At 39.1% G+C, this 258,091-nt stretch overlaps 3 protein-coding genes across 5 annotated transcripts; 2 read left to right on the top strand and 1 right to left on the bottom strand.

The window, feature by feature from the left end:
• Positions 1-21,889: 21,889 nt before the first annotated feature.
• On the top strand, positions 21,890-72,620 carry FYB1 (FYN binding protein 1). The gene is given in 20 exon segments (XM_082336760.1): positions 21,890-21,912; positions 28,364-29,513; positions 45,929-46,109; positions 47,862-47,911; positions 49,014-49,033; positions 49,819-49,865; positions 51,312-51,429; positions 53,102-53,258; positions 55,457-55,601; positions 58,481-58,509; positions 59,687-59,756; positions 60,312-60,452; positions 61,109-61,140; positions 62,214-62,283; positions 63,693-63,798; positions 64,104-64,266; positions 68,906-68,939; positions 70,080-70,111; positions 70,231-70,249; positions 70,251-72,620. Coding segments are annotated over 19 exon segments (2,601 nt in total). The 5' UTR covers positions 21,890-21,912; positions 28,364-28,390; the 3' UTR covers positions 70,315-72,620.
• Positions 72,621-82,472: 9,852 nt separating this feature from the next.
• Positions 82,473-172,040, top strand: RICTOR (RPTOR independent companion of MTOR complex 2). 3 transcript variants are annotated; one of them, XM_082335699.1, is made up of 38 exons: positions 82,498-82,777; positions 82,938-82,985; positions 98,867-98,964; positions 109,294-109,358; positions 115,043-115,174; positions 116,190-116,253; positions 120,599-120,725; positions 121,701-121,870; positions 122,120-122,187; positions 123,152-123,219; positions 124,555-124,637; positions 125,305-125,392; positions 126,404-126,494; positions 126,628-126,694; positions 126,803-126,883; positions 128,713-128,813; positions 131,765-131,927; positions 132,985-133,086; positions 135,544-135,590; positions 137,929-138,064; positions 138,643-138,842; positions 139,952-140,078; positions 146,836-147,000; positions 147,507-147,583; positions 147,701-147,779; positions 148,652-148,761; positions 151,916-152,003; positions 152,783-152,875; positions 153,889-153,995; positions 154,691-154,920; positions 155,641-156,670; positions 160,334-160,511; positions 161,766-161,850; positions 163,225-163,458; positions 164,923-165,075; positions 165,877-166,000; positions 166,918-167,056; positions 167,228-172,040. In XM_082335699.1, exons 1-38 carry the CDS (start codon positions 82,729-82,731, stop codon positions 167,300-167,302), a joined length of 5,142 nt encoding a protein of 1,713 aa, XP_082191825.1. In that variant the 5' UTR covers positions 82,498-82,728; the 3' UTR covers positions 167,303-172,040. The 3 variants fall into 3 exon arrangements, with proteins under 3 accessions (XP_082191824.1, XP_082191825.1, XP_082191826.1); XM_082335698.1 differs by lacking the exon at positions 115,043-115,174 and having other exon boundaries at positions 82,473-82,777; XM_082335700.1 differs by lacking the exons at positions 82,498-82,777; positions 82,938-82,985; positions 98,867-98,964; positions 115,043-115,174; positions 116,190-116,253.
• Positions 172,041-172,391: 351 nt separating this feature from the next.
• Positions 172,392-205,580, bottom strand: LOC309602960 (oncostatin-M-specific receptor subunit beta-like). The gene is made up of 19 exons (XM_082337143.1): positions 205,500-205,580; positions 202,775-202,906; positions 198,293-198,389; positions 194,654-194,817; positions 191,825-191,984; positions 190,371-190,652; positions 189,622-189,751; positions 188,168-188,325; positions 185,838-185,974; positions 184,394-184,553; positions 183,803-183,879; positions 183,159-183,375; positions 182,350-182,532; positions 181,057-181,158; positions 180,430-180,606; positions 178,516-178,680; positions 176,913-176,991; positions 176,563-176,635; positions 172,392-175,547 (listed from the first exon to the last, which is right to left on the bottom strand). The coding sequence occupies exons 3-19, from the start codon at positions 198,363-198,365 to the stop codon at positions 175,098-175,100; spliced, it is 2,787 nt and encodes a 928-aa protein (XP_082193269.1). The 5' UTR covers positions 198,366-198,389; positions 202,775-202,906; positions 205,500-205,580; the 3' UTR covers positions 172,392-175,097.
• Positions 205,581-258,091: the final 52,511 nt, after the last annotated feature.

Genomic DNA, 258,091 nt, shown 5'->3' with positions numbered 1-258,091 from the left:
GATACAGAGCTGGAAAATCAAGAGTAATATGAGGAAGACAAGTATAAGAAGTAGGGGAAATTAAATAAAGCTAGCAAGTGGCAGATTCAAAACAGACTGACGACTGGTCCTTCACACAGTGGGCATACCAAAAGTAAATATGCATTTTAAAAACCTCAAAGCCTCAACACAAGCTAATGGAAGGTTCTCAAACACGTAGACAATCATGCTTGCTCAAGAAGTCTCTGAAGCATAAATTCTGGCAGGATGGGAAAGCATTCTGTGGAAGTATTTCTATGTGTTTCCCTACTCCTGGACATTGCCTAGGTCAGTGCTATTACCTTCTTGTTCAAAACAGGGTATCAAGTTAGCCTTTGCTTGATCCAGTGAATTTGGTCTTATTTTAAAAAATCTCATCAGCAGCTTAATTTTATTCCTGCACTATACCATTGACATGTTTCTATTTAACCATGACAGCAAATATCATGGTGATTATTCATGATATATACATATTCAGATATGTTTCCTCCAGTATGGCAGCTCTTTTAAAAAAATTAACCAAACTTTGGCTCCTGATATATCAGACATGCTGCATACTCACTCTTCCAGCAGAATTCAGATACTTAAGTCTTCTGAAAATCACAGTATGTGTTTTGATTCATTCTTCATTAGGATTATTTTACATTAGTCATATTTGAGGCATAGTGAGATCATGTTCTTGGTGAGCCATGAGAGTACTGTTTCACTTAAATTTTGACCAATATATACATTGTAGCTACTATCTTCTATCACTTCTTTATTATTTTTTCTTCTTTTTTAGAAAACAATAATGGATTCCAAACCAATTCTACAAATCACAGTTTCTGCTGGCCAGCCAGCTGCCCAAGAGCAATGGAATGCCTTGATTTAAAAGCACCTGCAGCGTAAATGATCGCTAATAAAAACAAAGTAATACACTAATAAACATCTTAACAGAGATAAGCTGATGCAGTGGGTATGGTCCATCTTTTATTTGTCTGTGGCTGTCATTAGGGCATGAATTATCTGTCTTTGTTAGTCAATGGCATAATGGTGTTCCCTTGTCAGTGTTTTTTTTCATAATTCTTTGTGGTATGTTTTCAAACTGATTTTCAAGAATTCAAATCCAGCATGAGTATCAGAATAATGTATACAACATCAGCTGATTGATGGTATATTATTAGTAAAGAACCTGGGAGAGTCATTATCTTCAGCAAAATGCCCTTGTGGATTTATTTCCAACCCCACATCTTACATCTAATTCATGCCCTGAATCACCAATATGTTTATGAAGACGTGCAGCTTTACTAGAGTTATCACTCTTGCACCTCCAAACATTTGCTGAATAGCCTGACATTGTATTTTGTCTATGTCAATGTGTTAAAGATTTTTATATGAAATTAGAAGCACATTACAAAGGGACATAAGAGTTGTTATATCACCATCCGTATTTTTAGCAAAGCTTCCAAAGGAAACAAGGCTGACTCAATTGTCCTGTCATTGAACCTACCTGTCAGTCTTCCTCAGTGACTTTTGAAGCTAGTGCACGATTACCAGCAAATTTGTTTGGGTGGGAAGGAGGGATAGTTCTCAAAGAAGTTTCATTAAAAACTTCGAGAAGACAAAAAGGAATTAATGTTCCTGTTGACGAAAAGGTATTAATGTTAATTTAGCTATTCTACTAAACATCAGGAGATTATATGGAAGTAAGATGCAAGTAAACAGATTTCTTTTAAAAAGTTAAGAACAAAGGTATATGAGGGCTGAGTGGTTTGGAAACACAGGAATGTCAAAAGCCATCAGATCAATGACATCAGTCCCTTGCATACTTGCAGTCCAGGTCTGGAAAAGTCCCCTGGAACCTTATGTACCTGCCTCCTGCCCACCACAAGTGACCCTGAAGACTTTTAGTACCAAAGACCAAGCATCACAAAAGAAAGCAGGAGAGAGAACTGTTTCCTAGGCCCCTATGGTAGGAGAGCATTCAAAAAGTGAAAGTGTGCTGATGACCAAAGAAAGTGAATCAAACCCTGTGCTACAAAGGCAGACCAAGAAAGGCCTTTCACTGGTTCCTGCCACCATGAACAGTTCCCTTCACACCACAGAAGTGGAAATAGGTTTCCATTAATTAATAGGCTTCCACTAATTAATGTTCCCAAGGGTAAGCACAAGATTTTCTCAATGGACAGAGCACACATGGACCTATCATCCCTGCAGTCTTCCCGGGACATTTCAGAAAGCCTCCAGCCTAACACTTATGTACTTTGCTGCACTGTGTACCTGGAATAAAGCTGCTCTTGGTGGAAGATCTGATGTTACTGCCTCACTGTGGGAACAGCAGGAATCTTCATCAAGGGCAAAGCTATCAGATATCAGGAAATCCCTAGCAGACAGAGCAATTCCTGAAGAGCTGCACATGCAAAGATTCTTGTTTGTTTTTTTTTTTTTTTTTTAAAAATTATCTATCATATAGGTAATAGCAAATACTACCACAGATACCTATAGTGGCAATTAGCAAACATATTACCTATTTTCTAAAAACCAGAAAATTACTAGGGCAACTACAGGCCTATTTACTTCAGCACAACATTCTGCAACTCTAAGAACAGACTTCAAAAAACAATTTGAAAGAGAAAATATTAGGTATATGTCGCTACATTAAAAAAAAAAAAAAAAAAAAAAAAAAAAAAAAAAGAGGATAGGCCTAGGGAAACCTACCATAGTCTGAGATTTAACTCTCAGTGTGACCAGACATGCTGACCCAGCATCTTTCCAGTACAGTTAGTATTCTCCATCTGACAAACAGATTTTTTTCTTAACATCAGAATCCTCCCCATCCTGTCATTAAGCCTCTTTCATAAATTGCATGTGTAGCACATGGATGTCTTACTGATCTCCCTCCTCCTGTATCCACTTTGGAAGACCATTATTGAATATCAATTAGTATATATTAACATAAAATTTTGTCTAATTCCCACTTTAAATGTACTCACAATCTATTTATAACCATTTCATTTCAATCCTTTATTTTTTAGTATCGATAATTATTCTTCCTTGATACTTACAGACCTTGTCATAGCCTCTTTCATCTCCACTTTCTTAAGTTAGACAAGTCAAGCTCTTTTAGTGTCCTTTCAGAAGCCAGGAAGTCCTTCTACTCATACTAGAAGACTTCACCTACCTCTGTCAGTTTAAATTCATGGTCACTCAACATAGTTGACTAGAACTGCACGCAATACTCTAAATGAGCTCTCATCAGTGTTCTGCACAAATTCTTTTCCTGCATCTCCTAAAAATCATATGCCTGCTGTTCATTCAAATCATATATGCTTTTCGCATGTGCATGTCACGTTAGTGACTCATACTTACTGTCTCCCTGGCTCAAAGCAAAAAGTTGTGTTCTTAGCCCTAAGCATATGACTTTATTATTAAACTTTGGTTGACTTCTATCACTCCAATACACAAAATTCTTCTCATTCTTCCCGTGTAATGACCTGATTCTCCCCAGTATTAGAAGACCATTCAGTTTAGTACATCTTCAGATAACATCAATATAGGCCCAGGTCTTGAACTAGACTCCTGACCCAAGTAATGAGCAGGATCAGTCCCATGACCTATGCCTGCAGAACACTGCTAGTAATCACAGTTAAACTCAGGAATTGCCTTTCCACTTCTAAACTGATGTTGCTTTAGCCAGCTCCTTACCTATCTTGCAGTTTTTCTCACAGGTCACATCCTCTCCCCATTTTCATCACTTACTTAAGATTCAACAAAGGGCGTTACATGAAATACTCTGCTTAAATGTGGATAGATCAAGTTAATTGTATTACCTTTGCCTAAAATGCCAGTTAAACTTTGTAAAACAGATATTAAGTTATTCAGATGTAATCCATCTTTAATGAAACCTACCTTAAATGTAGCGACATATACCTAATACTTTCTCTTTCAAATTGTTTTTTGAAGTCTGTTCTTAGAGTTGCAGAATGTTGTGCTGAAGTAAATAGGCCTGTAGTTGCCCTAGTAATTTTCTGGTTTTTAGAAAATAGGTAATATGTTTGCTAATTGTCACTATAGGTATCTGTGGTGGTATTTGCTATTACCTATATGATAGATAATACTGACATATTGCATTGATAGTTTAATTGAAAACCAGTGGTTTGGGACTTACAGCAATGCAGCAAACCTTTCAGTGCTCTAGTCCTGAGATTATGGGGAAATCCTGATTTCATTGCAGAATGCAGTTTAAATCTTGCTTGTGACACAGATATGGTATTGTCTGTTACTTTACTATCATTTTTGTTTGTCCCCCACTGCTTCATACAGAGAAGCTTGCTTATTGAAAACACAACTGATTTTTTATTTAGTAGTTGGACATCACCCAAAATATATCAGTGCCCACCCTCCCCTGCATTTAGTATGTACTTCACTCCTCTTCTTCCTTCCTTCATCTCTTTTCATTAAGCCCTCTGTTTTAGCTTTCTTTGCTAGATCCAGCTCAGTGAGGTTTATGGTCATATGCCCTTTCTTCCTTCAATTTTTCTGGTTTTTTCTGCATAGGAGGTCTACAGCAGTGCAGAATTTTAATATCCTGTTGGGCCAGGACAACCTTATTTTTCTGATAGTATCAGCTATGAAGAGCTGAACAGTCAAAGGTTAATTGACAGAAACATAGTTCAGCTTATTAGAAGAAGAAAATTTCTTCAGACTTTAAATATCCATGAAAATCTGAGCCAGAAGGAGATGAGCATGGAGCTGGTTAGTGAAGCCTGAATACACAAAAATTCAGGAACCCCAAGTATGAAAGACAAAAACAAAATATATTTGCCTTTTTCATTCAGTCAAAGATTAGTGAAAACATAACTATATAATTTTCTCATCAGTATAGACCTGTTTTTCGTTATAATCTTGGAGGTCATAAAATGAATGAATGCTCGTTCACTGTCATTCGTCCTTCACAGTGGTGCAGTGTATCCCAAACAAATGCTGTTAAAAATTCTCTTAGGTCTCTGATAATATGCAAAACAAGGATTTTGCTGATATCTTTTCCTGTGAAGGCTGGATAGACCACATACACTTTCAAAAAAGGAAGTGCACACTGAAGGACAAAGAACATTTTTGACTCTCTCTAGTACAGTACATACCCTTTAGCAGGCTTGTGGAGACAGACAACCCGAAACTATGGTAAGTACAGAGCTCTATTCATTTACTTTTTATTACATGGATGCACAAGATTTAGTACTAAAACTGCAGTGGATGTGACTGTAAAACTTTAAACGTATTTCTAATAGTTTTCAATTCAGTTCCTTGCAGCTGACTTCCTGCTTTTGAGGGCATGAAGAAACTTTTTAGTTTTTTTAGCTCCTTCATCATGTGAACTGGTTTTCATGTGCCTTACTGATTCTGGCATTCAAAATTAAGGAAGAGAAAACAGCTTCTTTCAAGGCTAAGCCAACAAATTAGTTTGTGTATCTAGAGGAGTTCTGCAGCCAAGTGTCAATGTGACACCAAGCAAGAAACGGGAATGGGTCAAGCCTTTTAATTAGATTTCCAGAAAGCAATTGCACTATCATCTTATTTTGATTAAGAAGTACTTTGTAACTAAAAAAAAAAAACAAAAAAGGGGGGGGGGGGGGAACACTCAAGATTTATGCATTTATCTGTAAATCTTCAGTAGAGTTGGGGGGGGGGAGGGTCGTTACTAGTCCGTAGAATTTGTTTCCTTAAAAATATGGTTTCTTTAGAATTCCAAACTCTATATATGCATCTGTTTTTATAAGTATTTTATTAATAAACTAAACCAATAATTTCAAGAGAAGTGATTTTACAGATAAATGTTGAAAAGTGTGAAATCTGAATAGCTTTTCAGGCCATCTTTGCTCTGGGAAATAGTTTAGAACTCCTGGAGTAGCTTGTATACTTTTATCATGGCACATATGCCCAAGTAAAGCAATCTGTCCCTGAAGGCAGTATTACTAAAGAGGTATTCTTTATTTGAAGCTGTCAGTCTTGTTTCAAGAGAAAAAAGGTATCAATCAATCATCTCATGAAACTTAGAGAGGAACCCAAGCTATGGAATTCAGTATCTTCATGGAGAAAAAGGTGTAACTTTCCCTTTTGCAAGTAGCACTTGAAAAATGGCAATGATGATGTGAAATAGGATTGAATGCAGAATACAGTTCACATCTAACAATGCTTCACAAAGTTCCGAGGGTTTTGGTTGAGTTTGTCTCTGTTTTACGCAATGATTGAATTCTTCCTGAATCTGAAGCAATGGCCTCAAAGTGTTTACATACATAAGTAATAATTTTTATAGTTAAAATAGAAAATAGGTATTTCTTATTCTATTTATTTATGTTGTAATGAATCCCACTGTACAGAATCAAGTACTAAAGGGCAAAATACTATGTTTGTTTATGCCAGTAATTCAATTCAAGTCACTTGACTTACTCTGGATTTACATACGGATAAATGGGATCTGAATAGTGCCAACAGTTCTACCAAACTAGCACCTCGCTGTGCCGTTGCCTGATGAATTCTGGTTGCTGCAGATATTCTTTAACTTGAGCTAGTCATTCAGGACCTCAAATATACATGGAGTCTTTGTATTTGCAAAACCCTACATTAAAATTTGCAAGGCAAACACACAGTTACTCTTCTGGCATGATTCAAATGCCTAGCTGCTTTCACGAGAGGGTTTGTTTAGAAAAAGTATGTAAATATACGAATAGGTTGAACACAAGACTTCTGCTCTTGCCAAATGCAGTTTGAAAATAAGCAACAATTAACAGTTTCACTTTTTTGTTTAAATATTTTCAAAGCTCCAGGTTGTCTTCTCTGAATCCAAATATGAATGACAATTCAAAGTAATGAAAACCATGAATTCATGCGCTTACTATATTTCCTTGACAATGTTATATAGCACTATGGGGAAAAGAGTGCTTTCATCTTTGCATCACAGGCATCCCAGAAGCCTCACCAAGGAAGCAAATCACATTCCTTGGTCTTTGCTTTGATGCTGCATGGGTGGAAATTAATATTATAGCAATATGAGAAGACAGGAAAAAAATTTAGGAGGAGAGCAAAACAAGTAACTGAAGAAGGTGGAGTGAGGAGTAATGTAGGAAAGTTTGTTTTCTGGCAGTTTTAGAGTAGACAGAGGGCAGAGCCATTGGAAAGACAAATTTATTCCTACAAAAAAAGCCAATGAACCTTTTGAACATGAGAGTGGGCATAATCTGTCTGGGGCTGGCTCTGTTTTTAGCGTATACAGGAAGAAATGGAAGGAGCAGAGCTAGGTCTGCAGAATCCTGAGATCCAAATGAGAACCAAAACATAGGATTCACTATTTCATTTCCAATCATCATAACAGAGCCAAGTTTAAACCAAAACTTTTAGATATAACGTCAGGTGAAAAAATACTAGAACTACAATAACAGCTGCTGGCAGGTGTAGCTTCATGAGACTGAAGCTGATGAACACAAAGGAAAAAGGTTGCATTTTCCTTTGACTTCAAGCCAAGACAAGCTGTGTTGATTTCTGACCTAGAGAAATAGCCCTTAACATGCCTGTCTTCTTGCAGTGGTAGTGGTAATTCTCAGCTATACTATAAGAAGCAAAAGAACTTTTGAGACATGAGAATTCAGAGAAAGCTTCTGATGCAGATATGGCCAACCAAGGAATTTGGTTGATCTATTTGGATCTACCATTTGTTTTTTTTTAAAGAAAAAAAAAAAAAAAAAAAAAAAAAAAAAAAAAAAAGGAAAGAACTTAAAGAAAACCCAGAAAAGCAGAGAGGACCGTGGGATCTATTCAGTCATAACATCCAGATGGAGCTAGAACAGCAGTCAAAAAGTGAGGTGTGGCACATTTTCCAGGTATCTCAGTTTGGACAGCATTCACGTTGCCTCATCAGTGTTACTAACTTTGCATTTAAATTGTGGCAGACTCTGTCATTCACCTTATATGACTATAGACAAAAAGTCTCCACAGAGGCAATTCCTAGAGAACAGCTATTGTACCATAACTTGCCCTGAAATAACTCATTCAGGGCTCAGTGCTGTAGTTCTGTAGCATTCATCTTGGAAAGGGTTTTGTCTTCTTCCAGGACAGTCAAAATACATTAATCCTTTGAGACCAAATTTTTGTCACACAAAAAATATGGCCATTTAGTGAATCGGTCTGCTTTAATGGATGGTCAGAAAAAGTTTCTTCCTATCCACAAGTGGTTACATTGTACATTATATAGCAATTCTGGGAGCTGACACTGAAACCCATACTTCTAACTGCTAGGAAGGGACTCACACCCCACTCCATCTGTTCTTTAAAGAAGGAAGTGTCCCCTTGAGTTACTCTTTTGAAAGAAAGGGCCTAAGTATGCAAAGCCAAAAGTGGAATAAGGCACTTATCCTTAGACAGGATTCAGGCATATAAAGTGACAGAAAGGAGTGAGAAATATATTAAGGGTTAGCTCAGAGCTAAGGATGTTTGTTTCTTGATATGCTGGCTAGATTGTCTACTGTGATATTTTTGTGTACAATTTAACTATTAGCATTTTGAATGTTTCCCTTGTCAACCAAGTCTGTTAATCTAATCCTGAAAGATGCCTCCTTCAGCACCTACGCCCATCATTTATGCACCTAGGTCCACCATTTAGGAAAGATTTTCAAAGTTGATATTCATCTGCCACCTAACTGCATGCCTTAAGGGAATATCCACACTGCACAATGCAAAGCTATTCAGAGGTACCCAAGGAGTTATACCGGATCAAAATCTCCATAAACTGGAGATATGACATTGACCAGGACTTGGGCCAACATCTTCATGAAACACGAGCAATGGAGAAATTCCTCTAAAGAGGAGAGGTTTCTACATCTCGCACAGTGTGGAAGAGCATATCAGCCTTCAGTCAGTTGAACTTGCTTTTTCTTATAAACTTTCCTAGTGCTAACTCACCTGCCAAAGTTAGGTGGCCCAGCTGAGATGCTGGTTTTTAAGAATCTCTCTTTGCCTTTCCCCTTGTATTGTTGCAAAGGCCTAGACTGAAAAAAAATCCATTCCAAGACAGACAGTGAAGGGTTTGGATACCTCCATGAGGAGCAGCATAAAGCCTTGTGTGTTTAAGAATGCAGTGTCTAGTGCAGCCCATGTTCTGCAATAACCCTAATTAGATTTTAAAATTGTAGCATTCCATCAGTATGCCATTCCGCATTTAAGAGGGCTTCTGTCTCATTCTCTCAGGTTCACAAATGAGGTAGTCTTCTCCGTCTCATCAGATTTAGCAGGCCCATTTGGAAAGGACTGCCACAGCACCTTCACACCACTGGTTCAATGGTTCAGTGACCAAAGCAGACATGTTGGAAAGAGGTACCTCTGGTCATGTCATAAAAAAAACCTAAGCAGCGCTTGGAGCAGTTCATTGAAACTAGGTCTACCCACTTCTAAGTGAGTGCTGTAATTGCTAGGCTAGGGAGATGTTTTACCCTTCTCTGAACTGAAGAATCCCCACATCTTTCACACAAACCAAATCACCATCAAAACAGAGATGGAAAGTTCTGCCGTCAACCACTAATCACCTTTGGTCTGGTGTTTAGGGAACTCTCAGGAAAGCTGTGGGTTTCACACACCTCGGGCTGTGTTTTCTGAAAACTACATACAAGTAAATGAAAATAAAGAGCAGCTGACTATTTTTTAAAAAGAAAGGACTCCATTTCTCCAAGCACAAGGATGCCTCTAATTCTCCTCCAGCATGGGCAAAAACAGATATAAGGCCATCACAATACATTTTAAGGTAATTAGTTTCACCAGACAAAAAAAAAAAAAAGTTCTTGTCTTTCAGTGCAATATTTTACAGCCAACTTTTGCGTGTCAACGGAGTCCTACAGATTCTGCACAGGAACACATGATAGTTGATTATATGACAGGCTGAAGGTCCAACCACACTCAGGAGGACCAGGCTCACAAGGAACCCTGTGTGAAGGGACCTGTACCTTCCTGCAAAGACCACTGAGGTCACTGGACTTCAGATAGCCACAGAAGACCAGCAGGTCTGGGTATCCTGAATAACTGGGAACACAGCAGATTTTGAAATTGATTTGTACAAAACACAACTCGCAGGGCTAAGAACAATAAAATGTTCAGGGTACTATTGTCTTTGTGAGCCAGGCACAATTTTCTGTCTGTCAAGCCCAAGTGGAGAATGAGAAGTAGAGAAACACTGAGAGGGAAAATTTTTTCCTGATCTTTAGGCTACTTTCAAAAATGTTACAAATGAACACCTGTGCCAATGAAATCCAAAAATGCTTTTCTGCTCACTGTATAAGACACCAGTGAAAATATTGTAATGGTAAAGCTAGTCAAGCAGTGGAACAGTAGTGGATTGTCTGTAGTACTCAGTGACAGCTATGCTCTGTGCATACGTAATGTCCAGTGATGCTTCTAGATGGCACAGAGGGCTAGACTGCACTCACAACATCCCAGACTCTGGCATGCTAGTTATCCTGCAGTGTCTTCCTGCCGATTTAAGAGCCACATGATATTATTGTAACATGTTAATGAGAGCCCCATGACATTATTAAAGAAAACTATTGGCAAGCCAGGACTTGCTACATACAGCCATGTCTGTGCTCAGCCCATTCACACTGAAATCAGGCAACATCTTGGCCTATTTAAAAGGAGTGGAATGAACTCCAACCTTCCCACCCCTTTACATTGCAACTTGGACAAAAGACAGACTTGCAGAGACCCCTAAAATTCATAACAGTACCTTTACTGAACCTTCACACAACCTTCATCCCTTAGGGTTTTTCCTATTCCGGGGAGGGGGGGGGGGGGGGGGAAGGCTATGATAGGAAAATGTGTTAGGTATGTAAATTAGACAAAGATAAATCACATTCATAAACAAATGTAAATGTGAAGCTGATACAGAACATACCATGTTTATTTATTTCACTCTAAGATACAAAATTACCCCAGTATTTCTCTTTGCCACCTGAACTATGAAAAATGTTGGATTTTTACGTGTCAGCTTCTCCTACTCTAACAAAGAGTAAGTTACACAAGTCAATGCAGGGCTCTCAGCTCCCTTTCTCCAGTGCTGCCAATCTATCTGTTTTTTTAAAAGCACCAAAGATGTTTGCAGGAATTGGGAAGAAGAAAAAAAAAAAAAAAAAAAAACACCAAAAAAAACCCCAAAAAACCCACCACTTTGCTTTCAAGAAAAAGCTTCCACACCTTGATTCAATCCATAAATATTGGCAAGACTTTTTTTAACCATTTTGGGAGGTTTACATTTTCACAGAATGAAATGGAGATCAGAGGATCTTGTGCAACTTGGATTTACGGCTATGGCTGGGTGTTTCTTTTACTTCTGCTGACACAGCTATAACAGCTTTTGTTCCCATTAGTCACTTGTGTAACAAAGTTTTGGGGAAGTGTCACCACCTCTACAATACCATGACCCTTCTCTAAACCTCTGAGGGCATCTGCATTTTGATTCTGAAGATAAGTCATAGGGAGATTGATTTTCTTGTTCTCTTTGAAGCAGAAAAATATTTGGAAATCATGTCCCCAGGCTCTCACTTCTCCTGTACAAAGCCTCTCAAAACAAAAATTTAGCCACAACCATTGATCTCCTCCACGTCTTAGTAATTTTTTTAACTACTTTCCAAATCCTTTTGACAATCTTTTTTATCTCTTAAAGTGTTTACAGGCCTTGCAGCTTATCCCTCAATGGTACTGTCTCTACAACTGGTCCCACCTTATCCTTTTTTGGATCTCATTCTTTAATTCATTCATTATTCCACCACTAGGTTTCCATTGATCTGAATGTTTTCCTTACATGACATGAGTTTTCCATCAAATCTCTTTTTCTCAGCCTCTAAGAGCAGTTGCTCGGGCTCAAATTTATGCACTAGCCCACAAGAATGAAGAGTCAATATACGGACCTCCCTCAGCCAACCACTGGTGCCTTTCTGCTTCCTGCTGCTCTCCTCCCCACCACAGTCAGTAGCTGTCCTACCCTCCACAATAAAAGTATCCCATGCAATTGATGATGTACCCAATGGCCCATCCTTTAATGGATGCCCACCAGACTAGTCTTACCTTTTACTCTAGCCAGTGCTCAGGAACAAATTTGGCAGCGTGATCCTGCACAACAACAAACTCAAAAATTTGATTTTCCCCATACACTTTAGCCCTTGGAGCAGAAAGGCTGGTACCTGCTGCCCCATTATCTGTCATGGCCTGTAGTCTCTGTGAGGAGACAGCAAAACTGAAAGAAACTCTACTGAATCTCCCCTTCTCATTCACACACACCCTGTAAACAGCAGATTCAAGTGCCTGCAAATAATAGACTTGGTAAGCAACTAAATTTGCATCATTAAAATTAAGAAAGCAGCCATAACTTCTCTGCCTCTGAGGCAAGGCAGCAGGTAGGCACCAAGCAGAGACTTTATTGCTGTCTTCAAATAAATACCTAATGGGAGGGTGTCATCTCATAGATGAGAGGCAATGGAAACAAGAGGCATTGGAAACAAGATGCAAAAAGGAAAATCCCAATTAGTTTCTTTTTTTTTTTTTTTTTTTTGAACAGTGAGGGAAATCAAATACTGGGACACTGGGACAGCCTAGAGGGGCTGCAGATTCTCCATCCTTGCATGCAGTCAAAACCCAGCTGAAGAGTGCTCTGAACAATCTGGGGATGTTGGCCTTGCTCTGAGCAGACAGTTGGACAAGATGACTTCCAGAGGTCCCTCCCTACCTAAATTATGCTGTGAGGCTATGATTTGTAACAGGAGTGGCTCCTCCATTAGAGGTCACTATTGTGCAAGTACCCGGGAATGACACCACAGGAAACAACCCCACACAATAATTGCACAGAGAAGTGCTGCATGAATTAGGGTTACCTTCTGCTCAATAGCTGAAAGGTGAGATCCATCTGGCTGCAGGGCAGGTGTATGATGGAAGAGGGGACACGTGGCCCAATTACCTCTCATTTCCCAGACAGCACATTCCAAGTATGGGATAAACAGGGGAAAAGTGAGGTTAGCAGAAGAGAGGCGAGTCTCGGAAAAAGAGAGGAGAGTAAGGCAGGAAGGAAGTATTCTTGTTGAAAGAAAAAAACTCCAAGTGTACCAGCAAGGCTTCAGAATACAGGGTTTGTGTACACTCTCAGCCTAAGTTGACTTTACCAAAAGGACTCTCGGCAGATGGAAAACTGATCCTGGTTTTCTGCTGTGATTGTCAGAGGCACAGATGAATGCATTCTTACTTAACCTAACTTTTCGTTTCTTTTGTTCATGGGTTTATATCACAGGTTAACCAGTCACTTTAAAGCCAGCAGGTTTTGTGACCAACCTTCTATCACGCACTAAGGATAAGGGATCAGAATTCATTGATAGTCAAAATGAACTTTTTTAAAACCCCAAAGGATCAGGCCATGGAAAGGATGTTAGGCATTACGCAAATCCTAGGCAGAAGGGCTTAGGAAAATTTTTGTTGAAACATTCTTTTTAAAGATGTTTTGATTAAACTGGGGTTTCATTTTTAAACTTTATTGTCTTTGATTAAACTCCCATGGGAACATTTCTGAAGTTATTTCGTGTTTTGAAATGTTTATGCTGTGAGAGCATGCTCTTTGGTGTTGTTATTTAGGCCACATCATTGTCTTTGTTACTGATGCTAGGAATTGTACTAAACTAAGAAACCATATAAAGGGCTGCATTTATTTTTAATCAAACTTTAATGTTCTGGATAGAACATTTTTCCAGATGCCTGATTTCATGTCTGACAATCCTTGAAAATGTGTTACTCACATGAGAAAATTCACACTAAAGAATATGAGATTGCTTACATGAAAGCAATTCTGGTGTTTGACCAGTTCTGCAACGGGTCAGATGGTCCAGAAAGAAAAGTGTAAAAAAGAACGAGAGGCTCACATGGGAGACCTTGCAGTATGGCACTGGCTGGAAGATGGGAACGAGAAGGATTCTGCCTATGTGTAGCACAGAAGTTACGCTATGTTTGTATTTCGCTTGTTCCTCTCTAACCAACCAAGCTGTCCTGCAGCTGTGTTCAAAGGGTGTATTCCTACTTTACTTCTCCACGGCAACAGTGGTTTAGGGACTCGTCATTCAAGCACTCCTCTCATGCAGTTACTCTAATCCTCTGTTTCTTTGTATTGCTCATACAAATGCTGTGTCCTGTAACCTCAACCAGTGAAATGATCTGGATTGAAAAGCACATCTCCTCCCATGCCCCAGTCCCTTTCCTTTTCTCTCATTTTCTTTCCTTTCCTTGAATATTTTTAATCTGTATTTTTTCAGTGACTTGTGATATAGAACAGTCTTCACCTTCCATAGCAAACCTGAGGGGAGGTGGGTGAGGCACCTTCACAAACTGCAGTGAAAAATAGCAGAGGTTATTACACAGGCTTCTAGCCTTTGGGGGAATCAGTTTAAAGGCATAATTGCTACGTGTCCCATGCCCCGTATCAACACTGAGAACGTATTACTTCCTCAGAAGGAACAACCAGTTGACATGACTGAACACCATGACAGCATAGGCTCATTTTTTCTATTGTGAATTTTCCACCGATGTGGTTAAACTGTTGACTTACAGGAGGAGTTGCAGAAACGGTGCATAGGATGTGTGGCAAATGGATGAATGATGATTTATAAATAAGCAGAATGGGTCTGCAGCAAGAAAGAATGCATGCCAGGCCTACACAGGGGATTCCTAAACTCTGTTTTCAGTGCCAGTAGCTGGACACAAAATGTGTTCTTGTCTTCCTTCCCCCACTCTTCTATCATACATCTTCCCTTCCACAACCCAGACCCTTAATCTACATCCTCATCCTCCTACCTGATACTACACACAAACTGGGACCCCAATCTGTTCCCTACCTCCTTACAACGCAGCTCTGGCTCTACAAAAAAGCATCATAGAATCATAGAATGCTTTGGGATGGAAGGCACCTTTAAAGGCCATCTAGTCCAACCCCCCTTCAATTGGCAGGGACATCTACAACTAGATCAGGTTGCTCAGAGCCCCATCCAGCCTGTCCTTGAACATTTCCAAGGATGGGGCAACTACCACCTCTCTGGGCAACCCGTTCCAGTGTTTCACTACCCTCATTGTAAAAAACTTCTTCCTTAAGAACCCTAACTGCATCCTGTCAGAGAGTCCTGTTTCACTCTGCTTTGGCCTTGATCCTGCACTTTCAGCCAGCACGCAGAGTCTCTGCACTGACTGAACTCATGGAACAGACGGGGGAACAGAGAGCTGGGGGAACAGAGAGCTGGTGGTCCAGCTGCAGAGTCCAGCAAGTTATAGCTCATCAACTGATGGGTAGTAACTGCCTGTGTGAAGGCTCTCCTCAGCCATGTGATAAGCACACTAATTACTTGCACTTTGCACTGGAGGCACTTTATCCTGCAGTTCAGGTGGGGAGGAGGTAGTGTTTCAACAGAATCAACTGCAAGCAAAACTGAGAGTCACTGCTATCACAGACTCATAGAATAGCCTAGGTTGGAAGGGACCTTGAAAGATCATCTGGTCCAACCCTTAGGGCTACATCTCATTTTGAAATAGTTCACAAACTGCTAATAGTACACATCACTTTTCATCAGCTGCTCTGTATGGGTTTGCACTACTTATGAACTCTGAGAGCAGACGATCTATAGAGTGGTCAGGAAATGCTACTGAAGGACAAAATCCGTGAAAGTGCTTAGCACTTTTCCCTTTCTGGCCTTTGCAAATCAGCTGGATCTACTAGAATCAGCAATGTTGTTCAAGAAATTTCTCAACACAAAAGACAAGAAACTGAAAAAAACTTCATAAGAGATAGATAAAAGTATCTGATGCTGGATTAACTATACTTGAAATTGTGAAGCCTTACTAAAATTAGTTCCTGTTGTGCGCATTTCTCATCTGTTGAGAAGTTTGCCATTAAAAGATGAAGGATGTGATAGAGATTTTTGTAAATACTCCCCAGTGCAAAGTACTACATCAGTTACAAAAATGAGACATTACAGAATGATATCAGAGATCAGTGTTACATGGTGTCTCACCCAGGTGAACATGGCGTTTGGTGAGCTCTACAGTGTAGCTCCTTGTTGGACACTTCTTGTGTTATTCCTGGCACAAAAGCAGAAGAAAAGGAGTTCCACCTTGGAAAGAAGAGAGTTTTCCTTTCTTATCCAGCTTTTCAGTGAGTCAACAGGACTTGCGTAAGAAAGTAACCATCTATTTTCTGAAATGTTAATAATACACAGACAAAAATACACTCTAGCTGTGTGACTGCCTGGGAAAACTGACTTGACAAAATAAGCCAGGAAGGTTTCACTGCAACATAGATACAATTTCTAGTATATAAATCAGGTTAAACTGCAAAGCACTTATTTTTTATTTTTAACTTGGCTTTTCCCTCTTCATGTTTTAGAATATAAAAATACTTGTAATACAGCCTACACGGTAACTAAAAAGTTAACATCTGAGACCATGAGAAGATACTCTAAAATTATTAGCTGCAGTTATACTAAATAATACTAATTATCACAGAAGCACCATGAAAGATTCACAGCAACTGAGAATTTAACTTGAGCCTCCATTTTCTCTGTTTCGAGTGTTTTCAAATTTGGCTCCACTTGTGACAGATACTTTCTTGAGAGCACATAACGTACAGAAAGATCTCAATTGCATTTCATTAAAACACACTTTTGTCTTGACTTTATCAGGGATTGCTCGACTTATCAAAATTGACCATGAAAATCTGTTTTGGAACTTTTTTTTTTTTTAAGCAAAAAACTTTTTAAAACAAAAGCAGCCTGACCACCTCTGGTATGATTTGGGCAATAGCTACCAAATGTAGGTCTAATCTTCCACTTTTTAAAAGGAAAAGACTGAAGAGCTGTTGGTAAGACATCATATGATATCAACAAAGTCTAAATTGCTCTCACCTGAAACCTTTTCTTCAGAGGTTTAAGGAGGATATTTTGAAGGGTAAAGGCCCGTTGCTACCCACTCCCCAGAGAAAGCTCATGGTAACTGAGCTAGGCGATACCTAAAGAGGCACAGGCATCAGCTGCAAGTCCTCTGTGCCCCCATAAGCTAGTGCAGAATGGCAAACAGTGAGAGCAGGACCTTGCCTGGAGCTGGGATGCTTTTTAGGAAACATGGGTTTCTGGTTTGCTTCTCTGTGCTAAAAGCCGATGAGACTTGAAGAGCTGGCAGGCCTTTAACATACGAGAGGGCAAGAAAGGAGGGTGTCCGGTTTGAGTGCGAAAGCATGGGGTGTCCAGAGAGATCACTCTCTCCCTCCCACAGGGTTTGCACCACTCCTGGTGAGGTAGTTGCACGTTCTTGCACATTTGTTTGCCTCCCAGGCAGAGGCAGGGAAGGATGTGTTGAGGAGAAAGGGAAGTCAGGGGTGTTTTACTGAAGCTGTCTGTTCCTCTTGCTTTTCCACTTCCTCTTCCCTATGGTATCAGTAGCTGGGGGGGATGCCAAGAGGGAAGCTGGGCCAGCGGATAATCCCCTGACCAACCATTTACACAAGGGTGTACAGAGAGGAAACTGAAGCGACTTCTTCCTTGAGAAAGTTGTTTCCTCCTTGTCTTCCCACCCAACCTTCCCTTCCCCCAGTGCAGGCTCCCTCTCTTCTCCTCTCCCTGGGTGCCAGGATGCTGCTGACAGCAGCTGCTAAGATGGCTGCCCCCACGCTCTCGAGCTTGTGCTGGTTTCAGACAGACCTAGGTCTCTCCATGGCAGGCTGAGCCACAGCAGGGAGTCACAGAGGAAGGCAGGGCTGCATGAGCTGATGGCAAGGGAAGGCAGAGCACAGACATGGCCACTGCTGAGGGGCAGAGGGAAGAGGGGCTGAGGGACCACAATGTCATGAGGGCAGGCAAAAGGCTGCCCACCCTCCCCAGCTGCCAGAGCTCCTTTCCTCACACAAACTGCTCAGCTCCCGTTAGCCGTGCCATGCTCCTCCATCCTCCCTCTCACCCCAGTCTTTACTAATTTCCCCTCATACACAGCTTCTAGCAACTTCCCAGCCAGGCAGGCAGCTTGCTTGCCTGCCTGCTTGCTTGCTTGCTTGCTTGCTTGCTTGCCTGCCTTACCAAGATGGCCACCAGGTCCTCTCCACATCCCCCTTGCCTCAGGCCAGGAGTTGATTGCCGCAAACTCAGCCATCACAGCTACATGCACATCACCTGCAATTTAGCTCATTAAATCATCTAATCAAGCTACCACTGGTGATCAGATGTGGTCCTCAATGAGGCACAAGCTGTGGGATGTGAGGGGTGTCAGTGCTGTGGCAAGCTCTGTGAGTCCTCCCCGCCTGTGCTTCATAGGGCTGTGTCTGTATGCATTAGGACTCTTGACCATGATGGTCAACTCTGTGTTTTCAGGAAGGTTTTCTGGTGCCTGTGGAGGGTTTAGTGAAGGCTTGGTGTTCCCATTTGGTCTGGACTGTTTTTTGCAGCTGCACTGCTTTCAATTCCCCCTGAACTCCTCCTGCTGAACCCAGGCCAACAGAACACAGGAGCACTGAAATCAGCAAAAACCACACAGCTTGCAGGGCAAAAAAGCCTAATTCAAAAGCTGCTTAATCTAAGCCCCCTGTGTGAGTGAGCTTTGCTACAAAAGGGGCAGGGAACAGCCTGTGATATGGCAGGGGGCAGTGAGAGACAGCCCAGCTGCAGAGCATAGAGCGGTGAGTGCAGGGCAGTGGAGATGAGCACTTTGGTGGAACATGACAGTCAATATCTGAATGCAAGCTTTGTATTCAAAGAAGAATGGCTTAAGATTTGAGCCAACAGAGCTTTTCTAAGGTAAAGTCACAAAAAAAGAAAGACTTTTGGCTTTTTGCATTAAGATTGTTTTGTACAGCAGGTGCTTTGCATCAGCTTTAGATGTCCACGGGAAGGACTGTGCTCTGGAAGGAGTGATTTATTACAGTGCGTACACCCAAGCAGAAAGCCAGGAGCTTAACATGCACCTGACTGCGACGATGTGGAGTACACTGGGCTTTCCTTCATGACAGAAATACATCCTTCACAAATCATAGTTGGGGTAAGGAGACTGTCAGCGTCATTTGACTTCTTTCTTGAATTTGCCAATTCTACCTTTCTCTAGTATAGAAAAATATAAATAGTGGAAACAGATTTCTGCACTCCTTGTTCACACAAATATAGTAATAATAGTCAATTATTATAAAATTATAGGAATTGAATTATGACAATTTAGAATAGCCATAGCATTGACTTGAGGAGCTTTCAGGGAATCCTGCATGTCAGCTATCCACAAACAGTATCTGGAAAGCCCAGTTGTTCCCATAAGCATGACAGTGCATGTAGACGTGAAAGAATGCTGCTAATTTGCTCATGACCACATCAAACTTCTGTCAGAAATAGTAAAACCACCTTCAAATGGCAACCCAATGGAAATGCAACAGTGCATTTTTCAGGAAGTTTAGCCCTGTCTGCAGACACAAAGATAACATAGACTGATGCTACAAGGAACGTTTGTTCTCATAGCGTGCTGTAGAAATTGCAGGCAGAAGCTCCTGCCAAATGTTCAGGATTATCAATTTTTTACTGAAAATCAGGTACTTTCCAAAGTGATGCTGTAACAGGATCACTGCCGTGGCAGGGTGGCACTTTTACCCAGAACTCCTGACTCTGGGGAGTGGCACAGCATTGCTAAGCACGACTGCTAACTCTTTGCCTTGCCCTCTGACAAGGTTCACATACTTGAAATGTTATCCCCCAAGAGCAGCAGGAAACCAGGTAGACTGTAACTCTCGCAGTACAAGTATATACAAAGAGATTATCAATGGAGAAATATGTCATTTCTGCTGCTGCTGCTCCTAGTCTGCCTCTAGGAGGCAAAAGCCCCATGAGAGTGAGGAGGAGGCAGGAAGAGAAGTTTCAGAGAAAAAACTGTGCTAACATTGACTTTCTCATGCTGAGCACTTCACATATCTGCATGTGTTGTATATTACAGATATACAGAGCAACACTATTCTGACTGAGGAAGGAGATACTCAGACTTGCTTTAATGATATTAATGCACCTGTCCAAAGGTGCTCTCCTATGTACTTTTTTTCCCCTATATATACATGGTTTAAAGATTGCCTGTCCCAGCCAATCATTTCTGTCTTTTTCTTCTCCCTCCCTCAGTCACCACTAATTCTGTTATGCTGTCTCACCTGTTTTGGGATCATGTAATAGGCTAAGGTCAGTGAAATGAAGCAAGTTAAAAACAACATGGAAAGAAAAAAAAGATATTTTTATTTTGTATCATGTCACTTCAGTTTATACCACCTCCAACAATGGTACTGACACAACTGCAGAGGTAACAAGATCCTGACTATGATATTCTTTGTGACCACTGAACTGGAAAGCCAGAGGTGTTCAGATGGGAGTGCTCGACCTTTCAAACCATTTCAGAGCACAGGACAACATCAGTAGATTAAAGATAGATACCTTAAGAAGATGGACTAGCACTTATAGCAGAGAAATTCAGTGAGGCTTTTTTCCTCCCCTTTTTTCTTTCCTCTGTTTTTGACAAATTTAATTCCTAAGCAGCCACTTTTCCCAAAGGCACACGGAAACAGAAAGTTGAATAAACACTCTGATAAAAAATATTTAAGGCTGCAGTCATAAAAGTTGCACATGGGAACAGTAACACACTATTTCTATGCTGGGATTTAGATGCTGGATTTGGTCTACACAGAGTCTGGAATGGCATGCTTGCACATGAGAAGGCATTATCATTATTCATATTCTTGTCTTCCTTGAATATAACCTCATGATTTTGTTGCTGCTGCTGTTGTTTTTGTGAAAAATAAAAAAGGCAAAATATCTATAAGGTGCTTTCAGGCTTGCAGGTCCTGTTCATTAAAATATTAATTCCTTCAGATTCTTTCTTCACATAAAAATAGCTAATTCCCCCAAATCACTCACAAACATCCTTCACAGAAATAAGTGGAAAAAGCAGAGAGGATCTGGGAAGCTGTTGCACCTGCAAGTGCAAAATAAAGCATATGGTAGACATCACAGATGGGCAACTTTCACAGCAATTTCACAGCATAAACAGTTATTTTTATTGTGTTTGTTGCAATTTATATTCTCAGCAGCATTCTGTCAGTTAGGGATATATTTATTTCTGTGTATTGGATGAAAGAGAAGACGACATGAACTGTCTAGCATTCAGAGTTGCAAAGATGAGCTCGTTCTTTGATCATTGCACAATTTGTCTAGCACTGATACTGCGTGCAAACCCTTGCAGCAGTGTTTACCCATGAAAAATGACTATATTGCTACAGTTACCACCTTAAAATAGTTGTGAAGACCACCAGATAGAATAATAACAGTCACAAAGTCTAATCTGCCTTAATATTAATAATAAATGCTTCATCATCAGTGATAATTGTTTATTTTCACAAATAAATATTTTATAAATAAAATACAGTGTTTAGCAGAATATCATAAAGAACGACATTCCTCACACTAAGAAAAAAACATTGTGTTATGTAAAAAAAAAATAGTTATCACTGGAAAATACAGAGCATGTGCCAGTGTTTTTAACTCAGATAAGCTCCATCCAGCACTCCAATAAGCTTCTGAACTAGCTAAGATAGAAGTTATTGTAAAATTAAGATGGAAATACCAAGCACTTGCAATGCTTTATTTTGACACCCAAAAATATTTCGAAAAATACAAGGAAGTTGTGCAGAAGAAGAAGTGACAGACAATGAGGAAGAGACAAAGAACCTTTTATGAAGCTCAAAGACAGACAATTTTTATTCTGCAATCTTATCGCCGTGCAGAGCTCCAGCAACTTCACTGAGCTGTATTTACTAGAGGGTTCCACCTTCATGGTTCAGGTTCACTTTCAGCACAAACACAGGTTTGGAATGTCTTGTGAGGCTTATTTTCTCAATACCAGTTTTCCTATCCTATATCATCCTTCAAAGTCCTTGATTTGTGTGATGAACTCACAGGCAGAAGGGGAGAAGAAATGTATGACCATAGTTTTTAAAAAAAATTATATATATCTGCATAGCAAAAGCTTTAAAAAAATGGCCAGCAGAATCTCTTGAGATCCTACTGGCAAAGGTGGGAGCAAGCAAACATATTAGCTGCCACCTGATGAGTGGGAATGTATGCAGTGATTCTCAATGGTAGCAGGGGATTAGACTTGGTTACCCATGAGGTCGGTCCACTCTTTACGCTTGTAATTACCACACACATTTCATTAGCCGTTATTCTGTAAAGACTCAAGCTTGTATGCACCAATATATCTTCACAGGACCCTGCAACATGGGGTAAATGCAATAGTTTAAATATCACATGGTGAATACTGCTGATGGCAGCAGCCAAACAGTCTGAACACATTTTAGTTCCCTTTTCCCCCACCACTTCTTGCCTAATATCCTGAGGAGAGCAGTTTTCTCTACTGATTGTGATAATGAAACCCACACACAGCATTCTTATGCAAACCCTCGCTGAGAAGCAGAACTCCTCTTAGCAAACAGACCAGGCTGTTAAGGTGATACACCCATGGATTGTCTCACTGAGGGAGCCAGTTTTTCTGCCTGTAGCAAAATATTGGAGAGCTTTGGTGAATCCAGGTAAATTGTTGTGCATGTTTGTCTTAGAAATAAGTGTGCAAAGTTCCAGGAGAAATAGAATCAGTACAAGATATTACATATGACCTCATATAACTGGAAATTTTAATTGTAGATTTTACTTACAATTAGTTGTGAAGCTGAGAAGATGCCAAGGTGACAAAATGGACCTTTCTTTCTCAAAGTTTTGTGTTTCGTTCCCTGAAATTTTACTAAAACCAATCCTAATTTAAGTGACCTTTGCATTTTGAATAATAACAGAAATGGTATCACTTAAAGGCAATTATTTTCCAGTAATTCCCTTTGCACTATTTGTGGCTGGTTGGTTTGTGGGTGGGGTATTTTATACCATGGTAATACATGGGTGGGGTATTTTATACTACAGTAATATACCATACTCTGGATTGAGATATCAGTCTTTTCTTTGTAGTGGGTCATGGAAATTTTTTTTTTTTTTTTTTCCCAGTGGTGAGTCAGATTGGTACTCAGTGTCTTAAAACTGCACAAAATTTCCTTTAAAATCATATGGGATCTTGAAATTCGAGAAATAAGGGTAGGAACTTTTCAGTGGCAGGAACTCAAGTTTTTCTTCCTTGAGACTTGGAAATGTTACATTAGCTTTAGTGGAATAACCAGAGTCAAATCAAAGACGTTCATAAGGCAGTCATTGTATACACTATACATAAATAGGGTTCTGAGTGAGGAGGGATCTGTTTACTTCATTTCTGGGTAGACTTGCTAGAAAATATACATTATTCTGAAAGCTGTTGATTAGCATATGAGAAAAAATAATTTTAAAAGCCCAAATTATTAAGTATCATGAAACACTGTGCTTATTATATAAAGCCATATTGGGGGGGGGGGGGGGGGGAGATAATCCTTTTTCGGAAAGGGATATTAGTTACTCTGTTTTTATTGGGTATAAGTTCTTGCTGGAAAATTGAAGCTGCCAGGCTTCTGTTGTTTAAGACTGAGTTGCCAGTGGTTGATAGTTTTTCTGATTTTGACATAGACAGGTACCAAAAAGAAGCAAGAAAATAAAAGTGAAACTTTGTGTTGAACTTATCAGGACCTAGGATGAAGAGATGACCATGCATGGATAGATGCTTTGGTCTCATGCATAGGCTGTGACAGCAATAGTTTGGGACCAAGCTGGGATGTCATCTGACTGTTCTGGTCAAGCCCTATGCCTTCACTAGTCCTGGTCTCAAACTGACCTGGAGTGGATGAACTATATTGTCTTCTCATGTGCCTGCAATACAATGTAGTCAGTCTTATGATTAGGTAAAAGATGAGAAAAAGTGACAAGAGGGGGACAACAAAGGTGTAGAGGCATGCACAACAGGAAAGGGATAGAATATAGTGTGATCAGGCTGGAACACTGTCTTATCTAATTTTGACAACTGCACATCCTCATGAATGTGCTGGTTTTGTCTTGCTGGTGTTGGAGGGATGTTTGAAACGATGCTCTCAGGATAATATAAAGGCTGTCAGCCTCTCACCGGGGAATCCCTTAGATTTCTGTCTATCCTCTCCATCCTAGAGGTCTGTCTTTCAAAAAAACTCCAGACAGCAGAATAGCCTGTCTCTTCATTATTTAGTATCTGATGAGGGCATGTTTCTCTTGTATACCAACCATTGTATTCGCAAGTCTTTTTGTTCGGGCGGATGCCGTCTTTCATAGGTACAGAGTATTGCAACATCTTAACTCCACTTCCCAAATGCTGCACTCACTATTAGAGGGAGTCTTCTTTAACTAGTAATTATAACTAGACTCAAGGGGAAGAAAAGCAACTTGGAAATGATTTATCTCTTCTGGAAGCAACAAGGTTGCATAATGATAATTCTGAAGTCTCCCTGTCTGGAAAAGGAAACAGTCAAACAATAACTTATCACAAATTCAGAATGGCACAAGCATCTCGTACAAACAGCTAAACTCCCTCAAATCCATTAACTTCAGTAGAAGTTAAATCATACCTTTATAAAGTTGCCAAATAGCTTTCAGATCTGTATTTTCCTATAACTTTCATTTTCCTTGCCTTTTCTGTCCAGTTCCTTATTCCTTATATCCTGTCCATGGGTTAGAGCTCAATTCCCTTAGTGGTTATCAGTTTCTCTGGTTATTTCACTGTCACAGAATTCATAAGCATACACACTTTTCTTCTTAAAAGGATAGCTTTGTAATCTTTATTTCATTACTTTCTAGCAAGCTCACCAAGATCTGATTCTGTTAGAAGATTATAAGTTTTTAAAAGGTCTGTTTAGACCTTATCACCTGGGAATAGAAAGGAAAAATTTACAGGCGACAAGTGAAAAAGATTTTTTTTCCTTTGTAAATCAGATCTGCATGCATTTTGAAGAATTGCACAATTCCTTGTACAGTCAACAGTTACATATATTTCATTTGTTTAATTAAGGATCATATACACACACATCTGCTATTCCTTTCATTGATCCAGCATTGCTGTTTGCAGAAAGAGTAACCACAAGGCGAAGTTGAAGTGAAATGATCTTTTGATTTTACCAAGACTGGAAAGAAAATAATGAGACCATATTTATGCAAAAACAATTTTTGTGATCGGGCTTCTGTACAGAAATATGCAGTTATATTGTAAATAATGGAGAATTGCACTTGTTTACACTGAGGTGTAATTAAGGTCTAGTTGTGGAAGAATTCTGTACAAGTATATCGTGGTATCTGTGTAAGTCTCTGTTGAAGGCAGTGGGCGGCTGGGAAAGCACTGCATATACAAATCTCCTTGATGAATCTATGGCATGGGAACTAAAACGTGGGTATTGTTCTAGATTTGAGCAAACACATTTGAATAATCCAACCATCTCACATCAAAGCCAAGGTTACTGTGCACCTTAAGTGCTGCTTCCCGTTCAGATCAGAAGCTGAAAAGCCAAAATATTCTGCATGAGTTTCCCAATAGAGCGCAAAGAGAAATTTTGGAAAATAACCCAAGTACTTCTTGCATGAGACTCATCTGTCCCACAGGCACTTTTCACTTTAGAGGGGAAGGGTAGGGGGAACTCAATCTCATTTCAGAATCTTTTCAAGTTCCCATTTCATGATTTACAACCTGTTGGGTGTGCTAATGGAAGAGGTAACTGCTATCGCTTCTGGGAAGGGAAATACAGAAACTGTGGGGATTATTCTATGAGCAAGGCCACAAATAAAAGATTCTCTCTTTTTCCCAGTTCCCATCTGTCTACCTGGCCAGTCAGGTTGTGCATTAGAATCCACAATATGGCTTCTAGTATAACGTAGCTTATGAAAGCAGGAACTGGTGACATACATTAAGAGAAGCAGAAAGATTTCACAGAGTTTCTTACTCTCTTCTGATTCTTAGTGTTACCTCTACCACTTACTACTCACTGTAAGTAAATGAGAGAGGCTACATTGCTGATTGTAAACCCTTCCACGTGCCCAGGAGCTTTTTACTCTTGAAGAGCTTGTAAGCCTGCGTGACTAGGGCAAGGTTTGTTCACAGTACTGGGAAGAAATTTATTAAAGGATATCCATTGACAGTCCTAACATGGCAGCAGTGAATGGTTCAGTGCATCTGAAAGCATGTGTGAATGTAATTGGTCTTGCTATTGCAAAGATGTAAAAAACTTCTCAGAAACCATATATCATAACAAGAAAAGTTTCTTCAAAGCCACATTTCCAGCTTCCAAGAGGTCCACATGTTGAATGTCTCTTGTCCAGAACGTTCACATTCCTGTAGTTTGACACAGTAAGTTTTCTTAAATTTCAAATGGAAGAGGTTGCAGAAGAATCAAATTATTGCTATAACTTTCAAAAGAAATGAGCTGCTGAGTTGGCCAAGCAGCTGATCACATTGTAAATTATAAGTTCTGAAGACTTCAGACACTGAGGTAACTATAGTATCTCTGATGGTTCAGATTTTGTTACAGAAGTTAAAGTAAAAGCATGCATTAGTGCAAAGTCAAAAGAGATCAGAGACAAAAGGCTTTGTTATTCTCTCTGGCATTGCAATTAGCTTAACTTTCTGTTTAAGTGGGTAAAATCAGTGCTTTGTGAGGTATTGTGGGAGAAATCTTGAATGATTAGTGATACATATATGTATCTCTGCAGTGTAATTTTGTGTGTGTGTGAGTGCATATGCGTCAACCAGCAGCAGATGGCTTATACCTGATAATCTCCATAGTAAATGTTTACTTCCTCCCTTCCCTATATGTGCAAAAGAGATAACAATATGGTGTTCTGGGGATAAGTTTCATATATTTCTATCTTGTTTTGGCTGCATTTATTGTAAGTAACTTTGCAGTACAGTACAAACAGTTTGGAAAGACTGAATTTCTTGGTGATACTGAAAGACTGGGAAAGTGAACTTTAAGTTGCAGAAGTCAAAGGTAAAACTATTCCAACACAACAGGCAATTCATGTAATGTGATACAATCAAACAGAAGGCAAAAGGAGCAAACCCCCAGTTTAGAAGCTCTTCTTAAGGAAGTAAAAAAACTTACTGAACACCCACTGAACTGTACTGAGTGAAGACACAGTTCATTCTTCAACCTTTCTAAAATTTTGTTCAGAACCCTATTTATTGTGCTTTGTAGTGATACTCCTTTGTTTCCAAACAAATGATTCAGAGCCCTTCCTAGTTATAAAAGCCCTGCTTTATACCATTAGTCTTACATTTTAACTTCCACACACAAAACAGATCCCACTTAAACACCTTGCGAGTCAGACACACCAGCGTATCTGCCGTAGCTGCACCCCTGCTGCCACTGCTGGCTGAGAAGGGACTCCCTGCTGCAGAGGGCTCCTGGAACCCAGAGGTGGCCCAAGCCCAGTGCAGTGGGACCAGCTCACTCCTCTTTGCCCCCATCCTTCACTGTGCTGTGTTTTAATTTTACTGAATTCAAATGTATTGAGCTTTTGCTTTCAGTTCATATTAAAGACTGGTCCTGAAAGATATTGAATAGGGCTGACCAATTAAAACATTTTCAAATGAAATTGGGTTTTATCCACTTGGAATTGTTCAACTTTTTTCTCCCCGAAGAATTTAACTGTATCATCTTTGACAGTATCTGGGTGTATCGATTGTCATTTCTTCCTGTTTTACTCCACATATTTTCATTTTCCATCCACACATGCTCAGTTTTTTTCAGATACAAAATGGAGAAGAGAAACAAGGACAAAGTGAGGATGGGGGGAGCAGCAGGGAAAAAAATTGCTGAGAAAGGAAAGAAAAACTCACACACATACACCAAACCAGAAGAATTTCTGTTTTCACAAAGGAACCTGCAGTTCTCCAAAGAGCTGGCAGGAATAATGTTAGTATGGTACATAATCCAGGTTCTAGTACAGTCTATGTTTCTCACTGCAGGACACTCATATTTTTAGGGATACATTAATTTCAAAGTAGTATGTATTTTCTTACATTTATTAGGTGTTCAGTCCCCAATTCCAGAAATAAACAGAAATTATAGTATGCCCAAAAGGAGCTGAATGACCACTCTCTAAAGGCAGTGCCTGCACTGAAAATTTTAAAAGACTGTATAACCACACCAAGAATATAAAAAAATTCTCAGCTTCTCTAACCCTACAGGAAGATGTGCTACAATATCTCCACAGCCAATCAGCAGCACTACAAGCCTCAGACCAGGAAACTCTTTAAAGTACAGTATGTGTGAACATTGCAACAGGGACTTTCTCATTGCTGCTCTTTCTTTTTCTCTTCTTTATGCTTATAGGATGGCAAGGCAGATGTGAAGTCACTCATGGCGAAATTTAACACGGGTAACAGCCCCACAGAGGATGTTTCTGGTAACAGTCGACCCTTCAAAGTCCCAGGGCAACCTATCCATACAGGATTACAGACAAGGAAAGCGGCACTTGAGAAATTTGCAAGTCAAGGAAATGCAACTTCTCCTTCAGGACCCAGTACCTTTCTCAAACCTGTTCATCCTAAGCCTCCTCTGGGGGTCAAGCCTTCAACTGATGATAAAACAGAGAAGGATCCAAAGCCCCCGTATTTGAAACCAGTGGCACAAAGGTTTGGGGTTCAGCTTCAGGCAACAAACAGAGAAAACGATGGAAAAGCTGGATGCACCAAACCCTCCACGAAAACCAGTGACTTGGCAAAGGAAGAGCCAAAGTCTCTGTATCCAAAACCTGCAGAGAACAAGTTCCTAAACTCTGCTCCTCATGAGAAAGAAAAAAATCCTCTGGGAACAAAACCAAATTCAAATTTTGCACCATCGGAGAGTGAGGCAAAACCAGCATTTTCAAAAGTAACTGGAGTTAAGGAAAAGTTCATGTCTGCAACACAAGAAAATGAGCCCAAGCCTCCTTTCTCTAAACCACCTCTGGCACAGAAACCTTCTCTAAACCATGAAATCTCCCACAACAAAGACACTTCTAATAAAAATGTTTTTCTGCAAAAAGGACTATCAGGCCCTAAAGCAAACGTACACTCATTTAAAGCAGCAAAGGAAACGGATGAAAATAGTAACTGTGCTGCAGAAGCTGCAGGCAGTCATTTTTCTAACGTGGCTCTGAAGCCTACTGGCCACTGGTCCACCTTATCTCAAGGCACCCCCAAAAACGTGGAGGAAAAGACTGAAGAAAAGGGAATGAGTGCTGCCAAGAACATCTTTCTCAACAAAATCATCCAGGAAGAATCAGGTTCTTCTTATCCTAAGTTCCATAAGACGAACACGGCGCTTGCTGCAGGAAGGCCATCAGGTGGATCACAAGAGAAAGAGGATGGGGACGGGAGCTCAGGAATCCCCAAGCGGAAGGCTTTGCCCCCGCTGTTCAAGCTGGGCCAACCCCCACAGAAGCCCAGCAGACCCCCCAGCGTGGACCTGGAAAGGTTCCGGAAGAGCAGTCCAAAAGACAGTGAGTCCTCTCTGTTCTTGCTTTCTTGGGTATTGGCTTTTTTATGCATTTAGTACTGGATTCACTTCAGGTGGAATCCCCTCTTCTGTTCAGAAATAACATGAGACTTGTGCATCAGACAACCCCTTAAAGCTTTAACCTATTCCTGTGTCTCTTCCATACAGGACAGAAATTAAAATTATATTCTCCCTCCCTCAGCAATAAAGCGTAGGATGAATGCTTTCTGTATTGGGTTTACTTGTTTTTCAAAACTATTTAGATGTAGCTATAACTTGTGTCAGCGAGTTCAAGTATTTTTCTCAACAGACATTTAAGCCCTGACTTCCTATAAATGAACTATTGATGTTGTGTGTCTTGTTCTCGACAGTAACTTCCTGGGCACAGCTTGAGGGCCACCAAAATGATATACTACAACCTGTTGTAACCACACTTTTTTTTTCTTTTTTTTGCCTTTCACAATGACTAATCACAGCGTGACCCTGTAAGTTGCTGTATTTTAAAGTTTGTTTAGAAAGTTGAACACTATGCAAAATTACAGAATCAATTGTTCCCACATGGAGCTGCGTCGGTTTTATACCTGGATCTGAATCCAGAATCCAAAAGCATCTCCTGGACTTGATGTTTTCTGTTAGGTTTGCATGACTGCAGTAGTGTGGCAGTTAGTAGCACCTGAGGCTCTGCCTCACTATTTTTGTGAAGAACCAAGCTTCTGAACTTTCTGACGGTCATAATCCAGGCATGAATATTAAGTCTTGTCACTAGTTTTCTGTAAAATCTAAGATGGTCTTGTGTGTGATGAGAGCTTCTGTAAATACATTTGAAATATCTGGGAGGACACAAATCCCTGTGAAAAAACAAAATTGCTGTGACTCCATTTCTGCAAAGAGTTCTGCTTCAACAGGTTCCTTTCACTGCATAAGACAAGTTGCAACAATGATATAACCTGCTTCCGAGGCATTCAAAGTGTGCCCTTGAAAATCTCATGTAAAAAGGTAGTTTCCCGAAGTCAGACCCACATATCCACTGCCATCTCCTTGAAGGAGAGAGAGTTTTGCGGAGGTTCTGAATATCCTTAATTCTCCCTTAAATCACCTGTATTTCAAACTTCTGGGTTAAGGTTTTCTTCCAAAGCTTTTAGGCACTCTTGGGCAATTCTAAAAAGTTGAAATCAGCCACTCCAGTTGGAATGTGTAATGCCAACTGACACATTTCTATTACAAGTTTTATAGTAGCTGAAGGAGGCTTTCTCTTTTTTCTTATGGCACCAGGTGCTAGGAACTATGATTGCATAAGAAATTCTGATCACATTTTAAAATCAAAGTTTTAAGTTGTGTGGGTCCAGAGGAAAGCTGTTCTTGACCTCGGTGCATGAGAGAAACAAGGATAGAACCAAAAATTTATTATTGTATTAAATTTTTATATTTGGAAGGTTTTTTTATTTATTTCTTTTTTTTTTCTTAATGCACTGCTGTCTGCATTGACCTCAGGAAGCAAAGAATATATTCAATCCTCACATATATTTTTTTAGCTCAAGTAGTTTTAACTAGTTATATCCTGCAACTAATTGTGTCAGGTGATACACACAGCTAAATAATTTCTGATAATGAGGGTCATTTCACCTACATTGGTCTGCCTTAACCACTTCTCTTAAGATTTAATTAAACAGATCAAACTTAGACTCTTAAATTTTCAGTGTAGTCAGTGGGAAAGGGAGATGCCCAATGGTGTGATTCAGAGCGGTAAAGTTAGATTCCTAATGTAGCTGAAAACAGATGCTCTGAATAACTCCACACTGTGCATGTGCAGTATATCAGGTACATTCATGTAATTTAATTGATACAAAATTTGTCCTTGTGCCTCCCCTATTTAGAATATAGCATGTCTTGTGCTTCAGCAGTTTTGAATGCACATAAGACTGGTCTTCGTGAGACAGAATACATTCAAAGGGGTTATGACCGGATGAAAAAGCTCAGAGCTGATTTTCTCTAAAGACAAAAAAAACACACAAAAAACACAGTGTGCACGCAACTATATGTTCTGTTATTATTAATTCCACTCAAAAAATAGGAGCATATCAGTAACATAAAATGTCCTTTCTTGTCAGCTGCTACATTCTGATTTTCCTGTGCCACCCTACAGTTGTAGAAATCTTGCAAATCCATGATCAGGGCTAGATCCTCAAACGGTGTAAATTTGTGTATCTCTTTAAAAGAAATATGCCAATATACAGCAGCTGCCCTTTCTCCATAGAGCACTGTTCAGCATAACTGGCTTTACTCAAGTGCCCAGAGCAGCCTCAAAATGGAAAGGCAGCATTTTCAGCAAATGACGCCAGCAAATGTTTTGATTAAACAAAAACAATGAGAACTTTGATAGCTAGAACTTTGAGAAGTCCTGACAAAGGCTGGAAACACACAAAACTGCAGTCAATTTTTTAAAATTACATTTTTTAGTTTATTTTTAAATAATTAATGGAGGAATGATTTTGTTTGTTTGTTGTTTATTCAATTATTCAATTTATTTTTTTTCTGGTTCCCATGCAGTTATAGACACAAAGCATTTTTTCATCCTCTTTTTAAAACTGAGGGTTAGAAATATCTATCCCATGCATTTGAAATGAATACCATGAACAGGGCTGCAAGGATAACACCAGAACTTTTGCTAGAAGGAGAATCTCCAGTTGTCACTAACCAGCAGTAGTGTAGCCACCAGCCTGGATGAATGGCACTGGCAACATGAGCTGGACAGAGCTGCCCTGTGTGGTGGCACAGGTTGTTCTCCAAACATTTTGCAAAATACACACCCAACTAAGTAGAACTGAAGGGTCAGACATAGTCTTCTCTACTTCACAGTCTTTGGGTCAGGGCAAGACTGAAAAATGTAGAAACCATATCAATATGAAGCTGTTCATAGTGTCCCCGAACTTCAGCCTTTCCCTGTAGAGCTGGCATGTAGACCCTGATGTTCTGTTTGTCTTTAATTAATGCAGTTCATTTCTTTGTGGCCAGAACTCTCCACAGAACAGTTCTGGTGGAGAGACCAGGTGTTCTAGAGTGAATCCTGAACAAACGCATTTTCAGCTTAACAAAGTTATTCATTGTTGCTAGGTTTCTTGGAACATTGAACTCAAATGACAAAATCTACCTGCTTTGGAAAGGCAGTTAAACTGAATCGTTTTCTGGTTTTTTTTTTTTTTTAACTGTCATTTCAAGAATCAAAGTCATGTCAGGAAGATGCCACCCCCACAGCACAAACTCTTCCTGCTCATTACTTTGTCCTGATAAACAGCAACTTGCCATAGTTGTTTAATTTGCTGCTGTGATTCAGGTGCTGAGTAAAAAGAAGAACAAGCAAATGGAAATGGTTTTCCCATCCAACAAAGCTTTCCAAGGTCTAACCTTTGGGGGTTTTGATGTATACTAGGGCAAAAGTTAGGCTTTGTGTTGTCCTTTGAGAAGAGAAACCTCCACACATGGCGGCTGTTATACTCGTGTTAGGGGCACGTGCCTGGGGTGCAAAAAACCTTGTGTTGCCTGATTTAAACCAGGAGTTTGAACTCGGCTTTCTCAGAAGTATCAATTCGCCCCTTTTTCTTTGGTTGTTATCCTTTCCCCGGAAAGCTGCTTTACTGTTGTTTCATAATCAAGTATTCACCGGGCATGAAATAACTTTAAACATTAGAGGCTGAAGGACTTACCTTAGATGCAGCAGTCTTAATCATGTATGGGAGAAGGATTTAAACTGTCCACCATGCCTGCATGAATACTAAGGGATGCTAGTTTGGTGTTGGCCTTGCTTTGGATTAGAAATTCTCACCTGGTCCTGAAAAACTATTCTTAATAAAGCCTCTGTAGATACAAGTGTCTTGCTGAGGGAAGTTTGACTATTGATGCATTACTATTTCCCAGTGAAGGCAGGCTTTAAGAAATTCCTGTCTGGGCCTGTGAATACATGGCACTCTGGTAAATTCCTGTGTTATGTCCCAATACAGCAATTTTCCCCGAGAGTAGGTCATATTTACATCAGCTCAGAATCAATGAGATGCATGTCTTTCTAGATTCAGAAAATAACACTAATGATACTGTTTTATAATAAACATTCAAAGTGAAAAGAGGGCTTTGTTAGAAAAAAGCAGAGAAGCAAAGTCATTTTGCTGACAGCTTTCCATGTGAGGCCACAACCGTACCGTTGCTTTCAGAGGAGAACTGCACCTGGGCTGACCTCAGTGGGATCGTGCGGGTACAGATGGCCACCCACATAAAGTCAGTTGAAGGCTCATAGCCCCTAGTGCTCTAAACACCTCTGAACACCTTGTGAATGATCAACACCGGGGCTTCAGATAGGGAGAATATTTTGAGCTGTACTGGGAGAAATGAAAGGAAACTGTACTGAATCTAGGGGAAAAGAAGACATGTAGGAAAATTCTCGTGATTTATAATTTGTGTTATGGTTGTGTCTCCAGTCCTTCTGTTCTGCAACGGATTGTGTACCCACACAGTGACACGGTTATTTGAGTTGGGTAAGACAACCAGAGAGAAAGGAGGAATGAAAATTTGAGGTGCATTGTCGAAGTTATCACAACACTCTGCTGGAAAAGTAATTAACAATCAAGCACCACTCCTGAGAACAGTAAATGTCTTAACTGTCTTTGCAAAGCCCCTTAGAACCAGTCAGTTGTTGCTCTTTCTTGATGGCAAGATGAAACAGCAGCTTCCAAAGTTGTAAAGAATAGGGGATTTTTTTATCACAGTATTTCACTGCTGTTTACTGCAGAATCTGGACTTAAAAGGTCAATGAAGTCTTTCTTTTTTCACCTCAACGCTAGATTGGATAAACTTATACAACAGCTCAGTATTAAGGTGTAAGGAGATAAAAAGAATTGTAACTTGAGCCAAATCATCTGTTTCTAAGACAGATGAAACTAAAAGTAAGTGATGATATCAAACACCACTGTTCAGGGTAGGGTGGGGGTAGCTGTGCGTAACGATGTGATGCCCCTGTTTGCACAGGTGAACTACAGCGTGCCATAAAACCCTGTACAGCTCAAGAAAGTGTCAAAATGATAATTTCAGAATAATAAGATAATTATGGTCAATATAATGCCTGGACTTTGCTATGCATAGCTAAAATTTGAACTTTCAGGAATACCAAAAATGTACTGAAGTGAGAATATTTGTGGGAATCTGAAGACCTTCAAGGCTTTTTACCTAGTCTTTTATGAGATCTCACAATATTGATGTCCATTATAATTGGTCCCCCATACATTTACCTGGAAACTATGGAAGTGAAGTTGAAATTATGATCACACAGATCTGCCAAGAACTTAACTTTGCTGGATCTGCTTGAAAGCAACTACAAAATCTGGATGAGTAGTTGTATGTAGTCTTTAGTGGAAATGAATGTAAAAACTCTTCAGCTTTCCTCTAAGGACATTCCTCTCTCTCCTTCTCTGAAAGTGAGAGAACCCAAACAACTCTTCTTTCAGCAGCATTACACGGAAATATTTTACACCTCTCAGAAACAGGAGAATCAATTTTTGAAGTTCCTAGAACTGAAGAACGATGCTCAGCTGAAATCTAGGCAAAGTTGTGCATTTATCATGAAAATCAGACCACAGTGTATGAAATCCCACACAATGTACATAGTTTAGTACAAGTGCAATGACATCACCTGTGTGGGTCTGACTCCAAAAGAGTTGTCTTGCTCATGGGATTGGTATAAGGTCAGTTTCAAAAAAGAGGTTTGAATTCCTTTCTAATTTCAATATTATTTCTTTGGCCATCTTTCAATAGTTCAACCTGTAAGTTCCAAAAGATCGGTTGAATTAGATTTCCCTCAGTCTTTTTGCTCACATCTTCATTTTCCAGCTATAATTACATGCACCATAATTATAGAGTATGCATGTAAGACTAAAATTTTCAAGGAGCAAAGAGCAGACACATGCTTTCAGTCTGCTTCAGTCAGAGAGAAACTTTTTCAGACTTTTTAAGAGTCTTCACAGTAAAGAATATTAACGCTATGGAGGAAACCCTGCCACATTGAAGTTTTCGAAGCATTATCTTTAATTGGTCAAGGATTCACCATGTAATTCTGCTAAATGATGTGAACAAGACTACAAATTAAACTGCTAGTATGGCTCACAGCACTGAAAAAGATAAATCATTGCAATTTAAAAATGAATGCAACCATCCTGATAGAAATATGAATGAGCCAAGTTATTTATCTGCCTAAGGAAATAGATACATCTAATCCAAGTTATAGATAAAATAAGTCTGGAGGGAAACATTTAGTATTTCCCTGTAGAAGATTGCTCTCGGTACAACTTGCTGTTGTTGTGCATTAGGAAGCAAAAGTACACAAAAAACCCATTACAAATTAGTATTTAAACTCATTGCCCTTATTATTTCCTTAGCTATAACAGTCTGCAATATCTTTCAAATAACTTAACGTATATTTTTCGTTAAAAGGGAGTAAAATGTATCCATCAATAAACCACCAAAGGACAGTTCTCAGTTGTCAATTGTCATAGCTTCTGCAATTGGCACATTCATAGATCTTCCCCTAAATATCTCCATTTTTGTTTGTCAGGCCTTATGTGGCACACTTGTTCCCTTCCAGATGATCTGATTCTAGTAAAATTAACAGTAAGATAGGTGTTGTTTATATATATATAAAAATATATGTGTTTATATATATATTTATATGTTTATATATGTTTAAACATATATAAATATATATGTTTATATATATATAAATATAAATATAAATATAAATATATATATATATATAGCATGGAGGCATAAAAATATGTTTTTCTCATGTATACACTTGTTATAGCCTACATATGAATTCTAGAGTTATTCCTGCAGTTGACTATGCTAAATCCCATTGAGTCAGCTATAATCATTCCTGAGCAGAGACTTCAGAAGCTAAGATGAAGAATTCAGGACTCTGAAGACAAACCATGCCAACACACCTGTTAATTCTGTTGAGTAAGCCTATACGATCACTTACTAGCAATTCCAAATACACATTTACATGCAGTTTGAATTGTTTTGGGGCCACTTCTGTTTTGAATCAAAGTATATGCCTAACATATTCTCTCAATAGGTCTGAACTTTTGCAAAGGACTGAATGAAACACATGATGTGTTATGCAGTATTAGAAACCAGCGTCCACGCTCCAGCAGGGTCAGTGCTGGATGGGTTTCAGACAATGTCTTTGTGATTACACGACATACGAAAGAAGTCTTTGTGAAGGAGTGTTAAGAACACTAGTTAGTTACAAAGGAAAATTTATAAGGAGGGAAAAAAAAAACAGCTATGACTTATCATGGAAGGTGACAGAAAGGAAACTGCTAGAGAGAAAAACAGTAAAACTGATGGAACTGGGTAATTCTCTCTTCTTAATTATGTTTCCTTGTTTTAGTTTTTGAAATCTTGTTATTTCCTACACCTATTTTGATTCACATGAAGAAACACTTTGATTAACCTTCATCATTTCTTTGCATTACATGGGTCACAGTACACAAGTAGCTCTGCTGTACCAAGGCTGCAAGTATTCTGAAACCTGTCCATATCCCAGAAAATAATGTGAATACAAATTATAATAATAATTTTAATTTAGAGCTTGATAAGAATGATATGAACTGGCTGAAAATTTCCCGTTCTCTAAGTTGTTACATATTTTGCTGAAAATGTACTTTGCAACTAATTGTAGCAACGAAGTGTATCCAGCATATCACATTACTTCATACACAGCTGTATGGTAAAGCTGGGAAAAAAAAAACTTTTTTCCCAGATAGGCAAAAATATTGTGGTGATGAAGTTCTGGACATGTTGCTGGTACTATTATTGCAGAATGCATCTTGAACCCTGTAAGTCGTGTGTTTAGCTAGCTGCAAAACAATGCTTTGTAGTCTGTTTACTCATAATTACAAGAATGTTTGGCATATACTTCTCATATATTTGAGGTTTGATACATACTGAAATTTCTCTTTGAGCTGGGAAGTCTTAATTTCTCTGTACTGTTTAAATAATATTTCCTTAGTGGCTCACAGATGTAAAACCTATGCAGCATGCACAATGTTTTAATTTGAGACGATATATTAATATTGGAGCCAGTATTTCCATCTTTTTATTTCGTAGACCTATTTTCGTTCACAGGAAGAAACACTTTTAATGAATCTTCATCATTTGGTTGCATTACATGGGTAACAACACACAAATTAATAAGTTGACTAATCAAGTTAGTCATCCAAATCGTTCATTATAGGAAACAGCTAGACATTCCTGAAAGCTTTGGTCTTAATTATTAAATTCTAAAGTAAATATTCAATACTAATAAAGACAAACGAAATATTAAGCATTTCATAGTAAAGATGTTAGGAAGCTTTTGAAACAGTATACTAACAATTAATTTTATCCTAAAAGTTTCATTTCATTAATGAACTTTGCTGAAGTCATCGGTTTCCACTCAAAATAGTACCCTCCTAAAATGTGTGCATTCGGAACAATGATGTTCCTTGTTTGCAAATCCTGAAGAGAAAATCTGCAAAACCCCACTATATGAATGCAAGACTTTGTTGCATGGGAATTTTTATGCAACTGATGTTTTACATATCAGTGTTTATACTCCTATGATTACTTTTTAACTAGAATTGCATGCTATGTATGATGTAATTATTTTCCAGATTGAACAATAGGTTTATGAAATTATCAACTCCTTCATCAATTTGTTGGTTTGGGAAATAAATAGTCACATTTTAAGTAAATTTCTTCCAGTACATATTCTTTTGCTTGCCTTTGCATCACTGTACATATTTTCTTTTGGCTTCTCTTTCAAATATAAATAACTTTTTCCAAAGATTTATTTTAAACTATTGCTATCTTACATGTCCTCCATCTCTGAATACTTCTAATTGCTGTTCTTTTTTCTTGCATATGAAATGATACCATGCAATATAAAATTAACTGGCTCAGGTTTATAAATAATTCTTATTAAAAAAAGAAGTAATCATTAAGGCTTTTTATCAGACAATGAAAAGTTTCACCTATAGTTCAACTGGGAATTAATTTTTTGTTCACCTTTAGATAAGGATAGGCTTCTTGCATGATTACTCATCTGTAGCTTGAAATCACTTTCCTTACGCGAGTCAGCACTGCCCAGACGAAGCGTTCTGAATTTCTAACCTCATATTTAGTCACTGTAAGGCTCAGTCCTGCAAGCTTTTACATACCAAAGTACTTTGGATGAAACCTGTGGGTTTTCTTTTGGGAGTAAAATTACATGCATGCTTAATATTTTTCAGCTGTCAACCTTAAATGTAGATTTAGATGCTCACTTTCGGGTGTTGTTTATCTTTCATCTGTTTGTCTCTACATTTTCATATTGAATGGGAAAAACCCTCTACTAGGTATGTGGTCTGGGACTTAATATGTCATCTCTATGTCGTTTTGAGAATATAAGGCATTGAATAGGCGTTGTGTTATGTGAAATACCCTTGAAGTAGTCTGTGCATCTGCTCTGGAAACAAGATTTCTCAATGGAGATCGATGAGAAGTTCTGCTTTCAAAAGGACAAGTTCTGCATCTGCTCTGGTCATGTTTTTCATTATATATGATCAACAACCAGCAAAGTAGTCTTAAAATGGATGGAGACCTCTAGTAGGTTTCCATTTTCCCCTTTTCCCTTCCTCCAAAATGCGCCCTTTTTTTGGAGGCGATTTCCTTTATACAAAGCTGAAAAAGCAGCTTTACCATCTAACTGGAAGTAGAATCAGGAGCGACAAGGGAAATAAAAGAAAAGAAAATGAAGAAAAGGTCGTACCCGGGCATTTCTTAAAGTGGGTCTGGACTCAAGGAGAGCAATAATCAAAAATCTCCTGTGGCCTCTGTTTTCAAGGTGTGAGCAGTGTCTACAATAATCTTTGTGTCTTTGTTGTTACAGTATGTCTGACAACAGTATAATCAAAAGCACTGAGCTTCAGTAATATTGTAAGTTTACCTGCTTACTTTGAGCAGCTCCAAAGCAGCAAAGCTGTGAAACCTGAAGCCATGTCTTGTATCTAAATGAATATGCAGGTTAGGGAAGCGGAGCAGAGAACAGCTCTCTGCACATTATGAATAAAGTAGGAAGTGGGTGATCAGCTGCTGCAGATGTTGTTGCGGGTTCTTAGCAAACCCTCTGCAAAACCCGAAGAGCTTCCCAGATCTTGCATGTAGTGCATGTAGAAATGGTGAAGTGTTTTGCAGTAAAACTGAAAACAGATGTTGCATTTGCAGAGTAGCTCAAAAGCTCATTTTGTTTTATAAAAAGATGCTTCTTTCAAAATGCAAAACTTTTGACCGTGTAACTACTTGAAAGATCCTGAAGTCCTTTTCTATAAAAACTAAAGGAATTCATTAAGAAATTTAAAATTCCAGGCATTTTTTCCTGCAGAATGTTTGGAGTCTCCTTGCAGTGGCTCATCAGTCAGGTTTTCTTTACATTAACAAAAGCAGCAGGGGTCAACACCTCATCAGTAGCTCACTGCATCAGGGGTCAAAGCAAATAAGGTCTTGCCAATGGCCATACACTAGGCCAAAGAAAGACGGGGATGGTCTTCTCTTTAGGATATGAAGTGAAGAAACAGTTTTTCCCCTGTATATGCAAGAGACTGCCTTGTTATTGAAGGGGTTTTCTTACATATGTCTATTGCTATGTATTTATGGTAAAGTACGTGCGACCAGAATGAAATTGAAATGGAAGGTAGTGTGATATGCATTGCTGTTCAGTTCCAGTTTTGTTTAGCATGCAATCTTTGACTAGAAATTTCTAGGTCAAGGCAATGGATCACTTAGATGCTACAGCCTGATACCTTAAACATAATTAAGAGTTAAGTCATTGCAGTTAAGTCTGGACTGTGCAGAGACTGGAGGCCAGGCAAATGCATTTGCAAGAGAGTGTGTTGCTGATAAGAGGCAATACAGCTGTTCTCAGCTAACTGGAATTTTTTAAGCCCTATTGACTTTGAGAGCAGGAATACATTATTGCTGCAGTCCAGCCAAGGTGTGGGAAACATATGAACAGCTGAAGCCAGACTACCCTCTGCCAGGATGCAATAGTTTCCTACTTCAAGGAGGATTATCAAAATTATTATTTGTCATTGTTGCCTGTTAAAATCTTTGTGCCAAGTAATCACGTTCTATTGCAATACAGGTTGAATTGATCATCAGGGTTTGTATCTTCAGCCAATGGATGTTGAACTGCAGGTGTGTGTGCTAAAAGTGTTTTGTTTTTTTTTTTTCTTTGACTGTTTCTGTTTTGCTCAGGTTGATAGTTAGATACGGTTCTTCATCTATGTGCCAGTCTCTCATCCAAGCAGTGAGATACCCTGGTATTTAGGGAGGAGAAAAATAGAAACATATCATTTCAGCTTTGTCAGTACTGGAGCCCATATCACTCCTGCACACAAGTCCAATTTATTTTACAATTTTGAAAAGGACTGAGGAGAACTGACCCTGGCCAAAGTACTGGTTCCTGTAAGATTCCCACCAAGTACTGCTTGTTGCATGTGTTACTCCACTAAGGACTCCAGGCACTGCTGGGATTTCCCTTCAGTTTGCCACATGTATCTGGTATTAGCATCTCAGGAAAGAATAATATAGCATCTCAAGATGGCACTGAAGATTTTAGCAAGGTGAGAATGGATGCCTTTTTCTCATCCTGCCCTGAAACTTGCTTTTGACTACATAGAGTACACGAGTTCCAAAAAGCTGGACTTATTTGGGTTTTTTTACTAGTTTCTCTTGGATTTCACACAGGAGAGGCATGGAAATTATAGAGTACTGTTATACACACGTTGACGTCTCCTGAGGTTGCTGAACACAGAATATCTGGACATGAAGGGAAGATGGAATCTTTCTCTGTATGTTATGTTAGCTACCAAAGAGGTATCAGTATTTCCCTTTCACAAGCCAGGAATGGCAAGGGTCAAAGTCACAAGTTTTGTGTCAAGACAACTTCAGTGTCCTGAACTTCCTGATAAATAAACATTCCCCAAGAATATAGTTGACCTTTTGGTTGCTGCATGTATGGAAGTTGTTTGAGCAGGCCCCCCCAAGAACACAAGAGAAGCCTTTGCAGTGTTCTGTGCACAGTTCTGCTCTAAGTGCTGAGGCTCTGGGCATGATTAAAGAAGCATAATACCACAAGCAGCAGTGTAATGGGATATTTGGTACTTTCTATGGACAGTTTCTATGGCAAGTTTCTCTTGCCTCTATACAGCTGCACAGGTTTTGAGGAACTTGTTGCTTTTCATCTGTTCTTTCATTTCTTTGTCAAGAGCTTCAGTTTCTGCATCTGTTTCTTCAGCTTGGCACAGCCTGTGAAAAAGCTGAGAGTCCCAAGAAGAGAGAAGAGGCTACTTGGAAACTGTGTTAGCGGTCAAGACTACCACACAGTGATGTCCTTAACACTGTTTCCTGTGATCAGACTGCTTTGAGTGCATGTGAAGCCAGGATGTAGTTTCAGTTTGATTTCTTGTTCTGAGTACCTGGAGCTGACTTCAGTTCCACTACCAGCACAGAGCCTTTCCATGTCCTCAAAGTATCAAGTGTCTCAGAGACACAGAAAGATGGAACTGGAGTCAAAATGAAACGCTCCATTAAAATAGGAAACAAAACACTACTGAAACATTATGATAGCTTTGGCTCTGCAGGCCTGAATATAACAGCTTTTTCATACTGAATGTCACCTTCCTATCTAACTCATCCCATTATTTTCAGAATTAGAATTGAAGCAGTTTACACCCACATCAGTCTCAGCCAGTGTAAGTGTAGGTAATTACAGCTCTAAAGGCAGGGAAGAGTCAGTTCTAATCGTTAAAAAATAAAAAACAGTGTTTCCATTAATATGATGGCCATTTAGTTATTGTTAGATTCCAGCAATGTACATAAATTAAAAGGGACAGGTTGTTCAGCCCTTATACTTAAAAATAAACACTTAATCTAAAATACATGTGGTGTTCTTTCCTGGCTCAGTTTCCTATTGCCTGGATTTGGCTCTCAAGAGACATCAGATGAAAGAAGTATTATGCACGGAGACTCGGGCAGAATTTTTACCTTAATCCTACAAACCAATAACAACGAAGTAACGCTGTATGATGACATAATACACATACGCATGTTCTGCATATACACAACACTGTATTAGGGCAACATAAATACAACCATGGAAAAACTGATATAGGATTCCCTGTTAAAACACAAAAATTTGAAAGTATAATTAATACAAATATACAAGGTTTTTATGAAAAAAACCTTTCTGGTTTCTTTATTTAGTTAGAATCTGCTTAAAAGAATTCAACTGCAGATATATGCTTCGATTGTCAGTGCTTGCATCTTTATCAGGGATTTTAGAACAATAAGAGATTATAGCTGATAAAATCTGTGGATGAATAAAGACTGTGAAGAGTTAAATGCGAACACATAGTCCTCAGAGACTCATATACAACAAGAGCACAATCATGTAATCTTGGCTCATTTAAACAAAGTTTGTCATTACTCAAATGCATAGAATCAAGAAATGTAAACCATACCTGCGAAATGAGGTAGTGTAATGCCTTGGGAAAAAAATCTAGACATCATAAACAACTCTACAGCTGAGTAAGGACAATGATGTGACAGAAAGTCTAACACATAATGGTTGTCAGCGTGTAACCCTAAATTCTTGGAGTTTTACCCTTAGGGAATCTTCATATAGTTACAAAGTCTTTTTTTCTAATGGGCCTTAGTTTGATATTCAGGTGTCTGCACTTCCAAAACAGGAGGAGGGATGACAATCAGAGAAAATACTGAAAGCCCCTGGATGCAATCAGTAGAGATATGGCCAGATGAAGAATGACTTGTAATTTTCATCACTGCATGTGGCAGACAAGTGCGTACTGTGTAGAATTCCAGTGCCAGACTTTTTACAATGCTGGAAAAGTTGGAGAGATTACAGAAATAGCTACAAATTAACTGCTAGATGGAAAGAAAAAAAATGCCTTGAGATCAGATTAAAAAGCTTGGGTCTTTAAAGTTATCAAAATCTGAGATATTGGTTAAGATCAGTGATATCAATACCTTATGGGTAGAAAACAGTGGTTATAAAAAGCCTTTTGATCTAGTAAGCAAAGGTAGAAATAAATGTAACAGAACCTGAAGCCTGATGACCTTAGAAAACAATAACATGCAGATCTTAACAGTGAGCGAACTTAACCAAACAAACTTTTTAATGGTACATTCTTTATCTCGTCTTCAAACGAGTGGGACACCTTTCTGGAAGACAAGTTTTAGCCAAAATGATATTTTAGTAGATCTTTAGATGTTGGGCTCAATATAGGGGCAAGTATTTTAAATATGATGTCTTGTAAACTATAGGAAAACAAACAGAGGATGTCATCATTGAATTGGAAGGGACATAAAAAAGTTGTTTGGTCCATCCCTATGTGTAGGGTAAGAACAACTGTACTACAGCTTACTCGTGCCATAAGTTTATCCTACTTCTTCAACATGGACCTCAAACCATAGCAATTCCACCTTCACTATTAGAAAGTGCCTCCTAACAAATGTTGCTGGCCTTTAAACACATTAATTCTTGCCTTCTCCACCATGGAAATGAAGGAAAAGAAAGGAAAAAATTATCCCTTTCTTCTTTGCCAGAGACTTAGGTATTCATTTTGTTCTCCCTCAGTCTTATCATATTTCCCTAAACAACCACCGTTTGTTCAATATCTCCAGGAGTTCATGTTTTCTAGACCTCTAATCATTCTCACTCTTCTCCTTTGGTCTCTCCCCAGCTGGCACACACTAACCCTGCTGTAGCCGCCTCACTACTAAGTGAAAGAACTATTTATTGACTTTTGGGCTACACTTTCAAATAAAATGATAAAAAGATATGTGAATAAAAAGATATGTGATACCATGCAACTTTAATCTTGGCATATCTTAAATTGTAAGGTTCTGCTTTTGCAAGATGAATGTTCCTTGACAAAAGCACCAAAGAATTCACCTGTGTAATCAGCAGCGCTGGGACTTTTAGTAGTTTGCTGTTTAAGTGATGGAGGAACTTAACAGGTTTCAAATGCTGTTGACACATATGTTGACAAGTTGCTCCAAGCAGCCATGAAGCCCAATTTATCCAGAAATTTTTGAGTTCTTTGTTAGTAAGCAGACAAACTGTAAAGGCATGGTAATTTTGCTTTGATTTCCGTGTGACACGTGAGGGGTCCTTCTAACAGTTATCAATTTCCCTTCTCCGGTCTATCCAAAAGACCAAATTTCAGACTCCCAAGCAGCTAAAGAAAGCTCTTTCAGTCTTGATATTAAGCATTACTAAATATTTGTTGTTGTTCTGTGTTTAAGCCACTTTTTTCCAATGTGGTGAAAGTTTCTTTTTCTTGACAAGATTTTAATCTCCAGTATACAGGTGTGAACCTGAAGAAAATCTCCAGACGACAAGGGAGTTCTTTTTGATTGTAATTGGTTTTAACTGAGCTGTGAACTTGCTTTTTCCTTCTGCTCTCCTCTTTCCTAGATTTTGTTGGACTTCCCTCCACACAGCTAGGGACAATTCTTTCTGAGTACCTTTTAATCCACTCATGATACTTGAAACAAAATTCTAGGTTTAACATCATGGCATCCAAACAGTGATTTCATTTGTTTGTGTTGAACAACTTCTCTCAACGTCAGCTCTCAAAGCAATGGTTACTATGGTTTGGTTATGGCTTGTACATGGAGCATGCGTTCAGTGCAGCACACATGCACACGAGCCCACTCACGTAATTATGGCTTCTGTGCCTGGTGCACTGCATCATCTTGTTTTTAAGGCTGCACCTGTTTGTTGAGGGTGTAGCTTCTGTGCAGCTTCTCAAACTGCCACTTTTCTAGTATGGGCTTGCTAGAATATTAAGTCCAGCCTTTTAAAACTTACTTTACAAACATATTTGAAGAGGTACAGAGATCTGTACACCTCAATCAATGCCAAAATATCTTTTCATGTCTCATCCCTTCCCTTGAAACTCTGTGTCTGAGCAAGGAAAACTTCAGCAAGACTGCATCAGTGCTCATGTGAAACTCTGCAGCTGGTCTTTTCAAGCAAATTGTAGAATTAAATGATAATTTAGTTTTAAAGCACAAGAGCTTATATACTGGATGAACTGTCTTGGCAAAGACATTTTCAAGGCCTTCTATAGTCAATATGTTCTTCTAGGCAGAGTCTCTCTACGCTGGTAAGATAAGGCACCAAGTATATCTAAGAAGCAGGTTCAACAAAATATATTTGCTCTGGGGTGTGTGCAGTACTGATATTTTATCCTAATATTTCATGTAAACAGCAAGGCTCCTTCCTCAGCTGTTTGCTTGATGAATTCCATCTGTTCTGCTTTTTTTCAGGCCTTAAAAATGAGGGTTTGAAACAGACAGGACCTTCCTCAGCAGCACTCTCCCCACCCGTACCTCCACCACACTCTGCTGCGCAGTTGCCACCTCCTCCACCAGGCTCTCACCCATCCCTGCAGGCCCCAGCAGCTCCCAGCCTGCCTCCCAGGAACACCAAACCCAGCTCTGAAACAATGTAAGTGAATATAAACCCCAAGGCCTTTATTTTCTCACCTTTTTCTGCCTATTACTTAGCTCACGCAGCAGCAGATTAAGGCTGCAGGTGTCCCAGGGTTCTGGGGGAGTGGGGTCCCACACCCCTTTCTTTGTCCTACCTTGTCCCTGGCCTGTTTGGAATCAGTTTTTATTAGCTAGACCCCTCCGTCTATTCAGTTGTTTCCCTAAGCTGTGTATCTATAACAACACTTTTTTTCTGCCCTGTTGGTAAGGGGAGGGAACAGACACCCTACTGGGATTTTTAATCCAGAAGGGTTCAAAGACTTCATACACTGGTAGGAAATCAGTTGCGTCAATAACGGAAGCTCTCTCCTGCATTTTTCTGGGGGAAGAGGGCCAGGAGGGTCAGGTCTATCAGTCGATACCCCAGGAAGCAGCTTTGCCAGCCGGAGGTACACAGCTCAGCGCTGGTTGTGAAACTGCACCAGGAGCTGCGTCGTGACCTGTTGCGATAACACTGAGAAGCCCCTGTCACATACGGGGCTCCTTTCTTTATCCTTCTTCGAAAAGCTGCCTACAAAAGGGGAACCTCCCAGCGACAAAGCGTTAAAAGCACTTCGGCCTAGTGTCAAAACTGACCGGAAACAAGCTGAGCCTGAAGAGTGAGCTGCTCTCTGGCCAGCAGTTACTGCAAATAGCAGCAAACGGCAGGCAGGGGGACTATATTTGGCATTAGAGAGGTGTGTGTCAGCACGCAAACCGTATTTTGGTACGGATGGTGTGACAACATCAGCCTAGCGCTGCCGCCGCCGCGCTCGGGGCTGCGGGAAGCAGCCGCCTCCCCCCGCCGCCGCCATCACCGCCCCACCTGGCGGCCGCCCCGCAGGGCCCCTCCTGGGCTCCGTCCCCGCCAAATGCCTGGCAGCCAAGCGTGGCCTCTTTGCCTTCAGGGACCTGCGAAGTTCACCTCCACACTGTCCTGCTCCCCCGTTCCTGCGTGCCCTCTGGACTCTCCCCTCTCCTGAAAATATGTGCCTGGGTGCTGACATGTTTTCTTTCCCCCGTCTCGGTGCTTTCTCCATCGAGCCAAATTTAAAAGATCACTTTCTGCTTTCAAGTCCTTTCTTTGATTACACCTCTTTGGTGACGACTGTCAGCCATAGTTTTCTTTCAACTGTTATAAGGTATTACAAAGTTAAAAGTCCCTGATGTTATTCTTAGTTACATTCTCAATTTCTTGCTTCTGTTTGGCAGCACGTTCAAATCTAACAACATCAGAGACCTTTTACCTGGCCTAACCTTATAACACTGTTTGTCTTGTCCCTGGTTTAGACTTTAAGCTCCACAAGTGAAGGAGCAAGTCTTAGAGCTGTATTTAACATTGTGCAAAAGTCTGGCGTTCTCCTTGTGCATTGTGTAAGAAGCCTGCACCTGCGAAGATGGTTAAAAAGCCCAATGGATTCTTTCCATTCAGGCAGCCCATCTGCCTATTATATTTTCCATACCACACTCATCTCTGTGGTATCTGAGCACCTTTGGCTCATTTTCTCCCTTTATACTCAGGATCAAGGTGTCCCCACGTGAAAAAACAAGTCACAGTCAGAAAGAAGAGTTTAGGGAATCTTGTGGGTACTTAAGTAGCATACAGGGCTCAAAAGACTGTCCAGCCATTGTATAAAATAGCTGAAAAAAGCACCAGAAAAATGGTGAGTGAAAATGCAATCATAAAACCATCTTCAGAGGTTTCATGTCCACTTTTTTGTATTTACAGAAGTCCAGACAATGAAGAAAATTATGATGATGTTGAATTTGTTTCACAGGGTAAGATGCATATATTTTAATTAATGGCATCTATAGGAAGCTGTAAGCATGTTGTATTTATAAGATAAGCAAAAGCATATTGTATTCATGAGTGATTTGTGTAACTAATTATGCTGGTTCTGCAGTTTTATGGGTGAAGACGGTTGTCTCGTAACACTAACTGTTCTATAATTAATACGACAGACTCAGGAACTGCTTTAAGTATCTCCCCTCTCCCCCCCTTTTTGGTTAGAAATATGCTGGGACTGTACATTACCAGATTTTCAAATCTGAACCAAAATGAATGCTGCTTTTTCAGAGTTGAAGTTGTGTGCTCTGGTGAAGCAGGCATTGTTTTATACTCAATTAAAAAAAAATTGTTGACTGTGCTTTTAATGTCGCTTTGTGGTCTGCCTTCAATAAGAGGCAGTGAGTCGCTATGTTGTACCAGGAGCAGCCAGAGAAGCATATTGTGACACAAAGAATTTCAATCTGCCTTCTGATCTCTCCTCGAGAGGACTTGGTCTGTGCCAGGCACAGTATACATCGTTCAGTGTGCTAGCCATCCCTGCCACACAGCAATGTGGGCTATGGAGCTGAAACTGAGCCCAAGCTCTTTTCTTACCTAACTACCTGCAGAGTAAGGAGGAAGCAGCAAATTCACGGAGTTTCTTCTCCTGCAGCCCACGATAGAGGCTGGCTTAGCAGAAGGGCCTCTGGCCTCCTTATTCAGCTGTGGGGCTGGTGCAAACAAGTTCTTTGAGGTCTTTTTGGATTTATTAGGTTTTTAACAATGACTTTCTTGTATGAATAGGCATTTTTGTAAATAAATAGCATAGGCAAGTTCATCAATGTCACAAAAGAATCTTTAAAAGAAAAAATCCACTTTTAAAACTACATGGTGAAATATGCTATTTTGTAGATATTTCTAGTTTACAGTGTACTACAAAAGCAACTTGGAAAAACTCTGATTTTTGCATTCATACCCTCATCAAAAGCCAGGAGCCTGCACATATTTCTAGTTAATATCACTGGTATTATTAGCAGTTTGTAAATAGTTAACGCTAGAATGAATTGCTTTCTGTACATCAAAAAAATAAATATTCTATTTTTTGTCATATAGGTCATGGAAATACAGAGGGGGTAAGTGTTATTCTCCATGATAAACTTATCCTTTTTAGCACAAACTTACAAATTTAGTAAAATCTCTTCAACACATTAGAAAATTAATTGCAGAATGAAACCAGTATATTGACAGTAAATTGTAGAAGCACTTACTTATTGTGAAGGACAGAAATAAAACTGGGTAAGCAGAGCAAACTGGAACTAATTATCAAAGATGGCTAGACACCAAAAATTGATTTAAAAAAAGGCAAACCCACCCCTTCTATTTCCACTGACATTTCATCTCACTGAAATTTTCCAGAAACAAGGGCCCTGTTCTATTCTGGTAATAAACCACTTGTTTCAGTTAAGCACAGGTTTGTATCATGTCTTCAAGTACCTGGCTGTATTAGGATTAAAACAGTCTCTGGGACCCTAATCTGAGTCCCATTTAGATCCCTAGTGTTCCAGTTTAACTACTGCTAACCCTGGCACCTTCATCATGGCAGTGCAATCATCAACACAGATAAAGGCTTTCCAGGACTAACATTGCAATTAAAACATCCACTTTGGATTAAGCAATGTGCTGGTGTGATTGTAACAATCCAGGACTTTATAGTTGTGGTATCATAAAAACAAAGTAAAAAAAAAAATAGTGGGTTTGAAAAATGTAGTAACTCGGTTTGGGAAGATTAAATTACTTTGTGTTTACATTTTGCTGTAAATGGTTTTATATAGTTTGTATGAAGCTCACATAGCAGGTCCATTTTCTTCATGTCTTTCCAAATGTATCTTGGCCATTGAAAACTGAATTTTTCTTATAGGGCCAAGAAAGTGATGGAGAGATGTATGAAGACATAAATGACATCAGGTAGTAATTTTAAACTCTATAACCTATTGTATCTTTATTACTAAAAGCTTGCTAACAAAGATACTTCACCTGGCACAAAAGTGTGATTCCACTGCAGTCCCTGCCAGGCATTATTGTGTTCATTCATTTCACCTAGAGAAAGTCAGGTTGTTCACAGGTCCTTTCCTACTGAGATCTGCTATGCCCTGGGCTGGAAAAACTCCTGCAATAAAACCATGTGGTTACTGTGATCTAGGTAACAGAAGTCTGATTTCTGGTCTAACGAACATGTCTGAATCACTGCTTGGGATTACAGTCTAGGAGGAAAAATAAGCTCAGCCCCTAGGTACTAAGGTCCCAGATAGATCTCTTGTTGTGGTTTTTTTTCTTGCTTTCTAGGGAAATGTAGTTAGAACTCCCATGAGAGGCCTGGATTTACAGTTCTCACGGACTGAGTCCCCTAGCCTAGCTACCGAGCCAGAACATGAGCTCTAGTCATTCTTCTGCCATTTAGCCCTTTACTTTGAGGAGTCTCTCGCCCTGCTAATGTCTAAATGTATGGGATTCACTGCATGACAACAGCCAAAGAAAAGCTCTGATTCCCTTGGAATAAGTAACAGTCTAAAGTTCCTACACAAATATACCTTGTTTCAGATGTAGAATGACTTTCAGCAAAAATTTACTGTTGAATTACCTTTGAAAATTATAAAACTATATAACCAAAACAAGTGATCATCATTCAGTCTTTTTTTTAATATAATATGAGCATATATAATATGAGTTTAGCAAAAGTACCAAAAAAGGAAGAGGAGGGAGCCTCACTCAATTAGTTCCATAGGGTTTGTAAAGCATAGCTCTTCCAGCCAAACCATTGGCAGCAAACGGCAGAGTGGTAGCTATAGTCCCAGGGCCCAGATGTCAGTACAATCCAGTACATGAGGCACAGCAGGCAATGTACCCCGGCGTGATAGGCACATTTATGATGCAGTGCAGAAGACTGACTGTCATTTATGTAGACTGCTGGAATAGGTTGCAATTTAAAAACACAGTCCAGTGGTAGCCCAGGCTTCAGTTCAGGCTGCATGAACCACTGGTGGCCTGGGTAAATATTTAACAGCTGCAGCCAGTGCCACAGCACCTAGACTGCTACCAGTTTCTAAGCTTGCTTGCCAAAATTAGCTCAGAGATGTTTGGACATGCACATGCAGAGCCAGTCTCTTACCTCCAGATAACCCTTTCTGGTGTACTGTCCTCTTGAGGACAGACATTTTAAATTATATATGTAATATGACAGAAAGGGCTGCTTACTCTATCTGTTGCAGCCACACTAGGGTTTAGAATCTGTAGCTTTGATTTCACTGGGAGAAGTCTTTTTCCATCACACGTAGTTCTTTGTTAACCTTGGGTAAGAAAGCTCCAGTGAAATTTGCTTCACTGCTACATTCAGTCCTGGCAATGCACTTTCAGATCATCAAGGGGAAAAGAGAAGAAGCGGGACAAGGAAGAAAAGAAAAGAATGGACCAAGAGAAGAAAGAACAAAAGGAAAAAGAAAAGAAAGAGCAGGAAATAAGGAAGAAGTTCAAAGTAAGCTTTTTGTTTTGGAATCTGGCCAAAGACATGTAAGAAGCATTATTTAGCATTGTTGAGTTCAAATACAGTTTTCAGCTGGCTACAAAGCTAGGTATTATGGCAGGTAGTTCAAGCACCTGGATAAATTCTGAATAAAGGTTTAAGCTACCCTTTTATGTTTAGCATATGCTTGACTTCAGGCTCTGTACTGAGGGCAAAGACATTTTTTCAATGCTTATATAGTTATTGTTAAATTCCCTTCTCACGTTCTTTCTATGTAAAAAAGCCTTAAAAACATTTCCTTTCACTTTTTTGTTTAAAAAACATTTACATCACTAGAATATCATCAAAAGTCCTTAATAAAAGTGGGAATTGGATCCCATATACTTAGTGGTTTTTGTTTCATTGGAGTCAGATACAACAGTATCCAGCCCCTAAGAGATTTCAACATTATATTGCAACACATTGCCCTTGCCTTGGTCTAAACAGACCTAAAGGGACTTCCAGCCTAAATGGGGAGGACAGGAATAGGGCACGTGTAGAGAAGATACCGTCACTGTCAAGGCCTAGGGGCGAAATGATGAGACAGCTCTTTCTGTTTTATATCATTTTTATATAGCTGGTGGTCAGCATGCTACCGCAGTTTACAAATCTGTCAGTCATTTTCCGTTAACTGATGCCTGTTCACAATGCTCCACTGTGCTTCTTTCAGTGTCATTGTACACAGTGGGCAGCTTTGTTTTTCTTCCTGTTATGCTCTATACACAGTAAAGCCATGGTGATTCTCTCACATCATGGCCTTGGTCTGCTATGGAGGAACTGACATGAGTTGATGAGCAAATATTAAAGGAAAATACTAATAGTTAATAATAGTGGGTTTATAGCTGTCATTTGTCAGGCCTCAAGTTTATTTTTCAGACCACTCCTCTGAAGTGTAGGCATTAGTGCACTGGATGCTTTCAGACTGCTCTCTTGCGGCCATTAAAGTATGTTATTATTCTTAAATGCAAACTAATATATTTTAGTGCATATTTTCTTTCCCATTTCTTCGCCACCTATACAGGATAGATATTCCTGAGCTAGTATAGAATTGTCAACAGCCACATGCCTCTGCAAGATCACATATATCTTAAAGCCACAGATAGTAAAATCCAAAGTGGTTTCTCCATAACATATACTAAAGATCTCACAAAGAGAATCCTGAATTCCAGTAAACAGTGCGATCATCTCTTGTGAGTACCTGTAGGATCACTTATAAAGTAGAATTGTAAACACAGAACATTATGTGGTAGACTTATTTATGTTAATTAATATTTACTCATATGAGTAGTTCTGCTGGAACTAAATGGAGCTGCCTACTGGAATTAAATACGTCTGTTTTGTGAAACTGTGAAAGGCTCCATAGGTTAGCCTGTTGGTTTTAGTCTTTGTATTTCTGTGATTTTGTGATCACTTCTTCAGCTGCCCTACTGCTATGCCATTGCCCTCTCTTTTCATTCCTGATTATTAATTTAAACTGGGTATTTGGGGACAGGAGCGATGCCTTTCTATTTATTTGCCTAGACTATTTTAGATGTCAATGAAACAAATAATCATCATTATAGTTATTTTCTCTTTTGTCTGAATGTTTGGGAAAGAGCTAAATTTTTCCACATCTGTGATTTCTTTTGTTGCTTCTTCTCTGCAGTTAACCGGACCCATCCAAGTCCTTCATCAGGCACGAGCTTGTGTTGACCACAAGGGAGGGAAGAATGAGCTGACTTTCAAACAGGGGGATGAGATTGAAATCATTCGCCTCACAGACAACCCAGAAGGAAAGTGGCTGGGCAGGATAAAAGGATGTTGTGAGTTCTGTTTCTTCACTGTGCTCCTGAATGTTTTCACTGTATGACAGCAAACATGAGCATTACACCAAGGATTATCCTTACCAAGGCTGAGTCCCTGGTAAATAATTACCCCAACTCACCCTCCTGTCCTTAGCTGGCATGCGAGGCTTAGTTCATAGTAGGAAGTTACTGTACAACATAATGTAACATCTACAGGCACTAGAATAAGTTAGGAACAATATGTTGTGCTCTTCACATACCCGTTGAGTAGTAATTCCATGTCAGCCTTCAAATAGCATCAGGACTTTGCTCCGTGCAAGTAATAAGGATTGCATTTTTTCATGTCATTGTATTAAAAATAACATGGGTGTTCCTAAAATAGAAGCAGAGCATATAAGGTCCTGTTTTAGGTGTTTGTCTTGTCCCTATTCCTGTGGAAAGTTTCTAACTGATTTCTAGATTTTATTTTATCTGAAATCCAACATGTTTCTCTAATTGTATGAGTATCATCAGTGGATCTATCAGTGTGCTAAGGGGTTGATGATCTGGCTCCTGGGTTGTAGCAAAGACATTAAAAGACTGATCCATAAAGTCAATGAAAATTATTAAAAGCACTTGCTTGACTTTTAAGGAGACTAAAGTGACAATAAGCTAAGTAAGACAGTTCACACATTTAGAACTGGACAATACCAGCTGAGCACTTTGTAGTACTGGATGTAAAAAGACATTAAGGAACTGGAGCGTGTCTCATATGAAGAGAGGCTGAGGTCTGTTCACCCTGGTGAAGGGAAGGCTCAGAGGGGGATCTTATAATTGTTCATAAATATCTGATGGGAAGGTGTAAAGAAGATGGAGCCAGGCTGTTTCCAGTGGTGCCCAGTGACAGTGCAAGAGGCAACAGGCACAGACTGAAACACATGAAATTCTGTCTGAACATCAGGAAACATGTTTTTACTGTGAGGGTGACAAAGCAAGGGAACAGGTTGCCCAGAGAGGTGGTGGAGTCTCCATCCATGGAGATCTTCAAAGCCTGACAGGACATGGTCCTGGGCAACCTGCTCTAGCAGATCCTGCTTGGGCAGGGGGATTGGCCAAGATGATCTCAAAAGGTAAGTTCTAATATCAGCTTTCCTGTGATACTTTGAAGTTTTGTAAATAAGTCTTTTGCATGGATCATTTTGTACATAGGAAAACAAATCTTAGTGAGGGCTGGCAGAAAGGTATTTTCTTAAGCATGTGTGGTGAATTAATTAATTTACCTTCAATTAATTTACTTTTCATAAACCAATTCTTGCCTCAGTAAAACTGCAAGCTGTACAAGGCTTCTCACTGACGAGTGTTAACAGCACAGCCCAATTTGTTTCCCCAATGCTTCAGCCTTCAATGTTCACACGCCAGTAATGGTCTGTGAAGAAGACCAAATAACAGAGGAAAATCAGTTCTAATCATTTAAATAAAAGAAGCAAATCAATGTGTTACAGATTTGAGGGGAAGCACACTAAAAACTGGGCTCATTCAAAAGCAGTGGCATGGGGGATTTTTCATTTTCAAGAATGCATGAGCATTTTTCACCTTCCAGAAAATCCATTCAGGCTCTCTTCTGCACAGGCAGTACATCTGTCTAAAATTGCCCTCAGCAGAGACAGAGTTCCCAATCTCAGGCCAACTGCTCTGCTGCAAGTTTCTCCTGAGCCATTGCATCCAGGGGTATAACCACATCTTTTTAGCAAAGATCCAGGGACAAGAGGATAGCAATGCAGCTGCAGCGTGTTTACCAACCTGAAGCAAAATCAATGCAAACAAAGTGTCTCTCCCTCCTAATGACCTGTCAGAATCTTTATGTCATGGACTGCCCTAAAATATGCCATGAGACTGCAGTGGCTCCAAGGTTAGCTGAGAAAGGGAGCTTGCCCCATGATTCCTGGAGTGTGCACAGCAAATTCTTCTGCTGTAGCTGAGAAGTAAATAAAGGTGAAGTTAACTTGACACCAGCTGAGGAGAGTTTGGGGGGAAATCTGAGACAGATCAGAGATTTGTATTTGTGTAGACAGATGGAGACTCAAGTTGAGGCTGCCTGGAATGAGGCATTTCTTTGAAAGTTTTCAAAGATCATACAAAACAATTCAATCATTGATTCTGAACCTTCTGTTAAACTCATCCCTTTACCATGAGCTTTAAAAATATCTCTGTCTAATTACATGGTTTCATTCATTTAGATGGATACATTAAAACAACCATGGTGGAGATTGATTATGATTCTTTAAGAAGAAAGCAACAACCATCCGCCAGAGCTGCTGTGAAACATTCGGAGAGCGACCAAGAAGTGTATGATGATGTGGGAGAGCAGGACAGTATTAGCAGGTATGTATAAGGAATGCATGAAAAGGAACCAATGATTCACCCCAGTCAGCCTAGTCAGGGGAAGTTTTACAACAACAAAGCAGACTCTTGTAACGAAAGAAGAGCCATTTATATCAGAAACATAAAACTAAGCTATTCAAACTGAGGCAGTCAGGGGAACAAGAATGGATACTGGAACCCAGCATCCATAAGCATTCATACTCAGAAGGAATCCATACTATTGGAAGAGGACCTACAGTACTGCAGTCCAAAAGACAACAAAATGCAAAACATGCAGGATTACAAATCACCTGCAGGAAATGCAGTTCTCTTCCCTCCCTCTCTTTTCTTGTTCTGTCTTTTGAAGTCACATACTGCATTTTCTAACATGCAAGAACAAAAGACTCCAAAAGCAATGAAAACAGTCACTGCACGGGGAACTCCTGATCGCCCTCATTGCTCTCAAACTATGAGCCTTACTACATCTTTCCTTTTGAAGAGAAGGGACTTCTGGAAGCATGACTAGGATGGCCCTTCAGAAGAGAGTGTGGCTAATGTGTTTAGTCCTTAAAATAAGGCCTATAAAATCTCATGAGATGGGTATGAGCTATACTTTTTTGACTTCATCAGAAGCTCCTCTATGGCACAGACTCGCATGTATTTGCAATGCAGTGCTACATAGCAGACTCTGTACTTCAATGTGCCATGTTTTTCACGTCAAGTAGATCTGCAGCTAGAGAAGTGTCATCTCCAGCAGTGAGACTTGCTGTCAGGGAAATAGTCTAGTGATCTTGTGACAAAAGTCAAGGCTATCACATGACCCAGCATGACGGTGGTACCTCTGTTACCCAACCTCACATAAAAGTCAATTCTGTCATGTGATGGAACAAACCTGTGCTCATTCCCCATTACATGTCCTGATGTGCAGAAACACATACACCAGGATTCAGATAAGAGATCTGCATATGGGTATAGAGGATTTCAATGTGTAGGACAACCATCTTGAAACGCTCAGCCATTACACCTGCTTTTACTGCTTCCCACCACTTTAACTTAGAGGCCTGGCTGGAATAAAGGGAACACAGCTCGCTGGCTCCTGCATGCAGCTGATCCTCAGCTGCTAGAACATCCCCATGAGTTCCAGAAACAGCATTTGGAAAGATCTGCCTTCAGGCTGGCATTCTTTAAGCAACCAATATAGTTTTGCATCTGATATTTTTGCAGGTTGCTCAATATCAGTTTTCCTCCCTGAACATTCATCTCATATCATCATAACCTAGCCAGAAGAGTTGCTTTAGTTGTTCTAAGTTTTAGGTAATCTGAGCATTCAGTACTTCGTTGCAGAAGTATCTTTAGCCAATCCTTTTCACTATGGCAAGCATTACAATTCACCACCTCAATGCAAGGAATTTAGAAAATTTATTGAATTCAAAAGCAAACAAGAATACTTACACTGTTGCATGTTAAAATAACAGTGTAGCGAACTTGGAAGGATGAATGAATGGCTCAGATTCATTAAATCCTTTAAACTGTATTTTGGCATTTTCATCTTCTCTAGTGATTAATAGCATTCTGTTCAGTTCATGAGCATGAATTGTTGGAAGGTCTAACATACATCAACATGTTTTGAAACCACTGTAAGAATGCCATGCTAAAAAAAGCCTCTTGACCAAATGGTATTATCTCATTATTGGTAGTATTGTTAATATTCCAAAATTAATCAGTGACTAGGGCTATTATATTTCAGGATTTCTTGGCACAAGAGTTTAACAAATATCTTGTTTTGATGTATAAGTGTAAGTAAGGCTCTGACCTGGAAATAATCTCAACTACTGTGAACCTATCAGGTTTTTTTTCAATTGCTGTTACAACACTGGGCTAATATGGTATCCTTGAAATGTTAGAAAAGTGCAGTTAGAGGTTTAAAGCATCACCCAATGAAAGCTAGTGGAGCAATAAATTCATTTGTTTACCATTTCATCTCAAGAAAATCCCCTCATTAGGGTTGAATCTAAAGGGTGTGGATGCACTCTCTAGTGTTCACTCAGATTATATTTTTATTCCAGTCAAGTTTGACTACATGACCTCCTGAGATCCCTTCCAACATGAATTATCCTGTGATCCTAAGTCATATTTTGTACTTTAATTCGAAGATATCAACAGGAATATAAAATACATTCTAAATATAGTAAATTGTTACAGCTGTAGACCTCCATTTGCATTTCCTTGAAAATGACACTTTATTGGAAATTGCTAACAGTTGTTAACAATTACTAACAATTAGGACCAAATGTTCTGCTTGTATGAAAATGTGCACCTTCGTTGGCTTGAAATACCTGCATTAATTTATGCAAATAGAGAATTTGCTTCACAGCTTTACTTATAAAATATTGTCCTTTTTTTTTACATTAACTAAAGATGGTATTGATAACTCTCTTATAACCATTTGAATTATTGTGAATGATATTTTAAATTACTCTTTTCTAATTTGTAATTAATTATTTCCAAGGAAAAAAAAAACCAGAGTATTTTTTCCTGCTTTCCCTGAATCTACTAGAAGTTAATCTCTCCTCATCTAGTTTACTTACGAATTAGATGACACATTTTCTTTAGCATTAGTGAGAATGCAACTACTATTTGACTGTAAGAAATCAGTGTGAGTGTGGTGAAAGCAGCGAGAAAAAAGAACTGGCAAAATTTAGTTGTTGCCCATATAGAACACACAAGCATGTGCTGGAGCTTCCAGTGCAGAATTTGTAGTGCCCGGCTGGCAATGCAGATGAGTGCCAAAGCCAAAAGGTTTAGAACTAATAACTACAAGAGTGATGGGTGATCATGGTGTTTTCTTTTTCTAAAGGATGACTGTTTTTCTCTAAAACGTCTCTTGTTTGCTTTTCCAGTCAGAGTGGTGGCCAAAGTGGAGCTGGAAGTAAGTTCTACGTATACTTTTTGGGGAGGGTCGCTTGTGTGTACTGCTTACCTTCAAATCCAGACCTCTGCTGCTTCCAAATAATGCAGTAATTATCCATAAGCATGCTAAATGTTAGCTAACAGGCCACAAACAAGGAGGTATAGTGGCCAAATTAACTTTCTTTCCACTTACGGGAACTTGGGCGAGAAAGAAGTTTTGTCTTCAGATACTGTGAATCAGAAGCATGCCAGAAGATGACAAAACTTTAATTTTTTTTGTGTGAAGGTAAATCGTCCCACAAAACAGCACAGATATAATTGTCAAAATATTAACTTGACCAGGAGGTTTCATGCAGGAGAAATCCAGTTCTGAAATAGCCAGTAATACTACCAATTAAAACTGCATTTTGCTGAGAGTTAAGGGGAACTTCAGTTTTGGTGATACTCTGGAGTCCTAACCAGTACGACTGCAGCAGTTTCACACTGTCAAGAACACACATTCAAACCCCGTTTCCCCTTTGGTAGCACATATATTTATGCAGCATTCCCTGTTGATCACAAGAGCACAGCTCATCTTCTCAGCTTAGAGTTTAGGTACTAGTCATGGCAGAAGCATCCCCTGGCAGTGCTTAAAGAAGCTGCTGCCAGCTAAGTACAGATTTCAGTGATTACTTTGACCAGTGGCTAGAACTGGACATGGAAACTGAGCTAACACTGCACTGAAGGAGGTGGGGCTCAAAGGTCAGAACTGAGACCAAAATGGGGAGCTTACATTGCACTTCCCTCTGGATTCTGTGGGTGAACACAAGATGTCACTTGCTGAGAGGGTTGGTCTCACATCTTCAATCATCCCTTGAGTCACACACAAAAATTTAAAAGCCACCAGTCATCATAACAACTGGGCCAAAATCTGCCCTTGAGAATGTCATCGAATACAGTGTAAAGGCATTTGTTTTCAGTATTCATGCTCTTGTGATTGGCAGTGCCACGTTTAAATGCTGTGCATGGCATTCCCAACTGGGATAAGTCTAAATCACTGTTTTAATAAATAGGCTGTGCTGGTTTACAGAAAGATTCCATTTGCAAGCATATTGCACAAACTGCACACATCTGACATACTTAAGAGGCCAGTAATGAATACTCTATTCAGCAGCATTAAATATAAATGCATTAATTCACCATTTAATCTGTTAAAGAGATATTCCCACCTCCTCCTTCTGATCAAGAAATTTATGATGGGATTGATGATGAAGATGCTGTAACTAGGTAAGTTTTTGAATCATTTAAATAATTTGCTTCTTTAACAGAGTGTTTTCATTTCAGTTTTTAGTATTTTTTAATTAGACATAATAATTAGCAAGTATTAGGATGATCGGCAAGTGCGTATACATCAGGATGGATTCGTGAAGCTAAAAAAAGGGTTCTTTGGTCTTTTGGAGAAGTTTTATTCTGTAATTAATTTTGGTATGTCAGCAAAAGGAGCAGCAATCATGAAAATCCCCAAATCCCCAACTAGACAGAAAGGCTCTGAAATGAAAATAACAAACTAAAATGCTAGCTTGCTGAGTAGCAACACGAAAACAGTAAGCCACTAGATTAACATCTATATCTACAAATATATCTCAATATCTACAAATGACCAAACATACATATTTCTAGTTTACCATTTTAGTGTTTAGCATTTAGGTAAGTGTCCTCACCTTGTCCTATATGCATTGATGGAATTAATGAGAATTATGTGCATCAATGGAGAATTTAAACTGGACCTTTTAAAAAGAATGTTACATTTTACATTATGATAATTGCATGCATACTCCAAAGGTCTGTATCACAGGATGAAGATAAGAATGGTATCTGGTCCTGGGGAATCTTGAAGAGGCTAAAGGTCAAAGATGACAAAAAGAAAAGTGTACGAGAAAAAACAACCAAACTCAATGGGGCAGAAGATAATGGAGATATGTTGTAAGAGTCTGCCAGGAAATCACAGTGCACATTAACTAATTCTAATGATCACATGCTACTAACATGTTCTCACAGCAGCCTGATGAATCATGAATGAAATTGCAGCTCAGGATGATACTTTTCTGCAAAAATACTCACCTCCTTTCTTTTCACTTGCATAATATAATTACTCTCTTTACAAGCTGTATTTGTTGCCTAAATCTGATAATTAAAATATACCAAAATTTTTTTTTGGTGAAGAACATCAAAATAATCCATCATCTTTGTAAGTTTGCTGTATCCTCAGTTAAAATGTACTTTGCTTATCAGTACAACATAGCTGAGATAAACTGGTAAATCTAGTCCCATTAATCCAAATTTTAGAAATAATATGTGAAACAGAAAAATGAAAAGATTGTCTTCTACTCATCTTGCCTAGAGGTTAGATCAGCAACTCGTGTTTTTACCACCATCTTCTCTCATTCAGTTCCAAACCAGTTTACTTTGATTCAGTGGTAAAAATACATTTAGTCCATGAGTATTGCTGGTGTCAGTGGAGCTTCAAAATGTCTGGATATTACTTGGAACCCTTTTGTTGCAAGTTTTTTAAATGATTTAAATGATGCAAAAGCCTATTGATGTGATGTAAATACTTAATGAGCATCTTTTTTTTCCAGCATGTCTCCTTCAACAAAGCAGTTTGGAAAAGGTAATTAATAGCCTATTGTTCAATCTCCATATTGATTCCTGATCCTTTTTTATGTATACATTACTCTGTATCATGCTAGTTACAAAAATACATCGCAGGAAGGAAACAGGATTTCCCATTGCTTACCCAGTTCCAGCTAACAAATTTCAAATATTGTGACTGATTTGGCTACAGACAAGGAGATACAAATACATTGCAAGCTCTCTAGAACACAATTTAATGTATTTTTTAAGAAGTCATAATTTTTCTATGTGAGATTTCCATCAGTTCATTTTATTTGACATTAAGTATGAACAGATACACTTGGAAAGGAACAAAATGCAATACTTCAAAAGTAAAGAGAGATGCTTGTTGTTATTTTTATCACTTGCAGTGTCCTTGTAAGATAACACATACTCATAAATATCAGTTCAGCCATGGAATAAAAAGCAAGTTCTTACAATTTTTGAGGCTATTGCCTGAACTGAGTTCTAAACCTTTTATCTCCTACTGTGATTTTTCTAGCCATTGATTTGATGAGTTGAACAATTGCTTCCTCTCTACAAATATTCTGAATGTGATTCAAAGTATATTCTTGGGGTAAGAATTCTTTTCACTGCTTTGGCATTGCAAGATGGAGTAAAAACTAACATACATGTGATTCATATCCACTTCTAAGCAATGTTGCATTGACCAGAGTGCTATGGAAGTGCCTGAGTGTACGTTAACATCAAACCCCAAAAATATACTTTGATGCAACACAGTGGGAAATGGACTAATTAAAGTGAAGATTAAAGGCTATTGCATTAGCCAACATGTGCTAAAACTTGCTTCAGCTTAAGAAGATTAAAATATCAGTGAATACCTATTATTATTAATAAAGAGTCTTACTCTGAAAGGGTTGGCTGGTGTTTGTTTTGCACCGTACATTGTGCAAAACACAGAACCCACAGTTACTATAGACAATAAATGGCTACAGTACTTGCCGCAATTTTTTGTCAACTTAGCTATGCTACCATAGATTGTAACACAATGTATTCACTACTCAAGGACTGCGTAATAATTTTCCATTCTTTTAAACACTATTGTTTCAGATTGTGGAGACAATGATGTTTATGATGACGTAGATTCTTCAGACTTCCCTCCTCCACCGCCGGAAATCAAGCAAGTGAAAATGGGAATTACTCCCCTGATTAGAAATCTGTAGTACACTGTGAAACATTTTCAAAGTATTTACTAAAGTCAGATTGCTACTAATGTATGCTTTATTTGGTGTTGTCAGGTTTTGTAATTCTCCTTACCCTACTGTTGACGATGGCAGTTGAATGCTCCCTGCTTCCATTTCAGATGGAAATAATAATTAGACTATAGAATAAATAAGCATGCTTTGAATTTCAACAAATTCAGCCCCTGATGGACAAGAGGTAGAAATGAATGCGTTGCCTAAAGATTCTTCATTGTAGATTCTCTGCATGCAGTCCTCTTCCTATCAAAATTTGGGGACTGTTAAGATAAGTACTTGATCCCAGCTGCTCTAGTATTTTAAGAAAAAGGGAGATAGTGCCCTGTGTTATAAGTGTGAAACACCTCCGGAAGTGTAAAGTTCAACTTGGCAAACTTTCATCCCTGGACCAGGAAGTTATGGCCATCTCTGGACTACAGATGTGTTACGAGCACAGATGCATCTGTGAAGATGACTGCAACACGTCACATTCTGTTGTCACTAACTCCACTCAAGTGGACCTACAGGGTGCACTACAATAATCTAGTCTGGAGGCATTAAAACAGAGAGAGCTCTTTGAACTGTATATCCAAGGGAGAAGATGTGGCTCTCCTAACCAAATCTAGGTTAATTCACACACACACATAAATTCATCATCAGTGGAACTGTCATCCACAACTCCTACAGAGATCAGGAAGGATCAAAAAGTAGAGTTGGATTTTAAATTCCCAGGTACAGCATCAGGAAGGGCAGGTAAGGCAGGAAGACCTTCCATGCTCACTGGCACAAGTCAACAATATCAAGGATGTGGAAGAAAACCCAGAACTTGAAATGGGTCATGTAATGCACACTCCCTGGTGTAGTTAAGTCTCCTATGGGAACACAAGACTAACACAGGTGCTGTACGAAAGGCTGAGATGTTCCAGCTGCCTCCACAGTGGGACATGTGTTACTCACCCTATTGCCCAAAGATACATAGACTTCACAAAAATTGCTCCTTGCCTAGAGATCTCAAAGTGATGGGTATCATGTACCTAAACTATTTTCGGTAGATGTAAAGTTCTCATTGCTGTAGCAGCTAGATACTTTGAATAATTTTCCATATTCACTTATGTGATAGAAATACTAACATCAGAACTCATTAAAAGAGAAAAGCAGGAAAGACAACCCCAGCTTTTTATTTCTTTTGAAATCAAATCTGTATTGTATTATCCATATTACTTTTGTAGAACAACAAAAATATACTAAAGACACATGGAGGCAAATGCATTTTCACTAAAATTATCAGAAAGGTTGTCAATACCTCAGATGTGTTGCTAATTTTCTTTTCATCTTTAACCTCTTGTTTTAGTTCATCAAAATCAGCAAGCCTTGGAAAACGTAAATCAGATGAAAAAGATGCACAAAAGCTTAAAAAGATGGAAAAAGAAGAGAAAGAGTTCAGAAAAAAGTTCAAAGTAAGTTTTTTTCACATAAAATATAAAGATTAAAATATCTTTATGGTGTCCAAATTTGTATCCCCTAATTTGTAAATAATCCATTATTTTGCCTTTGAAAGGTAAAGTACTACTACTTGTAAAAATAGTGATCTGAGCATTTGTAAGTCCTAATGGCAAGCATGGGTACATTCTACATAGCATAAACAATTTGCCTAATTTTCAAAAATTTAGTAATAAATGGGAATATATTGTTCTAAAAAATGCATGATCATAAGGTTTACGTTGATGGTTTTAACCAGCATCTCTTTATTTTATTTTTGCAGTTTGAAGGTGAAATTAAAGTTCTTTACTCTACCACCACAGTCCAGGATTTGCCCCAGAGAAGATGGGGACCTAAAGAACTACAAGTTAAACCAGGGGAATCTCTTGAAATTATAGAAAGTACAGATGACACCAAGGTCCTGTGCAGGAATGAAGAAGGAAAATGTAAGTTTTATTAAAAAGCTGTAGTACAAATCAAGTTGCCAGAGAATGACTGAGTAAGGATGTGTAAAAAACCCTCTTTAAAGGGTTTAAAAATATTAAAGCAGAGCCTAACACTTGCTTTTTTCCTTGCCTGGTGGTTGACAAGAGGTAGATTGTTGTTATTTTATTATTGTGTTTTAAGAACAGCTCGCCATAAAGAAAATTAAAGCTACAATAGACAAGAGATACCAAATGTGAGAAAAAGGACAACTTAGTTATGTAAATCTTCTTTGCATCAACTCAGATTAGCAGATGTTTTTGTTGCTTCTGTCTCCCTCTATTTGCCAAAAAGAGCATAGCTATGATACCCCACAGAATCTAGTAAAAGTAAAATCCATGCTGCACCTCAGGGAATCACTTGCCCGTTGATTGCAGCCAAGGGAAAATCAATAACAATATTCTTACTTTGGATTGCCAGAGATGGAGTTCAATCTTTTCAACAGGCTGGGGGGGAAACTGTTTAGGAGTCTTCCCCCCAGCCCCCAGCTGATCCAAAGCACATATCCTCATTGGATGCCTGCTTGTTTTGGGAGCTGTGCAAGGCCTTTCAGTGTTTCTTTGAAACCCTTGGCCAGCGTGTGTATTGGCAGAAGTTTTTGCATTTTTGGAGAAGTCTGGACCATCTACCATTGGTTTCAATTTCTTAATGTGTTTCTGTTACAATACTTTTCAAGTCTCCTAATGAAAATTCACTTTGTGTAGGAACAGACTACATTCAAAGTAGCAGCACCCTTCTGTTCACCTTTACTTTTTACCTCTGACCTATCTAGAAGACAGTCCAATGCCATAAACCTCTGAAGTGGATTCAGTCACTTCTAATTTTTTCCTCTCTGTACTCAACTGTTACAGTCTGGAGTATAGCCTTCTTCCTGGCAGGCCTACAGGGTGAGGAAGAATTTCTTGCTTAACACATATGTTTTTCAAAATACGGATTGCAATAGCGTAGCCACTTCCCAAAGAGCAGCTTTCAATGCTGTGTTTTTTGAATCAAGCTAAAGACAAAGTAGAAAGCAGTTCACGTTGGCTGTGTTCCTCACATAGTCTTCAAAGCCTTTCAAATAGTGACAGGAACTACTGCTTTGCTATGCATAAAAGAGCAAAACAAATAAAAATATCCTCCCTGAAAACCTCTGAGTAGTTCTCTGTCAATTTTCACATTAATTAGTGAAGTTTGAATCCTACTTCAGTTAAGTGCATGACAGTTTCAGTTATATGCTCTAGTTGCTCTAGTTCCTTGTATCTTGTATCATTTTACCTTTTGAAGGCCAGATAGACTGAAAAACAACAATTAAAGATGTTTTTGTTACTTTGTTGCACATGAATTCTTCCATTTGATCGTCAACCTATGAAGCACTTCCATAGCTTCATGCCTCTACGGGCAGTTAAACAAAATTACAAATTATATTATAATGTCTTCCCACCTTTTTAAGCAACAGCTGATGACCTTAGGAACGTCTTCTGCTATGACTTATTTTGTTATGAAATTATTTGAAATTTCAAAAGTGAAACAAAGAACTGATTCTCATTTGCCTTCTCAAATTCCTTCTTACTGTTGCCTTGGTCTGACCAACAAAAGGTACGTACCTCCTGAAACACACAGAGACCTTCAATTCACTCTCATAGATTTTGATCAAACATTAGGATATAAATGGACTTCAGTGCCTGAAAATGTAAGTTGTGTCCTCTCCAAGCCTCCTTTACACCATCAGAGAGCAGCTGGCCTGATGTGTCATAGCTTTCGGTGGTGCTAAATGATCAAGATCGAGTGTGCGGACCTGCTGCCTTGTTCTCTATTATGGAAGCCACATAAGTATGAATAAATTAGTTAGAAACTGAAACTTTGGATGTGTAATTTTGGATTAGTAAGTTTGAAAGAGTGTTAGATCAGCAGGGGCTATATCTCCCACATATTTAGGGGCTAGGGACCATCAGAAGAACCTAGATTATGCTTTGCAGTGGCAGAAGGACTGGCACATGCACATCTGGCTTGCCAGCACACTGTGTTTGTACGCTGTGACTGTAAGTGAAGAAATTTTGCTTTCATGCATTTCACGTGAGAAAATTAAAAGAAACAGAAAAGATTAGATTAGCCAAATGATTTTAAGTGATCCCCGGTGAGACTTCAGGAGTCCTGGAAATTATTTGACTCTGCTTAAAGAGAATTTTAAAAAGATGCATCTTTAAAAAAAAAATCAATTTTCATGCCTTTATCCCAGATAATAAAATCTGGGGGAAGAAAACCAGGCTAAGAATATCCTGAATAGACAGGGCTTTCCCTATGTGTATCAACTTGCAATCAGCCTGAGAGAATACAGAGGTAACTGAAAATCTGCAGCACTGGGTTCTTTGACTATTGAAGATTATCTGCAGTTTAACATTTTTAGGAGGCAAAAGTTATAATAGAATTTATGTATCAAATCTTCATGACCCTAAAGATATAAATACAGGCAAATGAAGCAAATTTTATCTTACCTAGCTGCAAAACTATTAAATGCGTAGAACTATTTTTTCATTCATGTTACTGTTAAGTCTTAAACAGAAGCTAAAGCAGATTAGTGCCAAATAAAATATTATCACATGAAATTAATGCCTTTTTAGGCAACCTTCAGCTATAGCACAAGACAGAAGTTTTCTTTAAAAATGCAGTGTTTTTAATGTATTATGGCCTTCACAGAGCAAATCGCTAATCTACTTTATATATAGTGATTGATACAGCATATACTAGAAAAAACATTTATTTACATTTGAGTTTTATATCAATATATGATATCTACATATTTTAAGATGGAAATACGCCAAGTTAAAATGAATTATGCAAATGTTTCTTTATGAAGAAAAGCTTTATAGAAGAATGAGTTACTTAATTACTATTTGCAGGACTATTTTGGATATTAGTCTTGTCAGATAACCTTTTCAATATTCCATATAGGAATCATAGGACATTTTTATATATTGAAACATTGGCCAGTTGAAGACTGTGATAATTCAGCAGCTTTTGGGAACAGCACTAGTTCATTGTGTCTGATGCCAATTTACAAGGGAAGGTTTCCCCTACTAGTAAAATTACAGATCTTGAAAAGGGCAATTTCAGTTAGAATAAAATTAGGGCTTGGACGTGAAAAAGGCTTAACACAAAATACGAGATTTTTTAGCTGGACATTACTGTGCATTTAAAAAAAGAGAAGATACTTTCATGTCTTGTGTATCAGAAAAGCAAAATTCATGTGAAGGAGGAAATAATTCCTTAAGGTAAAAGAGTAAGATCTGGGGATTCAGCTAGACTGACCCGAAGGATCTCCACCAGAAATACTAGCAGAAAACTGATACTTTCTGTATTATATAATGGTTCCTAAGCACACGGAGCAGTAGCAACTCCAAGAATTCAAGGAACTTTACAAATCAAGCTAATAAATTTATTGTTATTATCATCATTATAATTATCATTATCATTATTTATTATTATTTATTATCAATTTACCTATGGATTATGTATGAATTACTAGAAACCTGTCATGTCAGTGTGACCATTTAAGCCTCCTGATCAATAAAAGAAGGAAACTTATACATTAATTTCAAATATAACACAAGATCACATTTCTCCTTTAGAACTGTCCTACTTTTGTACCAACATACTAATGTTTACCTACAAATATGTAATTACTGTTATGGCTTTCTCTTTGTTTGTATATGTTGTACCAATTGACAAGTATTTCAGTAGATATCTTTTACCAAAGACAGCAAGTAATTTTTTCAAGAGATTAAATATATTGAAGAAGAATATGTGTAGTTTTATCTGATTTTGTTAGTAATGCAACAGAGTAATACAATAATTCACTAGTGAATAGCTTTTCTAAGGTATTTCCATTATCTATATAAACAGTTCTTATCAATGTGATACAGTTAAAAATTTTTAATCAATTACAGTTAATGATAATTAATTGGTGTATACATCTTGAAAGATTTTTTTTTGCTGTAGGAAACTATACATATTTCTGTTACTTGTTATTATAATAATATTTATATAATATTTATATAATAATTTATATAATATTTATATAATAATATATATTATTATGTGGTTATTACTATACCACATTTTTGTGCTATAGTTTGTGAACTGTACCATATTTTGTGTTAATACCTATTGTTTCACACCCCTCTCATGCAACAAGGAAACTAAAATATAAGATGAAAACCTAATCTTGTATAACCAGTATTACTATTTTCTCCTTTCACCACTAGTTCTGTACACAATGGAAACCATTACAATGAAACAAGAGAAATGACATTTTATTAATATGTAAAATACCTGGCACAGTAGATGTCTAAGTGCTCTTGGAGCTACTGCAGTATTCTAATTGCCTAATCTAAGGCACCATGTTATACTAAACAAGCAGATAAGAATAATTAAAACTAAAATTGGACATCATAGCAAAATTTTCCTCGAGTAGATATCCATTGTACATTGTTGTCCATGTATTATGTCTTTCCATCTGAAATATCTAAAAGAGAAAAAATGTATTTCACTAGTGCTAGCAACATAAGAAATAACATGAATATTTAAATTTAACTTAAATACATATCTATTTCAATTTTACAGATGGCTATGTTCTGAGAAGCAATTTAGTTGAGAAGTAAGTACAAAGTGATCTTTTTGAAAAATCTGTTATAACACTCACTTTTGTTCTAAACTCTTTGTAAATAAAAGTGAAATGTAATTATTTTAGTATGTCATTCTAGTCCTGCAAATTGAGTTATTTTTACAGAGTTTAGATTTCTCAAGAATTAGTCACATACATCCACGCTGGAAATTTTCCAGGGCCCCATTCCTCATTGTTTAACCATAAACTCTGGTTTAAACCATGAAAAATTACATAAATTAAGCATTATTGGTACTAGAATCTATTACTGAACTGCACATTAATGTGATTAAGTGTATTTATGCCATTTTCAAATGTTTAACTAAAATGGACCAATTTCTATTTGGGTTTATTTTTATTTCAGTCTTATCGGGATTGAGCAGATTTGGCTCAGTGTTGCTCCAAATAATTGCGTGGAGTTCAGCATTCAGGTTCTAATCCAAAATTCTCATCAGACAAAGCCTTTCCATTCCCTTCTGTGGGCTTTACGTTAGACCCTTAAATATGAAATCAGATGTCACTTTTAGAATTGAGGTCTGCAAACAATAATACATATGTATAACATATATATAAATACCCTTATTGGCTTCTATGGGCCTGTTCATGAATCTAAAAGTGACATATTTTGAGAATTCCTATTCATGGAGCATATATGATTTATAGACATTACCTAAATTCATTGTCTAAAAAGCTGCTCCTCCAAAACCATTATGGCATTGCCAAGTAGAGAAACAAATAAGAATTTCAAGTGCATACCGAATTTTTTTACTCATCTTTTCTGGTTTTCATTTAAAAAAAAATCAGTAAGTATTTCATTTTTTATAGAAATATCTCTATGAGTTTGTTAGAATAGCTACTTAAAAAATTAATTAAAAAAAACTTTTAATAAAGCAAGCCTTTCACGTTAGAAAGAAATGTATCCAGCTTTACCCGCCACTGAAAATCCTTTGACCTGATCATCTTGCTCAACACTGTTCTGTAACCACAAAGGCTGCACTTTTCTAATTAGCAAATGAATTACTTGATAGCACGTCTGTACCATACTGCTACACTATTTTGTATCTGCATGCAAATAGTAATATATATCTGATGTCTTAATTTTTAATACATTATTTTTCTTTTTTTAACTTACAGTGATGGAGAGATTTATGATGATATTGGTGATGGTATGTTGAACATTTCAAACAATACAATAACTATATTCAATTACACCAACTCACTTTATCCTTGAGTCAAAGTAAGTACTACGCAATACTAATATTTTTGCATTCTATTTCCACTTCAGATTGCATCTATGATAATGACTGATGCAGAATTCTCTGCAAATAAGAGCTTCACTGAAGATCAAAAACTATTTCGGACTTCCTAATTGAGAAAGCAAGAGCAGTCACTAAAGCTGTTATGAGTTAATCATCGGTTACACTCTTCTAAATGTACAATTAACTTTTTTTAGGATTTCAGGCTTTTGTCATCCCTTGCTTTTATGACATTCGTATTGCCATTTATCTGAGCAATTAAAATTCAGGGAATATGAGCTAAAGTTAGGGTTACAATTTTCCACTTCCTTTCCACATTTGTGACAGTCCATGTAAAAACAGTTCTTCAATTAGCTATACCCAAAGAGGCCAGTTCAGGTCTATGAAGGATACGAAGGACAACAAACCCTGGGAACAGGTATTACTCTGGCTCTGGTCTATTAAACACCAGAGACTGCCACTCTGGGGAGGACAGTATCCTGAAAAGAAATGCTTCCTTTGGTGATAACATCCTGTTGTGAAAACAGGAAATCAAAAGTGGGCATCAGAGAAGACAATACATTGCTGACCTGCCATTCCAACTGCAATAGCGTGAGCTACACTGACATGTACAGCCATGTACCATTATTGAAGTTTCTTTTTCTGCATTGTACTAATGATAGCATGCCATCTTCTAAAATGTATTTGACCATGTTGCAATTACTTTTTGACGGATATTAATAGTAAAATAATAACAAAGTTGTGTGGGTTACATACAGCACTCTGAGATATAAACCATAGAAGAGTCTACTTTATAGTATAGTGTTGTTCAAAATATATTTAGAACATTTAGGTTAAGGTTTAATTTCTGTTTAGTTTGAAGATATGTTGTTGTTGTCACTATAGTAATTTAGGCATTAAAATGAACCTATAAACTTAGATAAACTGGTTGGAAATAACTTCTAGATTAAATCCGCATGTATTTTTATCACACCATTTTGATAATATCTTTTTCTTCTAAGTACTATATTTTACACTAGACTTGGCTAATTGAGAGTATAGAAGTTAAACTCCACGCTTATGCACTGTAGAAACAACATTTATTACTAAAGATCATTGGTGATGCTGTTATCTGAATGAGCAAGTAGCAAATCAAAGTAAAATGAATGGATGAATCATAATAATAAATATCACTTTGCACTTATATATCAGAACTCACCGGAAATGCAAAGATGGTTACAGTGAACTCCCAATAAAGAGGGTGAGCACGTGCAGAAAATGGAACATGTATTTGTAATGTGTGATGCTTTTGCTGTAGTGCAAGATAATCAAAAACTTGTAACAACCAGCGTGGCTGGATCAGTGCAACCAGCTCCTCTTGACAATCAAGTCCTATAATCCTCAAGGGAAGTAAGGTGCACTGTGCAAACCAGTGCAATGTAGCTAGCTAGCAAGTTTAGCTTATAAACAAATTTTGGCTCTCTTGAAGTCAGTGAGTTTTGGTCTGACCTTCAGTGGAGCTGAGATTTCATCTTACACACATGCCTTTTACTGATGGTTCAAAATACAGTAAATCTCTAAGGAGGTATAATGCTATGGGGATATCAAACATAAAATTAACTGTAGAGATAATAGCCTATAAGCTATTTTATACTGTATTTAAAATCACTGATAATACACTGAAAAGCTATATGCAAACTTGAGTTTCCTGTTCTATATTGTCTATTCAACCAGCATCCAGGCATACAAATACCAATTGTATGTGTAAACATCAGCACCAGCACACAAATTTAAAACATGACCTTGTATATTAAGTACAATGAATGTGTCTAGCTATTTGGCTATGTTGCTGCATGTGGTTACCTATTTTTCAGAGGCATTCAAGAGGGTATTTGCAGCAAATTAGTGATATTCCAAAGAACTGAGAGGGAATGGAGACATTTAGAAATATACAACCACTTGACAGTTAACAATAGTTTCATGCTTTACACAGCTAATAATCTCAAAAAGAGTTTGCGTTAAATTCTAACATATACGCCCAGTCTTATTTTAGTTTTAACTGATAGTAGAACTTCATGTGTTGCAGTAAGGCCAACAAAGGAACTTTCCTTTTGAATAGTTTATCCTGTGTTAAAGGATTTCAGTAGAACACAAACCTCTTTTTCCCCGTGAAAAAGAAGTTAATTTTATTCTTTGTGGGACTTTTCGGTCATATATTTTGAATAGCTTTTCCACATTCTTAGCCTTGATGTGCTGTAGGTACTGTGTTTCCTTACTGATTATACTGACTCAATTGGTCTTATGATACATGTAATCATCAAAAGAAATAATCATAAGATACTTTAAGCTAAAAATCTGTGCATTGTTTGCACAGATCAAATATAATGTGATTGTTAGAGGGTGTTGAAATGTATTTATAAGGTACGACACACTGAAAAATTACCGGTATTATATATTCTTTTCATTATTTTACCAATATGTTGTTCACTGGATGCATTTTTTTTCTTTCTTCTGAATAAAAGTGTGCTTTGTGAAAAAAAAATGCGCGTGCATCATCTTCTGCTGAAGCAGAACAACAGTAGCTGAAAAATAACTTCTGAAAATTATCACTGAGCAGCTGACAGAGTGTAAATCAACTTTATTATTGCTGCAAAGGCAGCACAACTACAATGTGGCATTTGTTTGTCGGTAATTACTATCCAGAAAGTGAAATGTAAGCAGAAAATCTTCTAGACAGGAAAATCTATACTTAGGGAGTTTAATAAAGACTGTATTTTAAGGGTTTCTCACCTGTAATTTATTCTATTATCTTTTAAAAGTCATAGAGAAGGAAAAGGAAAGCTGTTCTCTCTCTTGATATTTTCCCCTGTCCAAACTCAGTCTATAATTCTGGACTATTTGGCTGTGCCTGCTAAAACATTCAGCAGTGAAAACATCAAAATATTGACATAAAAATTAGAGTTCAGCACCAACACCCCAGTTCAGGTAAACAGAGCTGGTTTCCATCTGTGTTGTACCTCTACGCTGTCCCAGTAAACAGGCTAAGCAAAACAAAAACTGGGAGGACAAAAAACACTTGTCTAGTTCAGGAGCTTTAGAGCATTTCTCTGCTGTTACCGCACGCTCTGGACTGCAGGAACGCAGCTGATCTCCTGTGCATTCCTGTGTAAGAGGTTTATATTCTCAATCCACGTAATTGCAGATCCCTTGGCTACGCCTCCCATGGTGGTAACAAAACCCTCCTCTATGTGCGATCTTGTTGTATAATCCACCTCGACTGTGAAGACCAGGGCTTTAGTAAGGGCAAGGAAGTTCTGTGGAGGAACCTGGATTCGCTGTGTGACTTAGATTAGCCCTTACCACTGCGTTGCTTCATGACGGATACAGGTGTAAGCGTGTGCGCGTGTATGCATGTGTGTGCCTCTGTGTGTGTGTATATTTGATGTCAAATAAGACAACTTCTGAGGAAACTGATGGACCTGTAAAAGGATACCCTTATGACTTCTGCATAGTCATAGTCCCAGACTGTCCCACATGGAAAGGCTTTTGCATGTAGCTTCACTAGAGTGAAGCACTCAAATGGTAGGAGGTACAAGAACCGAGTCTGTATTTGCACAGCCTCAGTTGTGCCTCCTTGTGTGGATGCGTCTTTAACTGTGCGTGCAGTCTATAATTACATGATGGCTCAGTATTTTTTTCCACAGGATCCCCGCCTCATTTAGTGCATGGGCTGGATGAGACTTAACAGAAAATGCAGTTGTTCAGCCCTGCTCATTCAGTTTCTGGCCACTCCTTTATTTAGTGCAAATCTTCCCAAGCCTGTGCTGCACCCAGAATTATTAGCTTCTCATGGCATTCATCACAATGATATCTCAGATTTCCATGAATAATAATATATTTATCTTGTGAGAGAGGAAAATATTTTATCCCCATTTTTAATGTTTGAAAGGAAGGCACGAACAGAGCACAATTTGTGGCACATATCCATCAATCCTGGATATAAAAGCAAACTGCTAAAGCTAAATTAATTATATTTTTAGTACTTTCCTAGATTAGGACTCTCACTATTTTCTCCTCCTCTTCTTTGCTTCAGTAGAAGTGGTTAAACACAAGAAGGAGAGAGAAAGCCCCTTGTGTTTAAAAAGTATTAACATCCAAAATGTACATTCTAAATATACCATGTTTACAGTAATAAAAAGGGGGCAGGTAGGGGATACTGATTAAAATTTAATTTAAATAATAGTTTAGATTGTATTCTGAAACTTAATAAAAACTGGGGACAAATTCTAGAATTGAATGGTCTACATTATTATCTCCACTTACATCATTTGCTGTCTCCCAACTCCCACGTCGACAGTAAGTTTGTTGGCATGGTTTTGAGTCAGGTCTACGGCTTTTGCAAGAATTAAACCCTTATGTGTACATGGTCTGGGGATATGCCAGGCTGAGACACCCAAACCAGTTTTGAAAGGATTAACTTATTTATCAGAAGCCATTCACCCAGGATAGGAGCATAGCCCTCCAAGCCCTCCGCCTTGACCACTTAGCCTGGCTAAGAAACAAGGTAGTAGTGCAGCTGAAGGGTCATCCTAAGCAGTTTCCAGCATCCAAGCCATCTGGAAGATATCTCTCTGCCACTCAGGTTAGCCACGGTACTGCAGAATGCCACCGCAACATGTCCTAACCTTGTGCAGAGCAGCAGCGCGGTAGCCCCAGGTCCTCTTCTTTGCCTGGGTGGAGTAAAATTACAATGATCTTACAAAGCCTTTCTTCTCTGTGTTTCATTCTAGCTAGCTGGCTCCTGAACATACGTAGAATTTGTTAAATTATCTGTATTTGCCTCCTTCTAAAGCACTTTGAGAGAGAAGATTAAGCTGTTATTAAATGTATAGAGTTTCTTGCTCCAGGCTTTTTAAATTGTGGGCCTTGTTGAAAAGAACATGGGAAACTCTGTTTATTTTCTTTCTTAACACACAGACACAAAAAATACTGCTTAAACTTAAAATGTTCACTGTTAGGCAGAAAGGAAGTATGCAAAATGTCAACATGAACATGAATGAAATGTGAATTAGCTGGATACCAAGGGTTTTAAGAAACATTATACGATTTGCATTACTTCAGTAATATCGCCAAATCCTACAGCTCAAGCATCATGAGACAGAAAAGAAAATTCAGCACTGGCTTTTTTTCCTGCCTTTTAATTCTTTTTTTGGCCTGATTCCTGATTTTCAAGTTCTTAGCAGGAAAAACTGCCTGCTCCTTCATTTGTGTGTGGGTGCACTTCAGGTGGAAAATGTACACAAAACACAGACACAGACTCCGGGGCTCCCGTCCCCTTTTCTTGCTGACAGAAGGGGCACTCTGCCAAGCTCCCTTCCCTTCTCCTGCATCTCAGCTTCCTCCATGTTCTCCTGTCCTGGACGATGCCACCACACACCTTCCAGCTCACACAGGTAAACCCAGTTTCTTCTTCTGTATTGATCCAAAGACATCCATATTTTTTTGTTGTCGTTGCCTCCTTTCAATGCCTGAGATATTCTCTGTACTCTTCTACTTGCTTTCTCAATTACTTCCTGTTCCCTATAATTATTCCTCTTTTCCTTGATCCTCTGACCATGGCATTCTGTCCTTTGCTTTTCTGCTTCCTTGTTCCTTTCTCTTTTCATCCTTTTAAACTGTTCCCCTACTTCTGCATTCCTGCCCCTGGCACTTCCATTTTTATCCCATTTTTAAAAGCTGCTCTGTTCAAATGCTCATTTTTTGTGCAAGATTCCTAACTCTGTGGGTGACACCAGCAGAGGTTTTATGACTCACCAACCACTGAGAAGACTTACAATTCTTGTATTTTGTGTTCTACGCTGTTTATCCCATAGCATTTAAAATCAGGCCAAACATACCTTCCTTCTGCCCTCAGCATTTGGGGGAGTTTTTTTCAGTACTTAAGTTGGGATGATATATATACGTAAATCTTACTATTGCGAGCTGAAATTAAATAAATAATAATAAAAAGATATCTTTTCTTTCCCGCCTCTTTTTCTGCTCCTTTCCGTACTGCCAGGAATGTTCATAGCAAGCTGCTTGCTACCGGCCGTGTAAGAGACTGAAGCCTGTTCTAATGATACCCACTGACCGCTGAGCATCTCAGATATCCAAATATTTCAGTATGGATACCATGATGTATAACAGCATTGCTATTAAAATGTTAGCCAGCCTTTGTCAGCTCAGGCCCAAAGAAAATGCTAATGGGCTTCTTCAGTTTTAAAAAAAAGACCATGAAGTCTTACAAAAAATAGTTTCTGCTGCCATACAGATTTTGAATCAGGTGATGATAAATTACCCTTACACACAGCTTCAGCCCTATTACTGGAGTTTATTTGGACTGAAACACTTAACAGCTGTGGGTTTTTAAAGTTTTTTTCCTCAGGTCTAATTAATATGCCAACTATACCCAAACTCAAAACCTGTTGCTTTTCACAGCTTCAATAGGATTATGCAGTGCAGAATGCTGTGAAAAATCTTACATGAACGGGTGCCTGAATGTGAAGTTGCACTAATTAACAATCTAGTTAGCAACCTGCCCAGTTAATCAGGAAGACTTGTTGCATCACTTGACATTCTGCTATTTTGCAGCTGGTTGTTGTTGCTTTAGTATGCTACTTCTTGCTACTCCTGCATAATTTTCTGCTATGCGTTTTATGTACATTTTTTAATTTCTTCCATTACTGGATACTGAAGAAATACTAACATTTTACCCAGTTGCAATCAATTTAGATTTTTATTAATAGTTTTTATTTCTAGCTGGATTTAAGAGTACTATATTCATGAATTAACTTAGAGTATGCTGTTTTCCGAAATCAGAGCAATTCCAGAAAAAAATATTTACTGACCTGAAAGTTTTGTTAGGAATTGTTTTTTTCTTTAGCCAAATCATGTTGCTTTTGCAAACTGTATTACTGGTACTTAAAATATTATCTATAGAACACCTTTTCCATGGCAATATATGTAGAAATACACCTATTGAATTGTATTTGAATAGGCTAGCATAGGAATATATGAGGAATATACCACATCAGCCAGGAGAGCAAAAAGCAAATTCAGTGGAAGCAACCTCCCTGGGGAGCAAACTGCAAATTGCCCCTTGCTTTTTCTCCAAGCTGTTTGGTGAACACGAGACTGAAAGGGACGAATCAAAAAACTAACACATGGTTCAGAAGTTCAACAAAAAATATTCAGCATCCACCTAAACCTAGTGGTTACACACCAGGGTCTTCTTTGCTTGACTCATTCTCTGCACTGTCCCAGCCTGAGCAGTTTGGCAACCCACCCCTTGCCTATAACCAAATGCAACCTAGGCACTATAGCTGCATCCATACTAGTCACTTAAAACAACGCCAGGTAATGAACATCCCCGGGCACCAGACCTCGACGGTCTTTGCTGTCACACTGACCAAACTGGACAGTTTTGGCTTAGGACCAGCACAAGGCTGTCCCAAGATGGCCCAGCATGTACTTGGAGGAGCTCCAGGTCACCAGTGCCCTCCCCAGGTGTCCCCAGGAGGCAGCTGAATTCCCAGGGGAGCAGATGTACATAAAATGCAATATCCATGCTTTCACATTGTACTTGTGTTTCAAGACCTTCCCAATATCCCAAATTCTGCTAGGTTTTCAACCAGGCTCTGGCCACATTCACACTTTCTCAGATCCTCTGGCAGGGTCCAGGGCAAAGAGATGCTGTTCCCACGAGGCAGCTGATCATATCCACAGGAGGAAGGACCTTTCCTATTCCTGCTCATTGTTGTATTACAGAGACACAGAACACAAATCGCAAGATCGGCTCATTAAAGGACTTTGGTTTAAGTAGATTAAGCTGCAGCTAGTAGGGTCACCTTTTTCCCCTCGTTTCCTTTCCTGCATCCTCTGAAGACTCAGCCTGTTTAATCTTGCAGCACAACCCTCTCCCTAGCAGATCCTAGCGCCTTCCGTTGCACACGAGGCACACAAGCCCTGAGCTGCAGCTGCATCCTCCCCCAGATTGCTCTGCATCACTGGATGGAGATGCGGCGTCCAGGCTCTTACTGCTTTACAGCCACTGTGCTGCACTTGGAGGTCTGAGAATATCAACGTGTGGCTGCCCACGGGCCAGGCATTGTGCAGGTCTGCTCTAGTACCTGGGTGCTTCTTCAGAGTGACCGCTGGCAGTACAGAGCTGCCAGTAACTCCACCTGATATTATGCATTTGTCCAGCTGCTAAAAATGTGCTCATGAGCTGGATTTGATCATCTCAAACTGTAGAATTTCTAGACCAAATGCCCACCAGCACCTGTTCTTAACCCGACTCCGAGCTGCTGCTGAGCCAGACATTTTTATTCAGATTTTTTTACATAAGAAAAACAGGGTCAGGTGATTCTTGCAATATCAAATGGACAAACCAAAATCTGGTCATCTTTGGCGCAGACCTGTGCGTCTATCTTATTTGGCCACTGATGAGCTTCTGAGATACTTCACTCAATCAGTGATGGTTTCTTTGTACCTTCCTTTTTTATACCTCTGTTGCCAATATTTCTTGGCTGCAGAAAATAAAGCTCATGTCTTACCCTTTCCTAAGCAGTTTGATGGGCTTCATGAGAAGAAAAAGCTTAAACAAATAGAGTGATTACAAAAATTCTTGCTAACAATATAGACATAGCAAAAGAAGCAATGATTTTTTTAACCTTTTCATTTCATTCACTAGATTTTCTCCTCTTCCTGTTTGTCTGACTGTCATTCAGGATTTATCATCTATTTAAAGCCAATTTTATGATAGTGCGAATTAAGGGAGAGTGTTACAAATACATTTGGATAAGATAAAATGCTCAACAACTACAAATCACTGTAGCTCAGCTGAATTCAATAGGTTAACTTCTCATCTGCATAGCTTGATTCAAGTTTATGTTTTTTCTCCTTCTATATGAAGGGTGGGCTGCAGGTGGTGTAAATTGCACATCCTTACTCATTTCCACAGAGTTTAAACAATTTAAGCCCGTTAACGGTCTGCCCCTAGCTTGTCCCTCATACCCATATTCCTTCATTTGACCCCAAACAAGTGGAAAGTTCTTCTCTTTGATCTTCATCCTAGATTTTAAATCTTGAAGATTTATAATTCACATGGGAGTATCCTCTACAGCGTATCGCAAAACCCTATTCGGCGTACAAAAAGGCTCTTGCTGGCAAAATCCCACATGTGAGGGGGCAAAAGGGACAATCTTCTGATTGGAAAAGGATGGAACAAAGCAGTTTCTTCATTAATCCTTTGCACGTACACGAGAAAATGTAGCTCTAGCTTTAGAAGCCCCTGTCCACCAGTGAACATGTAGAAATATTTTAACACAGTTTCAAGATTCAGCAGCCTCTGCAAACCTCCAGATGACACTGGAGGTGTGTTGTTATGTTCTCCTATGTCGTGCTTTGCAGGTGGGAAAGGAAGTACGCCAGCAGCTCGCAGGAAGCTCTGCCTTCACGCTGTGTCCCCGGCTTTAGGAGATTTACTTATCTTTAGAGAGAAGTTATATTCACATAAAATTCTAAACTAAGAAGTAAAATCGAACTGGTCTGATTCCCAATGTGGCCATTAAAACACCTTTTCTTTGATTTATAGTGATTTTATTTGTAGTGATTTAGACACTGAAAGACAAAAATAATAAATCGAAGAGGCTGCCTTATGCTGAATCAACTGTAATTTGTGACACAGACAAGCCATCAGGCCAGCGAAGAAGTTCATTTTCTCTTTGGTATTAATTTCCCCCCTCCAAATGGAAAAAAATAGCTTTTTCTTTTTTTTCCTCTACACGTTTCTCCCCTCCTGCATACCCAGGAGCAACAGTGGCTGATGAAAATGTGTAGAAAATTTGATAGGTAAGGAACCTTTATTATTTTTTAATTACATGTTTGTGATTCTCTCCCCACATTAATGGGAGAACAGAACATGGGAAAAGCTCCAAAAATAGATCCCAAAATGTCCTCTACTCTCACAGGGTGAGGACTCCTCATACCAGTGACAACCATGACATTTTAAGGGCCAGACTCACTTTGCAGCATGCTTTTTTTTTTTTTTTTGGTGGGGGGGAGGGACCTCCTATGTATCTAAGTGGTAGTTAAGGCTAATGTATATTTGCTATTTTCCATTTCACCATAACAAAAATTTAAAAATCTAATGATGTTCTTCCTGCCCCCCCCCCCCCCCCCCCCAGTTGTGGCAAATATTAATTATACCTCAAACTACCTTCAGTGTAGCGTTGTAGGTTATCACTTATAACTGACATTATGGCATTATTTTGTGTGTCATTATCAGAGCCAACCTCAATTTTGTCTGCATAATTCAAATATTGGGGGGGGAGGGGGGGGGGAGAAAGAGAGGACTGGAGCTCAGCAAGTTAAGTGAAATATTTTGACTATTAAAGGGTGTCTGCAGGAACAAAGCTGCAAAAGAATACTCTGGAGTTTAAACATTACTCCTTTCTTACTCTCCCTTGTTGGAAGGTGTTCTGGTTCTTTTAAAATATATTGTGTCTCTGTGACTTTGTATCTACAGGGGAAGAAATAAGTGCTGTATGGCACTAGCATTTAGCATGAGGGTCCAAAGCATTTAACATGCAGATTACAAGTTCAAAGCCAATCCAGAAGTTTAATAGTGGGCCAATGCTTAGTGGTGCTTCAAAGCTTATATGAAATTAATTAGTCCCAGCAGAATTTGTAGTAAACAGGATACAATATTACCACCACAAGCAGCAGTTAATTTGGCATTTTCAGGAAGTCAAGGGTTCCCTGGACATGAAATTTTAAAGGGCAGCCCTGAGGCATATTGACGAAACTCTGTAAGGAAGCTTGATACGCTTTGGTCCTGTGCTATGAATGGATGAGATTTTATTGTTTAGACCTTTGAATTTTGAGAACCTAGGGCTCTTCAAGAACATTACCTTCATATATAATACGCAAAAATCAAAATAGGAAAGTTTTTGAAAATGGTATTTTAAATTAACTATACTTGACATAATTCTATTAAAACAATATTCTTACATGCATGTCATGAACCGATATGCCAGAAAGTTTTTCTACTCTGGCTTTACAAATAATTATTTTTAATCTCCTAAATCACTATTGTTTTAGAAGCGCACCAATCAGTGTAAAAACTAATTTTTTGAGATGAAACTTCATGTTCACGAATACTTAATAAAACCAGATTTTTAAGAGTAATGTAGGGTCTGAATTGAAAGACCTCAAGAGAAAGGAGGGAAAACTCAGGGTGGAAAATTATTCACTACAAAACAGGAAAACAATCACCTGAGCTCATGAAGCTGTTTTTATACAGCTGGTGACTTCTACACTTCAATTTGATTATTATTTGCTGGTTTTGTTCCCGAGATTTTGCGAAGTCTGGGTGCAAGAACTTGCCTTGGCTACAGCTATCCGAAGCGTTAGGACACAACGTAAGGTGTTATCTGCTTATTTAAACTTTTGCCTAAAAAGGACAAGAGCAAGTACATATAAGTACACTGTTTCTTGTAGTGAGACTTCAAGGTTTGGGGTTTTTTTATATATATACACACACACTTATTTTATTAGGTAAGTTTAACACACATCAAGGTACGAAAGAGATCAACACTTGAGACTGCAGAGAGACCCACTGTGAGTAAATCAAGACAGCAACGAATAGATATTTTCTTCCTGTTTTTAATTACTTCACATATTAAAAAGCAGAGTGCAGAAAACATCCGGTGTACAAAGCCCGTGGTCATGCCGTATCCACGTGAATTACCATCTCATCACAAGGCAAGTGCAGCTTAAAAGAGGAAAACTAAGCGGGAAAACCTCATAAAAAACAAAACCAAAAGGAAAAGAGTAATTTCACTCGAGAGGCCAAACCCTTCAGATGTGGCGACAGAGCAGTTATGTCGCCAGTTCCCAGCAGCGTAAGCGCTTGAGGAAAAGGCGGCATTTCGCCAGGTTTTCTGGACGCCCCCTCACATGCCCCTTCGCTCCCGCCACCCTCCTTTCCCCTCAGCTTTGGCCTCTCGGGGCTGAGCTGCCGGAGGCGGCCCGGCGGCGAAGCCCGGCTGCGGACGCGGCCCTTGGGACCCCGCGGCCCCGAGGAGACCGGTGATTCTCTCTGTCACGCTTCCAGCGCCTCGGGGCGGCGCGGTGGGCGCCCGGGTGTCGAAGACCCCGCCGCCCCGAGGCGCTGGAAGCGTGACCCAGGCGTGTGCCCAGCCAGACGGAGCCCTCCTCCACCGGCCCGGGGAGGCTGAGGAGCGGCAGCCCTCACCCGCCCTCCAGTACTCCAACCCCCGCCTCGGTGCCAGCAGGCGCCGCTCCGACCCGGCAGGGACAGCGCGGCCAAACAAGAGCAGCTCAGTCTCCTCCCGCCTCGCCGCGCCTCAGCCGCCCCCGCGGCGACGGGGCGGGGGGAAGGGGAAGGGGAAAGGAGGGAGGTGCCGGCCGCGGCGGCGGCTCCGCGGGCTTCTCCTCGCGAGAGCGGGCGAGGTTTCCGGTGTTGTGACTGCGGGGCTGTAAAGATGGCGGTGAGTCTCCGCGCCCGCTCGTTGAGGCACCTCCGCATCCGAGGTAAGGGGCCCCGGGCAGGCCGCCGCGACAGCTCTCCCCCCGCCGGCTCTCGCTCCACGCCGCTGCCCAGCCGCCCCCTCCGCTCCCTTCCTCCCTTTCTCCTCCTCCGGCTCCTTCCTCCCCGCCAGCCTGACGCTCTTCTCTTCCCCTGTCCCCGCAGGTCGGAACGACAGCGGCGAGGAGAACGTCCCCCTCGATCTCAGCCGAGGTACGGGCCGGGGGTCGCCGCCTGCCCCTCCCTGCGCGCCCGCACGGAGGCGGCGGGGGGGGGGGGGTGCGGCGGGCGGCGGCGAGCGGCCTTGTGCTCCGGGGCGGCCGCGGGGGCTCGGGGGGCGGTGAGGGGGAGGCGAAGAGGGAGCGGGGTGCCGGTGCCCGCCGCCGGTGGGCTGCCTGGCGTCTTGTAGTGAGCAGAGCTGCCCGTAGGTGGAAGCCTCTCCTCAGACCCCGCCGACTGCGGGGCACCGCGGGGCCGTGCAGGGGCCACCGGGCTGGCCTGTCCCGGCCACAGGCGAGGGGAGCCCCTGCGTGTGGGCAGAGGTTCCCGGGCCGCTACTGGGGTTGTTTTCGGAGGAGGTCGTTGCTTGTAGACGGGGCTGTTTACGGCGTCGGTGGCGCAGTGGGGCTGCCCGCGCCGCGCCCCTCGGCCTCGCCGCCGGGGCTCCCTCCGGGCCTCGCTCCGCTCGGCGGGGTCGGGCCGTGCGCCGCTGGGGAGCACCTCGGCGGTGCTGCCTCCATCCCTTGTCGTGTGTCCCTGCCTGTCCTCGGCAGGCTGGCCGCGGTGCTCGCCGTGAGCCTCTGGCTGTACAACCAGAAGGCAGTCGTCTCCCGTTTACTTGTTAAATTGCTCCAAACATCCTCCACTGCTCTCAGATGTGCGCGGGGGGATAAGAGGAAGGAAGCAACAATGACATCTGCTACACACGAACTAATTTTGTCTCAGACAAATAGGAACTCGTTCCCTACCCAAATGTGTAGTTCATCTTGCCTTGCTGAAGGCTAAGGTAAGGGTCAGACTTTCCCAAAGAACCGAATAAAATGCAGAAAACAAACTGGCCCACTAGAAGCAATGATCTTCCCTGGGGCAGAAGATCTTGGTCTGGGGGAGGGAATAAAGTTAGTGCTTGTAGTGTAAGTCTTCTGCTTCAGGAGATGCAGGACTGGTGCTGTCCTGAATAGGTCCATTTTATGAGGATGTAGGCAGGGAAATGACAGAATCAATGCAGGCCAGTGCTGTTATTAAGTATTTCAGAACTAAGAGGGTGCTAGCCTTGTTTGTGCTGCTTTGGGTCCTACTTCTTCCTGGCTTTTTGTGCAGGAAGGCTCGAGGCGTGCTTTGCTGCTTGTAGAGCTGATCTACCTTTCTCTGCATGCTTTTTCTTTGCTCTTTTCTCTGCTGCTATAGTTTGAGGGTTGCCCGTGTTTTCCTAGGAAACACCATGTTGTTCTCTTACATATTTTTACCATGGCTGGTATAGTAGTGTTTTAGTCTTTGGTGCTTCTTGGTCCTCTGCCTTTTTAAAAATGATATATTATAATGTTTATGAAAGGCATTTTATATGATGGTGCATTGTGTGTGTTTGTGGATGTGTGTGAACTCTCTATGTACAAGATTAGCTTGGTTAAAGATGATAAGGTAAAGTCTCTGGTTTGCTGGTTTTTTTGTTGTTGTGGGTTGTTTTTGTGTTGTGTGTTTTTTTTTTTTTAAACTTCCGGGCCACTCAGCCCTGGCTGTAGGCCATCTTTTAAGAGGATTCTCATAAATCTTCTTTTGGGACAATAATTTTCTTAAGAAAATCAGTTTGCTGAAAGAATGATCAATTCTGGAAAAATTGTCCCCAGCACAAATATTGTTGGGCATAATGTTGGTATAGTAAGAAAAAACTCTGCAGATACAGGTTAGACTCATTGCTTTTGTCTACTTAAGGTCATATGTCATGTCTTCTGTTGATTACAAAATTGCAATTAATAATCGGGATTCAGAGTACTCAGGTTTTGGCCTTATGTTATATTACCTGCTTAGAATAGAACAGAAAAGGAAAAGGAGGACAGACTCGCCACCAGTGCAACTCCCATTGCAGTCATCTGGAAGGAATTAGCAATGGGATGAGGGAGGTTGGTTTAATTAGACTACTGAAATCAAGCTCGTAACTTCCTAAGGCCAGAAAGGACAACTGGCGTTATCAGCCAGGTTAGTGCATTTGGTATGAATTCTTGCATTGAGTCCGGTTGTGGTTGTGTATGTAACCACGATACAAATATTAAATGCTTTTGGCATAATTCATCTTTGTTTCTGACTGTTTTACAGGTATTCCAAGCTGAATTATGGAAGCTTATAAATCTCCCAAGGCTGTGGGCACTGTAAAAGGCTTGTGTAATCCATGCTTTGTTTGCTGCTAAGTTCTTTGCTCTCCTCTGTAACTGAATCACCTTATCCTGTTGGGTGACCAACACCTCTTCCTTTGTTGAACTTTCAGCTGTTGCCTTTGGATTGTGAAGGCCTAAGTAGTTTAGAACGTGCTGAGTTGAGAGCCGCATCTCACAGTGCCTTATCTGTAGTCAGGCTCCTTTAAACGTCCTTCCTTCAAGGGATACCCATTTTCTTGGATTCCTGTAGCTCTGAGCCTCCAATGGCTATTAGGAACTTCTCAGAGCTTGTTCGCTTACTGAAGCTTTGGAGAGATACAGGGGTGCCAACTGCTGATGGTCGAGTGCTGTTCATGTCTGTATGTCTTCATTTCCTCCTTTTTGAGGGTAACAGTCTTCACTTGCTGATACCGTACTCTTTAATTAGCTGAAAGGTACCTATCTTCAACATTGATACTTTCATTTATTATTAATAAACATGCATTACAAGATACTACTTTGATTTAGCAGCTTTTCTTGTATAGCCAATTCTCTGTATTTTGTAAATGTTGAGTCTTCTAGCTACAACACGAGACATATAAATAAAGTAGCTGAGAAAAATGGCTTTTTTTTTTTTCCTACCTGAGAGTGAGTTTCACAAAATTGGATAGTGTTATCTGAAAAAATACCCTGTTCCTTTTTGGCCTTCATTCTCCATCATTTCCTTCTATCATGTAGGTAAAAATAAAAGATACAGAAGTTCAGTTTAACTTCACAAGATCTGAACTGTATTGCTTTTCTTACTGTGCTTGCATCACTTTAAACCATGTTGTACTTGATTCCATGTGCCCACATGGCAAATTGTAATGCACTGCATGCAGAGCAAACATCTCAGGATGCTATTTGCAGTTTACAGCCCACAAAAATGTCGGGCATTTTTAAGGGTTATTTGCGGGATAGTCAAAGAAGGCTGGATGAATTTTGTTTCCAAATTCAGCTTGAGATTTGATGACCATGCCGTTTCCAGCTTCCTTCATCAGTAAGGAAGAAGCAGGGAGGGACGCCGCGCACCTGTCTGATACTGAGAGCTCAAGTAGGGGGGGAGGGAAAAAAAAAAAAGCCTTTTGAAGTGCTTGCAGGAAGGCAGTAGGGAACCATTGCAGAGAGAGTAGCCAATGTATACTTTCTTGGTGGCTCAAAGGCAGTTCTTCCACACTAATGGCAAGACTGTTACGGAAAGCCTTTAAGTTCTTCTCTGCATACTCTTGCAGTATATGGTCTGGCTTGAAATTATGAAGTGGGGCTCCACCGCACTGTAGAAACAGTATTTTAAAAATACCCAAATAAACAAGATGTGTGGGCACCTTGCACCCTTGCTTTCCAGTATGCCATCATTGTGATGGGTAACTACAGCAGGATGCTTGCATTAGAGCAGGTCACAGAGCAATAGCTGTTTTTTTGCTCCCTTGTTTGTGAATCTGTAACAGAAGCCATAATAGGAGCAAGAAGGTAATTAGTAACATTTTTTTTCAGTTCTTCTGAGATAAAAAGGAGCAACTTGAAAAACGGCTAGAGAGAGGTCTTACTTGTCTTGCTCTCTGAGAAACTTTCTACTGTTATTCTTGTATATTGGGGATTTTTTATCTAGGGAGACCAAAGGGGAAGTGATCAGTGATGATGGCCTGCTAACTTTTTGGGCAGCATGTAACCTTTTGGTAAGTTTTAAAAGTAAGAGAGAGGTGCTGAATATATGCACTCCAAAGTTAAGGCATACACTTAGCTTTCCTGTCTGCACTTGTGCTTTAGTTGAGTGTAGTTTTGGAATTGTATAGTGCACTGGCCTGGTTAGATTAGTAACACTCGTGTAGCTTAGGAAGCAAAGCCAAAGGTATTACTGCTTTTACAATCTTAAGATGTCTCAGAGCTACTAAAATGGTGTGTGCTTACAATATTTTCACTTTTCATTTCTTGAAAACAGGAGCAACATTTTTAAAACCTTATGACTTGCTTGCCTAGTGTTAACATCTGTAGGAGCTGGGCACTACCATGTCTTTCAAGATCTGTGTTCATATCTGTCTTTAAAGTTTTTGTGTACAGCATCTGTTTTTGCGGGGGAGGTGGGGGTGGGGGTGGAGGTTGGGGGGGGGTGTCTTTATGTTTTTGCTGCTGGGATTCAGATTGGTCAACAAATGTCAGCACTTTTCTTCTGAAGGGCAGAGAATAAAATGACTGTTCTAATATCTTCTGGTTTCTATTTATATTTGACAAAAGAGATTGTTCTCTGATTTGGATTGGTATAAATAGCTTCTTAGGTGTTTAAGCAATGCTGTGTTTCCACAACATCATAATATTCTGCCTTTTCCCCCCCTGTCATTTGAATCTTAGAAACTGTTGAAGTGCTAAAATCTCTAGTTTCTGCCGCCTTCTTCATATGAATGTTTTAGTCTTTGCATAAATGTTTTTCAGGTTTTTTTTCCTTTCCTCCCCTCCCTTCCACCCCACCCCCCTTTGAGATTAATGCAATGCTTAGTTTCAGGATTTTTTTTTTTTTTTGTCGGAGCCTATCCAATGTAGATGCTGTGTAAAGAAACACACCCCTCATCATAATTACAGTAAATAAGGAAGCTATGTCAACGATAGCCCTCCCAGAAAGAAACACATCGCTTATTTGCCCAACCTCATGATCTTCATGCATACTTTACCAATTACCTAGCAATCTCAGAAGTTTTCCCCTAATAACATAGAAGAGACGTTCAACGTCAGGTAGAGTTTTTCTTATTAAAGTGGGAAAAAGTGAAATAGTTGTAGTGAAAAACTGTTTTCCAATTGTTTATATCCATACAAACCCAAAGAGTGCAGAAAAGAACCATGTTCAAGAGGGTTACAGGATGGCTTTAGAATTGATGTTGAAATGATGGCTGACTAGTTTGGGGGAATGTACTGAAAAATCAGATAAGCTTTTTATCTTTCATGCTAATTGAGACTCCTGCCTGAGACTTTTTTTTTAAATAATAAATGACACGAGTCATCTACCTTAAAACCAGCTAGCTTCTTACAACGAAGACATAAGCATGTGACTTGAGGGTTTAATAACTACACAAAAGATTAGATAAAATAAGAGGTTTGCTCTTCATTGGAAGTGTTTTTAACTGCATGCAAGTAGGCAGATGCTTATACCATAGTGCAGGTGAATTTGCACACTGAGCAGCACTCCTGTGATGAGTTCTGACGCAGAAGGGAAGGTGCCATAACACTGCTACACAAGTGTTGGCTGATATTTCACAAATTGTTTTAACTGGAGCACTTGTAACTTTCCCTCTCATAATAAAATGTATTTTGCTTTATTCTAGTAAAAAAATCTGTAGTGTTGGTATATTAGTGTATACTTTGGAAATGATTTTTTTTTCATTTGCCAACCATCTGTTGTGGTGGTGGGAAATTTGGGTAGAATGCATCAGGAAAAAAGTAGGAGTTAGCAAAACTTCAGAGCTTCTTAATTCTTTAGTAAAGAGTGTATTCACCAGATGCATGCATCTGGTGAAGAGGAGGAACGCTGGTAAAGATGTGTAAGTGAGAAAGAAAATAGAGTAGAAAAACCAACACAAAACCCAATTAAAAAAAAACAGCCCCAAAGAACAAAAAAACCCTATTTACAGTTATATTTTCTTAGTTTTGTGACTGAATTTTACGCTTAGCACATACCTGAAAGCTCTGTAGGACTCACGTTCTTCTGCTTCTGTTATATTCATCAGAGTGTAGCAAGCTGCATCTTAATGGTGGCCTGAATAGGTTTTGGGTAACTAAATATTAGGGCAAGGTCTCTTCTCCCAAATTCTACCTGAACAGTAATATCCTTAGAATCAACATAGTTCATTAATAAATTAGCCTGAGTGATAGAGCCTTTATAAAAGTTTTCCTAAAAGGGGAGATTTTGTTTCTAAATTTACTGGTTTTGTTCTTCATTATCTAGACTTCTCTAAGCTCATTTTAGTCCAAGTGCTACTTATTGCTACAGTTTTGGCTATATCTGACCATTTATTCAGGTAGTATCTCCTGGAATATTTCAGAAAGCTACTTTATTTATTTATTTATTTATTTTGTAGAAATTAAATATGCTTAATTGTCTGAGATGTGAAATGAAAAGCACAAACATTTTTAATTCCCTTTCAGTTGGAGAAATGGGTAACATTACTAAACAAGATTAAACATTATTAAACAAAGTTAATAAAATTTCATGCTGTTTATCAGTGATACTTTGAGTATCCTTGTGAGTTTAAGACCAAAAGGATGGCAACATGGTAGAGATGAGCTAGGACAGTTACTCACCCATATTTGAAATGGCTACTGTCAGTTAGCACTTGTTCAATTAAAATGAGAGGTACATCTCTATACCCTATTTGCATAAATTTTATTCATTTTGAAATGAACTATAGCTGTTGATTTAAGACTGCAGAATGTTTAGTAGGAAATACCTGCGCATAGAGGTAGGGTATTTAAAGCAAAACAATATGGCCTTGATTTATGGGAAAAATATAATAATTATAGAAGAGTAAGAACGAATAATTTCATTAATCTCTTCGTGTAAAGATGTATGGTGAACAACACAGGGATTTTGTTTTTTTTCCAGCTGCATGAAAGATGGGTTTCCTGCTTGAAGTGTACACAGGCTATAAATAAAAATATATTTTTTTAAAAAAGGTTACTTCATAAAAATACAAGACTATGAAAAACAGCTGTTGCCTGAAAATCACTGTTTTTAAAAAAACTGATTAAATCTGTAAGTAATCTTTTTCCTTTATTACCTTCTGAGCATCAGTGAAGTCAGAATTCAGCTTTAGCAAACTCATATCTAGAGAATTTAGAATGTGTTCATCTCCTTCTTTATGCAAACCATATGTGATTCTCATGGGTAGACTTACTGGGTTTTTTTTATGAAATACAAAAAAAGAAATGGAAAAAATTTTGCTGTTTCCATGAATGTGTTTCCAGCTCAGTTTTTTAGGTTAGCCTGTTACTTGACTGGGATAGATTTTTCTAAGTTGAAATTGACCAACGAATTAGGTGTCTTCTGTGCTTAAAGAATTGTACTTAGATCTTGTTGTGAAATTTATAAATATGACGTTTCCTGTCGTTTCTCTGAAAATGACCTTTTCAGGAGAAAAAGTCTTGAACAGTCACAGCTACAGATGGGTGAGACCTGTCCTGTCCCTGGTATGAGGGACTGGAGTTACCAAGCATCATCAGTCTGTGCACTATTTTGAAATCTTCTCGTTATAGCATTTTAAGGGGGGGTAGTTACCACATCGCACATTTGCCACAGTTTAAAGGTTTCCTGCTGCAGTTAGAACTGTTTGTGAATTACTTGTAGTTTCTAGTTGTTCTAGTTCTTTATTAATGTTTGAATTTGAGGATGTTATTAATTCACTCTTCCCATGCCTTGCGAAATTGCCCTTCATGTCTTCCTTGGCAAAGTGGGTGATCCTACATCTGCTAATGTTGCTAGGCTTTTTCTTCTTACATGACACTCTAATAAACAAGGCGTTTCTGGCAACAGTGGCTACCTCCTGACAGCTGGGGGTTTATCAGTAAGGTCCATTTGACTGGACAACATTTACGGTTTTGGGTACTTGAACAAATTAAAATGGTGCACAGAAGAATCAGAATGTTAATTGGGAAAATATTCTTAGATAAGATCATATTTCTCCATTTCACAAATTTTCTTCTAATGTCAGTGATATTAACTTGCTTGTCAGTTCAATAATATTCAGAGAAATACATGATCAGAATTCTTTTGAGTAGTTTTGAAAGGAGCTTTGCCTGATACGCTCACTGAACAGTAGTTGCATGATGTAAAGCATATCTTTTGTTAAAGCAACTAAAAATTGTGACTGTCCTGAATTTTCTGTTTCTGGAATTGGTGGCAGAAAAGAAGAAAATGGGTTGGAGGAGCTGAAGAGAATTTTCTAAACCATTAAAATAAACTCGTATTCACCATTCAAATTCATAGCTGATGTTCTGGAAAGTATTAATTTGATTTGTATAGGAACATAACTAATGTTTTGTATCTGGGAAATGCTTATCTTCCAGCCTTTTGTTGGTGTTCTAGCACAAGAACAGCTGTACTGGGTCACTCCAACCTTGTGTCCTGACTTTGACAGTAGCTGATGATTGATGCAGAGGAGAGAGTAGAACAACAGGGCAAACAAACGCATAGTTGCACTGCTATGGAGTGTTCCCCAGCCTCCAGCATTTTGTACCTCTGTGTTCTTTTTGTGTTCTTTTTTCTTTTAAACATCTCAACTTTTGAAAGTTTCAGAACAAGTTCTAGAGTTTAACCGTGTATTCTGGAATAATTTATATTTCTGTTTTACTATGAAGTGGTAATGAGAGAAATTTTGCTAGGGGACTATAATCTCAGCTTGGTTTTAGTCATCATGGTATGCAGTATGTACATTGTGTATCTAATACTGTAGAAAGATGGCATTGTGTTTTTCGGGGGGGGGGGGGGGGGGGGGGGGGGAAGGGGCCAGGGAATAGGTGTGTAATATACAAAGACTGTATATACCAAGAATGATTGGTAAGATTCTTGGCATTAACATCATGTCTTCCTGGGAGTTGAGGACCTAGCTGTAAATTTAAATGAGGACTAACTCAAACATTTGTTCTCTATGAATAGACAAGTTATTTAAAGAACAACAGTTTTTTTAAACCTGTTTTGGTACCTTATGTAGTCCTAACTTTAATGTTATTTTCATAGTTGGTCTTTGAGGAAACTCAAGCAGGACAGTAGTTTGTGTACTGTTATAAAGCATTTAAAGAATAGTTTGTTTATCAAAACCTATATGTAATTAATTTTCAAATCAGCATTGTAGCTGTCCTTTGGAATGGTCCTTTGGTTTTCTCTTTCTGTGTTCAAAGTTTAAAGGTGTTTTAAGTTTGTCTCTAGCAATCCAAAATAATTTATGTGGCCAATCTTCATCTTTGTTCTGTGCTTCTGTTTAGTAGTAATAATACTGTAGCTTTAGATGCTAGAAAAGCTGTTAACGTTTCAACCGTAAAAACCTGTTTTTCAAAGTTTTAGGAGGAAAGCAATACTGTCTAAAGATTTGGCATACAGGGTCACACACTGGGAATAATTAACATAATTCCAGGGGTGAGGATGAAACGGTGGCTTTTCTACACGTATAATCTCAGTGTCTTCGTTAGAAATACTATTATAAGACAATAATTTGGAAAGTGGTCCATTTTTGAACTATCACTGCTTCAAGCTGACTGCAACACCAGAATGTGTATTTCCTGCCACCTTTATCCATACTTAGGAATATTAAAAAAGATGTGCTTAAAATATTGTAAATGAAAGGATATCTGCAAAAGAGAAATCTATACAGTCACTGTAGGCATTTGAATGTTACTTTCCTGTTTGCTTACAGAAGGACGTATGTGCAAGTCTAGATGTACAGAGCTAAATATGAAGGATGAGACTCCTAAGTGTAATCCTGATACAAGACTTTCTTCTTATCTAAGTTTCTAGCATTTCCTGGATCCTACCTTGGATATGCTGTCTTTTGCACTGCTTTCTAGTTAATAGACGTTTTTGTAAACGTGAAGGTTAATTTCTACCTGATTGATGGAGGAAGAACAGTTCTTTTACTTTCTTTGCTGACTGCCATGAAAGAGAGGAGGTGTGCTTTTTTCTGTATTACTGAGCCACTTTCATTTATTCATAGCTTTCTTAAGCAGCAAGAGTGAAAATAATTTGAGCTCTTGGGTTTTATTTTCTTTCTGTTTTCATGAACATGAGTTACTGGAACTTCTCTGTTGTATTCAAAATAAAGTGCTTTATATATGGTTCACCTATGGAAACGATAGGAATCAAACTAAATAAATCTCTAGGTATGTTCTGCAGAAATCACTGGGTTTGGTTACCTGTACTTTTCAAGGGGATGCTCTCAATTATTAAGATTTGTTATATATTGTGGGTTTTTTTAATCTAAAGTTTGTAAGAATTATTTAGCAAAACTTAAACATCGCAGTATACCAGTGCAAAGTATTTTGCACCTTACTGATTCAAGTATGATAATAGAATTTTAACAGCAATCATAGAGGATGTCTATCTGGCTTAGTATTCGGTACATTTTCCAGCATGATAGTAACTACCTAAACTTGATACTACAAACAAACAATTATTTTTATGTTTTTACCTTATGTATTGAGACATACCTTCAGTCTAAACATGTATTACCATGTTTTTGAAAATCATATGTTGAATGTAAACTGTTCATGCGCTAATGCTTTTGAATCTGGCAAAGTGGAGTTGATGTGTCAATATAAATAATTCAGGAGTGATCTCTGTGTCATGCAGTTTGCTTTTTTAATATAGCTTTCTCTTCTTCCATTGTTCTCAGAACCTGGTTGTTTTTCTTCTGTGCAGTTTCCACATTTTGAATTAGATATGAATTAAGAATACTTAATGTTATGAGAGATTACATAATTGTCCTGATTTTTTTCCAGCAAGTTAATAATGGGAGGATATGCCTTCTCATTCGTGTTTCATTTCATTATTAAAGGTGTTGATAAAATTGTTTTAGCAGTCTGATTACCTGTCATCTAGGCTTACATAGACACCTTTAAGTAACTGATTTCTAATGTTTCATTGCTTTTAATAACTGATAACTCATTACTATGTCAGTGGAAATGGAGAACAGTGCATTAATGTTTCTAGTTGGTGTGTGTTTCACTCAACTTCCTTCGCTTTGGCAGCATGTAGTTTAACAAGCCACTAAGAACAGCTTTGCAATATACAGTTGCATAGCGGTTAGGCTTTAAAAATCTCTAATAAATGTAGAGGTGGGTAGTAAGTTCACCAGGATCATCCATATATATTGAGATTCTTTCCTTCAGTAAGAGGAAGGTATCTCTTGTCTTCTTAGTCAATGATGAAATGCTTAACTGGAGTGAAGTACAACTTCCTTCTTTAAGAGAAGTCTTTAGGTTTATTTAGTCTCTTCTTTCACTTTTTGGCACTATGATTCTAGTAGGTGTGGTAGCAGCTGCTAGTGCAGTTTCTCACTGGAGAGTTTACTTACTGTACGTACGTTGGTTACTGTGTACAGCTGCTGTCCTAGCATCTACCGAGTGATGCATATAGAATATGCACTCCTCACGGTAACTCATTATGCCTGATTTCAGAGTTACTGAATTATTTGTGTGCTAAAGCCTACCATTTTTTTGTTTGCTTTTTATTCACATCTGTGTAACAGAATAGCAAACTGGCATGCTGCTAGTGTACTGAATGTGGTCAAACAATGCTGCTAAATCTGTCAGGGGAAAGGAGTCGTCACTAGTGCTAATATAGCTATTGCTGGTCCTGTTTCATCCCTGCATTAGGTGGAGCGCTAGCTGTTTTGTGTAGCTGGAGCTCTGCGGTGTTCTTTCTCTCTGGAGAATGGGATCTGTCAGAATGCATCATGATTCTCACTGGGGAAAAACAATGTCACAGTCCTGAAGGGGTGAAAAAATGAGTCAAGCCCAAAAAGGTCATGAGAGTTTAAAAACAAACAACACCACAACTTTGAAGATTTTTAATATACAGGCATCTGTGAATTACTTTAAGACATACAGAGACATGGAATTCTTGAGGCTAGGGTTTTAAAAACACCAATTTCACTCTGTGCTAAAGATTATCATTATATGTACTAGGTGTTATTCAGTGCAAAGAGTTGTGGGTGAGAAACTGTGTTTGGTGTAGCAGAAGTACACAGAACAAAGACACCTACTACTTCAAAGCGCTTGCTGTCCAAAAAAAGAAGACATATACACAGAAGATGAGACGGTAATGATCAGCAAGCTAAGCTGTTATTGCAGAACACAAGTGTGCTGGCTTGAAATTATTGTATGTATCAACAAGTTTTTAGATGAGATTTGAGGACAAGTGGCTTTGTGTACATTAATCGGGACAATTTGCCAAGTGTAAAAGTGCAGATGAAAAAAAACCCATAGTCTGACTTTTTTCTAATGAATCTCTTGTGGCAAGGGTATGTCCTGCTTCTGCCACTCTACCTGTGAATGGCTCAGTGACGCAGCCACTTCTGCGTAAATTTTTGTAAGACTTTAGTATTCAGTTTGACTCCGTAATCCAGCAGAAAGCTAACATAGCCAAAAGAATGGAAAGTATTCTGCTGAGTTAGTTAGCAGAATTATTTTAATGTGAAGTTGATGGGTACTGGAATAGAGTAAAGGATAGGGTGTATCATATAGTGGGACAGGGTAGAGGGAATGAAAGTAAGGGAAGGGGTTGTGCACCTTTAGGCAGAAGAAAGCTGTAAGATCAGCTCAGTCATTTTGCACAACTCCACCCTCAAGCACCACGGGAAAGAATGCGAAGAGATTTGGTTGTTGCTATGGGCCAGTTCAAGATGAGTCAGCATCTCTGTAATAAATGAGGTAAGTCAGGAAAGAATAGACTTTTGAGGGGTCTTAAAATTATAACAAGAGCTTCTCTTCTTTTTCTTTTTTCAGATAGAAAAGAAAGAACTTCTGAAGAGCTAAAGAGTAAGGGTTAATCAGAGCTAAGAAATCTCTGTAGCAGTGGTCTGAACAGGGCTTCTTGAAAAAAAAAGCCAACCAAACAAAAAACAAACAAAAACCAAACGGAAGTTCTTGTCAACACCAACATGACCTGTTAAGCTTGACAGTGAAATGTTAAGGCCATGATATTTCTTCTTTTAGGAGATCGGTTTTGGATTTTGTGCTGTGTTTTTTTTCCATTTCTGCGTTGATCCATTTTCTTCATTGCTGTTGTGTGAGATTTTGTGAGAGGAAGATAGGCAGTACTGGATCTGATCTTTGATTACAGGAAAGCCACATGGCATAGTTCATAGAATCCAGAATGTATTTAGCCTATTTTCAGGCCCATTTTAGTGTAAGGGACAGACTAGCAAAAGACTATATCTCCATTTGTGAAGTAACGTTATTTTGTTAAAATTCTTTTACATCTGCCACATGTGAAGTTCTGCTAGGCCTGCCTGCCTTCCCTGTTGGCTCTATTTGTAATAAAAATGAGTGATGCTTGAGTAACTAAGTAAATTTTCTACTACTTTTTAATATATGATGTATTTCCAGAAGAGGAAAAACAGGATAGCCAGTCTTTCCTTGAAGTTAATACGTTACAAATCTTTTGTTAGCTTTTTTGGAAAAGATTTTTTGCAAGAAGGTTCTTCTGAAGTTTAAAACAAGACTTTTAATTGACAAGGCTTGACCAAAAAGGCTTCTATAATCTTAGTTCTTTCTGAGGTAGTGTGCTATTAGAGGGTATTTATCTTTACTATCTTGTTTTTTTCTACAGCAGTAGTGATGTTGATATAATTGAAGTGCGAGCCAGCTAACTTGCTGTATTCATATTATCAATTCTATAGCGGAAATGTCTGTCATGTTCTCAGTTTTCTCACAGTGTTGTAGATCTTATACTGGAGTCCCCACTTTGCTTGAAATTACTTATCTGCTAGTGAAGCTTCTGGGAAATACCTGGCTGCTCTGCTAAGCACTACAAAGATGGTTTTCCTCAAACTTTTCTGTCTTTCCACAAATGAGAGTTTTTCTCAGCAGAAAGAGGACAATATGAGGAAAAGTTGCTGTAACTGCAGTTTTTCATATACATGTAGAGTAAAATGGTTTTAGTGCACATTTTAATTAGGCAGCCTCGTTATAAAGGCTTGCCATTGCTACAGAATTGTTAACATGGGAAGCAGTAGCATCATCATGTCCTGGTTTCTTCACATCCGAATTGGCTGCCTTTCTCCACAGCACGTCTTGCTCGCTTCTGAGTTAGCAGCCACTCTATCAGGTAGCTGAGCAGAAATGTTTGTTGCCAGTGATGCACAAGAGGTTGCCTGGGCTAGTCTTGCGGTCTTTCCTGTCCATATAATGAGCTTAGTTTCAGTAGAGGTTTATCTCGGGTATGTAGCCATCTGCACTTTCAAAATTAAAACTTAGAAGCATATTTCCAGTAATTTTTGAAAGTTATTGTTGCTGCTTGTTCTCCAGGGAATTGAAGTAGATCATTCTGTAGAGCTCTAAGGCTGCTCACCTGAGATCTTTCTTGTGGTGTAATGGAGTATGTTACAGGTCCAGAAGTGGTGCGAGACAGGGAAATTGCCACCCATTACACAAGGCAGGCCAAAGTGTAGGAATCAGCCAAACTGTATTTTCAAGGAAAACAAATTATGAGTAAGCTATTTTCCACTCCTGTTATGCTCCCTTGAAATTAGGGGCTCTGATCTAAACTATTTCTAGTGCGTTCTGGATATATCCTGATGAGATTGCTAGTTATGTCTGCTTTTTCAAATTTGTTGCTCTTCTAAGTTTTTAAACTACGGAAGTTGATAAAAAAAACTCATCTTGGTTTGTAGAGAGGTGGTAAAGAATGTGCTTTCTTTAAATCTCTGACACTTGATTTCCTTTGTATAACGAAAATATCCAAATATCTTTTCAGGGTGAACAGGGGAGTGAAAGACTGTGTGTGCCACAAATTCAGCTGTAGCTGTTCATACTGCAGTACGAAGCAAGTTTCTTTTACTGAAGTGTAGCATGGGGCACCACACACAAAACCCTGTCTTTGCTGCTTTCCATGTCTGGTGTTTGGACTCTTCAGGCTTTTTCTAAAGACTTCATTTTATGTAATGCAATTTTTTCTGTTTTGGTAATGTAATACTTTCTAACAGTTCACATCTCCAGCATAGCCTTGGTATTTCATTTATTTCAAACTACAATGCTGTTGATAGGGGTGGTGTAGTGCCTATGACATAGTGTCTGCTCCAAGACTGCATGAGATCCCTGCAGTCAACCCTTTGAAACCTGTCCTGCCACAATACCGCCATGTGAAGAGCTTACTGCAGTTTCCATTGCAGTAGCTCTGTGTACAGCTCTCTATGCTGAGCCCCACTCTGTGCTGCTTGTCCCACTCTGCCTCAACTCCAAACCTCGTTCCCGAAAGTGGGGCAATATTGTCTCTTCTCACAATGTTTGGTAGTCCTTTTCCATTTCCCATCAGAATGTAAGGTCATCAGTTGGTGTCCGAATCCTGGTTTGCGGGGTTTTGTTTGGGTTTTTTTTCTGTTGTTGTTGTTGGGATGGTGGACCCTTAGGAAGAAAGGAGAAGACCTTTCTAGTCCCCGTTTACCTTGTAGTTCATTTCCCATGTCACTGGAAGGTCCTAGCCCTCTAGTAAGTTTAGGGTGATTGTGGACAGAGATTAATATGGAGAGCAGAAGAGAGTCCCATCTTCACAAAATCCTACCAACGCTTTGTCTGGAGGGAAAAAAGAAGTCATGTGGTATGACAGTAACGCGCTGTCTTTTTACTTCTGTCTTTAAGTTTACTTCTTGCCTTTAAATTACAAGGGTTATTAGGGATAAAGCTGTTTAGTTGCGAGATGTTAGGACTGGAGTTTCAGATGCTAAATGGATTTCTTTGTCAATTGTAAATCTAAGCTATTGACTAAAATCTGCTTTAAAATAGGATTCTCTCTCCGCCATGGGCTTTAGCATTTATTCTAGAGAACTCAGGTATGCTTGGTTTTGGTTCTAAGCATAAATCAAATCAATGCTTCTTGAGGCAAAAATGATCTGCATCCTTAATTAAGACCAGGAGAGTACGTCTTATATTTAGGAAACTGCATATTGAATGCATGTTTAGATTTTTGGGGTTTTTTTTCAACTGTACCTGCTAATAACCTGTTTTCATTTGCAGAACCCTGTGATAATATGAGAGAGATTCTTCAAAATGTGGCCAAACTACAAGGCGTTTCAAATATGAGGAAACTAGGTCACTTGAATAATTTTACTAAGGTAAGAGCTCAAGTGGTGTCATAGAACAAGTAATCATACAGGCAAAATATTCTGTATGTACTCTATCAGACATTGGCTAGTTGGGAGGTTCATGAAACAGCATAGTAACATGGAACAGTACTTCAAATCTCTACATACTGTGGGAGGGGAAAGGACAAAATAAGGATAAGCAAATTTGTGAATGCAGGGTTATGCTAAAGTTTGTCTACATGTCCTGCTGGCTGAATTTTTGTAGTATTTTAGTGCTTAGAAGCCTGAAATATCTCGCAATTAATGGGTTAAGTTCCACAAACAGAACTAAAGATGGGTTCCTGCTCCACAGAATTGAATCAGAAATGTGAAATGCTAGACTCTCTGGATGTAAACTGACAAAGTATGGTGAGGGGAAGGACTGTATCGATGAGCATGATATGCAGTGGTTTGGACACTAATAGAATAGCAACCGTCAACTTTCACTGCAGTTTTCATAGTGAAAAAGATTTAAAGGGGCTATTTCTAGAAATGGTCTGTATTGCTGATTTTTGAGGTGCTTTTTCCAAATACGTGCTTCCAAATCACAGGAATGTGGCAGGTACTTGCCTGAAAGTATGACAGATATGTTGGAAGCTGTCATTGTGAGCTGACAGGAGGCAAGAATTAAAAACATACTGCAGGATGAGAGTGTAGGCTGAAGACAGAGGCCATGAAAGGCCTTCAGAAGGAGAGCAAGTACCATTTTTTGGGTAGATGAGGAATCTGTGGAGAGGAGCAGAGAGGACTGATGGGAGGTGGGCAGGGAGTTAGGAAAAGGGTGTTTGTGGTGTTTTGTGACAGTTTTGAGACAATCCATAGTCATTTGTTGTGTTTCCACAAATGGATGGGATCCATAGTTTCAAATATTGACTTTTCACTAGGAACCCTGCATCTGCAAACCTAATCCAGCTCTAATTTTAAGGCAACTAGAGAATTTGGAAGCACTCACATTTAAAAGTTTCCACAAATGGACGGAGCTGGTAAATTGTACAGCTTTTTGATAGAGCACCACAGATAAGACAACATGGCTGAAGATGAAACCCAAGTTTCTGTGACAGAGGATGGATCCTGCAATCAGCAGTAGCCAAGAAACAAGGTAGTAGTGGAGAATTTTGTGGGTAAACTAAGGTTTAAATTATTGTTGTTGTAGATGAGATGATGACAAATCGTTGAGTAAGATAACCAGGAGGCTACTTGACAGCTTTGAGACAATCTCAAGTGAAAGAACGAATGCTCAAGGGCAGGTTTGGGGGACCAATTGATATGAGAAGGACAAACGTGCATGATAATCTTCAAAGTAGGCATGCTTCTTCTCTGTTAAAAGCACTCCCTGCAAGATTGGACAACATTTCAATGGTAGAGTATGGGATTCAGCAGGAGGGTGAGTACCAAGAACGAAATCACAATAGCAAATAAGCTTATCTTCTAGTGCATTAATAACAAATCTATGTAAATGCTCCTTTTTCTGAGTTGGTTCAGAGCACGTGTAGGCGCATAGCATTCACTGAGGAACTGAACTTATGCTGAAATCTTTTCTTTGGGTGGTTGCCTTACCGTGTCTGTCAGACATCCACCATTGACAAAATGCTGCTGCTTTTACTGATATTCCAAACTGTTGCAAGAAGGTCCTTTATTCTGCTAGAAAAGGCCAATGTGTAGCTGTGTTTCTTTTTTGTGCTAACTTGGAAACTTTTAAATGTGAGTGCTTCCAAATTCTCTAGTTGCCTTAAAATTAGAGCTGGATTAGGTTTGCAGATGCAGGGTTCCTAGTGAAAAGTCAATATTTGAAACTATGGATCTTAAAACAGTGTTGATTTTAGTATTGAAAATCAGATGCTAAGCGCCTATAAATGTGACAGATTCATAAATATGCATACTGTAATTAAAGGATGAACCAAAAATTCTTTTAAAAGATAGTTTTGGAAAATTGAATAATACCATAATTGAATATTTGAAGAATTTGTTCTTTATACCTATTTGGTGGTAAAATTGGAAAATACAAAAACACAAGAAAGGTTTTCATAAATTAGACTTAAGACTGGTGAGAAATGATGAATTTGGGAAAAGCTACTTGCTAAAATTAAATATGACTTTCGAAGACTGAGACTGTAGTTCATAACCTGGTTTTGATCCTCAATCAGAGTGACCTTGTATAAAGGAATCATTGTACTCTATTTAATATTTAGCACTGTTCTTATATTCATCTCCCTGGAATATCTGCTTTATAAATGTATAACTTGTACGCTTGATTTTGAAAACTCTTCCTATTTCTGTTTGAACTGTAAATGCAGTTATGAAAACAGAATAAAAGTTGCAAATTGTATTGTGTATTGTCTGCCTTGCGGTTGGAACAGTTCTGTGTTTTTCCATTCCAGTGGTTACAAGTGAAAGCCTGGAGCTTGGGGGAGATGATTTTATTTCCTTTTTGCACTCTGGTCTTCTACCATGAATTGATACAATCTCAGTTCCCTCTTTGTGAGTTAGGAGCGTGGGGAAGATAGGTGTGCTAAGAGCTGAGGATGTTTGTATCCTGTCTTGGAGTTACATTGAAGATGAACATGATTTGTCTGTAAATTCTTTCATTTATAGTCCATTTTTGAAAGGCTACTAGTTATCTAGGATATTTGTCCTATGGACAGGGAAGGGACCTTTGAGGGGTTTTTATAGCATATTTCTGATAAAATAATACAGAAAATCTGTAAAATTTAACTCTCGTGCTGGCAATATTATTATACTTAAAAAAAAAAAATGTCAGCACCAGTGTAAGCAGTTGCTCCCCACTGCCCCAGATTTTTCTTTGAAAGACTGGACAAATCTTGCATTTGGAAGAAATACTGTTCTACTTTTTTGGTCAGGGGAAGCAAAGTGTTTGTATTCATGTGAAAACAAGTAATGTAAATTAATATGGACTTTCCTGACAGAGATCATGGTAGACTTTAAGTTTTGTATTAATTTCAAGATATCTGAGTTATGTTAGATTCAGGTTTCTTTCCTTGAAACAGGACTAGATTTTTAAGGTGAGGTTCATTCCCGCCATCCCTCTTTATTTAAGGAGAAGGAAAGTAATCAGCCTTTAAAAATTACTGAACTAGTCCTGAACTAGACTTCAGGATTTTATGCAGAATTTAAATACTTTAAATAAAATTTATTAAAATAATGGTGGTCAGCAGTCAACAGGATTTGTTACTTTATCTGCAAGAATAGTATCGTATGGCAGATATTTTGTATGAAGCTTGCATGCCTAGAAGATGTAACTCCCTTTTCATTTCTTTCCCTTCAAGAGCAATGTTAACTAGTGATGTTCAAGTCCCCACAGCACCCATACTTACTATGCAGAGTATGTGATATTTTACAAAAACTTGCATTTCATTTATCAAGTTTTAGCTAGTACTGCTTCCTAGGAAAGTCCTTAATGTTCATGCTCTTGGCTCTTTGGCTGCAGAACATAGGTTGTTCTCACCCAACAGGTGCTGTAGGTTTTCTGCTCCAGGAAATTAGCATTCCCAGTCTGGTGATACTCAGGCTATGAAAAGGTATGTTTTAGTGCTGAACTGCAGCGATGGCAGACTTAGAAATTTTTCTCCTCATCTGCTGCTCATCACCTAATAAGCGAAGCTGCAGTTCTGTGGGCAAAAACGTTTATGAGGTACTGCCTAATCTGTATTAGACAAAAATAATCTTGTTCCTTTCAAACCACCTGTATCCGTATTTAATCTAACCTGAATTTGACCTGAAAACTGTTTGAGGATTTGACCTCTAATAGATGGTCAGTGACACTTTCAGTCATTGCAGCAGTTCACAAGCTCGGTATGTGCCTTTGGCTTTGGTAAGCCGAGTAGGATTACCCATCTTTGATTTATATGGCCAGCTACATAAAGCAAGCACCTTCAAGTTTCCCAACTTCTGCTGATTAATACCAAAACATCATGGTTACTTCTTTGGGGTTTTCCCCACCCCCATGAGAAGTAGTAGGTGACACATTTCTGAAAACCAGAAGGAGCTGTACAATTGCATTTACTTAGTAGAAAATATCTTTTGGATTTGAAGTATTCATTCAGAATTCTTTGGTATAGAAGGATTAAGGATTATTATAGAAGGATTAGGATAGGGATTTGTATTTTTCATTCAAAAAGAAAGGTGCTTCTTTAAGGACAAAATGAAACTTAATTCATTTTAACTTAACCTTAGCAATTGAATAGCATCAGTGACATGGAAAATTGTATTTTCAATCTGCTCAAAACTAATTCTATTATTATTGAATGAAGCTCTACTATTCTGCCCTGTGTATCTGTTAGCTTTTGACCATACTGCTAAATTTCACTAGGATATGGATTGAGTTTGGGGCTATAGAGGCTTCCATGGGTTCAGACTCTGTCTGATTCGTAGTCTGTCATTTTAGAGTCTCAGCTGTTCTTCGTAAAACCCTAGTATATCAAAATCTGAATGCAGTATTGACTGAATGTAACATTCATCCAAGTAGCTAAACCACTATGGGCAAAACTTGAATCTCATGATGAAGTATATAGCAGATAGGAACAGAACATCTGCTTAGGGGCATTCAGCTGTGGAACAAACCTGGAGAGCTAATGGGTCTAAATCCAGAGTCTCCTGTTTCAGTAGGGGCTTCTCTTAAGACTAGGAGCTACTAAGCAGTGTCCTCATAAATATTACCAGTGATGGTTCAAACGGTATTTCCAAAATTACAGTGTAATAATTACATTTTGCATGCATAGAATAATATCATACTTTTAGCTAGTAACTTCTGTGACTATGCAGTCAAATATAAATTTGAATGGTCGCAGTGTGCACTCAACTTGTGTATGCTATTGACCTCCTGTGGTTTTGTTGTTTTGAGCTACTGTTTCCAAGTCATGTTGATGTGTTACTCATATTGCTATGACTCATCCAAGTACCATGAAAAACTCATAGCTGACAGTAAACATGAAAAAAACCTTCACTGTAAGTTAGTCACTGTCTGGCCTAGCATAAGTACCATTTTGTCCTAATATTAAATCATACCCTCAAAGAGTCTGTGCTATTCCCATTCATTGACTATTATATCCCAAATTTTGAATTTTACAGTTGACTTACTGGCAGTTTTAACAAACAAAGTATACTAAATATAAAATATTTATATATTTTATACAGATAAATATGTAAAATGTGTATATAAAAATATATACAATTTATATATGAGAGAGAGAGATACATGAAAAATACAAAGTGTATTTGCATAATTCCAGGCATTTACATGCTATGATAATCCATTGCCATTTTAGTGATGTATAGCAATGTGTAGCCAAAAGCAGATTTTAGTATTCTGGTACTGCTTGCCTACAGACTTACACTATAGTGACATGCATATTAATTGTTAAATGTTACAGTCAAACATATGACAGTTACTTGGCTTTCTGAGGAGTTCAGCCATCTACAAAAATCACTGCATCTGAGCCAGAACCATTGACCTGCTTAATGTTGTTTGAAGGTGAAATGAGAAGAAAGTGGCAAAGTTTTCCCTTTAATATATTTAAGACCAGACATTCATAACTGAGCAAATACCCAAAGCAGTGAGACCAGCTGAACAGTATCTTCTTTATAGCAGCTTCCATGACTTTTTTTTTCCTGTTTTAAACATATATCAATCCAACCTTACTTTTGCCAGGGTTATTTTTTTTCCTAGACTAAATAAACCCAATGGCTCAGCCTTCATGGGTGTATTTTCTAGCTGCCTTGTACATTTTTCTCCTGTACTTCTTCCAGTTTGTCTGCTTTTAAAATGTGGTGCCCAAAATTTTGTTCAGCCTGTGAAGTGGGGAAAAAAGGTCTCTTAATCTCAAACATAACACAGTCCTATTAGTATTTTCAAAGGTAATTTTTTTTCCCCTGGACATGACATACGTTAACTCATTTAGTTTATAGTTTGCTGTAACTTACAGATTGTAGAATTGTTTAGGTTGGAAAAGACCTTTAAGATCATCAAGTCCAACCGTTAACCTGGCACTGCCAAGTCCACCACTAAACCATGTCCCTAAGCACCACATCCACATGTCTTTTAAATACCTCCAGGGATGGGGACTCAACCACTTCCCTGGGCAGCCTGGTCCAGTGCCTGACTACCCTTTCAATGAAGACATTTTTCCTAATATCCAACCTAAACCTCCCCTGGCACAACTTGGGGCCATTTCTTCTTGCCCTGTTGCTTGTTACTTGGGAGAAGAGACGACTCCCCACCTCACTACAGCCTCCTGTCAGGCAGTTGTAGAGAGCGATAAGGCCTCCCCCCAGCCTCCTCTTCTCCAGGCTAAACAACCCCAGCTCCCTCAGCCGCTCCTCATAAGACTTGTGCTCCAGACCCTTCACCAGCTTCGTTGCCCTTCTCTGGGCACGCTCCAGCACCTCCATGTCCTTCTTGTAGGGAGGGGCCCAAAACTGAACACAGTACTCGAGGTACGGCCTCACCAGTGCTGAGTATAGGGGCACTCTCACCTCCCTGGTCCTGCTGGCCACGCTATTCCTGATACAAGCCAGGATGCTGTTGGCCTTCTTGGCCACCTGAGCACACTGCTGGCTCATGTTCAGGCGGCTGTCAACCAACACCCCCAGGTCCCTTTCCGCCAGGCAGCTATCCAGCCACTCCTCCCCCAGCCTGTAGCGTTGCCTGGGGTTGTTGTGACCCAAGTGCAGGACCCGGCACTGAGCCTTGTTGAACCTCACACAGTTGGCCCCGGCCCATCGATCCAGCCCATCCAGGTCCCTCTGTAGAGCTGTCCTACCCTCCAGCAGATCAACACTTCCACCCGACTTGGTGTCACCTGCAAACTTACTGAGGGTGCACTCGATCCCCTCATCCAGATTGTCAATGAAGATGCTGAACAGGACCAGCCCCAGTACTGAGCCCTGAGCACTTGTGACTGGCCACCAACTGGGTTTAACTCCATTCACCACAACTCTTTGGGCCCAGCCGTCCAGCCAGTTTTTTGCCCAGCAAAGAGTACGCCGATCTAAGCCACAAGGAGCCAGTTTTGGAAATCATGTCAAAGGCCTTACTAAAGTCCAAGTAGACAACATCCACAGCCTTTCCCTCATCCACCAAGCAGGTCACCTTGTCATAGAAGGAGATCAGGTTAGTCAGGCAGGAGCTGCCTTTCATAAACCCGTGGCTTGTCCCATATGTGCTGAGTGATGACTCTCAGGATGATCTGCTCCATAACCTTCCCTGGCACCGAGGTCAGACGGACGGACATCCAGTGAAGGATGGAGATTCTCCTTAGCCCTCCTTTTGTTGCTAATGTATTGGTAGAAACATTTTTTATTGTCTTCTACGGCTGTAGCCAGATTAAGTTCCAGCTGGGCTTTGGCCCTTCTAATTTTCTCCCTGCATAACTTCACGAGATCCTTGTAGTCCTCCTGAGTTGCCTGCCCCTTCTCCCAAAGGTTGTAAACTCTCCTTTTTTTTCCTGAGTTCCAGCCAAAGCTCTCTGTTCAGCCAGGCCGATCTTCCCTGCTGGCTCATTTTTCGGTACATGGTACATGCTTTCCTTTTGAAATTTGTTTTTGTATTTAACACTCTGAATGTTTTCTGGACATCCTATATTTCTCTGCTGGACTCCTTTCACGTTTTATGTGTATATTAATGTGTGGTACCCTGAGGGATATGACACGCTGTTCTTTTTATTTAATTGAATTTTTTTATTGAGTTTAGGCACTCCTTTCATATCACTGAAACATTTTGAATTCTGATCTTGCTGTCCATCTTCTAAATTCTTTTCTATCTGGAAATACTGTAAGCACACAACCATCTGTAAATTGCAAAGAAAACCAATACATAAGTAATGGTGGCCCACTGGAATGAGAGTAAACTAATAGCTAAAGTAGCTAATCTTGTACTTACTTTCTTTAGCCTTTTTTTTTTTTGTTCATTCTCTGTGAAAAATGTTGAATGTAAGCACAGACACCATCAAACGCTTTGATAATAATTATCATCACATTCAGAAATTTGTATCCATGCAGTGGTTAAACTTGATGAAAGTAATAACTATTGTCAGGTTACATGATTATGTTTGAGTTTCAAGATAAGGTCAAGTTTCTTTCTGCATCAGTGAGGGTGTGCGCAGTGGGTGCACAAATGTAGAGGAAAATAGTTGGTATTGAGGAGCTAATAACCACACCATATGTGTTTGGTAAGAGTGGTTACTGACAACTAGACTAGAGCTGGTCCAGTGAACTGAATGCTCTTTAGCAATTGCAGCAAGTTAGGTGGGTTCCTGAAACATGTCATCTGCTTTAGTTTCATCTCGGGACTGCTCAAGATGCAATGAGATGATCATCCAATGTTTTTTCCTACATCAGAATTTGAATTCTGTATTTTTTTTTTTTTTTTTTTAAAGTAGGAAAAAAAACTGTTGAGGATAATCTGGTTATGTTAAATTAGGATTTCTTACTTGTGTCTGGGGTGGAATGATGAGGAGAGGTTTAGATGTATAAATGATGAGGCTAAACAACTATTGATGTATTTGTCCGAAACTGAACAATGAAATGTTTTTACTCACTATCTTCTCACACTGTTTTGCTTACACTCTGCCAGCCAATTTTTTACAGTTCATAAGATGTCAATAGAAGTGCTAGAGCAGCAGTGGTGGCCTTAGGCAGTCCAGCAACATGGCATAAAAATAGATTGATGCTAGGAAGTGACATACTGTCATAACCAGTTAATGCACCATTTGTCTAGTTTTATCACTTAAATTTGAAAGGTGGGGGAAAAGAGATTATATAATAACTTTCCTTATGTTGTATAATAATCTTTGGTTATAGCCACTATTAAGAAAAATGCAAAATCCAAAATATTTCAATTAACTTAGATTATTTGAGCCCAAATGTGGAGCTGATCCAGACCAATTTAATAATCTATCTCACTGACAACTTTGGATTTCAGCATTATCACTATGCATTTTTCTCACAATACGAAAAATAATTTCTTAAAATGTAATGTGATCCTTGGAAGAATTTGTACTTGTTGAGCATAAACCTAAGTATTGTTTGAATTTAAACCATCGTGCTAATAAAATGGGTATACTTAAAAGCAGAGTTTCTGTGCAATATACTGGTTTTTCAGGTGGAGGTGAACAGTGGAATGTGGGCATGGAACATGTTAAATATTTCAGCTTGCAGTAGCCTTAATTTAACTGTTCATTTAGTTTATTATAAATTTCTTATTGTAAGCAGTAAATACATATAAAGAACGTGGCACAGGGTTTTATGTGTTTTAATACTGTCAGAGCAGCGGTATTCACTAGTTAGCACAAACACTTCCTGAATTCCTCACTGAGGAGAAACTGTTAATACCGTGCTGGCTCAGAACTGAACACATGCCTGTTTCGAAAAGAGAGGACAAAGTGCAAAGCTATTGCAATCAGTATTAGTCACTTGAGTTTTTGGAAGTGCTTGGAAAAGTGCTTTGGGATTTGGGCGTGATAATAAAGTATTTTATAATTTAAGATAGCGTTAGTAAGTGAGATTACTAGGAATTTCTTTGCTGCCCTTGCAAAGGAGAACAGCGTCAGCTATTCTTACAGAAGAGACTGTTTTCCTTTCCTCAAGAGGCTAAAATATTGGCCCATGCTAGATTGCTCCTTTTGGATGTAAAAACTGCACTTGTAAATCTAAAGTCTTGTGTTCAAAATGGATATGGCTGAAAGGTTCAGAATTTGTGACAGTTTATTGGTGTCTTTTTGAGTGCATAAATTCAAACTTTGCACTGATTTTGCACAGATGTACAGGTTCTATGGAATCAGAGGCAGGCCAGGCCAAATGTCAGTTATGGGATGCTTACCATTGGCAACGCCTTCTGATTTTTTTTCTACGCCTGTGCTGCTGTGGCAAAACATGACAGTGGACCATCAGTGTCAATCTTTGCTTCAAAACTCTCACTGGAGCCCTCTTTTTGAACGCAGATGTGCTTTGACTTCAGTCTTTTCCATCTCTGCTCAGGTTACCAGTTGCCCAACTAGTGGCTTTTCCGAAAAGGTCTTAAAAGCAGTAATGAGGAGCAATCTGGAGTTGAAAAATTGACCAGTAGGCAGCTTACACAATTTCGCAAGCTTTTCACGAGTATGAGAGGCCACAGATTTGGGTATGTCTGGTGTATATAGGAACAGAATACTAACAGCAGAAATTCTCAGGGAAGTTTGAAGTTGGTGTGCTTCCCCTTGCCATGAATGAAATTCCTCAGGTTTCTTTGAAAGCAGTGCCAGAAATCTGCTGGTTTACATTGTCATTTTTAAAGAGTCATAAATAATAGATGTTTTCTTTTATTTTCAGCTTCTTTGCAATACTGGCCATGCTGAAGAAAAGCTAGGTTTTACGTATGACAGCATCATAATATGGTAAGTAGTAAGGAGCACTAGAGCAATACTAGGGTACTTTAATTGTTCTAGGTGCAATTAAATAAACTTTATTTGTACTTTTGAGCGAGTATTTTGTATTTCTAATGTGTTTGAAATTTCATAATGCAAACATATACCTTACAAATATTTTAATGAGTAAAGTCAGAAATACATTGTTTGCTTTCAGGCAAAGACGGGGAAAAAACCTCCAAGTTAAAAGTGTGGATTTCTTTATTATATTCCTCATAGATGTAAAAATACCTCTTTTAGTAAAAGTATGCACCTACAGAATTTAGAGCATACCCTTGATTTAGAATCAGTATTTAAAGATAAACATTTTAGGTTAATTTGGTGTGTGTATATGTCTTTGTAGCATTGCTTTCCGTGCTACTAAAACACCCTGTGTTATGTACTTTCAAGTGGAATTTTCCTGTATTTTGTTGCTGTTTCTGACAGTCAAAAGTAACTACATGCTTATTGCCAGAACTTCTGTGTTTTTACACAGACATTGGTAAATTTGTCCTGAGGCTCAGCATCAGTGGCAGAAACAACTAGGACCTAGTATTTAACATGATTTGGTGTTCTTTCAATTTAGTTATCTGACTTAGGAAAGCAAGATTAGGAAAGCTAGTCACTCTTTAAGTAAAATGTTGGGAAAACTTGTGTAATTTCTTGAGGAAATATTCTAAGTTATTTTCTTAAATAGAACTAATTTTCCTTGCTGGAATTAAAAAATTAAAAAATGTTAGTATATTTTTGTGAAAGCTTTAATAGATGATCCTCTTCTGATCTTATTTATGTAATCTATTATAGTACTTTATGGTGGGACTAAACATCACTTCAGAGTATAACTTCAAAATTCAGAGTTGTTTACTGAATATTTTTAAATACAAGTCTTAAGGTTATGCAAATACAGGTGTTTGTTTTTATAGGAAGAAGTTTGCAGAAAGATCTGCTAATCCAAACACAATTACAGATATTGATAAGGAAGAGATAAAAATGTTCTCAGCAGACACATGAAGAAAAATAGCCCCCTACTTAGAAAAATGCCAAAGATGGCTTCTCAAAAAAAAAAAAAAAAAAGACACATATCAGGAAAATTATCTTGGTTAGTGTCGTTGCTTTGGTCCATCCAGTGGTTCCTCAGTGTATGTACATGAGAAGCAAATTTTCTATGCATATATATAGAGGTTATTCTGCTATAGTGATAATTTTCAAACTCAAGGATACCACTCAAATACTCTCATTTTAACAACCATAGTCATGTTGATTGGTTCTTCAGAAATACTTACAGGATGGATTGTTTTCAAAACATACAGACTTTTTAGGCAAATTTAAAAATTTTGCTCTACAGAGTTATAGCCACTTTGCAGTAGTATTCTGTTTGCAGATTATTTTGCCATATAGCCATTGCAAGTAACCTGCAAATACTGAACTTTTTAATTAATTTTAGAAATGACCTTTAGGTAGGCTAAGTACATACATTCCTTTGAAGATAACATGCAAGTTCTGTAATTTGCTCTGCTGATGTTCCCAACCTTATGTTAGATTTCCATAGAGAAACCTTTTTGTTCTATAGAACACACTTGTTTTTCTTTGAAAACATGAAAGGTTGTTTGGATGCAAGAAATACTTTGTGAGTTTTCTGCATTTGTGAAGTATGAATGGCTAACCTTAAAGCATTAAACTCTAAGGGTATCAATGATTTCAAGAATAATTGTAGATTTCCTATAAAGTTCTAGGTTTTGGGGTCAGTAACCTTGATAGAAGATTTACCCAAACCAAAGACAGTTGTAATCTGCAGTAATTGCAGTTATTCTTATGTTAGGGATCTGTTTTTCAGAAGTCATTCTCTTTTTAGAATTTTGTTAGTCCAGGTGCCTGATTGTAGTTTCTTCCTGCCAGCAGATGGAGATAATAGTGACACATTTTGTTGTCATTCCCAGTGTAGATGGGTCTTCCCGGTTCCCAGAGCATCATACCATTGACAGATGAGAGGAAGCCTTGAGCCATGAAGAAAATGGAGTGGTGGTAGGCCTCAGAAACTTTTGAGGTCTTTTAGTAATGTGCCAAGAGGCTTTGGCCGTAAAAGCAAACTTCAGAATATTCATAATTATGTGGCTGGATCAAACAGAGATTTGTCAAAACCATGGTTATCGTTCTGTAGTGAAGGGATGAGATGCTTTAGAAAAAGGTGCGAGAATGATCCTGTAATAGGTAGTGAATATCCTTTCTTATTCCATCCTTTGTTAGTTCTTCCCAACTTTTTATCAGTCTTAATGTTTATTATCAGCCTTAATGCTGTCTTAGGAAGTTATTTTCATTTCTGCAGTGACACTTGAAATACTGGGGCAGGTAGTATTGCGCTTACTTTCTCTCTTAACACAATCATGATGTCTTTTTGGCACTTTCAGCCACAGATGCACCTGGAATGTGCACATGAAAATCATTTTCTTGATCTGATGGCTATTTTAGAATCGTGTAGTATGGGTTTATAACACAGTTTTTTTTCTTGATGTATGTTAAGTCTCATCTAACAATCTTGAATTTTCTTCACCATCTTGTTAACTATGCATACAGATAATTTCTAAGTTTCCTTGAAGTTTTTCATAACCCCATCCTATTCTCATTTATATAAACTACGTTGCCTTCTGCATTTCTGCCCCCCCCCCCCTCAAGAATTGTATACTAAATACTGCCTACAAAAGGAGATTGTGAACCTAGATAAAAATCAGGACAAAAAATTGTCAGGATAAAATCTTCCATTCACCTCTGCTGTTTGAATTCATCTTTTCAGATTTTTATTTGTGAAAATACTGTTCCTCACTCTATAATCTCTTTATATCCCTTAATACAATCTTCAGCAACACCTTATGCCTTTTTATACACTATTGTAATAATTCCTTTCCAGTCTTTCAAAAGATTAGTAGAATATAGTTTGTGTAAACTCTACTGGGTGCTTCACAGGGCTAACTGGTTTTATTTTGATGTGATTTTATTTTAAGATCATAAACAGTCCTCTGGATGCCCTTTGGAATCCTTTTTATATAGACCTTTTTATCACCTTTTGTCCATCTTGGCAGCTACTGTTTATAATACAGTGCTAGCAAATATATGCAGATAGCTCCTGTTAATGTTCTTTCCAAACACTTAGATGGAAAGCAGCACCTTGGTGGGCTGCTGACTATACTAACTGATAGATTTCCTCCAGTTCTTCCATCATTTTCACTTCTTAGTCTAACTCATACTCCGTATAATAAAAAAGGCTTTAGGGTAGGAATCTTCATGCAGATATCTAAAGCAATGACTTAGTGTGAAGAAAATGCGTGTTTTTGTCATATCTCTGTCAGTCTCTTACTTGCTTCATTCCTTCTCCTTTTCCTTTTGGCTTGTGCAGTGGGTCCGATTTTAATTTTTCAAGTTTTCTCTTTGTGATACAGCTGAGAAGTCAGAACACGTAGACACACAGAGACAGATGCACATAGGTTTTCCTACATGTGGTTTTTTTTCTACCTGCTGTAGCATGTCTTCGTTGTCTTTATAAGGTCAGGTTTCTCTCAGGTTTTTGCAGTTCAGTCATTGACTGGTGAGTGTTTTGTTTAGTTTCTAGTTTTTTATGGAGAGATTTTTGTTCAGCCCTCTGTATGTCATTGCTTTCATTGGACCTTCGTGGATTTTTATGGCCTTTATTTTAGGCCTATATCTTTCTGGCTAGCTATGTATTTTCATTGCATTCTCACTATTTAAAGATAGTGACACATCCCTTTTTGGTACCTTCTGCTTTTGGATGTTGAATCTCATGATAGTGTTGTCTTTTTGTAGTGGTTTCACTGTTGCTAATTCTTAAATTAGCTTCTGTCTACAAATTAAAAATATCCTCCTCTTGTGAGTTGTAGAACAAGCTTTCAAAGCATTGATTGCTTTTGAGAAACTATTTGTCTAACGATTGTTTTTGTCTGCCATTCAAGAAACATTTTCCTCTGAAATATAAAAGTCATGTACTTTACTTGATGAGGCGAAAAAAATCCAGATTCAGTATTTGGCTGTCCTAATAAGAAATGTCATGGATAGCAACAACACCGTTTGCGTGCATAATGGGTAACTTCTGCCCTAAAAGGAAACTCTGCTGAAGTGTCGTAAACTGGCATATTCAAACCAATTGTAAACTGTGAGGTAAAAGTCCAAACAGAAAAATACAGTTGAGTAGAACTGAGTCTTTTGTGCTTATCCCTCAGACTTCCATCTCTGCAAAGCTGCAAAACTAGAAACAAAGCATGATTCGTGATCTAAAGAATACCTATTATCTACGCAGCACAATTGAACAGTTACTTACCCGCTTTTCTTGAGTGACTTGGGGGATAAATCTCTCCTCTAGTACAGCTGTTTTTAGAGGAAGAATTTTTCTTAACCTCACAGTATTGAGAATCTGTTCCTTATTTGCTTCTAGCTCAGCTTAAAGTAAATAAATAAAGGCACTTAGTGGCACTATTTTTATGTAAAGAATCATATTTGATATTACAGCAAAGATGGTCTTCCTGAAGCAATTCCCTGCTTGGTGCTGAAAGTAATAATCAGTTCATTTTTATTTGGATATAGTATTGCAGCCTTTCTGCTTCGTCTAGATATTACCTGGAAGTAGGTTCCTGTTATAGTGACTTTTACACGGGCCAGTTTAATCTCCAGAAAGATTCAGAAGATTTTTGGCCTTGGCATAGCCAATTACCATGCATGACGATCCTGGAATAAAAAAAGAAAAAAATAAGCCATTTGTATATGTAGAAATTCAGTCTCACTGGCTGAAGTATTTACATTCTTAGATGTCCACTGAAAGAATCCTCTAAAAATTTGTCACTGGGAGGTTGGGGGTTTCCCCCCTCACCATGTAGTGAAGGAAAAGGGGCAAATCTTTTGAGGGCCTTCAAAAGGACAATGTGTCACTTAATACCTTCAAACTCCATCTCTGGAGGCCTTCAGTATCTCATTTCTTTTTACCTAGATAGCGAATTTAGGAAGTTACATTATGATGACAGTTATGCTTAGGAGAGCTCACCTGGGTGCAAGCAAAATGCTTTCAAAATCTGTCTCAAGACAAATACAGTTTGGTTATATGTTCATATGATGGAATCTGTAGAAATCTGTGCTATGTGGGGCTGCTTAAGTTATGACACTGTCATATTTCATGTAAACGGAACATGGTGCCATAACATCTTTAGTAAGTGGTGCATATAATTACTTAAGGTGCAAATTTCTCTCTATTAGATGTCAAGACATGGTTTTGAGGACTCATACTTATGGCTTGGCAGTCTAGCAGAGGAGGAAATGCTCTCTACCTGTTAATTTTCTTGGACTAATATTGTACTGAGCTGTTTTGTCAAATAACAAGGCGTGTACAGGTCTTGGTCATGTATCTTTTCGTGGATGTACAAGCTGTTCTTTGGGGGAAAAAAAAAACTGGTTTGTGGCTTTTTCAGATTAATATATTGTCTACATCTGCTTGCAGGGTGAAGGTCTGCCTTCTAGGCTGTACAGGTGAATATCTCAAAGCCAGACAATTAATGCAGAACATTTCTTTTTAAAAAAGTCAGACTTTTTATTTTAAATGAGTAGGTACTAGCTGCATGTCAGATGGTGAAGTCTACCTGCTGCTAAATAAATGTTTGTCCCCCTTGTTTTCTTCATTGTAGTCTGAGGTTAGCTTTACTAAATGAAGCAAAAGAGGTGCGAGCAGCAGGATTGCGAGCCCTCCGCTATCTCATTCGAGACTCCAGTATTCTCCAGAAGGTGCTAAAGTTGAAAGTGGATTACTTGATAGCCAGGTAATTTTTCTCTTCCTTCTTGTTGTAAATTGTACAATTGTAAATCACTTGCTTTTTCATGGTTGAGACAGGTGAGAAAAGGTGTTTCTATATCCTCTTACATTCTTGATATGTAGTTTTATGAAAGCCATTTTTCTTCAATATGAATAACATCCTTTAGAAATAGAAGGATAATGCATCACACCAGCTAATCCAATAAAATGCTGTCCTAATATATGGTGTACTCAGAGTAATCTAAAAAACCTCTGTTTTTCAACAATAGGTACGATTAATCATAAATTAATCTGTGGTGTTGTTAAAAGGTTGAAACATCAGTAGTTTTCATGTCTTACGTTGTTTTATGGGAGTTGTTCTGATTCTTTTTATTATCATACTTCTTCGGATCGTCTAGTACGAAGTCAGGGCTAAAAAGTAGTTCATGCCCAAGAATTTGTAATCTAAGTATAACCCATGACACTACAGAAGAATACCAAAGGGCAAACTAACAATGACATAATAAGATCAGCATGATGAGTAGATGTAAATATTAGCATTTCTAGTGCTTCCTTTGTTAAAATCTTGTTGGATTTAATATACTGATACAGATGTGTGCGTTTGTGTTTATAAGTATACACACCCAGTCAATTTTAGTGTGCTGTTTAATTTTGTTAGACCAAAAGGAATTTTCCGATCTGAGAACACACACAAAATGTTGATGTGAAACATTACAAATACTTTGTTTAGTCTCATTTGAAATGACAAATGCAGCTAGCTTAGAAAATATTTGTTGAAGCTGTTATGCCTTGCCCTTGTATATTTGAGAACATTCTGGTGATTTAATTATAATGAAGATAACTGAAAAAAATATAAACCAAAGCTAATTGACCAATTATAATGAGTATGCTTGCTGAAGGGTAGAATTTTTAAACAATATTCTTTCTTCTGTTTATTCAATTGCATAAATACTGATGCAAGATGTTAACAGTTAAGGTGAAAGTGTTGTTATAAACAAAATGTGTTTTTTAACTTGTTTTAGGTGCATTGACATACAGCAGAGTAATGAAGTAGAAAGAACTCAAGCACTTCGATTAGTCAGAAAGGTAAAATATAACTACATATGGTCTTATCAGCTATGGCACTGGGTTGTGCTGACTCCTTGTTTTCTCCATCAGCAGTTTTTTTTCACACAGTCTCTAATACCTTACCTTACTTTGTCATGTGAGAAGAAATTAGAGCTGATAATTCAAAAGAGAGAAGGAAGGGTAGTGCTGAGAGTTGTTTTGATTTTAATCTCTTACCACTGAGAATCTCAAGTAGGCTAGAAAAATCCTGCTAATTTTCCTTTGATAGAGATCATACTGGACAAGATTTGGGAAAAACTTATCAAATGATGAATGCAAGGGTATAAGAACCATATTATTAAGTTTCATCTAATGATTTAACTTTATTGTGTAGTGTGTTAAAGGATCTGTGAATCAAAGATGGGAGATTTTCTGCCATTTGAGAAATGAGGCACATTGCCATTGCTGGAATAATAAGTTGAAGGAATGCTTCTAGCCTTATTGCTTTATCCATAGAGGTTGATGCTATCCATAGTTCTTTTTTCAGATACACAATAAGACATAGTCTGTGGTGGTTACTGTACTGTGTAACCACAGATGTGATATGTTTGAAGCTGTGGTAGCTGCATTTTCAAGTTTATCCTAGAGAAGTTGGCACATAGAGCTACTGAAGGTATTTTTTTCAGGCAACATAGTATTCTGCCTTTGTACTGGACCTTACTATTCTTTATCGTGCCTATATTCTTCTACTAAGCATCTTAGGAAAAAACTACCAAAGACTTGAGTAAAGTTTGAAGTAGTTGGAGGAATGGTTCCCCAGGAGCGCTCTGTGTGTTTAATCTGTTTTGTGTGTATATGCATTTTTTAATATATATATTTAGGTTGAAAATGTGGATGTCTGATATGCAGTTTCTTTTTTTTATAATGAGGTCACATGGTTTCTGTCTTACAGAAGAGACAATATGCTTGATTAACAATTGCACCAAAAAGAGAGTTTTAAAGCTTAAACACCCCCCTCCCTCCCCAAACCCAAATAAAACCCACAACCATAGAGGAATGGGTCCTTGAGGAAGTCTCATTTTATAAAAGTTCTTTGCTAATGTGTGTTAAAAAAAGAGCTTCAATGTAGAGCCAGAATAATTTAAATCAGAGGATGGAATGGAAACACATTTATAATGAATTGGTTTTATTTGGGTCAGAAACTTGTCCTCATTATTCCTGGGCTTTTTTGAGCATTTCCTAGTTGAGCAAAGACTTCTGTCTTGCTTGAAAGGAACAAGAGGAAGCAAGAGAAATAAATCCATTAGTTTGATTTGAAAAAATGATCCTGAAAGATAAGCATTAAAAAATCATAGTACTGACCACCAGTGCTTTTTTTTTTTCCCCCTTCATCAGTGTACAACGGTGCTGTGCATGGGATGTACCTGCGTGGAATATACTTGCTATACGGGGATACTGATGGTTCTTCGATGCTGAGAACTGTGTTGATGAAAGATGTTTCCTAACATCTTTTGCTACCTAGAAAATCCTCGTTTCTTAAAAGACAAACAAAAAGCCACCCAACCTGGCTACCGTAAAGTTAATACCTTTTTCATGTCCTGTCAGGGCTACAGCAGTTAAGCATACATTGGCATAGAGCAGTCAATACTTGAGAAATTCTGTCTCAAAAGGAATACTGTGACACACATCCTGAATGGCACATCTTGTATTTTCACACTGTCCCTTTGTTACCCTGCTCTTGCCCTTTTCCCGTCTCTCTTCATCTTCCTCAATATCTGAGACTCAGTGGTTTGATACCAGGATTCCTAAAAGATTATATAAAGGTCAAGAAGAGGAGAATGAATGGCAAATAAAACAATCAGAGTTAATTCATTCGTGCAGGAGATAATTTACTGTGAGCCATGGAAGAGCTGAACTGGGTTCCGCCAGCATCACAGAACTATTGTTTTCAGTTTCAAAGTCTGGATGCAATTCTTAAACCCCATCTTTGATAGCAAAAATGCCTATGTAAGAATAGCATATACATAAAACTTTAAGATTAAAACATTCTTTTGCTTTCTTCTCTTACTTTTCATAGCGTAGAAGAACAAAATATAAAATATTAATCCTGTTTTATGAATTTAGAAGACAATGATAAACTTGTTTAAAAAGCATGTACAGGTTAAACTAGTATAGGAAGAGAAAAGACAAACAACTTCAAACTTGGTTTCTGATTTTGTTTTAAGGACTTGAATGCTCACTGTCTCTTTTGACTGTAATCACCTCTACATTTCCTCGTAAGAGTTTTGCAGTTTAGTAGTGTCTTCAGCCATGAAAAGGATTGCATAAAGTTGCTTCAGAAAGCATTTTTCCATCTAATAATAGTCAATAAGACCTTTTTTTTAAATAATTTAATAGGCAGGATGCTTTATTTTTAAAGCAGAAGTCAGCGTTAGGTACAATATGAACCACCATCTATCTTCATCTTTTTTGAAGGAAACTTTTAAAGACCAAATTCATAGTCTTTGCTACTTACTTGATCATAGCTGCTTGTAAGTAGCCTTATATCACCTGTCCTTGGTCTTTAGAACTGCATTTCACTACCTAGAGCAGAATGAAAGCAAATGCAAAAGTTTGTATTTATTCTACTAATGTACTTGGAATTGAATAGTAAAAGAAATAAATCTTTCCTTCTCATGTTTTAAAACCAAAGAAAACAATGAAGCAGAAGAGCCTTAAGAGGCTGCTTGTGTCCTCACACTAAGTACTTGTCAATATCAGTAGAAAAAAGGTTGTAATTTTGTAGAGTGGATTGGTACACCCATTCTATTGCTAATTCTTGTTACTTCATGCCATTGTAAAAGTGAAAGACTGCGTGGGTGGGGTAGAGTTTGTTTTTTCTTTAGAGTCCTATCTTAAAGCTTCCTGTTTTGTGGGTGACAACATTATGTATCACAAGAAGTTTCTCAAAAACAGGTCTTAAAAATAAACTTGTTAAAGTGTTCCAGTATATTTGTCATAAAGGCTGATCTCTTCTCATTTTAACATCCCCTGCAAAGAGGGTAAAATAATTAATCCCCTTTGTCTGAATGAATGTGTATAAGACATCAAAGGGAGCTGTAAAATCAATGTAGGACAAAACAATTTTGGAAAAAAACATGAAGATAAGCCTGCTTTTGTTGGAAACAAAAGGAGTATTAAAGAAAATCTTGGAAAACTAGCCTTAAGTTTTAAATGTTTGATGGATTTTTTTTTTACATCTCACTTCTATTAGTAGAAAAAAAATGTGACATGGTCGAGTGGGCTGTAACACATTACGTTGTTCCCTTTTTAAGCCACCAGACAAAAAAACCTTACTTCCTCCTTAGTAATGCATCTGTTTAGTGATGTTCACATTCCATAGTATAGAGGATATGTATATTTAATTTTCGCAAAGTATGAAAACACGTGAACAGCTACTCAGCCTTTGTAGTCAAAACGTCATTTGGGAGAGGGTGAGGAGTGGTGGTATTGGTTGGTTGCTTTGGAGGGAGTTTTTTGCCTCTAACGTGTGCACAGGGTCTTGCTCCTTAATCTGGTGTAAATTCTGCTTGTCTTAAACTAGCATCTGAGGATTTCCATGGTGCAGGACCTCCTCAGTAGTTTAAATGAGCATTGGCTATAAAAATGTGTTCTTCTGTCTCAAATTTATTGCAATTTTTTTTTAATTGAAGAATGACTTAATTAATGGACGCAGGTCTTGTTCTCATCTTTGCTTTTCAGTTTAATGTGTTTAAGGGGTGGGTGTGTGTGTTTTGTGCCATAGCTATATAACTTACAATGAAGTTGAATTACGCTCCTGTTCTAGGAAGATGAGGTACTATGCAAGAGGATGTAGGGGTGTTACTGACAGTTGCCTTCCAGATACTGTAGCAGCTTCTGTTGACTTGTTTTTTGTAGTCTGCAGCAATCTAAGGATCTGTCTACCAAACAGGAGATTTTAGTCTTGGCTAATTAAACAGTTGAATAGGTATTGAAGAATCTGCTGCAGTATGAATGAATCTTCTAGAAGAGTTTGTAATCTACTCTGTGTCATTGGATAGCATTCTTTGTCAATAAAGAAATTCTTGGAAAAAAATATGAAAAAGCTAGCCATAGTTCTCTCTGCAACAGTCATCTTTTTAACCCTTTGCTATTATGATAAAATAATATAAAAATAAAAAACTGAAGCAGGAAGAGAATGATAAACTAAATTGACAATCGTAGAATTTCAAGAACAAAGAAATAGTTTTGAGGATTTGCCAGATATAACCAAGTAATACATGGAGTGGTCTGTCTGTATCTAGGAAACAGAATGCTGGTGAATCTGGGAGTATAGAGAAATATTGTGAAGAAACAAGAAGGCTTTTTCTTTCATTTTTGGCAGATGATCACTGTGAATGCTTCATTGTTCCCCAGTTCAATTACTAATTCTTTGATAGCGGTTGGAAATGATGGTCTTCAAGAAAGAGACAGAATGGTTCGAGCATGTATAGCCATTATCTGTGAACTAGGTAAGATAACTGAAAGCTAATTAACAAAAATTTTGTCATGGTTGTCATCAGTTTTCTAAGAGATTCTCTTTTGTGGGTTTGTATTAAATAGATTGTATTCAAGTATTAAAGGTATTTGTTCAATACCGATTGAGATTTAAAATGTTGTTAATGTCAGTTTCATGGATTTTAGTCATTAGTTTGAGAGAAAACAAAGTCACTTTAACTTAAAATCTCTTAAGTGAAGTACCTGAAGATTTCAGGTGCTGTTCTTTCCTTTAAGACTTGCCAATTTTTGATTTACCTTAAAAACATTTCCCTGCTGCAGTTGGATGTTTCTAAATCTAATGGATTGGAAGCAGGGAGAATTCCATACACGAGATGTTGACAAATGTACAAGAGTTCAGAGAACTACAAAACATCTTCCTTTAAAATTTTTTACAGTGGGTACTGTGGTTAGCTGGCTTCTGGAAGTCACTATTTGTGTCCATTTAAAGGCTAGTTGGACAGTGGTTTATACTAACTCCCTATAGTTGCATGTGGGTACTGATTTTTAAAGTTTTGTCAAAATCAATCAATGAAAAATAACTTCAGCAATGTTTTCAAGACACAAACTTCTGTTTTAAAGAAATAAACCATCTGGTACTCTTTTATATTCTAGTATAATTATTTTATCCATGTCAGTCCAGTGAAGCACAAAACCTTCTTGTGGGGAAATCCATAAACTGCTGTATGGAAACTTGGTTGGAAATAAATTGAGAAATTGCTGCACAGTGGTGACTGACTAAGCATTATTTTTGTTCATGATAAATTAATCGAAAATGTCAATTCATTGCTAACATCAGTCAGTTCCATTAAAAGCTTTACATGTGCCTCAGCGCTATTCAGGAAGAAAAAGATATACGTACTAAAGAGACAACAAGTTTGTCATATTGGAAGCCGTGAAATGTTTTATTTCCTATCCCTGGCCAAAATGACATGTTTCTCTTTATTTAGCACTTCAGAATCCCGAGGTGGTGGCTCTTCGGGGTGGTTTAAGTACCATCTTGAAAAATGTGATTGATTGTCAGCTAAGCCGAATAAATGAGGCTCTGATAACTACAGTTTTGCACCTCATTAATCATCCAAAGACCCGACAGTATGTGCGAGCAGATGTAGAATTAGAGGTGGGTTCAGTTTTACTTGTTTAGTGACAGAAATTAAACATTGTATTACTAATCAAAATGTTTAATTTTCATCTCAGATTTCACCCTCTGTGTTAGTGCAAAATGTTTAAAGTATTACATCTTAGGCTAAGACCATAATGATTTATAAAGCAGGAATAACGTGACAGATTGGAGTGGGACTGAGGAAAGGGCAAGACCCTTTTAACTGTATTCTCATGTGAAAGTAATGCATGTCTTTCTTTTGTTTAGCGAATTTTAGCTCCTTACACAGATTTTCACTACAGGCATAATCCAGACACAGCAGAAGGACAACTCAAGTAAGTGTTAGTGCTGCTACTTGTGCTACCAGTTTTGTTCATGGTATTGGAATAATACTATGTTTCTTTCCAAAGTGAAAATAAAAGCAATGACCTAATACTAAACTACTTGAAGTTGAATACAGGAGGTTAAAGTGCAACTTCCTAAAATACTGTTAAGCATTTAAGATTTAAAAGGGCTTGTTTAGCCTGGAGAAGAGAAGGTTGGGGGACACCCTCCCCCGAATATCAACCTTACTAATACCTGTGAAGATGTTATCAAGAAGATGTAGCCAGGGCCCCTCATGGTGGTGAAAGGTGGGAGGACAAGAAGCAACAGAGAGAAATTGAAACAAGAGAGGTTCTAACTTGATGTAAGGGCGGGGGGAATTTTCTGTGAGGCCAGTCAAGTGTTGGAACAGTCTGTCCGGAGAGGTCCTGTAGCCTTCATGCTTGGGAGTTTCTAAGACCCAACTGGATAAAGCCTTGAGTATAACTCGATCTGGTCTTATAGCTGACAACTTCTTTGTGTCTTCAGGAGTCTGGACTAGAGACCTCCTGAGGTTGCTTCCAACTTGAATTATTCAGGTTTTTAGTTATCAAATGGCATTAGATGCTTAGGTCTAGGTAACTGAATAAGGTCCAAATCCTTAGGTCTCTGCCGTAGGCTTTCTGTCAATGGAGGCGCAGAGTGATTCATCTAACTATGTATGTTTACAGGTGTTTACTTTGTGGTGTTATCCTCCCACCATGGAGACTCCCCTGAAAAAGAAAAAGTAACAATACTTAAAAATTCTAATCTCGTGTGTGTATGTGTACACATTGTACAATACATTTACACACATGTATGCATATGTAAAAGATTGCTCGCTCTGGATTTTGTCCCCCATCTAAAACTCTCAGTTAACTACTTTTTACTTGCTATGTTAGTAACACTGTTTTATAGTAATTAACTGTATTGTGACATTTGTTGTTTTAACGACAGGGAGGACAGAGAAGCACGGTTCCTAGCTAGTAAAATGGGAATAGTGGCAGCATTTCGATCATGGGCAGGTAAGATTTCTTTTTGTTGGAAGCTGGATGACTGGAAGGGAAATTTTACTTTACTATTTTCCAGACTCGGTTATTCTTCAGAGCTGATGGTTACTATGTTCTTTATCCTCATGTGCAATCATGTTCTTAGAGGTAAAATTGGGGCATGCAGCACCCAAATCATTCCTGCATTGCAATTGGGATGTAGCCACTATATGCTCTTGGAAAAGGCCTCTGAGGTGCAGCGTGGAACATATTTAAATGCCCCTAGTGTGTCTGTGGCCACACGTGTGTCCTAAGTTTTTGTGACGTGGAAGTTTTGAAACTGAGGACTTCCTTCAAGTTCATATGAAGCATATGTCATTAAAGTTAAATTTGTATTAGTGAAAATAAATAGATGAGTAGGTGATATTTTTCATCTTTTAGTAATTTTTAAAGAATGACAGTTTGGGTTTATTTATGATAGGTAAGACAAAAAGGTGTGTAAACCTGGATTCTTTTTGTTCATTTAAAGTTGCATTTTGGAGAAACTTGTTTGTTTTCTGGATACATGTTTCTGTAAGTTTTAATTTATTCTCTGAAGTATGAAGAGAAGTGATCTGGGAAATGAGCATGGTTACTGTCTTTGCACCCACATTTTTAATGAAGAGACTGTATATAAATTGAGGCCGAAAATCAGTGTAAGCTTTAGGTGGTATTCTGTAACATTTAGAAATAATTTGAAGGTTTTCCCTACTAATATTGAAATATTAAAAATACAGTGTAAAAGGACCAAATTATAAGAGAGGCTCTGAGATTTTATGCAAAGTTAAATCTATTGTGTTGAAACTTCTGGAGATGAGCACTGGTTGTTTGGGAAAAGGTGGTTTAAAATGGTGGACAGAGAATGTTATTCCAAGTATGTTTAAACTTGCTGTTTAGAATTCACCTGAGATTAAAAGGAACTGAATAATTTGTTAGATTAAGATACGGCTTTTGGTGGAGAAACTTCTCCCAGTTCTGCCAAGATGATGCAAATCTTTCAGGTTTAAGATTCATTCTTTATTGACAATTTTGTCTTTTTTTTCTGCCATTTCTTCCATGTAAATGTTGCTTTAGCAGATAATTTGAGAATACTGTTCACAGTAGAAAGGGCAAAAATAGCTATGGTTTTTAATGAGGAGACAAAATTCTGTGATTTGAAAGTTTTGTGAAATACTATTGATTGGAAAGGAGATGACATTATAAAGGTGAAAATGTTTATGATTAGTAATTTTTATCATCTATGTTCGTATTCAAACTGGAAATCAAATTTAACAATGTGTCTAATGCTTTTTTTGTTTGAGGGAATACTGTTATGTATTTAATGTTTTCTAGGTATTATCAGCCTGTGCAAACCTGGAAATTCTGGGATTCAGTCCCTTATTGGGGTACTCTGTATACCAAATATGGAAATACGGGTAGGTAGTAAATACTTAGTACTGATGTAGGAATAATATTGGATGTTTTAATTAACATATTCTTAACATTTTAACAATTTAGTGGTTTAAACACAGACTCCAGTTATGAGACCACCACCCTCGAGTTTATTTGACCCCCAAGTTCAAGTCTATAATTCCATTATAAAATTCTTGTGAGAATGGAAGCACACCCTGTATGTCTGAGAGGAGACAATGGAGGAGAGAAAAATACATAAATTAACTTTTACTCTGGTCAGAAATCAAAGCAAGTTCACAGTAGCTGCATTTATGAGTCTAAAGCATAATAATCAGAGTTAAATCCAAGATAAATAAAAATGTTTCTTCCCAATTACCAGTTAAACCAAGAGGTTGATGGTGGCAGCAGTAACTGTTCTAAAAATCTGTAATTCAACTAGCCTGAGCTTCTGTAGAATTCGTAGTAACAATAAGGCACGATTCTAAAGTAAACAAGCCCCTTCCCTTCTTCTCTTCTCCAGGTTATTTCAGTTTATGAAAATAAGAATGTTATCAAAAAAAACCCACTGAAACAAATTCACCAATTTTAGCACTCTATAGAAATCTCAACTTTAATATTAATAGCGAACAAAAGGACAATTTTTGTAAATCTATAAAATTCCTGTTGCATTGTTTTGTTTTGTTGTTGTAGCGAGGTCTGCTTGAAGTTCTCTATGATATATTTCGCCTTCCTCTCCCTGTTATTGCCGAAGAATTTATTGAGGCACTTCTCAGTGTAGGTAAGTATTTAGGACCAGTTCACATAAGAATTCTGTCTGTTAAGCTCTTCTACAAATTTGAACCCTTCACTGTCTCCTCAGTATTGTAAATTACATCAATATTAACTGTTTAATCACTGAATTAATTGGGTGCTCTGAAGTGCTGTTTAAAATTCTTTATCAACTGTTAAGTGTTCTAAGTTTGATAAAAGATCAGCAGTGGAGCATAATGGAGCATTTACACAAGAGACTGTGTAAACATATTACTACAAATTAGACTTCTTTGAAGTGTTAGAAGCATTAGTAATGTAGAAGTGCTAGTGAATATTACAGAAACGTTATTAAACAGTCTTTTCTATATATTGTGTATCTGCTAGCTGTCTCCACTGCACTTCAGCAGACTTTTACTCTTCCTAGGGCAAGTGTACGCTTTTACTTTTCCTAGGACAAGTGTACGCTTTTTCATATTTAGCAGAGTTAGTCTTTTATCTTTAGAATTACTCCTTTATAAACCCAAGAGCATTGTCTGCTTTGTCTCACAGTGCGAAAGTATGAGCCCAAAAGGAGCATGTTTCAGCCTTTAATGTTCCAGCAATTCTCTTCTCCAGACTCTGGTTATAAATGTTTTGTCATGCAGTTGATCATAAAAGCTTAATCCTTGTTCTGCGTTTATAAGTAAATAAATCATTCTTTGTTACAAACTTGCTACTTTGTGACATATGGATGTACATTTTAAAATTTTAGGTATTATTTTCTGTAAAACAAGTTTAATGTTGTTCATGAATTGGAGATGTCATTATTTTGGTTGATACTTACATACAATCTTTTTCCTAGCTTTGAAGTTAGCCTTCCTTGGTTCAGGAGTGTGGATTAGATGACTTGTTAGAGAGCCTTTCTGACAAAATTTTTTATAATTTGAAACCTAAAATAACATTTGTTGGCAAGAACTATTATTTACCTACTGACAACCATTAAAATAACACTGTGAAATCCAATGTTATAATTACCATTGTCCATATGTTCTTGTTCTAGATCCAAGCAGGTTTCAGGACTGCTGGAGACTTTCTGATGGCTTTGTAGCTGCTGAAGCTAAAACTATATTACCCCATCGAGCCAGGTCAAGGTGAGCATTTAATGAACTTAGACTAATCTTTTGTTTGTGTTTTGTGGTGGTGTTGGCAAAATATTTCTTATTTTCTTGCAGACACAATAAGAAATGAACTTTCTAAACTCTTTTCATACTTTTTTCTCTTTAGGCCTGATCTTATGGATAATTATTTGGCATTAGTGCTTTCAGCTTTTATTACCAATGGACTTCTAGAGGTAACTAATGACTTTAAGTTTGAATAGGTGCTTGCTACTTTTTTTCTATAAACATTAAAATAAGATGTTTTACATTAAATGTTGTAATAATTTTTTAACTTTTTGAAGGGTCTGGTTGAAGTGATCACAAGTAGTGATGACCACGTATCTGTTAGAGCAACTATCCTTTTAGGAGAACTTTTGCACATGGTAAGTAAAACTTTTTGCTGAGAATAATTAGTGTTAGTAGCTAGTTGTAAATAGATATTTCCTGTTATAGCTTTGAATTTGTGTTACAAACTTGAAACATCTACTTTTCATCAGAATAAGGGGTTAATTTACATTATGTCTTTTGGCACTTCATATATTAAAAACAGTATGAATCGATAGGAAGGCCATTTGGAAAGCGTTGAAAGTGTTCTTCTCCAAAGATAATCCTCAGCTCTCAAACTCTCACCAATATACTTCCTTGCCTCAATAGCCAGTTGTATTTTTAAGCTGGAGTCCTGCAAATTCACTAGTCAGTGACTGTGTTTGGGAAAAGGACCATTGCTGATGTTTGCTTTTCTTAGAATGATGGTAGCCCTCTGGCAGTGTGTTTGGCTTTCTGCCTCACAGGCTAGGCAGATGAAACTTTTCATGTTCAGCTTGATGTGGCTGCGGCACTTGATATCATTCATTCAGGCAACTCCAACTTGGTGGAGTGCTCTTTCTGCACTGCTGTTAGTAGCCCATGCTACAGAGAAGCTGAAGGGACCTTGCTTCGTTCTGCCTCACTCTACCTAACATACAGTAGCTTTTCTCTCTTAACGTAAACTATTTTGGTATAGAGATGATATTGTTTTCATATACACTCCAGTGCTACCTTTCAGCCTCCCAAGGAGCTGTTAGTGATATGAGTTACCTTTCTTGCAAAACAGTTCTCTTATTTTTCACATCCTCTCTAGATAACAAGAATAGCATATTCAGCAGAGCACTTTTTGATCAGTTTTCTTCTGTTTTTTTTAATCTTTTTTCCAAATAGGCTACTTTATAAGAGATGATAAGATTGTGAAATACAACTTTGTCTTAAGTCCATATTCAGATTTTTGTATCAGACATAGTCTGTATCTTCAGACTGTCAACTCATTTCACTGGTGCTCAATCCTCCAAAAAACAAGATCACAGTCTTCAGATACAGGATTGCTTGTTACTACAGCGATTTACAACATCCTAGCTCAGCAGCACAGGTCACAACCACAACAAACCTGTTCTTTAGTCTCTTCAGTGATTATTCTTTAAATAATTGGTGGAATTTCTTGAGTATTCAGTCAGCCATGTAGTTCAAAAAGAGGAATCTGTAATAATTTATGCTATTTTTCTGGTTTCCAGAATACTTTTGAAAGGGAGTGACTGTTACTGACATTTGAGTATGATGCAAAGCATAGGTATTTTTCGGTTTTCTGAAGAGATGATTCATTAGTTAGAGATGACTGTTTATCAAAATACTCAACAAATATTTGTACTTTTATTTAGCTTTAAGAGACTGATGTAATTTCTTTATCTTATTCTTTAGTTTCCAAAAATATTTGCAGAACTACCTATGTTTCCCAAAACAAAAGCAATTAAATGTCTCGTAACTTAGGAAGTTATATTAATTAACCAGATCTTTTTTTCGTGCAGAAAGTTTTTAATAGAAATCATCAGCTTAAATTGTATTTCTGATTTTAGATTTTTTTTAGTACTTTTATACACATGACATTAGGATAGCTGATGCTTTGCATGTTTTTGCATGTTATCACTTAAAAAAAACACCGATGCCAACAATACAGATTAGAAGGCTCTGAAATCTAAAATTCAACTGTAGTTCAGATCAGTTAGATCAAATATTAAAAATGGTATGTGTAATCATTGCTCTGACATTATGCAAAAGGTAGCTTTGTTGTCATGCGTTTGTGGAAATCTTGTGAAAAGTGGTAGATTCTTCAACTGTTGATCCTAAAGAGATGACTGAAAATGTTGTAATAAGTTATTCTAACTGATCTTTTGTTGTTTTTTAGGCAAACACAATTCTTCCTCATTCTCACAGCCATCACCTGCACTGCTTACCAACGCTAATGAATATGGCAGCATCTTTTGACATCATGAAAGAGAAAAGACTGTAAGAATTCTAAGTACACTTAAAAGCAAAAATATATACATCTCCTTTTCCCCCTACTGATCTGAATCTGAATTCTCTCAGTGCCAGGAGGCACACAAGGCGCGAACATCGTTCTTCCACTTCGATCGGTCTGCGGCTGCGTGCTCTGGAGTCACCCAAGAGCCACAGCACAGTCTTCTGTTGGTTTTTTCCTCAAGACATGACCGATCCAGTTCCATCTCCTCCTCCTCACTTCATTACTGATTTTCTCCATCTCCGAGTTGATGCTCGTAATTTCTGCAACTTTTTTTTTTTTTTTTTTTTTTTCTGGGAGGAGGTTGTTGGCCTCCTGCCCAACCCCCATGACTTGGAGGGCCGGTGGTTTTTCTGTCAGGGTGGCCTTCCCTTAGGCTGTGTTGGTTCACGGCACCTTCTTCAATTTTATCCGGTGCACCTTCCGGAGAGGGATCCCCTATCCACCACCCAGGGGACGTGCCTTCTAGCCGTGCAGCCCCAGCCGAAGGCTCTTCCCCCTACAGTTGAGTCAAAACCTACGTTACAAGTTTTCTGGTGGCTGAAACCACTGCTGTCTTTATTGGAAAGCAAACTCATGCATATAGAAATACTCTGTCACACTTACTAGGGAAATAGTTTCCAGTGTATCATTCCAGAAGTGTTTGCAGTAGCAATTTTAGAAATTTGGAAAGAAAGTTTTGATAGTAGATTTCAGAACACTTTTGCATAGATTGCAAGATTTTTACACAGAATTTTTCTTAAATGAACTCTGAGGCACTGTTTGACCAAACAACATGCGAGACGTGTTCTGTGTGTTTGACCTCTCCATTGTTTCAGACTTCTTTTTTGGCATTTTTGGCATTTTGGCAATTAAGCTTTCAAAACTAAAAAAGTCTGTACCAATTTTTTTCTTCTGTTGTTTTTTATCTGTAGCTAATTACATAGTAATAGACCAAATCAGGGAGTCATTATCAGTGTGAGCAAGAGCAAAAAGTGTAATACTGGCATGGAGCTAGTGTGGTGATTTTTTTTTTTTAACCTTTTTTTTCCCAGAAGAAAATAATGATTGTAACAGTAGTAATCATAGAATCATTCAGGTTGGAAAAGACCTTTAAGATCATCAAGTCCAACTGTTAACCTAGTGCTGCCAAGTCCACTTTCTCGTGCTTTTGTTTAAAGTTTGCACTGATAATTTTTTTCAATTCCTTTCAGTTCCATTTAAATACGAGAATCTATGAAGAGAAATTTTAAATTTAGTGCAGTATTCTGCAGCAGCATGTAGTTAAGCAGTGTTAGGGAACTGTTTGGCAGTCATGGTGCCAATCAAATGAGGTATATTTAGGCATCTGACTTGAAAGAAAAAATGTTTATAGGAGCTTTTTATTCCTTTTTGAACTAGAAATACCTGAATTTTGAGATTTTAAAAACCTGTGGGCTTTTTTATTTTACTTATTTTTTAGAATTTTTCTGTACCTCTACTTATCTTGTAATTTAACCTCTGAAGTGCTTTGTCACAAAATACCATCTCCTGGGTACTTCACACAATTTAAACCTCCTGAAGAAAGAAGTCAAATAGTTTGATAGATTCACGTATCTTTAAAATGTGTTTCTGTAACTCAGTGTTCTTACTTGCAGTTCTTTGTAGCAGACCATTTAAATTGAGTGTGGTAGGTTTTTTCCTAATAGTAAATTATAGGAAATGTTTTTGTTAATTACTCTTGCCATTCCTGATCTGCCTTGTCAGATCAGTATTCTGATAAATGTATCATAACCTCCTATTTTGTCTTTCATTGTGTTGTTGGTGATAAATTACAGTATCTTTCCAACTGCTACTGATAAATGCTGCTTGTAGAGTGCTTCCAAAAACCGTAGTGTTCTTCTGCTTCTTAATTTTGAAGATTTCTTATATGTCAGTAAAAGATTTTGAAAAATAACTGTGTTTTCATATATCAAAAAAGGCATATCTCAAACTCCATCACAGGATATTTGGTCAAAGCTGTGGGATGAGAGAAAGGATGAAGAGTAGAAAGGATACATTTGTGGATTATCTGCAGGTTTTTTGCTTTTTGGCATTTGTGGACATACCTGATAGAGTAGTAAGAATTCCCATTTATATTGGAAGCAAGTGATTTTGTAGAAGTACTGTTTTTTTTATTCAGGGATCTTGGTTTTGGTCAACACTCTGCGTTGTTTCATACTCTGAAAAACTGTAAGCCCTGTTACGGAGTAAATTTATGTAGCTTAGATAAATGACCAAATTGATAGGTATTTGTTTGTGTGAAGATAATATAAAATAAAAACGCTCTCCTACTCTATGAGAATTTTTGTTTATGGGGAAGAAAGGTAGACTTATCTCCTCATTTTTAGACTTCCTTATTTTATTTGTTCAGCAGGTTTTTTTTTCTGCTACCACTATTTTGTAATTAACTGTTTCTGCCATTGTCAACTGTCATTTCTATTACTTCCTATCTCTTCCTGGAAAACTTCTTATGTGCTGCTGCTGAACTCTTTAGATATAAAGAGCAGGAAACATACTACTGATGCTCCTGCCACCCTCTGGGGAAAAAAATGAGGAGAATTTACAAGAAATACTTTGTTCGTCAGAGTTGAAGCTAACCCTCTCAACTTTACTGCAGAACGTTGACTACTGTGACATCTCATAATACTTTATCAACTTTAAACTTTACAATACCACTAATTGCAGAGTAAGAAGAAAAGGTATCAATAAGGCTCATTCTTCAGTGCTAGAAATTCTGAAAGATAATTTTCTGTATAATTTCAGTACAAAACTGAGGTCTATGGATGTATGAAAACTTGTATCAAGAAAATTTTATTTGCTTCAGAATTGTTGGTCAGTTCTTTCTTGAGCTATGTTTATTTATGCAAGATGTAGCAGTGGTGCTCTTTAGTTGGGTAACAGTTGCCAAATACTGATTATAGTATTTTTTTTCTATTAGCCGAGCAAGTGCTGCACTCAACTGCTTAAAACGTTTTCACGAGATGAAGAAAAGAGGACCTAAACCTTACAGCCTCCATTTAGATCATATTATTCAGAAGGCAATCTCAACACACCAAAAAAGGGATCAGTACCGTGTGCAGAAAGACATCTTTATTTTAAAGGTATTACCATTATTGATTTTTCAAAACTGAATTTGACTTTGTATTTTGGAGACTTAGATCCTGCCCCTCAAGCTTCAGTCCTTCATCTAATTCAGAGCCATTTATGTGATTTCTTTGTAGTATTTTTTTAATTTAATTTGTCTTGTAGGTACTTGCGGATACCATATTGAATTTCTAGAAATTGAGGACTGAAATGACAATAATTTTTAATGCTTTTTAGAAGCAATTGTGATCTCTTACTATTATATTCTGTCGTGGTTTAACCCCAGCCAGCAACTAAGCACCACCCAGCCGCTCGCTCACTCCCCACCAGTGGGATGGGGGAGAGAATCAGAAGGGTACAAGGGAGAAAACTCGTGGGTTGAGATAAGAACAGTTTAATAATTGAAGTAAAATAAATTAGAACAGTTAAATAGGCAAAGCAAAAACCGTGCACGCAAACAAAACAAAACAAGGAATTCATTCACTACTTCCCATCGGCAGGCAGGTGCTCAGCCATCCCCAGGAAAGCAGGGCTCCATCACGCGTAAAGGTTACTTGGGAAGACAAACGCCATCATGCCCAATGTCCCCCCCCTTCCTTCTTCTTCCCCGGGCTTATATACTGAGCATGATGTCATACGGTATGGAATAGCCCTTGGGCCAGTCTGGGTCACCTGTTCTGGCTGTGCCCCCTCCCAGCTTCTTGTGCCCCCGGCAGAGCAGGGGAAGCTGAAAAGTCCTTGACCAGTGTGAGCGCCACTTAGCACCTATTCAGCAACAGCTTAGCACTACTTAGCAAGAACCAAAGCATCAGTGTATCATCGACATTGTTCTCGTCCTAAACCCAAAACACAGCCCCATACCGGCTACTAAGATGAAAATTAACTCTATCCCAGCTGAAACCAGGACATATTCTTAATGCAGTACTATAACCATGCAGCTTACTTTCAAATGCAAATTACTGTGGAGGATAGCCCTTTTAATGATTGTTACATGAACAGTAAGTATATCATATGACAAGACTGAAAAAAATGATGCAAGGAAACTTACTGTAGTTTTTCATGTCTGTATGCCAGGATACAGAAGAAGCACTTGTAATGAATCTTCGAGACAGCCAAGTTCTCAATCATAAAGAGAACCTTGACTGGAATTGGAATCTAATAGGGACCATACTGAAGGTGAGCTTAAAAAGGTTGTGCTATTATTTCTATGAAATTGTTTGAAATAGTGTCTCCATTTCACATGTGAGTTTTGACTTCCTAATATTAATTCCATACTACATCCCATAATCTGTTTTATTTCAGAAAATTAGGATCTCATGGGTTTAATCAGTGCTGATACAGTCTCTTTGTATACAACCTTTAAACTATATGCAATAATACACTACAGTTAAATTCACAGATTTCTTAATAAATGTATTAAATTTTATATAACTTTATTTGTATAGAAATCAAATTTACAGAATTAGCTGTAGTGACTTTAACGGTGGTAATACTTCAGACTTCAGTCCAAGCTACACAGGGACACTGCCTCATTCAGTTTCAAAGCAGATTTTTTTTTTATACAATGTGAGCTGAAGGTTAAGGCTGGAGGGTTATAGATTGAACTTCAGATGCTTAGACTGAGCCACATATGAAAACGTCAGTAATAACCAATCTCATTGGATGTTTTGAACTGATACAAATATTCCGTAGCAACACGATCGTTACAAACTTAGTTTGTTTTTATAAAATAAAGGAAATATCTCTGACAGGGAGGGCATTATCTTAAATATATTTAATGCATCACTTTTAAGAGACTGCCTCTTTTTTAAGTAGAAAACTTACTTTGAGGAAGCAAACTTTCTGAGTGAGTACTCAATATAGTCTTCAAACCAAAATAGCTCCTGTCATTCTGTGTGTCAAAGCCATCCTTCTGTTACCCCCAAGTAATATTTTCTTACTGTCTTCTTTACTGTGTTGTTACAAAGGTAGTGAAAGTACAAAAAAGGATGAATTCTGACAATCCTAATCACGATTATATATTAAAAAAAAAAAGAAACTAAATATTTCTGTGCATTTTGTCAGGGACTGATAAACTTGAGAGCAAGAATCTGTCTGGTATAGAGACCTGAGCATGTATATGATAGTAGCTTTGCTCCACCAGATTTACTAGTTTACAGGTTTTTTACTGCAATTACTAGATTTGCTGGATTACTAGCTGTCTCTGATTATTAATCATAGATATTTTTACCTTTGATTCAGTATTAAAGATATTACCAACAAACTGTATTTCAGAATCTTGCTGTTAATTAGTCTTTGTCGTACTTTGATAATGGAAGTTTTATGTAGTTGACCCCTAAGGTGTTGGATGGGGTTTTTTTTCACCTTGAATTTAGGTCAAACTGAGTTTCCCTGCTATCTCAGACCTCCTGAGCAGTATATTTTCTAGTGTCCTGCCAGACACTTGTTAATGTCTAAAAATCAGGGACTTCTGTCTTTCAGAATGAGAAGTTTGTTTTCTGGTTTAATTCTAACTAACCACTTCTGTTCCTGTTAAAACTGCACAACACCAGCATAAACTAAGATAATGTTATCAGAGTGGTCCACCTTTAGTCCTCAAATGAGCAGGATCCAGATTCCAGTGTTCGGATTGGCTATCTCATGTGGCTACTTGCCTTCCTCTTGTCTCTGTCGCAGCCTTACGGCTGTGAAGCATCAGCTTTCAAACTACCTCACTACTTGCATCTCATGTGGTCCCTTACTGCCTTTTTTACTTAGCTTGCTGTCTGAGCCGCTAAAAGTGGTCAGGATGGAGGAACTGTGATTTCATCGTTGGCAGTAGAGCTTCATACTTTATCTGGCACTGGTACTAGTGGAGTCAGTTTTACTAATCATTAACTAGTGCACTGTATGTCTTAATACTAGTATACCAATTGGAAACGTAGAATGATATCTCTTAGGTAGGAAAGAAGAATGTTTGATGCACTTTTTTCCATCCCTTCCAAGAAGATACTTACTAGTAGCAACAAAAATACATCTGAAACCATAGAGACAACAGATGGCTGTAAAAACAGAGGAAAATATAATAGGAAAAAAGGATAGGTCCAGAAGAGACTATCATGACTTCATCTGATCCATACTAAAACATCTTATGAAGTGTCAACAGAGGAGTTTAAATACCATTTTAATAAGCAGTATTTAAGTGAACTATAATGGAATAATGATTTTTAAAACAAATCTGATTAATAATGAAAACAACAACAACAAAATTATTTCCCTGTTACGCATATCAGATTGTTTTTTAATTTGCCAAGAAGAAACTGAGAAAAATTGTTTAGTTTTCATTAGTTTTTCGTAGTTTGCTGTTTTCATAAGAATTGTGGCCTTGTACACATAGCATGCGACTGACTTGTACACATAGCATGTGACTGACATTCCCTGTCCTTCTCTAGAAAAAAATAGAACAGTTCTTGGAGGAAGAAGTGTGGGCTTTTCAATAAAATAAGGGGTTTTTATAGGTAATATTAGATGCAAGAAAACTTACACTTCTAATTACTAGGTAAATAAAACTATAATAGAAATGAGTAAATTTTAGTGACTAATCAAGGACTGATGTATATATTTCATATAATGCTATATTTGCTGTTTTTCTAGTGGCCAAATGTAAATCTAAGGAACTATAAAGATGAACAGTTGCACAGGTATGTAAAAATTATGTAGACTTCCTTTGAAGAAAGAAATTCAGAAAAACTGGTTTTTAATATTGCAGTAAAATATTGCTTGGATATGTCACACTTCTTAAACTTAATCTATAGATAAGCAGCAAAAATGGAAATTTAGGTAATTAGGTTGCAATATTTGCTTTAAATAAGCAGCTCTTTATGCTTTTGTGGTTTCTTTTCTATGCACAGATACTTTACATATTTATTCCCTTAACAAGAATCATACCAGCTTTGCAAAAACCCTGTTTCATTTTAAAGTATTACCCTTTTGATATTTCATACGTTAGTGTTTGGTCTCAGCACTTGGCAAATTTTAACAGAATAGGTCTAGAGTTGTACAGTTATATAGTTATAGCTTTCATCAAAAACCAAGAGGAAGTTATTTCTGGTTGCTATTAATGGCAAGGGAAGCATGTGTGATTTGAAAAAACCAAGAAAACAGTACAGCTCTCGTTCATTTCGTGTCTGTTGGCATCAAGACATTTTTACTACTTTTGTGCATATGTGGTAATGGTATTACTAATTAGTTCTTGGATGTCCCTTCTAACATGCATTTCAGAAATTGATTTGATTAAATTATTTTGAAGAATAGTTCTGTATTTGTAGGCATGGAAAGGTACTTCTACATGCATTTGAAGAAAAACCTAAAGCTAAAGCATATGCTGAAAGGCTCACGCTGCTCCATTTTAAATATTGACTAAAAAGTAATCAGGCTACTTCTACGCAGTGTTCCCAGCATAAGTGGTAGTCCCATTGTAATCATAGTCATAATTTAATTTTGCATTTGTTTTTTTTCTGGGTTTTTTCCTTCCCTAAACATTAATTGTCAATCTGTACTTTGTGGTAAAAGGATTATTTTCCAAATCTGGTGGTTTATAACGTTGCTTCTCTAAAGCAATGTCTGCAGTCCCAGCTGCGTCACCCACACCTACCCCTCTACCTACCTACCTGGGACAGTGTTCCTGTTCCCTGGTTTTGTGTTCCACTCAAGCATTGTTCAGTGCCTAAATAATCTGAGAAAATATAAATAAATAAATTGAGACAATCTAGCATTGAGTTAGTGTAAAACTTGTACAATTAATAGATCCTTTCTGCAGGATTGTGGGTTAGATGCTTTAGTGGCTTAATTATAACTAATTAAGCCCCGAATCTCTCTAGTTTCACTGCTGATCACAAAAAAATTTCAGCCACTTTGTTTTTGAAGCGTAAAGTATATTTATTTGTCCTTCCATAAGTTTGTTATTTTTTTAAATGTTCTTGTGATTATCTTAAGTGAATCTTGTGATTATCTTAAAGTGAAATTCCAGATGTTTTTATATCGATTCCTTCATTTCATAGAGGTGCAGTTAATGCAATGTGTATATACACGTATATACATATATACACACTTAAGTATACACATATAAATATAAACATACATATAAATGTGTGTGTTAATATATATAATATATTTATCACTAATAATCCAGAATAAAGTACATTTCATTTGACAAAATTTGAAGAAGCCCTCAGATTTCCTTTATAATTGGTCCTGTGTTTGGAGTTGGGGACAGTGGCTTACTCTCACTTTTTAAACTAAAGGTACAGTGCTTTAGTTAAGTTTCCTTAATGCTTGACATACCTACCTTCAGACAGAATATTCTGTGTTATTTTAAAGTGCAAATGTGTGTTTATTTTTTGACTAAGAACTGGCAAGGGGAAGTTCTTTGCTGAAGATTTATTCTTGCAATGCAAATCTCAAGCTATATTGCTCACCATGATTTCAAGAAGTCTGAGTGAGAGTCTGCATTTGCTATCATTGTGTTATGCTTCAGAAATGCTTAGGTGAGGCTAATGAAGATACTGTTGCTGAATTTGGCCTTTTCCTGGCAGAACACAAAAATGTATTTTTCACAGTAGCGTTAACTATTATAGTGGAAGAAAACGCATGTCACAGGTTCTTTTTTAGCTCTTTGTAAGCCTAGATAATATGGTCTTTGAAACTCACCACAGGATAAATTAGAGCAGAATAAATTATAAGCATGGGCATGAGAAGGAAGCTATGGCTTCTAAGAGCATAGAGATTTTGAGTTCCTTTGCTTATTTTAAGTCATGGCATAGAAAACCCTTTATAACACACAGTACAGTTGCATCTCTGAAATCATGTCTGGATAGACTCATTACTGCTACCTGCTGCTCTCTTAATAACTTTTGAAAATTTATTGCCAATAAGCTAACTTAGTGATAACATACCTTTTCTACCAGCATCATTTTATACTGTGAGACTGTGCTTGTCGTACTGAAGAACAGCAAATTTTTTTACTTTTACTTTCCATAGGTTTGTAAGGAGATTACTATATTTTTACAAGCCTAGCAGTAAACTGTATGCCAGCCTGGATCTGGACTATGCCAAGGCTAAGCAGCTCACAGTGGTGGGTTGTCAGTTTACTGAATTTCTTCTTGAATCAGAAGAGGTAAGAAATTTACAGCTACAAGACTGGAGGTAGAATAAGTAGTGCTGCTGTATGCCACTTAGAGGAAAAACCTTAATTTTAGTAAAGACGTCTGTAGACATTGGGTGTTAAGTCTAAAATGATCAGTGTAATTAAGAAATACAACTTAAAATCCTGAATTGTCCAGATGAGACACTGAAGAAGATGACTGTTCAGTAGAAGTTTTATTAAATACATCTTTATGAAATGCAACTTAGGGTTTGGAGGTTTTTAAATTTTTGCTATGTATATCTTTCCTTTCTCTACTTCCTTTCTTCTTGTGTGCTAAAGACTTTTATGCCTCAGGCCAGAGGAGAACCGTCATTGAACAGTCCTTTTCCTGGAAAGAATAGAATTGATCCTAAGATGTCTCCAAACTAAACTCCTTTTATTTGCCTTGAACCTTTTTCTTTAGTCTGAACTGTGTTTGCCAAACAGCATTTCTATTTTGTATCTGTATTGTGTTTGTACACTTTAAGAAATTTAAAATTATGGACTTCACTAAAGAACAGAGACCCATTTCTGTTACTAGTAGATGCTATTTCTCTTTGTTTTGTTAGGATGGACAAGGTTACCTGGAGGAATTGGTTAAAGATATTGTATATTGGCTCAACTCTTCATCAGGAATGAAACCTGAACGTAGTCTTCAAAATAATGGGTTACTAAATACCCTTAGCCAGCACTACTTTCTGTTTTTTGGTACTCTCTCTTGTCACCCTCATGGAGTGAAAATGCTTGAAAAATGTAATGTGTTTCAGTGGTGAGTGTTTTTATTCTGTTTGAATTGTGCTTACAGGTGTAACAGTTATGAAAATTGTAAACTCTGCATGAGGACCACCATCTGTAAAGCTGAAAACTTTAAAGTTCTTTTGATTTACTTGCAAATAAAGATCCTCAGTTGGGGGAGGGGGGCGGTCAGTGTTTTTTTTAAGAAGGAGTGTTTTAGTCTGTCATTACTGAATAGATATGGGTGATTGTGTCACAAAATACCTTACTTTCTCCCGTCCACATCTATCTGGCAGAAATCAGTATCAGGAAGGATGATACTGTACTGAAAAGACAAAACAACCCCAAACAAACAAACAAAAAATATTCCCCCCCCTCAAAACCAAACCAAACCAAACCAAACAAAAAGAAAAACAAAACCAACAACAACCACAAACCACACAAAACACCAAGAACTGGCAGGTATCATTCTGTTTGTGAAATGTACCTAAACTTCAGTCCAGTATATTTGAGTAAAGGTGTGAAGTTCAAAATTTTATTCAGGTACAAATAAACTTACCTTCCTTTGGGAGTAAATTGGCAGTGGCTAATACCAGTTTATTTTAAATATAGTAAACTTTAAGCAGAAATTGAGGTGTTTTGATGTACTCTGTTTTTCTTTAAGTTGTTTTCATTGATTATTAGAATGCAGATTTTTTACTGGCTTCAGAAAACTTGATTTACAATAAAATCTAGACAGTTAATAGGACTAACCTGATGGCAAGCTTTATACACAGAATGTTTTACAATGATGAATTGTTCACAGAGCTTCATCAACTTTAGTTTTTGTACTCCTAATCACTAATTAAAGTATGCTGAAAAATTATTACATAGCAATTATAAAAAAATGTTGGTTTGGGGGTTTTTCCCCTTGCAGTCTAGTGCATTATTTGGTCCCCATTTGACTCTTAACAGCTGTAACAGTTTAAAGTTACTCCATTTCATATGAGAACTTACTTTGTATTCTGCATTTATAGAATTGAAAATCTAATTCAAAGTTAAATTAAGTTTAAATTATTGATTGAATAAATAAATCGGTTTGAGTGGGTTCAAATACTAATTTTTATTTTCTTCTCCCTCCCCTTCTTCCGCCCACCCCCTCAGTCTTCTTAATCTTTGTTCTTTGAAGAACCAGGATCACTTGTTAAAATTGACTGTTTCTAGTTTGGATTACAGCAGAGATGGGTTAGCAAGAGTCATCCTTTCTAAAATCCTGACAGCAGCTACTGATGTAAGTTTGATTCTACTTATGTTCCATTGTTATTTGCCACTAGACATTTATTTCGTTATTCAAGGTGTATGACTTTATTTTTAAGCTATTCTATATCCAGAAAGGTTTTTATTTTTGTATTTAGGAAATGAAATTCCCACTCATCTAGCTTTTAAATTTGCTGTGAACTTCACACTGTATGTTGTATTTGTGCTCAAGAAATTACGTCATTTGAAGACAGGTTTCTCTCATGTATGAAGGAGGTTAAAGTCTTTAAATGCATAAACAAATGTAGCGTTATTGTCTAGGTCAGTAAATCAGTCATGAAGGCATTGTTTCACAAACAGAAATGTGTATTTCTAGCAGTAATAAACAGGTTAACCTTCCAGTGTTAGATACTGTTTTGATAATGATTGAGGTTACTGTGGTGGAACTGAGTAGAAGCTATAGCTCCTGGAACAAGGGCGTGGTTCAGAAACAGGCACTGGGATTTGTACTTCTGAATCAAAGAAGGTGAGTGGAAATAAAACATAGACTTACATAGACTTGGGAAAGGAAGCTCTTGAACTTCTAAGAAAAGAGAAATCAATCAGGTATAACATAGTAGACAAGCAAGCATTGATGTCAGGGAAATGACAATTAGTAAGTTGAAATCTAACTAGAAAAGAACTTTGATTACTTCAGGGAGAGCTACTCCTCTGTTGCTGTTGCCTGGACAAAGCAGAATATATTCCAGAGTGGATGCAAGAGGGAATAAGGTAGATGCTAGCTTTAAAGGTGTCATTGTATTTTGGAAGAGGAGAGGGAAAGAAGGAAATTGAGGATGCTTCTCTGAGACTATCAAAGATATGATGATTCTTACGGGTAAAGAGTGGAGTCTGAAAGTAATGAAGATAGTTGGGATTGAAGGAATGACTCATTGAAAGAAGAAGGTGAAGCTCCCTACTGAACAATTTTTAAGTAATCTTTCAGTGAAGTGATGACTTTGATATCCTTTCTCCAGAGTTGTTTTAAGCCTAGTCTGAGGAAGAAAACAGAAATTAATAAGTTGTGAGGACATGTGCCTGTGTCTTTATTAGAATTCTAAGCTCCTGTTGGATGACTGTCAGTTAAGAGTAATTTAGACCGTGGAGCTTAATTTAGCTGATTGTGTTGAGATTTCATGTCAATGGGTACTGCCCCTTGCCCCCTCCACCACCTCCCAGCTATTTTTACCTCATAGAGGGGCCATACGTGGAGGAAGAGCACTCCAGCATTTCAGTTTCTTCCAAATTCAGCTAGTTAACAATTAGAAAAAAGTCCAGGCATGCTGTCACAATCTCCTCAATGATGTATACAGTTACACTAATAATTTGAGACATTGTATTATAAATTAGTGTTTGTGGTTTGGATTTTGGGAAAGACTTCTTGATTCTGATGTCTAAGGTACGAAGACTTAAATTCTGTTTTGAGAGAGATACTTCCAAATGTTTTCAAGCATCCAGTACTTACACCAGAGGCTTTATGTAGATAGGAATGAGTTCATCTCCTTCTAAATGTTCTATAAAGACCTACTTTTCTACTTTTTTTTTTATCTTAGCGGTGGCAGGGGAGGGGCGGGGAAAAAAACAACCAAAAAACCCCAGAATGTATTCAGCTCTGATACAGGTATCACTAACTGTAAGCAGACTGGCTCAAAGTGGGGTGCAGATACTGTCTGAACATTCTGTCCCAAGGATATGCAAAGCCAGAAAGCGGTTGAGAGCTACTGCTGCTCTTAGTGATGATAACTAAAAATACAATTTCCACATATTTGCAATTCAGCTTAATGAACACTAGGTAGTAAACACTTCTTGTACTTCGGATGTGAACAGGATAGACATCACTCTCTGGCACCTTAGAAATTAGGAAAGCATGTAGAGCCCCGAGGTTTACCCATTTCAGTTCTGGTCTGTTTGGGATTGTGAAAAGGATTAGGAATCATCTCATCGCTGGCATTACCTTGACTGTTTAATGCCGGACCTTGACAAATGTTGAAGTAGAACTCTTTGGAGAAAGCTAAAAGATATTCTACAGGCTTAGAAACTTAAGAACACAAATTTTGGAGCTCAAACCTAAATAATTAGTTTTAAAGTTATAGATCTTTCTTCCCAGATGCATTGGTACCTTCTCGTACCTGTGATGTTTTAAAGTCTCAGCATACACTGGTAGCCTATGGCTACTGAGTTCTAATGCTTCCATTTCCCAGTCTCACATTGATGTGTGGATCTAGCAACATTGTCTAGGGAAACAGCAGAGATTAAGTAACTGTCTGGTTTTGGCAGTCTCCTGAAATGTAAAAGAATAGAAATTATTAGGATATATCTTCTCAACTGCCGAGCACTGACTTACTTTATAAGTAGAGGTGTAACCTTTCTCATATATGCACAGTATGGGTCCTTAATATCAGAGTTAGGTGTGCATTCAGGTATAGCAGGTCTCTAACCATAGTGATCTCCAGGCGAGTTCATAGCCAAGATGTGTTGTGACTTAAATTCTGCTATTTAGAGTTCAGTGTTGCACTGGGTGAAACTGTACCCTGATTTTTGTATGCTGCAATACCGTGAGAATCCCTTCAATGTTTTCTTTTAAAAAAAAAAAAAATTATGATAACACATTTAAGAAATATAGAAAATTAAATATTGTTTGTTCATCACAAATGTAAATGAATCTTTTACTATCAGGACACTAAAAAAGAAGGAAAATTTAACGTTTGAACCTCTTCAATGGAGCCTGACTTCCCTTGTGAAACATATTGAACCCTGAGGGATGGATAAAACTGCTTCAGGGTGTTTTGTTTCCTGAATTAGTTGACCTGCTTGGAATTCTTGGAATTCACAGGGAAATACTTCATATATTTCATCTAAAAGAGGAAAATCACAAATAGAATGGACTGTCCAGCGAAGAGAAATGGGTCTATGTTTGCATCAATCACAGATGATTTCATACTTGGATAAAATTTATTCACTTCCTTAAGAAATTCTTTTCCTGTCTTACCATGTGGCCAACTGCATATATTCTTATGGTGGAAATTGAACTGATGGGATTTTGAAGAGAAAATATCACTGAGTACTACTTGACAAAAAGGCAAAATGTTGACCTGTTGAAGAACCCTTTGGCAATGCTTGGTGCACACAATATTGCCAGTATCATCTTTTGGACAAAATGCTTGTCTTCAGTGTTCCTGGTGTTTATGCTTCCAATAGAAGATCAAAGTGTAAAAAGCTAATCCAAAGGATAAAACCTTTCGATTATTTTGGTATTAACTATATCCTTAGAGGTATAATTGGTATTTTTTAACAACTGCAATTGACAAAACTACAAGTCTCTTCCAGAAATTAAAATATTTATGTGAGGTGGAAATAGTTGTCAATTCTGAGAGGATAAGATACCTGAAAGAATATAGAAATACTGAACTGACAGGTATTTGCATGGACAGCTCCACTGACTGAGCAGTAATTTGGAAGTACCTCCATTTAGATGTTAGGGGAAGGTATCTGCTGTTTTCTGGGTTTGATGGTCTGGAATTCTGAAACAGCAGTATTGTCAACAGCAAAAGAAAATTTAGTCCTTTGTATTTAGCAAGCATAATAGGTAAAAATTGAAACTTGGTGCCGTTTATGCCAGTCACTGCTCTGTCCCATAAGGAGAATATATTTTTAAATATTACTAGAACTGACCTTCTGTCACCTTGAACAAGTGAATCGTAAGATTAAAAATGAACATGCGATTCAATTCAAATAAGGCACTTGCAAGCCCTTCCACCTTCCCTTTTCAAGGACTTCTGATGAGGATCTTGTAGGATGAGTGGAGCCTGCATAGTAAGCCTCTGGAAGGGTTTGTATTAATTCATAGTCCAGAAGACAGATTGTGATTTTGATTCTACATGCTGCCCCTGGCTTCTAAATTCTGTTTAAAAGCAATAAAAATGTATGGAATGACATAATTTCTGAAAAGATGTGTTTTGTAAGGGAGAAAGACCATCTCCAGTAAGGCTTCTTCCCTTCAGAAATTTTAATTCCCTGAGGTGTTTGTTAATGAAATACCTTATCTGTTTATTTCAAAAGCTAAAGATGCTCTTTTTCTTCGCTTAACTGAAGTTATAGCCTCATAAATCTTTTAAAGCTACCCAGAGCTCTGAAGCAGATTTGTTAGCCATTTGCTAATGAGTGTCCCTGAACAAGGAAAAGTAGTTTAGCATTAGAAGGGGAGAGTAGCGTTTTGGGGTGACTGTATACAACGAAAACATACAGAGCAATATCCTTGCAGATCAGTGAAGCAGAAGCACATCTTAACCTGCTTCCAGATGTGCTTTGGTCATTCATGCTGAAGCAAATTAATTCTGCCTCAGCTGCCTTTCTGCCAGTTCGTGGTAGAAACAGCAGAGTAGCCAGTGTGTCCTCAAGTGCTGTAGTTCATGACCTAAAATTTTATCTTTTTAGGTGGCTGAGGGGTAGACTTATCCTATATCTGCTGTCAGCTGAGCTGTATGTAATCAGCTGAGCATAGTGACCTCTGACTTGCTTCTTCACTTGTAAGGGTCTCAAAGCCCTTTGATAGTAAAAGAAGAATCTTCTGACCGGTTTAATATGGGGCTTTATCTATGTTTTTCATGTAGTTCATGTGTGAGGGGAAGAGGGGAACGTCTGTTTCCCCAGATATCCTCTGCACTGGTTTTCCTAACAGTTCTCATCAAAAGTAAAAACATTCCAGGATTTTGCTTCATCTGGAAAAGCTATGCTGGGCTTTCCCCCTCTGATATGTGAAATGCATACAGGTAATCCTGCTGCGCAGAGGTTGTGACCCTGCTTGAAGACTTTAGAAGTGTTGGAAATGTATGCAGTGGCTTTGCAGCCCGAGGGCTGAGGTTTGAACATCTTAGTCTGTTGAGTCATTCTTTGTTATAAAGACCCTTTTCCATACCTTCAATTACTTAAAACCCTGTTCTGCTGTTCTTTACACCTTTTTAGTTGTTCTTCTTTTTCTTTCTGATGATGGTAGGAAAACTAGAACTGTACATAGTGTCCAAGAGGTCAACACCCAGTGAATTTACCTTGTCACAATGCTGACGCATTTTGTTCTGTTTACTTTCAGTGGTTTTGGTTGCCATTGAACTTCTATCTAACACTTCCACAGAACTAACTGATACTAGCCCAGAGATCTTTTACCGTGGTAGAAAGAGCTGGCTCAGAGCCTGTTGTGTGTGTAAAGCTGGGATTATTTTTTCACTTTAGCTCATTATTTCAAATTTATCTGCAGTGAATTTTATTTGCCATTTTATTGTCCCATCAGTCATGAGTTCGTTCCCTGTATCACACAGTATAGTTACAGCAGTAACAGCAATTCTTCATAGACAGATTTTAACATTTGAACTACATGACACTGAATTCTGGTTTCATATTATTGTGTTATTCTGTAGGCTTAATATCAAGTGATCAAGTTGATCATATCAGTGATCAAGTGATCATTTCAGCATAATAGCTCTTGTTCTTATCTTTCGTAAATACGGTGCTAGTCATCTATTCCACATACAAGGCATACCACTAACAGGACGTAAGCCATCTCAAAATCGTTGTGCAGCCTAGGTCAGAGTTGCAAATTGCTGTTCCACAGTATTTCTTGGTACGTGTTACATTACTCCTGCCTCCCCTCCAGAAAATAAGCCTCTGTATATTGAATAAGTAGAAATGTGCACATGATAGTTGAGGCTGAAATAATGGGACAATGTTTTTGAAATGAACCGTGCACGTTCACATTGCCTACTCTCATTTTCTTTCAAGTCCTGCTTGCCAAGTATTTCTGGAGGAAGAAAAAAGAATCCAGAGGATATTGTTAACCTAGGTATTGCTGTCCAGCCTGGACCAATTCACCTATCTCTTGGAGTACAGATATTCACATGCATCCCAACATAGATCGTTTATATTTTAATGTATAGAAAATTTACTTGGTTGTAGCTGTTACACTCTTAAAGGTGTAGGGACTGAAGATCTGATTTTGTCTTTTCCATCTATGCTTGTCTAAGTATAGATAACACCTTTCCTAGTAAGCCTACGTTGTCAGGGTTATTCTGTGCTTACTCCAGAACACTGCAAATTCTTGTAGATTGAGCCTGTTTGCTTCTATTTTGTGTGTATTTTTTCTAATAGAAAATGGTGTTAATCACTTTATGCTATTTATTCAGCAAGTTTTGGACAGCAGTACAGGAACTGACAAGATACTTCATTCTGTTGTCACTTGGAGAAATTCATAGTAGTAAACTAAGTTTTGGGAAGCTGTCTTACTACAGAAAATAACATTTTCCTACTTAGAAAGTTTTCTGAGAAGTTTTGAAGATCAGATACTTCTGGGAAACAATTTAAAATTTATTAAAATAAATTCCCCAGAGGTTCTAATATGTGCTTGTTAAAGTTTTTTGCAAAACGTTGCATGCATGAAAGTACAGGCGATCGCACTGGCCATTTATGAAGTGTTTTTCCTGCTAATCCTTGTGACTTTGTGTGGTGCTATCACAGTGAGTGACTAATTGATAAGGGCTTTCCAAGGAGACTTGCAGTGACCAGATTACTTGTGATCTCAGACTCAAATTTCCCATTTGATAAGATAGAAATAGCTCTCTAATAGACTGTAGTTTTAATACACAGGATGTGCATCACAGCTACTGGCTGTAAAATACAGTAATTTAAATGTATTTATAAAAATGATAAATTATTAACTACATTGGCTATTTTTCTTCAAAAAACCATTTTCCTTACTTTTGCAGAGCTGCAGGTTGTATGCAACAAAACACTTACGAGTATTACTGAGAGCAAATGTAGAGTTCTTCAGCAACTGGGGGATTGAGTTACTGGTGACCCAGTTACATGATAAAAATAAAACTATTTCTTCCGAGGCACTTGATATTCTAGATGAGGCATGTGAAGACAAGGTGAGCATCCTTTCCGTTTTCAACCTCTTTTTGGTGTGCTACTCTGTAAGCTGTTCCCCACCCCCTCCACCAATAGCAGAGTAAAAGTGTGCAAGAAGCTACTGATGCTTTCCTTTCTTGATTGTAATTGATGGACTTCATAGAATCATAGAATGCTTTGGGATGGAAGGGACCTTTAAAGGTCATCTAGTCCATAATAGTTTATAGACCCCTTACTGAAAATACTGCAGTATTAATGACAAGAAGATGCAGACTTCTGAATTATGCCTGGTTTTAAATATGAATTCAGACTAATTTAGCTATTTTGATCATTATGCTTTTTGTGAAGTAATATATCTTTAATGCCAGAAGGTACCTAAAGTAGATAATATTAGGATATCAGTGCTGTTTGGTACTTCCTTTTGTGAAAAACTTGCTGCTTCATTGCTGGCAGATTGTTGTAGTTGTTGTAGTTTTCAGAATTATATCGTGCTTGGATACTCCTTATGCATTTTTAATTATTTTAGGCTAATCTTCATGCCCTTATCCAAATGAAACCAGCTCTTTCTCATCTTGGAGACAAGGGTTTGCTTCTACTCCTAAGGTAAATGTTGAATAAGCTGTTTGACTTCACACTGTGGAAACAAGTGTGTGTTTGCTTTTATTCAAATTATGTGATTTGTTTTAAGTGGAGTACTAACTGTCTGATGTTACTTTACAGATTTCTGTCCATCCCAAAGGGGTTTTCATATCTAAATGAAAGAGGTTATGTAACAAAACAAATGGAAAAGTGGCAAAAGGTAATGCTAAGAATAAAAGGCGTGCTTGATATTAGGAGGAGGAAGGGTGTGAATATGCAGGTTTAGAATGTCAAAGATTCTTAAAAATATTGCATATTCATTTATGTGTACTGCTAATGCCAATGCATTTATTGCCTCAGTGACTTATGATTTTGCTGAAAAAGGTTGACAGGGATTTACAGTTCCATAGCTCCTCTGTACATGTGTGCTTTTGATTTACCCAGGCCTTTTATATAATTTTGATATTTCAGCAAATATTTCAAGAGTGTAGTGACTTTCTATAGGTTGTTGTGTAAGGTCTTATCTAGAGAATTGTGTAAAGGAATACTACTTTTCAAGATACATGTTACCTCTGGTTGTTGCTAATTAAAGTTAAATGTAGAGCTCACGAAGACAGAATTAGCTTACGCTGTTAGGAAGTAAATAGGAACACAAGACGATTAAGAAAAATGCATCATTGTCATGACTAGAATAAAATTCTTCATACAATATTTTGTTTTCATAATTGATTATAAATGCTTGGTCTCATTCCTGTTGGCAATTTTTTGACTAACTTATAAGCTGTCACTTCTCTAGGAACACTGAAATGCATGGTGGTCTGTTGAGATTATTCAAGTTAAAGTCAGATGTGAAATACTCCATTCTTTCCTTTTTTAACAAGTTCACTGAAATAATTATGGAATCAATTGTCGACTCTGCAAACTCAATGTATGTATGAAGTGCAGTAATTTGGGTGAGCCCTACCTTCAGATCATAAAGAAATTCAGCCTTCCTTAAGGAGCACTTCGATTATTCCTTCCTTATAAAGTACCACACTATAAAAACATAAACCACTAAATGTATTATATCAACCTTTGTCTGTCTTCTTTTAGGAATATAACTTAAAGTATGTTGAATTGATTGAAGAACAACTTAATGAAGCACTTACAACATACCGCAAACCTGTTGATGGGGATAACTATGTTCGTCGGAGCAACCAAAGGTAAATGTGGGAAAATGCATTTTTGCATGTAAACTGGTGGGACTGATTGAGAGAGCTTTAAACTAGAATCGATAGGGGAAGGAGATACCAACAGGATTGCAGTAGGTGAGCCAAGGGTTGGCATGGCATCACCTGAGGGTGACAATGCTAGTGGGAACATTTACGCTGCTCCTGGGAGCACAGAGGGCTGAGGAGTATATCTGAAATGCTTGTACACTAACGCATAAATTATGAGAAACAAACAGGATGAACTAGAAGCATTAGTCAGTTCCCAGAGCTATGATATCGTTGGTATGAGCAAGACTTGGTGGAATGAGTCCCGTGATCGGAGTGCTGGGATGGAGGACTACAGGCTGTTCAGGAGGGTTAGGCAGGGCAGGCAAGGTGGAGGTGTGGCTCTATATGTAAGGGAGAGGTTTGATTGTACAGCCTTACAGTTAATGATGAGGTGGTTGAGAGCCTCTGGGTGAGAATTAGGGGGATGGGTAACAAAGGAGATGTTGTAGTGGGTGTCTACTACCGATTGCCTAGCCAGGATGTTAGCATTGATGAGTTATTCTATAGGCAATTAGGAGAAATTTCTGGATCAGTAGCCCTTGTCCTTACAGGAGATTTCAACTTCCCAAACATAAACTAGGAATACTATACTGCTGTGACAAGCAGGTCTTGGAAATTCTTGGAGTTTTAGGAGAGCACTTCTTCTCACAAGTACCCAGTGAGCTATGAAAGGTGCCCTCCTAGACTTGCTGTTTGTGAACAGAGAAGGACTTATGGGGGATGTGATGGTAGGTGGTTGTCTTGGCCACAGTGATTGTGAAATGGTTGAGTTTAAAATTTTCAGTGTAATGAGAAAAAAGGACAGCAGAGCTGCTACCCTGGACTTCAGGAGAGCAAACTCAGGGAGCTATTTAGCAGAGTACCCTGGGAATCTGCTTTTCAGGGCTTAGGAGTCCACAGGTGCTGGTCAGTCTTTAAGAAGCACCTTTTAGAAGCCCAGGAGCAGGTAATTCCACTGTGTCATAAGTCAAGCAAGGGGGACAGAAGACCAGCTTGGCTGAACAAGGAACTCCTCATGGAGCTCAAGAGAAAAAAGAAATTGTATGATCTCTGGAAGCAAGGTCAGGCTTCACAGGAAGATTATAGAGCTGTGGTTTATATATGCAGGAAGAAGACAAGAAAGGCCAAAGCACAATTAGAATTGAAACTGGCCAGTGTTGTGTCAGATAACAAGAAGGGTTTTTTTAAGTACATTAATAGCAAGAGGAGGTCTAAATAAAATATTGGACCAATACTTGTTGAAGATGGTCACCTGGCTAATAGGGATGAAGAAAAAGCAGAGACTTGGTTTTGCCTCAGTCTTTTACAATACTGATAGACCTTGGGCTGCCCAGTCCCCTGAGTCAAAGGACCATGACTGTGAGAATAGTGAGTTTCCCTTTGTGGACACTGAAATTGCAAAGGACCAGCTGTATATGCTGAGTGTTCACAAATCCATGGGGCCTGATGGGATTCATTCTGGAGTACTGAAGGACCTAGTGGATGTTATGGCAGGACCTCTCTCGATCATCTACCAAGGGTTTTGGGAGTCTGAGTAGGTCCTTGCTGACTGGAAGCTAACTGATGTTATTCAAATTTACAAAAAGGGTGTAAGGTAAGACCCAGGAAACTACAGACCTGTTAGTCTAACCTCTGTTCCTGGAAAAATTAGGGAGAAGATCATACTGGGTACTATTGAAAGGCATTTAAAGAATAATGCAATCATCAGGCACAGTCAACATGGGTTCACAAAGGGAAAGTTCTGTTTAATTAATTTGATGTTCTGTGATAAGGTCACCCACCTAGTGCATGAAGGGAAGGCAGTGGATGTAGTTTTTCTGGAATTTAGTAAGGCTTTTGATACTGTCCCTCACAGCATCCTTCTGGACAAGTTGTCCGACTGTGGGATGAGTGCAGGTTCATGGTGCACTGGGTGAAGAACTGGCTGAAGGGCAGAGCACAAAGGGTTGTAGTGAATGGGGCTACATCTGGCTGGTGACCGATCGCCAGGGGTGCTCCTCAGGGCTCAATTCTAGGGCCAGTTCTGTTCAATGTATTTATCAGTCATCTGGATGCAGGAGCTGAATGCACCATTAACAAGTTTGCTGATGATACCAAACTGGGAGGTGCTGTTGACTCTCTTGAGGGACAAGAGGCCTTGCAGAGGGATCCAGATAGATTGGAGCATTGAGCTATAATTAATGGTATGAAATTTAAGAAGTCCAAATGCTGGATTCTGCACCTAGGATGGAGTAACACTGAGCACAAGCATAAATTGGGAGAGGAGTGGCTGGAGAGCAGCACTGCAGAAAGGGATCTGGGGGTGCTGGTGGGCAGCAGGCTCACTGTGAGGCAGCAGCGTGCCCTGGCAGCCCAGAGGGCAAACCGCATCTGGGGTGCACCAAGCACAGCACGGCCGGCCGGTCAAAAGAGGGGATCATCCCGCTGTATTCAGCGTTGGTGCAGCCTCTCCTTGAGCTCTGTGCGCAGCTCTGGGCCCCACCGTTTAGGAAGGATGCGAAGATCCTTGAATGCCTCCAGAGGAGGGCAACAAAGCTGGTGAAAGGGCTGGAGGGCATGTCCTGTGAGGAATGGCTGAGGACTTTGGGTTAGTCTAGTTTGGAGAAAAGGAGGCTGAGGGGTGACCTCATTGCTCTCTACAGCTTCCTCAGGAGGGGATGTGGAGAGGGAGGTGCTGATCTCTTTTTTTTCTTGTATCCAGTGATAGGATGTGTGGGAATGGTTCAAAGCTGTGTCAGGAGAGGTTTAGACTGGACATTAGGAAGCATTTCTTTACCGAGAGGGAGGTCAGACCCTGGAACAGGCTTCCTAGAGAGGTGGTCGATGCCCCAAGCCTGTCAGTGTTCAAGGGGCATTTGGACAATGCCCTTAATAACATGCTTTAACTTTTGGTCGGCCCTGAATTGGTCAGGCAGGTGAACTAGATGATCATTGTAGGTCCCTTCCAACTGGACTATTCTATTCTAAATTCTCCAAAAGAATCCTCTTCATCTGAAAAAAGCTCAAGAGTGACTCATTCCACTACACTGCAGTGTAATTTATTTTAAAAGAAAATGTCAGAATTACTGGGAAAGCATATGATTTCTCTTTCTGCCAGATTACAGCGACCACACGTCTACCTGCCAGTTCACCTTTATGGCCAACTGGTGCATCATAAAACAGGCTGCCATTTATTGGAATCTCAGGTGAGGATAATAACTATTTATAACTTGAAAGATTTTAAAGAGCACTTACAACCCTTTTAAAATATGTTTTAAGAGGCGACATTTAAACAGTCATCACAAAATAAGTTGATTATGGAAGTCTTAAGTTCAGTGGGGCCAAAAAGTTGTGAAGACAGTCTTTGCCATCTAGTCTCATGTAAAATTCCTTCCTGACACTGAAATATCGGAGAAATATTTTTCAACATTTTTCTTAAAATGCCTAGCAAAATCTTAGAATGGAAAGCAACTCACCAACAGAAATAATTTTTCAGTCTGTGTGTGAGTGAATTGTATGTTGACAAGTAAAATTGCGCTCATCCTTTTACGCATACAAAAACATGGAGATGAGGGAATAAAATCTTCTTTCTAAAAGCTGAGAAGAAAAACCCTAAGCTAGTTCATAGTTGCTTAAATGAATTCACTTTTAATGTGGATTTGCAAGGTGATGTAATGAATTGAATATGATAGTTGAAAAGTTCAAGAGAAAGCTTATGTACTGCATTGTGTTAGTCTCATTAATCTGTTATCTTTATAAAATCTGAATTAACTTGATGCAATCAGTGGTTACATTGAAGTTTTCTACTTGCATTACCATTGCTGTTAATTTATGCTTATTATTCCAGAACTACCGCTGTTCATTTTAGGGTGCATACTTCAAATTAGTGCTTTACCTGTTACTAAAAATGCAAGAGAACCTGTTTGAGGTCTCCTTTTCATTTTCAACTGAGATTTTTTTTTTTTGTTCTGTTTTTCTCCTTCAGAGTATTGTTACAGATCTAAGTTACACTGTTCGTTCCCCAATGCTGGATAAGTGGGAAGGAATTAAGCAGCTGAAAGCAGCCCTTTGGGCCTTGGTTAGTAATAGATTTACAAACTTTTTGCAGTTGTTTTTCTGTTATGACTCTTGATTCTGAAATAACTAAGCAAAATCCCATAAAATCATTAATTAAAGTTTTTGACATAAAATGTGTGTGATTTTTCCAAGTTGATGTTCTGTACCCTAAGTGCAGGGTTATGACTCTTGATTCTGAAATAACTAAGCAAAATCCCATAAAATCATTAATTAAGGTTTTTGTCATAAAATGTGTGTGATTTTTCCAAGTTGATGTTCTGTACCCTAAGTGGACTTTCAGTTGAAAATGGTTCACTGCACCTTTTTTGTTCTGAATTTTTTAATAGTCACTCTGTCTTTTTTCTTCTTTTATTAACAAATAAAAACAACAGATTGCCACATGTAGCAACAATATTAGTATGGAACCAGCAGTTGCAAGTTGCTGTGGTCTGATTTTAATGTATTTACTGCAGTGGTCCAAAATTCAGTGTTTCTGGAAGAAAGTTGGCTGCCACTGTTGATGTCTGTCCATATATATGGTCATGACACCCCTGGTACTTGGGATAGGCAAAAGCCTTGTATCTGTGCCTATTGAAGCTACAGTTCTAAATTTGCTTTGCCGCCTCAACTGTTCGTCTGTTTCTTTCTTGTCTTCCCCAAAGTTTGTTTTGGAACATTTGTCCAAGGTGAATATTACTGGAAGATGTTGTAGGTGTGTAATAAAATGCCTGTGTAAGAGGAACATAAAATGAGTAAACCAAGATCACGCTGCTGGCTGTAGTAATAGAATTGGTAAAATGAGGAATACATAGTAGTTAACTGTGAGCAGTTTTAGGTATCATACATAGAGTGCCAAGTCCTTTTTTGCGTTTGCATGACTAGGAAATGCCAAAAATGGTGCTCAAATCTCTAATTGCTTTGAGAAGATGTGGCTTGAAACTGTTCCACCAACAAACAAAAATGTCGAAAGCTTTATGCTGATTGTACTGCAGATTGCATCAAAATCAAAACTTACTTGACAAACTTTTATTTCAGGGCAATATCGGATCATCAAATTGGGGTCTTAACTTGCTTCAAGAGGAGAATGTAATTCCTGATATAATGGCACTTGCCCAACATTGTGAGGTTCTCTCTGTTAGAGGGTATGTGTATCTGATTTATACGTAAAATTTACAGGTGGTAGTTGCCATAGGTTTTCAAATAGCCTTACGTAATTTACATGAAGGGTTTCGCACTTAGTTGGAAATCACTTATCAAAGGTCATTGATGACTGAGTATCAGTCTCGGTCCTATACAATCACAGAATTGTATAGGAATTCTGAAAGAACATGCAGTAAGCAAATGAAACCTATGAAAAAAGATACATACTACTTTTCTCCTTTTTTAAAAAACAATTAAAATATTTGCTACTTATATCTGTTGGAATCAATTTATTATTCCATCATTTTTACTCAACATCTTTTTTGAATCTTTAAAAGCATAAATAGATGGTCTTTTGCCTAATGGTGCTACTGCATTAATGTAGCAGTTCTAATTAATTTAAAAAAAAATAATTTCTAATTAATCTTTTTTAAAAAAAGTACTTTTCTACTTTATGTAATCAGGCTCTTGTAACCATTTGTTTTTATTTTTGAATAGTCTATTGTTCTCAGATATTTTAGTGCATTTCTGAAACATCCAGTGATTTACAAATAAAAATGAACAAAAAGCTACTTGGCAGTTTTGTGAAGTTTCTGCTGAATTGTTTTGAAACTGTTGCCTTTCAAAAGAGAAATAAGGTTAGTTAAATTAGATGCTATTATTGTTGCTCTTTTTTCTATATATACATTAAATACAGAACCTGTGTCTACGTGCTTGGTCTAATAGCCAAAACTAAACAAGGATGTGACATTTTGAAGCATCACAATTGGGATGCAGTGAGACACAGTCGTAGACAGCCTTGGCCAGTGGTCCCTGATGACATGGAGCAGCTCTGCAATGAACTTTCTTCTATACCCAGCACTCTTAGCTTGAACTCTGAGTCCACCAGTTCTAGGCATAACAGTGAAAGCGAATCTGCTCCTTCAAGTAAGTAACAACAACAAAACAAACAAACGAAAACCCCCCCAAAACCCACAAAAAAACCAGCATTTTGGTGTTCTTACCAACCTTTTGACAGGATGGGGTTCAGGCAAATGGTGTAAAGGTGTTATTGCAAGAAGGAAGGGTGCAAGCAAGGGCACAGTTATATGCATGCAGAGAGATGTAGACAAGCGAGAGGGATTAGTGTCTTATGTTTATGCTTGGTGTAGAAGTAAGAAATTTTAACATTGGGGTAAGTTAGTAGTTTTTATATCAAGTCAAAAAGGAATATTCTAGAACGTAAATATATATATTCTGTGTGTGTATACACACACACAGAGTATTGTGGTATTTAAATTCTTGTATATTTGGGGTATCTAATACATTTTAATTTTGTTATGGATAGTTGGAATTTGAATCCAGAAATATACCATATTTAGATATCATTAAAGGAGCACATTGGTTGTAGTCCTAGTAGCTGGATATTTGCACTGAAATAAGATAGTGTGGCTTTTCTTTTGAAGCAATGAGACCTTCAGCTGAGGTACTCCTCAAGGTACTTAATTTACACTGCTAAGTTCTGCAGAAAAAATGTTGAATTAAAATTGCAATAAATCGCATAGTCTCCCACTTTGGTTTCTATGAAATTGCTTACTTCTTTGCAACATAGTTTATGCACTTTGAAGAAATGTCCATTTTCAATGACAAAGTCTCATATAATTTCAGGTATGTTCATCATGGAGGATGACCGTTTTGGTAGTACTTCCACTAGTACATTCTTCCTAGATATTACTGAAGATGCAGAACAAATATTTTATGACAGACCTGGACCTTCAAAGGACAAAGACCGTAGTCCCTTTCCTTTTTTTTCTTCTAGTAGACTTGTGAAAAATCGCATTCTAAACTCTCTTACTCTACCTAACAAAAAACACAGAAGTAGCAGTGATCCAAAAGGAGGAAAGCTGACATCATCTGACAGTAAATCAGGCCTGAGGCGAAATCGTACAGTAACAGAACCTTCCGGTAGCATAGACTTTCCTGCTGGGGAAGAATTCAACCCGGTTTTCAGAGTTCCTAAAATCCAGACTTTACGATTAGAAACTTCTTTTGTTGGAAGTAAGCACATGGAAGATACTGATAGTACCCCAAGTATTGGAGAAAATGATCTGAAGCTGCCAAAAGGTCTTGGAAATGAAATTCACCGGGAAAACACAAGCAGAGAAAGGCTAATAGGAGATGGTACTACACAAACACATTTCAAGAGTCGTAGCTTAAGTTTTAATACAGATACCACAACAAGTGGCATAAGCTCAATGAGCTCTAGCCCTTCAAGGGAGACTGTGGGTGTGGACACTACAAATGTAGATACTGACTGCGGAAGTTTGAGTACTGTGGTAAGCACAAAAACAGTTAAACCAAGTCACTGTTCAACACCACAGTCTAACCACCTGCCTCTCTCAAAATCCAACTCTGTATCCCTGGTACTGCCAGGGTCTTCTCATACACTTCCCCGAAGAGCCCAGTCTCTTAAAGCTCCTTCTCTCGCTACGATAAAAAGTCTTGCTGACTATAACTTTAGCTACACAAGTTCTCGAGATGCCTTTGGCTATGCTACACTAAAACGCTTACAACAGCAGAGGATGCATCCTTCACTGTCTCACTCAGAAGCCCTAGCATCTCCAGCAAAGGATGTGCTGTTTACTGACACTATTACCATGAAGTCTGGCAGTCTGGATTCTCGGCTAACCCCAAGCCGGTAAGAGATTATTATGTGCTCGTTTCTTACTTCAAAGCTGTAAGAGCCATTAGATAAGTGTCTTCCTAATACTTTTTTCCAACTTCACCTAAAAGTGACAGTTGTTGCAGCATGATTCATAACTTCACTGAAAGCAGTATCAGTATTAGGAAAATAATATAATAGAATGAGAATTCTCAACTTTGTACGTGCTGTCAGAGAAGCCCAGCTTTCATAGCTCTGCTCAGCCCCTTAATGCTGTTAGTGACAAAGGAAAATGTTTCCTTTTACCACGTTTGTTTCCTGTTTAACTTTTTAAATATTTAAATGCAATTACACTGCTAACATTACTGAAGTTGCAGTCACACAAAATTGCCCTGTAGTCAGAGCTATACTTCAGAAGAGAATTTTCTTGATGTCACTTTGTAAGGTTTTAGGACAGGGACTCCTGCCAATATGCTATATTCATGTTCACTGTGGCATTGAGGCCAGTGGTGAGATACTGGTACCACTGATATGAATGTGAGTTTGGCTTCTTAGCTACAACAGAGCAAAGATCTTACTCATAGCGTTTATTTTTAGATGGCAGTGTCTCCTCTGTATTTTTGAGTAATATTAGATGTTCTGAAGACTAATCGGGTAGTCACATAAGATATCTAGCTCATGACATTGACACTGTTCCCAGCAGCTACAGTCAATGCTTAACAACTTTCTCTTAAAAGCTCTTCTACCAAATTTTTCCTTTCAAATAATCTTTTTATCTAGTGCATTGGATTTTCACATTACTGTTGAAAGGGAAGAGACACTTGCTATCTCTATTCTTATCTAAACATCCTCTCAGATGAGAGAAAGGGGAGAAGCTACCAGTGCATTACTCATTTGCTTACTGGACAGAACAGGAAACGCCCAGTCGCTGAACTGCACTCCGCATACACAGTTGAGCGTATATAGCGCCTGTTTATTACTATGCATTTTTGTCCTGATCAAGAGCAACATTCATTTGTTGATATTTTCACATGATTCTGCAAAAATGCCATAAAAGATAAGTTTTATTCCCTTTGTCCAGTTAAGTTAGAACTAGACTGAGTGTGGTGATTAAATTAAGGATGATTCAGTAGTTAAGCTGCACTGTCCTGGAAATCAGAAGTGCTGTTCCTCACTCTGTCACTGGCTTCCTGTGCTAATGCAGGAACAAATCAGTGCCATTTCAGTGCCAGTACAGGTTCTGTTGTGGCTGTAGTGATGTTGTACCATTCCTTGCAGCCATACCCTTGATATGCAAACCAGCCTTGCTGCAGTGGACTCGCATCCTGCGACTCTGCATGCAATGTAATACTAACAGTATTCCTGGTGCTTAGCTGTTCATGATCTCCTGTATCAGTGGTTAGGCTCAAGTTTTTGAGTTGACTGGTTTAACATTGAACCGAAATGGCTGGAGTGCTCTTATCTCTGAGAAGGTTAAAAAATTGCAGATGTACATATTACAAGAGATTGTCAGATTGTGTTGGTTACTAATATAATTGATTGGAAAGACTATGATGTAACTAGTATATGTGTTTTTCTTACTGTTTACAGCTTGAGTGTCTGCACTGAATAATTGTGGACTATGATGTAACTAGTATATGTGTTTTTCTTACTGTTTACAGCTTGAGTGTCTGCACTGAATAATTGTGGTCCTTTTAATTTCACAGTATGTTACTACTTCCAGCTAAATATTGTCCTGAACTGCTGTTTGAGTAATAAATTGGAAAGAAAGATTCTGTCCTTGTCTGCCAAGGCTATTTTTCTGTCAGTCTTGAAAAAATTTTCTTTGATTCATGCTTCATTGACATTCATGTGTTCACACCAACTAGCAGCTGTAAATTGATTTTTTTGTGATGTTTCTAGTTGTTCTTTTCATTCAAAAGGTTGAAAAGCTTATTTCTTTGCATAAATTATTTTGTGAGGCTAAGTTTTCCACCTCTGTAAAGACCATCCAAAAATTTTAATGTATGTGTCTCAAATCCTGACTGTGGCTTTCACCCTATCACCTGCAGACATGCTTTCATGAAAACTTACTGGTGTTCACCGCTACTAATGACATATCTGTTAGCCTTTCCAGGAAAAGCAGGGACAAATGTTTAGGATTAATACTTCTATCTTTAATGTTATGTTGAGAGTCATTGTAGAATGCTTCATTATGAAATAACTAATGCAATTGGTAACTTTTTGGGTTTTAGAATCATAGAATCATTTAGATTAGAAAAGACCATTAAGATCATAAAGTCCAACAGTCAGCCTAGCACTGCCAAGTCCACCACTAAACCATGTCCCTAAGCACCACACCTACCCATCTTTTAAATACCTCCAGGGATGGGGACTCAACCACTTCCCTGGGCAGCCTGGTCCAGTGCCTGACTACCCTTTCGGTGAAGAAATTTTTCCTAATATCCAACCTAAACCTCCCCTGGCGCAGCTTGAGGCCATTTCTTCTCATGCTTTTGAAGTATGGCTTGACTTTTATTGTAAGTCCACTACTACTGTCATTAGCAATGGTCAGAATTAGTTAGTAGCAAGAAAACTATTGATACCCTATAATTTGTGTTTTGCACATTCCCATTGCATAATAATGTCTGGAACCTTACATGGTCAAACCCTGATAATTTAATTTTATCTTAGTATAAATCTGTTAACCTGTTAGGGATAAGAAGACATTTTAATTGCCCATCTAAAACAAAAAATTATAGAAAATTATTTCTAAGGCAGGAAGTCAAGAAATCAAATATTTACGGTATTTTACCTCCCAATGTATAATAATTTGCAGTAATATAATAAGTTCCTGAGATGTGTTTCTTTTTACTAGGAAGTTTAATTCACTGCATATGGACCATCTACATAGGTTGATTAGCAGAAAACATTTACAGGTTTTTATCTTCAATAAGAAGTAAAATGACAGAGGGCCAAATGTGAAATTTCTATCACCGGGACTCTGATCAGCACTGAGGACTTGTTCTTCAGCGTCCTCTCTCCTGTCTCATTTTACCAACCTGTTCCTTTCTTTGCTTCTCGGGCTGCTTGTCACAGTTACCTCTGCTCACTGCGCAGGTTCAAGTTTGTTCTTTGTGCATTTATGTTGAGCAAATTCTTCCTCCATGCTTGGGTGACCTAATGGGTGGCTCCTTCAGAGTACAGGAAAAAAACGTTCCTTGCTGGCATCACTGGTATCTTAGCAGGCTCAAGCTTCGTGTTTGCAGGGACGTACCTACTCAGCTCAGAGTTTGTGAATATCCAGGGAAGGTATGTTCACTGTATACATACATTTCAAAATGAGGCAGTTAGCCATTGAAAAGCCTCTATCTTTACTGACCATGTCTGGGCTGTAAATCTTCGAAGCCTACTTGGTTAGAGAAAATTTGTGGTTTTGCAGGGTTGGCAGCCCCTCAAGCAGAAGTTCCATTCTGCTATCTTTCAAGTCCCTGTCCCAGGACTTTCAAAGAAAAAAAAATTACCCAAGGAACTGCTAAACCATGCAACACAATGTGAGACAGAAAAAGCAATGAGCCTATAGCTGTGATTTGTCAGAGTAGCAAGCTCTGGGTTCTACAATGGCAAGATGAGGATAGTCTTTGTATCAGTCCTTCTTACTTTTAATGTGCCAGAATGAGAAATTTACCAAAATTGTGATTTATTATTTCAATGTCACAGGTTCATGAAAGCTTTAAGTTACGCTTCGTTAGATAAAGAAGATTTATTAAGTCCGATTAACCAAAACACACTTCAGCGTTCCTCTTCTGTTCGCTCCATGGTTTCTAATGCTACATATGGTAGCTCTGATGATTACATTGGCCTTGCTCTCCCAGTGGATATCAATGAAATATTTCAGGTATGTATGTGATAACTTACTGGGTTCATTTGTATTTTCATACTGAAAGGTAGTCAACTGTTGCATTTGCATCAGAACAGATTAGATCTAGAGAAATGAGGAAAAACAGATGTACTTTCAAGGAATGCATTTTGGAGAACAAGAGTTTCTTTTCTAAGCTTGTATACAGAAAATCACTAGTCTGTTTTGTATTATTAGGCAAATAGTGACACAGACTAGGTGAGAAGTGTGTTAAAACAATGGTACCAAAATACGCTGTCATAAGATTTTTAGTTGACAGCTAGCTTTTCTATTAAAATTAGCATAGTCTGTGGACATTTGTTAATACCTCTTTAGCCAACTAATTGATATGTTCATTGGCCAACTGTAAAAGATGTGCATAATCACAGTTAACTTCCTGCTACCATGATCTTGATTAAATACTAGTTTATTTGTGTATATAGCATCATAGCATTAAATTATATTGTGTTTACTTAACCTCCCAGATACATATATATTTAAGTTAAAACAAATTATTTTAAGTATGTTTATCAATTGCCTTCCTCTTTCTACTTGGTTAAAACACATTCCCATCACAGGGTTTAATATTCTGTTCCTTAATTATCAAAAACAGGACATGGTCTATGTCAAAGGTAAATCAGTGGGCTTCCTTATCTTTAGTTTACTTAACCTTTGCCTTTCAAACCTAAATTACTTTCTTACTAATCTCAAAAAATTACTAAAGCTAGAGCAAAGGAAAGATTTTTCCATCATATCTGCTTCTATTCCACCTTTATGAAATGACTACTTTTTCTTTCTCCTTCACAGTCTTTTTGGCATATTTATGTTGCCTCATTTCTGCTCTCAACTCTTTTGTAGAGTTGAGACACATCTCGACCCTACAACATCTTACAGGCAACATTTTAGATGTCCTGGGTGTTTTTGCACTGCTCTCCCGAGATCTCCAGTGGTGTAGAGTGATCATGGACAGATCATTAATAGCCACTTCTGGGTCACTTGTTTACTTACAGCCTGTCACCACTGTTTTAACATTTATTGGCTGTTGATAAGCCTTACTTAATAAATGTTCGTTCACAAATATATGTTTTTCTCATTGGCTTTTCTTTAGTACTCAGGAGCCCATTCATAATTTCATCCTCTAATTAGGTCTTTTTCCTGAAGTAAAAAATGGACAACACTTTATTTCCTCATAAAATCTGTTTATTCATATGATTATCACCTGCGCTAATTTTAATTTTCACTTGAATATTCTAGGTAAAGGAAACTCCGTATTTCCAGAAGAAAACCACACCTCCATTTGATGACCGTGGAGCTAGGGTCTTTGCACCTGATGCAGGAGGTACTGGTTTTGTTCCTCTCCTGTACCTTTCTGTTGTTTATTTGTACATGGGGTGGGGTGTTGGTTTATTTGTTGATTTTTCTTTTCAGAAAAGGTTATTTTTAGCTGTTACGTTTTGAGAGCTGCGTTCTGGATTCAGGATAGCAGGCCATTAATTCCCTATTTTATTTAGTTTGAGATAATGTGGTGCTGCTTCAAAGCAGCATAAGCTTGGTCCTGCTCTAATGAACGAAGGAGGAAGGTCTACAGATCTTTGATTATAATATGAGCTAACATTAATTGAAGACTGGTAGTGATACTGCATTAAAGAAAGTAACAAAATTTAAGCTAAGATAAAATATGTATGCCACATATTGAGCTGTTACATTTTGACTGCCATTTGTTTACATGTGAATTTATAGGAACTAATAAAGGTGTTAGGTTTGTATTTCAGAAAGTGAATTTTGTCTTTCTGTGATGTTTCCCTGACGGTTGATCAGCAGAGGTGATGGGACATGGTACAAGAGAAGTGCAAGTGCTCTGTAATGCCTGGCTTGCTCTGGAATGCACTTCCTTTTTACTCCAGATTCATCAGAAATCTCCAGGGTGTCAATATGTGTCTTTCCAGTAGGATAACTGAAAAAGAAGCATTGAAACTGGTCCTAAAGTAGTATAGGATAGGTGTTGTCTTGCGTCCTAGTTAGCTGGAACTTTATTACAGGCACTTTGAACATCCAAATATACACACCTTACTGATTTTTTGTTTTCCTTTTGTGTCGTTAATGTAATATATAAAGCTGATTTTCCTGAAAGTGTGTTTCCGTAGTTTGCTAAGTTTCAATGGAAAGTAGCTCTTGTTCGAAACTGTATGTGTTTGTATTTTCCACCCAGGGAAGAGCATGTCACTAAAGTGTCTTCAGCTTGTTTCTGCAGTGTTGAGTCTAGTTTCTTCCTATTACAGGCACTAAGTTACAGTTTTTAAAATTGTGTTTGTGTTGCATGTGTTCTTTAAACATCTGGTATATTGTTCTATTAATCTTGTTTGACACTATGAAAATTGGTAACATATTAGTGTTACATGAGTATTACTAATGTTGATAAAATGTCAGGATTTACCACATATCTTCTTACAGTATGTGTGTGCAGTATGTGTGTTTAGAGGCTGAATTCTGTCCTTTGCAGTGTTTTGTTACATATGATAAGCTGAGACTAAAACGTGATGTCTGTTTCCAGTATGCTGACAATCTTGGGAGCTTAACCACTCAAAAAAGTTTCTAGATCTTCACACACACACACCCTCCCCAGCCTTAAAAGTATTAAAAGGGGAAATTTAATTGAAATAATGTTGGTTGCTTGGTTTTGGTTTTTTTCTGATGTCTAATTGCTTATCTGCAGGTCTTCCTTCAGGTACAAGTGATGTTGTCAAAAGCCCTTTTCAGATGCTCCGACAGCAGATCAGTCTCACAGAAATAATGAATACCAGCCGTTCAGATGCCTCTCAGTTTTTAGAAAATACAGAGGATACGGGGCTACAGGAGCACACAGATGAGAACTGCCTTTACTGTGTCTGCATTCAAATACTGGGTTATCAGCCTAACAACAAAATGAACTCTTCATATAGTCGTACAGGTTAGTATTACTTGTCGGGAAGTGTGATATAACTGAATGAAAATATTGAATTTTGTTCATCTTTAAAATTGATTAATCTGTAAGGGTTGTTTTTTTTTCTTACTGGCTACTGACCTTGAAATTAATTCTTCGTAATAAGCTCCCTGTGCAACCAATGGTATTTCTATGGTCATTTCCATCTTTTCAATTTCTAGTGGTGTTAGGATGACTAGGTGCCTGCATGTTTTTTTTAAATATTTCTAAGAGCTTATCAAATATAACACTTGAAACATTATTTAGTACTTAAAATCTATGCCCTGAAAACTGATGCTTACTGGCAAACTAATGAAAAGTCTGACTTCAAAGCAAGTCTGTACCACAAAACAAAATGAAGAAAATCTGAGGATTCAGTTGAAGTTGAGCTGTGATTTCTGGGATTTAGTCATCTTCCTTCATACTTTGAGATTCAGATTAGATTCAGAATTATTTTCTTCCTGACCTTCTCTGCAGAGCTTGCAGTGACATGCCTTTTTGCAATGTCTGTAATAAAAAGATAATCCAGTAATGGATGCTTAGTAGGACTCCTCACTCTTTTACAACAGCGTTATACATTCAGGTGGTAACACATAAAGAGCACTCTTGGCAAGTGCATACCCGTACAAAATGTGAGGAATGGCCCAGAGAGCTGACTTTGAGCTTGAGTTCAGTATCGAGAAGGGATGGCAAATAAAATCCCAGCTGTAGTCTTCAAATAGCATAAGGGGATTACAGGTGTGGCAAGCGCCAGGCTCTTGTCAGAGGCACACAGCCAAAGGATGGGAGGCCACGAACACATGCTGTAGGAATAGAAATTCCAGTTGAACTTAAGGGGAAAATCTTTGCAGTGTAACCTAATCTCATTTTGAGAGACCCTTCTTTGAGCAAGGGGTTGAACTAGGTGATCTCCAGGAATCTCTTCAGGCCTGTGTTTTTCTGTGGTTGCTAACTGCACAACAATTAAAAGCTTGGATTTTATATTCATCTCTTTAAATCCAAAACGCCAAAGGCTGTGGATAGTGAAACCTCCCAAAAGAATCTTACTTGTCATATCTTTCTGTTGATGAAGTCAGAGCCCTTCCTGCAACACCTGTGATAATTGTATGAACAAAAAAAATTATGCATATGCAAGATCATCTTTATTATGTTATGTAAAACAGAGCGTGGATTATCAATAGGAGCTCTATGTGTGATGACCGTTTTTAGGCTACCATCAGTGTCTAAGAGAGTAGATTATTTTCACTTGAGTATTTTAAGATGCAAAAAAAGTTATTTTTAGACATTTTGAGTATTATTTGTCCAAATCCAACATGTAGTTTCCAGATGGTTTATGTGCATAGTACTTAGTCCATCAGTGTCTTGCATGCTTACCATTGTTGAAAAATAACAAAAGCATTTGAAATGAGGAAAAGTGTGAATAACAAAGATGCAACATCTTGTTTACGTCAGATTTTTCAGACATTCCATATACTGACTGGTGTGGGCAGACCATACACAATCACTTAGATGTGCATTCCTCCAAATTTTCTGGAATTTCAGGCTGTAGTGATGCAGTATCCCATGGTTCAGCTAGCAGCACCAAGAGTACGGAGCTTGTACTAGGTAAGTTTGAAAGCCTTAGGATTATTAGAGACTGTAACCCTTGAAGTATTTTTTAGGTATTGTGGAAAAATATTATTTCATTTATACAAACTGCAACAAAGTAATGCTCATTATTTAAAACAAACAAACAAAACAAACAAAAAACAACACCAAAAGAACAAAACACCAAAAGAACAAGAATAAAAACAACCGCCATTTCCAGGTGGGAGAACATACTTTTAAACTCTTCTCCTTTTGCTACACAGCATTTCTGCAGGTTATTAAATAGCTCTGTATCTGATGTAACAAGCAAATTGATTGCCTTTTTTCCCATACTGGTGTTAGTTTAAAAAAAAAATATTTTTTTTTTTTTAAATGACTGAACTTCTGTAAAGAGAAAGGCATTTCTTTTTTTAGGCTTGTGTTTTACATTTTGAATTATTGTAATTTCTTATGAAGTAGCTGGTTGCTAACTTCTCCAGCATCTGATAGAAACAGAGCAGGTAATCAGTCACCCAGTTTGCAACATGATTTAGTGGTAGAGACAGCACTGTAATTGAATCTTACAGGTTTTTCCATTTATGAAATGGTAGGTTACCTTTTTAAAATATTTCTGTGTTAAAATTCCTGAAAATAATATTTTTTTTTAAGTTTTAATTTTAATGGAAGTATTTGTTGATAGTTCAGAATACATACCTAAATGTGTGTGTGTGTGTGTGTGTTTGTTTGTTTATGGAATGTTGACAGACTTAGATGGCATAAGATTAGCACAATCAAAGACTAGTCTGCTAAAACTGCATACTGTTTAATTTGTTTTTCCAGGAGTAAAATCAATCCCAGATGATACACCAGTGTGCAGAATACTTCTGCGGAAAGAAGTCTTACGTTTAGTAATCAATTTGAGTAGTTCAGTAGGAACTAAGGGCCATGAAACTGGACTGCTGACGTAAGTTCAATACATTTCAGATATTTTAGCAGCATTTAGTTTTATGTATTCTCTAAGATCTCTGGGATAGTGATTAACCTTATTTCTGATTTCTCAAAAAATTGTGAAACATACAATTGAATGATTGAATAAAAGCTAAGCAAAGAATTTTCCTTCTAATATTTTTGCTCTGTCTTTAATTTCTTACTCTTGCCCAGTCTTTTTAAAATCAGTAATTCAACTGTTGTGATATTTCATTACGTACCAGTATATCATGCATCTTTAAAAAAGAAACGATAATTCTTTTTTGTTATTTGTGCCAACTAATATATCTCAGATAAGCAGAATAACAAACGGAAAGTGACTTGTTGAGAAACACAAATCTGCTTTGAGCAAGAGTACAACTACTGGAATTAATTTATAGGAAAAATTCATGTTAAAATATAGGAATACAAATCCAGGGACCAAATGTTATAATAAAACCTGTAGGTTTCTGGGCCAGTGACGTTGGAAACTGACATACATCTGCTAAAAGAAAATGCAGAAATGCTCATTTTAGTTTTAAAAATGCTTACAGGTAATTAAGTTAGCTTTTCGATATTTTTTTATTACTGCTGTACATGTGGATGCCAATTCTTTGTTACACTGTTCTCTTCCTACATCTATTATTTTAAGACTAGGTGATCTCAGCAATTCTGTACAGCTCTCAAATTATATATTCTGTTTCATCTAATTAATATAGATTTCTTCAAGTTTGGTACAAAATAATGCTGTCTGTTCTGATTTTCTTGCTTTGTCAGACCCAGAATTTATAATGCCTATTACCGAAGAGTTCTACTTTGTTAATGATGACCATCAAAATCTAATTGAACAGGTTTTTTAAAATATGATGGAAAGCTGTTCAAGACTTAGAAAATTTTGTGTTTTCTGTTTTTCAGAATTAAGGAGAAGTATCCCCAAGCATTTGATGACATATGCCTTTACTCTGAGGTGTCCTACTTGTTAGCACATTGTACATTTCGACTTCCATCGCGAAGGTTCATTCAGGAGCTATTTCAAGATGTACAGTTCTTACAAGTAAGTGGAGGGTTCAGCTGCATTGAATGCACCAAAATGTGCCAGCTGAGTGCAGGTTTCATGTTCTGAATAAAGGATGCTTTCAGATATGTCTCAAAGAAAACCATTTTATGACATGTCTCTTGTAAAATCTCTAACAACATTAATACTTCATCTGTCGTTTTCTTTTAGATGCATGAAGAAGCAGAGGCTATTTTAGCAATGCCAACAAAACAGCCAGTAATCGATACATCAGCTGAATCCTGACCTCTGTCTCACACAGTGCATTGCATATAGACTTTCTGAAATCCTCAGACAACCTCCGACTGACTGGATAAAAAGCTTGGAGCATCACCTTCTAGACCGTTCCAGAAGCTACTGGTACCTGAAGACTAAACTGAAAACTTTCTTCCTCAACCAATTACTGCCCCAGTCTTTTGAGCCCTTTGGGGAGTTATTAAACATTACCATAGTTTTAATAATAGTAATTACCAATATATGCAAGAGCCAAGCACTGAACACCTCCGCAAGTTTTCATTTCATTTTCTACCATAAATTAAAAAAAACAGGACAACATGCAGAGACATCTTTTTTGATTGACTTCCGATTCTGTTCCAGAGACGCAGAACGATGCCTTGCTTTTTAAACCCTGGATACCAGGAATGAGAGAGATGAAGGTGCATTCCATTGCCAGCAATGGGGAGCCATGCTGTAATCGTGGACACCAGGGGATTAATGTTAGCCCTTCTCTGTTGGTTTTTGTACTGTTTATAACACTACTTGGGGGTTTGTAACTTCAGACAGAAAGAAAAGCCTCTGTGAATCTGAGGTTTCCTTTAAGTTATTTTAATATTGCTATAGTTGTAAGTCATTTTATTAGCAGTCTCTCCAATTTCATTACATTTACGTACATGTATCTTATCTGAACCAGTTAAGGATTTTCACTACAGTTTTTGATTTTTAAAAATAAGAAATCATTTAAACTGAAAATGCTGAAATCAGATTGTTTTCCCTGAATGATATGCATGTGTTTGCAGTTTCTACACTCATGCTCATATAGTACGAATGTTGGTCTTACTCTTAACTAAAATCCTTTAAAAAGCATGATTTGTATCAGATAAATGAATATTGTAGAAACTAAACTTGAAGACATTTAATCATTGCTGCTTTTGTGAGAAGACATAATATGAGTGTTTTCCAAGTTCCATGGAAACAGCCTTTTATAAAAATAAAGGTTTATTTGAGTTTTCAATGGATGAGTGATCAAGCATCAGAGAGTACTAATAATTGTAGTGAAAAGCCTTAAGTACCAAATTTTGGAGCAGCAGTACTTATAATTTTATACTGGTATTTAAGACTTGTTGCAAAAGTTGAATGATACAGTGACTGTTAATGACTGAAATAGTTGCTTCTGTCATGTTACTAGTGAGGTTTCTAAATTAATGAGTGCAAGCTTAAAAAAAAAGAGTCCCTGTCACTTTTATCATGGATCTAAAGATTCAGAAGCCTTTATAGGAAGGTAATATAAATATATGCAAATGTGTATATACAGTAGCATAGCCACCTTTGTTAGAATGCCTGTTAGAGAAGGGATTACTCTTTGATTTTGATATAGGTGAATAATTCAGCTGGACTGTACTAAGTAGAACGTATTTTTATCCATTCACTTTTACCATTTTTTTATAATTGTCAGATTAATACTTAAGTGAAGATAAGTGAAATTTATCCTGATGCTCATAACTCTATTCTTACTAGCTGTGCTACTGGAGCTTTCAATAGGTAGTCCTGTGAACAGTAAAACATGATTCCTAGTGAAATGTAGAATTTATTTGCTCTTATTGGAAATTTCATCTTGCCACATAAGCACTGCTTTGCAGCTATCACTTCACTGAGTTCTTATGTGCACTGCATACTATCAGGTTCTGGTAAAGCAGATTGTAAGTTGCTGCTCATAGTCAAATTCAGTTCCTAAGATTGTCTTTTCATGCGTTCCCACTGAAAGAAGGAGCAAAAAGAAACCGATTCAACTCTTCTGTGGTCAGTGACACAAATAATGTATCTGTGTGTCAAGGCATGTATGAAATGCTCTGAAAACATACCACACCAATAACTATTGGACTTCTCTGGTCATAAGAAATAAATGCTTCTGTAAAACCAAAATGTCAGTCGCAGTAGACCAAATAGTGGTATAAACTCCAAAGGAAATAATGTAGTTTTCCCAAAAATGGGGCTAGCGTATCTCATACAGTAGTTTCAAACACTACCTCAGTTAGACTAGAGTATAAGAGATTTGTTTTAATAACTAGATGGGGTTACATCAAACAACTCCCTGTTATTTTTCTGCAGTTAAAGCAAAATAAACAAGTTTTATCACCTGTATTTAAAAAAAACACCTTTGTTCATGTTACTAGTATAACCCATTGCACTTAATGTAGAAGGCGCCATAGGAGGGCCTCTGACAATAAAAAGGTAAGCAAAAGCAATGTCAATATACTTTTTGAAAGAATCTCCATCCTGAAATGCTTATGTGTTCTGAAGTACTTGCTTATGTGGGGATCCATGACAACAGAAACTTGATGTACACATGGCTGCAAATTCAGTTGTAAAACGCGATTTTTTTTCTGAAAGTGTATGAGTGTCAGTAGATTTCAACAAGTATGCATCAAGGATGTAAAGTCTGTACTGTACGTAACATACAACATTTCTAGAATTAATTTACATATTTACATTAAGCTCATATTAATGTTTCATTTTAATTGGCAAATGAAGGGGTACTGTTATTGAAGGAATTTGATACTGGCCTAGTTAGAAACTGTGAATTTCTACTATAGATTTCTTCTTTAAAATATCCCTTTCAAAGTTCTTTATTTTTGGGGTTTTATTTGCTTCATGATAAAACTTCAAAAGAACACAGTAGTAAATAAAAATTGTGCTTATATTAACCCTAATAAAGAATCCTTCCACTTCTCCTAGAAGGGTTTGCAAGGGAAGCTGACAGACCACCTGCTTGGTATTTTTCCAATCCAAATGGTTGGTGATAGTCGAATAAATGGTAAAGCATATAGTGTTCACTTACACTATAGACAAATACAGTTTGGTTGCTGTGGCAAAGAAAACTAAGGATTCAGCATGCTGACAGACAACATTCAGCGCTGAGGCGAAAGCCTTTGTGGGAAGGAGAAGCCTGGCTGTGAAACCAGTGGCATTGAGTCTACTGCCTTCGCTGGCTAGTTCTCCCGGCCTCCTCTTACAGCCAGTGGGAAGGGATAGCCCTCCCCAAAGGGCAGAGCGCTGACTGAAGGGTTCCCCGTGGCTCCCCTGAGGGCCTGTTTCTCTCCACCAAGTGGGGAGGAGGACAAAGCCGGGTGCCGGCTCCTTTTGGGGAGTCTCCTTTTGGGGAGAGAGACCTTTTCAGCTGTCTGAAATTCAGAGATGCTGAGTGCTCCCAGCTGTGGTGGACATCACTTGGGGCTGGAGGTGGTCAGGCTTTGAGGTGCCTAACTTGGATGTCGGGCCCATGGCATGTTGTGTTTGAAACAGTTGCTTTTCCTCATGTGACCGCTCTTATTTGACCTGACATAGGCACCCTAAATGTGCTCTCATGGGGTTTTGTTGTTGTGTTTTCCCAAGACACAACAAAGCACTAAAGCATTCAGTAGTTTAGGGCACAGCGGCTTGGCTCACTGAGGTAAGCTGCCCTTAAAAACATTTAAAAAGGTAGCAGTGAGAATCCTGCCTGTCTCTGTCATTTTGTTCTGAAGCATATGTAGTGGTCTTGAATGAGAGTTGTAATTTGCAGTGAGACTGAAAAAACTTGTAGCACCTTTACTAGGTGCCCGAAGAGAAAGGTAGCTATTCGAGCAGCAGGCACCGGTCAAAGCCTAGTGAAAGGTGGGAGTTGTTGCTGCTTCGCAGTCTGTATCCTGGCCTTGGTATTCGGATTTTTGGACTGCAGGAAGCCGGTGTTACCTTGTGAGCAAACGTGAGCTCAAGCCGCACAACCGCAGTGGGAGAATTCTTGCCAGGCTTCCCAGTGGCTCTGGGGCTTGTGCTCGCCCCCCGGCAGGGCTGCGCGGGAGTCCGGTGACTCAGAGCTTCACTGCAGCCAGCTGAAAGCAGGTCCTGTGACTTTTTTTTTTTTTTTTTTGTTACACTTACAGTATCCTGTGCTTGTTAAAGGTATACTAGGTGAGAGTAAGATCTGAGAACTGTAAAACACCTTTGGGAACGTGCTAGAAACCATGTCTGTATTTCACTAGAAGCCCCCCCATCTCCTTGTTTTTTGTTTAACTCCTGATTCTGGTCCTCTGGATAGTTTTGTTTTCAACAGATTTGTATGTTAAGTAAGGAAAGTGGATTTTCTTTGGACTATTTTTGTAACATAGATGGATAGCAATGCCACAGCATGCAGAAATTGCACATTTTGCTTGAGTTGCGTTGTAAAATACACTATTTTATTTGAGAAATGTAATTTATGCCAAAAAGTGTAACATGCCATTTTGCCACTGAATAGGGTGTTTTAGCACAAGATGCAATGTCTAAGGTGGGAAAAGGCAGACATTTTGTAGATTTAACTGAAAAATTGCTCCAATACTGGGCTGTCAGCATCCCTAAAACTGCATTACAAGAGATTATCTAAATTAATCATTCTGAGGAGGGAAGGGATCAAGGAAAATCTCAAAGACTTATTCTCCCTGTCCCGTGTGGTCTTTTTTTTATTTAGTAATACGCTGCTACATATTTGGAGGTTCTAGTGTTTGTAGGTCACTGAACAGACATTGAAATATGATTTATATTGTATACCTGTAACATAGAAAGAAAAAGTATTTATATATTTTCCGTAAGAATATTGCATTGAGCTGTGTATAATTTAAACAGAGGCTTGTCCCAAAATGGTATTGCCCACCTTGATTTTTTTGTGGTTTTTTTTCTGATTTTTTTTTTTTGTATAGTGTGTACAGTTCATGTCAATGGGCATTAAAAGCCTCCTGAAGCATAATCTTATCAAAGGGATGCATTGTTAATAAAATGTACTTAAACTTCTTATAGTTGTCCTGGTCTCATATGTACCTCTCAGCACTAGAAATGGGTTGGAATTTTATTTATATTTGTAAGTCACTAATTAACTAGAACAACCTGAAGCTTTGCAAATAAACATTTTTTGTCAAAAATACATTTTACATTAATGCTTTGTAAGATGTCTTATAAAAAATGAAAGGGGACTCTTTAATAGTTTGTACACCATTTTTATTTTAAAAACTTAGCATACTGATACTGAGAATTAATAATTTTCCATTATGTGATGGTTTAAGTATTAGCATTTCAACAACAGCTGTGAAAGTTGAATTACAAACAAAAAATTGACAAGTTTACAGTTTTGAGCTCATTCAACCACTAATGCAAGACAGATGTCTTTTAAAAAAAAAATAAAAATTATATATACTTCCCCACCCATGCACAAATACTTTGATAATCTTTAGTTCTAGTTCTAGTGCCCAGAGGGTACCCTTTGACGGGCAAGAAGGCAGCACCCTCCTTGGAATCCTCTGTGTGCTTTTCAGCATGGGTGGATTCATGAAGCAAGCAGAAGGGTTTGTAGGTAGAGAGGAGGTAACTTCTCATCACCTTGCCAAGCAACCTGGTCCCTGGTCAAGCGTTTCCTTGCTCCCAGGTAATGGAGTTTCATCAGTGCAGGATCTCCCCAGGAGCGACCACGGGAGGTGCCCGAGGTGGGAGCTCCCAACGGGCCGAGGCGTCTCGCCCCGCCATCGGGAAGGCACGGCCGGCTCCATCCCCCCGCCAGGCCCCTCTGCTCGCTCCCTGGGCTGAATTACCGCAGCCAAGCCCCCGCAAGAGGCGGTTTTTCAAAAGCAGAAGTCTGCATGTTGTTACAGCCTTTTGGAACTGCAGCGTATTGAAATTTAAAATGTTTTGTGGGATAGTCTGACTTTTTTGACTGACTTCTGGATCAGAATTCCTTAGACGTGTAACTATTGATTTAGGATACTTTTCAAACCTTTTTAAACAAACAGGCCTTTTTTTGACATGCACAGCTAGGAAGTTTTATTTTGGTAGTGGCAAAACAGCTCCCTTTGGTTTACTGCCCTTTTTTTCCAGCAGTAAAGCTTTTAAACTACACAAGTACCTATGATGTGATGAAACACTCTGGAGAAGGAAATGTTCTAAGTCGTAAACATAGTGTGGTATCAAACTTCCAAATTCACTGTAACTCAAAGGAGAGTAATGTAAAGGGAGGAAAGGTTTCTCTGGGCTGTCCCCATCGAATAGCATCAGCCTCCTCTCCTACTTCCCTGTTCTCTGTCAAGCTGCAGTTCAGCTGAGTGTGACCAGCCGTGATTCCTTACTCCAATGGCTGAAGGCTGAGAGGAAGGACCATACTGCTTTTTTTTTTTTTTTTTTCCCTACGTCGTAAGTAAATCTGTGTGCGACCTACAGGTGGACACAGCACAGTGTGTGTTGACTGGATACCTCTAACCACAACCAGCCATCTGTGTGCTTCTACCTTCGCTTGTCCCTCACCTTTGTCTGCCTGAAGACTTCTCCCTCCCCTTGCAGTCAATGCTCGTCTCAGCCAAAGTCTATGGAAGGTCGTGATGATGTCCCTGTTGCAACACAGCTCACAGACATCACAACAGTATCTATAAGCAACAGTAGAAAACCTGGATGCGGTTCAGTATAAAAACTCGTTTCTGTCTGTAGCTGCTTAGTTTTTAGGAAGTATGATTAGCTAGTTAAAATGCAGTTACTTGTCTTCCCTATGTTTAACAAATTAGCTGAAGGTCAAATCGTAAAAAACACTTCAATTTTCCCTTTTGAGAACTGCTTATTCTGTGCTCTTAAGTTGAATTTTTTTTTTTTATTTGTTAAATATTCTGGACAGTATTATAATTGGGCAAAACCAAAGCATTCCTTGTGCACTAAGCAGTTTAATCTGATGAGACTCTTAGATACAATTCCAACTATTCTGCTTCCTTGCAAATGTACAATTTTTTAAAATCAAAATGGAAGACCAAATTCACTACTGCCTACTGTAGGGATTCTGAGAGTTGCAATAAATTTTTTTTTTTTTAATACAAAATGCAAAAGTAGTGTTGGAACACCTAGCTGATATGCAGCCTGAATATAACAACCTTCACAAATGGGATTCATGCACCTGTGCATCTGACTACCATGTCTGCTTACCTGGTTGGTTGGGGCTTGCTACGTAAGTGCAGGGGTTAATGCCGAAACAAGTTAAGCTCTTGTGCACAAGTGGAGAGACAGCGCCATGGTAAAACACCTCTGCAAACAGCCATCCTGCTGGAAAAACAGTTCCTTTCCACTTAATTCCCCACATTTCTTTGTGTAGTTAAAAGAGGATTTTGTTCAGGATTTTAAAGGGTCATTCTTCCAGGCAGAGAAGGCAGAAGTGTGAGGTGCCCCAGTTACTAGAAATGGGAGCGGCAGCCCACTAACAGGGGCCTGTACGATAAAAACCTGTTTTCTGTGCTCTTTCACCCACCAAGTCTAGTTAGAAGACAGGTGAAGTAAAAGCAGGACTGTCACTGGGTTTTGGTCACAGGGTAGCACTCCTGGAGATCCTTCTGATCCTTCAGTAACGCGCCACCCTGAACGCAGGGAACCTTTCCATGTTGATTCCTTACACCATTTGAGAGAGAGAAAATACAGCCCGCCCCCCGATGTTACAGTGCTGAGGCAGACTCCGAAGCCGGGTAGTGCTCCATGCACAGCTGCGCAAGCTGCGCAGCTACACGCTGGCTGGGGGTGGCCAAGGCACACAGTAAGCGCACACAGAATACTGCAAGTGAAATACACTCCCGTAAATCTTATATAATGCCCGTAACTTGTGATGAAACCATAGCAAGCATCATTTCTGTGCACAAGTCAGTATTTTTAAACTAGTCCTGAAGCAAAAGCTTTGCAGCATTAACAGAAGCTGGGCTTGTGAAAGCCTTCATCAAAAGGAGAAGTTGTGGTTTTAGAAATTCTTATTTTATATTGTGTAACCAAACACTGGATGGACTCAATGGAGGAGAGTACATCAAAGCCTCCTCCCTAGGCAGTGCACATCTGTTTGTGAGATGTATCTCAGACTGGTCTTTCTGCCAGCTGTTGTTCTGGGTGTTGACGCAGCATCTTCATTAAAAATATCAAAGTAGTAGTGTGGCTGGTACAGCACTACTGACAATTCTGGCTTGCTTGCTTCTAGTGTCTCCGGTATTTGACAGGCATCAGGTTCAACTGCAAAATGAGAAGAGTAAGCAAAATTTTCAAACCAAGTATGAGTCTGAGGTATAGCTGTGGGTGTAAATTCTCTCTCTCCATTGTCGTTAGGGCAAAGCCAGGAAGAATTGTGACCGTCGATGTTATCTTCTGTTGGCATTGGAGACAACTGACTCCATGGATGTAATTTCTGGGCTTCGGCCTTATTGTCCACTGCTAGCATGTCAGGAATGCAGTCACTTATTTTCAGTACTTTCTCAGAACCGATCTACAAGAGAATCATGAAACAAAAAATTACTCAATGAAAGAAGCCCAGAGTAAAGGAAAGGGAGCGATTATTTCAAGCACTTGTAATATTGTCTTATAATTTCCTTTTAGTTTGGATTTTTTCAAATAAATGAACAGAATTTGAAGGAAAGCATATGTATAGAATGTTCAATGGAAGCTGTATTTTATGTGGAATTTATCAGAGTATTTATTTAGCAGTTTCTTTTTTAAGTAAGTAAGTTCAATATGAATACGTTTGAAGAAGGAAGCATGCCCCTCTACTTCAAAGACTTTCTCAGGCTTTTCATGTGTGCCATTTTTAGATTGAACCACTAGCAACTGGAAGGCAGCAGCATGGTCTGTTAGGTTGTACAGACTCCTCTCTCTGGTGCTAGCATTCAGTGAACACCAGCAGCAAAACCGGCAGCAGCCCCACGTGTGCCAGGGTAAAGACATGCTCCCAGTTCTGTGACCCACATGCAGGCACCATGGAAGCAGCAGCTCCCGCTTGGAAGGGCCTACGGAAGCAGCCGAAGGCCTTTTGCCAACCCTTTCCTCCCAGCCAGACCCGGCAGTGCCCGGCAGAACCCCCTGCATCCTCCCAAGGGCCAGCGAGTGCGTGGCTCTGCTGCGCCCCACAGCAGAGGGATGTGTGGGGCAGGAGGAGTGGGCAGATACAGTTCCCAGGCTGCAGCAAAGCACAGTATCGTCTGGCCTGCTGGGTTTTGAACAGTAATACTGGAAGAATTGCCTACTGTATCAAAAGATTTCATTTATTCTCCAATTATGCTTTCACTTTTTGCAGCAACAGACTGCAGAATATAAACTGATCACTGCAGAGTCACATGAATATCAAAAGGAGAATTTTCCACTAAATGATGATATTAAATTACGTTGATTTCTGTATAATGAGTGTCACTCATTTCTAAATGTAGTCAACAGAAGAAAAATTTTTCTGAAACTTTACTAATCAAAGAACGGAAAAATTAAAACTACTAGATTTCCAGTGATCTTACCTTAAACTCTTTGAATGACAGCACTTTGCTCTTGTTAGGACTAGGTATTATGGGACAGCAGCACTCCTTCACCCTGGAAATAAGAGACCAAAACACATGATGTTTTTGTTCTCTCATCAAAGCACATTCTACCAGAAGCCACACGTAGATCTGTACAGAAACAGTAGCAGATAATGAGTGTCTCAGAAATGCCATAAGCCAAATACTTACAACATCCACACAGTTGGACAGCCAAAGGAAAAAATCAATGAGGCCTTACAACAGGCTGAAAGCAACAAGCTGCAGCTGTGGTTTGCAAATTACGCTAGTTACGTTCTCTGTCTACAATAGAAAAACGCATTATAACTTACCATTTCATCTTCCAGCAGCATACAGCTGCTACTAGTGCTGGAACTATCACTAGCAGGACTAGAAGGTACAGCATGTTTGCTGTGAAAGAAAAATACGTTAAAAATTTGTTTTCAACTTCTCACCTGTTAAAGTCAATATAGCCTGAGTTTCTGGGACAAAAATAACATCAAGCCCACATGGGATACCTGCCACTAACTCAGCAGTAAAACTGTGTGGTCCATGGTTGCAAAATAGTTTGGCTGGAAGTTCTGGGATGCAGCTGTAAGTCTTGGGACCTCAATGTCCTTTACCAAAACTGAATTGTTTCTAGGTTGCTTTTAATTTGCCCTCATGTTGGCATCTTAACTATAAGGGTAAATTTCCAAAACTTAAGTCAACGATAACCTCACTTAAATACTTGTTTCAGGTTTTCTCTCAGATCCCCAAAGAAGACAGATTTTTCCTGTGAGACATTGACAGAACATCTGTACCTCCAGGATGGACGGACTATAGCAAGACAGACACTATGCAAGTGTTCATGGTCTCCTAGGGTTTATGCTGACCCAAGAATCTCAGTATTTCCTTCTAGTTGGAAGACACAGCCTTGGGCTACGTTTTTCACAAATAAATAGTTGAGGCTGTAATAAGCAGGTCGAGGGGGAGCACTAGTTAGTGCTCGCTCTCCCTCTCTTGCCCTGTGCCAGCAGTTTGTGTGTCCCTACCACATGCCACAGCAGGGAACGGATATGTGCTACATTCTCCTTTTATCTTTTCTGGGTTAATTAAGCCCCCATTTTGATTCCCTGCATGGCTGTACAAACGTTTGTGCCTGCACAAGAGAAGGCTGGCAAATGGGAGCTGGAACATGGGTGTAAGAGGCAGAACTGCCTCTGTGAGGGTACCAGGAGGGTTTAGACACTGTTCTGCTAGTTAGCCTAAAACATGAGCCAATGCTTCACCCTTTCCTGCCCCTCCTCCTTCACCTCCACCCCCAACAAATTTTTCAAAACCAGGCATCTCTGATTTGGATCATAAGTTTCACAACCATGACTGCGGAGTGGTGTTTTCAAGGGAACAGAACTACAGGCAAGTGATTTCCTGTTCTGCTTTGATGATCAAATCTGCCCAGTTAGCAAAATACAGCGCTCAAGCCAAAAACCCTTTCTTATTGACCTATGAAGGAGTTAACTTGGCAATGGATTTAATGACTGATGAGAATAAGAACCAACATTAGAAGTTCAAGGGTCCATACAGAAATTACCCGTTTCCATACAGGTCTGTAGTTTTTCCCATATTAGAAAACTAGTTAAATGCATATGCAATTCTTCAATGCATTCTAGCAAAAAGGACTCACTAGTCATGCAAATATGTAGATATTAAGCTATTTCCCAGAAATACCTAAGAGTTAAAATTATTTTCATTCTAAATTAAAAAAAGCATAGCTACTTAAAAGTATCAAAATGCTGTGTTGGTATGCACATTTCATTTCTCAGTTGGATCCTTTTTCTCAAGTGCATGTTACGTTTAATTAAATGTTTTCCCTTGAGAAAGGAAGATTATTATAACCTTTTACATCATCCCATCCTTCTTCTAGAAGACAAATTTTCCACAGCCAATACTCACAGTTAAACGGTGTATCTATGTATCTAAAGTTAACAATGGGAGTCTCTCCTCCACCTGTATATGCTTTAACCACTAGTTTGTATTTTGTGTTTGACAACAGGTGTTTCACGGTGTATCTCTTTTCTTCTGGATTTTCAATTGTGTATTTACATAGCACTGAATCATCTAAAATGAAACAGATAAGATATAGAATCACAGAATCAATCACAGAATCACAGAATGGTTTGGGTTGGAAGGGACCTTAAAGATCATCTGGTTCCAACCCCCCTGCCATGGGCAGGGACACCTTCCACTGGACTGGGTTGCTCAAAGCCCCATCCAGCCTGGCCTTGGACACTTCCAGGGATGGGGCATCCATAACTTCTCTGGGCAACCTGTTCCAGTGTCTCATGACTCTCAAAGTAAAAAATTTCTTCCTTATATCTAATCTAAATCTACCCTCTTTCAGTTTAAAGCCATTACCCCTTCTCTGATCACTGCAGGCCCTGGTAAAAGGTCTCTCTCCGTCTTTCTTGTAAGTTCCCTTTAAGTATTGAAAGGTTGCAATAAGGTCTCCTGAAAATGTTACAAATCAGCTTAACTGAGATGGCTAGACCACTGAAATAACCGAACATTTGCAACCCACCACCTTTGTAATTTGCACACTTTCTTCTGAGAAGGATGATACATCGTGACTCATTGCCACTGGGCTGAACTCACATCCCTTCTAACTGGACTGCCCACAGCATTGCCCATCCTCTAGCAGACCACCTAAAAACTTGCTGTCAAAAGCTGCAACTGTTTATTTTAATTTCCTTTTACCAGAGTTTTTCAACAGAAGGATTTGGGTTTTGCCATTTCCTTTTTCAACAGAATCCTGTAGCCCTTAACCTTAGGTCAAGTTCTCTGAAGATAATCAAAAGCAAGAAATCTCTGCCCGAAAAAAAACGCTTTTGCCTGTCTATTGTGCAACTCCCAGATCCCAGGGAGAAAAGGGTTAGCTTATTCCTCCTGTTCCCATCACACCCCTTGTCTGCTAGCTCAGACAAACTGGGAAGCAGGAAATCTTTGATTTAAACATTTTAAAGTCTAACTGGGATTACTTGCAGAATTATGGTACTTCTATGGTTAGTTTAGTTCTGCCAGGAACTCCTACATAAGCCTCCTTCAGTTCAAACTAAGCTTTTCAGCCTGGTTCTAGTCTAATCAGCAGAAGGATCTGATACAGGACATGATCCAACTGGAAGAAGAGGCAAAGAAAAAAAAAAAAATCCTTGAACATGTTGGAAACATCTCAAAATTATAATGAAGCAAAGTGATCTGGAGCAGTTTTGAGTGTGGAGCAGAAAGATCAGATATAAAAGCTTAAATATGGCTTTGTGCCACCCCACAGCTCAGTTCTGCTGAAGGAACTCCACTGTAGAGCACAGCCACAAATACTTTCACTATAAAAGAATTTAAATGGGGAATTTACACAGTGCTCCAATTCTGAAGGAAATAAATTGTATCCCATCTGTTTCTAAAATACCTCAAATCTTTGTAAAACTAACATGCTTCCCATGACTCTCATCCAAGTAGACCACAAACAGATGTTTTCAAAATTCATCCAGAACTCAGATCACAAGAGGCAGAAACCTGACTCCTCCTACAGTACTACAGGAATCTCTTCTGGAGCTCACACTGAAGTTAAAAGGAGCTATGGGCAACAGGACGGGAGCTATAAATCTGTATAAAGCCAGGACCCACTTCCACCCATTAGCACCTCAAGCATTAGAGAGGAATCAAAAGCAGCAGGTGCTGAAATCTATATATTGCCTCATGGGCCAATTTGCCTGCCTAATGTGAACTTTCTAAGAGGCTGCAATATCAGCAACAGCCACAACATCTTTCACCTGTATCAGCGACACAACTTCCTAAATTCCAGAGCTCAGTTACCTGGAAGAACATGTTTTTTGGATCCTTTCAAACTGCAGTCCTCTTGTATAGGTGACACATAAACATGGTAGCCTCTTATAAAACCAGGCTGTGACTCATTTGTGAGATAAGAATCCCAAGATAGTGTTACTGCATTGAAAGTCAGTTCAACTTCCACAATAGGGTCACGCAGAGGAGCTGGAAGAAAGGAAATTCAAGTTAGACTTGCCATTATTCTTCAAGAATGTTCATCTTTTCACTTGAAAAACATCTGAATTCCCATGTGGTGTTTCTGTTTATATCTTAGTTGTATTTAAAAGCTGGACAAAGCCAAAGTGCTCCACAAAAACTATCAACTTCACAGAGTCTTCACGCAGTTCACATTATACACGAAGCAGTGACTGCTAATCACAGCTTTCTTTAGCTGTTCTAATTAACATGGACTCTACCTGGTCACCACACTAGTCAGATATCCTCGATGTAGGGCTGTGTACGTTGCTGTACAACTTTTAAATGCTTCACTGGTGATATAGAAACAACATTGCAAATACTTTTTTAGCTAGTTGCAGGAGGAAGGCTGTGGCATTCTTCTGTTTGTGACAGATTAATTTAGCAAATACACAAACCCTAAATATCTTGCCAACTTACGTAGCTCCCTGAGATAACCAGTCTTCTTTTCCAGTAAGGAGGCTCTATTAGCAACAGATCCATAGATGTGGAAGTTGTATCTCACCCCCGGAACAAAAGCAGCTAGAAAATAGTGGAACTGATTACAAAAATAGGTTATGGTTTGTCTTTTGGTTTTGCTTTTACTTAACTGTCTTCTACAGAAGTCTAAAATCCATTAGAAATCTTCTTTGTGCGCTATTGTGCTATTAAAGCAACTGAAGGAGACACAGGGTAAACCAATTCTTAGTGTGCATAATGTGAATTGAACATATTTATTCTGTGTGAAAGAGAGAACTGCGGGGGGGGGGGGGGGGTAATACATTTTTGTTGCCCTAGAGTATTCAAGATGAGTGCACGATAGACTCCGAATGCATCAAAGAGCAAGATAATTTCATTTCCGTTCCTGGCACAGGCAAAGGTCATGTTTTGGACTGTTTAATGTAGACACATACCCATGCATCAGGATTCCACGTTAATCTCAATGACATCCACTCCCATTTGGATTAACCAATTGCAACCCACTGAAGAACTGGACAACATTTTTTCCATGTGTTACCACACTCTCCTTCAGTAAGGACCCAGGCTCCCATGTGTTTGTATGAACTGAAGTGCAGTTCCTTTATTGCATATCAAAATGCATTCAGTCAAATTTTGTTCAAACGTGTTTTATTCTGAAGTGAACTCTCAGCTCGAGAGACTCCAGGAAAGTTATATTCTTGCAGCTGTGGAAGTACATCAGAGCAACTTTCACACAGCCAGAAAGGATTTGGGTCTAATGGTCACCACTGGGATAAAAAACACACAAGCGGTCCTAAGCAAGGACGGGTGCTGAGACATATTATTCATGGCACACTGACAGCACTAAACCTCTCACTGCACAGTGGGTGTAAAAGTCTAAACTTCTGATGCGTGTCACAGATAAGGCAGAGCTCCATTTTGCATCTCTCCTGCTAAAAGATTTTCAACTCCTTCATTAACCTCACCATCCTCCTTCAAGATGTTACTACAAGCTACTCATAAGAGTTCTTTTCTAAAATACTATGCTGACTTTTCTAAAATACTATGCTGACTTCCAAGGCTTGATGGTGCTGGCACATTTGTGGTGTCTAATTCATTTGCTCGGCAAAACATGATGCCACATGCCTTTGAAGAATTACACCTGCACTGCACAGACTTCAATATTCCACAAGATTTGTTTCCTAAATTCAATTAATGCCCACAGCATGAAAGATGCCGCACAGGCATCAGAAAGAAAAATTTTTCGGCTTTCACCTGAGTTGATCAGAGCACTGGAAGTGTTGGGTCCAAATCTCTTCCACTGCAAATCACAAGGCTGCAACATCGGAAAGTTACACCAATCGATAATGTAACTGTCATATCTATGTCTGGGCTCCCAGGAAATAAAAATGCCATCATCTGTACCGTTAACCTGTTCTTCTTTAAGCTCTTCAGTGCCTAGGAATGAACAAAACAGAGTCTCTCAATAATTTTCCTGCATGAGACCCCAGATTCATAAGTGAAGATCAATATAGTTTCTATGCTAAGCTGTTAAAACAATAACAAAATAGTTGCATTTCTTCACTATCAGATATACGGGATCTTTCACTTGCTGAAAGCTGACCTCTTTGTATGCTGAAAGCTGACAGCTCAAAAAACATCCAGTAATTATTACTATATATTAATAAAAAGAACTCAACTGCAGAAACCTGGAGTCATAAACAGAAAGTCACAAGAGGCTAATCACACACAAGAGCTCCCTGCGAGGCATGGGCTGCACCTTCACAGCACCTGCCGCAGGTCTGAGGCCCTAGTTTAAGGCAAAATGTGTTTTGCTCTGCAGAGACTCTCTTTGCAAAACAGACTTTCTGTTGTAAGGTATGGATCAAGGCACTTAAGCTTAATACACATACAGTTACCACCCTGGAGGCAAAAATACAGTAATAATTTCCAGATAGCAGCGATGTGAGTTAACAGGCCAGGTTAACTCGTTCCCCTAAAATGATAAATTACCGCTTCACTTGAAATAGGTAGAAACAAAACTGTCATAATGGAAATCGAACTGAAAACACTTCTACTGTTACCTGTAGCTCTAGGGATGATCAATCGTGAAGGAAGTGAATAATTAACATTGTTCTTTGCCATGATACTGATTATATAGGAATGGTTATCAATGGAAATCCTCGTGCTATTGTAGACTGATGAAACGGAGATGCTTTCAGGCTTAGAGCCACCTTCTACTTTTTCCCAGGTTACTTCATATGAAATACTTCTTCCATTTGCTCGAAAACTTGGTGCTTGCTGGGGAAAAAGTTATGGGGGCAGACACCAATTACTTAGTAAACTTTGCCAAAAAAAATATGAGAGGAGCATTTAGAACTTTAAATAACTAAGTGGATGTATTATTTCTGTAAGAATAGAAACACTTGTTTCCATGCATGCATACATATACTGGTTGAAATGGAAATGCAGAAATCTCAGTAATGGGATTTATCTTGTTATAATACTTAGAAAAACAGAAGTATATGTCTGAAATGCCACGACAGCACACCATCATACAGCTACATATGTTCTGAACTATGTTATATATAATATTTTTCTTAGATTCTTAAAAGACATTTTCATACTGAATTGCTATTAAGTGCACATGAACTTGTTGAAAGTTCATGTAAGAATTTGCCAACCCCTTTATGAAGGTTTTGTTTCCGTTTCTGTACCAATGTCTCACCTTCCAGAACAAAGTCACATTCCGCCCCCCCAGAACTGGTGTAATTTCTCTCCAGATGTCCAGTTTCCCTGATGGAGCTGCAATAAATATAGCAAAACAAAGATGCTCTAGGTGCAGGAAGGATAAACCATTTAATTGCTTCATCCCATTTGAAGAAATTCCACCCCCAAAACCTCTTTTTCCTCATCACTCCCAAGTCTTGCCAAAATATTATCCTTTAACTTCTTTCTCCCTTCATTCTTTTTTCTGAATCACTTCCCTAGAAAATCTTTCTTTGCTTGCAGTTCCCAGGTGCTTGTTCCCACCTCTGCACCATTCCTCCAGCTCTCACAGAACACTAACTCAGTCTGTCCCTCCTCCCAGTCATCTGGATTTCCCACTGCCTGCACTGGATGAAATGGCAGACACTGGCAGGTAAGATGAGAGTTGTTTAAGAAGCCACCTTCTTAAAGTTTGCTTAGCGTGCTTCTACTTTTATGCATGCAACAGGCCTCTGCTTTAGCTACACAGCAGAAGAGTAGCAACAAATAGCAAACAAGTGGCAAGCAAAGAACATCCTTCAAGCTTCCCTTCTCAATACGCTGGACATACTTGCTTCCTTTGTTCTGATGGTTCGGGCTTCACTCCATTCACTCCACCTCCAGAAATGCTTAGCTGCCCCACAGTGTACTCTAGCTGTGTACTCGGTGTATGGCTGCAGTCCACCCAGGGTGATGCTGGCATAAGGGAGATGTGTGGCTGAACTATTATGCTGCAAGGCAGAAAAACAGCACAGTCAGAGCTCAGTTCAGCTTCATTAGCAAGAGGTTTTTGTCTGAAAAAATAGTTCTTCCTCTAGATCCTACAACAGCCAGTTAAGCTTGACTTGGAAAAGATAATCATGGAACAACAGTCAAAAAAAAAAAAAAAAAAAAAAAGAAAAAAAAAAAAAGAAAAAAAAAGATGCACAAGATCAAAAGACTGGGAAATCCAAAAAGAGGTCTGCAAGCTGTCTCTGTGTAACTGTCTGAGTAGGAGCCACTCACAACCTGTCAGATGACTGCTCTTCACATCAAGGAGGGAATTTACGTAGATCTTATTCTCACGGAGTCTGGGTCTCTTACTCAGTTCATGTAAGTAGGATGCTGTTCCAGATCTATGCACAGCGTCTGCAACTACCTTTTCTTTCCTTTTTTTCCCCAACCTTTTCCCCCACTCCCTTCTAAGAGAAAGGGTGAGTTCTGGTAAGAGTCAAAAAGTAAGCATGCTTTTAAGCCTCTCCTCTAAACTGTCTCCTGCAATGGTCAACTGCTGCAGCCATTTGATCTAACAGCTCTTGAGCAACACTTACAACAGAACACAGCTTGATCCTGATCTTCATAATGCCTTTTTAACATGCTAGAGGCAAGCTGCCTTCATAAGAAAAGGGCTACAGAGAAACCACAGTATGCATGCAAAGCATCAGTCAGCCTCACCGTTTGTGAAAAAGGTGGAACAAGACAAGGAGTCTACTCAAATGATCATCAAGGATATGGCAGACGAAGGGGAGAAAAACTGTTCTGGGGTTCCCTTACTAGAAGCCAGACACACTACCATCAAGTACAGTCAATAGTACACAGAAAGATCCTGAACTAATATAAAAAAAGCCTTCAACACACCTCTCTACCATTTGTGTGTAAGATGAATAGTAAAAACATGACGAATCAAGATCAGCAATAGCTAACACCAATTATAAAGCCCCTAAGTATTTTCATTTACTTCAACAGATCTCAGAACCCATCCGCCAGAGGACAGAGCCACATTTGCAGACAAGTCACACAGTACACTTCGGCCAGTAGTATAGAAGTGTTGGGAGTACGAATTAGTGCCAGCCATAGCTGCCCACATGGACCACATCATCAATGTAGAGTTTGGGAGCAAACAAATGCAGAAAACACAGACACATCAACATGCTCACAAGATTTAGAATGTATTTATATTGCTGGGGAACTATTTTTTAATCTCATGTCAAAAAGATATACACTATGGTTTTGTGTATGAAATTCAGGTTTCATACCAGTTCTACTTTCCCATCAGGGTGGAGCACTTCAGTCTGACAAAAGAGTTCAATTTCTTTGTTTCGGTGTTTCCAATATAATGTGATTTCTGTATCTGTGCATTCTTCCCACAGCTGGAAAGGTGCAGCAGGATAAACTGCCAATGGAAAATCTGAGTTAGCTCTTGCAAAACATAAAATATATGCAAAAGTATTTTAAGGTATTTTAGCTGAGTAGTAAAAGTAAATAAGAAACATAGATTTTTCTGCCAGCCTAGGAGAATCATAGAATGGTTTGTGTTGGAAGGGACCTTAAAGATCATCTAGTTCCAACCTCCCTGCCATGGGCAGAGACACCTTCCACTAGACCAGGTTGCTCAAAGCCCCATCCAACCTGGCCTTTAAGCAGATACAAATTAGTAAAAAATAATTTCAGAATATAAATGTAAGTAAATGTTACACAATATTAAAAAAAAAACAACAAACATTTTCTGACTTGGAAATATTTTAGAACATCATGAACAAAAGAAAGAGTCAAGAGACTTTTATTGCTAATCGAGTAAAATTCTCTGATCTGGGGCCTGGCGGAGGCTCCTGATGTACCATGATGAGTAATGTTTGCCACATTTCTACACCCCAGAATCCAGCCTCTTCACCAGAAATTTTATTCACAGCTCTTACATTGACTCCTGCCAGTAGTTATGCTCTGGTACACAGTGCCAATGCTACTTCTTCCAAAAGATTTCCGAGATCCTTTACTGCTATGTAGGCAGTACTCAGTGAGAGCAGAGCAAACTGTCCCATATTATCAGTCCAATTGTAAGGAATAAGACATGGCAATGTGAGTGAGTGATATGTTTACAGCTTTGGCCATTATCCTAGAACTTCATGGACCAAGAATTACAATTTGAGGACTTCTAGACTCAAAGAGGCTTGTATTTGATACAGAAGGTCCAAGCTACCACCTGCACAATTGGAAATGATGGACTTCAGCTTTCGTTTACTTGTTGACATCCTTTAAGTAAGGAAAATTCTATTGTAAATATGTCCAGGATCAGAGAAAACATAAAGGACTTTACAGTAATCACTATTTAAAAGGTTAACTCATCATAAATATTACATACAGTTTCTTTAACTTGTAACAATCAACTAGAACTGGAAAAAGAAAATTGTAGTAAAATTTTAATGTACATAGCACATTGAATGTAACCTATTGTAGCCTGATTTCACATGAAAACTTAGTTCACAATATTGTGTTGTCTCACTACAACCTGTCAGTTTACTCCTCCACTTTCTTCCTGCTCTATTTCTTCCACACCCAAACAATCAAATAATCAACTTTTTGAACTCTCATGCCTCTCTGAGACAAATTTAACAGAGACAGGCATTTAACATATGTTCCTACAAGTCATATGAAAAAGTGTGTCTAGCAAAACTGTAATCAGTGCCTCTGAGGAAGGAAGCACTGCCAGAACACAGCAGTTACACCAGCAGCCCCCCCATCCATCAGCCCGTCAGCTTCAGAACTAAGCAAAGCACATGTTGCCTCCTGCGTCTTCAAACAGGACATTGGGAACACTGAGGTGGATGTGGTGGAGCTAGGGGACACAAGGCAAACTGGAAATACTGCTGGAGACACAGGAAATACCCAGATGTTTTGAGGCAGGAGTAGGCAGGAACTTACAGGACCTGGTGCACACTGTGATAAAGGACACAATTAATAGGGAAGAAGGAACCACAGCCATCAGTTACTGCTCACAGAGTAACCTGTTTTATTTCACTGATGATGAGCTATTCTTCCTCCCGTACAGTAGCACGGCAGATGTTACTGTCCCATATTAGCACCAAGACCTCTTTCCCGGCAGTAGCTGCTTACACCTGTATCACATCTCATTCGGAGAGGTGTTAGTGATTTTATTTACCCGCTTCTCAAAATATGCATCTCCAAAGACAGTAACATCAGCAATCATATTTTGGAGAAAGGACTGAATTCCCAAGTAACCTACACAGATATTTTTCTTGAACTCTCCATTTTATATCGTATCATGTTGCTTCCTACACTATGAACCAGCTTCAGCAAAGCAGCAGATCTGGAAGCATTAAAGGGTCATTTCAATAACCAAATCTGAGCTTTGGAGTGAAGCTGTTTTCTACCATTAATAGAACTTTGCAAAGCTGAAACTGAAGAGACAGCAGATAACTATAGCACAAGGACAGGTAACTAATAAAAACCGTGAAAATAAAAATCAAGGACTTCCACACTTTAAACTGGGGCACTCAAGTATTAAGATCAGGAGGAGGACAAGGCCTGCAACAAAAAACCCTCAACAAAGACATAGAAAAGACCTTACTTCTGTGAGTTACATCAAACACATCCGTGGCAGTTTTCTTTCCCAGTGGGTTTTCCACAGTCACTGTGATATTACAAGTCCTCTGCTGGCCTATATCCCAAGAACACGAGCACTGCTCAGAACAACTTACTGTGCATGGAACTGTTTTTTGGGAAAACCTATCAAAGAAAGGGGGGGGCGAGGGGGAGAAAAGAGAGAAAGGCATTTTTCCATAATGTACAATCAACATAGATGTTGAAATTTTTGATGCCCAACATCATACAGCATTATAAAAATAAGGCTGAGGGGGTCTATAAGAAGCACCCAGTCCTGTCCCCTAGCCTGAAGTACGATGAATATAGGTGTTCTTACGATTAGAAGAAAGTTTTCTTCAAAGCCTAAGTTTACTTTATCCTTTTAAGAGACAGCTAAATTGCTATCCTTTTAAGATACAGCTAAGTTTACTTTATCCTTTTAAGACACAGCTAAATTGCTTTTAGCGATTTCCTCATGGAAATTCTAAACTAGAGACTTATTTGCCAATAATTAAACCATTCACATGTCTACCACTATGCTTTTAAATGAAGCAATAATTTCAAGTGCATCTTCTAACCTTCCATTTTTAAATCGCCATCACAATATCTTAATGGAAGTGAATGATGCAGAGACCATGAAGGTATATGCAATGATGACCTGCCTTCTGCTGAGATCTTTTGATGCAAGTTTGTTGTGATGATGAGGAACCTCCTGTTTTATGAGTTCCCCTTTCTCTGCAGGCCCTGCTGTAAAGCCCCTCTCCTCTCCATTTAGATGCCTCTGTAGCAAGCAGCCAATGGCCAGGTCTGATATGCCACAGCTGTGTAACCTTGACTCAGACTGCTAAGAAAGAGCTGTGAGAAAGTCTGCAGAGAGATTTAAAAAAAAAAAAAAAGCTGAAATTATAGACAGAAGTAGGATTTTTGATATATTATTGGCAGTAGCTCAAGGACTCAAGAAGGAAGGGAGGCTAATCAGGCTAACTGAGGGCTAGCTGGGAATCATCAGTTTGAGTCAGTATTAGCATCAATGGATTGTGAACACACTGATACTCAGCCTACCAGCTGATTAAATCCTAGTTATCTGTTGCATGTGTTACCCAATAATTACATTATACTTTTAAGTTACCTATATCCTGATTGCAGGGTGTCTTCATGCCTACTGAAAGATATGCAAACAAATTAACCCAAAAGAATGGTTAGAACAAGCTTTATCATGCAGAACCTGGTCTGATGCACCTGCAACTTTGTTATAGGTAGTCTAATTCAGAGCAGTTCCGCACTGCTCAAACTTTGTTAACTAAGCTGATTAGTGAGCTGGAAAGAGGCAGGCAGCTAATTGCAACAAGGATAAAAAACATTTCCAGAGATTTTAAAGGAAAGAACGTAACTGTTCTGTACAGCACAGGTCAGAGTTAATATAACAATGATGAGACTTACTCTTCAGACAAGGTGTATTTTGGTGAATGACGTCCATAAAGATAGGTGTCTCCTCCTTGGCTCCAAGTGCATGTTACTGTTCTCATGTCTTGAGTTTGGCAGGAAAAGTCATTAGGTGTATCAGGTGGTTCTTGTCAGAAGGAATAACCAGAAAAACACCAACGGCATGGCAGTCAAGGCAAAAGTCATCAACCTTTCTACTATATTAACAAACTAGAAATAATGGGTATGTACAAAGTCTGGTTTACTACAGATGTTATTATTTCAATTATACTTATTCAATGACCACTCTGCAGAGAAAATCAGGATAACACCATAAATTAACTGCAATCCAAACACTTCTGTATGTTATTATTTTTTGTTATATTCATACATTCATTAACTTAATCTGTATTGTCTTCTACCTGTAAAAATTGCTACTAGCCTTCAAAAGGGGGACTGGACTGAGTTTTTACCACATGCACACAGACAACGAAGCTGAAGTCCTATATGGGTAGGTATATTTAAAAATCAGTCACCTGTCCTAGAATCAATTAATGAGATTAATCTGAACACATTTAATGCGATTCTTTAATGCTTTCTATGCAAGTGTACAGATCTGAAGTCAGACATTAAACAGAGTGCAGCTGGACATGACAGGACAATGACAACTTACAGCAAGCTTTTTTTTTTCCCTCCCCCCATTCCCCACAGCCATTCTTGACTTAATAACAACATGAAAATAGAACTGTAATAAGGCATTAACTTACTACCCACAAAGAAAACTGCTTGATCATAGCATTGCTCTTCATTGCAAGACTCTTTACAGTAGACAGTGATGTGAGGCACTTTTTGACGTGCCACATTTTTCACAGTGAGAAGTCCAACTTGACTGTTTGTGCGATTGAAAACATGAACAGCTGGGCTTAGAAAGAATTCCTTAATGATTTGATCTTTCCTTCCAATGCAACAAAGAGTGATGTCAGAGCCTTCCTCTACAATTTTTTCATTTGGAAAGATTTGTGGTCCACTGTTATTTGAAGTGTCCAGGCCTGCAAATTAATACATAATAAACCATTTCAAAATCTGCTCATGGCAGCAGCCTTCAACCAGAACACACGACTGAGCATTTACACAAGAATCTGTTAATGTTATATTATCCATTCATGGACTTTTATTTAGTAATCTTTCCCATACAGAGATCAACTTCACATGTAATTATACCTATATTTCTCTTAAACCCATGAACCTGTAATGTAGACCAACAAACTACCTAAGAGACTAAATCCATCTCACTTCCTTTCACTTAGGGGAAACAAAGAGTGTGCATTCAAGAACTGACTTTACAGATGAACGCTACCTCCTCCACATACGAACAGGTTGATGCTTACAGCCAAAATGCCTGCTCTTGAAGATTATGAGAAGGGGCCTAGAAAAACGTCATGTTCCAAAGCTCATGCAGAGCTCAGCTAAGAGGAGCCACATTGAATGAATCAGATCAGTAAGGGAATACTCAACTTTGAGGGAGACTCCTATGGCTTTCCGTGTTGGACTACTTGCCGGATGCAAAAAATTAGTGGGATTTAAGTGACTCACAGGCTTTTGCACAGGTTGGAGATAAAAATCTACTCTCAAGAATCTGATCCAAATATCTGATGAAGTCTAGAGTCACTATCTTTCAGAGAGCATTAACTACATTATTGGTTTACTCCCTGTTTACTCTCATATAATTCACAGAAGTTCATTCCAAATGACATAAGAAGCTGACTTGCTCTTCTCTCTCTGCTTCTTTAATACTAATGAAAGCTATGAACCCCAGACAAAAGCAACACATGCATCAGATGATGTAGCCATAGCTATATGCTTCCTCTCCCCCAGGGCTGCATCTGACCAGCTGATAGACTACGCTAGAGCCTATCCAGGATCCCACACCACTCTATGTACTGCGTTGTTTTAATATGTGAGCAAGAAAAGTTCTAAAACTTTTGGTCTGCTAGCTTAGGAAGATAGTCTGCAAATTAAAACAATGGCTGAAGCATTGCTATTATTGCCAGCAAATAAAAAGAGTTGGTTAGTGCTTAGAAATGAGAGAGTTCAAAATGGATTCTTGATTTGATGCCATCTCTCCTGAACCGGACTTCACCATTACAGTCACCAGTGAATTACAATCTAGCTTTGTGCTGGAAAAAATAAAACCGATATTGCAAAATCTTGTTTTGCTTACCCAGGACAGTCTCCCACAGACTCCACTGACTCCAGATTTTTGATGCTTCTGCTTTGCTCCTGATTCTCACTGAGTGTGACATACACTCCAAAGGTAAGTCTGAATCCCATATCCAATGAAGAGGCTTTCCTGATTTATCAAGTGTGACGTTATGAAACTCCTACAAACAAAGGCCAGTAAGGCAAAGTATTGAAAACACAGCGATGTGCGGACACTTTGGAAGTACAATCAAAAACAGTGAGAGAGAGAGAGAAAGCTCAAAGGAGGAAAATGCTTTTGAAAAATGAATCTCTGAAATCCCACTTGCTACATGTGATCTCACACTAAGTAACTAAGTAAGCTAAGCAACTGCTTACAAATCTGTACTAGCAGTGGTGAAGTGACTGATGTGCTGGCAAGACTACTTGATTCTGACAACATAGTTGTGAGTCAGGACCTGCTTCTCATGAAATGGATTCTCTCTCAGAGGCTGTCAGTGCGTTATTTGTGCCTGCTATTACATGAGTAATAGCATGCACAGATGCTGCTGCTTGCAAGTGCACCTTGTCTAATGCTCTGGATTACATATCCCTGGCTCTGAATTACAGCAGGAAGCTGCACTGGCCAGTAAGGATTTATGCATATGACACCTCATTGTAGTTCTGAGGCACAGCATCTGAGGACACTAGTACCATTAATGACAGACAGAGTAGGAAAATATCTGCTGATTTCCCCAAAATGCTTGACTGCTGTAATATGCACAAGCAAGAAAGAAGAAAAAATACATCCAAGACTGTTAGAGCTCCATGAAGGCAACAAAAGAAGGACAGCCTAAAATATAAAACGGAGTTCAAAAAGCATGAGAGCTAAATGCTCTGTAATTTAGCAAACATTTTTATATTGAATTATATAAATGCAGACAAACAGCAAAAAATACAAAATATTCTGCTGCTCTCTAAGAGAAGATATCCTACAAATTTCTCTCAGCATGTACCTCTCAGCAACTCAAACTAAGCAGGGCACCATGTAATCAGAGACAGACAGGTGAAAATGTACCCCAAATGTGAATCTCCCCTGGCATGAGAGCCTATAAGAAGCAGGAAAAAATGGCTCAAAAAAAATCTATTAATCACGTGTAATTATGAATAAATTTTAGAACAGAACATATATTTCAGTACTTCTTCATATTCAACTTCTGGTACTTCAGTACCAGATTCTCAGCATATAGATCCGTGCTGCTCGTATGAGCTGTACCAGAGCCCTGGCTGACACTGACAACTAGAGAACTGCTCTCCATTACTGCCTTCTGTCAGCAACACCTGCACTTCCATAATACCACCACTCTGAGGAAAACTGTGCAATCGGTTTACAATTTAATTTCTCACTTACAGCACTGAGGAATGTAGTCACTGCTTTGGAAGTTATATAGACTGTCCATGCTTTGGTATAAGCAGACTCAGGGAGTTTCTTTATTGGTACACATTCTTCAGAAAAACACAGAAGCAAATACATTCCTGTGTGGCAGTGACATCCAAAATAGCCAGTTTATTTTCCTGTCGTGTTTATTATTAGTAACAGAACAGACTACGTCCTTGCATTTGAAAAACTCTTTCTTTCTCCCAGCAAGTTAATAAAAATTCATTGGAAGGATGCTCCAAAAAACCACTTAATAATTTGTAGCTATATAGCCCCAGTTTCTGACTTCAGGGTTAGATCTACTCATGGGGTATTAAAAATCCTACCCCATGTATCAAAGTGGTCAAAATCTTCTGAACCACAGAGCTCATCTGCAGTGAAAATGTGGTTCTTCAAACTCAGACACAAAATACTACTAACTTGGCTGATCAGAGTAAGTTGTGATTCTTAACAGTGCCCATCTTATTTTATTTACTTCTGGTTTCAGAAAAATAAGCCCTTCTCTGCTTTATGTGCTTGCTCACAAATAGCAGCTTTAAATGAGCTAGAGCAGTTTTCCAGTTTTACTAAGTCTTAACATGTGCATTTCATATTCTTCCATAGTTCAATCAGCAGATGACTCATAATAGGTTATAATATCCCTAAAACATGCATTTAGTTCCCAAAAGATTTTGTCAGATCCAAAGGAGAAGAAATTTTCTTTGGAGACAAAAGTTCTCACACTGAAGTCACGAACTGGGGAAAACACTGGGAGCAGGCCTAAGCCTATGATTTGGGTGATCTTCACCTCGTCAGAAAATTTGGCTGCTTGAGGTGTTAAAGAAAACTAGCAGGATATTGACTTTGCAAAAGAGACATCACTACTTCTTCCTTAACTGTAGCGGTGGATATAAGGTAACTGCTAACAGGGCCAAGCACAGGGCTTAAAAGGCTTCACTCACACTGAGAATGTTGTTTGGTTCATAAGGTGACACGAGTTGCAGCAACATGACTCATGCTCGGTTAGTCCCCAGTGAGGGGTAGTAATCAAGCTACAGAAAAGACTGCCTTTCTAAGCAATGGAAGGGATGTTTCTGGGAGGATGCTTAGGGGACCTGCACCTTGAAAGGGAAACAGAGGCCTTCAAAATCAGATCTCCTAAGTCCACCCAACACAATCCTTCAATAAGGGTATGCAAAGCATATCTACGTTCTGCACAGGTGGAAATGACTTCTTCATCTGAGCCAGTATTTTTGTTGCACAAAAACTGGGCGTAACATTAGACCAAGTCTGGCACCTAGTGAAATACAGAAGTGTTTCTAGTACAGTTTTGTAAACACTATGTTGTAAACCCATACAGCAAAGCTATCTGTATATGCATCTGAACACTGATTTTCCTTTAGCTTCCTTTATATTGTAAATAACTAATACACCTTTTTTTAAAAATACACTTACTGTCCACACAGTAGTAGTTTCATCTGTTCGACGGACTTGTATTTCAAAAGCCATTGCCAGCTCAGCATCATGCGCTGACTTGCCAACATCCCATTCCACCAGCAGCCGCTGAAGAGCCAAATCCTTGGAAATGTTAAGGTAGTTTACTGGAAACACAGTGGATTCTAGGAGCACAAAAAGGACACAAAAATATTAATGTTTAGCTAAATTACAAAGCAGATCTGGAACAACAGTGGTTGAAGGTAAGATAAGTTCCACACAGACAGTTCTGAAGGAGAAAAAAAAGTGATCAAGACCCATACTGTTGATATCAAAAGCCAAGATAATCTTTCATCTTAAGGCATCAGCAGGTTAGAATGAGGTTCCTGAATGTACTGAATAGCCCCCCACCATGACATCGGGTATGCTATTTCATTTCTTTATGCCCTCAATTTACTAGCTACTTTATGGGAATATTCATCCACTCCTTTATAGTCTTATGAAGAGGAACAACATAACATATTAACAGGGACTGAATCAGAGACCAGTGCCTGCTCTGCACTAACTTTGGTGCAGCAGTTTCCCTACGTGTGAATCTTTACATTAACTGTAGGAAATGAAAGGCTCAAGAGAAGCAGCAGTTATAACAATCACTGATCAATCAAAGGAAGCAAATAATATTTTATAAGCATATTTATTAATTATGAGAATAGAGACACTGACACAGCTTAGTTGTTTATACAAGTCCAGCCTATAATTAAAGAATAAATGGAGGAAAGTCTATATTGTACCATTAGTAACAACTTATAAAAAACTGCTGAAAGAAAGGATTGTTTCTCTTTTAGCAAATAATCTACAAACTCTGTTGGTATATTTTTAATCCATTCCATTTTGAAAGGTACTGGAAGTCAAAGCAAGATGAAAACCATATGCTTTCAATCTAGTGGAAACTACTGGCATAGGTTTCTTCAGATATGCTTGGAGGGAGAAATCAAGGTTATGTTGTTCAAACACTTGCTCTCAAACAGGACTGTGGTATCCTAAAAAAGTTTTTGAGGAAGAAGTATACACACACATATATGCATGCTATCTTCTATCAATTCTCACTGCAGCCTTAATGTATAATTACTGGAAAAAAGATGAACATGTGTAAATTACATGAAAGCGGAATCTGACAGCATTAGTGTCTTCTGTAGGTAAATGCAAAAATGTTTCAGGCACAGAAGTAAAATTTCCTTTTTTGGTATAGTTATGACATGGTCCTTAAAAAAACCATACCTGCTGCTTGACAGTTGCTTTTGGAAAATAATAGCCATCAGTTTTATTCTACCATAAGGAAACTCAGCACCTATGACAACTAGTAGATGTCCGGAACTGAATAAACAAAGTGGGAGGTTTGGGAATAAGTTTCATTTGCCTAAATGACAAGGGAGCAGCAATTTTAGGTTTCACTGGAAAACAGAAATATTGTTAGCTTCACTGCCAAGGACTGACCAGGCAAGGAGCCAGAACAACCAAAGCAACAAAGTGAGCCATAAAATTAACTGTGGAAGTGGAGTATCTTATGTTATTTTGGGAAAGTAAGACAAGACACACTTCATCTCCCTACATTCTACAGACTTTCACCATCAAAACAAGATAAAGGCTGTTAAAATCCCACTTATGTTAAGTAATTGACTGTAATGTTGTTCCTCTCCAGTATGTAATCTTAGCTGCTCATTTTCTGGTCAACCTTATCTGTGCATTTATCATCCTTTTACCTGAAGCACGATGTACCAAGCTTCTGAAAGGACCTCATTTCACAAATGCAAATAGGTGGCTGATGTAAGGCTCTGGCCCTTGCCATTCTTGTGTTTTCTTTCTACAGTGCTGAAGCAACTGGGGGAGACAGATGGGCCCAGCACAAATAACCAAACCTAAGGAAGAGACCCAGCTAGTCTCTCAATGAAACTCATAGGCAGAAAGACTCCCAGGGAAAGGAAACAAATACGCCTGGAAGAAAAGTCAGCCAGCTGTCAGAAACCCCTTCCTTTATCAGGGTGCACCATTAAAAGAAACTCCTGTGTATCTTCTCAATTTCCTTATCCTCTTTTCTGCTCCTTCTCTAGCCAATTCTAATTACAAGTGGCACTACTATGCCTATTGCATTGATGATGAGCTCGCCTCTCTTCTGCACACCTGCCTCTTTTTGTCCAAGCTAAAATCTCATCCCTTTTCTCACCATGGAAAATATTTTCACCTGCCACATTTAATTAACATGACAATAACCCAAAGGTCTCATTAGTTTCTGTTTTTTCTTCATCTCTATGAGTGTCCCTCCACCATGTCCTTTTAGTTAGATGACATTACACTTCAGACCTCACACAATTTTGTTTTCCTCAGAGCCTGGCATAAGACAGTCTAGATCACCAGTCAGGGCTTATACACAGTACTAACAAACAGAAGAAATATAGTTAAGGATATATCACAGATCTTGGAGACCACTGAGTTACAATGTGGGACTTAAAGACTTTTGTAATATAATTTACACATGTAGAAATATTTGTAGCACTCACAGTTATAATCTCCCCCTCCTAGTAAAGTTAAATAATCAAGGCATCTTAAGACTTGTTTTAACTTGAAAGCTAACGCAAGACTATATGAATAATTTTATGATTAACAAAACAGACTAATTTTATGCCTGAACAACTGCATGTGAAAACAAGTGATCAAGTTACTGTATTGCAGCAACTGTTTGGACTTGCCTGAATTACAAAGTTTTGCCACTTTAGGGGCATTGGTAATAGAGTCTCAAAGCTGAGGAATTGGCACCTCAGGCAAACGGAGGGCGAACACATGAATTTCAAGGTTGAAGAGAGGCAAAAAAGTCTGAAACAGGTACATTACCCCCTTCAGTACGATAACAAGTACATTTATGCAAAAAAAGACCCCTCTCCCTCCTTCACCAACCTAATTAAAGCAACACAACTTCTATAATGCAGGCTATAGTCTAGTAAGTTCTGCGTTCTTAATGGTGGTCATAGAAAAGCCAATTAAAAATATTAATTCCTTTTTTTTCTTTTAATTGAATCACGCCCAATGCTATTGCCAGCAGCAAGTGTGCAAGCAGCACTTCTACCTTAAAATACACAGCCTTCTGGAACATTATTCTTATATTCAACTTTGTTCTCTCTGAATATGCATATTTGCTTTTTTCTTTGGCTACATATGTGAAGTGTAAGAAATAAAAATCTGGTTCTGGAATCTTGTAGCACAGTCAGAAAAGAGCCAACAGAAGTGCTGAATTTTTCATAGATGAGACAAATGAAAAAGAGAAAATGAAAGGAAGAGGTAGAAAAGCATAGAAGTTGACGAAGAGGAAATAAGTTAGTTAAAGATGACAGAGCACAGATCAAAAACATACAAGATAGAGGGGGAGCAAGACAAATAAATACAATCTGGCTTCACATCATTGCAAGTTATTGATTCAGCAGGCAATTTGGCATGATGGGGTTACAAAAGGTAATTATACAAGTTGTTTCATCACCTTACCAAAAAGAATCATTTGATTAAGCTTGTAACATGTTGTTTAATCACAGGAGACTTAAAAATGAGCAAGTCCAAAATTTCAGTTTTTGTAGACTGCTTCCAAATAAAAAAAGCAAATGTTCAGACATTTACCTTGCTGCAAGTATGTAGTGTAGGAAGTCCTCAGGGGGAGCAGTACTGCCAGAACCATGAAGTGATTCATCATTCATCTGCCTTCTCCTGCACAAGACTTGTCATGAAAGAAGACATTTCTATTTATTTGTTTCTTTTATGAGAAATGCATGCCAGACAATAGTCCAGACAACACTGCTGTATTTAAGAACGAATAAATAAAAACCCAACCACACAGACTCCAGGCAGTTTAAGAGAAATTCAGGAAGAATGGACAAAGAAAGATAAGGAATGAAAAAACCCTCTTGTTTTTAGGACCTGGTTACAGTATAGGGAAAAATACGCCACACTCAAAAAGTTCAATTTAATGTAAACAAATAAAACACACAATATCTTTAAAGTTTTCCCTCCACTTATTTCTAAGGAATATTAAAACAAAAGTTTGTCCTGATCTATTTTGGCTTACTTTATGCACAAGTAACAAGATACCCATCCTAACAAGGGAAAAAAAAAAAAAAGTTATCAAAGGTACAAAAGGCCTTGTGGTTCCTACTCCACCTAGAGCCTGACTGATGAATTCAGCAGAATTTGCTAAGCCCTTTGCAAGCACCCAGGACACCATATGGAGGGCTTTAGTTAGACTGGAGTTGAAATACATGTATCAAAGTCTTAGCAAGTTCCATTCCTCGAAGGACTGTCATCTCAAGCACCACATAGCTCTATCTAGCATTCCTTTTACAGTTTTTACACTCCCATTGTGACACGATGAAACTCCGTTTGATTTGCACAGCCCAGACCTGAGGAACTGATCGCATGTCAGACCTCATAAGACATGAATCACCTGCAAACTCCACTGTATAGAAGGGAAAAGTAAACATTCAGCAGCAGTATGGTTAAAAGCACTCAGGCACAGAGGGTACAGGAGTCCAAACAACAGGAACAGGACTATGGATACAGCTATCTTTAACTTTTAATTTCCACTTTTTACATTTCTGGAGCTGTGTAGAATACTGATAAAGAGAGTCTTCTACCACTGCTTCCATAACAGAAGTTGAAACTGCTTAGCAGGGCAGATGATGACCTTCTGCCTCTATTAAAGTCAAGGACAGAACACTTACTAATTTCAGAAGGGCCAGGAATTCACTCCAGAATTTCTTCCTAACAGAAAACCTCCAATTTAATACATGAGAGCTGCAGACACTTAATGCACTTAATGACCCTGCCTTAGGTTTATTGGTTTTGAGAAGCTCTGAATTTCTCCAAAGGATCAAAAGAAAATATTTCGAACTACCCCCCCCCCCCCCCCCCCCGCATTTCTAAAGGTCACATGGAAAGCACAGAAGAGTCCTGTGTGCAGCACTGCACCCCAGGGCTCAATGCTCACAAGCAGCACCGTTGCTGCAGTGTGCCCCAACTTTTTCCTTGTGAGCACAAATGCTTCACGTGAAGGCCCCCATATTTAAAAGGTAAGCGTTTCCTTGCCTAATGTATAGGCTTCTGCAGTCTTTCTTGCCATTATACCAATATCCTCGAAAGTATTTGGACAACGCTAAAATCAACATGAATAAAGAATCTAAATATTTTTGAGAACCTAGCCCTAATTGACATGCAACTAACAGACTGTTCCAAGAACTGACTTAGGGAAATCTGCTTCTTTATAGATTTTCTAAGCAAGTTTAGACTTTTTTAATCACCTGATTGAATTTAATATCAAAAAGGGAAAATAATTTGATATATTTTGCCTGGAATAAACATGATATAGAATGGTTCTTTGTTAGAGAGCAGTTAGTGGCAAGTAAGTGACACAAAAAAAAGTCTTTCCAGGGCAGGTTGTGTTAAAACTTCTGGTAACTCTTCAGTAGATTGTTACTCTTTTGAATTCTACAAAATGAATATTGAGACACAAAGCCAAATCTTGCATGCCCTTTTTCAGAAAAAAAGTTAAAATAAAACTGTCTTTAAAGTCAAGGGAGTTGGCTCTCTGCTCTAAGACCAATTTAATACAAGAGTGGTCAGTTAGGTTCAGTGGCGTAACTCCTGACTTAATTATATGAATGATGAAAACCTGGTCCCACAAGACTCCTGATTTTGTAAACATCTTTGCAGTTGGACACAAAGCTATTTGCCATATTTGTCATGTATCACTTAAATCCAGTATTAAATACAGTGGGAAAGTATTGTGGAAGTCATTACGTATTAGACTATTTGTTTAACTTCTATTTGGAAAACAAATCCAAACTCTTTTCTGCTCTTAAGAGGCATTCTCAACTATTGTAATGAAATAAATGTCTAATTTAACTCTTTCTCTCAAGTCATTTACACTGTCGGTTCACTAATGACACAGCCTAGATCACTTTTATTGATGCATAGTACAAACGCCATATGCTACTAAAGGGTAGTGTAATATAATAAATGACCATCAGGATATAAACATATTTTGGACAGCCACAATGCTTTTCACTATTCAGTATGTTAATAATCTGGTTTAATACTAATAGATAATAAATATAATAAATTGTGATAATATGTATCACAACTGGATCAAACCAGTTTTCATGGGAAAAGTTCTGGAATTCTCTACCAAAAGAGATTAAGAAGTAAATTTAAATAAATGAAATACTATTTGAGAAAAAAGAAATACAGTCCTTAATATACAAGTAATATTTTGACTTAAATCATCTTTATGCAGAAACTTCTGCCTGTGACTAACAAATTAATCAATCACATAAGGTAATTACTACCAACTAATGTCAAGCACTTACTCTGTATTATCAATAATTAAGTACTTTTATAAAATCATCATTTAAAAATCTGTGTCTTGGTTACAAAGATTAAAAGAGAATCAAAACAGTTATAAAAAATAAATTATCAATTTCATTTAAAAAAAAAAAAAACATGATGATAATAGATTAACTACATCCTTGCCAAAAGTGAATATAATTGAACAACAAAGGGAATGAAGACAGGAAGCCAGGGAAGGTTTTTAGGTATTTAAATAATTCATCACCCTGAAACAGGCAAAGTGCTACCTCTGAGAAATAGTGAGCAACTATCAAATGCCATAGAAAAGTGACAATCACAACCACTGTTCTGGTGAATAGCTTGGTTCAGATTTGCCAGTCTGAAAATATATGAATACCACACTGGTATGCCACCGTTCTTGAGAATGAATCACTACTGACTTTGTTTGTAAGCCTAAGAGAAGTTATGTTTTGTCACCATGCTCCAACCTGGAATGCCTGTGTACTTCGTTTCCGCGAATTGCAGGTAAAAACAAGAAGCTCTCGTGCCAGTGATTTTGAATGTGAGCTACAGACATGTAATTTGAATACTTTTTCCTTTCTAGTTACTTTTGTAATTAAGGTAATTTTGCAATGGCATTTCTCTAGTCTATCCCAGAATCACAGAGCAGTTTGTCCAACTGAGTTCTGAAGAACTCCAAGGATGGAGATTCCTCAGCTTCTCTGGGCAACTTGTTGGAGTGCTTAAACACCCTCACTCTGAAGGATGTTTCTCCTTATATTCTCCTTATATCCATACATTAATTTTTCTCCTTATAGTCATATATGGAGAATATCTTCTTTAATTCTCCTTATATTCATATATTCATTTTTTCCTTATATTTTCCTCCTTATATTTTCCTTGCTACAATTTGTGCCCGTTTCCTCTTGCCCTTTTGCTGTACACCTCGGCAAAAAGCTTAGCTCTGTCTTCTCAGTAACTTCCCATTAGTTTGGTGAGGACTGCAGGTAGAGCTGCCCTTACCTTTCTCTTCTCAAGGCTAAGCAAACTCAGCTCCTTCAGTGACTCCTACCTGTGCTCCAGCCTCCAAAGCCTCCTGGTGTCTCTCTGCTGGACTCAAGTCTTCTTTGTACTGTGAGCCCAAAACCGGACACAGTAATTTAGATATGGCCTCATAAGTGCCAAATAGAAGGAAATAATCACTCCCCCAAGCTCTAATTCTTTGCCATTATTAACAACAGTAGTTACAGTTCTAATTTCTGTGATGAATCTGGTTATTGGGACACACAGTGAAATTATCTATAAAATGGAGGATAATACTAAGGCGTAAGTTGAGGATGACTGGGCACAAAATGATCTGTCAGAGCTACAGAAGTTAGCTGAGGAAGAAATTTTTCATTTTACCCTATATTCCTCCCCCTTCTAAAAATTCAACATCTGTCGGGGCAGTAAAGCAGACTTGCTTATTCTTGTCAGTCAATCACTGAGAGATCTTTTTAACTCATGAATTACGAGTCTACTTGTAATTCTTCCCATTGGAAAAATGTAACCTTGGGTGTGACAAAACAGATACAAATGGATTCAGGACTCCCCAGCCTAACTTTAAATTAATCAGCACTGATAGATACATCAATAGAACAGAACCATTTTGGAGACCTGGTGGCAATTGCAAGAATATTCTGCAGCAATGGGAATTGTTCAGAGACCTGACAATTAAAGAGCAATCACTCAAGAAGTGGAGACAGCACAGGAGCAAATTACCTTGGGAAGAGATGAAATCTCCTTCAGTAGGTAGTCTGCAAATAGTCTAAATAAATACCTCCAGGTAAACTATTTCTCCTTCAGAGCAAAAGGCTGGCTTAGATGATCCCCGACATCCCGTCCAGGCCAATGCTTTTGTGATGCCATGGATGAGAGGAAAAAGAAATTCCCATTATTCATTCGGTAAACATGCCTAAGATAAACATTTCATCAAACCTCTCTTCAAAGGCATTAAAGCACTAAAATTCAACTGAAACCTCTTTCAAGATCAGGCTCATAGTATTCAGGAGTCATTGGCTGGGAGTTGGAGCCATACAGTGCATATACTGCTGCAATACCCGTGTGTGTAAGAAAAGGAAGCCCCTGTTATGAACATCTAGTATTAGTCAATATGTTTTGTATCAGTCTTCCTAAAAACGCATACTTCAAATCATACTTCATACAACTTTCCTTTCTCCGTGTCTTTTGCTTTGCTTATTTAAAACAGCTGCCAGTCACAACCCACATCCTCAAATGAATCAGAGCCTGTACGCAGGCTGGGAAAAGAAATGTTTTCAGCTGCTATGATCCAGAAAACTTTATTCATTTAAAGGATAGTATTACATAGGGACACCAAACCATAAACACTATCGATCGAACAAATTTTCCTAAACCAGATGTGGAAAAGGACTGTCAGCAAGGCAAATGCAGTAATAATACTACTGTGGATTAATACCACTTTTTTCATTCTATGTTCTCATTCCCTCCACTTCATACACAGACAGACTGAGGATAGGAATCACGATTCAAGTTCATACCACGCAGCACAAGGTCACTAACATAACTGATGTGTTTAGTGCCAAAACCTAATAAACTCCTTCCTTAGCCACCAAAGAGAAAGAGGCACCCCTACGTGTAATCCAGACCATAGGTAGACTAACTCGTCCTCTGGAGGCGTGTTTTTTTTTTCCTCTTAAACAAATAGACAACTAGGTAAGTGCCAAAATGAGCTAGAATGCCCTAAGTCAAAGATTTGTACAAAGACTGTGCACGGAAGTGTGCCTCTGCTCTCCCGATTCCTGCAATTCCCAGTATGATATCCCTTGCAAAATCAACAGCGCAGAGCTGACATCCAACTGAGGCAGCATTACTTGAAACAGGGAGCAGTGTCAGGCCATCGGGAACCTATTGGGTGTTGGTAAAGTAGCATCTGCCAAAGCATCCTACAACTAAATAGATCCCTCTTCAAAATAAACATCACACTCTTTATAGAAAATTTAATTTGCAACAATTATGAATTCTGGAAAAAAATGAATAGTTGAGACACCAAATTCTAAAGCAGATGAACCCTTCCTTTAGTCCTTGTACTCAGGCTTTCTTCTTCCAAGCAATTTTAAAGATGGTTTCAATTACACTTAGCACAAAAAACACATCTGCGTATGACACTGAAAGCTCCTAATAAGCCTTTCTGATCTAATGGGTGAGCAACAAGTTTAAAAAGCTGCACATGGAAGAAAGGAATGTCTATAATTAAGGTCTGATAGGCATGTAATCATTTGATCGCTTAGGGATAGCTTTATCTCCTGGTTTTTTGATAAACAGAAAGCTCTTTGTTGATGCATGCTGTTGGTTTTCTAAAGAGCTTTGCCAAAACAGGAAAACATGTATTTCATGGTCCTATGAAGGCTGGAATCCAAACAAAAAATCATTAAATAGCAAAAAAATGGGGTCTAAAAATGTAAAGTGATCAACAAACTGTGTAAGACTACTCCTGCCCCATCAGAAAGCAAATGCGAACAATTCTAGGGAAGGAATCACATAACGTGGTGGCGTGACTCATACCAACAGGAAGAATAATTTTACCATGTTTTCAGGCAAAATCTACTTGCAACGCTGTTAGGATCTGGTTTACGCTGCTAAAGCGGGGACTGGTCCAGGCATGCAATATTTAGATAAAAAGAGAGATAAAAATGTTATGCCAAAAAACCAGTCAAACTCCAAAGAATGCAGGAACCACACTGTAATTTGTCATGTTTTCTCATTTACTCCAATGGTTTTGAGATTAAACGACACATTTCAGCTGCTTAAAAGAAAGGAGGAGCAACACTTTTTCTGGATTTAAAGGTCTGGGTTTGCATTTCCGAGCAAGTCAACACCTTCTCGAAGCAGCAGGAACAGATGTTAAAACCAAACCTAATCACCTGGCAGGAGCAGCATCCTCACCCCACGATGCACCTCACCTCAGTAATTTTTGCCCAGGTCAAACCAGCGGCTTTTATGCTGCAGTTAAGCAGTGACATCTTGAAAGCAGAGAAGGCTGGGGAGGGGGGTCATAAACCGCATTAAAGTCAACGGCAAGGGACGGTGCTGCCGCGGCAATCCCTTTCTGGAGTAGAGGGAGCAGCACCAGGACGGCCCTGCCGAGCCGCCGGCTGCCCCCTCCCGCAGCCCTCCCGCACCCGCCGTGCCGAGGGATGCCTGGAAAAACGGGGGTTAAAAGGCAGGCAAAGGGTGAAGAGAGCTTAACGGGCACCAGGAGGACTAAAATTCAGAGTAAAAACTCCACAGAGCGTTTCAAAAAAGGCGCCGGGGCGGCCCTCCACCCCGTGGTGGTGGTCCCCGTGGTGGACCTTCCTCAGCGGAGGAGGCTGAGCTCCTCTCAGCCGGGTCCCCCGGCGGGAGGGGAGGGGAGAGGAGGGGGGGATTACTGAGGGAACGAGGACAGGGAGAGGCCGGCATAACTCACCTGCAGCCGCCGAGCAGCTCCCGCAGGACCGGGGGGAAAGACAGATCCCCGCCCGGCGGCCAGCGGGTCGCGCCGGCCCCCCCGGTCAGTGCCGGGAAGAGCTACGGCCCTGCCGTGCTCGGCCGTCCCTCCCCCGGGCCGGGCGGCGCCTCCTCCCACCTCACGGAGGCCGGGTGAGCAGCGTCTCGGGAATTTCCCCCCCCCTGCTCCGGGAAGCGCGGCCCGTTCCCCTGGCTGCCCTCCCAAAGGCAGGGCGCGGGCCGCCCCGCCTTATCCCGCAGCGCCCGCCGCCGTCTGCCCCCTCCTCGGGGGAACGGGCGCCCGCGGAGGAGCCGTCAGGCGGCGGAGGCCGGGCCGCTCCGCGGCCCCAGGGCGAGGAGGGGCTGCGGGGTCTGGTGTCCGCCGGGGACAGGGGCCGACCCTGGGGTGGCCAGGCAGGGAGAGGAGGACGGGCAGGGTTAGCCTGAGGGGACCATGATCAGCAGAGAACGGACACTTTGTTGAAGTGGACATTTTCCCCGATCCTCCCAGTCCCAAGGTGGAGTGATGTCTCCAAGACGCCTGTGCCTCTGGTGCCATGGCCCCAGGGTTCCTGTGTCTCCTTGGTCCGGCTCCGGGGGATGGGGACGTTGCTCTGGCCACGAAGGCAGACGAGGTGAGGAGGTGGCCTGGTGATTGCAGCAGGGCTCAGGGCCGAGACCATAACCGAGCTGGTGCTGCACCACGGTCTCGCACACTGCTGTCTGACGAAATCCCACTCGGAAATCACGTTAAGGAAGTTTATGGCTCACAAAATCCAGCTCTCCACTCCCCAAATCGTCGGACCATAAGGCAGAAAGGGAGGTCAGGGGTTCACTGTGTCTGTTGCCCTGCCCTTTGGCTGTGGGTCCCCATCGGACACTCGGTAAGACATTCAGAGCGGTACAGTGTGCCGCAAGCTGCCTGGGTCGCTGCTTCCATCAGAAGATGTAGCCATGAGGAAGTTTTGTTTAAACCTGTTACTTATTCTTTTCACGGTGTTCATGGTGAAGGTTTCTCCAGTTTGTAGCACTTTTACATAAAACAGGTCTTCTCTCTCTTATTTTCTTTTTCCTAAGCTGCGTTTGTTGGTTAAACGTAACATACGTATTAAGACACTGTTTTCCTTGCTCTCCTTTGGATTGTCTCAAATTCTCAAAGCTTGGTTGCTTTTCCTCGGAAGGATGTGGACTGGGAAGTATTCTGCCTTACAGGCTATATTCCTTTATATACCTCCTGATGTATAGTTTGCCTTTTTTTGCAGCAGTGTAGTGCTGCTGACTTACACTTTGCTTGTGGTCCACTTCAGCACCCTGATCCTTTTCTTCTGAATTGCTGTCTAGCCAGCTGTTCCCTGCCTCTTTGTATTGCAGTGATATCTCATGCTTCCCTCTGTTGAGTAACACCCTGCTGCTTTAGTCAGGTTTTCCATTTTCTCATGATGCTTTTGCTTTCTAGTCAAGCAAATTATTTCTAGTCAAAGGATAGTTTTATTCTTCAGAACCTTATTCTGAAGAATTACATCTGTTTGTTCCACAGAGTTCCTGTGCGTGTTGTATGAATCATGTAAACGGAACTTTTCACAGAGGGTCACTGATGGCTCATTTTTCATTGTCCGCCTGCCGGTCTGGAGGCACTAGAACCAGACATTTACTGTTGTGTCAGAACGCAGAGGAGTACGTACATGAAAGGTCATCCGACTGCTTCATTTTACTGTAAATGCAAATCACAGATGCCTAAAATTGGATGCCAAAATTTTTGCTTGTTTTTTTTTTCTATTTTGTTGCCCTTATGCTTATTAACAACTCTCTGTAATATGCTAATAAGTTCTTTCCTCTAATGTTTTTAGAGAGTATAATTAGAAAAGCTTACTGGAAATGTATCAATTCTATATTTGAAAGCAGGATTTGAATAATATGCAATAAATAAAACATGGTGGTTTTGTACGTTAAGGGATCTGATGAGAAAAATGGCATCTCATCATGTAATGACAACTAAAGGGAATAAATTAAGACAGCTGAGTTCTAGCACTTTTAAATTTTGAATGGATGTCATTGCACTCTTTCTTGTCTTTTAATGTAAGGGTGGAAAATTTTTGCACATACTATTTTAAAGATAATATATTGTCATTTTTGTGGTTTGAGCCCCCTCATCTCTGTTTGAAAATATTTCTTCTTTTAGGCCTCTACTGGAGATACCTGTTAAAATCTGTCGATATATTTAACATTTTCTGAGTCATTTCAACTCTCCTGTGGATTATAGATGTCCAGCCCTCTCTTGTCTCTCCATTTGGGTAGCAGCAATAATCTCTGATTCTGCTTTTGCATACTGATCCATATAATCCAGAAGTTCCAGAATGAACCATGTAATAGCTTATCCTTTGAATGCTCCAGACTTATGAACATACAAACTCACTGCTATCTAGAAATAATGTTCAAGGTACTAATTAGTACCCAAAAACCTAACAAGTTATTGAATAATGACTATAAGGAATTTTCATGCCTGATCAGAAAGTGTTTCAAAAAGCAAATTACCGGATTTCTCATATTTGAGGTGGAAAAACTGAAACAAAGAGAAAATAATAAAGGCAAATCCACAAAAGAACTTGGCACTGCAATGTGTCAAGTGTCACAGTGTCTACAGAATTTAAAGTCCTAAGTTAGGTGCCAACGTTCTTTGTATGCCAAATCATAGCAATGCAGTTTAGAAAGGACTAGAAGAAGACATCCAATCCAACCTGAGACCCTCTTTCTCTGTAACCACAGCTCTGAATTTTGCCCCACCTCTCCTAGGTGCTTAGTTGCCTGTGTACGTATATCCAAGGCCCAGTTCCGATACAGCACAGCTGCATAACCTTGATCCAGATTGCTGTGAGAGAGCTGTGAGAGCATCTGTAGAGAGAGAAGAAAAGTTGAAAGTACAGACAGAAGTAGGACTGTTGACATGAGATCATTGGTAGTTCAAGGATTTCAGAGGGAAGGTACCAGCATGAAAAGGTATAAAATCCTAAAGGGGCAAATCACCTGGGGAAGCCTGGTCAAGCTAGCCAGTCTAGTTGGGGACTAGCTGGGAATCATTGTGTCATGTTATCAGTGTTGATAGAGCTGGTGGAGGATGGCAACTTGGCAATACTGGGAATCCTTTCCAGAGAGCCATGGGAAGTGACCCTTCTCCTTTTGACTCATGCCTGCCTGCCCAGCAAAGACTTCTTCGGTAGCTTAACATGAGTGGCAGGTATACTAATGCTTAGTCTAATAACTCATTAAACCCTAGCTAGCTCTTCTGGGTGTTAGCCAGTAATTAACTGCTTTATTTTGAATTATGTATATTCTTCTTGCAGAATGTCTGCGCCTGGCTAAAAGTACCTGAACAAACTGACGGAAGTGTGATGGATGCACTAAGCTCCTTAACCAAACTAGCGGTAGTTGGGTACAGGCTCCAAAGGAGGTAAAGACCTAAGCCATAACCAGGCCAAGAACTTCTCTAGTTCCAATCTGTTCCCTGAAAACCCACAAAGGAACACAGTGACACAGTGAGCATCAATACCTGTGAGCTTGGGACACTGATCATGCAATTAACACATGAATAGCAGGTGGCTTTTGCAAGACTCCAAGACTTTTTCCAAGACTTTTCCAAGGACAAAGAAAGTTGTGGGTACAAGGAGTCTCATGCACACTTTTCCCATTGCATGTAACTTGGCTACAAGCCAACCACTTTATCCTATAAATACGACAGCCTAAGTGAGCCTTCTTTGAGCTCTCCTTGCTAAGCAGCTGGCTGCATGGCAGTGATCTCCCCTTGAGCTGGGACACCTCTCAAGGTTGCTCCTTGAGGCAGAGAGACCTCCTACCCACTGCAGATCTTTGGTAAGTGACCAATGCCATGAATAACCCGGTATTACACTGCACTAAGATTTTTGTATTGGTGTATTGGGTTTGTGTGGCAATATTTTGGTAGTGGGGCGGCCTACAGGGGTGGCTTCTGTGAGAAGCTGCTAAAAGGTTTCCCTGTGTCCAGTAGAGCCAATGCCAGCAGGCTCCAAGATGGACCCGCCGCTGGCCAAGGCCAAGACCATCAGCGACAGTGGTAGCGCCTCTGGGATAACGTATTTAAGAAGGGGGGGGAAAAAACCTGCAACTGCAGCCAGAGAGAGGAGTGAGAATATGAACTCTGCAGACACCAAGGTGAGTGAAGAAGGAGGGAGAGGGCGTGCTCCAGGCGCCAGAGCAGAGATTCCCCTGCAGCCTGTGGTGAAGACCATGGTGAGGCAGGCTGTCCCCCTGCAGCCCATGGAGGTCCACGGTGGAGCAGATATCCACCTGCAGCCCGTGGAGGACCCCATGCTGGAGCAGGTGGATGCCTGAAGGAAGCTGTGACCCCATGGGAAGCCCGCGCTGGAGCAGGCTCCTGGCAGGACCTGTGGCCCCATGGAGAGAGGAGCCCAGGCTGGAGCAGGTTTGCTGGCAGGACTTGTGACCCCGCAGGGGACCCACACTGGAGCAGTCCATTACTGAAGGACTGCAGCCTGTGGAAGGAACCCACACTGGAGCAGTTCGTGAAGAACTACAGCCCATGGGGAGGACTCATAATGGAGGAGTTCGTGGAGGACTGTCTGCCGTGGGAGGGACCCCACGCTGGAGCAGGGGCAGAGTGTGAAGAGTCCTCCTCCTGAGGAGGAAGGAGCGGGAGAGACAACGTGTGATGAACAGACCACAACCCCCATTCCCATCCCCCCATGCCGCTCAGGGGAGGAGGCAGAGAAATCAGGAGTGAAGTTAAGCCCAGGAAGAAGGGAGGGGTGGGGCGAGGTGTTTTAAGATTTAGTTTTTATTTTCTCATTACCTTACTCTTATTTGATTGGTAATAAATTAAACTAATTTCCCCAAGTTCTGTCCATTTTGCCCATGACGGTAATTGGTGAATGATCTCTCATTGCCCTTATCCCAACCCACGAGCCTTTCGTTATATTTTCTCTTCCCTGTACAGCTGAGGAAGGGGAGTGATAGAGTGGCTTTGGTGAGCACCTGGCCTCCAGCCAGGATCAACCCACCACAAATGGTAACTTTGCTTCTGTATTGATAACTTCAATTCTGTCTTGGTAACTTTCAATCATTGTTATATCCTTTGTTCAGTAAGAGTGTGAACCTTGCCATCAAAGTTTGTTAAGTTGCGCTTTTGCAACATCATATTTCAATAAAACCACTTTTGCTGACACTTTTGGCGATGGTTCTTTAAGCAGTCTAAATTGCCCATCCGTGACACCAAGAGGGGTCGTAACAGACCTCCCACTCAAAGGAGGATTTCACCTATCTGGTAAATCTTGAAAACCTCCAAGAAAGGCAATTTCAGAACCTCCCTAGATGACCTTTTGTAGTGCTGCATTTCCTTACTAGGGGCAAAGTTTTCCTAGTATCCAACCTGATAATCCCAAACCACAGTTTGTGACTGTTGCCTCATGTTATCTTCTGCCATCAAGAAGAGTTGCCTTTTAACTGACTTTCAGGTAGTTGTAGGTTGCCTTTAAGTGGTCCCTTAGCCTCCGCTTTGGGAAACTAACCAGGCTTCTAGTTCATGCTCTCTAGCCCACTGACAATCTTCGTACCCCTCTGCTGTATCTTCTCCTGTTTCTCAACATCTCTCTTGAACTGGGCTGCCCAAAACTGGACACAGTATTACAGTCTCCTTGCTGCTCATTAAAGGCATTATCACAGCCCTGCATCAGCACACAGAGCTCTCTAATGCCTCCTGTTTGTTCATTAGCATAGCATCAATTCAGCTGGACACCTGGGTGTGATAATTCCCCCCCCCCCCAAAGTATGAGAGCTTCCCTCATAATGCTGTCCTTTCAGCTTCCTTATTTGTGTGCATAAGCTTGGGGTGGGCACCCTTTGACTGCCAAGCCAGTCCACCTTCCTTCACTTCATTGTCAGTCATCATCTCTCTCCTCGTCATTCCTAGTTTAAAGCTCTTGTCAGGATGGCCAACCTATCAGCAAAGATTCTTTTACCCCACTTAGTCAGGTTGCTCTTAGCTCCTCCTAGCAGTCCTCAAAGCTCAGCAAGCATCTCTTGGTCATAAAAGCTGATTCCTTACTGTTGACACCAGCTGTGCAAACGTGTATTGACCCACAGAATTCTCTGCTCACTGAGGGCACCTTTCTTCTTCACTGGCAGGATTGAGGAGTTACCACCTGAGCTCCCTTGCCCTTGGGTCTAACCTCCAGAGCCAGGTGGTCACACTTGATACACTCAGCGTGTCCCCTCACAGTTATCAATGGTGCTCACATGAAAGATCAGCACAGGATACTAGTCTCGGTGCCCGGAAGATCAGCATGGGATACCAATCTCAGTGCCAGGCAAGCCTAAGCAGTCTCTCCACAATGTCTTGGATCCAAGCCCTCACCAAGCAGAAGACCTCCCTAGGCAGCAGATTAGGTCAGCCTCCATGCCCCATAGCAAGGACCCTCCCACTATGACTCACGCTCTTCATGCTTAGGCTCAGCTGGCTTTTCTGATGCTTTGTTAAACAGTTCCCAGGCCCTCAGCTGCTTCCAGGACACAGAGCCTATTCTGTAGTTGCAGAACTGCAGGCAGAGGAGACATCCTTCTGATGCCAGAAGTCACAAACTTCCAGCCTTCACTATCATGGGAGACTCCATTTCCCAACACAATGCACACAGATGCTGCCTGTCCCTGCTTCAGCACAGTGGGGGATTCAAACTCTGTATCTGTAGAATCTTGGAGTTCTGGTGAGCTGCACTAAACTAGGCCTCCCTCTAGCATCCTCCCTAGTCAGAGTCAGCTGGAGACGAGCTCAAAGAACCCTTTTATCATGAATAGCTGACAGAACTCATTAGGAGTTGCTAGACCTTGTTAGAAGTCAACGCCTCCTGAAGCTATCTTTTCCTGGCAGCAGTAGACACCTTGAAGTTCCTGAAAGAGTTCCTAGGAGTTCTACAGTGGCCCAGAAGAAGTTCCCATAAGATCTAGAAAATCTAGAGCCAGAGCCTGGAGACTGCTGTGCAGACTTCTCGGTCTGTTGGCTGCCTCCATTAGCTGCCATCACTTAGTCATGTCTTTTTTTCTTTGCATTCTCCAGATGATACAAATATTTGGAAGTTTCATTAGTAAGAACACTCAGGTGAAGAGTTTTGAGCTTCTGCTTTAGGAAGGCAAGTGCTGAAATGATTACTATTCAGGAAACTACAACATCCTATTGGACTTGTGTAAGAAATCTTAACTGGCAACACACCAAAAGCTGGGATTTTAAACAGCAAGTCCACAGAATATGTAACATTAGAAAAAACACAGCAATGCTGTTTGGAAGATAAAATGCATCAGATAAATAGGCAGGGAACATGAAGCAGGGGGGGTGCATGCGCATGCGTCTTTGTGTTTTCCTTCAGACAGGGATTGTTGATATAAATGGTTGTGCTAGCAATACTCCACATTGTCTGCCTACAATTCAAGCAATGTAGGGTTGTACTCACTAAGGATTCACCTGTGCAGAATTCTGGGGTAAAAAAATTAAACAAGTCAGGGGAAAATATTCAGATTTTTTGCATATTTTGCAAATCCTATTTGCTGATATTTGGCTAGACAGAGAAAATAACCTGGCCTAAAAGGGAAGAAAAGCTTGGTTAGGGTTCTGAATAGAAAAATAGTCATGCCACTTAATCTCCATGAGTCATTTTTCCTTCATTAATTGTAAGGAATAATATTTCCTTTTTGCTTTTTTTTAATTTCTCTTGCCAGTTTTCAGACCAAAGACTGCCTCTAGCTTTTGCTGCTGTGCTATATAATATAACGGGACATGAACCCCAGGAGGATATTTTAGTCGCAACTTTAAAATAAACACGTAAATAAATTCATTAATAAACAAATAATGGACAAAGGAATGAATGCAAAAATAAGTACATTCACTAGCAGAGAAGAGAGAGGTTGCTGCTGGTAGTGTTAAGCTTGAATTTGCATTTTAATTTTCTCAATTTTAGCTATACTAATTTTAGAAGTGCTTTATTTAAATTATGTATTTTCGATATTTTAGTGTCAGCTGTACCTAAAATAGAATATTTCTCCTTTCACACATCAAGTTTTTGTAGCCTCTCAACATCTAAAACTAATTTTTCTCTATTGACATCTGTGTTCAACAATGTGCTTGTAATGTTATATAATCTGCTTCCAGTATTTACAAAATCTACCACTGATGTTGGTACACTAATAATTTTTACTCATACTGACTTATACGGTGTGGTAAATGTGCCCCTTATGAGCAATAAAAAGGTAATTTTCTGATTTCTCTGTCCTTCTAGGAAGAAAGCAAGCCATTGGAACAATGCTATCTACATTAACAGGACCGTTTCAAAGGAAAAAAGAAAAAAATCTGCAAACAATGTACAAAAGAGAATTCCCTTTGTCAGGCACTGAATCAAAGACTTGAAACAAGAGAAATGGGGTAGTTAAAAGTTCCACATTAACCAATGCAGTGAAAGACTTTCCTTTACTATGTTATTTAAAGCAGAAGCAGAAATATTAGTCTGTATTTCAAGAGTTTCAGATTCCAGTTAGTTAATGATCATATCCAGAGGGTTGACTAGGGGGAGCCAGTTGGCCCCATGCATTACAACGGCCACTGGCAAGAAAAAAAGAAGGGTAATTGTCATAGGTGACTCCCTTCTGAGGGGACGAGAGGGCCCAGTATGCCGACCAGACCCATCCCGTAGGGAAGTCTGCTGCCTCCCTGGGGCCCGGGTCAGAGGCATTACTAGGAAGCTCCCTAGGCTGGTACAATCTGATTATTACCCACTATTGGCTGTTCAGCTTGGCAGCAATGAGGTAGCCGAGAGAAGTAGAAAGACGATCAAAAGGGATTTCAGAGAACTGGGGCGATTCCTTGAAGGATCAGGAACGTGGGTAGTGTATTCCTCAATCCCATCAGTAGCCGGGAGGCATACGGAAAGGAGCAGGAAGACCCAGCTCATTAACACATGGCTCAGAGGCTGGTGCCAGCGGTGGAATTTTGGGTTTTTCAATCATGGGCCCGTTTACATGGCACCAGGCCTACTGGAGACAGATGGGGTTCACCTGTCGCAAAGGCGGAAAAGGATTCTGGCTCAGGAGTTAGCAGGCCTCACTGAGAGAGCTCTAAACCAGATTCAAAGGGGGAAGGGCATAAAACTTGCTAGGGATGAGCCTCGGGGTGGCATGCCTGTGTTGGAGACAAGATCAATAGCCCAACTGATGTGCATTTACACCAATGCATGCAGCATGGGCAATAAGCAGGAGGAGCTGGAAGCTATTGCGCAGCAGGAAAACTATGACATAGTCGCCATCACGGCAACATGGTGGGATGACTCACACAACTGGAGTGCTGCAATGGATGGCTACAAGCTCTTTAGAAGGGACAGGCAAAGAAGGAGAGGCGGTGGGGTAGCTCTCTATGTTAGAGAGTGTTTTGATTGTCTAGAGCTCAACGATGGTAATGATAAGGTCGAGTGCTTATGGGTAAAGATCAGGGGGAAGGCCAGCAAGGCAGATATCCTGGTGGGAGTCTCTTATAGACCACCCAACCAAGATGAAGAAACACATGAAGCATTCTACAAGCGGTTGGCTGAAGTCTCACAATCTCTAGCCCTTGTTCTTGTGGGAGACTTCAACTTACCAGCTGTCTGCTGGAAATACAACACAGCAGAGAGAAAGCACTCTCAGAGGTTCCTGGAGTGCGTGGAAGATAACTGCCTGACGCAGCTGGTGAGGGAGCAAACCAGGGGAGGTGCCCCGCTGGACCTGCTGTTTATGAACAGAGAGGGCCTGGTGGGCGATGTAGTGGTTGGAGGCTGTCTTGGGCTCAGTGACCATGAAATGATGGAGTTTTCGATTCTTGGAGAAGTGTGCAGGGGGGTCAGCAAAACCACTACCCTGGACTTTAGAAAGGCAGACTTTGGACTGTTTGGAGCCTGGTTGAGAGAGTCCCTTGGGAGGCAGTCCTGAAGGGCAAAGGAGGCCAGGAAGGCTGAACATTTTTCAAGAAGGAAGTCTTAAAGGTGCAGGAGCAGGCCGTCCCCATGTGCCAAAAGACGAGCAGGCAGGGAAGACCAACCTGGCTGAACAGAGAGCTTCAGCTCGAACTCAGGAAAAAAAGAGAGCTTACCACCTTTGGAAGAAGGGGCAGGCAACTCAGGAAGACTACAAGGATATTGTTAGGTTATGCAGGGAGCAAATTAGAAGGGCAAAGGCCCAGCTAGAACTTAAACTGGCCACTGCAGTTAAAGATAACAAAAAATGTTTTTACAAATATATCAGCAACAAAAGGAGGGCCAGGGAGAATCTCCATCCTTCATTGGATGCGGAGGGAAACCTTGCCACAAAGGATAAGAAGGCTGAGGTATTTAATGCCTTCTTTGCCTCAGTCTTTAATAGTCAGACTAGTTATTTTCAGGGTATTGAGGCCCCTGAGCTGGGAGATGGAGTTGGGAAGCAGAATAAAGCCCCAGTAATCCAAGAGGTAACAGTTAGAGACCTGCTCCTCCACCTGATTGCCCACAAGTCTATGGGGCCAGATGGGATCCACCCGAGGATACTGAGGGACCTGGTGGAGGAGCTCGCCAAGCCACTTTCCATCATTTACCAGCAGTCCTGGTCAACTGGTGAGGTCCCAGCTGACTGGAAGTTAGCTAATGTGACACCCATCCACAAGAAAGGACAGAAGGAGGATCTGGGGGACTACAGGCCTGTCAGCCTGACCTCAGTGCCGGGAAAGTCATGGAGCATATCATCTTGAGTGCCATCATGCAGTATGTGCAGGACAACCAGGGGATCAGGCTCAGCCAGCATGAGTTTATGAAAGGGAAGCCCTGCTTCACTAACCTGATCTCCTTCTATGACAAGGTGACCCACTTAGTGGATGAGGGGAAGGCTGTGGATGTTGTCTGCTTGGACTTCAGTAAGGACTTTGACACTGTCTCCCACAGCATTCTCCTGGAGAAGCTGGCTGCTCATGGCTTGGATGGGTGCACTCTGCTCTGGCTTAAAAACTGGCTGGACGGCCGAGCCCAGAGAGTGGTGGTGAATGGAGTCAAATCCAGTTGTCGACCAGTCACGAGTGGTGTTCCCCAGGGCTCAGTATTGGGGCTGGTTCTGTTTAAGATCTTTATCAGTGATCTGGACAAGGGGATTGAGTGCACCCTCAGTAAGTCTGCAGATGACACCAAGTTGGGTGGGAGTCTTGATCTGCTGGAGGGTAGGAAGGCCCTACAGAGGGATCTGGACAGGCTGGATCGATGGGCCGAGGCCACTTGTATGAGGTTCTACAAGGCCAAGTGCCGGGTCCTGCACTTGGGTCCCAACAACCCCATGCAACGCTACAGGCTTGGGGAGGAGTGGCTGGAGAGCTGCCTGGCGGAAAAGGACCTGGGGACTGTTGGTTGACAGCCAGTTGAATATGAGCCAGCAGTGTGCCCAGGTGGCCAAAAGGGCCAATGGCATCCTGGCTTGTATCAGGAATAGTGTGGCCAGCAGGACTGCGGAAGTGATCGTGCCCCTGTATTCGGCACTGGTTTGGGCCCCTCCCTACAAGAAGGACATGGAGGTGCTGGACCATGTCCAGAGAAGGGCAACAAAACTGGTGAAGGGTCTAGAGCACAAGTCTTATGAGAAGCGGCTGAGGGAGCTGGGGTTGTTTAGTCTGGAGAAGAGGAGGCTGAGGGGAGACCTTATCGCTGTCTACAGCTACCTGACAGGAGGTAGTAGTGAGGTGGGGGTTGGTCTCTTCTCCCTAGTAACGAGTGATAGGACAAGAGGAAATGGCCTCAAGTTGTGCCAGGGGAGATTTAGATTGGATATCAGGAAAAATTTCTTCACGGAGAGAGTGGTTAGGCATTGGAGCAGACTGCCCAGGGAAGTGGTGTGATCACAGTCCCTAAAAGTGTTCAAAAAACATTTGGATGTGGTGCTTAGGGACATGGTTTACTGGTGGACCAGGCAGTTAGGTTAACAGGTTGGACTTGATGATCTCAGAGGTCCTTTCCAACCTTAACAATTCTATGATTCTATGATTCTATATGCTTGGGTTTCTGGACAGTTTACTAGAGATGTTGACTCTCTTATAAAAGCCAGTAATTTGTATGAAAAATCCTGAAGTCCTTTCAGTTGTAAATTTATATTTAACATAGTGTGAAATAGGCCATCCTTAGCCCCAAAGCAGAATGAATCACACCCATATCCTGATTCTCAGAGTTTTTTCTTAAAAACTTCCACTGCCAGAAGCTCCTTCCAAGGCAGTTTCTGGCTAGGACCTAACTATCCTTAGTGGTATAAAGTTCTTTCATATGTAAACCAAAAATACTTACTAGCTTTTTATACCCACCACTGTCTGCCTACAAACTAATAGAGACCAAGTTATTCTTTTCTGTTTAGCAGCAGCCTTTGAAATGTTGAAGATTAATAACAGGACCCCTTCAGCCCTCTCTAGGCTAAACAACCTCAATTCTTTCAGTGTTTTAAAGAATGCTAATCGTGATCACCGCTATTCACATCTCTCTTGAAGTCCAGTTCTGAAAGAAGAAATGGAGGGGACAGGACTCCCAACAGGAGCCTTATCAACACTGTATTTACTTACAGATGACACTTCTGTTCCTACCTGTCTGTGTATTTGCTGTTTCCTCAGAAGCAGAACATTGTTTATTTAAGATTCACCTGTGATGTTCTGTAAGCCACAGATCATTTTATCTTGCCAGTCTTCTGCTTCCTGCTTGTTCAGTTATTTCTGCTTAAGACTACAACCTTGCGCTGTCCCTACTGAGACAACATTTCTCTAATTTGTCAAGATGCTTTTGAATCTCAATCCTGTTTTCTGATGTGCTTGTGATCCCTCATAGCTTCATGTCATTTGGACATCCTAGGCATCTTCTGTTTTATCAGATATTGTTGACTGCTAACAGCCAGGACAGATTTTTCCAACTCCACTGAAGACATTGTTTCTTCTTAACAGTGAGCCACTGCTAACTGCTTTCTGACTGCACAGTGGCAACTTCCAAAACCAAAGTAAAGCAAACCATTGTTTTCCATGAACAGTGTTCCCCATGCAAGATTTAACTTCCAGCCAGGAACAATTTCTATTTAGAGTCAGTTGTTGCAGAAATACTCTTTCAGAGCAAAGGACAGTGAAGTGTTCTTGAGCTGAACTGCACTGGACTGAACAATCTCAGGTGTACTTTTTAGTGCAGCCAGAATGACAAGAGGTTTTCAGCAGTACCCATGGAGTTCCTCTGGGAGTAATTTTGGTCATCCAACAGCTGCAGAGGAAAATCATTCAAAATGTATAGCTATATTAGTGTTGGTCTGAGCTAATATTCTTTCCTTCTCAATAGGCTTCTCAGCTTGGAGTCAAGCTAGGATTCCTCGCTGCCAGCCTGAACTGTCTCATGAAATGCAGGAGGGAGGAATGGCGTAATTGTCTGCACTTGTTTTGCAGGTGCATCCTGAGTGTCCTACACAAATAAGCTTTGAGCTTTCTGTAGACATTTCCACTGTGCCTGTGGTAGGTCGCTGTAAAGAGCAAGGCCTGAGCTTGTATTGAATTGCAGTGTATTGTACACAAACTTGTGTGGTTCCAGCAACAGTCTCTCCTCCAGGCATATCTCTTTGATCAAGTAATAATTGTGGCTCCTAACAAGAGATGATGATTATGTATGTATAATCTGATATGAGCTCAGCTAATATGTAACAAGTATAGGTCTGTTCTAAAAAATGAAAAGCACAGTAGCATAAATAAGTTATGGCATTACTGAAGAAAAAATGATCAGTTATTTGCCATTAATTAATAATTGCACAAAAATCCCTGTGTTAAACAATTGTTATTAAGATGAAAAAGCAGTGAAATGTAAGGAAATACCAACATTAGAATTAATACGTAACTTCAAGTCACCTTTTTATGTATGCACATGGTTATATAGTGCTTAATTGTTTCAGTTCTGGTTTTATTCCAAGGTCTGTTTCGCCAGTGAGCACTGAGATACATCAAGTTCACTTATTCTGCAGATCTTCCATATCTATTTTCTCCCAGTTGTCAAGTGGAAAGGCTACAGCTTAGTTATTCTGCAGTATTCAAACTCAGCTCAGAAGCTAAAAAAATTTATTCTCTATAATCTTACTGTTTATGGTCCTTATCCATGATGTCATATAATCCAAATTTAGGTACATCAATTTAAACTAATAACAATCTCTCATCTTTTCCCCACCTAACTTACTTGGAAACTAAGGATGCCAAAGCTACCAAAATTTTCTAGTGGTATTAGAAATGCAGTTGGGTTCAGCTGAGCACAGTAATAAATTAATCACGAATTAATGAGTAATTACAGCATTTAGGCCCTTATTTACCCCTGAGTTTGTCTGGGGTCTAGAGACTAGCATCTTCCAAGCACCTTTAAAAGTCCTAGTTTCTCCTCTGAATAGATAAATTCCAGCCTGCTTATCTCCCAGAACTATTCTTTCCTATCAGGTTGCACGAGGCACAGGTAGGCTGCCACTACAAGTCCCAGGAGTTCCGCTGTCTTTCTGTACAGTGATGTAGCCTTAACTGGAGGGCAGTGGCTGTCTCCATTTACACCATCCTTAAATCTGTGCTTTTAGTCATTCTTTGGGGTTGTTCCAAGCATGTATTTGAACTTCTTCCAACTGAAGAGAGAATTGAATCCTTCTCTTTACTTTCAGGTTAAGCACTACAGTCAGTAGGCTATTATAAAAGGCCAGTGTGCCTTCACATTTTAAAAGAGAGTGTCCTCAACATCTTCCTGTAACGGAGAAATATGTGCAACATGCAATAGTCATACCCTGAGAAATGAACTTCCTGGGAATTCCCCCGCCTAGTTTTTGACCTCAGAAGCGTTTGTGCAGGCTGTATGCTCCTCACACTGAAACAATTCTGTGCATATGAATTCTAGGTGCTCGGGGAATTTGAATGAAGAGATGCCAAGTGTATTCAGACTTTCAGGTTAATGGATAGCTAGATGGAATTCCAGAAGGGGAATTAGCTTCTGCCTAAGAGCCTCTTTAGGTGACTGTGTGGTTTACTGGCCCCTCCCAAAGAGATTAAGCTCAAAAACATCCACTCTCTGGGTCCCAAATTTGCGACACTTACGTTATTATGTTCGGATTAGTTTTTCGTGGAGGAAACTCTCTGCTACCATCTTGTGGTAAACTAGAGGAAGAGACATCAAGAGCAAACATTTTTACTTGCGTGGGAGTCACAGATTAAAATTCACTCCATATTTGAGCGTTGGACTAATAAAATATTGAGAGTGTGATGGGACATTCCAGGACAGGAGAGTAAACAGCACATTGTGCTGGAACAAAGTAGTTGTTCCGCTGTCGTATATTGAGATTGTGTGCTCAAATATTCTGGATACATCCTTTTTTTCTGTGAGAAAGTTTGCTAGGATGAAAAAGGGGCCCAGGATTTCTGTCTGTGTGATCAGAACATTAGTTATAGTGGTAGCAAGGCTACTTGATGACCTTTATGGTTGCATGAGATTGTACTGATTCAGGTCATATATACAGCACTGTCTCACATGTCCAGATACAACAGCCCATTTTGAGTGATTGTATAATGGAGTTGGGCATATCCAGAAGGAGGAGAAGAAGGTTCCTTGTGGATTCCTGCTCTGCTATGGACCTTCACTCTGATGTAAGAACAGATATGAAGTCTTCTGCCCAGTAGCTGATGGACAAATCATGGGTATTTGCCACTGAACTCAATAACAGAAAAGGAGCTCCAGTTGATACCCATTATTATTCAGCACAGATGAAACTGGGGTAACCAGAGGAGAACCAGACAAGGCATTGGGGCAAGGAGGCAATAATGGAGTAGGATGCAGTCCCTTTTTGCCCAGCATTTGCAGAGCAAAATTCAAGGATGTAAGAATGAACTCTAGCCGTATCAGTGTATGGACAGTAACGCTTCCAGATGCAAAATCAAGCATTCCAGTTGGAGATAGCGGCTAGCAAGAGATGACACATAGGTTACTTGACTGCAAAAGTCCCTCTGGTGGCATGGGACTAGCCTAAGGCCATTCCTGAGTTCTGGGACACAACAAGCCACTGACAGGACATGATGGAGTACTGGCTTCTCTGCCAGGCAGTTACACAAATGAGACTCAGGCAAAGCACTGTTTCCCACAGGATGAGTGTTGGCTTGCTACAAAAAATTAGTTGTTTCCACAGGTATTCCACTTTCCCAAATTAATATTATGCTATTCTAACCCATAAGAGAATTATTTGGTCAAGAGTTTCAGGGTATGTCTACCGTAGACTGAATTGAGAAATCTGAACTAGCATGCTAAAAGGACTTGCTGCAGCCAGATGCTTTCGGGTCTCTCTGCTAGTTCTTCAAAATGAGTGTGGTGATTTCCACTGTATCAAGCATTGAGGGTATTGGAACAGCTCTAAATAGTATCCAGCTTTCCTTTAAATATCATTCTCAGGAACTTGTAAGTCATTTGGGCTGAAGTTAAAAAAACACACAGCAGCCTACAATGGACTACTGGCACGGAAAATTCCAGCCCAACTGAGTTTTTCAAATGAATAAACAACTGAAAGTAGCATCTTCAAATGGTTACTCTGACTTTATATACCAGCTTATATGTCAGTTCACGATAGTCAATAAAATTAATTTGAAATGGGCTTTGTAAGCCCTTTGGTGATATAAATCCAAAAAATGAAGTTTGTTTTGTCCCATGTCCTAGCTTTGGATTGCTGTATTCAACAGTCTTGTTCGTGGAAAGTCTTGCTCAGTAGAAAGTTCATGGAAAGCAGAATCAAGCTCTAAAAGAGGAGGTAAGCTTTCTCAGATTCTGTATAACTCGAAATACCTCATCAACAATCAGAGTCCTTTCTTTATAAGGTGCTGAGACATCCTGGATGACAAACCTAATGCATTTCATGGAAAAATGAAAAATGCTGGCTGTTATATGGATGGCCAAAAGGAGAAATCCGAACTCCCACCACTGAGAATTAATGAGTTATCTCTTTCTTCTTCCCCCAAAATTCAGAGTCTGCCTTAGGATGCATGAGATTTAAGCAAAGACCAAATTAGAGTGTAGAAAGTGTTGAAATTTTAGATACATTAGTGTCATGTACTATTTCTTCAGAAAGCTGAGATTCTCAGATATTTAAGTTATACACCATGAATAGTGCTATTACTGGTTGAAACTTGAATGTGTATTTTGTGAATGTATAAGGTAATTAATGAATTAGAAATTCATCACAAATTCACAATAGAAATGATGTAATGTAAATGAATGATGTAATGTATAAAAGATTGGCTATATTATTTAAAGAAAATTGCAGCTTGGATTCTTTGGATGGTGGGGCTCAGTGGTTTGATGGTTGACATTTAGTGCAGTGTTTCCTTCTTGCCATGCTGAATAAAAGAATCTCTGTGGCAAAGCCAGTGTTGCGTTGAGCAGTGCATCTAGGCAAGGCTGAGGAAGTCTAGCGTCCATGTTTCAGGGTATTATGTGCATTCCTACACCAGCTATTCCAGCCCTAGTGTTATATCAGCAAGCCTCTGATGATGATACAACTTTTACTAGAGAAAAGTTCTGTTGTCTTCACTGTCCACACTGCTTCCCTGAGAAAAATAAGTGCTGCCAACCAGTGGCTTTTCTGCTGATGTAGAGTGCATTTGCACTGGGCTGTAGGCCACACACAAGGTTGGACCTATATCACTTTGCAGCATGATGTTTTTTTTCTCTGCTAACATAAGTGGCTTGCACATCAAGTCTTTTTTTTACAAGGGTAGCTTTTCTGATTTAGCTATAAAGCTTTCCAAAACAAGAAACACAAGCTAGAAAAATATCACCCTCATACTAGAGTGTTTTACCCAGGCAGGTATTTCAGTGTGTACTCTATTTAAATTCACTTCTTGATTGATACAGTATTCCGTAAGATTCCGGGGGAAAATGTCCTCCAGGCAAGGCTAGGTGGCGCAGTAGGTTAATGCATTAAAGTTTTTCAGACGTTTTAAGGTCTGCAAATTCCTGTAAATTTCCACAGCCTCATATGTTTATTGACACATGATGCATTGATTAATGTGGGAGAACCTCATTGCTTTTTGTGGCTTTTCTGATCCATGATTTTTCATACTCATCCAAGTAAAAGTCCATATAGAAAAGCTTCCAAAGTACTTTCTGAACAGAACGACATCAATACTTTTCTCATTTTTTGTACGTTGCCTTCCAAGCAGAAGTGTAGCTGTGGGTAAACAAAGTTTGGCTGCTTCTAATTTGGGAAAATTAGAGTTTATTTCATTCTTACTGCCCTCTTGAATACCGCAGGGGTGTGTTTATAGATGTTTTGTATACCAATAAACCACTGTCTCCAAATACTTACCAAACATTAAAGAAATCCTCAATGTCAGCTTTTTCCTCCACAGAAGAGGAAAAATTTCTGAAAATACATTATTAGTGTGCCCTCAATAGTTCTTCCATCTACCATAAAAAAGAAAGCTGAGTCTAGTAGTGAAAAATTGCTGGTTTGCTTGGAAAAACGCAGAACTACCTGGACAGTTTTGTGACACTACTTAATAAGTGTTAAATGGAATAATTTCTTGTTGCCAAATTAGGTTGTAGCAGACTGCTAGTTTCTCAGACAGAGAATATTGTTTACATAAAAAGCTCAAGATAAGTGTCCGACTCATGTATTGTTATTTGCAGAAGATAACTAAGTGATGATTAATGAGTTATTTATATTCTTTGGAAGAGGTCATGAGAGGAGTTATCATGAGAGGAGCAGCAGTATGTGGCATTTTAAATAACCCCAATTATCAAAAAGGTTGAGGGTAACAGTCAGATGGTTAATGTACTGAGCATTTAGCATCTGCTCCTGTGAGGTGTCAAGTGCCTTTGCAAGGCATTGAGTGCACTCAAATTACATTAAAATAATGAGGGAACTCACTTCCTTCCAGGAGATTCTCAGCCACTGGCAGGATAAAGCTATTAGCATCCAGGCAGTAATGGAGAGTAGGAAAAATCCATTTCCTTCTTTCAATTATTTATTTTTTTATTTTTTGTAGATTTCTACTCCTAAAATGGCTTGCAAAAGTTACCAATGCTCTGTAAACACAAGGCTGAGAGCTGAGCGCCTGAACACAAAACATCTCCTGCCTGCTCTGAGACACAGGGTAAGCACAAAAGCTGAAGACAACAGAGGGAAATTGAAGAGAGCAAGAGGCCATGAAAACCTTTATGTGGTAGATTTAAGCCCTTCACTACAATCTATCTGTTGCTATACCATAGGGCAGCTTCAGGCATCTCAGTGTGATGTGGCCTACTCTTTTGTGTGCAGAGGCATTGGAGTTAGCTCTCTGCTGCCAGGCTCTGTCCTGAGCTAGAAGTGCAATTGCTTAACAAGCTAATTCTGCACAAATCCCAAGAACCACAGCACACAGCTCATATCAGCATTCACAGCTCATATTTGTAACTTGTTCTAGGATAATCTGCTTGTCCCATCATGGGGTTAAGGAAGGAGCTGGTTTAGATCCACTTTGGTAGTGTTCTGTTAGGGTTCCTGCTCTTAAAATTGCCAGAGCTACGCCAGCTTTTTGTGGTGTTTTCAACCACCACAAAACTGTTTCTGGCAGGTTTAGACCAGAACAAAAGTAATAATAGTATTCCACAGGAGAGCAACAGCAACTAAAAGAAACCGGGTGGATATAGAAGTGTGAACCAAGGTGATGCTGCTTTGGAACAGCAAATACCTTTTAGGCATTTTTATTGAGCCAGTTTTACTGAGCCAGTGTCCACACACTTTGTGCAGTGCAATCATAGAAGATAAATGCAGAAAGCTGCATGAGGAAATATTCTGGATTTTGAGTGGTAAGGCACTTTGATGAAAAAGCCAGCAATAGGTAAGTGTTTAAATTACTGAGGAATCTCGCTCCTGGAATATCAATCTTCTCTATCCCAGGTCCCGCACAAATATTGGACAACATAAATGTAAACTCCAAACAGCTGTGGAAATTTGAAGTAAAAGACAGCTGATGATTATATGCAGAAAGGGAAGCACAAAGAAACAATATTTGTTATGTGATAAGTAGCAGTAGCAGGATTATATGACAGTCAAGCTATGGTTGAAATTTCAACAACCTTATGATATTGAGTGTGAAAGTGCTCTGGGGAAGCGAACACACTACATGCAGTTCTCAAGCTGTTCACACGTAGCTGCCATTCTAGGTCTATGTCATGTTACCAGGGCTGGGCTAGAACAGGCTGCTGAGTATTCTCAGCTCCTCTCTGTGGGAGAAAGTAAGCCAGCAAGGGTTTCTGAAGCTGGCACTGTGAGATAATGCTAGGACCCAGCTTAACCCCAAACCACAGACAGAATTGTGGGCCTCCTGGGGAGCCACTGTCATCTTTGTAGAACTACACTCTTTCTCCACTCAGCTCTCTGAGGGATATGGTGAGTGTCTTGTGGTTCCTAGCCCTCTAGTTTAAGGGTCAGCAAGGTTGTCTATGCTTGGATTAGTCCATGAAAGGCCTTGAAAGAAAAGATATTTTATATCACAAAGAAGGGAAGTCAGTGGTGTGATACGGAAAGAAAGGTAACCAGTCAAAATGAAAGACAAAGACAAAATGCTGGCAATAATGTACTGGATAGATATGAGCAGGTCAAGCTGGACAAGGCTGGAGAGGGGAATTTCTTAGTGGCTGACATGGGAGACAGCAGTCTTCAGAAGAGTTTTAGTTAGCAATATAGCTAGAAGAAGCGAAGTTGTAGAAATGTTACGTGGAAAGGATGCTTAAACTTTAGACCTAACCTGCAGGTAAAGACATGGGAGAGTGTAGTCAATGATGATTCCTAGGCTATTCACTTGAGAGGTGTTATCTCAGAAAAGGAGATGGGTCACACAGTGAGCTTGTTTTTACTGATTGGGTAGTGGGCCTTTGCTCATTCTCTATCTCCACTAGGAAATTGTTCTTCATATACTATGGTACATGGTAGCATCAAGATTATGCCAGGGACCTCATGATTAGTGGAGGCTTGGTTTATGGCTCAAAACTTACCTGTTAAACCCACTGACATCATTGAAACACCAAGTTTTACTCACTAATGACAATCGTGTGGAAGATGTTCTTCTTTCACTTCTCTTCAACATCTTTCTCCTTTTTTCTTTGCTACTCCATGTGATTTTCTGATCAGCTAGGGCAATCCTTTGTGTATCCTTACTGATCCACTGCTTCACTATCAGTTTCTGTCTCCTGTCCCAGACACTGAATGACCTTCCAATTACCAGTTCATAACTTTACATGTATAATAGTTTGTTCTTATTCCTAGCAGACATACAGAAGAAATCAAGAAGCGCCCTCAAATTTATGTAAATTCCTTTTTACACCATTGCAAGTGATAGCTTTTGTATAAAAAACATATTTCTTCTGCTTACCCATGCTTGTGAGGTGTTATCGCAGAAGAAGAAATGAGAACTTCATTTGATCAGTCCACATAAAAGGAAAGTACTGCTCAGCAAACCTGTGTTATCTACTGTTTCTGACCATAATGCCACCTCATCTGCTTTCTCACCAATTCTGTTCACCCAAAAAGTTTTCTGAAGGATGCATAAACGCTATAGGAGAATACATGAATGACAACTTGATGATACCAGTTTTTCTGTTTCGGACTCAGTGAATGTTATCTTGTAGCTATCCCAAACATCCTGTGTGGGAGGAGAAGAGGAATGGTGAGAGGCAAGTTCTTTCTTTCTTGTGTAGCTGATGTTGTTAATCCTTTGAGCATCTAGTGGATGCTTAGATGTACTTTGAAGAGTTTGTCATTGCACTGGTTTTGGCTCATTTTGACTCACAGGAAGGGATCAGAGGATCACGATAACTCTGTTGTAGTTGCCCATAACTGCACGTTTTCTTTGTAGTAACATGCAGTAATAAGATGCCTTGAAAGCTACTATGAAATTTGCCCAATGGCTGGGCAAATAATAAAAATAATGGTGGATGTCTCACCATGTAGCAGTGAAAATGGAGTGTAGTTGTGTGAACGCTGGGCAAGGAAGAAACCATGGGTGAGAGGCAGGAGAAAATAAAGATGTTTTAAGATGACCAGCAAACAGTGAGAACAACATTTGGGATATTTGAACTGACAATTGTAAAGAGATTCATTATATCCGAAAAGTTTTTGTTCTGCAGGATTATATTCAAACTTCAAAATCTGTATGACCTAATGGTTTAAAAACACTTAAATTTTTTAACTTTGTGTGATCCAGGCCTTGCTGATGCATGATTTGTATTTTGGCTAAAATATGTCTTCATCTGTCACAATCACCAGTCACAATCTAAGGATATCAAAAGATCTCATCTGTGTTGCTTTTGCTCTGTCATTTGAATCCCCTTCGGGTTAGCATAGTGTGAATAAACCATTAGGTTGTTATTATTACCATGGGTACTCAGGCCATCTGTACATGGCTTGCAGGTTACATTCAAATACTTTGGGAGTAAGAGGTGAGTGGATCCATGTTCTGGGCTGCTCTGAATGGCCCTATTATGGTGGAATAACTCCCTCAGTATGAGGTATTTCCGCCACCAGTCAAAGACTTTTTGAGGTACCTTTCTATAGCCTTTCAATTCCCCAAAGTCTCTTGAAAATGTGAGCTGTAGAACTGTATTATTTTGACATTGATCTCAGCATTTTACACCTAGAGGCAATACTATTACTTCCCTCTCTTTCTCTTTGAATTCTTCCTCCTTGTCACATGAGCTTTACTGTTCTGTCACTATATCACTCTGACATTTCTATGGAGTTCCTTCTCCACTTGGCCCCATGTTCATTTCAAACTTGCTGTTTCTAGGAAACTCTCCCTCCTTTAGTTTGTCTAAACCCACTTAAATTTCTAGTTTGAAGGAATCCAGCTCACTCAAGTGATTTGTGGCTGTTTCCTGCTTCCCTTCGTTTTTACCTGCCACACCTCTAATTCTGTGTCATCCACAAAGGTGATTTTATATTTATTTTCAAATGAAAATTCTTTCTGAAAATGTGGGATAGCATCCAGTCCTGGAAAACTGGTGACTGATGATTTTCCCTCAAAAAGCCTTCGAACAGTTATGATTCTTATTGACTGCAGCTTTTAGAAGTCCGGGAAGTGGCTAATTCTTATCCCTGGTGAGTATGTGCTTTATCAGTGTTTTTTGGCTCAACATTCTCTGTCTTCCAGTTTCTGAAATTTCCCTGTTCTTCCAAGCTTTATTAGAAACAAGTATCAGCAGGCAGAATTTCTCCTCAACATGTCTTCTAGAAGGATTAAACTCACCCAGAAGCAGAACTATTACACTGAGAGGGTTTCTTCTGTTTCAAATACAATTATGAAATCTTTTCCATGTTCTTCATCATGATAGCTATAGATTTCTCTATAATCTTCTGCTTTCCTTATCAGTTGTATGTATTTGCTAATTCCTAATTTATGTTAATTATTCCTCTTTTAATGCTTATTTTCATTCTTCATTTATTTCTTATGCTAAACCAGACTTGTAGCAAAATAGTTAATTTTTCTTGATTATGGGAGCACGGAGGGTTTTTTGTTACATAATAAATACCTCCTGGAAACTTTATGATTTACATTCTTATTCTTTAGTCTTCTATTTTTCTTCTAATAATAATTTCTTTAAGTTTGGTAAAATAGTACTTGTGATGTATGGCTCTATGTATGTATATAGGTGTAAAACTCATCTTGACAGACAACTGCTTGTCATACCGAACATAAGCAGGTCCGATAAAGACTTCTAGTATCTAATTCAGTGATTAATCTTCTCTGTTGTTTAAAAATAACTTAGCCCATGATGAAAGCAGTTTGGTGTAAGCTTTGGAAATTCTAACAATGTTTGCTCTGCATCTGCAAAAGGAATCCAGCATACAACTTCTAACACAGCATACATCTCCTAACCATTAAGTTTCTTAGTAGGTTGAATGTTTACAAAGTGTTTCATTGTAATTTTCCAGGATGAGCACTCCTTATGGATCCTCACTAGTACCTTCTATGGTGTTACATTAGTGAGCTGATTCATATGTGTATTCCTTGGTGTGTGAGGTTTCAGTAATTCCAGAGTGGTTGATCTCTTCTGCACAGGCCTTTTCTATTGGCCCAACCAGTTATAGGGTCGTTTTAAATTTCAGTCATATAAATTAGCAACAGAGACTGGACTGTTCCCTGTCATCGAGGAGAATTTCCAGTCCTGTTTATTAGTTACCTGGAGTTCCTGCTTTGGCTTATGAGCAATTAAGAACTTTCTTTTTGTCATTTGCCACATAGAGTCAGTCTCTCTATTAAATACAGATTTTTAGCTTGTACAGCACTTGATTCCCTTTCCCCATTCTCCATACCTCTGCCCTTTTCAGTGCTTACCAAATATATCAGGCACTACCAGCAGTTCGGACCAGAAGGATTTTTAAGAAGCACTCTGAAACAAGGCAGCTGTGTTTGGATTTCAGTGAAGGTATTTGTAACATTAAAGCACAGGGAAGCCAGGTTCTGCCTGTAATTATAAACTCAACCACAAACAAAAAATGCCCACAGTCAAAACCTTATCAACAATAGTCCTATTGTACCATATGAGATTAGAGAAGCTAAATTGAAAGAAACACAGCATTTTCTTCCTTTTTAGTACACAGATTCAGTGACAAGGCAAGCAGAGTTTTCCAATGGTCATATTGTGCTTTGACATATAGGCAGCTTGCTAATAGTGAAGGAAAGTGATCTTAGAGCTGATCAGCTTTCTTCAAGAGTTGAAAATCCAATCTATACAGACAGCATCTTGATTGTGTTTCTCAAATAAGATATTAATTTGAACTTTAATAACCACAGCTCTGTCTCCACAAATCAGCACTGCAAGCATTTAATAACCCCAGACTAAAGCAGGAAGTATTGCCATCAGTTTATTTGCTAGAGTAGGGTTGAAGGAAGTGTAATAGGTCACCTGCAAATCTTCTGAGAAGTTACGAATGATAAGACCTGCCAGAAATGATTGAATTTTTCATCTGCAATAAAACTTCCCTGCACAAATATCAAGTCTTATCTTTATCTGTGTGTGCATGTGTGAGTAGGAGAGATAAAAATGAACCTAAAGATGCTACAGGGTATTACTGTCTGTTTCTAAATTGAAAACATTAAGAGAGAAAAAGCAGTGCTGCCAAAAGTTGTGGATATTGTGTGACATGTGTGTACTCAGCAGACTTGTCACAAGTTGTCCAGTCTCAGCAGGATTCCTGTGCATTTCACCAAGTTTCTGGAGACTTTGGACAATTGTGTCCAGGTCTTTATCTCAGTCCAATGGGGATAGTGCAGCCTTTCTCTCCTTTTAGCTAAGAAAAATGTAACTCAACGCAAAAATCAAGAACAAGCACAAATGGATCTCTTGCCCTCTGCAATAAGATTTCCTCAGTAACTCTCATACTTTGCACCTTCACAGCGGCTCTTTGGCTACCTTGCTCAGCATCCACCCAAATTTAGAATTTCAGCTTTATGACAAAAAACATTTGTACCCTTGAAATCACAGTTGCATATGTAGGGCAGCACAAAACTCTCCAGCAATAGGCAGAAGCCTCCAGAATTTTTCTTTAGAAGGTTCAGTCACAGGCAGACAGGAAAGCCAGAGGTAGAAGGCCAACGTGCAGACGTGAAAGGCATATCTGCTGTCATCTGTCTTCAGCACAAGAAAAAATGGTTGCAGCCCCTTTCTACATACTCAGATCTTGCCAGCTCAGGGGATGGTTAGGGTGGAACAGGGAGAAACTGCTCAAGTTCTCAAAGTCGCATGTGGCATAGATACAGTTTTGTCTTGTGCTTAATTGGTCCAATCTTTATGCTTGGAAAATGGCTTTGAAAATTATGATTTTTGTAAAAACTGTTTTTCTTCACTGTAGTACCTGGAGCTCTCCTTTAGGAGCACATGTAGGAGAAGTGCATGTAATGGTTGGGACTTGTGTGTCAGGTCTGAGGTTGCAGTGGGGCAAAGTCTTCTCACAACCCTGTTCTGATGGCAGCATTATAGTTACTGAGCTTGCTTTTCCTTCTAAGGAAGTACACTGTGCACTAAGATGCAGGATTTCTTGCTATAAACAATTGTGAGATCACACCATTGCTGTCTCTTCTGAGGCTGAGCTAAGAATGGAGATTTTTTTTTTAGCATGAGTCAATGGCACTATTTGAGAAACGCAGCCTGCCTTTTGAGGTGCCCCTTGTTGTAACCACGGGCTGTCTTTAAAACAGTAGATCTCAAGACCAAAAACCTGAGCTGACATGCTCATGATCTGCTTTTGTTTAATCTGTCACAAAATCCTTCTGCTAGCCACTCTCCCCACTTGCCATACAGTAGAAGAGATTTATGATGCTATGAACCTCTTAAAACCTGCTGAAAGAGTAGGTCTGAGATTTTTAAAGAAAGAAAGAAAGTCTTTTGGGCCTCAGACCCTACTAGAATGAGGGAATTTCTTGTTTTTGCACTAGTACTTGTAAACCAGTCATAAGCGGGCACTCCTGAAGGGCAGTATGTGAGCACTCAGCTAGGAGACTCAGGACTAGTATATGCAACTTGAATGAGAAAAGTGGAAACACACTGGTGACAAGCGTTTGCTTTTCTTCTCATTTTTTCCTGGAAAAATGGAAAATGCATATAGGAAATATTTTCATTTAAAGGAGAAGGCAAAACGTAGGCTAATTTTTAAATTATACTGCCAGCATTCATTCTTTAAAGTGCTTCCTGTAAGAAGTAGATTTGAAGTTTATTTCTAATTTACCAGTATTAGCCAGGCACTATTTCTATGCAGTAAGGCCTACATATTATGTAGAGCCATGTAACTTCCTCATCCCATTATAAAAATACACATATGGCTGTCATGTATATTTCCCACATTTTTCCTCAGAAACATGAGTTTCTTTTATATCTTCATTCTAAAAGTACTTCTTTCATATTTTATTTTTGACCATACAGATATAACCTCTTTTTGTTAGCCAGCATTACTAAAATTTCCATATTCCTAGGTCTTAATTTTCTTGCCTGTATCAACATGAAAATACTATACCTTAGTATGCAGCACAAATCTATCTGCAGTGGAATTGTGGTCTTCATTCATCACATAATTCTATCTATTCCTTTAATGTATCTATTAACCCTTTTTGAGTGCTGACTACTATACACAATACCTTTCTGATATTTGAATAAGCAAATATGGTCTAATTTCAGTTATCCTTTTGCAGATATTTTGATTTCCTCCCCACTGCCTGTGTTTTCTTATGGATACAGGGCGAGATCAGGGTTATATTTACGGATTGACCATTTTTGGATTTGCTTCAGCTTTAGGAGGTATGGGTTGTCTGTCTTACATGACCCTAAGAAAGTTGCTTTCCCTCTTGATTTTAATCTTGGTAGATAAGAAGTTTTTTGTAACACAGTCCTTACCCGTAAAATCTCTATAAAGTACTTAGGTCTATGGGACCTGAAGGTTGTTGGAAAATAGCACTGATGCCAGATCTGACAAGCATTGAGTGTAGATTTTATGGCAAGACCTGATATTGAGCTTCCAGCTGATGAATGTCTCTGCAAGCTCTGCTTTTTTCAGCATTCCTTCACTGGCTGGCTGTGTTATGAACATGAAGACTCAGTCATGTTTTTCTCAGCATGAGAAATGTTTATATTGCCCTGCTAAATAGCCTCCAGCTTCTGATTCTTAGGAATCTACAAATTAATTTTCTATTTATATCTAAGAAACTTTGCTACACTGGAGCAGCCAGGATTTAGAAATGTTCTAAATGTCAAACTTTAGCCATTTGTTTGTTGGAAAGTTATTGATTGATCTGGAGTGAAGTCCTCACACTTTACCTTTCTCTGGGCCTTTTCTTTGACGAACAATCAAGTTCTCTCTCTCGTAGTAAGACAGGTTTATCTGAAAAGGACTGTGATCATTAAGCTCTGAAGTGTTTAAATCTTTTGCAGTACCAGAAAAAAACAATAGTGACTGTTATACCAGAGTGTAATTTGTTTTGGCAACATAGCACAAATGCACATTCCAGCAGCTTAACTGTATTGCAAGGATAAACTCGTTAATGGAACTACTTTGCTGTAGTCTTGCCAATTTACTCTTGATATAATGAGCACCATTCAGTTTCCTGTTAACAGGATCTGGGTAGATTTGTTCAGACTGTGTCATAGTTCTGTTTTTCTCAAATTGCTAGGTAAAGGAGGTGGCCTTCCTTACTCATCAGTGTAACTGCAAAAAAGAAATGTGGGAACACCTTTAAATGGCTGTAAACTTTCTGTGGAAGAGCAAAATCATTCCCATTGTCTGAGGAGATGATCAGGAGAAACCCGATTGAAATAAATGAGGCTCTTAAGTTTCTTAGGTTTTTGAAAGATCTTTTGTAACACTCAGAACATCTAAATAATTTAATGAATATAAAGTTTATACAAAGATCCCGACAAAATAGTTCTTCACAGTCACTCTGATAGTGTTCTTGTATCTCTCAGTTTGGACCGATTTCAAGGAACCAGCACTGTCTTGAGGAGTAACACACATGGCTCAAGCAAAGGACAAAGAGTCAATGAAACTCAGGAGCAGCAGCATAAATCCTAATACTTCCTAATACTATCTTCTGCTTTTTTGTAAGAGAGTCTTTGGGAAAAGTCTGGATTGAAGGAAAAGAAATAAGAGAAAATAGTTCAAAGAAAAGCCCAATTGTGGCTTAATTGAAATTGCAGTTGACAGTGAGACTTACGCTTTGCATTCTGATAAGAAAGCACAGAGAGGAGGCCTGAAAAATGTATTACAAAGACTGAAAGCAGGAGGGCACTCAGTAGTAGGGAAGAGGAGAGAAAATAGCTCCAAAGAAGGAGTATTCAAGTTTGAAGAGATTAAGAATGCTTGTGATTGCAAAACAAAAAAATAAATTTAGAAGTTGCCTGACCCAAAACCCAAGCCTTGTTCTTTGCATCTGAAGGCAGCCGGAAAGGTGCCTACATGGGCTTAGCCAAGTGTCTATAAATAAATGTTGAAAAATGAGATTTTAAATAAAATCTCATCTTCCTTTATAACATTCCTTTACAACAAAGTCTTCTTTAGAGAATAGACTCTTGTGTTTACATCCTAAGCAAATTCCCTTTTCTCTGCATTCTTTCCTTCTAATACAGCTTTACTTTTTCTAATATGTTTTTTTCTGTTGCTGCTGAAGTGAAGCACAGATACTAGTCTCAAAAAGGAGTAATAACTACCTAACAGCCTTTTTTTTTTTTTTTTTTTATGCTGAATCTGACTTTAATAGCATTTGTTCCTCAGATCATCATCTGAGCAGATATAAGTACTTGCTAATTGTTGCTGCTGCCAACATTCAGAAACAGGGACAATGGCTTGGTTAAAATCCAGCTGTCATTAGAGAAATCTTTCTAAAAAGAGTTCTGCGGAATTTTCTTTTCTTTCCATCTGCCCTTCTTCATGACTTCAAACACACTAGTATTTCTAAAAGCCAAAGTTCCTTCTGGGTCAGTCATGATCTACAGGGACAAAAGTCAAAAAAGGAAGCTTTAGATGACAGCTTTATCAATGATATATGAGGCAGAACAGAATTCAATGTTGTTTTCTATAGCTGTGTTAGTTAGGCATTGCTGACAATTAAATACCGTGTTCAGCAGTAAAGTAAGCTAACACAATAGTTATGGGTGATTTCTTATCCCTTGAAAGGTGCTCTCATGCTGGTGAACAGTAATCACAACTCATCATCATCAGATGACCTTGAAAAAAAGATTTGCAAGGAGGTTAAAGGAATAAATTTGCATGGTTGCACATGTAAGCTCAGAACACTCATCTGAAAATTGAGGAAGAGGTACGGAGACTGGTATTTCAAACTGGTCAGCCTTTAGATTCTGAAGAAGGGATGATAAATAAGGAGGGAATAGCTTTTGAAGTGACAAGAAACAGTTTACTGTCACATAAGAGCAAAGAAGGGAACTGGTGGTAGAAATGCATGGGATGGGATGGGATGGGATGGGATGGGATGGGATGGGATGGGATGGGATGGGATGGGATGGTCAGAATCCTCGCTGGATCTAAACAGAGCTAAAAACACTGCCTTATACTGGGGACAGATCTCTCTACAGATATTTAGAAAGTGATGACCTGGGGAAAGATGGTAAAAACTCCAGTGGATTCCTTGGTAAAGGAGTGAAGAGGCTTCTCTGAGCAAGGGCTGTATGTGGGGTGTGTAGCTTCTCCAGGACTTGGGAGCAGTCTGCTTGTACCATACATATGCAGCAAACACCTGGGGTAGAACAGGGAGTTCTCTAAGTGCCTTTTCTGCCTGAGGTTGGTGGGATCCCTGACATTGGCTCTGACTTATTAGATAGTCAGAAATAGGACATACATCACTTTCATAGGCCCTTAGCTGAATGGCAGTAAACACTCCACACTTCAGATCTTCAGAAGCTCAGCCTGTGTGCAGTGAAGCAACGCTACTTAAAATAGACAGTCCTGATATTCTCTGAAGATGGCATATTTTGAATTGAAGAGTATTGAATGGGATATGATATGCAAAGGGGAACAAGGAAACATGATCTAGAAGATACAACAACTTAGTTCTGATACCAAAGCTAGGCTGCAAGTGATAACAAGTGGAGTTTTACTTTTGCAGGCAGTAAGATGCCTCATCACCTGGCCTTGGCATCCAGAAGCAAAAAATTTCTTGTCCATAAAGACAAGAATTCTCTTTAATTGTGTCAAGCTTATTTAGTGTTGAAGAAAATGATCCTTTTCTTGGTCTGTTGTTGGAGGCTGTGGCTGCCCTATTTGGAGACTGAGGTAGCATTGAGGTAGCATCAAAGCTACCTCAAAGCATCACAGCCTCAAAGCTCTGAATGAGTAGACATGATATAGCCTTTTGGACACAGTCAACCAGTGGTTTGTGCTTTAGACTGGGCCTTTGCAAGACGGTGATATTTCAATTTAAGCTTTCAGTGTAAAATTACACTACTGTTCTATGTCAGGATTGATTGAGCATTCAAGGATATTATGTGCTAGGCTGCAAAAGAAAAACCCAAAAACAAATCTGGTAAATGTGCGGGAGTTTAAGTAGATTTTCCCAAGAAGACCAGAGAGAGAAATGAAGGGAGGGTTATGGCTGTGGGACCTGCTGAAATCTCTCAGCTGTTTTTGGGCTAATCATGATTATCATTCAGTGCACGAATGTAACTTGTTTCCCCAGCTGGTTAGAGAAGGTGGAGTTCAGGCTTTTAACATAGGATCGAATGTTTTCTTGAAATCCCTGGGCTTCATTTAGAGCTTTGAGGAGCTTTGAATATACTTGCACTTCTATTACCTCCAAGTTTATACAATCCATATCCATCTGAAATACAGAGGCCCTCCAATATGAATAGGGGGAATTAATGCCATCAGTGAGGATGCTGCCATACCATAGAAGCCATTTTGTCCCATTGGCTTCAGTGGGACATTTTATGAACTGGGCTGCTACTCAACACGCATATGGGATTTCTGTGGGCTTTCAGCAGCTCCACAGTTCTGTGGAGCACATTGAAGAAATATACCTGTGAATTACTTCTGAAATCTGATTTTTCCTGCACAAAACTGCAAAGAGTGCTATACCAGCCTGGGTATATCAACTGCTGAAGCTGTATTGAGAATCCATATCCAGAGACTTTGCTAAAACAAACCTTGAGGTCTATATTTCATTTTGTTCTAGAGCTGAACTGAGTCTTTTCTTTTGGGCTGGTGGCTTAGAAATGCTTTCTGTCTTCCCACATAATATTTCTAAGGATGGAGTCCTTACTTGTGATATTCTGCCAGGAAGGAAACTACATATTCAAGGTCATGACTGCCATCTGAGCATTCAGAGTTGATTGAACACCAATAGCTTGCCGTGCAGCTTACCTTCCAAAACTCCTAAGAGCTCAGCTCATTACTTTTTAGTTGGTGGGCTAGACACCAGTTCTGGGTCCCTGTTTTTCAGGCCTGCTAAGTTATGGCTATCTGGCACAATCTAGGGAAGAAATTGCATAGAATATTCTGTTTCTGAGAGACTGTTAAGCACTTTTGGGAATCTTAGGAGACTTTCAAAAATCTGTTTTTCGCTGCCATGACTAACAGTAATGTTACTGTTGACATAGTGAAATAACAGTGCTTTAATCTCGCTCTAAATGTTTGATGCGAGAAGGGGGAGTTTTAATTTGCCAAATGATAGTTTCATAATGCAAAGTTTAGGGATAACTAGCACTTCCATCTTTCAAACATCTGAAGTATAATTAGACAAATCTTAAGTACTTCTGAGCACTCTGTTCCAGGATGACAGCCCTGATCCCATGTTAGAGCACAACTAATGCAAGCCTCTACATATCGCCTTTGAAAAGTGAAAGAGGTTGGCAGAAACATCAAATAATGACACTTATCTCTTGGAGCACTTTTTGGCTGTAGATAATCAGAGCCTCTCCAAGTACTGTTGCAGCATATTAAACTACAGTGGATAAGTGCAGGTACCCGCTCCTTTTTCTTTTCCTTACTGCTCTGGCACTAACATTAACTGACTCATCCCAGGAAACTGGTGACAACAAGGAACCAAAGCTCCTTATTGGTGGGAGATGGCTTTGTTTAAAGGACTTTTTTGTTTTTAGAAAAGTTTGGAGCTCATGATGCCTCACTCCAGGGAGACACACAGAACAGAGCCTATTTTGTCTTCTGTTGGATTCCACTTTCCATCCTAGTGCAGGATAGGAGGGAAACCACAGACCAGCTAATACTAGTGATGCTAGTCTGCATACAAATTCAGGGAAGAGCTATAATTAGGACCATGTCTTCCCATTGCATGTAGGCACCTGCATAGCTTTTATCCCTGCAGGCTTCTCTCCATGCCAGAAAAAAACCTAGAAACAGTTGAAGATTTCTGAGAAGCTCCTGCAGAAAGGTAGTATTTCATGGTTCCTCCAAGGCATATCAGAACCCTCCATCAGCTACTAATACAGGTTTTGCTTCCTTGTCCTGGTATTTTCCATGAGCCATATTTCTTGCTTTTTTACACTCAGCAGGTAAAGTCAAAGGGCTTGATTCTCAGACACTGGCAAATTCTTTTCTTACAGACACTGAGGAGCAAGAGAGTAGGAAGCTACATGGTGAAAATAAAAGTTAACCCTGAAATATTTCCATTTTTATTTTAGAAGTAAAAACATGCATTAGATTCCAACAGTTTCCAGTACTAATTCTCAGCTCTACTTGATTCCTGACCTATTTCTGACTTCTGCTCTGTTTTCCAAATGGAATGTCCTTCAGTGTCACTGCCTTGTCCCCACTTGAACATTAAATTTAGCACTTCTGACCATAACTGAGAGAGTCAGAGCATGCTTAGAAGACCAGTAAGTCCCAGAAAAAGCCTGTCTTGTCCTTAAGCAGCTTCAGAAAGCTTCAAAAGTTTCAGAGAATGAAAGAGTTCTTCAAAATTGCTTCAATTCCATGAGCATATTCCTCCCTCCAAAAGCACGAAGCTTCAGGTGTTTTCCCAAACACACAGAACTGTTCCCAAGCAAGATTGTCAGAGCCATCACACAGTAAAGCTAGGATGAGCTTTGCCTCCAAGATGTCTAGAGCTTTTCAATACCGTTTCCTTTCTCTGGAAAGCTCAGACACATAGGTTATTGTTCTTCTAGGATAAATGATGCATAAAAAAGTGGGTATTTTCTGCTGTACAGAAACCTTACAATATATGATTAAGTATCTTTAACATGGTGTAGCCATCATATGGAACATCTTCATTTGCCTTTAGGATGACTAGAGTTTTATCCAAGTTCTACATCTGGACCAGCAGAGAACTGAGTCTGAAGGTTCAAGTAGCATCACTTTGGAAACAAATTTTCTTTTTTTGATAATGTGAAAGTAATAATTTGCTTAGAAATTCCAAGACAAAGCAAGTGAAAGTCATGAGTAAATGAGTGTTGTAAGAGAAAAGAGAGTTTGTGGGAAGGTCTCCTGGGAAAGACTTGTTCCAACCACTGAAAGCAAACTCTGTTTTAATGTATAATAACATGTTTCCTTTCCTTTGGTCTGGCTTCCCTCTAGAAAATGTTACAGTGCAGCTGAGTGGTAAGAAAAAGAAGCTGACTGTCTGAGAGCAGTTTTACTTGGCTTTGTATTGCAGTAATATACTGGACCACAGAAGTGCGCAAGTAAGATCTCACCTGTGCAACAGAGGTGAAAGGTGAGGAATCAGCGGCACATGAGCATGGCTTCAATCTAATGACTAGTTGCCTCCACTGAGCAACCTGCCTAACCTTGGTATATCTGAGTTGCATCATTTCAGAGAATATTGTCCTTGAGTGATTAGTACTGCAATAAAGTTACAGGTCAAAAGGGCTGAAACATGACCTGTTAGGAAATATGAAAAGAAAGGTGGTTGCTTAGTCTGGAGGAGAAAAGGCTGGAGGGGGGAGCATGGTACAGCTTCAAATTTGCAGAAAAGAGGAAAGGAATAAAATGTTGCAGAGAGGACTGGAAGTAGTGGGTATGAATTGCAACAACGGAGATATGTGCTGGAAGCGTTAGGTAAAGTTTAGTTAGTTAGTCTGTCTCTGGATTAAGTTGCTTAGGATACTGCTGAATTCCCATCAGTGAAAAAAAGAATAAATTAGACAAGTATCACTGAGTGACACAGATACTGTAAATGGACAGGGAGATGACCTAGATGACCTCATGCTTTCTTCTGGCAGTAGTTTCAGTAATTTTTGTGGTATCTCTGTGTACTTAAAATACACAGAAGGCTGTGTATTTTAGAAGCTGGTTATGAAGGGCGTTTCCTAATCTTTAGGGCTGCTTGGTTTTAGAGAGCTGCACTGAACATTTTGCACAGAAAACCAGGGTTTTTTCCCCTTTCCACCTTTTTTCAACATCCCATATTTGAGGGAAATATGGGCAGCTCTTTGCAATTTTAGTACTCATGTGATAAAAGAGGTGTATTGTTTTGTTCCCTCCTGTTTGCAGTCTCTTGAGTTTGTTTTGCTCACTTGCATTGTCACCAGGTTCAAAGCAAAGAAGCTAGAGTGAGAAGAAACTTTGTAAAACATTGACAACTGTTCATCATACCATATCACTGACTGCAGTTTGTAACATTTTTTTTCTGATTGTCAGGACTGTATGTGATAAACAAACATGCCATTACTATAGTCAAGACTCATCTAAGCCCAACCAAGAGCAGCGAGTCCAAATGTGTAGAGGTTCCCAGGGAGCAAAGTGATCAGGGAGCCAAGAAGCTGTCTAATTCTGTAGTAAAGTAACATACCAAGAGTACAGAACTGACAGCTTACTTATCACTCCTTGTTAGTGTTTCAGTAGAGAGAAGTAGCTCTCTCAACTGTTCACTGCAGTCTTTTCCTGCTCCACTACTGAGCTGGTCTTTCAAGAGCCACTGTCTCTCCATTTCCCTTCTGACTCTATGATGCATGTTTATGAAACTTTTTAAATAAATGGTGTGTCTTTTTGCTTAAGAGTAAAGCTCTCTGTCAGCTCTGATTAGGGGAAACGCTTGGAGGCGTACAACAGGATGGTGCTTGCTTGCTTTACTTAGCTTGTGCAGAAATTTAGGCAGCAATAATCAAAGGGTGCAAATACAATGCAGTGCCACGCAGAGACACTGGACTGGGACCCAAATAACTGCATTTGCATGGCACTGTATTGTGTTCAGACCTAGCTCAGGTGTTCCTAAACTTTCCTATAAACGGTACTTTTATTAGTTTGCAATTTGGCCAATTCTGGCCAGATTTTCATGCAAGCAATACAAGGTCTCATATTCTCAGATTGTCCCATTATCATATTGCAAGATTTAGTATAAATCTTGAAGTTTTTGAAATGAATTATTAAATGTAATACAATCTGTTTTCTCCTTATTTTACTCTCAGGAATGGAGGTGATGTTTTGCCAAAACTAGAAACAAACCAGAACAGTGTAGCAACACTCCTTGAATGGTTAACATTTGGCAAAAGAAAATGAAGGTATGTAATAGTATAATTGAAACAACAACTTAATATTGCCAGCTGCCTTGTTTATGGCCAGTATCATTTAAGATCTTCATTTCATAGAGAAAAGACAATGATGAATCAATTGATTTCTGGTTCTTAGAAAAGTTGATAACTTTTAACTTGAAGTTTATATCTTGCTCCATTGAAAACTAAGATTTGAACGTGGTATGACCTTTGCATTTCTTATAACAGCCAGGTCACCTGAAGTTATTAATAACAAAGTATTTGGAAATGTTGTTCTAGTTCTGGGCTGACAAGTGGCATGCACTGTGTTATCAGCTGGCTCTCTCCTGCATACCTTCTTAGGGAAGTAAATAGCAGGCACACTTGGGACACCTCTGGTTAAGATAATCTGGGGACAAGAGCAGGGGAGCTGAAGGTGTTGGAGATGGACAGGCATGATATCTGGCAAAAACCTGCCTACACTATTTGTGGTTCTAACCTTTCCTTTTTATTCATCCCTCATCATTAGCTCTGTTAAGAATTTTAGGTGAAAAGTTAAAGGAAAAGGTGCAATTCCTTTTACCTTTTTTACAGCTGGTAATTATAAAACTTAAAGCAACTCCTATGACAGTGTGACTCAGAGAGGGCAGAGAAAGACAGAAAATAAACCAAAGGGATAGTGACATTTGCTGCTAGACTCTTAGAATGCACAAGAATCGGAGCATGGTAGATGCCTTCAGTGCATGGCTGCCTTCTGAAAAATACAGAAGACCAGGAGAGGGAGTCACCAAAATGTTTTTTAAAAGTCTAGCCCCAGTTTCTTCCATTTTTGGTGTACTCTGCAAGATCAAGGCTATCCAGTCCCATCAAGGATATGGTTAGCTATCTGTCCCCCAACTACAGAAATACACATGGGTTTTATACAATAGATTCTCACAGAACTGAGCTTACCACTATGGCTTCCCTCCTGCTCCACACACCAGATGCAGCTGGTTGGCCTCATTTGTGCTCCCTTAATTAATGGCATCTGCACATGTGGCCCTGAGCAGGATAGTGGTCATTCTACAGTGTTGCAGCCAGGACAAGAAGGGAGCATTTGCCTGTACCTTGTAGCATTGCTTTTGAAATAAAAAATCCCTCTCAGGGGCACACTCCAGAACTGCACCCAGTCCCTGTCCCACTATGCCACATGTTGACCCCTGTTTTTAAAGGAAATACTCCCCATCGTGTGTCCTAGCATGCCTCCATCTGTCAATATCAAAGAGGAAGTCCCCTGCAATGCCTGAAAATGTCCTGTGGTGAACAGCTGATTTTCTTAAACATTGAGCGAGTCCTTCCTTTCTTCTCTGAGACAGTCTAAAATAAGACCAGTCTCTAACTTTGCAAAGTCCATTGTATATTGGGCTAAGCTCCCATGTTAAATATAAGCTTCATGGGCCATGTCAGCCACAGGTTTTACATGCGACTCCTGCACCTTAATGTTATGCAGCTAAAGAAGTACAACTACCTAGTGAAGAATAAATAAACCTCAGCTTGCTCTGGTGTAGGTTTTCTTAAGCCTGTATTGGCAAAATTATTATAAATTGATAGTAATATGTCACTTTGGGTGGACCTTATGTCTTTTCTTTTAAATGACAATTTTTTAAAACATCTCAGGTGAAAAAAGGTGGATTATCTCTGCATAAAAATAAATGCATGCATTATTAAATGATGAAAGATGATTTTATGCACACTTTTCTGCTGTGCCCCAGTACCAAGTAAATATCATAGAATCATTGCATGAGTGCATGCAAGTGAAAAATTATGACAGGTACATCTCTTCTGAAAAATTATGACAGGTACTTCTCTTATGACAGAGAAGTTTATGATTTTCTAAAGCTGAGTCGTCCTTTGTATCCAAAACAGCTAGAAATAATAACATTATAACAGAGAATTTAAGATTACAGCTTTCATGTATTTAAAAGCCTTTTACTTCCTAAGAAGCCAGTATTTATATACACATGAAAATCCCCAGAATATGCCTGATAACAAGACTGCACCTAAATTTGGTATCCGTTAGTTGAAATGGGGAGCCAAGCTTTCCCAAGACAGAGCACCTCTTCGGCATTCTGCTACCCAAAACCAACGTGGTAGGCAAGATGAAGAATGTATTTTCCCCTTCCCCATCCTCCCTTGAAGGTCAAATCATTACTCTGACTGCTCAGTAAGGACTGTCATGCTGACAAGCCTGTTAAGCAGAGAGGCCCTCTTGCCCAGTATCCTGTCTCTGACAGGGACCGGTAACAGATGCCTAGCAAGAGCTAGAACAACGTGACCTGCTGCCTGGTATACTGTCCTAGTTGTCGGTCTTTGGCAGCTTAATGACTTCCTGAGCCTGTGGTTGCATCTGGACAGTGCCTAACAGCCACTGACATATTCAGTGTAATATTCTTCAGTTCTTTCTTGAGCCTGCAAGGGTTGCAGTTTATTATGTCTTGTCCATGCATGCTCCTGGGAGAAGCAGGTCACATAACAGAGAAGATGTCTGCTTTTGATGTCCCTCCTCAAAGAGCACCTGAATGTGCTTACCAGGAGCAGGACAGAAAGGTGGGGAAACAGCATTTTCCACAGTATGGAGTGGAGGAGGCAGAAGAGAGGCACTAAGGCTGTATTTCTGTTTCTAAATGAGACAGGCTTAGCAGAGGAGCTCAAACACTGAGCTGCTGCTTAGTTGCTAGCACACAAGTCAGTTTTGGCCTGTGCCAGCTAGCGACCTCTGAAATACTGCCTGAGTATGGTTCAGGCGATAGCATGTGCCAGGCTATTCCCAATAGACGTTCATATGCTGAAGCCCTACCCCTGAACACAGCTCTTTTTCTATTCTTAGACATCTTAAATTGAAAGAAAAAACATGCAAAAAATGTTTTAGAGCTGCATAATCACCACATGGAACACAAAGGAGACCCAGAGCCAGCTCTGTACAGTGTGGACACTGCCATTTGGCTCAGGGCATGGGAACAGTCCCTGCCCTTGTGTCACTTAACAGAATGAATGGATCCAGAGAGACTGGGAAGCTGATGAGAAAAGCAGGAAGCACACCCCCAGCCAGACCTCAGAGGTGGCAGAGAGAGCACTTTTTTTATGAACCTGATGAGCTGTGTGGAACTGGTTGCCTTTCAGAAATCCACTACACTGCTGGAGTAAGAGTAAGCCTGAATCCAACAGTAAGATCATTAGGAGGCTTATAAACCTTCTTAATATTTATTCTGTCTCAATATGACCTTCTCTACTTTAAAACAAGTTTATTCTCCTGGTTTATGTCCTTTTATCACAAAAATGTTAAAGCTTAGCCAAACTCAAACTACTGAAGCCTTCACAGAGGCATCCTGAAGTCTCCATTAGACCCATGCTCTGATACACTCATAAAACACTGACTTGAGCTGTACCTTTCAGCTATCCCGAAGAGGACATTTGCCTTGTTCTGTAGAAAAAATTATCAGTAAAATTATACAGTCACTCCGCTGTGTAAGTTGTCATCTATACTACTTCCTTTCAGTCATCACTAAACTTACATAGCACGGTACTCGGGAATAGGGCCTGTGCCACACAACCTTGGTAATGCAGTCTTTAACGGCTGATGGACAAGAGGTGTAAGTAACTTTTTTCTTTAATCACAGATATAGCAGCCGTAAAAGGGCTCGCATAATTTTTTCCTCAAAAGGGCATAGGTCTTCCAAATTATCTCTCATCATAATCCTGATTCAAACAAGCTGTGCCAAGCACCATTTTCAGACAACTCAATCTGACACACTGAATTTAACTACATCTCTTCCAGACTGTTCCCACTGGCTAGCACTAACTACATGTGGTTAAAATTATGTTGGTTCTTTCAGTCTTGTTTTCAGAAATCTGAATATGTTTTTTCTGGAAATGAAAAAGTTACCTCTTAGCAGACATAAATTTCTGTAACAATATAATCTTCTGTTATTGAATTCACCTATTTTGATTCATAATTGATCTCATAAAAGTTGATTTCTCAGCTCTTTAAAAAGAAATATTCAGACCAGAAAGAAAACACAAGAAACATAAAAGCATTTAAAAGAAGAAACATTTGCTGAAAGCACTGCATATTGGGCATATGTATAATAAATATTCACACTTTCTCATTCATCTTTTCAGTGGCCACTTCATTCCTGCAAAGGACAGAAGAAGACAGCCAGGATAAAGACAGATATGTAACCTGAGAAAAACAAGAAATCTTGATGTTGCTATATATATTCACCCTATAAATCACTTCAGATGCCTCTTTCTCTGAATCCACAACCCTGTCAGAGCACTTTGCAACACTTCATCAATTTGTTGTGGAGAATGAAATGGAATGCTAACTTGAGAGGGTTCCTTTTTTCCATTGGCATCCCTTGGTGCCAGTAAATCATAGCCCCCTAGGTTGTCACAGCGGAGAATTCAACATATGGAACTTAGCTAGACAAACAGGGGCCTAATTTGAAGTGTTCAGCTGAGCTCTTATTCCACATGGGGAATATTCATAGGGAGAACATTAATGAAATTCATGAGCATGATGAGAAAATGCAAAACAATCCCTCGAGTAAAAAATGAAAGGGACAAAAGTAGAAGGATTTTCTTCTTGACTGATTTCCTGGCTCAGAACAGTTAACAACATATAGATTATTTTTCTCTGCTGCAAATGGCATTTGCTAACATGCAGGTCGAAGCTGACTGACAGTAATAATATATGGTTCAAGAAAAAAGATTTTAGATGTTCAGAGACCATAATATTCACTGTTTTCGCTCTCTTCCTCAATGCACCTTCAGAAGCATAAATCCACTCTTCATAGAGCACATTAGCAACTTGATGCACAGGGACTTTACACCATGCCACCAATTAAACTTAATGAAAGTTCTACAGCTGAATTCCCACATGCCCTCAGCTGAAAATGTACTTCTAATGGTGTTTGAACTAATTTTTCTCTATGAGTTTTTCTCTGTAAGTTTTTTACCTTTTATGTCTTTAAGAATTGCAGCACAATTTGCACATTTTGCAGCCACTATGTCCACGGGTTCTAATCATGCGGTTTTGCTGATCAGTTGAATTCCAGCAGAATTACTCTGCATGCTTTTATGGATAGGGCAGAAAGTGTTGACGTACTGTGTTGATCTCCACTACCATCTCCACCTGCCAAATTGGATCCTGACTTTGTTCATTTGTGGCAGGTTCTATTAATTTACTTACTGCCTTCACTTTTTCTGATCATGTTTACATCTTGTTTTTCTGTAAGTGCTTTTCTTTTCCCTCCTTTCTACCTACTATCTTGATTTTCTTCTTAACTGTGTAGTCAACAGAGAGTATTTTCTCATTATATATTAATGGCCTGTATGTTCCCAAAGCTTTTATCAGATCTTTTTACCTGAAAAAAACATGCAGGGAAGCTATATCACAGGTCTTCAAAATAGAGCTGTTACTTTTTATTTTACTAGTGACATATTCCCTGTTCATTTAATCATTTACATCAGATTGTATGCTGTTCTGGGCAAATTCTGACTTCATGTAGGTATCATTATGTACAGGATAACTTCAGGAAATTTCTTGGTTTTTACAGTGCACATGCTGAGATTGCAGTTTGGCCCAATGCGTTGAATAGAAATGTGCAAGCATTTATAGAAAAGACCACTAGTTTTGGTTTTGATCTTACATGTACTCATTGTAGTAGGGGAAGGATTCCTAAAATCTGTCTCTGTCTTGTGTGTGAAGGAGCAGCAAGAGCAGGCCACTCTACAAAGCAGGACAAACCAAGAGCAACCACAAAACAGACTGTGCTGTCACCAGAGCACAGGTCCATCACAGCTGAACAGGCTGGGAAGGATAAGGCTGCTGATAAGTGGCTCCATCAAGAGGTCCACACATGGGGAGGTGGTGAATGAGGTCCAGGGTCCATCCAGGGGGTCTAGTCAGGAGCAGCAGGAGATGGGACCAGAGACAGGACTGTAAACCAGGCTACAGCATAGGTCCAAGAGTCATCTAGGAGGTAGGTACACTTACAACATAGCTCAGGCAGCGAGTGAAAGGCCCAGGTCTGAGCTTACATGGCGCTCCTGGGCCTTGGGCAAAGTGTGGAGGTCCCAGGTGAGGCTGGTCAGAGCAATTAAGACCTATTGGTACACTCACTGTCCTGACAGTGTGGTCTTGGATGAATTTCTTAGTGCCAGGTTTTTCAGCCCTTTCATCTAATTCCTACCTACTTCGAAATTAGAATTGAATGAGCTGTTTAAATGTCTTTAGAAATGTGTCTGTAAGTGCAAATGATACTTAGCTGTTAGACACCTAAGAAGCTTTCAAGCACATCCCTGAGGTCAGTAAGGCCATTTATTTAGTCAGCAAATGTTTGTATTGCATTTTAGCTTTAATCCCTCTGTCTTTTAGCTTTATCATCTTTAAGATGGCGTTCTCATGAGGATTAATGAATTCACATCTGTATTGCATGCAAAGAGCAAAAATTTCTACAAACTGCAAACTTTTATGCTAATCCTAACATTAGAATAGATATTCACACCATATAAGCTGAATCATAGAAGAGATCCAGTAGAACCCATTCAGACTTCTCCACCTTCATGTTCTTGTGCTTTGATCAGTTTGTTCTGCACTAACAAGCATGTGGAAAGTCAAAACCAGAGAAGTTTCCTTACATTGCTTCAGTAGGTGAGACAGAGGAGCAATGGCAAGGAAGCATGAACCTCAGATGTGTGAAGCTTGACAGAACTGTAGGTTTTTGTAATAAATATCCTGAACCCCCATGATGCCTCATGAACCATCCAAGAGAGCCAGAACAGAGCATATGAGAGCACAAGTATGAGATGAGACTGAGTTCAGATTCAACGTACATTGCAATGGATAGGGACTGGTCCTCAATGTCCAGGGGACAGAACCTATTGCGCTATTGATCTTGCAAATTCCAAACACTATCATCTTCTTTGACTTGAGAATTGCAGCTGAGATATTTGGCAGGGCATCAAGGGCATCTGTGGGAGAAGAGGAGGAGACTGTCATACTTTGAAAGTAAAAAGGGTAGGGAATACAGACTGACCTCTAATGCACTCCTTAATGTCTATATCTAGTGAATCTTATGCACCTATTGGTCATTTTCAAGGCTCGTTTTGCATTTTTAACAGTTCAGCTATGTGGCTGTATAGCTGAGTTACTAATTTTGTAGTAGTGCTATCTTTGGAAGGTGAGCCATTACTAGCTGATTGCTATAGCAGTATGTTGAGCCAAATTTACTCTGACATGACTGCTTTGCTCAGGGCAGCCACATAGATCTGTTTATGAGATTTCCAGACAGCAATTCACATCCTCCCAATGCTGAATACTTTCTATTTCAGGTCCGTGTATCCAGGCTTGGCTCAACACTGCATTACTCCACATTTATACTGGTAGAACTCCTTTGGACAAGTTGGTATAAAACTGGAAGAACACAATGATAAAATAGGCTTCCTATTGTCATTTTCAGGACGCTAAGACTACCTCCCTAAGATAAGGATGAATAGACATATCCTGTTCCAAGTTGCTGCCTCAGCATGTATTTTTCACTTGTTGTTTTGGATCCTTGAAGCTTTTAAGTATTTGCTCTGTGTTTCTGAGCACCCCTATTGGGTTACTCTCATTTGGTTTTTCCCACAGAAAACTGGCATTAAGTGGTCCTTTTCCCAGCAATAATAATCTCATTTACTATAAATTATTTTATTTGTAGTACCTTGGAGACACCCTAATGTTTTTACATAATAAAAGAATCATTTATTTCCAAATATTTTAAAGCTTGTTTTCAATGTTTTTTCTCATTTTTAAAGTGGAAATCATTGAATTTGATGGGAAAAGAATTGCTATTACAAAAAAAATCATTTATACAAATGTATGTATAACTTCATGTTAAGGGAAAGAAACAAGGAAACAGCTATTTCTTAAACATGTAAAGGAAAATATGAACTTTGTGTAGATAAATAAAATGAGAAGTACATGATAGAAGTAAACTAGGCACTGGAATGAGCTTTCCATTGACACACTAAAGTTTACAGCTGTCTGCATGAAAGAGATGTCTGATAATAAGGCAGGTTTTCAAAATCAAACTTGCACCAGCATGTCTTTGATTTTTAGGCAAGTCTGGCTAAAAGGAGAAAACTTTAAAACCCAGTTTTAGAGGGAGGGTGAGGTAATGGTGCAGGCTAAGAATTTGCATAATCCTTTTTACATAATCTGAGCAATAGAGCAGTCATGTAGGGCTGCTCAGTGCACACTGGCAAGAGGATGCACAAGGTACCACAGCAGCCTGAAAATAAAAGAAAACAGTTTTGTTTCCCTAGTATTTACGGGATATGTTCCAGATGTGGAATTATTCTGTGAGCCTCTAAAGGGCCTCAATGCACCTCCTGGAGAACTGAACCAGCTGGCCCAGTCCAGCCCCATGGTTCCCAATGAGGGGCTGGGACCTGCTGTGGCAGTTTGTGCCAGGGTGGGATTTCCAGGGTGTGTCTCTAAATAAGCTGTCCTCTCAAGCTATATAGATGACAGCCAGGAGGTTGGATGGATTTAGCACTGTCCCATTAGCACTTCTTAAATCCAGGTCAAGTGTAGAGCAGATGCAAACGTTGCTCCTCCAGAAAGACCCTGTGACCAGTGGCTGTGTAATGGGAAACAGCATGCCTAGCTAATGGATCAGGCAGCAGGGGGGCTGTGGGACATCATATGGGAAGGGTGGATTGTGTAGCATGGAGAGGCTGAGTGCGGTATGGGCCAGAGGTGTTGATGCTTTTATATAAATGCCACAAATATTATTTCTGATTCTTTATCTTGGTTCCTTGTAGCTGCCTTCAGTTCAAGGCTTAGACTTCATGCCTAGGAGAGAGCATGGTAAATATGTGTAAGTGCATACAGGTGTGAGTGTGTGTTTGAAAGATTATTGTTCCTGTTCAGCACATGTGCTTTATTCCCATCTGGCAGGAATGAAAAGTTACCACAGACACAGATCAGTAGATTTGATGCTCTGGGTGTACAGACCTTTTTTGGGCCGTTCCTAATTCAAGGACATTGTCCCACTGGTGGCAGTCAGACCTCTTCCTATGTGAAGGGCTAGCAAAATTGAAGCCAGAGTTACAAATCAGTATTTACCCTGTGGGTCACAGCACACATTATGAATCAGTACTGAATCATGCTATCAAAAAATCTGCCTTTTCTGAACTGGCAGTAAGGCTTAAAGAATAATTAATGAAAAGTCAAGATTTTCCAGGTTGTAATATTTTGCTTTGGTCAGGCTACCTTCCTGTGACTTTGATGCTTGTTTCCTATGAACCTTTGATCACTTGTTTTTTATGGAAGTAGTTGTCAGTATTTACATTTATTATTGTTCCCACATGCCACTATCATCATCCTTTGATCTGACTATTTTTTAAACAATTACGTGTGTGTTTAGAGTACTGCATTACTATTGTAAAGCTAAACGTACCGTATGAATTATAAATAATTACCGGTATAGTTTGTCTTCCTACATAATTAGAGCAGATGTGCATTCTTCTGGTTAACTGACATGATTTTGTGTTAAAGTAAGTACATAAAACAGTAATCAGGAACAGTTTTAACAGTGGGACTGAAGGATTTTCATCTGTCACTGGATCAGTTTTGCAAATGCTCAGTGTGAATGATTAATGTACTACAACTGGACAGGCACATGAAATTGCAGTGGAGACACTTTTCTCTAGGAACTTGCAGTACACAAAAAATAGAATCTCTTCCACTTTCCGAGCAGTAGATATTGCAGATGCCTATAGTGGGCTTTTTACTTTATTGAGTCCTGTCAAAACAGGGTGCAAATCTTTACATTCAACATACACACTGAACAGAAGCTACAATTAAGAGGAAGGGCCACATTGATTTTTCCGGTAAGAATTCTATTTTTTTTTTATTCTTAGCTCTCTGAGAGCCAAGTTATTAGCTATCAGTAGAGGTTGCAGGATGTTTGAACTCTGCTTTTTAGTGGCAAGAAAGTGAGATTAATGGGAGTTCTAGTGTCTCGCTGCTGACAAGAAGCCCATTTCCATTTTTGCTTTTAAAGGAAAGCGCCGCATTTCTCGTAATTTGCAGGAAAGCCATCAGCTAGATATAAAGAAAAGAATATATATTCAGCCTCCCTTCTGAGATATGGCATCCTGGTTGTCACACTTACTGGCAAATGAGCATGCAAAAGCACTGCACTGCTGTATTTGTTGAGCAGTTAAGTGCAGACTTTAGTATATTGGGACTGTAAACCACCCATTCCACTCCCCCAGTCAATTAACCCACATGTTGACTTTGCATTCTCCTCCTGGGCTTCTGTCTTGCATGTTTTTCCTCTGTCTGCTGCAGATAGTTTCACAGAAATCTGTGCTGAAACAGGGTCAACCCCTGTGCCCTTTGTCAAACAGTTTTTTCCCAGTGAAGCTTGCGTTTGGGAGCTGTGGGCTGGTGGGGAGTGAAACACTGCACAAACCATTCTCTGTCTCCACTGGTTTGTGTGCACAGAGCTGTAACACAGACTTGTATTTGCTCTGAAAGCTTGTCTGGCACCTTCTGATTGATTGTGCAATCATTAATTTCCTCCTTTTCTTTTCCCAATCCACACGTACCAGCACCGATAAGAGGCTGCACAAAGCCTTTTAGCCTATGTGGTTTCTGTAATGTAGTGTTTAACTCCTAAGCTCCTATATTTCATAGAATCATAGACAATCTCAAGTTGGAAGGGACCCATAAGGGTCATGAAGTCCAACTCCCTGCTCCTTGCAGGACTACCTAAAACTAAATCACTAAGAGCATCATCCAGATGCTTTATTGTGAACTGTCAAGGAGTTCTCAAGTACTAGTATATTGTAAACCATTCTTGGATTGCAATACCTAGGTTGTCCAAGAATGGCTTGCAATATATTGCTTAGACTCGTCAGCTGTAGTTTTTATGCCAGTTCTGATCAGAGAGCATAAAAAAAAATCCAGTTTTTCACTGTGCAGAGCAAGACGGAATTGACTGAGGAGGAGGATAGTGAAACCAAAAATGTAAGGAATTTCCCCCTCTTTTGCTAGTGCCAGAGGGCATTTCGGTAACAGTATCTCCTCCTCTAACCCTCCAGCCTTTTGGCTAATAATCAGTGTGGAAGCTTTAGACCTGGCAAATTTCAAAAATGAAATTGCTTGTTGAAAAGATACTTCTCAGTTTTTGTTTGGTTGGTTGGTTTTGATCAGAAAATTATGTTCTGCGTTGTTCTACTGCAAGACAGGATAAAGCACACTGTATATAGTCTATATAGTCTAGGCACTTCTATAGGAAGGCAAGATTCCTGTCCTCTGAATAACTGTACTGTGATTGCTGTCCCCTCGTACCTGTTTCTCATCTGCTTCTAGCGGCACTGATTTCTTCAATGATGAACACACTGTTGTAGATTGCTGCTGTGTTTAAAGCCAGAGGCAGCTGAAAGGAAGTAGGCCCACTCTATTATCATCCTGATGTACATGAGAAAAAGTAAGTAGGAAGATCTAAGCTGCTCCTGTCTGCAGGTTTTATGAGATATGCTAAGACAGAGTAAAAGAGAAGCAAGTGGTAGCACAGCTGTTACTGTGGGGGCAGGCAACAGCAAGTGTCTGCCAAGCAGTGCTTCTGAGGTCCACAAAAGAGTCTTAACTTCAGCTGAAGGATAGCCAGGCAATCTAAGCTGCATGGCTTTTCAACTTTTGGCTGCTCTGGGATTGGGAAGAAGGAGGAAGCACTGAATTTGAGGATACTGAGATAGGTGAAAAAGAAAGGATCTGATGATAAAGACACTTTTATAGCAAGTGAAAAGGTGGAGTGGAAGGGAAGAACATTTTTGTTGTTAGGAAGTGGATAAAGCCTTGATCAGGCTAATTAAGGCCTATAGGTGCACTCATGGCCCTGACAGCCCTCTAGGAATATTACGGTAGTAGTAGTGAGTGCTGCCGAGGAGAAAGGAGCCACGTGAGACTGTTGCAGCAGTGAAGGCAAAGAGTGAGTTGGGAAGAAGGAAAGTGATGTGTTTGGGAAGCGCTGTGGAAGGCAGGCAGTAGAAGGACAAGGGGAGATCTGGATGGAAGACATAACCTCAGGCTGAGAGCTTGCAATCTTCAGTTGCTCAACTTCTTGTTATAAAAAAGCATCAGTGAAATACTAAATGAAACACCACCATAACGTTTATGGCTATTCCACACTGGACATCTTATTTGCCTGACTTTGGTCTGAAAAGGTTACCCCTCCTCTGTGCCAGGAGATGCTGCAGAAATACAGAGCGTCTAGTAGGATGATCAAGGTCTGAAGTAAACAGGTTTTGATTTTGTTTCATTGAGAGCACAACACACAAGTTGAAAAACAAAGCCATGTTCAGCCAAGCTTCCTTATTTCCATACATGTTTTCCACAGTCACTCTCTGCACTAATTTTAGCCCTGCAAAACAATGGGAGGAAAAATGTACATGACAGACTATTGCACATGAGGCAGTAGGGAGGCTTTTGCAGCCTCCCCAGCTTCTGAGTCACAAATGGGATATCCAAATTTGCCATTCTTTGGAATACCCTTCTGTGTTCAAGTACAGCTTCTCTGACATTGCCTGAGCCTGCAATTTTACTGTTTCCTACAACAGTGTTATTGCTACCACCTAATAAATCCCCCTGGCTTAACGTATCTATGTGATCTGCTTAACAACTGGTTTGATGCATTGTCCTAAAGCATCTCTTACTGCAGTCACCTTTACTCAGAGAGTAAAGTGGTCTCAGACTACCCCAACTTCTGGACTATTTTAACTTTCCTGTTAGAACTGAAGAGGCTCTTCAGGCTTATTTATAGTAGTTATAGTGGTTCACTTCCTTCCTTGGGGAAAAGACATGTACACTGGCAAAAGAGTTGTTTTGCTGTTACTGGCTTTACCAGTTCCTGCAATTCAATAGATTTACTGACTTTTAGGCTGGTACGACTATGGCTTTAGACCTTGGGTCAACCTCAGTGAAAGGGAGCTAGGCTAATGCAAACTACCTTGCTTCTCATGTGGGCAGAGCATATAGACAGCTACAGCTATCCTGCAGAAACCCATTTTGTCTATCTGGGGACACCTCTGGGGTGTCTGCCAGCACAGTTGTCAGAGAGGTGTGTGATGTTTTTTCCCCACACTCTTAACCAGCGTATCTCTGCCAGTAAAACTTCCAAGTTTAGACTGGCTGTAGTGTGAATGCAGCTGTATCATTAAGGCTTGTTTCTGTATTAGAAGAGGACAATGTTATACCATTGTAAGTAGCTTTATCATCACACTTATATTAGGGGCTGTATCAGCATAAGCACTTTGGTACAAGTGAGAATTTGGCCATTTATCTATCACACACCCTGCTGCTGACGAAAGGGCCCAGTTACAATCAGCTCTGAGCCTCTGATGAAAAACTGCAGGATTTACTGACTGAGACAAGCTCGTATATCACTGCAGAGATTCACAGTGCCATGCAGTTGTGGTGGTGGTTTTGAAAAAAAGTATGGGAGCCAAGTGCTAAAAATCCAGCAGTTACCGTAGCAACCTGATGGGCCACTACGTGTTTCCTGGCTGGTGGCATCACCCTTGTTTGCAAGGTTTGTTGGGCTGGCCAAAGTTTTTGGTCTTGATACATCATGCAGTTCATAAAAAGATATGATTCTGTGACCTCTTCAAAGGTTTTCTTAAGCTTCAGACAAGGCTACACCTTTCATGCATTTTATTTTCAATAAGATTATTTAAGAGAAAAGAACACTCAGTTGACAAAACACTGGAGTGTAAGAACAGCATGACAGGATGAAGAGACATGCATTGACCTTACAATTTTAATAGTTTGCTGATGAAATTATGGCCCTGTCACGTCCAGCTGTGTAATCATAATACCTTTTCATGTTATGTGCCTTGAGGCAGTTGTTGAGAGACACATCATGTATGTGCTTTTTATGCAGACTGTGAGGGATTTCAAAGTATTTTACTAGACATTCTGTGTACCCTGCTGTTGAGTGCGAACTGTTTTCTCCATTTTCTGGGGAATTCCAGAAGTACAATTTCAGAATTGTTTCTATCACAAAACAGAGTTGAAAGAAACCTGCAAATATCTTCCAGGGACCAGAATTGTCTGAGATTTGTCCTTTCCCTGAGAACCTCAAGCTCTTGAGCTTGGAGAGTTTTCTGGCAAGGACATGACTTTGTACTTAGGCTGGTTTCAGTAACACATGGAGAAGCTGAAGGAGCCAATGTATCTATGTGTGTCAGCACTCACATGAGAGGGTGTATAGGAAGAAGGTACTTGCAGCAGTAGTACCTGACTGCCCTGAAAAAAACCTTTTGTAGTACCTAATGTATAGATTCTAGAGGTGATGTTTCTGCTACTACCTGAGGCACCTCACCTTTTCCTGTCTGTACACAAAAGATTGAAATGCTTTTCTACCTTTTAATAGTATCATGAGGAATCATCTCCACTGGCTTTGCAACAGGCCAGTGTAGGGTCCTGAGAAAATGTTAAAAAAGGATTGACTCTTTACTCTCTCAAGCGGTACTAAACTGTTTTGGATGGGCAATAGCAAGGTTTAAAGGCAAAGATTGCCATTTATCTGAACTGGCAAAACTTCTGCCATAGTCCAGGATGAAGCCAGACACAATCCTAACCTGAAAGAAGAGAAAGCCTGACAGAGCATTTGCTTGTCTTGCCTGACTCTGACTATGGGAGCGCACTGCAGGCTCCCACCTCAGCACTCCACCCCAGGCTGTGAGGTGGCCAGGCATCTTTTTGCTTTGCTTACAGAACTAACATAAAGCAACTTTATCAGGAGAGTTAGAGCACAGTGAGAAGCTGAACTGGATTCGCTAGCATTTCTGTTGGGCTGTTTGCTGGTTTTGATTATTTTTATAAGAAAAATACAACAGTGTAGTTCTCCTTCTTAGATGGACCAAAAACAAATTATGAAGCCTCCAGGATTTTTTCTCAGAACAGAAACTGTCAGCATGTACAACAGACTAGGCAAGCTGTCTCTGGATGGCTCTTTTCATGAATTCAAGAGCAAACTTCTGCTGTCTTACATAAGCTTGCTTCACGGCAGAGGCAGAGACCCTCCAGCTCTCCCTAGGCTTTGGTAAATGCATGCAGGAGCAGGACACCCTGTATTTCTGGTCTCAGCTCAAGCACATGCTGATAGTCCATTACAAAGAAGAGGCAGTTAATAAAACACTGAGAGCAAGCTTCCGTGTCTCCTTTTCCCTCCTCTAGGCCTTCACGTACATGGCTTTTTTCGGTAGGAGGAGAGTTTTAGAGGCCGTGTTGTTCCGGCCATTTGAACCTCAATGTTCCGTATGTCCTTTGAAACCTTCTGTTCTTTGCTATACACAGCTTCCAACCTGTTTCCATCAGCACATTTAGTGTTGGAATCTGCTCTCTGAGTCTCAGTAAATATGACCTATCTGAACTTTTAAGATGAGTATATGTTTAATCTCAAGTTCTCCAGTCAGCTTTTCTACCCTAAACCCATTTCTCAGGGGATGAAGTACAAAAAGCAGCAGCTAGTTTCTGTAAACGCCTGGAATTGGTCCGAGGAATTCGGTAAAATTTGGGGGATTTGAATATAAAGGGTACAGTGTGTTTTCTGCTTTTGATTTTTCTGCCTCTGCATTCATCTATAATTTGTGGAATCACGGTTAAGTCATGTTATGCCACTGACATTTTTGTATGGTGTAATCATTCCTGATTGCTGTCTCTGCCCTTTGCTAGCTGGTTTCTGTCTGCAGTACAGCTCTCTTGAGAGACCACAATTAAAAAAAAAAAAAGAAGAGTATCAGCAAGGCACTTTATTTTCATCTCTGAATGTTTGAGTAAAACAGGTCTCCCATGGAAAATGAAGCCAAATAAAATGCTGAGATAAGTTAATATGCCACCTTGTCATCTTTCTTACCAATTTCTTCCAAAGCAACAGAAACTTGCTCTCATCAGCAAGTCCTAAGAAGCATTGGTTGCTGGAAGGGAAGCAGTCCACATTCTAGTAAGGCATGTGCCTCACCATGAAGGGAAATAAAGGCATGATTCACATGAAATCTGTCCTGTTTCTGCATTGTACCCTGTGAACCTCTCTTGGCCTCCTGGCAGGCCCTAGCATGTATGCCTTGCTGTTTCTAGTTATTCTCAGTATGCCTGGGTGGACAGGTTGCGAAGGAGGCCTGTCCACTCATACAGACAGTGCATTCTGCCAATTCTGTCCTATGCTGGCCTCAAACAGTGCAACAAGGAAACTGTTCTCTGAACAAACTATTGCTCATAGGGTGAATGAAAGGCAGTGTTGTGGCCTGGCACTGGAAATGTCAATTGAGGCTAGCTGGCTGGGAAACGTTGGGAAACTTCCTCCACTCTGGCCATATACCCACATTTTCCACTGCATTGTGCTCTCTATCCAGGTACCTGCATCTTCAGGGTCAGGAAATCTGTAGACAATACCAACCTAAAGCCAAAAGTGTTTGTTACTTTGGAGGCATTGCTTAGAACATATGAGCAGTGTTGCAGTAGGGTTTTTACAAAGGCATTCACTTCTGT

This window comes from Platalea leucorodia (assembly GCF_965183815.1).
Source record: "Platalea leucorodia genome assembly, chromosome: Z".
NCBI classification, from domain to species: Eukaryota; Metazoa; Chordata; class Aves; order Pelecaniformes; family Threskiornithidae; genus Platalea; species Platalea leucorodia.
This window is presented reverse-complemented; position numbering and strand designations above follow the sequence as displayed.

Excerpts from the sequence above, each read along its gene's own strand:
- RICTOR (XM_082335699.1), top strand. The coding sequence starts at position 82,729 with ATGGCGGTGAGTCTCCGCGCCCGCTCGTTGAGGCACCTCCGCATCCGA. Across the intron at positions 133,087-135,543 it reads TAATAGGGACCATACTGAAG|TGGCCAAATGTAAATCTAAG; the intron begins GTGAGCTTAAAA and ends CTGTTTTTCTAG. Across the intron at positions 161,851-163,224 it reads CTTTGCACCTGATGCAGGAG|GTCTTCCTTCAGGTACAAGT; the intron begins GTACTGGTTTTG and ends GCTTATCTGCAG.
- LOC309602960 (XM_082337143.1), bottom strand. The coding sequence starts at position 198,365 with ATGATGAATCACTTCATGGTTCTGGCAGTACTGCTCCCCCTGAGGACT. Across the intron at positions 189,752-190,370 it reads AGCAGTTTTCTTTGTGGGTA|AACCACCTGATACACCTAAT; the intron begins GTAAGTTAATGC and ends CCTTCTGACAAG. Across the intron at positions 176,636-176,912 it reads TGCTGCTGGAAGATGAAATG|GGTGAAGGAGTGCTGCTGTC; the intron begins GTAAGTTATAAT and ends TCTTATTTCCAG.